At 37.4% G+C, this 253,687-nt stretch overlaps 11 protein-coding genes across 11 annotated transcripts; 7 read left to right on the top strand and 4 right to left on the bottom strand.

The window, feature by feature from the left end:
* Positions 1 to 18,012: 18,012 nt before the first annotated feature.
* LOC140136472 (uncharacterized) lies at positions 18,013 to 140,478 on the top strand. Its single transcript, XM_072158194.1, has 45 exons — positions 18,013 to 18,137; positions 19,223 to 19,269; positions 20,563 to 20,733; positions 22,630 to 22,965; positions 23,451 to 23,744; positions 24,593 to 24,784; positions 25,155 to 25,346; positions 26,395 to 26,601; positions 27,225 to 27,419; positions 28,734 to 28,931; positions 30,681 to 30,881; positions 72,065 to 72,283; positions 72,605 to 72,808; positions 74,264 to 74,470; positions 76,663 to 76,824; positions 77,601 to 77,840; positions 79,533 to 79,652; positions 80,034 to 80,156; positions 81,822 to 82,022; positions 82,667 to 82,867; positions 84,208 to 84,321; positions 85,764 to 85,889; positions 86,347 to 86,469; positions 87,158 to 87,283; positions 88,585 to 88,863; positions 93,130 to 93,396; positions 94,574 to 94,702; positions 97,141 to 97,344; positions 99,393 to 99,590; positions 102,082 to 102,198; positions 102,507 to 102,626; positions 108,547 to 108,660; positions 110,106 to 110,228; positions 110,901 to 110,919; positions 112,009 to 112,286; positions 113,372 to 113,491; positions 114,186 to 114,305; positions 115,181 to 115,303; positions 117,329 to 117,442; positions 118,834 to 118,953; positions 119,489 to 119,602; positions 125,035 to 125,277; positions 130,468 to 130,503; positions 131,257 to 131,367; positions 135,751 to 140,478. The coding sequence occupies exons 1-45, from the start codon at positions 18,025 to 18,027 to the stop codon at positions 135,972 to 135,974; spliced, it is 7,485 nt and encodes a 2,494-aa protein (XP_072014295.1). The 5' UTR covers positions 18,013 to 18,024; the 3' UTR covers positions 135,975 to 140,478.
* Positions 45,414 to 71,672, top strand: LOC140136349 (hyalin-like). Its single transcript, XM_072158080.1, has 12 exons — positions 45,414 to 45,699; positions 54,444 to 54,689; positions 59,662 to 59,841; positions 60,781 to 61,029; positions 64,831 to 64,995; positions 65,623 to 65,787; positions 66,470 to 66,718; positions 67,862 to 68,026; positions 68,415 to 68,493; positions 68,713 to 68,759; positions 68,958 to 69,125; positions 71,653 to 71,672. The coding sequence occupies exons 1-12, from the start codon at positions 45,603 to 45,605 to the stop codon at positions 71,670 to 71,672; spliced, it is 1,830 nt and encodes a 609-aa protein (XP_072014181.1). The 5' UTR covers positions 45,414 to 45,602.
* Positions 140,479 to 154,902: 14,424 nt separating the features above from the next.
* LOC140136471 (hyalin-like) lies at positions 154,903 to 166,232 on the top strand. Its single transcript, XM_072158193.1, has 13 exons — positions 154,903 to 155,032; positions 155,155 to 155,388; positions 156,068 to 156,154; positions 156,964 to 157,221; positions 157,708 to 157,893; positions 158,136 to 158,327; positions 158,537 to 158,719; positions 159,509 to 159,778; positions 159,964 to 160,149; positions 161,050 to 161,241; positions 161,457 to 161,639; positions 165,295 to 165,564; positions 165,997 to 166,232. The coding sequence occupies exons 1-13, from the start codon at positions 154,903 to 154,905 to the stop codon at positions 166,230 to 166,232; spliced, it is 2,607 nt and encodes an 868-aa protein (XP_072014294.1).
* A 129-nt stretch (positions 166,233 to 166,361) lies between these two features.
* On the top strand, positions 166,362 to 180,085 carry LOC140136470 (uncharacterized). The gene is made up of 10 exons (XM_072158192.1): positions 166,362 to 166,593; positions 169,333 to 169,527; positions 169,820 to 170,011; positions 170,467 to 170,661; positions 171,345 to 171,512; positions 172,237 to 172,509; positions 173,185 to 173,460; positions 175,196 to 175,480; positions 176,682 to 176,726; positions 179,868 to 180,085. Exons 1-10 carry the CDS (start codon positions 166,443 to 166,445, stop codon positions 180,083 to 180,085), a joined length of 1,998 nt encoding a protein of 665 aa, XP_072014293.1. The 5' UTR covers positions 166,362 to 166,442.
* A 2,171-nt stretch (positions 180,086 to 182,256) lies between these two features.
* Positions 182,257 to 188,795, bottom strand: LOC140136484 (ileal sodium/bile acid cotransporter-like). The gene is given in 3 exon segments (XM_072158203.1): positions 182,257 to 183,572; positions 183,575 to 184,226; positions 188,597 to 188,795. Coding segments are annotated over 2 exon segments (1,113 nt in total). The 5' UTR covers positions 183,668 to 184,226; positions 188,597 to 188,795; the 3' UTR covers positions 182,257 to 182,552.
* Positions 188,796 to 200,999: 12,204 nt separating this feature from the next.
* Positions 201,000 to 205,091, top strand: LOC140135453 (cytochrome P450 2U1-like). The gene is made up of 3 exons (XM_072156947.1): positions 201,000 to 201,113; positions 203,139 to 204,104; positions 204,853 to 205,091. Exons 1-3 carry the CDS (start codon positions 201,095 to 201,097, stop codon positions 205,026 to 205,028), a joined length of 1,161 nt encoding a protein of 386 aa, XP_072013048.1. The 5' UTR covers positions 201,000 to 201,094; the 3' UTR covers positions 205,029 to 205,091.
* A 3,235-nt stretch (positions 205,092 to 208,326) lies between these two features.
* On the top strand, positions 208,327 to 213,376 carry LOC140136468 (UDP-glucuronosyltransferase 2C1-like). The gene is made up of 4 exons (XM_072158191.1): positions 208,327 to 209,205; positions 210,306 to 210,525; positions 212,659 to 212,878; positions 213,100 to 213,376. The coding sequence occupies exons 1-4, from the start codon at positions 208,327 to 208,329 to the stop codon at positions 213,374 to 213,376; spliced, it is 1,596 nt and encodes a 531-aa protein (XP_072014292.1).
* A 6,509-nt stretch (positions 213,377 to 219,885) lies between these two features.
* LOC140136467 (cytochrome P450 2U1-like) lies at positions 219,886 to 225,811 on the top strand. The gene is made up of 3 exons (XM_072158190.1): positions 219,886 to 220,237; positions 224,396 to 225,361; positions 225,632 to 225,811. The coding sequence occupies exons 1-3, from the start codon at positions 219,931 to 219,933 to the stop codon at positions 225,805 to 225,807; spliced, it is 1,449 nt and encodes a 482-aa protein (XP_072014291.1). The 5' UTR covers positions 219,886 to 219,930; the 3' UTR covers positions 225,808 to 225,811.
* A 2,990-nt stretch (positions 225,812 to 228,801) lies between these two features.
* LOC140136466 (UDP-glucuronosyltransferase 2C1-like) lies at positions 228,802 to 246,109 on the bottom strand. The gene is made up of 4 exons (XM_072158189.1): positions 245,150 to 246,109; positions 243,102 to 243,321; positions 242,323 to 242,542; positions 228,802 to 229,087 (listed from the first exon to the last, which is right to left on the bottom strand). Exons 1-4 carry the CDS (start codon positions 246,035 to 246,037, stop codon positions 228,802 to 228,804), a joined length of 1,614 nt encoding a protein of 537 aa, XP_072014290.1. The 5' UTR covers positions 246,038 to 246,109.
* Positions 233,797 to 234,844, bottom strand: LOC140135452 (UDP-glucuronosyltransferase 3A1-like). The gene has a single exon (XM_072156946.1). It carries the CDS (start codon positions 234,740 to 234,742, stop codon positions 233,816 to 233,818), a length of 927 nt encoding a protein of 308 aa, XP_072013047.1. The 5' UTR covers positions 234,743 to 234,844; the 3' UTR covers positions 233,797 to 233,815.
* A 1,265-nt stretch (positions 246,110 to 247,374) lies between the features above and the next one.
* Positions 247,375 to 251,824, bottom strand: LOC140136465 (UDP-glucuronosyltransferase 2A2-like). Its single transcript, XM_072158187.1, has 4 exons — positions 251,039 to 251,824; positions 250,398 to 250,617; positions 248,434 to 248,653; positions 247,375 to 247,756 (listed from the first exon to the last, which is right to left on the bottom strand). Exons 1-4 carry the CDS (start codon positions 251,822 to 251,824, stop codon positions 247,480 to 247,482), a joined length of 1,503 nt encoding a protein of 500 aa, XP_072014288.1. The 3' UTR covers positions 247,375 to 247,479.
* Between the last annotated feature and the right edge of the window lie 1,863 nt (positions 251,825 to 253,687).

Below are 253,687 nucleotides of genomic sequence, written 5' to 3'. Positions count from 1 at the left end.
TAGATGTGAAGCCAACCTAGGTACATTTTATTTTGGACCTATAAAATAAACCCCAATGTGTACAATTTGCATTGGATTATCATCTCATATCTGCAATTTGTTATTGCTTTTGACCATGTCATGTTCTGGTGCCCTCCAGCTTTCCCAGATAACCATCAGGTTTATTATTGTGTGACAGAAGCAGTGTATTGAACAAGACTATGCTCTATCTAAAAAATAATTGTATGATTTCTTGTGTGTGAAGTGTAAGTTAAATTTGGGATGTGTGGAATGAATTTGGGAATGTGTGGATTGAATTTGGGAATGTGTGGATTGAATTTTGGGAATGTGTGGATTGAATTTGGGAATGAGTGGATTGAATGTGTGGATTGAATTTGGGAATGTGTGGATGGAATTTAGGAATGGGTGGATTGAATTTGGGAATGAGTGGATTGAATTTGGGAATATGTGGATTGAATTTGGGAATGAGTGGATTGAATTTGGGAATGTGTGGATTGAATTTGGGAATGAGGATTGAATTTGGGAATGTGTGGATTGAATTTGGGAATGAGTGGATTGAATTTGGGAATGAGTGGATTGAATTTGGGAATGTGTGGATTGAATTTTGGGAATGTGTGGATCGAATTTGGGAATGAGTGGATTGAATTTGGGAATATATGGATTGAATTTGGGAATGTGTGGATTGAATTTTGGAATGAGTGGATTGAATTTGGGAATGAGTGGATTGAATTTGGGAATGTGTGGATTGAATTTTGGGAATGTGTGGATTGAATTTGGGAATGTGTGGATTGAATTTGGGAATGAGTGGATTGAATTTGGGAATGTGTGGATTGAATTTGGGAATGTGTGGATTGAATTTGGGAATGAGTGGATTGAATTTGGGAATGAGTGGATTGAATTTGGGAATGTATGGATTGAATTTGGGAATGCGTGGATTGAATTTGGGAATGTGTGGATTGAATTTGGGAATGTGTGGATTGAATTTGGGAGTGAGTGGATTGAATTTGGGAATGAGTGGATTGAATTTGGGAATGTGTGAATTGAATTTGGGAATGAGTGGATTGAATTTGGGAATGTATGGATTGAATTTGGGAATGTGTGGATTGAATTTGGGAATGTGTGGATTGAATTTGGGAATGTGTGGATTGAGTTTGGGAATGTGTGGATTGAATTTGGGAGTGGATTGAATTTGGGAATGTGTGGATTGAATTTGGGAATGTGTGGATTGAATTTGGGAATGAGTGGATTGCATTTGGGAATGAGTGGATTGAGTTTGGGAATGAGTGGATTGAATTTGGGAATGAATGGATTGAATTTGGGAATGTGTGGATTGAATTTGGGAAAGGGTGGGTTGAATTTGGGAATGAGTGGATTGAATTTGGGAATGTATGGATTGAATTTGGGAATGCGTGGATTGAATTTGGGAATGTATGGATTGAATTTGGGAATGTGTGGATTGAGTTTGGGAATGTGTGGATTGAATTTGGGAATGAGTGGATTGAATTTGGGAATGTGTGGATTGAATTTGGGAATGTGTGGATTGAATTTGGGAATGAGTGGATTGAATTTGGGAATGAGTGGATTGAATTTGGGAATGAGTGGATTGAATTTGGGAATGTGTGGATTGAATGTGGGAATGTGTGGGTTGAATTTGGGAATGTATGGATTGAATTTGGGAATGTATGGATTGAATTTGGGAATGTGTGGATTGAATTTGGGAATGTGTGGATTGAATTTGGGAATGTGTGTGGATTGAATTTGGGAATGTGTGGGTTGAATGTGGGAATGTGTGGGTTGAATTTGGGAATGTATGGATTGAATTTGGGAATGTATGGATTGAATTTGGGAATGTGTGGATTGAATTTGGGAATGAGTGGATTGAATTTGGGAATGAGTGGATTGAATTTGGGAATGTGTGGATTGAATGTGGGAATGTGTGGATTGAATTTGGGAATGTGTGGATTGAATTTGGGAATGAGTGGATTGAATTTGGGAATGAGTGGATTGAATTTGGGAATGTGTGGATTGAATGTGGGAATGTGTGGATTGAATTTGGGAATGTGTGGATTGAATTTGGGAATGTATGGCTTGAATTTGGGAATGTGTGGATTGAATTTGGGAATGAATGTTCACAACTAAATTTCAGATGTGGTTTTAATCCGAATCCGGATTCGGCTTTTGGTTAAATTCATTTTACGCATGCATTACTTTTGAATTTGAGAACAAGGGATCAATGCTGTACATAATAGAGGGCAGTATATCAATTTTTTAACGGAGATCAGATGATAACAGCATAATAAGAGGGCGGTATACAGGGTTAGCTAACGGTGCATCGCAGTACGGTCAACGACGATAACCGTTAAAAAGTCGATATGCTGCCCTCTATAATGTAAAGTATTGATCCCTTGTTCTCAAATTCAAAAGTAATGCATGCATAAAATGAATTTACCAAAAGCAGAATCCGGATTCGGCCATCTGCCGAATTCATAACGATATAATGTAGGTACGGGATGGGCATGTGTGTGCATTGTTAATGTTATGTCACTTGTAATGGTAAATCAACATTTTACTAGTTTTCTAAGCTTAGGATGTGATTTTTTTACCAGGATCAGGATGTTCCAGAAATGGAAGGACTTACTCAGAAGGTGAATCTGATTATGCTGATGATGGCTGTAATAGATGGTATGTAATCTCAGGATGAGTTTATCAAAAAATCAATTAATTTTTCAAAATCATATGCTTAAACTTTAATTTTAAACTTAACCCTAACCAGACTGAGTCTCACTAAAGCTTCTTTTTTTTCAACCAGACTAATAATCATAATGATTAGTAATAATTATAATGTAAATGCATTTATAACATAATGCATGTATATCTTCTTTTTTCAGTACTTGCCGTAACAGAGAATGGGTTTGTACTACAACTACATGCCGTAAGTTTATAGCTGTATAATCTGAAGCCAACAAGCTTTTAATAATTGTGATTAAATATTGTAACAAATTGTAAAGCAGGACATCTGAATTTGGGTGTAGAAGCAATATGTTTTTCTGGAAGTTTCAACGATAATTCCAGGGGCACAAATATTTTTGAATCCTATCAGACTTCATCATTTTCAAAATTGTGAGTCATAAAAAAGTGCTGTGACCCACAAGCCTCAGCACACTTTACAGGAAATTCATGAGAAATTGGGTAGCAGATGTTGACATTTAAAACAAAATTGTTATGTACAAATACTTTGAGGCTTTTGATAGCAGTATGTTGTGTATAGACTCAACCCACTCATTTGTGATGTATTAAAAATAAACCTTTGTTGTTTATTATAATACTATGCCAAGTCCCCTGTTTAGTGGAATAGTGGGTGTGGGCATGTGTGGCAGTTTTGGGATTCATTTTCTGACTTTTTGGTATAACTTTGGTCTAAATTTTTAGAAAACAGGTTTAGGGGTATTTTTTTACAAAAAATGGTGGAGATGATTCTTTCAGCAAACTTTTCCCAGAATTGGAAACAAATTTACCATAATTTTAACAGAAATAATAGAAAACTAATATTTCGATTTCGGGGTCTTTTTGTCAAATTTGGGGTCTGTTTTTAGAATCCCATCTGCACATTCCTACCCAGTCTAAAGGAAAGAACCCCTTCCCCGGGCTGACCATGTGGCAACAAATTCTTCCATCAATCACTTAACAGCAATGTTAGTGGGGTTCAATTGGGCAGTAAACATAGTGCGCAATGCGACTTGTGACCAATTGGTTTGTAGATGGTTGTGTTGCTTTCATGATGTTGGAGAAATGCTGTACCAGGTTTCTGTACTATTACTGTGTCTCATCTCAAGTGGAGAGTAACATGTTGGATTTCGTAGTGATAGATTCTAATCGCTGCAACAAATCACCCTTCTATGATATCCCACCTGGATTAGCTTAGCACATGCAATTTGAATTGCTACTGTGAAATCCTAGATGGCATTACTCTCAGCTTGAGATTTTTTTAATTTTGACCAGGACTAGTGTATGGAATATAATTAAGTTTTGCTCTTTTAATGCTAATTTTGCAGGATGTTTTGAAGGTCAAGAATTTCCAACATCAGATCCATGTACAACTTGCCAGTGTGTGAATGGACAAAGAGACTGTGCAACCATTTTCTGCTCTCCACCTGCCCCTGGTTGTGTAGCCATCCCAATGCCAGGACAATGCTGCCCTAGCATCAGTTGTGGAGGTAAGTGGTTTATGATGAATCCTAGTACAGTCTTGCCAAAGCTCACACAAAAAAATCCAAGTATTGGAACATTGCTTAAATTGCAGAAATCAAAAATTGCTGTTTATGCCAGGGGATGGATATTTTAAAATAAAAACCATACCAATGTATTCCCCTCGAAGGATTCAGAAAGTGTATAAGGTCACTGGGCAGGAAAAATGTGTTGTTGGCCCCTGAACATGTTTAAAACAAAACTACCAACAGGTTACATACGAGGTTTTGCTTTAAGCATGTTCAGGGGCCAATGACACATTGGAGATTTCTCCTGCCCAACGACGAATTATTTGATCTGACTCCAATATACAGTGCTTGAGTTCATAGGCAAGAAGAACAATTAAATAATTCTCTGATTTTAATAACAATCATTCCTTTAGTAAAGTAAATACAAATTGCCAGATTTGACCTCTTATAGATCTTTTAGACTAGAATTTTATGACCCATGCACTAAACAGAATGCTCTCATTTGGTAAAAAAATTGCAACACAAATCCTGCTTTATGTTTATTATGTTGAGTATGAATTAGTTGTATCAAGCAATAAGAGATCAATTCTTAAAGGCAAAAATGTCATTCTTTACAAAATCTAAAGTCCTCATATGCGACCAGATCCACAATTAAATATAATCTTCTTTTTGCTATTATGGGATGTGAAAGAAGAGGTAGACAATAGGCATGCTATCCTATATCATGCAATGGTGGAATAATGCACTGGTCTCCTGGGAATATCATGCTTGATTGAAAAGTTAGGGTTTAAGGCATTTACGTTATGGTTAGGATTAACTTTAGGATAGTGTTAGGTTTAGGGTTAGGGCTTAGGTTATAGATTTGGGTTAGGGCGAAGTTAGGGTTAGGGTAAGGATTAGGGTTAATAACAACTCTTATTGGGTTTTCAGACTATTGGCCCTTCACACTATCAACCTGTAACTGGACTCCCAAATCAGAGCTATAGAGGCCGTCAGCGTGACGTCATATGCCGCCATCTTGTGGGTACACGCTGCGATGGTCGTTCGATCTCCATGCGTGAACAGTAACATCACCGCGGTGATGCGTGATCACAGCTGTGTGGCAAGCTGCGCCCTGCGCGTAGTGTCCGACGCATGAACACACAGATCATTTGTACCCACAAGATGGCGAAAGGCTGACGGCCTCTGTTGGTTGGATGTCAGGATGTCAAGAAGACATTTGACTGTGTGTGGCACAATTAAGAGGCTTCTGACAATCTGACAAAACTTTCCTCATAAGACATCAAAGGAGATGTGTGTACCTGGATTACTTGCCTCCTGTCAGATAGACACCAGCATCTTGTACTTGCTGGTGTTACATCTCACCATACCTGCAACATTCAAATTCTTTCATCACAAGTGTGGTATTAAAGGGTAGCTAGCAATTTGCGGGGCAGCTAACAATGCTTTTGATGATCTCAAGGTTGTTGGTGCAAACCCTGATGGTACCTTGTGCTCTACACATAGACAAAAGCCTTTACTTTATGTAAAATTGACCCACATGTATTAATTTGCCAGCAAGAAGGGCATAAGTCATGGCATGGGAATAACAAAGTACTTAATGTATTCAAGTGTCAATTATTTGGTGTTATGGAAAGTAGCACAGACTCATACTTGGGAGTCTGGCTCAAACACAAGGAAAAAGAGGGCACTTCAGTCTCTGAGCATTACTCCAACAACAAGTTTAACCTTTATATTTTGTTTTAACTGTACTATTTGCAGTTGTATGTGCTGATGCTAATGGCCGGCCAATCAATAATGGAATGGAAATACCTAACGATAACCCATGCTTGACCTGCCATTGCCGTAATGGCGAACCTATTTGTGCATCGGAGAGCTGTATAGCACCAGAACATGAATTATGCAGACCAGTCCCAGTAGATGGAGAGTGTTGTCCCAGATACGAATGTAATGGAGGTATGGAATTGACATGGAATTTGAACTAGCAAATTTTAAAGCGGACAAACTTTGATAAATAGGCCTATGCTGCTTTGTTATAAGCATAATTATACATGCATTGTTAGTTTATAACTTTATATGAATCAAAGATATTCTTGCTCTGTGGTATAGCCAGGACTTTTTCAGACGGGGTGGGAGGGGGGTTGGGGAAGAAAAATTTTAAGGACAGACAACTTTGACTAAAATGGTCAAAAATGAGTTTAAAAGTACAAATTTATCCACAATTTGTAAAAAAATAACAAATGCATAATATCTTACAAATGTTACACCAGCCATCAGCCCAAAGAAGGAAATATGGATCAAATTGTATTCTGCTCAGTGGTGTAGCCAGGACTGAGGGATTTTTTCATGGGCTAAGGCAAATTTCAATGAATGACAAACTTTGACAGAAATTGTTAAAAATTGACTTAAAAATACAAATGATATGTCCAAAATGGGCTAAAAAGTACTGTATAAACAAATGCATACAAAGTCTTTTAAGACTTAAAAATATCAGAGCCCTCTTTTTCCTTGTGTTTGAGCCACACTCCCAATTATGTGCTTTCGGGCCTCATAACTGCGAAATTGTTGGTCTAAAGTATATTAAAAATATCAGAGCGGCCATCATCCTTTTTGTAACCCAACATTAAATTTTTCTTCAAAGCTGATCACACCGATATGCACCATGGATGTGGTGTCATCGCTGGAAAAAAAACTAAATTCCAAAAGATTAAATTGTTTATTCTTGCATCAACCTTACATAGAAAATTGATCTGTTCTTGCATCAACCTTACATAGAAAATTGATCTGTTCTTTCAGCATGTTTTGATGAGAATGGCAATCCCAGACCAGCAGGTGCAATCATCCCATCGTCAGATCCGTGTCAGATATGCTCGTGTTATAGCAATGTTCTGACCTGTGCTGTTTTTGACTGTCCGGCACCACCCAGTGGCTATGAAAGATGTCCAGCAATACATCAAGTTGATCAGTGCTGCCCTTCATATGACCATTGCATAAGTAAGACATGGAGCCATCTGTGTGTAATCTTATCCTATACATAAACTGAGCTCAAAAAGAAACTTATAATTTTTTACAACTTGTGAATCACAAGGTCATATCTTAAGATACTGTCAATCAAAATGAACCAAAATTACACACAGGATTACCTTAATACTCTACTCAAAACACATGTCAGTAACCAAGCAGTTGTCCAACTGACACAACAGCAAAATGCACTGTCATGGGACAGCTTCCTGGACATCCTTCACTTTCACAGCCCAACATTTGGCACCCAGGACAAAAAATCTGTGAGAATGCACACAACATCCTTGCACAGATGATAAAACAGGGCTGGGCTGTGAATGTGGTCCAGGAAGCTGTCCCATGTCAATGCATTTTGCTGTTGTGGCAGTTGGATAATTGCTTGGTTACTGACATGTGTTAAGAGTAGAGTGAAGTAAATCTGTGTGTAATTTTGGTTCAATTTGATGGACAGGATTTCAAGATATGACCTTGTGAAAAATTATAAGTTTCTTTTTGAGCTCAGTTTATATGGCCTATTTATATCTACCTCCAGTCAGGGCACTAGCTTTGAATTCAGCGTGTTCTGCATTAGCTTAGTGTTTATACTTGGTGCTGCATAAACATACTTTTATGTGCTCGATCAAAGTAGCCATTATGTAAAAGGTACGCAAGAAACAACGCTAAGCCAAGCTGAACTTAAAAAGTTAGTGCTGCTGACTGGAGATGCACGCAAACATAACTTAACCTGCATTTCCCCCTCTTATTTATTTTTCCCTTCCCTTCTTTTTTGGATTTGGTGGGGCGGTCTTAGCACCTGTTCGCTCCAGCCATTCACTGGACTTTTAAAAAAAATTTGTTGCTTTTATGATATTGTGTAATTTTTGATGTAGCTGTGCCATGAATTGTGCATTTTGAAGTGCTAGTATTTGACAGATTCTAAGCAACAGAGATGCCAGTTTTCAGGTTTTAACCTGAATTCAGGTTTTTTGTGAGTTCAAATTCCTGTGTTTTTATTTATTTTCAGCCTGTTTTGGGGCTTTTTGGCTTGTATTCACGCGCTTTTCAGGTTTTTTAAGTGAAACTGACTGGCATATCTGAAGCAATAATAACTAATTTTGTGTTTTCCTATGCTCCAGTTTCCCTTGCTCATGATGTGTTTGCAAAAAAGTGCTGGTTGGCTTTAATTTTATATTTGTCTTTTCCAATGAAAAATAAATATGTTGTGCTGTTTTATGGAGAACAAAGATGGCTACCTGACATGGGGTGGGGGGATTCTAAGCAAACTATGAGGAAACATGTCTTCTGATATACATTGTGTTAACATTTCATATGATAGTTCCATACAACTTTCCTGCTACGATACGTATTTTGTTGATTTTCAGGATGTAGAGACCCTAGAAATGAAGGTCAACCCATCCCAACCTCGGATCCATGTCAGGAGTGTTCTTGTTTCAATGGAGAAGCAGTATGTGCTGTTTATGACTGCCAGCCACCACCAAGAGGCTATGAAAGTTGTCCACCAATATATGAAGATAATCAGTGCTGCCCCTCATATGACCATTGTACAGGTAAGATGAAAGTTGTCCCCCATTATATCAAGATAATCAGTGCTGCCCCTCATATGACCACTGTACAGGTAAGACTGCACTGGGTTTCAGAGGCGAACGGCAGTCCCTTGCTCAGATTGACATGAGGGCCCTGTTAATGAGCGACCTACAAGGAGCTGTGTGTTCCCTTCAAGAGTACCTAACTGCGCCGGCCAACGTTTTGACACGCAATCGGCCAATCAGATTATCGGTCTGTTGTTATGATTGTCAGATGAATCAGCCAATCAGAAGCCTACTTCTGTGTTTATGCTCTGCACGCTCTCAAAATGTAAACAAAAGCCATTCTTCTTTGACAAAAACTGTAATTGGTGCCATCTATGTCTGGTCTATGCCGCTATTAGTATTTTAGCTAGAAATTGAGATTTACCTGTGAGTCTGATGGAGTAAAATTACCCATCCAAAATTGACCCTATCAACATTTACCCTGGACATTTACACAGCTTCTGCAGCTTTCTAATAATAATGTAATTTATCTTATTACTTCTCTTTTTGGTTTAGGTGTGATGACATGTGCTAATGCACCTTGTCTAAATGGGGGTACGTGTCAAGATACATCAGAGGGCGCTTTCTGCACATGTCCACCAGGGTTCTCTGGAGAGAGATGCGATGAAAGACGTAAGTATACTCTATATCAATTTGGCAAGCCTAAAGTTATGACATGACGGGCTTTACTGTTTGAGGCGAGTAAAATTACCCATCAAAAATTGGCCCTACTACCAACATTTACACGGCTTCAGCAGCTTACTAATTAGTAATGTCTTAAATAGATTTTACTTGCACAAGTTTAATTTTTGAACCAGTCAGGAGTATATAGAATATCACAAATCAAATTTATACGCTCTATTGTATTATTTCAGGGTCTGAATGTATGGATGCCAATGGGAATCCTATCAATAATGGTCAAATTCCACCCTCAGATCCATGTACAACTTGTCAATGTGAGAATGGAGAAATGAGCTGTTCCATCCTGGCATGTGCACCACCTCCCCCAGGTTGTGTTGGTGTCAATATACCTGGACAATGTTGTCCTAGGATTATCTGTACAGGTATGTATGCCACTCTTTCCCAGATGTTACAGATCAACTGATAGGACTGGTGTGCGAATCCTTCATACATAAATACAATGTCAATGTGAATATGAGTAGTCAATATTGCCTGGTGCACTGCACCCTTGAGGATAGTACTCAGTGCATGGTATACATGTATTGTGGAGTGGATCCAGGTACCAGCCTCACAACAAATGTGCAAAATTATGCACCAAAACCAGCCTATTTCTGGAATATTTAGCCTCTGGATTTTATAATCCTGGATCTGCCTTGATTTGCACAGAGTTCATCATTGATGTAAGGTCAACAAATGCGAAATGCTTCTGTATAACTAAATCAAAACAATACAGGTATTTACTATTGTGTTGAGAAAGTAGAAAAACCCTGTTGAAAATATGCTGTGCAGTGTATACTATTATACAGATAAAATTGCATGCCTGTGTGTTTCAAAGGTGCTGGTTCATCACTGATGGTCCCAATATTGATCAAGGTTTTTCCCATCATGCATTTGCTACATAGCCTGCATCTTGCACAAGTTAATGTGACAAACTTTTATTCACAGAACTCACAGAGAACACTTCTATGCTGAAAGTGACATAATCACATTAGTGCCAGCAATTTAGCTGTCTCTGGTTATCAATTATCTTCTTTACAGAGTGCACTCAATCATGTGGTAAAGGCATAATGTGAATGGCTAGTAAATCATATGTATGCTATTATTGTAATTGTTGTATTTGGTATGATATGTTGCAATACATTGCTTTTTTATTTAGTACAATTAATGCTCTTTTGTTTCAGGTCAGTGTCACATACCTCACACCATGCTTTGCATTGTTTATCAGCACTCATATTTGGCTTATTTATTTTTGGTTTTTTATGCTTGTTATTTATTTTTAAGAGTACCATACTTGATATAGTTAATGCCACATACAGGCTTTAAAGCATGGGTTGGCCAGCATTTTGGACCAGAGGACCATATCGTAAAGTTCCGACAGTTTGAAGAACTGCATAGAGTTTTATTACTAACTTTTGTTTTATATAATTTGTAATGTTATTTTATTGTAAGAAAGCATTAAGGGTGTTATAGCTAGCGCCTGAGGATCATTATATCGTGAAGTTCCGACAATTTGAAGGGCTGCACAAAGTCTTATTACTAACTTTTGTTTTATTTAATTTGTAATGTTATTTTTTGTAAGAAAGCATTCAACATTGTCAAGGACAACACAGCTCTGAAGTAAGTCATTTTAAGGTGTGTTTTTCTTACATTTTTTTACTGTGTTATGAAATCAAACTGATCATTATTACTTCAATATTTTATATAAGAAATAGGAACTATAAAATCAATGTTGCCACAACTTAATGCTTAGTTTGGTTTTTGCGATTTAATTATGTGACCCAATTTTGTGTGCAAAATGGTATATGAATGTGAGTTAAGACAAGTTATCTGGGGTGCTAAGTACTCAGTGGTGGTACCAGGGGATGAGGCATTTTCCCACCACAATCTTAGGCTTTTCCCCCACTTCTTGACTGTCCCATTCAAAATATGAAATCTGGACAATTTTAGGCCCAAAATGTTCAATCATCAGGCAAATATTTATATTTCCCCTCCTACAGTTTTCTACACCCCACCTCAAAAATATTCCCAGTTCTGCCACTAATTAGGCTGACTATGGTAATTTATTATTGAAATTTAATAATTAAGTTTACTTTTTTCTTTCTTGTTGATTTATCTATATTTTGATATTGCTAAGCATACATGTACCTTTTTTTGTTTTTGTTTTTTTTACATGTTTTTTGCTGATTCATTTATATTTTGATATTACTGAGCATATCTGGTGTTTTTTTATATTACTGAGCATATTTGTTTTTTGTTTTTTGTTTTTTTTCTGTTTTTTTACACATTTTTTGCCTAAAAATTTGCTTATGAGATGTGCTCCATAAATTTTTTGAAACAAATATGTGATAAGAGCACAATATGTATGCTGTTCTGGAGAGTGGATGACCTACCTGCATGGATGGTGTACTGTGACTGAGTAAGTATCTTGGTATTTTTAGTGTTGTACAGTATACAAATATTAACTGTCTATGAGTGTGATGGACGAAATATAATCACGAGGAGAAAGATGGATTGTTCCATTCCACGAGCCGGAACAGCGAGTGGAATGGAACAATACATCTTTCACCAGTGATTATATTTCGACCATTACTAATTTAAGACAGTTAATATTTGTTTTATATCACTCATGCATAAATTCTATAACTACAATACTATTTAAGGTAGGAAATACATTTTTTCATCAACATAACACCATGTTTTGCCGTGATATACTTCACATTTAACTATTTAAAATCGGCGAGTCCAAGAGTCAGCGCACGGCTTGGCGCAGGCGCACTACGGCAGAGCACTATGATAGTAAAGACTATCACACGGAGAGGGTGATAGTAAAAATGGCAAATGGTAATCAACCAATGAACTGTCTAGAATTTATGTATGAGTGATATAATATTCACTGTCGTAGTGCACATTAGTAACCATTGATTACTGCTCCAAGCCTGGGCTCATACATCTGTTCCAAATTTTGATATGCCATAGGCTTTTTGTTGTGCTCATTTCGATCAGTGGTTCGTAACAAAGAAAGCGTGATCCAGTTGACCTAGCAACGGTCATATTATAATGTGCACTACGACAGCGAATTGTTACATTTGCATAGATATGCTTTGGCACAAATTCTATAACTCCAATGAGCTATTCCAGTTGAAATCTATATCCTATTGGATATATTTTAAATGGAGTCGCCCATTTAGGTAGCCCCAGTTGAAATTCACACTCCCTGTGTGGCAGATTAAGGTCATTTTTTCCATTTGTGGTGTATTGATTTCAAATGGAATAACCCAATCTGCTATAATTAAGGACAGAATTGAAAAAAATCAAACTCAAGCATGTTTGTTTTTTACATATGTCGTGATGATGAGTTGCTGAACGCTGTGGTAAAACCGGGCGCCTTATGGTTAATTTTGCACCTTCAAATATACATAGTAGGAAGATTTCTTACCTGAAGGCATCATATCAACAATGCCTAGAAAAGTTGCCTTTTGCCTTGTAAAAGTGCATAATTGTTCACCATTTTCTGCGATTCCTTTTCTCTGATTAGCACCACATGAATCAACCTTACTTTTATGTGCTATTAATCAATCAAGGGTTGTAGGGAGTTTGATTGACAGTGCTGTCAGATGTAAATTTGTCTTTTTAATTCTGTCTTTAATTATACTTATTGGCCTATCAGTGATTGGGACAGCGGAACCAGAACACCTCACATTGCATATTTTGGAAGCAATCATACAGTAGATGTGATGATGAAGCAAACACATTTGTGATGTGATCAAGCAAAATCAGTCGAAAGTCGGAAATATTGATTTTGAGCTATAGCCAAACAAAGGAAGTATTTCCTTTTCTTTCCTGTTGTTTTGGAAAGTCTTCAACTGCACACATCTTTTGAACTGGTTGTCTACTTTCAATGGAGTTTTCTGCAAATGAAGCTTTGCAAATGCTGTTTACAATCCCATTAGAAACTGAATATTGAATATGTCCGACTTCAGACTGATTTTGCTTGATCACACCACATATGTGAAAACAATCTGCTCTGACATTCGAACAATTTAAAGCCATAATATATAATTGCAGTCAAATTTATTTATTTTTATTCTTTGCCAAAAATGATGTAATAATATTCGTAACAACTGTCAAGAAGATTTTCTGTTCATAATCAGGGCCGGATTTACCATAGGGCCAGATGGGCCCGGCCCCCAAAATTGCCCTGTGCAGTGTACATCTTCCCGTTTAGCTGAAAAACACCATGTTTTGGGCCAAAATAGCGCACAAAAATTGTAAAATTTTGCGCGCTTTGATTGCAATGGCCTGTTATATAGAAACATCAGCTTCAATTCGGGCTAAAATAGTCTAAAATTGCATTTTTTTGCGCGCAAATGTCCTAGCAAACTCTAAACACTTGGCCACTTGAGTGCACATGCCTTCCTCACGGTGTGTTTGGGGCCTCCAAATTTTACCAAAAAGGTAAATCTGGCCCTGGTCATAATAATGAGGCATAATAAAAGAAAGTCTACTTACTATCTTGACCACTTTGGTGTTTTATGGGGGATTTTTGTCTGTATTGAAACATTAATTCAAAATTAGCTTTGTTGTCTTAAATTTGTATGATTCCATTTTGGTGCAGATTGGGATGTGTAATCATTATTAATATGCAAAAAAAATATTTTAAAAGACCATATATTATGGCTTTAAGGTACCTTTTTGTCGCATGAGTTAGGCTGTTAAATGTTTTAGTGATAAAACTAATGAAATGTCTGTGTGCTTGATTTGAAAATGCTAGTCCTGAATTGATCTGTAGTCATAAGCTTTCAATTCTCGCGATTCCAAATACAGCGCGCCACCAACGACGGCAGTGAAAATTGGCATTTCCCGTGTCTGGGGTCGACATCCTTTTTCATCAACCATAGCTGACCATGTTTGTGATTATTACTCTAAAAACACAATGTTTTGTAGTACTTTTTGAAATTTTTTGAGACTTTCTGTGTTGAAGTGAAATATTGCAGTTTGATATTCATAGATGTCCTTTTCTAAAACCCGCAAACTTGATGTTGATACTATAGGTGTTAACTTTTTGTTATCCCATTTTCTAAAACCGCCCTTTTTTGTTTTTAAACTTTACGATGCTTTTCAGCCCGACACTGCGTGAGCCTAGTCAATCTTAAGTAGCCCTAGGCCTGTCCTTTTTTAAATGGAAAACGCATAGGTTTTATTTTGGTTATTAGAATAAATTGTTTTAATTCTTTCTGAATTTATTGTTTGTTCAATACGATAATAATATAACACCAACATCCATACTATAGGTGTTATGCGTTTTTGTAATCGGCCTACATTTACTAAAAATGTGGGGTTTTTTGGAGAAGGCGCTTATAGCTGACCCGCCCTTGTGGATAGGCCTACAGCAAAGAAATTCAAGTAAATTTTAAAAAGATTCTTAATACTCATTACTTATAAACATGCATCACATTGGTTTGCCGTTTTTGTTATTATTGTAAATTGTTTGATTTGTCCTTATTTTATGTTTAGCCTAAATTTGTATTTTTAATTATATTACTATCAAACATTAAAAAAATTACGATCGCAATAAAAACACTTTGTAGGCATAGCTTACCGCATAAAAATAGCATTTATTTTTTGTTAATATTTCAATTTAAGACTTTAATGCATAAGTTCAACAATACCTCATAGAGTTCTAGCATTATAATAAAGATGAAAATTTCAAACTGCAAAAGAGTACATGAATTTTAAAAGATCATTATTTTAAGGCATATCAAGAAAATCTGCATGAAAAAACTTTAGAACTTTAGAACCAAGTATGCTAGACCTTTGGTGTTTTCAATTTAAAATGATAGCCTAATTACAGTAACACAATTTTCAAAAATGCCTCCTTTGGCCCCCATGAACCAGATCGTGTCACAATTAAGGTTTAAATTTGACAATTGTCATGCCCGATTTTAATATTAATTCATGTTTCTTTTTCATATTTTATTTTTACTTCGCTTTCTTGCATGTCATACCAGTTTTATTTCATCTTTCCCTTTAATAATTCATAACCCAAGGAAATTTACTCTTAAAGTAGGCCTAGGCCTACTCCCAAATAACACACGTTGATTGGAATGAGTTTCTTTTTAGTCATATTATCGGTCGGCACAACATTGAAAAATCAAACTTTTTCGACTAAATATTCAATTGGACAATTTTAAACACCTAGGCCTAGGCCTATACATGTTTTTTTTTAAAGAAAAAGAAAATGGGAAAGATTAAAATCTTTCCCATTTTCTTTTTCTTTCTCATGAAATTATAAGTCAACACTGTGAAAAGAACTGAACTGTAGTGTAGTCCAACCTTTACGGCATTGTGGACTTTGAAAATGAAAACGTGCCTATTCATACAGAAGGGTAGGCCTATTCGAGCTCCCGCACCAAATTTATTGAGGGGCTGAGTCCCAAGCCCCCGGTTCATAAGCCTATGTAATTTTGTTGACAGAATTGCACCACAAGAGTTTATTTTAAAAATTAACCTAGGTTTATTTGTTTAGTGCAAGTATATATTTTCTCCCGACATTATACATTGGGGCCAAAGTGTTTTATTTCTAGGGCTATATAGAAGGAAATGGCTTCTAAATTTACGACCTTTCATGATCATACAGTAGGCCTACATCATGCTACAAAAGCGTTTCAAAACGTCACACGAAAATGCTTATAATATCTATTCAAGTTTGTTAAAAAGGTTATAAAATAAATGTAAAACATCTCGATAGGCCTAGGTTAGCAAGAAAAAATAATAAAAATAAAAATAAGACAAGCGTTCAAAACATTTATGAAAACCAAACGCTTTTATCTTAATCATATGTATGGTAATAATTATGGGAAAAGTTATCCAATCAAGAAATAAAAAGGCACGCAATTTGAGTTTTAGATTAAATTACCTGTTTGAAATTGTCTTGCATCAAAAGCATTTGCTATTATCAACTCGAAAATTGACATTTTGACATCGGGTTTATAGGCCTAGATGGTCGATCAGAGACATCAACATTTTTGACATCGAGTTTTAACCGTAGATGGTTGAATAGGAATAGGCCTAGAGTACATTTGAAATTCGAAAACGTTTAAAAAAAAATGCTTTACGCTGTCCATGCTGTTAAAATATGTATTGAATATTTCGTTCTTCTAAATATTGAGAATTAGGCCTACTTTACTTAAAACGAACAAGGTTTAAAAATTGGGTTTTTTTTAAAGGATATATAAAGTAGGCCTACCCCCAATCATATTTTTCACTGTTTTCTTTTCTTGTAAACGAGAGCCTAAAGTATTTTCCCAAGCGCCTCGGATCGGGCTCGGAAAAGTTTGAGAATAAGGGTTTAATTGATGCCCATTATTTTGTGTGGGAATAGGCCTAACACTCTGAACATTCACAGAGCTAGGCCTAAACCATGACTGTCGAAATTAACTTTAAAAAGGAGGCAGAAAAAAAAACACATTAAAAAAAAATGCTTTACGCTGTCCATGCTGTTAAAATATGTATTGAATATTTCGTTATTCTAAATATTGAGAATTAGGCCTACTTTACTAAAAACAAACAAGGTTTAAAAATTGGTTTTTTAAGGATATATGCATGAGGGTCTAAGTAGGCCTATCCCCAATCATATTTTTTTAAATCAATTCTATTATAGCCCTACTTACAACAAAGCTTAAAGACCTGAAAGTGTTTTCTTTTCTTGTAAACGAGAGCCTAAAGTATTTCCCCAAGCGCCTCGGAAAGTTCGGAAAAGTTTGAAAATAAGGGTTTAATTGATGCCCATTATTTTATGTGGGAATATAAAGCCTAACACTCTGAACATTCACAGAGGTAGGCCATGACTGTCGAAATTAACTTTAAAAAGGAGGCAGAAATGAAAAAAAAAATCGTCGGAGGGTTGAATCAAGAGCTGATCATCATCAACGTAAATAAACAAAAGTGGTTGAGTAATGAGTAGGGGCCTAATCGATAGCAACACTCGTTTCTGTTTCCTTGGTCGATGGTTCATCGTCGACGCGTCATGGATGTCGACTTTTACCCATGATGCTCTGCGCGAAGTAGATCAGCCAGGCGTGATCGTAGGTGGCGCGCTGTATTTGGAATCGCGTCAATTATATAGAAAATCTTATATAAGGCGAACGTTGATGGTATCACAAAAAGTCTCCGAGACTTCCTTCCACACTTCAGTTTAGAAACAGCTGGACAGGATGTTGAATGTAAATGGAATAAATTCCACCAGAAAGTTCACCAGATCATTGATGAATTTGTACCACACAAGATAACATCTTCGCGTTATAATCTACCGTGGTTTGGGAGACCACTTAGGCGCCTCTGTCGTAAAAAGCAGAGACTGTACAACATTGCCTTAGAAATGCATAAATGTACAAAAACACCCTATAATGTAACCATTTACCATGGCTCCCCTTTTGCCTCATGTAGAAGTTAATCATTCACTTAATTTTACGTCAAAATCTTGACCTCTTGACCTCTTTTCTTCTTCAGCCGCATTATTCACATAAATATCATCAGAAGTTATGATGATAACACATATTTTGTTGTATATTCCTCCAGCGCTTGAATGCAACTATAATGGTGTAACATACACTAATGGTGAGAGCAGACCAGCTGGAGATGGTTGCAATACTTGGTAAGCTATAGGCAATGAATCAGGGCATATAAATCATGCGTAACTCGTAAACGCAAAATCTGAATCAACTTAAATGTTAGGAATAAGAAAAAGTGGGTGAATCCAACAGACAAGGACACAAAACACATCAAGGATCAATAAATGATACAAGAGAATATGAACAACAGGAAAGAAAACGAGCAAGGTACACCAACTTGACGTGGGGAAACAAGTAAAATACAGACTAGACAATATGCAGGGGGGGCAAAATCAGCAAATGTAGGCATAGAAAGTAGGTAAAGTTTGATAGCCAAAATTACCAGTTCCAAGGCTCACAAAAGTGCTAAACCTGCAAAAACAACAAGGATCAATGATGTAAATCACTGTGCACATAAGCAGACTCGGTAAACCAACAACCAATGTAGGTACAAAAACAGGCAAAGTTCGATGGCCAAAAATTACCAATTTCAGAGCCCACAGAAGTGTCAGCAAAACAGTATAAAAGTAACCTGGAGTTACTTTCTGCTCCAGTTTTATTTTGATGAAAATTCCATTAGAATTGGGACTTACAGATTTAGAGATATACAATAACATGCAAAGGAAGTTGCATTTAGTGCTATCTCAAAGTCAACAGTAGCAATAATAAATAAGAATAATAAAAACAAAATTGTAGAGTGAAGCCTCAAATTAGCAACAAAGGATTCATTTCAGTGGCGAAGCTGCCGGGGCGGCAAAATTGCCTGTTTGGGCCCCGCCCCTAAGCGCTATTTGGGCCCCCGCCCCTAGCCTAGCCCCCTAGCGCAAGGAAAAAAGAGGAAAAAGGAGAGAGAGAGGAAAAAAGGAGGAGAGAGGAGAGGAGCGGAGCAGAAAAATGGTACTTTTTTTTTTTTTTTGCTCTTCACTTTTTCAAACCACGGAAAAAAAATTGGGTCAACCTTTTTTTGAGCAAGGGGCGGCAATATTTTTGTTTGGTGGATTTGGGCTCCCGCCCCATACAGGCTTGCCCCCCCCTGGAAAAAATCCCAGCTCACGCCACTGATTCATTTAGCTTGATTACATCACATTTGTCTCTAAGATTCTAGAGTGTTCTTTTATTTTTGTTACAGCACATGCTCCAATGGAATTTTGCAATGCACCAGGATGACCTGTGGAGGTAAGCAAAGTAGAATACTTCTACTCCTGGTCAAATCAAAATCTCCCTCCACCCCCCCACCCACCACCACTTCACTCCAGGGCAACAATTGTGGATGTGGTCAAATCAAAATTCCCCCACCTCACTCCAGGGCAGCAATTGTAGGTGTGGTCAAATCAAAACCCCTCCCAACTCACTCCAGGGCAGCAATTGTGGATGTGGTCAAATCAAAACCCTTCCCAACTCACTCCAGGTCAACAATTGTGGATGTGGTCAAATCAAAACCCCTCCCAACTTACTCCAGCAATTGTGGATGTGGTCAAATCAAAACCCCTCCCACCTCACTCCTGGGCAACAATTGTGGATGTGGTCAAATCAAAACCCCTCCCACCTCACTCCTGGGCAACAATTGTGGATGTGGTCAAATCAAAACCCCTCCCAACTCACTCCAGGTCAACAATTGTGGATGTGGTCAAATCTAAACCCCTTCCAACTTACTCCAGCAATTGTGGATGTGGTCAAATCAAAATTCCCCCACCTCACCCCAGGTCAACAATTGTGGATGTGGTTCTTCTCAAAGTTGATCCTCTATGTATTTGTGCATCCCAATCACATTGCTTGTTAGATGACAATCGGGCACATGGACAGAGGTTATAGATACGGATTAAGCTAAATAGATGCATTTGTAGGATTGTAGATTAAATAATTCAAACATTTTGCTGGATAAATCCAATGAAAAAGTAACTCACTACTTTATCTTTCGCACGGCTTGATCACAAGTGACTTAGTCCACTGCTTTTCCCGCGAAACGGCTTGTTGACATTTTTCCCGGAAGTGATGTTTTTGTTTTGATCAGTGGATATAAAGTGATTGGTAAAGGCGAGTGATCAATCGCTCGCTAGCATAATACTAGGTGAGTGGTCAGATCACTTTCTAGTCGTATGTAGTGGTTGAATCACCCTCTGAAAGATCATTACCAATATGAAATACTTACAGGGTGTTGAATAACCTCTCTTTCGTTTTCAGAAATTAAGGCTAATTCATTACAATATACCGAATGAATAAATTGAAGTGCTGAAACTTGAATGCAATTTGGGTAAATTGGTGATTCGCAGGGAGCGATATTTAATGTCTATGGCGAGTGTAAAATTGCTCGCTAGAGATTGAGTTTGAGCGAGCGGTGGCGAGCGAGAGCGATCACTCGCCTCAAACGGCAAGGCCTGATATATCATGTAATTAACCAATCAGGGCTCTGTAAGAACAAAGGCATCAGTGCTCAATGGGTTAAATTCACCTTTATACTTTATATATTAGATTTATGCCCTAATGGGGCCCAGCCAGTGAGTTGCCTGGATGACCCATGTTCAGTGAGTTCTTGTGCCGCATATCCCAATGCCAGATGTCGGCCAAATTTCTGTGGCGGATGTAATGCTGAATTCTATGATCAGACCAGTGGAAGACTAATTATACAAGAGCAGTGTGAGGGTAAGTAAATAAAATTAGGCTATTCTATTTCAAATCTACACTATCCTTGTGGAAGATTTAGCTAAAATCTTCCACAGAGGGAGAATGAATTTTGAAAAAAAATAGACAATTTGGTAACTTCCATTTGAAATACTCATTCCACATCACAGGGGGGAGTATGGCTCTCAAATTGAATAACCCTGACCAATTACATATGAAAAACAAACTCCCCTATGGAAGATATTTCCAAAAATCTTCCACAGGGGTAGTGTGAATTTTAAATGGAATGAATGATTTAATGAATTTATTTCTTTTGCATCAAACAGTAAACAGAAATGAAATAGAGGAGGTGCTACTAAAAATTGCCTGATGATTGTTGAACCACCCTGTTTAAAATATAATCCAACAAAAACTTAATCAAACAATACAGAATCAATGTTTTTATGTTGTGTCTCTGAATATGTTTTTCTAGATATATTTACGAGATTATAATTATACAAAATAATAATCATACAATACATGTTAATCAAGTGTATTTAATTCACAACTGAGTATACAAGTTAGCTTTATAATTTAGTGGCCATTGTTTTGAATTAAGAGAGATATGTGACGTGTCATGTCAAAAGGAGACACTTTTGGGCAGGTTATCAAATTTGAAGTTTTTACATATCTTAAATATAGAGATATTTTGCTCCACAACACCATTTCCCCCAGTGAAATTGGACATTCCTTAGCGAAGATATTGAGTTCGTAAGTTATGGTATTATAAAATTGGAAATTGAGATATCGGCCTTTAAAAATATTATCGACAATGTTGAGAGTTGGAATGACCTTGAAAAATGTCTCAAAAATACAAGATGCCAGTTATATTCCAGTCTGAAACTATCAAACTATATTTTAAACATTAATATTATCACAAATTTGCAACAAACCCAAATTTTGAAAAAAATCGCCCCGGGCAGATTTTTGGCTATTTCTCCATTTACGATCCTGCCCAAAAGTGTCTCCTTTTGACATGACATGTCACATATTTTCAAGCATGTAAGCAGCTCTAACATGGAATGTTTGCATGCCAGAATATTAATTTAGGAATATTTAAAGTATTTGATGCAAGATTCCATGACAAATACCTGATTGTTGTGAACAAATTCAAATTAAGACAATAAATATACTGGAGCATGAATTTATTTTCAAGAATACAAGAAAGCCAATTGATTTGACCACTAAGTCTGATCCAATTTAGGTATTTTAACCCCATGAGAACTACCTGCTGATTGGCCAAAAAGAAGTTTTCATTATCTATTGGCCCAATCAGCAACATTGTTAGAATAATTTCACCACACAAACAAATTGGGCTGAATTATTTGCAAAGCTCCATTCTGATTGGTGATTAAAGTGAAGATATCATGTAATTGACCAATCAGAGGCAATGTTAGATCAGCAGGTAGTGCTCAGGGGGTTAATATTTCATCAATTGGTGTTTGCATATCTGCAAATTAAATAAAATTGTTCTATCTAAATAATTGTGAAGAACTTGACGATGTGATTGACAATCATGTTAGAAAATGGGGTATTCCATTTAAAATCCACACAACCCCTGTGGAAGATTTTAGAAATACCTTCCACAGAGGGAGTATGAATTTCAAATGGGATGAACACATTATGCAGCTTCATTTGAATTTCATACACCCTCTGAGGAAAGATTCAACCTGAATCTTCCAATGAGGGAGGGTGTGTTTCAAATGGAGCTGCCTAATGTGTTCATTCCATTTGAAATTCATACTCCCTCTGTGGAAGGTATTTCTAAAATCTTCCACAGGGGTAGTGTGGATTTTTAATGGAATAGCCCAATGTACAGGTCTATTATCACGTGCTATTGATTTGAAGCTCATGCGTATGCTTGTTGTTATATTTCAGATGGGTGTCCATCACGAAGTTGTCGTTACCAGCCTTCACTTTTCAATCTTTGTGGCACTAATGATGAGAATGATATATATAATGCAGATTTTTCAAACCTGTGCGTCCTACGCAATCGTGAATGTAGAAGCAACGTTAATGTGCCACCAAGATTTATACATCCCGGACAATGTTACAATATCAACTGTCAATATGCGCCAAGATGTGCATCAACCGAGTATAACCCTATGTGTGCAAGCAATGGTCAGACATTTAGGTCCAAATGTGAGCTGGCAAACGCCGCTTGTTTGAGTAACGGGTTGACCTTGGCATATCCTGGTGCTTGTGTACCTGTAGGTAAGTCACAAATCAAATCAAATCAAATCAAATTTATTTATTTCCATATACATATATAAAAAATTGTACATAAAAAAAAATGGCAAACAAAAAAGACAACATGGAGGAGTTGACCGGAAGGCCAATGAGGCCTGAATAAGCCAACCCCTAAACAAAATTCGTTGCAAAAATAACAAGAACAAAAACACATGAGACCTAACATGCAAGGCCAATAAGACAAGACGGACAGTGCCCAGAAAAAAATAAAAGAATGTCATTGACTTGTTAACAATTACCGACTAACTGATATATTAATTCTTTTATTGAGTTACTGATTTTTCAGACAATCAATCGGCATATCAATCAATCATTCATTTAATTGCTCACTCACTTAATCACTCACTTACATGCCCGTAGTCAGGGGGATGCAGGGGTGTGATCCATGCATCAAAAAAAAATTAGAAAATGTCTGCATTCATCATGTTGTGTCTGAACTTTTTTTTAAGGTACATGTCCAAATGCTTGCACCAGGGAATACAAGCCAGTTTGTGGTAATGATGCAGAAACATACCCAAACATATGCGAGCTACGACAACAGGCCTGTAACTATCACCCAGACTTGAGGGAGCTTTATTCAGGGGAGTGCCGTCATGATGCTTGCCCTCAGGCTTGTACACAGCAGTATATGCCTGTATGTGGTACCAATGGACAGACGTACTCATCTGTGTGTGCGCTCAGACAACAAGTGTGTACAACTGGACAACAAGTGGAATTTGCTTACAATGGGGAGTGTAGAACTGGTATGTACTTTGGTTTTGGTCCAGAAAATTACTCACATTTAGATGTTTTGTCTTCCCATGTGGAAGACTTCCTCAGTAATAAGATCTACACTGGTTTCAGAGAAGAACGGCACTCCTTTGCTCAGATTGACGTGAGCGCCCTGTTAATGAGCGACATACGCAGAGCTTTGTGTTCACTTTAGAGCGCAGAACTGCGCCGACCAACAATTTCATGCACAATAGGCCAATCAGATTATTGGTCTATTGCTATGATTGTCAGATGACTGATTCAGCCAATCAGAACCCCACTTCCATGTTTACACTCTGCACGCTCTCAAAATGTAAACAAGTGCCATTTTTCTCTGATAAAAACTTAAGCTGCTATATCACCTCTAGTAATCCTCCTATTTCTCATCTCTGAGTGAGTTGTTCTTTGCAGTAGCTGATCATATACATGATCTAGTCTGCATTTGTTTGTAATGTTGGAGTTGCTCAGTTGCATTAGCGCCAATATGGCTTAAATGGGGGGACAACCAGCCAAAATTGTTTGAAAGTGGCTGAAAAGAACAAAAAAATGGGTAATTTTGCCGAAAGATGGGGGGGTCCATGTCCCCCTGTCCTCCCCACCCCCCGATTGATGCCTATGCTCTATTTTACTAAATTCAACAACTGGCAGCCATGGGGGCATATGTACACTTTGTAGACAGATAACTTGCCCTCTGTAAGTGTAACCTGTTAAGGGCAGCATGAACAGTTTACAATTCACCTTCAACTTGCTCACTCCAACTAATATGGTTCTGAATAATAACTCCAAGAAGCTTGCCCTTGTCAACACGGCCAACACATGGTCTTTGATGCTTATTTTGCAGGACCTAGATGTATGGATGAAGCTGGCAACCCCATCATTAGTGGCCAAGAAATACCTACATCAGATCTATGTACAACTTGCCAGTGTGTGAATGGACAAAGAGACTGTGCAACCCTTTTCTGCTCTCCTCCCGCTCCTGGTTGTGTAGCCATCCCAATACCAGGACAATGTTGCCCTCTCATTAGGTGTAGAGGTAGGTGGTTTATGATAAATCTTTTCAGATTTATATATATATATATATATTTTTTTTTTTTATTGAGTTGTTGTCATCTCTCACAAATTTTGATTTTTTATTGCTAGTTGGTTCTAACTAAAGAATTAAGATTTAGCTACGTTTCATTTGGGAAAACAGGATAATATATTTTTAATAAATTAGTGATGTATTTTTCTGAAATCAAGAGTAGTCACAGATGCACTGATGATACTGCTTTCATCTTCTTTTGCCAATTTGGATAGCTTCACTCATTTGGGGGAAATTCATATTCAAATGTGAGTTTGTTTCATTAGTTTCATGTAATGCGCTAAAAATGCTAAATGCATCTGTTCATTTATTTATCTTTCAGACCATTTTTGTATTGATTTTGATGGTAACCCTACCACTGAAGGTCGACCTATTCAGTCTACAAATCCATGTGAAAGATGCCAATGTGTCAGGGGCCAGGTGCGGTGTTCTGTAGTAGATTGTGGTATACCACCACCTAACTGTATACCAATCCCAACAACTGGAATGTGTTGTCCTTCATATGACTGTGGTGGTAAGTAGCATTAAGGGGTTCAGTGTATCAGGGGCCAGGTGCGGTGTTCTGTAGTAGTTTATAATGCTACACCACCACCTAACTGTATACCAATCCCAACAACTGGAATGTGTTGTCCTTCATTTGACTGTGGTGGTAAGTGGCTGCAAGGCAGGGCTTCCCAAATTTTTTTTTCTTGTGACCCAAATTTCATAAGAAAAATATGGCGCAACCCACAGCATAATATAAATGCTGTTACTTTCCAGAACTTATCAATAGCGTACCGGGCATAATTTCCAAAGGGGGCACTATTACCAAATCATTCCATTTTCAAACTTCAGCAATGCAGTGTTGCAAAAATAATTGTCAAAAATGTTTGCCCCAATATTTTGCAATAAAATTTACAACATTTTCAAAATATTGTTATAGTGATTTTTCACATAAAACATTTTTAAAATGTTTTCATGATCTTTATAACTCAACATAAAAAGGTAAACGTAAATGTTTTGACCAAAACTAAAACTTGTTTATTTTAAAAATATTTTGTGTTTGTTGAGACTATATATTTATGGACCTCGGTTACTAGGCATATTTTGTGCTGTGTCTCATACACAGCTATACACACAAAATCTGCCATTTTGGTCCTCGCTTTGTGGATTATGCATTGATTCAGATGTCCACACTTTCATAGCAATACACAATATCTGCAGTTCCTGACAAGTGTAGGTAGGATTGTGTGGGTAGGGTGGGGTGTGTATATGGGTGTGTACTAGTAGGGTCCAGAATGGAAGTCCCATTCTCGGTTTGAGTACAAGAAGTTTTGAAGGTGTTTCTTTATAGATTTGAGGACACTATACGAGAGCTCCCCACATTTTTCGATGGGTCAGACCCCTCTCATTTTATTCAGCGTCCTCAAATCTATAAAAAAACATCTTCAAATCTTCTTGTACTCAAACCGAGAACGGGACTTCTATTCTGGACCCTACTATACGACTATGTATGCATCTGAATGGATATTTTATAATTGGTCGCTTAAAACACAGTCTCTATTTTTGTTTTGTTAATGCAGGCTTTGAAGTGTGTGTTGATGATGCTGGCATGCCTGTTAATGATGGCCATGGCATACAATCACCACCAGAATCATGTGCATCTTGCCGCTGTTCTAATGGAAATCGCATCTGTAGGTCTATCGGGTGTGCACCACCTCCGTCTGGAGATAATTGTGTAGCAGTTGCAGAGGGAAGATGTGGATGTCCTAGATATGACTGTGATGGGGGTATGTATGTGACTGTGACAGTCAGTGTCAGGAAATAAAGGACCCATTGCAGGCCTTTAGGTCTGAGAATCTATGGGGTCTCTTCAGTTTTGATGGGCACAACCTTGACTCAAATTTTCAAAGAATTTATCATATTTGATGGTAATTTATCGGCAGTGTTGGAATTAAATAACCCAACATTTTCACAAACCATAAACCCTTGGGTATGAGGGTCGACGGCTTTCTTGCCAAGGGTTTGCCTTGTATTCATATCCTCCAGATATGTACATCCCAGTCAAATTGCTTGTTAGATGACATATGCACACAGGTGCGGAGGTTATTAATATCCATACATAACCTCATGAATAATTATGTGAATCAGACCCAATCCAACTCATTTTTGGGCCAAAGCGGTTACTAATATTAAACAGTTGACCTCTTCATAACATTAATGACTTCTTGTGTGTGTGATTAGAAATACGCGCTATAAGAACTTTTGCACAACCGTATCCTAAACAAATGAACAATTTACGCACATGCGACGCCATATATAAATATCGCTTGATTAATTGCTTTGTAATTGGTCCGCTAGAAGATCGGCACAAGCTTCACCTTAACCTTTTGTTTACATGTACTCTTTACAGTTGTATGTTCTTATTCTGATGGCCATCCGTTTCGTGATGAAGAGGAAATACCTACCGATAACCCATGCTTGACATGTCGTTGCTTTCATGGCGAACGTATTTGTGAACCAATCAGCTGTAGTGCGCCACCACATGTATTATGCAGACCAATCCAGGCTGATGGGGAATGTTGTCCAAGATATGAATGTAATGCAGGTATGAAGTTCAAACTCAAATTCAATAGCAAAATGGAGGGGACCCTTAGCCTCCATCCACCTGGGATTACTGGGTGGGGGTCCCAGAGCACTGGCTAGCTACACAGGGGTCCTTAGTTCAAATCGTGGTCGAGGAAGAAAACTTATTCTTTGGGCAACTCAAGTAAATAAATTTTGATCCTACCATCAACTACTAAGAAACTCAAATTGAGAGGATGTTAGGATAACAAAATTATGTTCAAAACTGTCAAAACTATCCACCCAGGGGCATGTTTCACTTAGGCTGAGTTCACATAGAAATATACGGTATACGGTATTCGCTATACGAAATACGCTCATTCGATCAGGCTGAGTTCATATAGGAGTATACTATGTGAACTCAGCCTGGTCGAATGAGCGTATTTCATATAGTGAATAGCTTAGTATGTCAGTTTACCCATTTTCTTCGTCTTATCAAATGCTTGTAACTTTACTTCTTGAGGTCACATTGCATTCAATGAGGTGTCATAATGTTCAGAATTAGATAGTTCATCTATTAAAACAATTAATTTACCCACATATGGTTTAGGTTTTTAAAATTAGGACAGTATACGCTGCACTAAAATCGAACACGCACGATTCCCACTATACTATACTATACGTAGGTATACGGCCTTTTCGAATAGCTCTTATGTGACCGGTACTATGAAATTACCTTGCTCGATTTAAGCTATCGCGTGCACCTACAAAGCGTGCATCGTATACCCGAATAGTATACTTCTATGCGATCGTAGCCTTATGTGACCCGGTACTATGAAATTGCCTTGCTCGATTTAAGCTATACGCGTGCATACTGCAAAACGTGCACCGTATACCCGAATAGTATACTTCTATGTGAACGCAGCCTTAGGGATTCAATAAATGTTTCACCATTCATCTCTGTTTAACAACGATGCGTCTGCGCCATCTCTGTGGTTTACTTCCCATTGGATGCGAGTTGTTAAACTGTGATTAATAATGGTGAAACATGATTAAATCCCTTTCAACAATGAACACTGCTAATGATCGTCTAATTCGTATGATTATTTCATGAGGAACATCAGTCATTGCCACACTCAACCTTTCAAGAAGATCGGTGATTTCCCTGTTAATTGATATCAGCAATAAATCTACAGAATAAAACAGTAATGAGGGAGGAGTGGAGAATCTCTGCCCCGACCCCAGCAAGTTATACTGGGGATTCGGGTCAACACAAAAAGCAGGGCATTTCATTTTGTAAACTTTGCTATAGTATGAGCTTGACCATTACATTTTGTTTTGAATGTACTATTTGCAGGTATATGTACTGATGCTAATGGCCGTCCTATAAATGAGGGAGTGGAAATGCGTACCAGTGATCCATGCTTGCTCTCATGTCGTTGCTCTAATGGCAGACATATCTGTACATCGGTGGCATGTGAACCGCCACCACATGAATTATGCAGACCAGTCCCAGTAGATGGAGAATGTTGTCCCAGATACGAATGTAATGGAGGTATGGAATTGACATGGAATTTGAACTAGCAAGATATATGTGATGCGATCAAGCAAAATCAGTCGGAACTCAGAAATATTGATTTTGAAATATAGCCAAACGTAGAAAGTATTTCCATTTGTTTCCTATTGTTTTTTTAATTGCTAATATATTTGGAACTGTAGGGTTTGTAAATGCCTTTTACTATCCTATAAGAAACTGAAAATTTAATATTTCCGAGTTCCGACTGATTTTGCTTGATCACATCACATATAGAGGGACCTCTAGGCAGGAGCACTGGCTATTTGGTAATACAAATCAATAGTCCTAAGGGTCATTATTCTCTAAAGTTAGCCAACCATAAACTATAACCTAAGCCTTAATCCTAACCCTAAACCTAAACATAACCCTGAGTCTATTCCCAAACAACCCTGAGTCTAATCCTAACTCTGCCTCTAACCTTAGCCTAACCCTATCCATAGCCCTAACCCTAATGCTATCCTTAACCCCATAAGAACTACCTGCTGATTGGTCGAAAAGAGGTTTTCATTATCAATTGGACCAATCAGCAACATTGTTAGAATAATTTCACCACTCAAAATAATTTGGATGAATTATTTGCAAAACACCATTTTGATTGGTGATTAAAGTGAAAATATCATGTAATTAACCAATCAGAGGCAATGTTAGATCGGCTAGTAGTGCTCAGGGGATTACCCTAACCCTAACCTTAAACCCTAACTCTATTCATTTTTGGACAAATGACCTTCAGATAAATGGGATGTTCCTCATTTTTCTTCCTAGGTCAACTTGAAGGGAAGAATAAATTTTGATCATACCATTAACCTCGAATAGTAAGAAACTCAAATTGAGAGGATGTTTGGATTAATACCCTGCGGCCACCCAAAAATCCAAGATACCCTGGACCACTTGGATCAACAATAGATAATCCTGTGTGCACTGCTTGTGCATGATGAAGAAACAAAGTACATGCTGGCCCAATCTCCCTGTTTACATTGCCACATATGTTAATTTTATAAAGTCTGCACAAAAGTAACTCGGCTGTTATAAATCGGCTATAGATTCAGAACTAATAATTGTTTTCACAATATTTCAACATAGAGAAGGATGATTTATTTACACATTTGATACCCCATTCGTCAAATGTCGTTCAATATTAACAACACAGTAGTGCTTTTACAGAAAAATCCCGAATTTAAAAGTTGCAGTTTACAGCGATCAATGGTTATAATGCCAGCACTGTAAACACGTAAAGCCCGCCATTATCTTTGCGCTTACTTCAAATCAATACAAATAACTGCAACTTTTAAATTGGGATATTTTTCTTTCAAAACACTGCTGTATTGTCAATATTGAACAAAATTGGACAAATGGGGTCTCAAAATGCGCGTAAATAAATCATCCTTCTTTTTATGTTTAAATATTGTAAAAACAATGATTAGTTCTCAATCTATAGGCATATTTATAACAGCTGAGTTACTTTTTGTGCAGACTTTAGTATATATACATAAACGTGCATATTTAACAGAAATGTGCATTTAACCCCCCACCCCCACTTTTTTAGATTTTTGAGTGCACCGGACAAAAAAAATCGGGGTCAACAATTAACAACTTCCATCAGCAAAAAATACTTCTGTCGGTACGTTAACAAGTTTGTGCTCCCCCCCCAGTTTTGAAAACCTGGCTATACCACTGTTGGTAGAAGCTTGATATTGACCTTTTTAAACATGATTAATGTACTATTTGCAGTACTTGCATGTGTTGATGCTAATCATGGTCTTCCAATCAATGAGGGGGTGGAACTACCTACCGATAACCCATGCTGGACATGTCATTGTCGTAATGGCAACCATACTTGTGCACGGATCAGATGTACGGCGCCACCACATGAAAGATGCGTACCAGTCCAGATAGAGGGAGAATGTTGTGCCAGGTTTGAATGTGATACAGGTATGGGATTTACATTGAATTGGGCCATTCTCTTTAAAATCCACACTCCCCCTGTGGAAGATTTTTGAAATAGCTTCCACAGGGGAGTATGAATTTCAAATAGAATTAACATATTAGTAGCTCCATTTGAAACTCACTCTCCCTCAAGGTAAGATTCAGCTTGAATCTTTCTAAGAGGGTGTATGAAATTCAGTTGGAGCTGCCTAATGTGCTCATTCCATTTGAAATTCATACTCCCCATGTGGCAGATATTTCCAAAATCTTCCACAGGGGTGGTGTGGATTTTAAATGGAATAGCCCATTTGAACAGCAAAATAGCAGGACATCCACCTGGGATCCCTGGGTCCCAGACCACTGGCTAGATAGAGGTCCCAGTACAAACCCTTCGACTGCTCAGTGGCGGAAGTGGGTAAGTGCAATAGGTCCATTCAGTGTTCAATTAATTAGTTCAAAAACATATGAAAGCACATGTCAGTTATTGGAATCTCAACATATCAAAACATATTAATAGCGAATTAAATAGCATTTTAGCATAATTAAAAGGGGACATATCTGACAGCGAAACTAAAATTTTGTGGAATAGAAATACAAATCTGTTTCTAAGGGAAATGTTACAATATGGCTTTGAGTTGGTGATAATTTTCAAAAATGCTTCCTTTAGCCTGGTCAAGTTTTGTTTCACATATGAAATATTCAATGTGTCAAAGTTTTGTCTTTAACAACATTTATTCTGTATTTTGAGAATAATTTAATACTGCACCAAATTTGCCAAGTGTAAGGCATGTGACATTTTGAGTGATGCTACTTCCCTATTCACCCATTGCATGGTTCCACCATGTGCAAGGTGAGCCTCGATCTGGCCGCATGCATGAATGGGAATTGAACCAGTCATATAACATTGCGTAAAGTTATGTTTGAGGCTCTCCTTGCATCATGGCGGAACCATGCAATAGGCAAATGCCTTGAGCTTGTCATACCAACATAGGGAGAGCGGGGAGTGTTCGCCCTATTTTTTTTCTGACCAGCCTAGCGATGTCAATATTAAGGTTAGGGATGACCTGATTAGCCCATGTGAAAGCCATATGTCTTAGCTATATACGACCACAATCCCAGAACTATAGGCCGTGCAATAGCAACAGGATAGAGCAAACAAAAACGTTTTGCAAAGTGGCGAACTTGCCCCATATTGGGGCAGGTTCGCCCATATGGTGGGATAAGTTCACCCTAATCACAAAAAAAGGTTTAAACATTGCGTAACAATAACATATTCAATGCAAACATTTAGCAAGCGTATACAGGGCATTCATTCTCTTCTGGGGAATCACTAAATTTGTTGCAGGGGTCGAGTCAGGGTAAAATGTAGGGGTCCAAAGTGAGCTTAAGCGTATCATGTTTACAACTTCAGGGGATTATGGATTAGACATAAGCGGTGGTATGAGTAATACTGATACCACATTAACTTTAAAAAACATGATTTTCAGTAGTTTTACCTTGTATAATGGTATTATTATCAATATTTTGCATAATACGCTGATGGGGCAGGTCCGCCCTGCAGTTTGGGGGTAAGTCCGCCGGGGAAGATAGAGGCGAACATGCCCCATCCTCAAAAAGGGCTTAACGTGCCCCTTGTGCACATTTTTGTTTTTTCTTCAGGGTATGCAAAATATAAATCGAATAAGGAGTTTGTAACTGCATTAAATCTTTAACAAATCCCATATGTTCCAAATACAGATTTCCATTAAAACCATCTGTATTTATGTATCAATGATAATACAACATTATTAATGCAAGAAAAATTACGTTTTGGTGTAATTTTTTGTTTTGGCTGCAGTTCGATGAACACGTCCCTATATGTCGCGTAGCTAATACGAGAAGTTTATAATGACCTATGTCACCTAATTTTGCCATCACCAAATCCCCGATAGCAGAAGCGCTGAGAAACAAGGGGTGGGCGAACCTGCCCCTAGGGCGAACACTCCCCGCTCTCCCCTACCCCCTTTATTAGTGAAAGCTTAACAGAATGCTCTTCTCTTTTTTTTCTCTTTTTTTTTTGCAGATTGCATGTTGATAGATATCATGCATTATTACATTTCTCTTAACATTCTTTACAGTGATGAAGAACTTCCAAAATGACTTGATTTTACAAGTGTGTACATGTATTTCTTTTTACAGAAGCATACCACATTTTACTTTTATTTGTTTGTTCCGTGTTTACGTTGTTTAAGAATGTATAATATTAATAATAAAAGTAAAAAACAGCCATTTACATAATGCCTTTACCATTATGATGTAGTGCACATGTTGAAAATATTATTGAATTCTTCATATGTTTTAAAAGTAATTTACAGCCATTTACAGAATGTCTTTACCCCTATGATGTAGAACATGTACTGTAATATGTTAACATGTTTGGATTCTTTTTATGATTTGCTTGTTTGTATTAATAAAAATACAGCCATTTACAGAAGCCTTTACCATTATGATGTAGAGCACATGTTGAAAATATTATTGGATTCTTCATATGTTTTAAAAGTAATTTACAGCCATTTACAGAAGCCTTTACCACTATGATGTTGAGCACATGCTGTAATATGTTAACATGTTTGGATTCTTCATATGTTTTGCTTGTTTGTTTTGAAAGTAAAATACAGCCATATGTAGAATGCCTTTACCACTATGATATAGAGCACATGATGTAATTTGTTAACATATTTGGAATCTTCATATGTTTTGCTTGTTTGTTTTTCCTACCAACTTTGAAGGATATAAAATGAATTTCAACTTTTTATCAAAGACTGCAAAAGTCAGGAAATGTATGTGTAGGGTGTGTGCTGTGTTGTAATGCAACATGTTACATATAATCAAACAGCCAAGTGACCAAGATTCAGTGGCATCGGTAGACGTTGTTGAAAAAAAAATTGGGTTAACAATAGACTATTTTTCACCCAGGATGACAGGAAAAAGGGGAGAATTGTAAAGAAAATGATGAAAAATTGTCAATTACACATAAAAATTATGTGTTTTTATATTAGTACCGCCTATTATCCTTTTTTTTTTTTTTTTTTTTTTTTTTTTTTTGCTCTTCACTTTTTCAAACCATGCAAAAATATTTTGGGTCAACAAATCACAACTTCCGTCGGTAAAAAATATTTCCGTCGGTACATTTTACAAGTTGTGCCCCCTCGGTTCCAAAATCCTGGCTACGCCACTGCCAAGATTCTAATTCTTTTAGGTAGTGACCAGGAATTGGATTAGGAGCAACCAGACATCGTATAACAAATTTTATAGACCTTTTTTTTGTGACATCACTTAACCGATATTGGGGTCTCAGATGTAAACAAGCAACATGTGCGTTCCCCAAGTGCATGCAATGCGAACACCAAACACTGCACATTTTCACCTCGGTTTTGTCATCTTACACCTCAGCTTCCAAAAATGGGAACTGTATATTGCTTACCTTTGTTTTAGTGTGTTAATTGATATTACAAAATATAAAAGATTCAGAAAAATGTGATGCTATTTGAAAATCAATTTTTGTTTTTTGTTTTTATCATTTTGTTTATTTGTTATGGGTACTCTTATAGGTACTCTGTAATATCTAGAACAGGGGCACAACATACAGACCATAGGATATATCTAGCTACTTGACCTATTTTGGATAGTTTCAGAGTTATTACAAAAAGGTCAACAGTCAAACTTTTGGTGTGTCAAAAATGTGGAAATGCTCCAATTTTGGAAAGAGGTCAAAATGTTTGTTTTTATTTAAAAATTCAAGTGAAGAATTGTTTGCAGTTATATAGGTAACAAAGTAGAAGAGGACAATCTATTGATCTTGACCTATTTTGATGGTAGTTTGGTTCTTAGCCAAGATTATTCATTCATTTTTTTTTCACTCATCAAATAACAAAAATCATAATTCAAAATGTGAGAGTGAAGAAATCACAGGAAAGGCCAAGAAGAGGCCTGAATATTCGAAGGTCTGTGATCCCTTGTTTGGTTAATTCATCATTTGACATGGCAGCAGTTATGATTGAGATTGATTTTCCAAATTTCACCCTACTTTTGAAGTTGAGGGGCAATGTTGTTTGCAATGGGAGTAATGGGAGTATAAGATGTAATAGAATGCTTATTGTTTACAAAGTTGTATCACAATTTTGCACTCCACTTTGACATATGTATGCAACAGGCAACATTTGGATATGGCCCAATTTGAGGTCTACTCACAAACCAATAAACTTAAATTGACAGGCTATTGAAATAGTGCTATGCCCAAAACGTTGCCATATAAACAGGAAGCCCCTCTTGACCAGTTCTCCAAAGAAGAACTGACTTACACCTGTTACTTTGATGACAGACAGAACAGAATTTACATGTATACATTTTAACCTGGACTATAATATAGTATAAGGAACTTAGACCAAAAGTGGGGCTTCATCTTTAAGCAGCTGATTTTGTACTCTATTGATTACATTTAACCCCTTGGTCACTACCTGCTGATGTATCAACTTCTAAGAACTATTTTGATTGGTTACAAAAAGGGCTTTATCATCAACTGAACCAATCAGAGATGTTGTAAGAATGGTCAGCTGAGTTGAAAGGGATTAGGGTTAAAAGTCCTAAGAGATCTAAAAACTCTATTTTGATTGGTTACTTCGAATGAGTATATCATGCCATTAACCAATCAGAGGGGCTGTAAAAGGCATTAGTACCATGGGGTTAACTATGAATCAGGGGTACATTTCAAAAAACGCTTAACCCTTCATAACTCAATTAACAATTTGTAAGTTACAAATACCCTTTTACTCGAAGTAACTTTACAAAGGGATCTTGTAGTAAATCAAGAAAATGTAGTAAATCCCTATAATCAAGGTACCATTCATAAATAAGTTCAGTGAAATGTAACTTATGATATGTGATATGTCGTATAAAGTTACAAATGATTTTTGAGACTTACAAAGCTTCATAAAGAGTGAAATGGATCCACCCCAGGTAAGTTGTGGATTGGAAGGCAGCAGTCAACAGAGGGCAGCAGTCGGCATAGGGCAAAGTGAAGCAATTTGCTGACATAAATATGGCGGGTATTTACATTTACATTTCTAAACTGATAAGGATTAGCAGCTATGTTGTGGATTCACGGATTTCGTGGACGATTGGAAATCGCTCGACAGAATGTTGCGCCAACTCGTTTCGATATGAATGAATGGTAAGTAAAGTTTATGTAAAATTGTAAGTAAATTTTATGTAAAATTAATATAATCACATACCCTCAATAAAATACATTTAATATTATAAAGCAATTGTAATAATTCTATGCTGGTCTTACTGCCTAAATTTACCAAATTAGAAGAAAAACTAACAAATTTAGGCAGGTTTCCAGATGTTGCCCCCCCCCCAATATTAAATATGCCACCGCTTTCCCTAGCTGATCTCTAACTCCACAAAGAACATATTTTGTTTATGATTAGTTGTATATCTGCAAAGAAGCACTAATGAGAAGAAGAGGCTTTTATGACAATTTGATACTCCTGCTAGTTTATAAACGGGCCTAGGGATACTCAAGTTTGATTTGGGTAGGGGTGTGCCGCTGAGAATTTGAAAGTGGGCCCATCAATAATATTCCAATTTTTCAAGAAATATTGACCCATCGATATACCATAATCAAAGTTTTTGACCAAATTTAACACAATTGTCTCAGGTTTTACAACTTTTCCCTCAAATTTTAGCAATTGTCTTAGTTTTTACCACTTTTCCCCCAAATTTAGATATTTTCCAAAACAATTGAGACAATTTTGAAAAATTGCCCTATAGAAAAAGGGATAATTGATATACCAAAAGGCAAAAAATGCTACCCATCTTTGCAGCACGTTCCTGAATGGCCATTTGTACTGTGTAGGCCCTGATCATGAACTAAAAATCTAGGACCAACAGTTAGTTAGATAACTGCAATTTACTGTTAGGTGAGGGAAGGGATGTTGCAGGGGTACTAAATGATAAATGTGTGGAGTTGTGTTTTGGAGAGAAGGGCTTTCAGGTGGGTATATAACCAGCCTTAATGTATTGACCCTTCGCAGGGCCAAGGGCAAAAGCCAGGGCAATAAGACATGAAGAAACAATTTTCCATGGGTCAGCCTTCCCCGACACCCCCTGAGATATCAAGGGTAGGGAGGTGAGGGGGACCCAAAAAGTATTTTAAAACACCATTAAACTGAAAATGAGAACGGGGGGTATACAGGACTTTACAGGTAGACCCAGTGAGGAAAGGAGGCTCTGTCAGAACTTCTACAGGGACAACTACCCTCTGCACTGAGCCTAGTTGCAACATCACCGACTATTGATATCCATATTCTCCCTGTCAACGGCAGGAAAGTGCCAATTATAGCCTAGGAATGGTTTATATTATTTGCCAAGGGGAACGGCAGAAGTCATAATGTACGATCTTATAATATGAATTTGGTTAATTTTTTTCAAACCTGATTTGTTGGCATATTTGTAATGTTTACACATGTCACAACTTGCACCTAAATGGAATCAGCCAAATTTGTTGTGTTTGTAGGTAAACAGAGCAAAGTTCGACATAAAGTCATAATTCAAGAAATTATGACTTTTTGTCCGCCCATAGAACTGCGTGTTAAACGGCCAAAATAACAAGCAGTGTTTCTTTCACGTTACCTCGTTATTTCAGCTCAAAATGGACAGAAACCATTCCCAATCATTATTACTAGTATTATTTCAGCATTTTGAGTATATAATGACAAATTTAAAATTTGAAAAGAATTTTTTGGACCGAGAGGGAACGCTTTTTTAAATAAAAGAAGGGGGAACCGGGGAACCTTTGAAAAAGGTGGCCATGTTATGATAGATTACAATTGGGTAATGAGAAAGTTGCACAAAATACTGAATACAATACATATTGTAACTTGTGGCATTTGAATGTATATATCTTTTATTTTTCGAAGAAGTTTGAAACTAAGTGTGTGTGAGAGAGAGAGAGGAGACTAATATTGTGACGTAAGCCTCCAAACATTGATGTGAAATGAACAGATCCAGTAATTGTCTTATTCTGAACTACAACAACTTCTTTTCTTATTATGTGTAAGCCGTATTGCTTTCCGCTTCATTGTCGCTTATTAATTTGTTGTTTTTATTGTGTTGATACTCTGATAAGCAAAAACAAGGACCTGCTCAATTTGTGACTCAATGCGTGAAAACATAAACAATTCCGATCAGCTTAGTGAATTGTGAAAAGGGAACTGTATACCACAATAATAGTGACGGGAATACCATTGTCATGATTGGGAGTGAAATGAACTGATTTCTTTCTTTTTGAATTCGTCCTTGACATCAGCAGTCAAATCAGGACCCAAAATGTATTATATTAGAACTGGGAGGAAAGATATGAATGCCCCCGGATGAATGCCCATACAATGAGTCATAAAAGCGAACCTCTGTCAACTTGGATGCCTCGTTTTCAAGTTTTGTTTTCTTTATATGTATTGCAGTATTGGTGCACAGATATCATCTTCGTAATAAAAATTCCCTTTAACAGGGAATGTCGATTTCAAGATGTGGGTCATAATTCGTTATATTTTAGTTCATGTCATTAGCATGATTAGTGGAACTTCCAACATAAACTGTATCGTTATAATGTTATTATTATTAATAAAATATTGTAAAAACTTAAAATCTTATAGGCCCTACATGTAGGCTAAGGTATAGGGCCTATTCTGTTATTAAGAATTTTAATATTTTCACTGGTCGTATGTGGAAGTAATCAGTGGCGTTGCCACCGTGGGTCGGCTTGGGGGGAACTTCCCCCTAGATAGAACTATATGCCCCCAGAAAAAGTACAAAGTTGTCCTTTTCTTGCGGTAATTTTTGTGCAAAATTTGTTGATTTAGCCCCCTCTGAAATTCACTTTACCCTCCATGCCTCCCCCGAAAAAATTTCCAAGTGCTGTCACTGTCGAAAATCAGGCGAGGAACCTTTGTTTTATAGACTTGTTATCTATTGGGGCCTATAATTTTACGCTTCAAATTATAATCATTAACCCTAAATATATAAACCCAATACTTATTACACACTTATTATGATAGCTATACTTTTGACCATGTATGATGGCGGTTGAATGATTCCTTTCATCTCAATTAAAGGACAAATCAGTACTAATCATATAACGACATTACAGGGTGTAGTTATGACACCTTGGTTCCCATAGAAAAGAGCAATTCTAGTATTTGGGGTACTTTAAGTAACTAGTCAAGGTGCGGTCATTTTTGGAAACAAAAAATATCTTTACTCCAGAGAGATGACTAATTAGAAATTAAGGAAAAGAATAATAAGATCAGAATTTAACTTTCAGATTAACAAAATAAAAACTGACCTTGCTGTTTTAACCTTAAGAATAAATTGCAATGAAAGAACCCTTTTCTATAGATTCTGACAGTTCGTGATTTAAGTTAACTAATTAAGGGATCTGGAATGAGCGTTTCGACAGTATTTTTTGTGGGACATGAGAGCCCATCAGACATCTCGAATTGCAGTCGGAATACGAAGAATGTCTTTCTGATATCAAATAATTTTTTGAAATTCTCGATATAATACAAATTTTATGACAAATTATTAAAATTTGATATTTTTCACATTTTGATATATAACAGTCCTCGAAGTAAATTTTATAAATCTAATGATATATTCTTAAAGTGTATGTAGCTGGGAGGAAAAGCCGACGATCAATTGAAAATTTTGACCTTTCATATTGAAGATATGGATTTTTTCCCAAAAGACCTCATTTTTTTTGGTGTTTTGGGAAAAAAATCCATATCTTCAATACGAAAGGTCAATATTTTCAATTGATCGTCGGCTTTTCATCCCACCTACATACACTTCAAGTTTAAATCAGCAGATTTATAAAGTTAACTTCGAGCACTGTTAAATATCAAAAATATCAATTTTTAATCATTTGGCATAAAATGTGTATTACATTGCGAATTTCAAAAAATCAAAATTATTTTATATCAGAAGGACATTCTTCGTATTCAGAATGCAATTCGATATGTCTGATGTGCTCTAATGTCCCACAATAAATACTGTCCAAACGTTCATACCCCACCCTTAAGGTTATATTTTATTTAAGATTAGATTTGGGAGTCATTTTAACATGTTTTAATGCAAATAAACAGATGATGTTTCGTTGATATTTCTTTAAGAGGATGATCAACTGACATTTTGAGAATAAGCTTTTTTCGTGGATATCTACTGAAAAAATGTCATAAAAACAGGATGCTAGGATCACGAAATCCTCCTTTAAGTTGGCTGTTTGAGGTATAGGACTTTGATGATAACGTATTGTAAGTGAACTATTGCATTTGCATGACACGCACGAACACAAGCACAAAAACGTTTTTCAGATATTCGCAAACGGTTAGAAAAGGTTGACAGAAAACGTGTAAATGTCGGGTTATATAAACGGGATAAAAAAAAGGTATAAAACGTTTTCATAACATTCAAAATCATTTTTGGACACTTGCTGCCAAATATACTACCGTGATGTTATTTAAATGTTAAGTAAAATTTGTACGTCTTTTGGGAAAAAAATGTGTATCTTCAATAGGAAATGTCACATTTTCAAATGATGGTATACTTTTCCTCCCAGCTATACATACACAAGTACATATCATTAGATTTATAAAGTTTACTTCGAGGACTGCTAAATGCCAACAATATCAATTTTTAATAATTTGCCATAACATTTGTATTGTATCGCGAATTTCAAAAAATAAAAATCGTTTGATATCAGGAGGCCATTCCCGGTATTTAGAATGCAATTTCGTGTGTCTGAAAAATACTGTGCAAATGTTGATATCCGAACCCTTCAGGTATTTTGCAAAAAACCGTTTGCAAAAATATGTTGCAGTAACATTTTGACAACATTTAATACATAGTTCTTTAAGTTATAAACTTTGTGCTTTGAATTATAACATTTCCGACTGAAATAGTGCTTGGTACTCCGAATCGCAAATACTCACCGTTAATATTTGAATCCGTGGGACAGATTTAAAAGAGGTAGGCCTATTTTCGTAACATTCGTATATCTCGAGAAATTTGTAAGTATGAAAGTTGTTTTGCTGTACCAATGCTTAAATTATAATATTAGTCGGTTTAATTCGAGCCCCAAAATACCCACAAATTAAAAGTTTCCGACGTAACTAGTGCAGAGACATCTTTTGTTTGAATTGGATGGGTTCGGTATTGTATAATAGTGATCCCCGTTTCCGTTCACGACACTTTTCCTAAGAAGTGGGCAGGTAGGGCCGATATAGTAGGCCCTATATTTGAATGACCATGCAAAAGTTCAGATTATGTCCATCTCATGCGCGTGTTTTGAATCCTGGTAAAAGGAAATTCGCATTATTGTGTATACTTGCAGTTTTTGCTGCGACCTTTGGTAACAATCAGTATGTTTTGGTACATTCTAATGTAATGATATCATCCTAGGAAAATACCTTGGTATCAGTACCATTGTCATCATTATAAAGGACCCCAAAGAGCTCAAATTCAAGAACCTACTGCTTCAATCATATATGAATGAACCATTGCCAAGCAGTCCAGTCACGACAGGTCGTTTAACTTATGCTTAATTTATTTCTTTTCTTTTCTGTTTTTCTATTGTTCCACGGAAAGAAAGTTTTTTTGTGCGGGATATAGGCCCTTGTATGCCACAGTTCATTAAGCATTTGGCACATTCATTTTACCTCTAAACCATGCTAACCTTGTTCTGATTTTTGACTCGCCACAGATGACTCATATGAGATCATTTTGATATTATGGTGACAAGTCCCTGTCACTCCGTGGCACAACTTGCATAGGTCAGCAGAATTAAGGACGTCTTAAGAAATCAATTTAATAAATGTTTTCGTACCTTTAAATTTCTAAGATATCTATATTTCAGGTTCGCATGTTATTTTTTATGCAGAAAATGTCATTAAGATTACTTTCCTTCCTCCCTACTTTACCGTCTTTCCTTCATTTTTGTTGCCTTCGATTGGAAGTGGTGGTCTATGATAATGATCGATGACAATGATTATGATGACGGGGATGGCAATGGTGATGATATTGATGATGACCGTATGGAGAAGACAATGAGAACAATGAGGATGGTTGATGACGATGATGCAGACGGTGATGATGATGAAGAAGATGGCCTTGATGATGATGTTGATGAGAAGGAGGGTCAGTGATGATGCTTGTGATCATGATGATGCACAGCAGTGCATGGTGATGGAGAACATGAAGATGGTGATTATAATGACATGATGGTGATGAGGAGGGATGGATAATGACGAGGAGCAGGAAGATCCAGTGATATGATAACGACGATGATGTAGAAGACTGATGGTATGAACAATGGGGATGGTGGTGAGGATGGTTGGTGACGATGATACTTGATGATGAACATTGATGATGCTAGGGTACATGTGATGGTGGTAATGGTGACAATGACGGTAAGGAGGAGGAAGTGGATAATGATCATGGTGATTGTGATGAGGACATTGATGGTGAGCATGGTGAGGAGGACTGGATAATGATGATGAAAATGCAGTGATATGATGAAGATGATGAAAACTGAATGAATGGACAATGAGGATGTTTGATGACGATGATACTTACACTTGATGATGACCATTGATGAAGATGACGAGGAAGATGACCGATGATGGTGATCATGATGGTCAGGAGGCGATGGATAATAATAAGGAGGAAGATGATGATGATAATGATTATATGATGAAGAAGACTGATGGTATTAAAAATGAGGATGGTGCTGAGGATGGTTCATGACGATGATACTTGATGGCCACTGAAGACGACGAGGAGGAAGATGGCAGATGATGAGGGTAGCTGTGATGATGACGAGGTGATGATGAAGATGATGACAATGATGGTGATGAGGATGCAGTGATGATAATGGTGATCATGATGAGGACATTGACGGAAGAAGATGCAGTGATGATGATGACGATGATGAAGACTGACATGGTGGTGAGGATGGTTGATGCCGATGATACTTGATGACCATTGATAGGAGGAAGATGAGGACGGTAGATGTGATGATGACAATGTGATGTTGAGGAGGAGGAGGAGGAAGTGAATTTAATGATGAGGATGTAGTGATGATGATGTTGATCATCATGATGGCAATGATGGTAGGGAGGAGATGGGTAGGTAATGAAAAAGAATGAAGATACAGTGATATGATGATGACGACGATGATCATGACAGACAATATATAGAGAGAAAAAATCCAAGTATATAAAGGCATTATTGGGGGGGCATGAAGCACACTAGCACAGTGGTTCGGGGCTGCCCATTTGACCCAAATCAATAACAATATTTATCATATCGTCCTTCTCCAAGTATATTGTATCGCCATTCTCCATGCATTACTATTTGTTTGCAGACAGTTATTTTTAACTTCGCATGACACAAACCAAAAATAGAAAAAAGGTTACTTCGAACTTTGGTATTTTCGTCTCAGACTTCGAAGATACTTTCGAAGGTCGGACTTTCAAGGGAAATAAGAGTGAGAAGACTGAAATCATCATGATTTAATATTGTAGTACATTGCTTAAATATCGTAACCTAACGAAAATATAAAAAATTGAGTGAAATTACGAAATGAAGGATTAAAAAAAACTATCATTAGATATTTCTGAAATGAGAAAATAACAAAAAAAACGAAGAAAACAGCAGTATTGATCAAGTTAAGGGCTGGGGTATGAACGTTTGGACAGTATTTATTTTGGGACAGTAGAGCACATCAGACATATCGAATTGCATTCTGAATACGAAGAATGTCATTCTGACATCAAATAATTTTGATTTTTTGAAATTCGCAATTTAATACACATTTTATGGCAAATCATTAAAAATTGATATTTTTGATATTTAACAGTACTTGAAGTAAACTTTATAAATCTGATGATTTATACTTAAAGTGAATGTAGGTGGGATGAAAAGCCGACGATCAATTGAAAATTTTGACCTTTCGTATTGAAGATATGGATTTTTTTAAAAAAAAAAAAAAAAAAAATTAGGTCTTTTTGGGGAAAAATCCATATCTTCAATATGAAAGGTCAAAATTTTCAATTGACCGTCGGCTTTTCCTACCTGCTACATACACTTTAAGAATATATCATTAGATTTATATAATTTACTTCGAGGACTGTTATATATCAAAATTTTGAAAAATATCAATTTTTATAATTTGTCATAAAATTTGTATTATATTGTGATTTTCAAAAATGAAAATTATTTGATATCAGAAAGACATGCTTCGTATTCAGAATGCAATTCGATAGGTCTGAGGTGCTCTCATGTCCCACAAAAATACTGTCGAAACGCAATAAACGCTCATTTTAGATCCCTTAAGTCCCCATTTCGTATGTAGCTAATTTTTCTGTAAAATGTCGTGCATAAAACTGAATTTGATAGGCCTACATGCACTATTCTTTGCCGAATTATCCTCTGACAAGAGATGCTCGTTTCCATGGATACACATAACAGTAAGGAGGAAACAGCTACCATTATTTTGGCTCGGTATCATGTTGAAGCTGGGCGTATTCGGAAGATATTATTAATCATTTCATAGTAAAACAGCTGTTATAGCGAATCGGGCCACGCCCCTAACGTGTGACTAAATAAAAAATATAATCGACCCGCCTTATGTTTACGTTCGCTTTCAGTATCATGAATGTAATTTATTCAGCACATTTTTATTTATTTTGTGGAGGGCATTTCATTTTAGTACTTTTCAAGCAAGCAAAGTGATTCTTGGAATATTTTATATCGATATTGTCGAACGAGTGTTTTGTTTATACCTGTCGCAGAAAAGGTGCGAGAAACGGCTGAAATTGCGATGGGAAAATTTCTCTCGCGAACGTCCAAAAATGGTGTAGGACAGAAAATATATTTTCCAGACAAATCATGAAATATTACAGAATTGTGTTAAGAAAATATCTGTCATCCGTGGTATTTGTCCGTTTTATTTAAATTATAATATAGGCCTAAATAAACACATGCAAGCACATTTCCCAATAACTTTATCGATGCATGTTCGGGAACAGAACGGTAAACTGCATATCCGTTTTTACACGCTTTTCAATCGGAGCATTTCACGACCGTGACGTCAATCAGTAACTTTTTTCTAGGTCAAAATTTTACTTGACGCAAGAGAGATAAATGAAGTAAAAAAATCGGTGTTCAAATAAAACATCTATTGTCTCGATTACAACAATTATTTTACCTGCATCCAATCAGGACGACTTGTGCGTCCTTAGTCTCCTACACAGCCAGTTTGCGTCGGTCTGACACTCGTCGATCCTCCTATGTTCGTGATAGCCACATACAGTCTGGCTCGAGACTAGTGCGTCCTTTCACTTGATTCCTTTTGAGCTCTTTTGCAAAATCCACCGCACCGCATTACGACGTCGCTCCTGGATTCTGCCGACGATCGCATGCGCATGTGTACAAAAAAAAAGTGTTAAATAGTTCCTCACTGTCGTTCCGAGTTGCATTATTGGATAGAGCCGGCATATCGACGGACGAAACACCAACGCGACAAGTTTATCATATTCATTTTTTATTAGGATAAGATATATAAAAAGCAAGTTGATGATAATTTTTTATACACATTGTGAATATTTTACATAACGCTGCTTCATAATGGAAGTCGCGGAACCGACACACTTTCATCTTGCAAAGAGGTTACTTCTGCCGACGCTGTGCGTATTGATGCTATCTAATGGTGCTTTGGCTCAATGTAAGTTCAATGCCTACTGCTTATACTGCTTAGGCCTACTTTGTAATTTTAATATTTAGTGTGTTGATGGTTTTAAATAGATACATTACCTAGTTTTGCATTGTGGTGGTGTTTTGTTTTAATTTATTTTTTTTATTTTTTTTTTTTTATTTTTTATTTATTTATGTTGTGACTTTAAAGAATGATTTGTGAAAACCATCAGGCGTTGTTGATCGACGATGTGCCTTTTTTCTTTGTACTAGGCCTTGGCATATTTCTATTATATTTGATACTAGGCCTTGGTATATTTGAATATAATAAGTGTCTAGAATTTGTATAAAGTGTTACTTAGCAATGAATGATCAGTATATGCTATAACCTTGTGTTTTTGTAGTCCAGACACAAGGATAAAGGATACAATAGACTATTGTTAGTATTTCAGTGTTTTTATGAATAATTTGTTCTTATATCAATCAGTATACCAAAACGTTCTTGAGCTAAACTTCAGATGGAGCAATTTCATTCACACACCCCACAGACGCACACATACTAAAACCTAAGATAGCATAGTAATTTCACTTTTTTCTTTAATTTAAGGGTATAAGGAGCAGGGTATGTCCCTACGTTTTATTTATTTTTTATTTTTTATTATTATTTTCATTTCTTCATCCTGATGTATAGTCCGCACCTGTTTTGCTTTACATTTCAAACCAATATGTTGGGGGTGGCGTGTAGGGGGTGTGTGTGGGGGGGGTAGACCAGGGATAGGCACATGTTAGGGAGAGGGGTAGGCTATGAAGTGATATTGGTATAGGGGTATGAGGAATGTCTTATTAAATGTGCAAAAGGGAAATAAAATCAGACACAGTTCATATATTTTTTAATAATTACTCTCCTGTTTTATATTGGTTGTTAATTTTTGCTAATTTGTTCATCAACATTAAAGGGGTGTGATGGGGTGTGTGTGGGGGGGGGGGGTAAGCACATTGTTAGGGTAGATGGGTATGAGGTGGTGGTATTGGTGTAGTGGTCAGTGATGTTCAAAATTCCAAAGTGTTTACATTTATACTTCCCTGTTTTAGTTTGTCAATTTTTGCTAATTTGTTCATCAACATTAAAGGGTTGTGATCAGATTGGCAGCCTCGTGCCCAACTCTGATCTCCCACCTTTAAGTGGTTAATTTTAATTGGTTTAATTGATTTATTAATAACCAAAGGTACTAATATCAGCTATTTACCTAGGTAACGAACAAGCCAAGCTTGTAATTAATTGATAAATGAATAGTAGATTAATTTAACTAATGATTTCAGATAATAATTTAGATACTTTTAACTATTGACAAATAATATTATAATCAAAGATTGATTACTTGAGGTATCTACAGAAATATCAACATGAAATTGCTATGTTTCAGTATCCATAAAAGCAAATGAACACCCATAGAAAAATACTTGTTTCAAAATCCATTAATTTCACCGCAAACAAATTACTTCCATTAAAAAGTAGTGCAATGTCGCACATGCATGGAAACACTGTATGCCCGCCACATGTGTATGGATACGCCGCCGGTACACGCCTATGCAACAGGTATTGATTGTATATGATTCACGTCCAGAATACATTACTAGTAAATGGCAAGCCCTAATTAGTGTAAAAAAAGCTGTCAATATTAAATAGTTGAATTATTTGATTTTGAAGGTTAACACATAACTAGTAGTAGTAAAACAATGTAACTTGGTCATTTATTGGTTTATGCCTTTAAAATAACAATCTAAGCATGTTTTTTACAATCTTTGTAGTAAACTTAATACAAAATAGTTATTAAGTTAAGTTAAATAAACCAAAATAAATAAAATTAAAAAAAGTAACCAATATATAACCAAACAAAATTATGAAAAATAAGCTATTAATAAATCAATTGATCAAAATAAATAAATAAATAAAATTGGCTTTTACTCAAGATTATAACATTGCACATTGTGGCTTTAGGAAAAAAGGGACGTTTTAGTTCTTAAATAAAACCTTGTTGTTTTTTGCATTGCGTGCTACATTGTAGTTAATCACTGCGTTGTCTCTTTTAAAGACATCTCTTGTTTGCCTTGCATGCTACATTGTAGATAAAATGCATTGCAGCTGATCTACTCATTCAGGGTGGAGGGTGTGAAATATTAATGTGTGATCAATAAAAAATTCAGTTAGTCGTGTGTGCATATGTAAGACATACAGAACAGACTAAATGATATGAAAAGAAAAGGTATCATAATCGTTTTCTATTGATTTAAGATTAAGATAAATGCCTAAATAATTACTTAATGATATTTAAATGCAGATCTATATAATTATGGTGCTTCTATAAGGTATAAAATAGTGTGAATGGGGAGATGACACTGACAGGAGAGAGAATGTCAGGATGTGATTCTTGGTGGATGGGTGTGGTGTGGGGTGAGAAAGGTGTGTGTTCGTTTAGTTTTGGTACATTTATATGTCTTTTTATCTATCTATTTATTGGAACATAAATTATGCTATTTATGCCTCCATCATAGGTATAATGTTTCAAGAATTTGCGAGGTTGTGAGTGCAATTTCTCAAAACTGGCTAGGCATATATATAGTGATGTGATTTGGTGGAGGGGTGATAATTAGTAATCTTCAAATTCTACTTGGTTTTTGTCGCAAAATGCTAATTTGGTAGCTCATTTGCATAAATTTCTTTCCTTCAGTGTATCCGGGTTGCAAGTACAATTTCTCGGAACTGGCCAGGCATATAGTGATGTGACTTGGTGGAGGGGTGGCAATTGGTGGTCTTCACATTCCGCTAGGGTTTTGTTGCAAAATATGATAGTATGGTAGCTCATTTGCATAAATTTACATAATTTCCCCCCAGCTCAAAGTGAAATGGGCGCATTTGTTGGTGGAGTGTATTTGTTTGCTTGTTTCCATGTGTACGTTTGTGCAGATGAATAATCTTAGCATGTGTTAATGAATATATAATGGCATTAGCTATCTAAGTAGTGTAGTGAGGCATCAATTTTAGTATCTGGGTGTAGGCAGCATAATACTACCAGGAAAACAAAATGTTTATCACTAAGCAACTAATGCATATTGGCTTTAACCTTGAAACTGAATCAAGAACGTTATAATGTTCTTGGTTATTATATTTATTACATTTTGTAAAATTATTTATTAATAAGTGCATATTGTCTTCTTTAAATTATAACCGATTCATATTGGCTGTTGCTTTAATATACTTGGCAATTTTTAATTTTCGCGTCACATAAGGTACTTGAAAATTATACTGTCTATCTTTTAGAAATATATTTTACATATTGGGTTACAAATGAAATTTTGTGAAATACCAATAGCAGTATTAATGATAATCTTGTTTTGTGGTTCCTCTAATGAAGGCAGTTTTATGTGATGCAACCAAGTAAATCCATTTAGAGAGTTTAGGATATTTGTTTAATATATGAGTTTGAAATCTAATGCTATATGCATTAACACCCACCATTAACCCCAATGCTAATGCTATACCCCTATTCTTATCCATCACCCTAATCCTAACCTGAAATGCCCTAAGCCCTAATTTTAACCCTTTTTGACTAATGACCTTTCAGACTAATGGGCCATTAATACAGACTAAAAATTCAAAGCAAATACAGTGGAATAATATTGATAAAACTTTGTTGACTAATCAGTAATGTAATTCAAATAAAAGTGGATGAAGTATAGATGGAAGAGTCTTGGGCCAGACTGTATGTGGCTATCACAAACATACATGTTTGTTAGGAACGACAAGTGTTAGGACCGACATAAACTGGCTGTGTAGGAGACTAAGATGATGATGTATTAGAGAGACTTGGAGGGATGAGAGGGAGGTTGAGAAAAGGAAACAAAAGAAAGAATGAGAATGGAAAGGAATAGAATGAAGTGAGAGATGGAGATGGCCAGAAAGCAGCGAACAAATGAGAACATGGGAAATAAGAGGAAAGTAAAGAGGAAGGGAAGAGAAAAATGAGAAATTTAAATGACAGAAGTCAGATAGGAAAAAAAGAAGGAAAGAACTGATGAAAGACATGTATATGAAAGAAAAATGGATGAAAATGTGGTTTCTAAAAATGGGTGGATAAAGATAAAGAAGTGAAAATATTTTTACTGTGGATTTATGATATTCGGCAATCTTACTTCAAAGTAAGTTTTAGGAGAGTGAAGTAAGTCAAAATTAAAAGGAAAAATGTCAAGTTGTTAACCTAACACAAATTCAACTTGATATGACCTCTGTAAAAGAATCAGCAAGGCAAATACTATAAATGGTGGGAAATTATCTAAATGGTATACTAATGGAAAAAGTTGTAAAACTTCTTAATAAGCCAAGTATTAAGTTTCTTACAATAGAGATTTGGCATCTTATTCCTTCAGTGAATGAAAAAACATGCTAATTTGACTATGTACTTTTGTTGACCCTACAACTGAAGTGAAGTTGATAATTAAGAAAAAGTGCAATTTTTTCCACAACAACAAGGTTAAGTAACTATTGTGTACCATCTTTTAAAACCATTGTTAAAATTTCTGCAGATGACAATAGGTGGTTTTGTCAATAAAGAATGATATTATATACATCTGTATTTGTCAGTAATGACAAACTTTGATATTCAGCAAAAGGATCTTTTGAAAGTTAATTTTTTTGAAGAAGAAATATCACTGCTAGTGGTTAATCTCTTATTCGTTATTATCATGGGTCATTCAATTAAGGCCATTGTTGCATACCACCGCAAGGTTGTTTGAGTAAGATTTTTTACACTGTTTATAGTAGGGCAAAGTCTTTCTTTATTCTTTGGTCCATTCAGGGAGTACTCTTACTTTTTTCATGGTGCGATAGGCTTCAATGGTTGGAAAAGTACTCCAGTGTGAGTCATAGTTTTGAACTACATGCATTAATGAGTGTAAGGTTTGTTGACTCACTTCAGGGTCATCTTCATGGCTTTGGGGCGTATCTGGTCCTTAGTTTTTATGTGGCAATACTTTCTTCTACCATGAGCAGAATAATAGTTTTCCTGTCTGGTATATATGATGTGCCATATAAGTTTGCATAACTTTGATTCCATTTCAAGTCAAGAGCCTCTCTTTTGAATATCATACAAATAGAGGGAGCAAGAGAGAGAGAGAGAGAGAGAGAATGGCAAATAATGCACAGAAACAGAAAAAGGAAGAGGAAAATAAGAATAAAGTTAATTTTCCAAATTTCCTAAAAAGTTTGTATATCAAAAACAAAAATGCATCCTCAGCATGATGCACTTGTATTCCCACTCTACCAAAGACTTTAATATACCACTATGATTCCATTGCTATCTTGAGTAGATAGCACATCTTAAAATTTACAATTCCGATATCTTCACAAGTTTTATTTCAAATTCATTCATTTGCTTTGGAATTTAGCACAAAAATGTTATATTTTTAGTAAACTTATTCAAACATAGTTTGTTTGCAGACGAAATGTGCGCAGACATGTGAAGTGGCATGTTGCCTTGAAAACTTATTTTCCCTTTTGAATTAAAAAGCAAAAGACTATTTTATAGTTATCTAAAGTGCACCGGGTGCATAGGAAGGTGAAAGAATATGACTCAATATAAATATTCTTGTTTGGTTGCTTTTATTTTTTATTGTTCTCTGTGTTTCTTTATTTTGGGTTTCTTACCGACAAATAACTAACTTTTGGACTTATGAAAATTTCTTTCCTTTTGAAAAAAAGGTAAAAGTTGTCTAAAGGTCACAGGATTTATAGAAAGGTGAATGAAACTAATACAATATGAATATTTCTTGTTTTGTGGTTGTTTTGATTTATATTGTTTGCCGTATTTTCCCATTTATTTTGGTTTTCTTACAAATAAATTGACTTTTGGATAATGAGTAAAAAAGGAAATATTTCCCAAAACACACAATGATGAAACCACATCTCTGCATGCAGAAAATTAATTCAATATGAATAGCAGTATTCTTGATTTGATTTATATTGTTCTCTGTATTTCCCAAGTTATTTTAGATTTCTTGGGCAATCTTAATTAAATCCTGTGTCTCAAAGCTTGTGAAAAATTGAAATCCTAATGCGGAATGCGGGGTTTTTTTATTGTATTTTTGTTTTATGTATGTATTTTTATGTGTCAGTACAGGATTTCCGACAAGAATTTTGTGCAAATCCAATGTTGCAAATGTTGGAACAGCAGACAAAAAAGTCACTGCTGCAAACTATTATTCTTCTCTTTTATTGTTATCATGTCCAAAATTTGCAAAAATTCTGAAAATTATGATCGAATACAAATTTTGAGTTTTATTTTCGCCATTTTGTTAAAAAAAATAAAAAGACAAACCAAAAATGAATTTTATGATTTTTAAAGAGGACTACGTGCATGATTTTATTAACGCGCGTGGCAGCTTTGAGACACAGGATTTAATTAAGATGGCCTTACAAATAAATAACTTTTGGATAGTATATAAAAAGTAAAAAGTTAGTATTTCCCAAAGCACACCAAGATGTAACCACATCCCTGCATGAAGAGGTGAATGAAATAGATACAAAATGGATATTGTCTGTGGTTGTTTTGTTCATTGTTTCTTTATTTTGGTTTTCTTGCATATTAGTCAGACTAATGGATCAAAAGTAAATCAGAGGGTATTCCCAAAGAATACTATGTTGTAACCGAAATATGCATGGGAGTAAGATGATAAAGCTTTTTTGCTGTTAATTACTGACAAAATCTATAGGCTTATTGTTGTGGGTGTTTTTGTTTACTTTATTCTCAGTTTCGTACATTTATTTTGGTTTTTCTTACAAATAAATGACATGGAATGTTGGGCTATATTATAACAATAAGTTTTAACAATTGTCATGTATATACAATATGATGTAACCACAGTTATATATTTAGAAATATTTTCAAAATTTATTTGTGTTCTTTTGGTGGTTGGATTGAGGTTGTTTCTGGTTGGGATTATTGTAAGTTCAAGTAATTAACATGTTTAATGCTCTTCAGTTTGTAGTTTTCTTTTTGATACACTGTAACAAGAATGTTAAAAAGAATGACATGACAAATGTGGATAACCCCAAGTTATGTGTGTGAACCCAGAAAGTTGTTAGCATGAAAGGAGAAAGTCTTTAACACAAAATCCAAGTTTCTGTGGTCATGGTTGATTCTGTTCATTCTTTTCATCATGGTTTTGTCTGGGTTTGGTTTATCATCACAGTTTATTGTGTCTTTTTTGTTTCTAGTTAACAAAATTATAGTTAATTAAAGAAATGAAGCTCAGACAAACTGGCATTATAATAAAGGAGAGAAAAAATCAGAACCGTTCGGATTCGAACCAGCGCGCACCCACGATTACATGTTGTTGAGTTAATTAAAATTACTTGGTGATGTAAATGAAGAGCTCCCCATCCCAGGGGGGGTTACTCAATGCAAGTGAGCATACATGTATGTGCCATTGATTCAGCCAGTTTACCCCTTTTTTTTTTAAATGTTCCCAATTTTTTCCAAAAAATAGCCCAATTTTTTTAATCTGCTTAAAATGTTAGAAAAAGTTGGAAAAACTTTTGCAATTTGCATTAAATGTAACTGAAAATTGTGACTTTTGGTAGAGCAATGGGTCCAAATTTATTGGGGAATTAGTATATGAATGTTAACTTTCAAATCGTCAGCAGCACATCCTTTCCCCAAACTAAATGTAAGTACCCCAGGATCACATTCCACATGTAACTGTAGACCTACAGCACATCATTTTATAAATTCATTGAAGGTACCTTAATATTAGGCCTACCTGAATTTTAGGCCTTGTCAGTCATGGAAATTATATAGTCTATCTGCCTTCTAATTTTGCATAATCAATTAGTATTTATGCAAATTAGATCATTAATTATGTAATTATGCAAATTAGATCATTAATTATGTTTATGCAAATTAAAAGGTGGCTAGATAATATAATACATTAGAACATATTAGAAACACTTTTTAGTCATTTAGCTCATTACCTACTACATAGATTATTAATAAAAACAATAAGATACAAAGAAAATATATAAAATGATGTATTATGAACACCAATATGCTTCAAATAAAAGGCATACTGATCGGTGTACTTTGCCCTGCTCATTTAATCTGTTTAAAACATGCCCAGAACATTTCCTAATTTCCAGAAATATCCTCATATTCCACCTTAAAGGAGGATTTTGTGATCCTAGCATCCTATTTTTATGACATTTATCAGTAGATATCCACAAAAAAAGCTTATTCCCAAAATTTCAGTTGATTCCGATTTTGTGTTTGCAAGTTATGCATGATTATGTGTATTATTCTGCTCTATATAATAGGCCACTGTTGTAATTTCGTTCTGGTATACTAGAACGAAATTCAATTTTGACGATATCTTTGCCAAACGAATTAATCAGCAAGAGTTTTTTGGTACACAAACATATAGCCAGAGGTTTCCAGTGGTATAAAAATCTCAACTTTTTAAAAGAAAAGTGTGGGGGGGGGGGAATGAGGCTGTGGATCACGAAATGCCCCTTTAAGCTAATGTAAGGTCTTATGCTATCTTATATTTTGCACTGTTTACCCTAAAAAATGGATTGTTAATCTCCATTTGCACTCAATTTTGCAATTGTGTACGTGTCCTCAGGATCGTTTCCGCCGCATGCTCTGGCCATCCGAGGTGTATCAGAAGCAAAAACAAAAGATGGTAAGCCATTATTAAATTTGCTCGTATTTCTTTTCCCCCCAGCAGCCCAACCGTCAGTTTGCGATCAATTTGAGGACATCAGAAGACCAGCGCCACCAGGAGAGAGAGGTACCAGAGTGACATGGACGGCCCCTGATGACACCGTCACAGATCAAGAATATAGTGTGTACCGTTCAAGTAACCCTGGTGATATGTTCATGGTTGGAGAGCCTACAACTGTTTCCTATGCATTTATATATCCTGACGGACGCACTGTAATATGCTCATTTACTGTCACTGTGGAAGAAGGTAAGTGTACAATTTTGGTTTGTTTGTGTAGTTTTCTATTTGTTTGTAACCCATGGTTTATGCTCATGCTTGGTGTAACCCCACCTCACCCCTCAACATCCCCCCCACACACACCCCCACACACAACACACCAAATAAAAACAAAATCATGGAAAATTCTGCTTTCTCCTCAAGGGCAAAATTGCAATTTTTAGGACATTTTCTGATTCCCCCACCCCTGAAAAATATGGCCCTGCCAATGAAACAATAACAACAACAGAACAGCATTTTAGACATGGTGGTTCAGTAGTTACGGCCTTGGACTCATAATCTGAGAACTTGCTCGATGTGCGTGGGTTTGAGTCCCCGTCCCACCACCGTGTTGCGCCCTTGGGCAAGGCACTTTGCTTCACTTTGCCTCACCCCACCCAGGGGCAATGGGGGAGCTGTTAGGGGTAGTCACAGTCGTTGCATTGATGAACCCTGCACCATTTGTAGGCAGCAAACGTGGTTCCGACATATTCTAATAATGGCAGAATAAATGAAAAGTGCTTTGAGGCTGTTTACAGCATAAAGCGCTATATAAATATCTGCATTTATTTTCGTATTTTATTTTAGGATTAAAATTTGTGAAAAACATATTTAGGCTTACAATGACTGAATGTCTCTGTAACTTTATTATATGAAAAGTACGAAACAAAACATAGATACCATATATCATATATTTTGTAAATATTTACCAAAATAAATGGAAATTAAATTTTGCAAATTCCTGTTTTACTATACAGAAGAAAATAATGGATTATAGTGACATTCAGCTGTCATACGGAAAAAAATCACGGAATCGGAGGTACAACACGGAAAATGACATTTTTGTATGATGTGACAAAAATTGTTAAAAGATAAGAGAAATAAATGTTAAAAACAATCATGAGTTGTGTATGTCAATTTTTATGATAAAAATACTGTATAATAATACCGAAATAAGGTATATTACCAAGGCATGAACCCCCTATATCCCTCCAAACATCGTAATAGTCGGCCTATTATCGTGAGAATATTACAATCAGAGCATATTGATCGCGATATTGAACACTTTATTGTGACATTAATATCATTGTTTATACATTTTAAGCTATATTCATGACACAGATTTACAAATTTTACAACACGGAAAATGGATTTTAGAAAACAGTAAACTTTGGACTCTTAGTACATTAATATCTTTTGTTGCTCCTAAATTACAAGTTGAATGAAGAAATTGCCATATAGCAATTTTAGTGTTAAATTTGAAGCAATTAACCCTGCCATATTTTACACTTTCTTGTATGGAATTGTCTTGATGTAATCAACTGCTAAGAATTAAAAGGTTTAATCAATTGTTCATTTTCAACCAATTGTTCCAATATTGATACAAAAACCACAACAACCCTGCTGTGTTAAACGGGTTCAAATCGATATTCATGATCATTGTAGCAGATAATACCTAATTGTTGCAACTTCCAGGGGTGGTTAGTCATGAGAATAAAAATTATATATTTTTCTTTTCTTTTTTTTCTTTTTCTTAAAGAATACATAGTTAATCAATCATACTCAAAGCATGACGCTTTGTATTTTTTGAAACTTCCAGGGGTGGAAAGGAAGTGGATAAAAAAGTTTTAAATAAAAAAATATATAGTTGATTAATCATAGCGCAAACCTTTTTAAATTGCGATTGAAAAAAAAATTGAAAAACAAATGGTGGTTTAGGAGTATTGATAGGGCAATGAGTACACAAGTTTAGCTATAAAGTGTAGGCTGAAAAAAGCTAATGTCTCAAAGCCCCTGTGCATGTTCATTTTTCTTAGCGCATCCATTTCTAAAACGGCATATTGATTTATTATTTCCTTTATTTTTTGCTCTAATATCATGAAACTCTACTCGATTGAAAATTTACTTGATTGGATACCTGCATTGTTAAGGTATAAAACAATTCATATTTGTACTTAATTGTGTAAATCAACCACAATGTTTTGCTGTGTACCTTTGAACATTCGTAAATGACATCTTAATTCAAGATTAAGTTTTAAAAATCTTTTTAAAAAAATGCATTCCGCATTCATTTTTGAAACGGCCAAGGGCTTTGAGACATAGTATTATTTTGTCAGCCTTCTAATTATGCTGATCTGTATGTAGAGGAAAAAATGAATTGAGGAACAAGGAAAAAGAAAAGGACAGCTACTCATAACAAATCAAGTGATCAGTTAGAGGTTAATAACTGTGCATCGGTTATTTGTGAAAAATGCCCCGAGGTCCAAAGCACAATGTTTAGATTTTTCATAATGCCCGACATATTACCAATGCAAAGTTCTTAACCTCATTGCCGTCACTTTCATCTTTTCACTTTACAAAATAACACACAATTTTCCTCAAAAATAAACAATTTTTACATTTTGCCTTTCCAAAAATCGATTAGGCTAAAACAGGACAACCAATAAGAGAAGTGCGAATCACAATCTGTGCAAATATGGTAGCGCGCAATCCAAATACGGTGGCCAGCGCTCTCTCAATTTGTTTGACTCACAACACTGCGCACATTTTGGCAAATAAATCAAAATGATCAGATCACATGTATCACATATATTAATGAGGTTATGAATGATTGGTAAAGCAGATAAAAGGTTTATACATATTAGAGCAAAGGTAATTAATTGCATATTTTGGTTGCATAACGTAAACAAAGAAACTTTTTAACACCAGAAAGTAAAGAATCACAATTACCATAAAAAATGTGAACTTAATACCACTTGGCACGTTTGATTGCCTTGTTCAGGATAAATCTTTTTATACTTTTTGAGTAATAGGTTTTTTAATTGAAAATAGAATATAACATTTAGCCTTCGTTTGACCTTGTTATTAAGTGTGACTATTGTATTCGTGCACTATATTTAACAATAACTTGTTTATCCAGGACCGGCCTTACTCCTTAAAAAGAAATGGACTTTATTTTTTATTTTTGAGAAAAAGATCATTTGAGAAGAAATATATTCCTTTTAAAGGCCCATTCAGTGATTTGCTGCTCCGGAGGATCTTAAAAATCATAAAAATTCAGATTTTGGCCCGGATTTTGGCACCTTTATTACTGCCATAAATGTACTAACATAGCCTAAGTGGAAAACTATGTATTAAAGACAAAATGAAACATTTTACATGAATTTTTAATTTCTATACTTAAATATGTATTTGAATGGGGCTTCTAGCTAGTTTTGCCAATAGTGCTGTTTTACTTGCTTTTGGCCAAATTTTTCATAGCCAAATGACCATTTTAATGACTTTTAAGTCATTAAAACCCTTCACTCTTAGTTAAAACCCTTCACTCTTAGGCAATTTATAAACAATTTTAATTTTTTTACACATTCACTGGGATGACTGAATGTGCCTTTAATATATGCCTACTATTTTAATTTAAATATACCTCTAGTGTTAATTTGTAATTTAGTTTTGTGGTTTTGATACTATAAGGGAAAAATTGAAAAAAAGAAAGAGAACTTACAAAACAATTTCACAATTTTGAAAAACTCTCTCTTACTATTTTTTCAATCGGTCTCAGTTTTATTTAAAGAGGTGAAAAGTTTAATTTAATTTTTATTACTCATTGTAATCAGTACTCTTAAGAAGTCAACCCTTTTAGTAATGACTCTTAATTGTTAAGGAATCTGGAATGAGCGTTTGGACAGTATTTTTTGTGGGACATGAGAGCACATCAGACATATCAAATTGCATTCTGAATACGAAGAATGTCCTTCTGATATCAAATAATTTTGATTTTTTGAAATTCGCAATGTAATACACATTTTATGGCAAATATTAAAATTTGATATTTTTCACATTTTTGATATATAACAGTCCTCAAAGTAAATTTTATAAATCTAATGACATATTCTTAAAGTGTATGTAGCTGGAAGGAAAAGCCGACGATCAATTGAAAATTTTGACCTTTCATATTGAAGATATGGATTTTTTTCCCAAAAAGATCTTATTTTTTTTGGTGTTTTGGGAAAAAAAATCCATATCTTCAATACAGAAGGTCAAAATTTTCAATTGATCTTCGGCTTTGCATCCCACCTACATACACCTTAAGTATAAATCATCAGATTTATAAAGTTTACTTTGAGTACTGTTAAATATCAAAAATATCAATTTTGAATCATTTGCCATAAAATGTATTACATTGCTAATTTCAAAAATCTAAATTATTTGATATCAGAAGGACATTCTTCAGTATTCAGAATGCGATTCGATATGTCTGATGTGCTCTAATGTCCCACAATAAATACTGCCCAAACGTTCATACCCCTTCCCTTAAGTGAATGAAAATATTACAGAATGATAAGTCAAAAGGAAATCTGACTTGGTAAATATAACAAATTGAAATGGCAAAAAACAGAAATTTACTGAATGAAAAAAACCCAGAAATTTACTGAAAAAAATAATATAGTAAGATTACCATTTACACATTAAAAATGGAGATCTGAATTGGTAAATATTACAATTTAAAGCAGAGAGAAAAGACAATTGGGCTGAATGGGATATGAACCAGCAACCTCTCAGTCTGAAAAACAACATTGCAGTAGTAGCCACATCCAACCAAGAACCAAGAAGGTCAAGCTCTGGTCCTAAGCCTAAACTTAACTCTAAATCTCTTGGGGTGGCAACACACTCAATACTGTAAAACCACTTCATTTTGCTATGGATATTTAATTTCACTAATTTCCCTAGAAGCCTTAATTGACTAAATCAAATACCAACAAATTGGACAGTTTTACATTGAATTGTATACATGAATTGCTGGATTGGCGAAATTTATATTCAAATGAAAATTGTGGTCATTTGCAATTAGCAAAATTAAGTACTAGCAAAATTAAATAGTTTTACAGTATTTTAAGAAGTATAAGTGTCAAGATCGAGCAGAATGGAAAATTTTAATTAAAAAATATTTTTTACATTTTCACAGGAGCCCCAACCACTTGCCCAGATGGATCACAGCCAATGCAATGTGCCCCAAACCCATGCACTTCTGCTGTCTGTAGAGGCAACCCAAATGCTCAGTGTAGAGTTAACTATTGCACAGGGTGTACAGCAGAATTTTTTGATACCACAGGAACTCCAGTTCAATGTATAGAAGGTCCACAAGGTAAGTGATGTTTGTGTATTAATAATTTTGATGTATGCTGAGCATGCTTCTTGTATGGGAGCTGTCCAATTATGAGCCTGGGTGGTAACATTTTCAAATGGCATGCCAAAAATTTGCATATTCAAGCGATTCCATACTGTTTTCCTAAGCCTTTTTAGAGTGTTTTATTTAAAAGGTGCCCTATAATCGCTTCCCCCCTCTCAGCTTGCCAAAAATTGCTTCCCCTTTCAGCTGTCCCAAAATTTCTCTCCCCGCCAATTTTACCCTCCCACCATGGCTCATAATTATTACACAGCCCTTTAAAGGTTTGTGATATGATTGACCGTCTCATCTCATCCCCACTTTACCCCAACAAAAAACATGTTTTGGTATCAGGTGAAAGCTCATTTTTAGGCCTGAAAGATGGTTTGTTTAGGCGATATGAACAAAAACATGGTAGTTTGATGGTTTCAAAATAGAATAGGCTAAAAATTCCTTTTGACTTCACATGCAAAGGTGAGCATCCTCTAAACCATGCTTCCTCAAATAGATTTGTTGAAGCGCCACATGAAATAAAAGAAAACTGCAAAGCGCCACTCAATGGCTGCGAAGTCGCCGGGGGAGTCAAAGGGGGTGTCCCCCCTCTGAAGCTATCGATTTTTTTGAAATTTGAGGTGCAAATGACGCCATTTGGTGCAACATTTTGTACTATTTTAGCCTGTCTTTACAAGGATAACATGGGAATCGCATTATTAAATGTTGAAATATAGAATATTGGAGATATTCCTGCAAAGTTTGATCAAAGGGTTTTATTTTTTTATATTTTTTTTATTTTTTCAAAACATTATTCAAAAGTGATTCAATTTTCAATGGGATATTTTTTACAGAAATGAGCAAATGAGAGGTAAGCCTATTAAAAAGTCAATATCTCATATCTTGCATACTTCTATATTTTTGTAGTTGATCGTACTCCTCCTGTATGTCAATGTGGTGATGATTTTACCAGGACAATTCCAGTTGGTGATGGTGGTGCTGATATCAGATTTACTGAATGCACAGCAACAGATAACTCTGGAACAGTACGCCTAGAAGACCAATCACATTCCAATGGTCAACGTTTTCTGGTTGGAACAACCGAAGTCACATATGAATTCTCCGATCCCTCCAACAACAGAGTCAGCTGTTCTTTCAGAATAACTGTTATAGAAGGTTTGTAGTAAATAGCATATTTGAAATACAGTTTGATTTTTATTTAAACTTCACTAGTCCGGTCCGGTCACTAGTTTCTTGCAGATTAATTTATTTAGGCAAAATATCGCCGAATTTGAATCAGTGGCCTATGGAGCAGTGCAATATACATAACCATACAACAGAAACTAATTGAAATTTTGGGAATAATCGTTGATATCTTCTGAAAAATGTCACAAAAATAGGATGCTAGGATCACAAAATACTTCTTTAAAATGCTGATGCATTATTGAGCATCAACATGATCAAAGAGCAAAGAAAGAGGTTTGGTGATAAAATATTTGAATGCGGGGCAATTTGCATTGAAAAACATGTTTGTTCCCAGTAGCTGCTCCAAAAACCAAAATGCAAGAATATTTTAATAGGTTTTATTTTGTGTCCAGATTTCTAGTAAAACACACTTGAAATACCATTTTATTTTTTGCTGTTGTTTCTATCCTACTTGTATACAAACTGTGTCATAAAATAGTTTTCCAAGGCATTTTATGCATGTAAATATGGGTGTCTTTTTCTGAATTTCTCAACAACAAAAAACAGGAAATGCATTAAAACTGTTGTTTGTCTTGAAAGTTTTTGTTTATGTTTACCTTGTAATTTTACTGTAAATTGCATGTGTAGATTCAAAATCATAACTTTTGTCATCTTTCGCTTAAAAATCAGGTCCGCAGATGCTTGTGAATTCAAGGTAGAAGTTTTAGTGTAAGAGATTCCAGACCTTTCGGAGATGAGTGCAATACATGGTAAGAATACAAAGCTTGTCTTCACAAGGGAATTACAATTTAGTTTTAGGACCAAATATGACCTATAATAAGGTTTTTTGCATTTTTTAATGTTTTACTAAAGCTAAAGATGACTATAACAACAAGATTGAAAATCAGATGAGCACATTCAATCTCTGGTATTGCTACTCTCAGTAAATCAGTGACATCAGTGCACATGTCATTGGGTACATTGCAAGAGTTCATTCAAAGCACTAACGTACATACGCACCATTTAAAGTCACCGCATAGATATATGCGCGCGCATCAGCTACCTTAACACTTGATGTCTCAGACTTGGCAAGAGTGAAACTTGCATCCATTTGTGACACACAGAACAAGAAAGGTTAGACAAAGTGATCCCTGATGAGATAATGTTGAATTATTGTTCAGAATCAATACTTGTTGACAAAATCATTGTAAAAAGGTAATAATTGGTGGCAAATGGGGACTTTTATGTTCATATCAATTTCTTCAGCTTTTCTGCCCTTGCATGGCCCAGACTGTCTATACTGCCAGCTACTTATTGGGCTATTCCAGAAATTTTCCACACACCCCACAAAGATGACAAAGTTAAATTTAAAACAAAATGTGGGATTTCCCATGAATGATTTCGCAAAATTATATGCGATTTCCCGAGCCACCCATAACATAACAATGGGATTTCCCAGCCAAATATTTAGAGTGTACATTTGGGAATTGGGATTTACATGCATTTACACTAAAAAGTTGTTGAAATTCCCAATTTCTTACATTCCGATGTGCATCTGGACAGGAAATGGGATGTTCTTTTGACATTTCCTGATGGGAATTCCCAAGCAATATTGAGGGGAAAAGCTGTGGGAAATCCCAATGTCATTTTGGGGGGGGGGTGGAAAACTTTTGGAATAGCCTATTTACTGCTAGTCAGTAGTTGGTATCTCAATCTTATGAATGTACTAATATTTAAAAACCTAAATCTTGATTTTTTGGTACAATTTCTGTCCTTTGTTGTTGTTTTTTCAGTTACTGCAATCCTGATGGTTCATGGACATGTACACTAAATACATGTGGTAAGGTTTTTATTGGTGTACAAATAAAACAAGATTCTTTTCTCTTATTTGTTTATTATTCTATGCTTTAAACTCTAGGGTTACAAATTTGAGCCCCGGCAATGTGTTGAGCCCGTTAGCAGCATAGTGAAGCTTCTTACTAAATGTACAGGCATGAGAATTTTCAGGTTTAAGTCTGAATTCAGGCTTTTTTTTGGTCCAAATTTCTGCACTTTCTTTTAATTTCAGCCCATTTTTGGCCTTATTAGCCTAATTTCACACGCTTTTTCAGGCTTTTTCAAACTTTTTAGGTTTTTTCATGGATGATCATTCTCATGCCTGAAGACATCATGGTTATTTTTAAGATTTTTAGTTAATTGCACCACTATTTTGAAAGTACCATGTGTCATAAACAATGTTGATAAATGTTGTAAACAAATTTCATGCCGACAATGGCAACATTTTCTGATGTTGACACCATGTCGACATATATTGGCATGTTAATGACAGCACTAGAAACATGGTATTGAGAGAAAAACTTCCCACACAGATAATTAACACTCTTCACGCGGGTGTCAACTGCAGACAACATGTTGCAAATTTTTTTTTTTAATTTAAAAATTTCAGAAATGTAAATTTTCATGACCATATTTGGAATCAGCATGAAAAATGCATTAAAATGAGTACAAACAAGCCTAGTATTGGTTCAGTAGTTCTTAAGATAGTTCTTGATATTTTGAGAAAATATTTCAAAACTTCAACTTTTTCTGTTGAAGCGCATGGCTAGCACGCAGAGCATTAATTCTTCTCATAAATAAATGTGTATCCTTTTATTTCTCTACAGAACCCTGTGAAGATGGTGTACAACCAACAGCTACTTGTGCTGCCAATCCATGTGATGTCAATCGCTGTCAAGCCTACCCAAATGCTGCTTGTGTACCAAATTATTGTGGTGGCTGTAATGCTTTGTTTTATGATAGAACATCGCGGAATCGTGTAGATTGCACTGAACCAGGTAGGTATCATCACATATGAGAAAATATTCCCCAACAGGCAAAATCCATGTGCTTTGTATGCTGTTAATTTTTGCATATTCATGAGGGCTGATCATTCGATTGTGTGTATCAATAGTATGAAATTTTAAAATTGGTCATAACTTCGTTTTGCCATGGTAGGGCAGAATTTGTTACTTTGTTTGACTTTTAGGGATATATGCTGGTTAAAGAAAGATAAAATAAATAATTAAAATCTGAATATTTGGTATGAAGCAAGTTGTTCTCAAGTCATAATGCACATGTCAGTATACATCAGAAGCCATATGTTGTGATTTTGTCAGGTAGCAGGGGATGGAGAGGCTCAAAAGATAAAAGGTCAAATTTTCCTGTGTGCATCATTTTGGCCTAGTATGCTCTGTGGCAAATACATATAATGGGGATTTTTTGGTGGGGGGGTTGAAAAAATAAATAAATGTAGATATTTATAAAGCGCTTTATGCCGTAAACAGCCTCAAAGAGCTTTACATTTATTACGACGTCATTAGAACATGTCGGAACCACATTTGCAGCCTACAAATGGTGCAAGGTTCATCTGTACAACGACTGTGACTACCCCTAACAGCTTCCCATTGCACCTGGGTGGGGTGAGGCAAGCAAGACAAAGCGCTTTGCCCAAGGGCGCAACACGTTTATGGAACAGGGAATCGAACCCACGCACATTGAGCAAGCTCTCAGATTATGAGTCCAAGGCCGTAACCACTGAGCCACCATGCCCTCATGTCTTAAAGTCTTCCCACTGAATTGCTTCTGAAGGACTTCACTGGGGCAGTTTGTAATCTTTGACTGTCAATGTGAATGTGGCAAAAAAAGAAGATGCACAGGGCAATTCTGAGCCTGGTAAGCCACTCCCCTTATGCAATACATTATCCTTTTACAATTGAGTAAACCATGATTCTTACATTGCATGCTCTGTTACAGCCACATGTCCTGATGGATCTGATCCAATTGCATGTCTGACCAACCCATGTGATACAGCTACATGTTCAGCCTATCCTAATGCAGCATGTAGACCCAATTATTGTGGAGGATGTAATGCAGAGTTTTATGATGATAGAAGAAATCAAGTGGATTGTGACCAAACAGGTAAATTCATAGCATTATTCGATAAAACTTTATACATGATGCTTTTTGTGTACCAAATCATTGTGGTGGTTGTAGTTTATCGAATTTCATAGAAATATTTTAAGTTCAGATTTTTAATTCTCACTGCACGGAATTTGAATCTCACTGCACAAACGTGCCAGGAGGCACGTTAAAATAGGAAGGGCTACCCTGGTTAAAGATAAATAAGTAAAATCTGAATATTTGGTATGAAAATACCAATTGAAGCAAGTTGTTCTCAAGTCATAATGCACTTGAGGTCCAAAAAATATGTTGTGATTTTGTCAGGTAGCGGGGGGAATGGAGAGGCTCAAAGATAAAAGATCAAATTTTCCTGTGTGCATCATTTCGGCTTAGTATGCTCTGTGGCAAATACATATAATGGGGATTTTTTGGTGGGGGAAGGGGTTTAAGTCTTCCCACTGAATTGCTTCTGAAGGACTTTACTGGGGCAGTTTATAAGCTTCGACTCATCTTCAATTTGAATGTGACCAAAAAAGAAGATGCAGGGCAATTTTGACCAGCCTGGTAAGCCACTCCCCTTATGCAATACATTATCCTTTTACAATTGAGTAAACCATAATTCTTACATTGCATGCTCTGTTACAGCCACATGTCCTGATGGGTCTGATCCAATTGCATGTCTGACCAACCCATGTGATACAGCTACATGTTCAGCCTATCCTAATGCAGCATGTAGACCCAATTACTGTGGAGGGTGTAATGCAGAGTTTTATGATGAAAGAAGAAATCAAGTGGATTGTGACCAAACAGGTAAATTCATAGCATTATTCATTAAACTTTATACATGATGCTTTTTGTGTATCAAATTATTGTGGTGGTTATAGTGTTTTCTTGTATATACTTCATGGAACAGTTGGCCCTCATAAACAGATGATGATGAACTTGTCTATTGGTGATTGGTCTGTATACTTCTCATCTGTGGATATCAATTTGTTACTTTGTTTGACTTCTGAACCATGGGGGCCATATTTACAGGGCCGGATTTACCATTTTTGGGGCCCTGGGCCAGGCCAAAATCTGGAGGCTCCCAAACTCATAAAGGCATGTGCACTAAAGTTTTTGTTTATGTGTAGGGGGTCTACAATACAATTGATAATGTTGGGAGTTAATCCAAAACACCCTAAACTTCATGAAAAATCAATCAAGTTTCTTCTCTAGAATTTGAAATTCAAGTTTAAATATAATATATATCTCATGCCAAATCTCTGGCGATATAATGAAGATAGAACATCACTTTAAAGTAGTTTGCTAAATGGGTAAAAACTTCCTGTTGATTCACATGCAAAAGTGAACATCTTCTAAACATTATTCAAAAGTGATTCAGTTTTCTATGGGGTATTTTTTACAGAAATGAGCAAATGAGAGGTAAGCCTGTTAAATGTCAAAACTTTGTTTTTCTCATATCTTGCATGCTTTTCTTTTTTTTGTATAGTTGATCGTATTCCACCTGTATGTGAATGTGGTGATGATGTTACCAGCCTAATTCCACTTGGCGTTGGTGGCGCTAATATCAGATTTACTGAATGCACAGCAACGGATAACTCTGGAACAGTGCGCCTAGAAGACAGTTCACATACACCTGGTCAACGTTTTCTGGTTGGAACAACCGAAGTCACATATGAATTCTCCGATCCCTCCAACAACAGAGTCAGCTGTTCTTTCAGAATAACTGTTATAGAAGGTTTGTAGCAAATAGCATATTTGAAATACAGTTTGATTTTGATTTAAACTTCACCAGTCCGGTCCGACTGCCTGACCAGGAAACACTGCCCTGTTTCCTGATCCTACAAGAGGGCACACCATGGGGCTATTCCATTTAAAATCCACACTACCCCTGTAGAAGATTATCTTAAGTCTTCCACAGAGGGAGTATGAGTTTTGAATAAAATGGAAAATTGAGTAACTAAACTTCCATTTGAAATACTCACTCCAGTTGTGGAAGATATAGGTAAAGCCATAACACCTTGGGAGTATGGGTTTCAAAATGATTAACCCTGACCAATTACATTTAATTCCCTCTGTGGAAGATATTTCCAAAATCTTCCACAGGGGTAGTGTGGATTTTAGAATAGCCCATTAGTATACCTATCCATGTTTAACTAAAATTTACACAACCTTGAGCAAAAATGTTTTGATGCAGATTAGTTCAACAAGTACCAGATCTCTTGATGTGTAAGCTATTTCTGGAGCCTACAACAATAAGCCCAATCGGCATTGGAAGTTTGCAATGCATTGTTGGACAGTTTTTGCAGTTTTAGGACACTTTGTCCTTTGACCTTTCAGAAAATTAAGAAATATTGGGTTTTTGTATGTACAAAATATAATCTAAAATGTTTTACAATATTTAAAACAAATATAAAAAATATTAGTGTTTTATAAATTAATTATTTGGTATTTTTAATGATCAAAATTGTGACAATAATAAGAAAATTAATAATAATTACGTAAATTTTCCCGATATGTCAGAGGTCAAAGTGTCCCAAAACTGCTCTCAAAAACCGGAAGTTAGAATGGCGATTGGGCTTATTGACCCACCTCTCATGTGTTCTCTTATACCATACAATCAAGCTGTGAATTCCAAGCACCTGCATGACCATGTCAGCCACAGAGCATAATTTCTACCAGTATCAACCTGGATTCACAGAGCATCAAGCCTAACATTAATTGCTCTCTCAGTCTCAGTACTAATCTGATAGCAAAGCCTAAATAGGTTTCTGCTGTTATTGAAATTAGAAGAGATTTTACAATCCTATTCATGTTTTCCAAGCAAAAATATTGAGAAAATGCTGTGAATCACATTGTATTTGTTAATCTTCTGTTACAGCCACATGTCCTGATGGGTCTGATCCAATTGCGTGTCTGACCAACCCATGTGATACAGCTATATGTTCAGCCTATCCTAATGCAGCATGTAGACCCAACTACTGTGGAGGATGCAATGCAGAGTTTTATGATGAAAGAAGAAATCGAATGGACTGTGACCGACCAGGTAAATTCATGGCATGGTTTGATAAAACTGCATCACTTATTTTGTATTATTCATTCAGGAAATTCCATCAATGCAATTGTACTGGAAGGCCTGATATATAGGCTACATGATAATAAGAATACAGAAATAGATATTCTGTGTGATGGGCAGTCTGTCATGAAATGCAAAGTTTTGCTTGTTACTTGTGCACTTTTTAGCAATTGCAGGCAACAATTTGAGAATGTGAGAATGAATGTTGGCATGCTGGTCACTTTGAAAGCGAAAAAAAGAAAAGAACAAAAAATCTTTTACCAACCGACACATTTATTAGAAATGGTCTTTGGACAATTTGGAATTTTTTTAGTTTGACGAGTGCATCTGATTATTCCTTTATATCTTTTATCTTTAGCTCCTGGTGGTTGTGAATACAATGGCAGAACTTATGCTTTAAGGGATTCCAGGCGTACTGAAGATGGCTGTAATACATGGTGAGATACATGATTTACAAGCAACATCACCCTACCTAATGATATGTCATTAAATTAATCAACCAGTCAAAGGCAGTCAGTCAAGCAATATATCAATCAATCAATCAATTAATTAGACAATTAAACTATGATTATCACTGAAGTCACAGGTTATTTACCCGTTATCAAAACTATATTTTTAATTTAATGATAAATATCTTACATTTCTTTTATCAATAGTTACTGCATGGCAGATGGATCTTGGTCTTGTACAGAAATAGCTTGCGGTAAGTTTTTACAAGAATTTTACAAACTGTTTATAAGTATTAGAGCATGACAGAATAGCTGTCAAGGGAAATTTGTCAGGGGAATATCTGGGAATTTGTATTTTTTTGCGACATGCGAAGAACCCTCATGCTTCTGTCTCTGTATGTTATATCTTACAATTTCTTAAGAATTTTTTAATCAATTTTTTTTCCTGACAGAAAGCTGCCCAGATGGATCACAGCCATTTGAATGTGCAGAGAACCCATGTGATGTCTACAGATGTGAGGCTGTGCCTAATGCAGAATGCAGACCTGATAGATGTGGCGGATGTTTTGCTAAGTTTTTTGATAGAAACACAAGGACTGAAGTTAACTGCTCAGAGACAGGTAAAGTGAAATTGTAAACCAATCAAGTAAGATTGGGCTATTCAAATTGAATTTCACACTCCCCCTGTGGTAGATTTTGGAAATATCTTCTGCAGGGGGAGTATGAATTTCAAATGGAATGAACACATTAAGCAGATCCATTTGAATTCCATACACCCTCTGAGAAAGATTCAACCTGAATCTTGCACAAGGAGAGTCTGTGAGTTTCAAATAGATAATGTGCAAATTACATTTGAAATTCATATTCCCTCTGTGGAAGGTATTTTCAAAATGTTCCACAGGGGTAGTGTGGATTTCAAATGGAATAGCCTATTGCACATAGTATAATGCCCAGATACAATGACACCCAAAATGTGTAGTAGGGAAGAAAGATATTTTTTTAACTCCATGAGAACTACCTGCTGATTGGCCAAAGAGAAGTTTTCTTTATCAATTGGCCCAATCAGCAACATTGCTAGAATAATTTCACCGTGCAAAAAAAGTGGGATGAATTATTTGCAAAGCTCCATTCTGATTGGTGATTAAAGTGAAAATACCATATAATTGACCAATCAAAGGCAATGTTAGATCGGCAGGTAGTGCTCAGGGGGTTAATATCAGTGAATAATCGCTTCATGCAAACCTTTGGTCTCAGATTAAATAATAACCTTGGCTGAGGTCACAAATTATTTTATTAAGAATATCTGGAGCAAGGATGAATTTTTTTCATTGCCTAGACAATTTTAATCATACAATTGATCTTAAAAACTAGGTAACCTTCAATTAGCCTTGGATAAATTATTAGAGGAATTGCAACTATAACCTGATGTCAGATCAACCTACAATCATGGAGAAATTGTGTTGGGACACATTGTCAATTTTATTCTTTGTTTCCATCCCCAGTCACATAAATTTTGATGGACGTTTTTTCAAATAATGTTCTATGTGTAGCGTCCACCCTCCTGTAAGCTATCCCTTCCCCCACCAATCAATGTTCAGAGCCAGATGATAGACCCCGATCAACATTGTTACGGGGAAAGGGGGATTGATTTTAGTGCATGGTCCTAAATTGTCCCAAGATTATATTCCATGATTGTTGCCCAAGGTGACTTAGAAGAAGCCTAAACTGGTTTGGTAAAGCAAACTTTGAATTGTCAACTGTCAGTATCATGCAATGGGAAACCAAAGAGATTAGACTGAAAGAGGTGTGACTCAACATATTGGATTGATATGCATGGGACCAGAATAATGTATTTCGAGCATTGATTGGCAAAAGTCTGAAATCAAGCAGTAATCTTAAGCAATGGTTTGTGCATATTGATGATATACAAGATGCATTTCAAAATAATCTGGAGTACACAGTTTGCCCACAATAAGTGACATACAAACATGATAGAGTCATCTCATTAAGGCTAATCTTTAGGGAAACACATAAATGTGTTCATCCATATCCAAAAGATGCACTTGTTGGCTGCTTTTTACATACAGCTATAATGTATGATTTCCGACAAAGTTAAATTTTGTTATTCTTTACCCAAATGCTGAAATAATATTAGTAATAATTAACTGCCGGGATGGATTTCTGGTCATTTTAAGCTTAAATAACCCCACTGGCTATATTGGCTGTTTAACATGGAGTTCTATTGCAGACTAAAATATATGCGGCCCACACACGGTCATCCTTTTGATATGGATGAACACAATTAAGCTGTTAAATTTGCTATTATCAATGTTTTGATTGAATTTGACAAATAAAAATCTCAGTTTCATAATTATAATTATGTATGTGTCTTGATTTTTTTGTCATAGTAGAATCCTTGCTTACTGTATATCTGCTCATCTCATATTGGGCTGTTCTGGTTAAAATTCATACACCCCTATGGAAGTCATACCCTTAATCTCCCACACAGGGGGTGTGAATTTCAAATGGAGTCACTGTTCAGGTAACCCCATTTAAAATTCACAGTCCCTGTGTGGAAGATGAAGGTCATGTCTTTCATAGAGGGTTTTGGATCTCAACTGGAATTGCTTAATAGAAGTGAGGGAAAAGAAAGAGATAAGGATAAAATACATGCTGAAAGAATGAAGTAGAGTATCAATTTGTGATTCTGTAAATAGCTGAATTTAATATTTCATCTTGTCTTGTCATATGTGATGTAACTTGATTTGCTTAATTGCCATTAAAATACTTAATGCTCTTCATGCTATCCATATTATAAAAAGTCCCAAGTTTTGAGATATTTTCTCAAAATATCAAGAACTATTTTAAGAACCACTGAACCAATACTAGGCTTGTTTGTACTCATTTTAATGCATTTTTCATGATGATTCCAAATATGGTCATGACAATTTACAATTCTGAAATTTTTTGAATTTTTGATTATTTTTTAACTTGTCGTCTGCAGTCAACACCAGCGCGGAGAGAGTTAACATTACAGTATGTTGCAAGCTCAAGAACCATTGTGTTGGACACAGCTGGTTCCTGTAGCTTTAATTTCTATATTGGATAACTTTGAAGATTTCATTAACTTTTATTTGTTTTTCACAGGATTCTTCACTTATCTGTAAGCAATTGCCAATGCTTGTCATTAACACTAAATCATTATACTATTATACTTCATGTATAGTATGTATGTATAATAATAATACTTTACTATACTTCATGCATTTGTTTTGCTGGTCATTTAGGAGATAAAGTGATAAACCAACTAGCAAAGCAACCTTGTCTTTATATTTTACTTTTGTTATAAACTCATTAATTTGCAACTTTGTTTTTCTTTCTTTTCTTTATGTGTTATCTTCCAGTGTATAATATCCAATTGGGTGGGGGTAGTTACATATTTGCAGATCAGTAAAATTACAGATTTAACACATGAAATGAACAGTTATGACACATAAAATGTCACCCTACTAAAAAATAAAGTTCATTTACATATAAAAACACTTGTGTTCGCTTTCAGGACTCTCTCAATGTCAGACTGAGCTTCAGGCAGTTCAAGCTCAGATAGCTCTGGGATTACAAGACGCTTTCGTCCCACGATGCAATGCAAATGGTGACTATGAGCCCAAACAATGCTATGGGTTTTTAGGCCAATGCTGGTGTGTTAATGAAGATGGTGAAGAACTACCAGGAACTAGGAGGGGGATTGGACAAGGAGACGTTGTATGCAGTGGTACGGGTAAGTACTATGGTATGAGAAGTAATTCATTGGTAGAGCACCAGCGCAGTCACCTTCGGAGCCTTATTTCACCCTTATACAGATGAGCACTCCATTATAATGCCTCTTTGAAGGTGTCTTGGGAAGTATTTCTTGAACTGCATATCTCCTTGTCTTGGGTAGGCATCAATCAATTCTCTGAGGTCTCTGGACTCTGGTGGGTACATAACTGTGTGTACAAAGATTGTGGGTGCAAATTGGCAAGATTACAGATTTGACACATAAAATGTCACTTCAGAAATGTACAGTTACCTATAAAAAATAATTGTGTTCCCTTTCCAGGACTCTCCGATTGTCAGAATGAGGCTCAGGTAGCTCAAGGAAGACTTGATGCTTTCATCCCACGATGCAAAGCGAATGGTGACTATGAGCCCAGGCAATGCTATGGATTCATAGGCCAATGCTGGTGTGTCAATGAAGATGGTGAAGAACTACCAGGAACTAGGAAGGGGTTTGGACAAGGAGACGTTGTATGCAGTGATACGGGTAAGTACCATAGGGGTGCACCTGCTGGTGTGTAGGTGTGTAAACATGTTTTTCCAGCAATTGAGGACATTTAGTATTAAAGCACACATGCAGAGATGCCAATCTTCCGATTTAAATCGGAATTCCGATTTTTTTGTATTTTTCCAAAAAAAATCAGATTTTCTAAAAAAAAAAAAATTTTTAATTTTCAAAAAATATTTTTTGGCCAAAAAGCAAGTTATAGGCCCTAAATTACTTGTTATTCAAGGTTGGAAACCATAGAAATACTGCTATTTCAAAAAAAAAAAGCCAATTTTATTGTACAAAGTTGGATAAAGTTGTACATTTTGATTACTTTTGCTTCTATTGAACAGTCAGGAACACATTGAATTAATATACATTGCTAGCTGTTCAGTAGAAGTAAAAGTTATTAAAATGTACAACTTCATCCAACTTTGTAAAATAAAATTGGCAATTTTTTTTTGTTTGAAGTAGCAGTATTTCTATGGTTTCCAACATTAAATAACAAGTAATTTAGGGCATATAACTTGCTTTTTTGGCCAAAAATATTTTTTGAAAATTTAACAAAAAAATAGGGGGGGGGGGTCAAAAATTTGATGAATCATCGTTTTTATATTACGCATTATATATATCCATTTTAGCCATGTAGGCCATGTTATTAGGCCAAAAAATACTTTGGAAAATGTCTCTCATGTACAAAAGTATAGGAAACTGAACATTTAAAACCACTTTTTTGGGATGAAGGAAGCATTTTTTTTTTTTTTTCTAAAACTGGTTTTTATGTTAAAAATGGCCTTTTGGGGTGCTAATTCTGCTAAAATTGCCTGGGCTTAGGTACCTAATTTGCATATTTTATGGTATAATTTTGAGAAAACAAGCCTTGAAGAATATTACATGTATAATAGATAGTCTTCAATACTGCTATCTAGGCTTGTTTTCTCAAAATAACCTTATTTTTTAATCCATTTAAATGTAATTTTAACCTCGGAAATGGTGTCTCCTTCAGTGTAAAATGTGTAGAAACCCTCTGGCTTTGGGGGGCTTCGCCCCCTCAACCCCCACCAGGGCTTCGCCCCTGGACCCCACCAGGGGCCCTTAAGCGGGCCCCTGGACCCCGGCCGTGGGGGCGAGACTTTGTCGCCGCTCCCTACGTTCGCAAATTTCAGATTTTTTTTTCATAACCCATTGGCATCTCTGCACATGGAATCACGGATGCTCCACGGTTCAACTTATGCAAGAGACTAGAAATACTGTTTGACGATAAGTCCCGTTTTGGTTAGTACTCTATGTAGGTGCAACCATGGTTGCCCTGTTAATGCATGTAATGACAAAAATTAAGCACACAAAATGGGGGTGGGGTGATAAGATGTTTTGTAAATTGGTAAGATCACAGTTTTATAATGTCACTTCAGAAATGTACAGTTAACTATGAAAATAAATGTGTTCCCTTTCCAGGACTCACTGAATGTCAGATCCGTGCAACTCAGGCACCTGTAGGATTACCTGGTGCATACATCCCACAGTGTACAGAGAACGGTGACTTTGAGCCTCGACAATGTCATGGAAGCACTGGTCATTGCTGGTGTGTCAATGAAGATGGTGAAGAACTGGTTGGAACTAGGAGGCCGCCTGGTCAAGGAGAGGTTGTATGTGATAGCATGGGTAAGTAAAATATTTGATAGTACCTCTGGGTGTGTGTATATGTTTGCTGTCAATAAGTATAAACGAATCCGACGAGCCACATTCCTACACCTCACTGGCGGCCATAGCTGGGGGCCATCCATCCATTTTACGCGACGCAAATATCGCAGTGTTTACCGCAATCCAAACGAACTAAGCTAGTTTGGCACGGATGGCCCCAGCAATGGCCGACTTAATCCTGACCATCACTTGGCTTGTCGGATTCGTCTTTAAAAACACACAGTTGAACTGTGAATGGTGTTCAGTTCCAAATTTGTGAAATAGACTAGAAACACCTTTTGGCGGTAAACCCATATTGGTTAGTACTAGGTATTTGTCCTGTACTATTGCATGTAATAATTTTGCATGTTCAAAAATTAAACCAAAAAGGTCTACTGTATGGCAATTGAAAGTCCAGCACACAGTCTGCACTTGGATAATCGTGTCCATTGTCCTGATTTGATAGCAAACGTGTACGTAGGTATGTGGGTGATATTTTATGCACCATCATGCATGGACACAAGACACATCAATACATACATACACAATTCTTTTATAAAGCGCCGTTTCATCTAGATCACAGCGCATAAACAAATTCAAAGCATAAACACAATATAACAAACAAAGTGAGCAATAAAAACAGTCAACTTTTTGGGAAAAGATATGACTTCAGTAATTTCTTGAAGACTGGCAATGAGTTTGCAGTACGGATGGTGATGGGTAAATTGTTCCACAGTCCAGGAGCAGCCAGAGAAAAAGCTTTATTTGCGGCAGAGTGGAGAGACTTGGCATTTAATTTAAGTACAGTAAGCCGAGTTGTATCTGAAGCAGAGCGAAGTTCAAGCTTTGAACTTCCATGGTTCCCATAAAGTTGTTTTTGGTTTGTTTTTTAATCATTTTGTTACTCTTATATTTGGCTTTTCCAGTTGAAAACCATACACCCCTTATGGCAGACTTGATCTTAATCTCCCAGATTTCAAATGGTGTCACCCAGTCAGGTAACCCCAGGTAATTCACACTCCCTGTATGGAAGACTAATATCATGTCTTCCATAGAGTAGGGGTGTATGGATACCAATTGGATTAGCCACTTTGATTTATTTTTGTGTCTACATGTATGTTTAAAAATCTCACACCTAAAGTGGTGTCAGCCATTTGAGTAGCAGCTAAGAATAGTGGTATGGTAAGAATAGTGGTAGGGCTGACAAGATTAAGCATAAATATTTAGAAGCTGTGTTTTAATTGGCCACTCAGATGAATAAATCATATAATTGTCCAATCAGAAATGCTGTAAGAATGGCAATAGTTCTCATAGGATCACTACCAGTCACTGCCAGTTCATCTTGGACTGCACCCTTTTATATGGGATCTTATGTATGATTTGTTTCTTGTATTTTCCTATGCCTGCCCATTGGTTGAAGCAATAAGTAGTCTTCTTAATTTCATACACATTTTAGCACTTTTAAATCTCGATGCCAAAAAACGATATCCTGTTTTGTTGCCAAATGACACAGCTAAATCCTGGTCCTTTTTTTGGCAATTTGAGGGGAAATGCAGGGATGTGAGAAATCCTCTTTTCAGCTGATTACCTTTTTTGTGTGTGTGTGTGTAAAATTTTCATGGTTTCTTTTATTTTCAACCCATATTTGGTGTTTTTATCCCGGTTTTCCTCTAATTTTCCTCTTTTTGGATTTGTTACCTCTCACATCCCTGGATGACCAAAAATATTACGACTGCAGTCACAAAATTCAAAGATGTGGCACAAGTCTAAGCTTTCAAAATCTTTAGTAGAGGCTAAGAGAATATGCTAACAAGCAAATGTGACACGATCTGTTCCAAGGGGGTCAAAAACTGAAATAAAGCTAAAAATATGAAGTAAAAAACAATAAAATACGTAAGAAAATAGACAACAAAAAACTTCATAACTTTAGAACCAAGTATGCTAGACTTTTGGTGTTTTCAGTTAATGATAGCTTATTGTATGTATAATGTAATAATTACAGTAACACAATTTTCAAAAATGCCTCCTTTGGCCCCCATGGACCAGATCGTATCACATATTACAAAAGGTTGGAAAACATGAATACATTTCTTAGTGTGGAGACTTGTACCCTGTCCTTTAGAATGACAGCCTAATGCTCCAATCTTCCTTTTACTGCTTTTCATTTTCTACAGTTCGGCCCTGTCCAGATGGTAGCCCACCTGTTCCATGTGCTGCTGATCCATGCAGAGTCAACACATGCCCAGCCAATCCTAATGCCCGTTGTGTAGCCAATTACTGTGGCGGCTGTAATGCTGAGTTCTATGATGATGCACGAAACAGAGTCAACTGTGCAGGTATGGTATTATATGCATGATAAAATAGTGCTTTTTTTCTGCTCTATGATAATAAGCATTTAGTCAGCTTTGACATGATACAAATGCCATTAAACTGAGACTAGAGAAAGCAGAGCTACAGTCAGACGATGGTGGCCAACATCCATTTAATGTGGCAACAGCCAATAGCGTAAACAAAACAGACAATATGACGGCAACACTGTGTGGACGTTGGATGCCCGGGATGGACGCAATTATTTTTCCCCAAGCCAAGGTGCTTTTTTAGCTCTATTTGCGTTACAGAAAAAAATGCACAAAATATATTTCCCAGTGCAATGTATACATTATCACATGAAAATAAATAATTTTGGATTCAAAATGAATGTGAAGAATAAAAAATTCTTCTCTGCCGGTAGTGGGGATCGAACCCAGAACACTCGTGTGACAGGTACCAATACCAACCACTACACCCCGTAGGCATTGTTTCGCAATGGGAAAATTTTAGTATATATCATTACATATCGTGAGATCATACAAAAAATTAAAAAACAGTACTTACACTGTGGTTCATTGTCGAACCTCAACGGATTTAGACTGGTAAAATATTTCTTGATAATATACATACACTTTTGGAATAAGTTTATGTGTTAAACCAATGGCGACGTCAAAATTCAGTCAATCTTGGTCTCCCCCTCCCGGCTACAATCAAAACATTAGGTAATAAACAATGAAGGACAGGGATTTATGTAACAGTGCAGAATTATTGTTTTCATTTTGCCTTATGCTTTTTTCTCAAGGTGGTGGACCAATATCAGGCTGTCCAGAAAACATGACCGTACCCATACCACAAACTAGTTTCTTCCATGAAGCCACCTGGGATGAGCCAACAGCAGCAGCCCCATTCAGAATGCAGTTCAAGAGTCACCCACAGTCACGTCAGTATGTTAGTCCTGGAGGATCATTTAGGGTCCGCTATGTTTTTGACGATGGAGCAGGCAATACAGCAGAGTGTAACTTCACAGTCATAGGTGTTCCAGGTAAATTGACTTTCAAGCCTTAACCCTAACCCAACAAGGTCTCACTAAAGCTCACTATTAAAACCACTCTGCATGCATACATTCCACATGACTTGATGACGCAATCAGCCCAAGTCATATATACCCAGGTAATTGCTGCCCGGGGCAGCCAAACCTCGGCAGCTACATGTCGGTGATCATGGGTGTGGCATGTGAGAGGTCCCGGGTTCGAATCCCAGGTGTACCAAGTGACTTCTTTCTTCACCTTCTCTCCTTTTTTGTTTCTTCTTTCCCTTCCGATAGCAAAAAAGACAAGTGTAGGGTTAATGACTGGGTAAATGGCTGCATCTTGTATTCACTTCACTAGTAGGTTACTTCTTTTTGTCAAAAATTTTGTCAACTTTTTTCAATGACCCTTTTTCAATGATGTAACTTGTAAAAACAATAAGAGGAAGATACTTTCTTTTGTTTTAGCAAAATACATTAACCCCATGAGAAGTACCTGCCGATTGGCCAAAAAAGAAGTTTTCATTTTCAATTGGACCAATCAGCAACATCGTTAGAATAATTTCACCACACAAAAAAATTGGGATGAATTATTTGCAAAGCTCCATTCTGATTGGTGATTAAAATGAAGATATCATGTAATTGACCAATCAGAGGCAATGTTAGATCAGCAGGTAGTGCTCAGGGGGTTAATTAGGGGGTTAATTAGGGGTTCATTCATATATTTTCATGACTAAACAATGTTTAGTCATGAAAATATATCAATGAACCCCGTTCATACATACGCAACACTCTGCTTGCAGTTATTTTCCTCCACAACTAGAAATACCATCATTTTAGACTACAAACTACCAGTTTCTTGTCATTTTTTTAAAGTTTTTCCATCGCTAATTGTGAGAAAACGTTTACTTGCTCAGTCCATCGTGTTTGGACGCGCGCGAACATCGCGTACATCACTCGCGCTTATGCGTAAATAGCTCATGAGCATAGGCACGTAATATCCTACTCATGGCGGCCCATCAGTTCTGTCGCGGCTTGTTTATGACGGATAGCAGGGCATAAACGTTGTTTATGCCCGCCTATCGACCAATCACGCATGCTGTTATATAGCGAGTATGTATGAACATTGGTTTAAACTAGTTGTATGGTACAACCTTTTTGCATGTTAGTCAAATAGATATAATAACCTAAACCATGGTAAATGGAAGTCAATTGGGCTATTCCAGTTGAAATCCACACTCCCCCTGTGGAAGATGTAGCTAAAGTCTTCCACAGGGGGAGTATGAGTTTTGAATACAATAGACAATTAGGTAGCTTCCATTTGAAATACTACACCAGTTGTGGAAGATATAGGTAAAGCCATAATACAGGGGGAGTATGGGTTTCAAATGATTAACCCTGACCAATTACATTTGAAAAACATACTCCCTCTGTGGAAGATATTTCCAAAATTGGAAATGAAATAGCCCATTGTTTGATCTCTGCTGTAATTTTTATTCCCCTTGCTGGCATGGCTTTTATTTCCCTTTTGCGCCATTAGCTCTGTTCTTGTGCCTAAAGATTTATCACCATGGTTCATTTTTGTCACAGTGGAAAATGCTGATACATTGTCAAAATGGCAAAACTTGTCAAATGATATACTTTTTTTGTGTCCTCCCAGTTTGAATGTTATGTAATTTAATTGTCATTTCTGTTTTATATGTTCAGCTTCAGGGGCATGTGAGAACAACGTATGTCAAAATGGAGGTACATGCCGCGATACAGGTGTAGGTGGTCTAGGCTATAGGTGTGTGTGTGCACGAGGCTACACAGGCACAGATTGTGAAAGTAAGTATTGTCTTTATTCAACCTTTATTATGTTAACCCCTGTTAAATACCTGCCGATTGGCCAAAAAGAAGTTTTCATTATTAATTGGACCAATCGGTAACAGTGTTCGAATAATTTCACCACGCAAAAAAATTGGGGTGAATTATTTGCAAAGCTCCATTCTGATTGGCGATTAAAGTGAAGGTATCACGTAATTGACCAATCATAGGCAATGTTAGATCGGCAGGTAGGTGCTCAGGGGGTTAAGAGAGTGTGGTATGCCCATGGGGTGCTCATGTTTGGTTTGGCTGGGGACATATGCCTCCTAGAATCAATACGCTCATATTTATACCAATGTTTCAAGAAATGTTCAAATCCATTATTCCATATTCTTGTTTCAGCGCCAAGTAGTGGTGTTTGTTCAAGCAGACCTTGCCAAAATGGAGGACAGTGTTATGAAACTGGAGTTGGAAGCTATGCATGTAGATGTCCCGCAGCTTTCTCTGGAGCCAATTGTGAAATAGGTGAGTCCCTGGAGTAAAGAGGGGACATATGGTAGGAAGTCTTGTATAGATGCATTGAATATTGGACAAGTTTTCTTTATGGAGGACAATGTTATAAAGCTGAAGATGTAATCAATGTACGAGGGTCATTCAAAAAGTTCTACCTCCATCATCACATTTCTGTTATCTTAAATGCCAGGATTTTGAAATTATCCATGATCATACCTCTTAAATGTAGGCTACAAAATAAAAGAGTTATTTGACGAAAATGTTATTTTTGGTTGTTTAGATATGTTGGTTAAAACGAATACAGATTTGGTACATCAGAAGCGGTTAAAAATTTGAATAGCGGATTTGATAAATACCAGCAAGCAGTCATACTAGCACACAATCATGCGATGTCCACATACGACGGTCAGCGTGCTTTTAGCTACATCAACATACTGTTAGCTACGTCACAAGATGCGGTCATTATACTTTTTCAATAACCTGCATTTGCATCCACGTATTTAAAATTCTTAGTCAGTGGGAGTGGTCTAGTTCGTAGACACATTTCTGATTGGACAATCGCATGATTTCGGGTGCCGTCTATCAGGCCGTAGACGCGACCCCACGCCATCAGCGCGTCTTGATAATGCGTAACACCTGTGTAGAGGTGCGGCGTATGTATCGCGCTGGATGCGTCGACTAGTGCGGAATACGCGAACGCGCTAGCAATACGCGCAACAGAATACGTGAAGTTGTAAACAAGTTTCATTCATTTTATAATGAGGGGAGTTTTATGACGGTAACTTAGTTTTTGCTTTAAAAATTTGTTTACAGTTATTAAAATAATATTTAACTGACTAAGAATGAGAATAAACGATAGGAATTTTTATTTTGCCTATCCTCTACCTATGATAGACGACAGGCAGGTCCAATATTTTTATCGTAGTGGATACCGGCGCCTATCATTTATTCTCTAAGTTATTATCTGTGATTGGATTAAGCACATTGCGTATTATATAATCATGAGGTTACGAATGAGCTACAAAATCTGTGGGAAAAGAAAGAACTTAATTTGTTGTTTATTAGTTTACCATCTAATATTTCACAGTGGACCTCCGCTTAAATATTAGTAATCTCCGCGCACGCTATGTTGTGCGTTGAACAATTCAGCGTGTGCGCTGGCAGACGTATTTGGATTGCGCGCTACCACATTGTTGCCTGTCAACATTGGTTTATGGGGGTGGGGAGGAATATGGCTTCATGTCATCATTGTGTGTGCAACACCTAGCTCCCCAATTTGTGTTGTTGTTAAGGCAATAGAAACAAATTAGTTCGATCTTTCGATCGACCATCGATGCTTGGTCGATCCTTATTATTTATGAAATCAATTAATTTACTATTGTTAATTGTAATAAAATAGTAATTTGTGCCTGTAGTGATATTGTCCAATACAAATTTATCGTTAATTCTGATTAATTAGTTGATAGTTCATTAATAACATGCATCGAAGCAGCATCGACGATCGATCCAAAGATCGAACTAATTTGTTTCTGGCGCCTAAGTGCCAGGAGAATGTTGTCCTTGGATAAACTAAGGTGTCTCAACTGGATATCCATCGCCCCTCCAAGGGTCATAGCTAAAGTGAAGCTCCTCTTTAATTAAGCTTGACTAAATTGGATATGTTATCTTATTTTTCAGGATCGCCATGTAGGGATGCCAACAGGAATCCCATCAATGATGGTCTAGAGATTCAAACCTCGATATCTGGTCCATGTGTAACTTGTCGGTGTATGAATGGAGAGGAGAGCTGTCTTGCCCAGGCATGTCCACCAACTCCCCCAGGTTGTGTTGCTGTCAATATACCAGGACAATGTTGTCCTAGGTTCAACTGTACAGGAGGTAGGTCACATAGCGTTGGCAGAGTGCAACACTATCGTAAGTGCAGTAGAATATAATAGCTGCCTTTTGTAAAACACCTATTGCTTGCAGCACAATCCCCTCATCATGCTCATTGTAAAGTGTTGATGTTCTGTATACCCCATGATGGCTAAGCTAACCCCAAGATATTACCTTTACGTGTAGTTGGGTGTATTTCTAGTGTTATTGGTTAAAAGTAATTACATTTATTGAAATGTTGCAAATGGCAGCTATTGCATTCTACTGCACTTACGATATTGTTGCACTCTACCAGTTAATGATGCACCTCCAGCTTTCCTCAAAAACCAGCAGGCTTGGTAGTGTGTTGCCATTACATGCACAGAACCTACAATCTTGGAATAAAGTCTTGGGACACTTGAGTAACATGCATTAAAATCAACCCGACCCCTTTGTACAATGTTGATGGGAGTCATATTGTCAGCCAATGTCAACATTGGTTTATGGGGGTGGGGAGGAATATGGCTTCATGTCATCATTGTGTGTGCAATACCTAGCTCCCCAATAAGGTGTCTCAACTGGATACCCATCACCCCTCCAAGGGTAGCTAAAGTGGAGCTCCTATTTAATTAAGCTTGACTAAATTGGATATGTTATCTTAATTTCAGGACCGTCATGTAGGGATGCCAGTGGGAATCCCATCAATAATGGTCGAGAGACTCAAACTTCAATATCTGATCCATGTACAACTTGTCGGTGTATGAATGGAGAGGAGAGCTGTCTTGCCCAGGCATGTCCACCAACTCCCCCAGGTTGTGTTGCTGTCAATATACCAGGACAATGTTGTGATAGGTTTGACTGTACAGGAGGTAGGTCACATAGGTCTCTGCTTGGTGTCATTTATCGCCCCAGTAGCATAGCCAAAGGCTTGACTTATTTTTTTAGGACCTCAATGTGTGGATGCCAATGGGAATCCCATCAATAATAATGGTCAAATTCCAACCTCAGATCCATGTACAACTTGTAGGTGAGTGAATGATTTGGCAAACATATATGTGACACGATCAAGGGAAATGAGTCGGATGTCGCTAATATTGATTTTGAGATATCAGATTGATAAATTGATGCAACTTTGCAAAGAAAAGCTGTACTAACATGGGGTTTTCAGTTTCTGCAAGCTCTAAATGTCCTCTTTAGAAACAAATGTAAAACTCATTTTCGACCAGGGTCGACATGTGACTCATTCCCCTTGATCATATCACATATACAGAAGGGGCTGTGGTATCAACAAGAATTAGCAAAATTTTTCAGCATAGAAATTAAAGAGGTCCATGTCTGTTTGACTTTACCCTCTGGATCTTTTAGCAGGTTCTGTTCATTCCCGTCCTTTCTTTAAAAAAAATAAATCTTCAGTGTACAGCTAGAAGAAAGAAAATGAACAGAAACCAAAAAATTTAAGACAGAAAGAAAGCGGAAAGAAAAGAGAAAAAAAAGAAACACAAAAATAACAAACCAATTGAAAGACAGATAGATAGAAAGAATGACAAACAGATAAAAGAAGAAATGCTATTAACAGGTATGAGATTGTTCAGCTGAATTCAGCTTTTTTTACTATTCAAATTTACACATTTTTTTTAATTTTCAGCCCAATTTTGGGTCTTTTTTGCCAATTTCAAGCTGTTTTTCAGTTTTTTTGTTCTACTTCAGCTTTTTTCAAGCAAAGCCACTCTCATGACTGATTAAACGGGGACATTCTCCCAATTTATTTTCACTAAAAATATTTATGATGCCATTTTAAGATGCTAAAATATATTGAAACCATGCAACCCAAGATTCTCAAAATCCAGTCTAGTTATATTTACTATTCTTCTCTACATCCTCCTTCTCATGGTCATCACCAATAACAGATGCAATAAAAAGCTTAAATGATTTTGATTTAAACTTTAGATCCAAACACAAGGAAATAATTCCTACCTCGGAATTTCCAGATGGTACTCCATCTTTCATCAGCGAGTGAGTGACTGTATCTGGTCGAGATTTTCTTGACCTCACTCACTCGCTGATGAAAGATGGAGTACCATCTGAAAATTCCGAGGTAGGAATTATTTCCTTGTGTTGGATCAAAAGTTGAAATCAAAATCATGATTTATACCAACACAGATGAACTTTCATGAACGAAAAAAGCTTATTACTTCTCTTTCCTGTTCAGGTGTGATGACATGCGCTAATGCGCCTTGTCTAAATGGGGGTACATGTCAGGATACATCAGAGGGCGCTTTCTGCACATGTCCAGCAGGGTTCTCTGGAGATAGATGCGAAAGACGTAAGTGTACTCTATATCAACTTGGTAAGCCTTAAGTTATGACATGACAGGCCTTACCGTTTAAGGTGAGGCTCGGCCGAACTCAGTTTCTAGTGAGCGATTTTCCTCTTGCCATATCGCTTTCTGTGAATTACCTAAAATTGAATCCAATATACATGTATTCGATATATTGTAATAAATTAGCCTTAATCCATGAAAACAAAAGAGAGGGTGTCAACAGTGCGTAAGTGTTTCATATTGATACAAATGATATTTTAAACCTAGAGAGTGATTCCACCACTAGAGTTAATTCGACAATACGCCTAGCAATGTGCTAGCGAGTGATTTACCATTCGCCTTTAAAATCTAGATGGCAAGGCCTGCATGATATAACTAGATTAGAATTTGAGCCTTAAGGGATCTGGAATGAGCGTTTTGAGCGTTTCGACAGTATTTTTTGTGGAAATGAGAAATCATCAGGCATATCGAATTGCATTCTGAATACGAAGAATGTCTTTCCGATATCAAATAATTTTCATTTTTGAAATTCACGATATAATACAAATTTTATGACAAAATATTAAAACTTGATATTTTTCAAATTTTTCATATATAACAGTCCTCAAAGTAATTTTATAAATCTAATGATATATTCTTAAAGTGTATGTAGCTGGGAGGAAAAGCCGACGATCAATTGAAAATTTTGACATTTCATATTGAAGATATGGATTTTTTTCCGAAAAAGACCTAATTTTTTTGGGTGTTTTTGGAAAAAATCCATATCTTCAATACTTAACGGTCAAAATTTTCAATTGATCGTCGGCTTTTCATCCCACCTACATACACTTTAAGTATAAATCATCAGATTTGTAAAGTTTACTTCGAGTACTGTTAAATTTTAAAAATATCAATTTTTAATCATTTGCCAAAAAATGTGCATTGCGTAATTTCAAAAATCTAAATTATTTGATATCAGAAGGACATTCTTCATTATTCAGAATGCAATTTGATATGTCTGATGTGCTCTAATGTCCCACAATAAATACTGTCCAAACGTTCATACCCCATCCCTTAAGAGACATGCTTATTACAAGATCACCTTGCACTGTGCACATATTGTTTAGATGTGTCTTAATTATTTAAATCAAGTGCTAAAAAGTGCAAATTGGCTCATTATCATAATAACAAATATGCAAATTAGACCCCTTAAAAAGTAGCCTGAGTTTTTAACCATGGCCTATCTTTCCAAGAATACCTGAAGTCAATTTACTTATTCATGCAGGGGAAATACAGCATCAAACATTAACAACCTATTACTACATTTGTAACTGAAGTAAAAAGCAGTTCTTTGATTTACCTCTAACTTGTTACTGATATAATTTCATATTTTATGGCAACAATTAAAAAAAATAATTTTAGATTTGACCAAACTCATACATGTCTTATGATTTTTCACACTATAGCACCAATCAGTCTTGATCCTTGCAATACTAACCCTTGTGAGAATGGAGGAGAATGCATTACACTTCCTAACGATGGTTACTTTTGTAGATGTCCTTCTGCATACACTGGACAAAATTGTCAAATTGGTGAGTATATGTGACCATCCAGCACAACTGAGCCCTGAAGTCGCCAATCATCATTTTTGAGATATTCAACTAAAATATTCTGCTTGAAATTAGCTTTAAAATGATGTATATCATGTCTATAGTACTTGACATTTAAGTAGTGAAAAATCAATAAAACAGTCAATACATCCTTTGTTTCCTATTGTTTATTGTTAAGTTCAATGGAGCATATCTCAATAGTGGCACTGGCAACATCCGGGCTCAGTTGTGGAGGATGGTCACATATGTGGGTTGGTGCATAGTGAGTGTGTTGGGTATGGGGAAAGGAACCTGGACAAATTCCTTTCACTGTCAGAAGAGGCTTGTGGGTGTGAATGCAATGGAGCAAATAAATGCAGCCAATGTCCTCAATCGTAGCACTATTGTGTAAAGTATTATCTATATTTTGAAAAAATATTTCAATGATTTTTCCCACCAGCACCAAGTCGCGATCCTTGCAATACTAACCCTTGTGAGAATGGAGGAGAATGCATTACACTTCCTAACGATGGTTACTTCTGTAGATGTCGTTCTGGATACACTGGACAATATTGTGAAAATGGTGAGTCTGTAATGTTGTTGGTGCATATTGTAGTGTGTTGGGTAAGAGGAATGAAAGGAAGTAAGGGGGAACCTTGCCCTGGCCAGACATGAATATTGCTGACTTTTCAACTTTTTACTAACTGAATTAAAACACGGTTCTTTGATTACCTTTTACTTATTACTAATATAATTTCATATTTTTTGGCAACAAAAAAAAATTCAAATTTGACCAAACTCATACATATCGTTATGAATTCGGCAGATGGCCGAATCCGGATTCGGCTTTTGGTAAATTAATTTTACGCATTCATTACTTTTGAATTTGAGAATAAGGGATCAATGCTACATGGTTAGCTAATGGGGACTCACAGTACGGTCAAAGACGATAACCGTTAAAAAATTGATATGCTGCCCTCTATAGGTAAGGCATTGATCCCTTCAGTGTTGCCAGTCTTCAGGAAATTTCCTGATTTCAGGAAATTTTACTTGGATGATCCTGTACAAATGTATAGGTAAAGTACATTTTTCAGGAAATATCTTGTCATATCAGGATTTTTTTACAACACTGACTGGCATCTCTGTCCCTTGTTCTCTAATTCAAAAGTAATGCATGCCAAAAATGAATTTACCAAAAGGCAAATCCGGATAATGATATCTTAAAGTATTATCTATATTTTAAAAAATATTTCAATGATTTTTCCCACTAGTGCCAACCAGGCCTGGTCCATGCAGTACTAACTCTTGTCAGAATGGAGGAGAATGCATTACACTTCCTAATGTTGGTGACTTATGTAGATGTCCATCTGAATACACTGGACAATATTGTGAAATCGGTGAGTCTATAATGTGATTGGTGCATATTGTAGTGTGTTGGGTAAGAGGAATGAAAGGAAGTAAGGGGGAACCTTGCCCTGGCCAGACATGAATGTTACCGACTTTTCTGATGTTGGTTTTACGATTATATCATGGTTCTTAAAAGTAGTAATATACAGATCATGGAAAACCACTAGCTGGCTATGTTAACACATCTATGATACTAACGAAGCTGCAAGTCTAAATTATGATAATTTTTACAATCCTTCAAATTAGCAAATTCCTAAATGGGCCTTTAAAAGTGTAGGTAAGGATTACTGGGTGTAGGGGATGGGAGGGAAATACACATAATCAGTACTGGATTCTCAAAATAATGCTAAAATAAAAATATCTTACCCATGTTATGCTAACCCCTGAGCATTACCTGTTGATGTAACATTGCCTCTGATTGGTCAATTACATGATATCTTCACTTTAATCACCAATCAGAATGGAGCTTTGCAAATTTTTTTTGTGGTGAAATTATTCTAACAATGTTGCTGATTGGTCCAATTGATAATGAAAACTTCTTTTTGACCAATCGGCAGGTAGTTCTCATGGGGTTAAAAAAAAAAGAAGATACAGTTGGGTTGAGGACGAATATTTTTTCTGAGAAAAGTTTGTATAAAGAGGTGTGGTTCTGCATTCTTTTTTACACCCTATCCCCAGTTTTGATTCTAAATGCTTATATAGTATTTGAATTTGATGGCCTTTAATCAGGGCCAGATTTACCTTTTGGGGGGCCCTGGGCATGGCCAAAATTGGGAAGCCCCAAAAACGCACCATGTGGAAGGCATGGAAGTGGCTAAGGTTTGGTGGTGGCAGAAGCAGTAAAACCTAGAAGGGGACAGGCATATTTTGTTTTGATTTTAATTGGACTGTTTCGCGCGAAGCATGCAAGAAATTCAATTTCAGACTGTTTTAACCCAAATGAAGGTAAATTTTGCTAATTGAAGGGCCAGTGCACGGGAAGCACACAAAATGTTACGATGTTACCATATTTTGACCCAAAACATCTGGCCCAATGGTAAATCTGGCCCTGCCTTTAATACTAGTATGAAAATATATAATGTTAAATACCAGATTTGATCAACATGAGCTTTCTTTCACATCCATGCTGTTCTTTGCAGACAAAATCACTGCCTCTTCACCTTCTATTAGGCCTTATATAGGAGGGCAGTAGTTTGTTAGTGACAGAGGTACTGATGGGTAGATATGTTATGAACTTGATTATATCATGCTCTATCATTAAATCTTCCAACATATTCTGAATTGTTTTCAGAGGTTGGCATTCCAGATGATGGCGATGACATCACACCACCAGATATCGACAATTGCCCACCGAACATCCAGCATTCTGTACCTCAAGGTTTCTCCTATGAAGAAATTGAGTGGGATGAACCATCGGCAACTGACGCATCAGGACCTGTCACTGTACAGTTCATGCCAGTAGCGCCTAGAACATATGTGCAATCAGGAGGTCCTCCCAGGATGATCCGATATGTGTTTGAAGATAGAATGGGAAATGAGGCCGTCTGTGCATTCTTTGTATCTGCTGTCCGTAAGTTCAATTCGATTTCTATAAAACATGAGGATTTATGTTGCCCTTTACAGAAAGATACCAACCACTAATGGCGCAAGACACGCCTTTATAAACCAGCAGATTATGCTCGCACAGATGGTTTTAAATTCACTGTTTTCAACAGATTTCCTGCTTTTTTTGATCAACTTCCTCAAGATCTCCGTAATCAACTTCTTTTCAGTTTAAATGGGTTTTTAACAAATTCCAAAGAGCACTTCAAAAATCTCAGCTGGAATTGATTTTTATAGAGTGTTTCTTATGTAATATGTTTAGTTTATTCATTTACCCCACTCTAGTTCATGGGGAGAAATCCTGTCTTCTTCGGGGTGATCTCTGTTTTGATGTGTTGTTTTTGCAGAGTTTTTAGGTTTAGCCACTTTGAAAGTGACTTTTGTTACTCTTGGCTATCCTTGCCAGAGGCTCTGTGTCTTGTTCTCCTGTTTTTGCACACCGAGGGAGTCTTGGATTCCTCATCATGGACTGGAGTCTTGCCTTTTAATAACTATATGAAAATAACTCATGTTAATTGCTGGTCAATTGAAAATGTTATATACTTTTAATATTTAGAGAATAAATGATAGGATTTTGTCTTTTGCCTATCAATATCGTGTCATAATGGATGGGCTGGCCAATATTTTGAGTAGTGGATGCGGCGCGGCGGTATCTACTACGATAAAAATATTGGCCAGCCCATCCATTATGACACGATATTGATAGGCAAAAAGACAAAATCCTATCATTTATTCTCATTCTTATTCAGTTTTAATGTAATTTTTGCGAGAAAAACTGCCTTTTTCAGAAAAAAATAAAGTTACTTTTGTGAGGACATCCCCGTTGTTTAAATGAACGAAACCATCACGAACATCTAAGCCGCCGAATCGCGTTCTTAGTTCTCGCATGTGTATTACGCGAACGCATAATCGCGCGATCATTGAGGAGCAACAAGCGTGCCGCCGTTGCGCGGCGGCGGGCGCCCTGACTAATATCACTATCAACTATTGTGAGATATTATACACCTGAAAACCAATCAAATTATGTGAATTCTTTACAAGACGCACCCATTGAATAAGAATTAGAGAATAAATGATAGGATTTTGTCTTTTGCCTATCCAATATCGTGTCATAATGGATGGGCTCATTCTTATTCAGTTTTAATGTAATTTTTGCGAGAAAAACTGCCTTTTTTCAGAAAAAAATAAAGTTACGTTCGTGAGGACATCCCCGTTGTTTTAAATGAACGAAACCATCACGAACATCTAAGCCGCCGAATCGCGTTCTTAGTTCTCATACGTGTATTACGCTTGAACGCATTATCGCGATCATTGAGGAGCAACAAGCGTGCCGCCGTTGCGGGCGGCGCAGCGCCCTGACAAATATCACTATCAACTATTGTGAGATATTATACACCGAAAACCAATCAAAATACGTGAATTCTTTACAAGACGCGCCCATTGAATAAGAATGTGCAATCATTGTATGTGTTTTACTGTATGTTTAATGTTTTTTATCTGGCAAATAAAATGAAATGAAATGAAATGAAATGAAATGCAGAATCCTAATCAAGCTATATAAAGAATAATCATCACAGCCAGGATCAGCTCCCAGAGTTGTGTAAGAATAGATTTTTTGATTTGATATGTGCGGGGTTTGACAACCCTGGATAACCCCAGAAAGCCTCTATCGAAGCTTATTTCCATTGGGACCATTTGAACACTGGGACGGATTGGGAACAGACGGGTTAACACCCTACTGTTTTCGAAACTGGCTGCGAGATACATGTACAGGTATAGCTCTCTGCACACAGGACCGACGGCTTAACGTCCCCTCCGAAGGACGGAGTAATTTCATGATTCATTTACCCAATTCAAAATGAATCACGGGGAGAGCTGAAGTCTGAATTTAATCTACAGAAGTTGCCAATTAATTTCAGACCTTTTTTCCAAGTCAATATCCCAGTAAATCGCCACCACTGGAAATTGACTGTGACAAATTAGCCATAACTTACTTGTCCAGGGGAATTATAAGCTAGCTCAATTTTTTTTACAAGAAAAAAATGTTGACACTGCGATAGCTTGAACTTATACAAATGACATTGTTATGTGCCTGCACCACAATTAGATTAAATATAGTACTAAACAAGAGATATATATTAAAGATTGGCATCATTTTTGCATATAATGAAAGAAAAAGATAAAAAGAATTTATCCCGTCTGATGTCACTGTCAATTACGATCCTTGATTGGTTTACACAGGTTAATCAGCGGCAGAAAGGAAGACCGATCTATCTGGTGCTGATCGGAGAAAAGGAATAGCAGCAAATGGCGAAAAATTACGATTACTTTTACAAGGCAAAAAGCAGCTTTTCTAGGCATTGTGGACATGGTGCCTTCGGTTAAGAAAGTTTCCTACTATAAATACCTAACTTTTGAGATGGTTTGCATGTCGAAAGGTGCAAAATTAACAATAAGGTGCCCGGTTATAAATCCGCATTCAGCAAGTCATCATCGACACTTGTAAACAAACCGTGCTAGAATTTGATTGACAGATGATGTCAGATGCGATAAATTCTTTTTATCTTTAGTCTTTAATTATAGTAGCATTGTCAGAAGTGATGTATTACTTGAAGGGGCATTTTGTAATCCGCCTCATACCCCAGTTTTTTCAAAAAAAAGTTGAGACTTTTATACCAACCTGGCTATGTAATGTTTTTGTACAAATATTTCTTGCAGATTCATTAGCATAGCAAAAATATCATCAAATTTGTATTTGTGTTCTGTTAACAGAATGAAATTACAGCACAAAATGCAAATTCTGAATCAACTAAAATTTTGGAAATAAACTTTTTTCATGGATATATCTAAACAAACATACCGTAAAAAGAGAATGTTTGAATCACAAAATAAATTGTCTTTGAGACATTTGTAAATGCATTATTAGTTCAAAATCATAATGCTTCTATTTAAGATGAAAAGGTTAACATGATACCTGACGATTGCACCAGTAGCGTAGCCAGCGGGGGGGCAGGTGGGGCAGAGTGCCCCCCCTGACAAAAAATGAAAGAAAAAAGTGCCCCTCTGACAAAAAATGAAAGAGAAAATCAGGAGGGCAAAGGAAAAGAAAAAGGCAAGGAGCCCTTTTCTAGCAAAAATTCGGGCCAAAATAGTGTAAAATACAAAAATTTTCCAGCGCTTACGCAGCACATTACATTGTAACAATAAAGCCCTTTTAGCCGGATAATGGGCGCAAATAGTGTAAAATACCATTTTTTTTTTCATGGTATGCGCCAGCACACCATCCCAATAAGGCTCTTTCGGGAAGCTCAAGACATACAGTCTCTACATGTATGTATTGTATGATACAACTGCAATTTTTTTCGTCTGTGCCCCCAAAATTTTATTTTGCCCCCCCCTGACCAAGAAAGCTGGCTACGCCCCTGCCTGCCTGCCTGCCTGCCTAGTGCCCGGGGATAGCCGGGCAGTTTATAACAATAGGGCATTGACACAAATCTTGTCCCTGTAGGGCCGGCCATGTGTCATATCTTGAAAATCAATGTACTATGAAAGCCGGTTAGATTTCATGCTGGAATTTGAATGTATGTGATACGGTACTAGAATAGTGATGTGATTAATTATGATTGTAGGGGGGGATGTACATAGGCCTGTATGTTAAGTAGTTAAGCTTATAGATTTCATGCACGTGAAAATGAAGGCTGTTGATAATGCACTTGTCGATTGAAACCCTGACCCACTCCAGCCCCTGCCTGCAGTAGCGTAGCCAGCGGGGGGGCAGGTGGGGCAGAGTGCCCCCCCTGTCAAAAAAATGAAAGAAAAAGTGCCCCTCTGACAAAAAAATGAAAGAGAAAATCAGGAGGGCAAAGGAAAAGAAAAAGGGCAAGGAGCCCCTTTTCTAGCAAAATTCAGGGCCAAAATAGTGTAAAATACAAAAATTGTCCGCGCTACGCGCGCACATTGTAACAATAAAGCCCTTTTTAGCCGGATAATGGGCGCAAATAGTGTAAAATACCATTTTTTTTCAAGCGATGCCGCCAAGCACACCATCCCAATAAGGCTCTTTTCGGGAAGCTCGAAGACATACAGTCTCTATGTATTGTATGATACAACTGCAATTTTTTTCGTCTGTGCCCCCAAAATTTTATTTTGTCCCCCCTGACCAAGAAAGCTGGCTACGCCCCTGGATTGCACTCTTTTTTAAAATCTTTATTTCATATTTTGTTTTTCTCATCAGCGGTAGGAACTGAAAACACCGTACCACCAGTGATAGCAAATTGTCCTGCTGATATCCCAATGACAGCAGAAGCCGGGGAACCTTACGTCATCGTCAACTGGGAAGAGCCTACTGCTACAGATGGCGACACAGAGGAACCACTTGTTAGAAGATCACACAAACCTGGTTCTAGGTTCCCAATTAACCGCCCTATTACACCAGTTACTTACGACTTTTCTGATGCTGCTAACAATAAAGCTGTTTGCACATTCACTGTGACCATTATAGGTAAGGATATATGTAACACGATCTGGTCCATGGGGGAAGGAGACATTTTTGAAAATTGAGCTACTGTAATTTAACATTATACATACAATAGGCTATCATTTACTGAAACCACCAAGTGTCTAGCATACTTGGTTCTTTTTTTATGTCTATTTTCTTATGTATTTTATTGTTTTTTCCTCCATATTTTTACCTTTATCTCAGTTTCAAATTTGCCGCCTTTGGCCCCCATGGACCAGATCATGTCACATATAATAAAAGACTAATAATCAAATAAGCAATAGTGTTTTATATTTATTCAATTAATCATCCATAGTGATCAAAGCTAATAATATTTGTAATTCAAACATTTAAAGTCCCATTCAGTGATCCAGCGAAAGTGTAAAAAAATTTAAATTGTTTATAAATTGTTTAAAAGTGAAGGATAAGTCATTCAAATTGTCATTTGATATTTTTGAAATGAAAAATTTGAAGAAAAAAACCCGATGAAAACAGCAGTGTTGATGAAATTTAAGTACATGTATCTATATATATTGTCAGTATATAAATTACAGATTCATGTAAAATGCCTGATTTTGTCTTAAATACACGGCTTTCTGCTGAACCACTGCAGGCTTTGTTAGCACATCTATGACAATGACTAAAGTACCAAAATCTGAATTTTGATCATTTTTACGATCGTCCGGACACACCGTTGTTTAATGGCATGTAGAACTGTATTCATTTTTAAGCAAAGTTGAACACTGATGGTGCTATTTATCTTAAATCTTGTTTGCATCTTTACAAGGGGTAGACACTTGGCTTTAAAACATCATACAACTGAGTAACTGCTGTTTATCATGAAATAAAAGGAATAATTACTCATATTATTGGGCTAAATTAAATTTAAAATATATGTAAATAGCGCCCTCAATTTGCATACAATTGTACATAGAATAAAAATTACCACAAAAAGGCAGAAAATTGTGGAAATTTGATCAAAGAAATGAAAATCCATTTTTAAGTTTAAAATAGCTAACAATTCTATGTGTATATTAGTGTGATAGCTGTTGGAATTGTAAGGGTCTAGAATTGAATGTAATTCTGTAATGTTTTGTTAGAAACATTAATAAATAATCACATCAAACAACCGTGGCCATAAGTAAAGGTTTACATTGACTGCTGAATGTTTGTGTTTCAGGCTCTAGTGTACCTAGTGATCCTTGCTCAAGTTCTCCATGTGAAAATGGAGCAGAATGCTTTTCCAGGGGCAATGCTGGATACTACTGTTTATGTACTGATGATTATACAGGGGTCAACTGTGAACGAGGTGAGCGTTTTACACATTCTGTGTAGTTTTTATCCATACTTGTTAGGTTAACCCTAACAGGACGGTATACTACAAAATACTACTTGATATATGCGCCGTTCGTGCATGCATCCCACGTGGTGTGATGATGCAATCGCCCTAAGTGATATATAGGCACGGTTTCGCTGGCCAGCGAAGCCCAAGACCCGTGGCAAAGTGTCGCCGACCCAGTGCCTGGCATGCGAGGGGTCTCGGGTTCGAATCCCACACAGAGCAAACAACTTCTTTCCTTCTTTTCTCTCTTTATTCCTTCCTTCTTTCCCTTCCCATCACCAAAAAGCCCCTAGGCGGTTAGGGTTAGGTTACCACTATCGAAACTCAATATAGGCTTCCTTAACCCTAACAGGACGTACAAAATACTACTTGATATATGCGCTGTTCGTGCATGCATCCCACGTGGTGTGATGACGCAATCGCCCTAAGTGATATATAGGCAGAGCAAACAACTTCTTTCCTTCTTTTCTCTCTTTATTCCTTCCTTCTTTCCCTTCCCGTCGCCAAAAAGCCTCTAGGCGGTTAGGGTTAATCAAGAAGTCTAGCCTCAAACCAGGCCACTGATAACTATAGTGAAAATTATATGAGGATGGTCAATATCACAATGTACATGTTAACACAAATTAATTTGACTGATAGTTAATACATAAATTTTAGACTGTTCATTGGTTAAAGCTATAATGTGTGATTTGCTCGATAGCAACGCCCCTCAATTTTTGTTGAATCTCTACTTTTTGCATGATTGTAATGCCCAATGGTGTACTAAAATACCATGTGAATTAATTACAGTAAAATTTAAGTTTTTACCATAAAACCGAAGATCTCCACTTTTATTCTGAGTTCACCAATCGAGTGATGGCTAAACACATCGCGTGTATGTGTATTATTGAATCAGTGACATGTAAACTGTGTGCATATCGTTATTCGTCTTTCGTCTTGACGTATAAACTGTGTGCATATCGCTATTACGTCTTGTTTGGTCGTCCTAAGTGTATAAAGCTACACCAATATTCATGATAATAATGCGATCGGCGAGCTAATACACCCATTGTAGTCGCTGGAATGAAATAGCAATTTTGTTTGTTTCATGTCATTTGTTTGGCTCAAAATTAAAAGGGGGACAATGTGATCAGTGAAAACTAACATTTAAATAGGAATCTATTCTTTATGCAAATCACACATTATGGCTTTGATTGCAAGTAGAATTTTTTTGCCATCAACCACAAAACAGGCCCGTATGCAGGATTTTATTTGGGGGGTGCTGATTTTGAAAAAGTGGACCTTTTTCCAAGGGGGCGATTTTGTGAAAAGTGGACAAAAATTTGGACCTTTTTTGTCCAAAAGATTGTAAAAACCTGATTTTTCAGGGACTTTTTTGTATACTTTTCCAAATTTAGGGGGTGCAGCATACCCCCGCACCCTCCTGCGTATGGGCCTGGCACAAAACGTAACAATCCTCCACACCTTGGTCACACAGTGCAGTGAGCGTGTCATCTATCTGTACAGATGAGACTGTTATCTCCTTAGTGCAATTTGCTTCTATATTACCTCATGGGTTCACCGATTAACCGCCTGAGCACTACCTGCTGATGTAACATTGCCTCTGATTGGTCAATTACATGATATCTTCACTTTAATCACCAATCAGAATGGAGCTTTGCAAATAATTCACCCCAATTTTTTTGTGTGGTGAAATTATTCTAACAATGTTGCTGATTGGTCCAATTGATAATAAAAACTTCTTTTTGGCCAATCGGCAAGTAGTTTTCATGGGGTTAAGTTACAGGGTAATTTTGATAAAAAGGTACATCAAAACTTGTTATTGTTATATAAGATATGAAATATAATATAATTTTCTTGAAATATTATAAAATATTTTGTATCAGTGATATAAAACAAATATATACCATCTAAAATTTGTGTAATGTCAAAATGTAATCGCCCAATGAAAGATGTGTTGTACCATTCCACTCACTGTTCAAGCTTGTGGAATGGAACAATGGGCTATCCCATTTAAAATACACACTACCCCTGTGGAAATATCTTCCACAGAGGGAGTATGTTTTTCAAATGTAATTGGTCAGGATTAATCATTTTGAAACCCATACTCCCCCTGTATTATGGCTTTACATATATCTTCCACAACTGGAGTGAGTATTTCAAATGGAAGTTATCCAATTGTCTATTTTATTCAAACTCCTACTCCCTCTGTGGAAGACTTTAGATAAATGTTCCACAGGGGGAGTGTAGATTTTGAATAGAATAGCCTAATCCATCTTCATCTTGTTAATTTGTTTTCGTAAACTAGCAAATTTAGCAAAAGACACAATTTGATAGTGACAATGTTGCGCTAAAGCAATATTTAATAGCGACTTTTGAGTTTAATTTCTTGCTTCTTTTTTCAGAATCAGATGGCAGCAATACATGTGCTGTTACACGCTGTCCAGAGAGAACCATATGTCAAGATACAGCCACTGGAGCTGTCTGTGTACCTAGCCCTGATCTATGTTTAAGTGCCCCCTGTCTAAATGGAGCAACATGTGTTCCTAGAGGTAATACATATTACTGCCAATGTGCTGCAGGATATACTGGGACTCTTTGTGATAGACGTAAGTAGAGTCATCATGACAATGATTGATAATTATGTTAAAATACAACCTACCCACCTCCACCCTACCCCCATTGGACCATATTTGGCAACAAAACATAATTGACAGATATGGACAATACACGGTTCATAAATTGCATGTAACCATCTGGTATTACTCCTGATTCCAGAAAAAAAATTGGATTTAAGAAAAAATCATCTTGTTTTGCCAAACGAAACATAGCTAAATCCTAATCCTTTAGTTAGTTCTAACTGGCAATAAAATTCAAATGTTAATATATTTGCAATTTGAGGAGAATTGGGCCAGAACATGCAATTTTATCTGTTTTCTTACAATTGTAGTCACAAAATTTGAAGACTTTGCACAAGTCTTAGCATTCAAATCTATATTAGTATAGGCTATGAGTTAGCTCATAATTCTAATATTCTATGTTATTTTTGATCATTGGTTATGAAACAGATTAGAAAATGTTTTTTCCAAAAATTAGAATGCATAACTTGAAATAAGTCTTTGTACAAGTCTTCGGGCTTGATTGTCACAGCATATGAAAAACACTCTAAACACATGTGTAAATAAGCCCTTATTTCCAAAAATTGACCCAATGTTCAAATTTGACTTTCAATGCCAGTTAGAGCTAACTAAAGGATTAGGATTTCGCTATGCTTCATTTGGCAAAACAGGACAATATTTTTTTAATTATCCAAAAGAAATTAGTGCTGTATTTTTCTGCAATAGGAAATAGGTCTCATTGCTGTTTGAGTGTCTTAACTCCCTGAGCACTACCTGCTGATCTAACATTGCCTCTGATTGGTCAATTATGTGATATCTTCACTTTAATCACCAATCACAATGGAGCTTTGCAAATAATTCACCCAAATTTGTTGGTGTGGTGAAATTATTGTAACAATGTTGCTGATTGGTCCAATTGATAATGAAAACTTCTTTTTGACCAATAGGCAGATAGTTCTCTTGGGGTTAAACTACTGGTCATGAGTGAGGGAAATGAGTTGCACTAAATCACTAACATGGACCAGTAAGTTCTTCAGCCAAGTTTTGAAACCTTGATTTAAGTTCATTTTAAATCTCCTCTTCAGCAATAAGATCCTTGTTACTCACTGTTCAATTATTTAAAGCTTGTTAGGCCAAGAAAAAAAATTGCTTGCCCTTCAGTGGTATTTTTAGGGTTGGTTGGTCGGTCGGAAAAATAATTGTTTTTCATTTTTAAATGACTCATTACTGTATAGGCCTCTAGGGAATGAACAATGGTCATGTGGAAAGATACATCACTGCAGACCTTCAGTACGCAAGATACACCATAGAACTTGATTCAATTAGAACAACTGCATACTTTAAGGCATAAGATGCCAAGTTTATTGGAAACATTGATGCATGAATGGATAGTTATAAATGTTATGAGTTTACAGTAATGATTTTCTTCTTAAGAAAAATGTTGTTGGCCAAATTTAGCTTTGAAATGAAATTTAGACACAGAAAAAGTAATAAAAAACCATTAAAATTATTAACTATTAAAAACTAAACAAATTTCACATGGGCTGACCCTGATTGTGGCCAATTTTGGGTCGGTCAGTGGAGGGCAAGCAAACAATCTTTTTTTGGCCTTATGCATAAAATATTATTCATATTTATGACTTTTTTTTTCATAGTTTACACTTCATCAAAACTCAAGTAGAATGTTATAATTGGAAATTTAAACTTATGATCTCAACACAAAATTAAGACGTACCTCAAATTTTCGGTCACAACTTTGACCTTCATCTGGAGACTGGCAACCCAAGTTTGAGATCAGTGACCTTTTGGACACTTGACCCCAAAACCTGGTCGTACACTCTTGGTAACTTGTATCGGGGTTTGGGGTCAAGTGTCCAGATGAAGGTCAAAGTTGGGACCGAAAATTTGAGGTACGTCTTAATTTTGTGTTGAGATCATAAGTTTAAATTTCCAATTATGAAGTTTACCAACACAGATGAACTTTCATGCAAGTAGAATGTTATTTAGACTTATCAAAAGTTATTTCTTTACATTTTCAGCATTAGGTGGATGTGCTGTCGTACGCTGTCCAGACAGAACCATGTGTCAAGAAACAGCCACTGGAGCTATCTGTGTACCTAGCCCTGATCTATGTTTAAGTGCCCCTTGTCTAAATGGAGCAACCTGTTATCCTAATGGTACTACATACTACTGCCAGTGTGCTGCAGGTTTTACTGGACGTAGATGTACCCAACAAGGTAAGTATTGTGGAAATACCAAAAGCTGCCTTATGTGGGTTTTTTTTGTATTAATTTTGTTAGTTATATAATAAGATACCTTTGCCATCACTTATCATAGGGAGCACGTGTGGCTGAGTGGATAAGGCGCCCGACTCATAATCCATAGGTTACGAGTTCGAGCCCCGCTTGTGCCAACGTGTTGTGTCCTTGGGCAAGGCACTTTATCCTCATTGCCTACTGGGGGATGGGGTTGGGTTGGATTGGATGTTTGTATAGTTGTTTGTTTCAATGTTGCAATATTGGCACTGACTAAGCTGCTGCCTGCAAATTGCATTGTGTCTGTTTAGTTGTGTTTAATGTATAATTCTAGCAATTTGACCTGCGGGTCACCATTAGAGTTTGAAATAAAACCTTCCTTTAAACCTTCCTTTATCATAGAGAAGCACTAATCACTGTGCTAATTGTATATCAAAAGCTTACATGCATTCAAAAAGGAAAAATGCACACCAAATGCACACCAAAATCAGTAAAACAATATTATTGATAAAACATAACACAAGGTGGCATTGACATTTTGTACTTGAGCTCAAATGTCAATATGTTTTTCTTACTCAATGCAGTCTGTCTATTTCAGTGCACATAATGGTATGAATTGAGGGAGGCACTCAATGCAAAATTGATATATAGGGTCCCCCTAATACTTTTTAAACTAAATCGAAAAATATTTCACAAAATGTGAAAAATTAGGTATAGCTTTATTTTTTTACACGTGTGGACCAAGTTATAGCATCACACGTCATTGCGTTCAGTCACAATGGTTAATTGTGTAAAAAAATCCTAATCCTTTAGTTTGTTCTAATTGGCAATGAAAGTCAAATTTTATTGTTTGGTCAAAGTGAGTTTCCTCTTTTCCTCTATGATATTGGATGCAAACATTGTTGAGATTTTTGTTGTGTCATTTCAGGACAATTGTTTATGATATCTTGCCGTAATGAAACAACAATGTATGCATGCACCAACAATTGGATATTCCAGTTGAAATCCATACACCCCCCATGGAAGACATGACCTTAACCTCCCACACAGGGAGTGTAGATTTCAAATGAAGTCATCCATACAGGTAACCAAAATTTACATTCCTTGGTCATGTCTTCCATAGGGTGTGTATGGATTTCAACTGGAATAGCGCATTAAAGGCTTGTGTCACACATCCAATCAGAGTCAAGTCTATTAAAATATTTAAAACATATTGAAAATGGTATTTAGAGAATAAAGGTATTGTTTTAGCTGCTGGAGTGCATCTATCGTTCAGAATTTTTTCTGGAGGGCATTGAGGGGGCAAAGTGAATTTAAGGGGGGCCAAAATCAACAAATTTTGCGCAAAATTACCGCAAAAAGGTGAAATTACTTAGGATTTTTTATGCTGCCCGAAGAATTTAGGTAAAAAGCATGATTTTCTCCAAACTGAGCATTTTTACATAAATTTGACATCGCAGTTGGATTTGTCAAAGTACTTCCATTTCAATATGTATACATTTATATACTTTATATCAACAAGTTAGTAGTAGTGAGGTCCAAAAGTTTCCATAATTACAGGGTTCATACCAGCCTTAAAAGCTTAAGTAACTCCATGCTTGTCAAAGCGACCCTTAATAGGCTACATAACTTCTTCTCAGAGTGACTTTCCACCACAGGGGGAAACCAATGGCCACTTTCATTATGGACGTGTAACAGCAATCTTTATCAAGTGTCCGACGTTAATCACAAAAAACATTGACATTAAAAACAACTGGTGACACCTTGCCCACACAGGCCTCCCTAAAAATGGTATTTAGAGAATAAAGGTATTGTTTTAGCCGCTGGAGTGCATCTATCGTTCAGAATTTTTTCTGGGGGGCATTGAGGGGGCAAAGTGAATTTAAGGGGGGCCAAAATCAACAAATTTTGCGCAAAATTACCGCAAAAAGGTGAAATTTTTGTAATTTTGGGTTTTTACTGGGGGAAACAGAGGGGGCAAGAGTTCTGACAGGGGATATTTGCCCCTCATGCCCCGTGGGGTCGCCACTGCTATCGTTCATATAACACGGGCGGCATCATTATTTTAAGTAAAACAACAAGGTGAAGCTGAGTTGTTTTACGCCAAAAATCATGATGTCACCCGTGTTATATAAGACAATGGATGCATCACAGCTATTAAAAACAATACCTTTATTCTCATTCTTAAACACTTCATTAATACCTTTATTTATAATATTAAGTATACCAAATTCTTATGAAATTAAATCCTACATTTTACAAGGAACTTACCTATAGGGCTTAGAATCAATGAGTCCTGTTGTTGCTATGCACCTCCGATTGGTTCAAGTAGCGCATACGAGTATCACGTCAACACTTATGCGGTAAAGTGTGTAATATCGTAAGAACCAATAAGATTGCAGGAACTTTCTTAAGTGTTTAAGAATAATACATATATTTGTACATGTCTTTTTGTATTTCGGTGCAACTTCAGATCGTCCTAACATATGTGCAAGTAACCCATGTCGAAACGGAGCAACATGCTTTTCTTCAGGTGCAACATACAGATGTGAATGCCCAATTGGCTACACTGGATACAACTGTGATCAAAGTGAGTTTCCTCTTTTCATCTCTGATATTGGATGCAAATGTTGTTGAGATTTTTGTTGTGTCTTTTCAGATCTGATATTTATCATTTGTGTATGATATCTTGCCTGTAATGACCTTAACCTCCCACACAGGGAGTGTAGATTTCAAATGGGGTCACCCATAAAGGTAATCCCATTTGAAATCTACACCCCCTGTGTGGAAAATTAAGGTCATGTCTTCCATAGGGGGTATATGGATTTCAACTGGAATAGCCCAACACACAATATCCCACCATTCCTTACTCACATCCATTCCTTTGTATTTTTTCAGGTATTGGTTTTGATTTCTGCAGCAGTGGCCCATGTCAGAATGGCGCCCCCTGTCGCTCAACTGCCATTGGTTATATCTGCAGTTGCCCAAGAGGTTTTACTGGTGTCAACTGTGAGACAGGTAAGTTGGTAAACCCTCTGCTTAAGAAAACTTTGGGGCCTCATTACTGCAATTGTTGGTATAAAGTATATCAAAGTATACATTTCTAGAATGAAAAAAATTACTGAAGGATTTTTTATGCTGCCCGAAGAATTTAGGTAAAAAGCATGCTTTTTATGATTTTATCCAAACTGAGCATTTTTACATAAATTTGACATCGCAGTTGGATTTGTCAAAGTACTTCCATTTCAATATGTATACATTTATATACTTTATACCAACAAATTAGTGAGGTCCAAAAGTTTCCGTAATTACAGGGTTCATACCAGCCTTAAAAGCTTATGTAACTCCTTGCTTGTCAGAGTGACCCTTAGAAGGTTACATAGCTTCTTCTCGGAATGACTTTCCACCACATGGGGAAACCAATGGCCACTTTTATTATGGACGTGTAACAGCAATCTTTATCAAGTGTTCGACGTTAAACACAAAAAACATTGACATTAAAAACAACTGGTGACACCTTGCCCACACAGGCCTCCCTAAAAACAACTGGTGACACCTTGCCCACACAGGCCTCCCTAAAAACAACTGGTGACACCTTGCCCACACAGGCCTCCCTAAAAACAACTGGTGACACCTTGCCCACACAGGCCTCCCTAAAAACAACTGGTGACACCTTGCCCACCCAGGCCTCCCTAAAAACAACTGGTGACACCTTGCCCACACAGGCCTCCCTAAAACAACTGGTGACACCTTGCACACACAGGCCTCCCTAAAAACAACTGGTGACACCTTGCCCACACAGGCCTCCCTAAAAACAACTGGTGACACCTTGCCCACACAGGCCTCCCTAAAACAACTGGTGACACCTTGCACACACAGGCCTCCCTAAAAACAACTGGTGACACCTTGCCCACACAGGCCTCCCTAAAAACAACTGGTGACACCTTGCCCACACAGGCCTCCCTAAAAACAACTGGTGACACCTTGCACACACAGGCCTCCCTAAAAACAACTGGTGACACCTTGCACACACAGGCCTCCCTAAAAACAACTGGTGACACCTTGCACACACAGGCCTCCCTAAAAACAACTGGTGACACCTTGCACACACAGGCCTTCCTAAAACAACTGGTGACACCTTGCCCACACAGGCCTCCCTAAAAACAACTGGTGACACCTTGCACACACAGGCCTCCCTAAAAACAACTGGTGACACCTTGCCCACCCAGGCCTCCCTAAAAACAACTGGTGACACCTTGCACACACAGGCCTCCCTAAAAACAACTGGTGACACCTTGCCCACACAGGCCTCCCTAAAACAACTGGTGACACCTTGCCCACACAGGCCTCCCTAAAAACAACTGGTGACACCTTGCACACACAGGCCTCCCTAAAAACAACTGGTGACACCTTGCCCACACAGGCCTCCCTAAAAACAACTGGTGACACCTTGCACACACAGGCCTCCCTAAAAACAACTGGTGACACCTTGCCCACACAGGCCTCCCTAAAAACAACTGGTGACACCTTGCACACACAGGCCTCCCTAAAAACAACTGGTGACACCTTGCACACACAGGCCTCCCTAAAAACAACTGGTGACACCTTGCACACACAGGCCTCCCTAAAAACAACTGGTGACACCTTGCACACACAGGCCTCCCTAAAAACAACTGGTGACACCTTGCCCACACAGGCCTCACTAAAAACAACTGGTGACACCTTGCACACACAGGCCTCCCTAAAAACAACTGGTGACACCTTGCACACACAGGCCTCCCTAAAAACAACTGGTGACACCTTGCACACACAGGCCTCCCTAAAACAACTGGTGACACCTTGCACACACAGGCCTCCCTAAAACAACTGGTGACACCTTGCACACACAGGCCTCCCTAAAACAACTGGTGACACCTTGCACACACAGGCCTCCCTAAAACAACTGGTGACACCTTGCACACACAGGCCTCCCTAAAACAACTGGTGACACCTTGCACACACAGGCCTCCCTAAAAACAACTGGTGACACCTTGCCCACACAGGCCTCCCTAAAAACAACTGGTGACACCTTGCACACACCGGCCTCACTAAAAACAACTGGTGACACCTTGCCCACACAGGCCTCCCTAAAAACAACTGGTGACACCTTGCACACACAGGCCTCACTAAAAACAACTGGTGACACCTTGCCCACACAGACCTCCCTAAAAACAACTGGTGACACCTTGCCCACACAGGCCTCCCTAAAAACAACTGGTGACACCTTGCACACACAGGCCTCCCTAAAAACAACTGGTGACACCTTGCCCACACAGGCCTCCCTAAAAACAACTGGTGACACCTTGCCCACACAGGCCTCCCTAAAAACAACTGGTGACACCTTGCACACACAGGCCTCCCTAAAAACAACTGGTGACACCTTGCCCACACCGGCCTCCCTAAAAACAACTGGTGACACCTTGCCCACACAGGCCTCACTAAAAACAACTGGTGACACCTTGCCCACACAGGCCTCCCTAAAACAACTGGTGACACCTTGCCCACACAGGCCTCCCTAACAACAACTGGTGACACCTTGCCCACACAGGCCTCACTAAAAACAACTGGTGACACCTTGCCCACACAGGCCTCACTAAAAACAACTGGTGACACCTTGCCCACACAGGCCTCCCTAAAAACAACTGGTGACACCTTGCACACACAGGCCTCCCTAAAAACAACTGGTGACACCTTGCCCACACAGGCCTCCCTAAAAACAACTGGTGACACCTTGCACACACAGGCCTCCCTAAAAACAACTGGTGACACCTTGCACACACAGGCCTCCCTAAAAACAACTGGTGACACCTTGCCCACACAGGCCTCCCTAAAAACAACTGGTGACACCTTGCACACACAGGCCTCCCTAAAAACAACTGGTGACACCTTGCACACACAGGCCTCCCTAAAAACAACTGGTGACACCTTGCACACACAGGCCTCACTAAAAACAACTGGTGACACCTTGCACACACAGGCCTCCCTAAAAACAACTGGTGACACCTTGCACACACAGGCCTCACTAAAAACAACTGGTGACACCTTGCCCACACAGGCCTCACTAAAAACAACTGGTGACACCTTGCACACACAGGCCTCCCTAAAAACAACTGGTGACACCTTGCACACACAGGCCTCCCTAAAAACAACTGGTGACACCTTGCACACACAGGCCTCCCTAAAACAACTGGTGACACCTTGCACACACAGGCCTCCCTAAAAACAACTGGTGACACCTTGCACACACAGGCCTCCCTAAAAACAACTGGTGACACCTTGCACACACAGGCCTCCCTAAAAACAACTGGTGACACCTTGCACACACAGGCCTCCCTAAAAACAACTGGTGACACCTTGCACACACAGGCCTCCCTAAAACAACTGGTGACACCTTGCCCACACAGGCCTCCCTAAAAACAACTGGTGACACCTTGCACACACCGGCCTCACTAAAAACAACTGGTGACACCTTGCCCACACAGGCCTCCCTAAAAACAACTGGTGACACCTTGCACACACAGGCCTCACTAAAAACAACTGGTGACACCTTGCCCACACAGACCTCCCTAAAAACAACTGGTGACACCTTGCCCACACAGGCCTCCCTAAAAACAACTGGTGACACCTTGCACACACAGGCCTCCCTAAAACAACTGGTGACACCTTGCCCACACAGGCCTCCCTAAAAACAACTGGTGACACCTTGCCCACACAGGCCTCCCTAAAAACAACTGGTGACACCTTGCACACACAGGCCTCCCTAAAAACAACTGGTGACACCTTGCCCACACCGGCCTCACTAAAAACAACTGGTGACACCTTGCACACACAGGCCTCACTAAAAACAACTGGTGACACCTTGCCCACACAGGCCTCCCTAAAACAACTGGTGACACCTTGCCCACACAGGCCTCCCTAAAAACAACTGGTGACACCTTGCCCACACAGGCCTCACTAAAAACAACTGGTGACACCTTGCCCACACAGGCCTCACTAAAAACAACTGGTGACACCTTGCCCACACAGGCCTCACTAAAAACAACTGGTGACACCTTGCCCACACAGGCCTCCCTAAAAACAACTGGTGACACCTTGCACACACAGGCCTCCCTAAAACAACTGGTGACACCTTGCCCACACAGGCCTCCCTAAAAACAACTGGTGACACCTTGCACACACAGGCCTCCCTAAAAACAACTGGTGACACCTTGCACACACAGGCCCCCCAAAAAACAACTGGTGACACCTTGCCCACACAGGCCTCCCTACAAACAACTGGAGACACCTTGCACACACAGGCCTCCCTAAAAACAACTGGTGACACCTTGCACACACAGGCCTCCCTAAAACAACTGGTGACACCTTGCACACACAGGCCTCACTAAAAACAACTGGTGACACCTTGCACACACAGGCCTCCCTAAAAACAACTGGTGACACCTTGCACACACAGGCCTCACTAAAAACAACTGGTGACACCTTGCCCACACAGGCCTCACTAAAAACAACTGGTGACACCTTGCACACACAGGCCTCCCTAAAAACAACTGGTGACACCTTGCCCACACAGGCCTCCCTAAAAACAACTGGTGACACCTTGCCCACACAGGCCTCCCTAACAACAACTGGTGACACCTTGCCCACACAGGCCTCACTAAAAACAACTGGTGACACCTTGCACACACAAGCCTCCCTAAAAACAACTGGTGACACCTTGCCCACACAGGCCTGACACCCCACACAGGCCTCACTAAAAACAACTGGTGACACCTTGCCCACACAGGCCTCCCTAAAAACAACTGGTGACACCTTGCACACACAGGCCTCACTAAAAACAACTGGTGACACCTTGCCCACACAGGCCTCCCTAAAAACAACTGGTGACACCTTGCACACACAGGCCTCCCTAAAAACAACTGGTGACACCTTGCACACACCGGCCTCACTAAAAACAACTGGTGACACCTTGCACACACAGGCCTCACTAAAAACAACTGGTGACACCTTGCACACACAGGCCTCACTAAAAACAACTGGTGACACCTTGCCCACACAGGCCTCCCTAAAAACAACTGGTGACACCTTGCACACACAGGCCTCACTAAAAACAACTGGTGACACCTTGCCCACACAGGCCTCCCTAAAAACAACTGGTGACACCTTGCACACACAGGCCTCCCTAAAACAACTGGTGACACCTTGCCCACACAGGCCTCCCTAAAAACAACTGGTGACACCTTGCACACACAGGCCTCCCTAAAAACAACTGGTGACACCTTGCCCACACAGGCCTCACTAAAAACAACTGGTGACACCTTGCACACACAGGCCTCCCTAAAAACAACTGGTGACACCTTGCCCACCCAGGCCTCACTAAAAACAACTGGTGACACCTTGCACACACAGGCCTCCCTAAAAACAACTGGTGACACCTTGCACACACAGGCCTCCCTAAAAACAGGTCTCCCAGACACCTGTTACAAGCCTGTAAAGCTTGAATTAATCTAATTTGAAGCTATTTAAGATAAATACATTAATTTATCTTAAAAAATAAGAATGAAACAGTGAAAAAATAACTTGAAACCTGATTATACAATTTTATAAAAGGGGTGTTTTCACTTTTTGACTCTTTAGGAAAAACTGTACATGTGGTATCAGACCATTTTTACAGGGGGTTATTCTGAAATGTTCAAATTGTTATATATTCTATCACCCCTAGTTTGAAATCTAAAACTCTCATTGCAAGTAGCAGCTAGAAAACTGAAGATGCTAAAAATGGAACAGTCAATTGTGGAATCTCGACAATAGAGGGTGACAAACGTAGGTAGCCAGAGGGCGCTCTGCACTGCTGAACAATAAAGCAAGTTAGCAATACTAACTTTCCCATTCTTTGTTTCAGTTGTTGATTTCTGCCAAAGTACCCCTTGTCAGAATGGCGCCACCTGTCGTTATACTACCACTGGTTACATCTGCACTTGCCCAGGAGGTTTTACTGGTGCCAACTGTGAGAGAGGTAAGCTTTAGGGTAGGGGCTTCAACATAAAAAGTTCCAAGTTTTGAGATATTTTCTCAAAATATCAAGAGCTAACTCAAGACTCAAGAACCACTGCCCCAATACTAGGCTTCTTGTACTTTGTTTAATGCATTTTTCATGTTTATTCCAAATATGGTCATGAAAATGTACAATTTTGAAATTTGTTAACTTTTAAAGAAAATTTCAACTTGTCGTCTGCAGTCGACACGGGTGAGGAGAAGGTCAAATGGATACATAACTCCATGTCACAGAACTCCTTGTGATCTATAACTCCATGTCACATAACTCCGTGTGATCTATAACTCCATGTCACAGAACTCCTTGTGATCTATAACTCCATGTCACATAACTCCTTGTGATCTATAACTCCATGTCACAGAACTCCTTGTGATCTATAACTCCATGACACAGAACTCCTTGTGATCTATAACTCCATGTCACATAACTCCTTGTGATCTATAACTCCATGTCACAGAACTCCTTGTGATCTATAACTCCATGTCACAGAACTCCTTGTGATCTATAACTCCATGTCACAGAACTCTTTGTAATCTATCACTCCTCAGCCACAAGGGATGTCAGTGACCATATTCATTATCAAAACTTTGTGATCCTATCATCCTTTTTTATGGATGTTTCAAAAGATATCCACAAATGGATCTTATTCTCAAAATGTCAGTTGATTCCGATTTTGTGTTTACGAGTTATGCATGAATATGTGTATTACATTGTCCTATAAACCACTGTCTTGTAATTTTGTTCTGTTAGCAGAATATATATACAAATATTTTGCCAAGCAAAGCAATCACCAAGAAATATTTTGCACACAAACATTACATCGCCAAAAGAAAAGGGTGGAGAAATGAAATAGAGGTAAAGGGCATGCATTGCTCTGGAACCTTGCCTAGTAACTATACATCATGATACTGCTGGGGTTCAAACATTTGTAATATGGGTAAATGGTTTCAAACAATTGACCACAAAGAAATCCACTAGATGAGTCCAGCCTTAGTGTTTGTCAGCCAGCCTGTGGTAATATAAACATGCACATAAGCAAGGGGTGGCCAAAAATAAGGGGGAGGCGTAAGAAGAAAGGGTGGCAAAAAGAGGAAAACCAAAAAGAATTTGTAAAAAAAAAAAGGTGGACAAATTTGAAAAATGTTTGAAAAAAATTTGTTGTATACATTATGAGTTGCTTTTAGGCGCTAGCGCTTATAATCCTTTTTTTTTTTTTTGCGCTCTTCACTTTTTCAAACGACCAGAAAAAAAATTGGGTCAACCTTTTCGGGCTTTTGCGGAAGGGGCGGCAAAATTTAATTATCTTCAGCCCCCCGGGCTATGGGTGGCCATGGTATGCCACAGATAAAAAATATAAAGAGAGCGTCTTGCACACTTTTGATAGATTTGTCATCTTTACATTACAGAGACTGTATCTGCCAATGGATGTGATAATACCCCATGTCAGAATGGCGCAACATGCTCAACTAGAGGTCGTGGCTACTACTGTGCATGTACTTCTGGTTTCTATGGCTTTGAATGTGAACAAAGTAAGTGTTTGGAATTTTTCCTGGAGGGGGAGGTTGTTTTTTCTTGAGGGAGGTTGTTTTTTTCTTGTGGGGAGGTTGTTTTTTCTTGAGGGGGAGGTTGTTTTTTCTGGGGGGAGGTTGTTTTTTCTTGAGGGGGAGGTTGTTTTTTCTGGCGGGGGAGGTTGTTTTTTCTGGTGGGGAGGTTGTTTTTTCTGGCGGGGAGGTTGTTTTTTCTGGCGGGAGGTTGGTTTTTCTGGAGGGGAGGTTGTTTTTTCTTGAGGGGGAGGTTGTTTTTTCTTGAGGGGGATGTTGTTTATTCTGGAGGGGGAGGTTGTTTTTTCTTGAGGGGAGGTTGTTTTTTCTGGTGGGGAAGTTTTTTTTACTTTTAAGTGGGAGGTTGGTTTTTTTTGAGGGGGAGGTTGTTTTTTTCTGGCGGGGAGGTTGTTTTTTTCTGGCGGGGAGGTTGTTTTTTTCTGGAGGGGAGGTTGTTTTTCTGGAGGGGGAGGTTGTTTTGTTTCTTTTGTGTGTGGCAAGTCTATGTTGATATTTCTGCATCAGTTATATTGCATTTCGTTGCTGATGTATAGTGCATGTACTGTGTAAATTATGAAAGGGGAGCTTTATTTGATTGGCTAATTGAATTATGAAAAGAGAGCTGTTATTGGCTAATTGAATCTCATCATGAAATATCAGGACTCCTGGTTCTGTTCATGTAATAAACAACATATCTGGCCAAAACACTTTGAGGTTAAAGTCATAATGTACGATCTTATAATATGAATTTGGTTAATTTTTTCAAACCTGATTTTTTGGCATATTTGTAATGTTTACACATGTCACAACTTGCACCTAAATGGAATCAGCCAAATTTGTTGTGTTTGTAGGTAAACAGAGCAAAGTTCGACATAAAGTCATAATTCAAGAAATTATGACTTTATGTCCGCCCATAGAACTGCGTGTTACACGGCCAAAATAACAAGCAGTGTTTCTTTCACGTTACCTCGTTATTTCAGCTCAAAATGGACAGAAACCATTCCCGATCATTATTACTAGTATTATTTCAGCATTTTGAGTATATAATGACAAATTTAAAATTTGAAGGAAATCGTACATTAAGCCTTTAACAAATCGTCGGCAGAGTGCAACACTATCGTAAGTGCAGTAGAATGTAATAGCTGCCTTATGTAAAACAGCTATTGTTTGCAGCACAAATAAATAAATAAATAAAAATAAATGTAGATATTTATATAGCGCTTTATGCCGTAAACAGCCTCAAAGCGCTTCACATTTATTCCGCCGTCATTAGAATATGTCGGAACCATGTTTGCAGCCTACAAGTGGCGCAGGGTCCATCAGTACAACGACTGTGACTTCCCCTAACAGCTTCCCATTGCACCTGGGTGGGTGAGGCAAGCGAGGCAAAGTGCCTTGCCCAAGGGCGCAACACGGTGGTGGGACGGGGTATCGAAACCACGCGCGCACGTCGCGCACAACCACCCTCATCATAAATTGTTGATCTGCATTACTTTCCTGATGGCCTTTAACCAACCTAAGGTATCACCTTTACATGTAGTTTGGGTTCTTCATTTGTTACTGATCAAAAATGAGTACATTTATTGAAATATTGCAAACGGCAGCTATTGCATTCTACTGCACCTTTGATAGTCTTGCACTCTGCCGACAAAATATAATGGTTCATATAGAAAGTAATACTATCAGCTTATGGTTTTGCCATTTATCCATTACAGATATGTTAAATTCTTTCAAAATTTATCTTATCAATTTTGTCAACTTATTACAGGTCTCCCTTTCAACGGAATAGACGTAACGCCCCAAGAGTTCATTCCTGCCCAGACGACATCCGTAAACCTGCGCCACCAGGTTTCAATTTCATACTCGTGGATTGGGAAGAACCAGATGCAACAGATGATAGACCAAACCAAGTGACAATGAGATACAAGTCCCTGAATACACCATCTCTCTTCATTCAAGTTGGAACTGACCCAGTCACTATACAATATATATTCATGGATAACGCTAGAAATGAAGTCACTTGTTCTTTTAATGTTAGCGCAGTAGGTAAGAGCCATTGACATTGACCAAGGTATCGGGCACAGCAGCAGATAGGTGTATCCCATCATGCTCTGCAGTACCACAGTAGAACTGCACTTGCCATAGAAAGTGTACACAAAATCCCTCACTTCAACTTTCAATTACTCGCTTATATCAGGGGAGTTAAAACTTTTGTTTGAAAAAATATGATCTCCAAAGTATTGTGAAACTATCCATAGCTCTCAATATCTAAGCCGCTCTTACTTATGTTTTGTATGTATTTGCTATGGAGCAAGCAGATGCATGATGAGATACTCCCTTCAGCTGCTGTGGGTATCGGGCATGGAATAAGAATTCCCAAATTTCTCGACCCAAGGGCTAAAAGTAAAATTATACAATTGATTTGTTGGGAGTAGCCTTCTTTTCCTTGTTCTTTTTCCTCAATCCTGTTTCTTTCTTTTCTCTTCATATAGGCCAGCTTGCTTATATAAGCTTTTAAGGCTTGGCTTACACAATTTGCTTGAGCCTGGTCCCATCAGGACATAAATGTGTGTCCACCCGGACAAACAAACAAGGTTGTCCCCAAAAAACCGAATCAATCCTGCAAGACGCTAACGCACAGCACTTAGTATGTGAAATTGCATGCGAGTGCAATTATATTTATGCACTCCACATATTTTTCTGATGGCTTTTCTGATTGGCTATATGTGGTTCTATGAGTGTTTGAGCCCCTTAGGTTGGGACACAATTGTAAGAAAACAACACATTGCACTATTTCAATCCCATGAGAACTACCTGCCGATTGTCCAAAAAGAATTTTCATTATCAATTGGACCAATCAGCAACATTGCTAGAATAACTTCACCACGCAAAAAAAAATTGGGATGAATTATTTGCAAAGCTCCATTCTGATTGGTGAATAAAGTAAAGATATCATGTAATTGACCAATCAGAGGCAATGTTAGTTTGGCAGGTAGTGCTCATGGGGTTAACGGCACCAGGCACATTTGTAAAAATTGTATAAGAAAACAGCATATTGTCAACATTGGTCAATTAAGGGTCATCAAGAATAATTATGCTTTTCTCTTTTATATATTTATTTCATGTTGTAGTCTCAGATGGTCCTGATGGCTGCGCAAATACCCCATGTCGAAACGGAGGAATGTGCTCTTCTGTAGGCATGCAATATACCTGTACATGTGTCAGTGGGTACACGGGAAGGAACTGCGAAAGTGAGTTTTTCTTCACATTTCTGATATCACACAAGTTGTTGAAATGTCTGTTTATACTCTTAGTTGATTAAGAGCCAGTACATTTTTAAAACTCTCTCAATTGCTGAAAACCCTATTTTGTATACAAAATATATTGCAATCTGAGAATGGATTATTTTGTTAATAACATTTGTCACTCAGTGCCCCCCTGACAAAAATATGAAAGAAAAAAGTGCCCCTTTGACAAAAAATAAAAGAGAAAATCAGGAGGGCAAAGGAAAAGAAAAGGGGCAAGGAGCCCCTTTCTACCAAAATTCAGCCCGATCATGGGGCCAAAATAGTGTAAAATATGAATATTGTAAAGGTAAAGCCCTTTCCATTCTGATAATGGGCAAAAATAGTGTAAAATACCACATTTTTGCATGCTTCTCACACACATCGTTGCAATAAAGCCTTTTTTGGAGGCTTGAAGACATACAGTCTGTATTGTATGATGCAACTGTAATCTTTTTTCGTCTGTGCCCCGAAATTTTATTTTGCCCTCCCCTGACCAAAAAGCTGTCCACAATAAACAATCGAGCATGCCCTCAATTCTATTAATGAACCCCAATTTTGTTTTTTCCTGAAAAAGTTGTTTCAGCAATATGCATACATTTCCTTATAAAATTTGAATAATTTGAGTAACTAAATGCAATATGATTGTCTTTGTTTTCAGACAATGCTTTTGATTTCTGCCAAAGTCGTCCTTGTCAAAATGGCGCCACCTGCGTGTCAACTAACTCAGGTTATCGCTGTGACTGTCCAAGTGGTTATACTGGAACCAACTGTGAGCAAGGTAAGCTTTGGGGAAAGGGGAGACATGCCGGGGTTAGACGTGTCAAATGTTTTGCAATGTCCTCTTTGTTCTTGTGGGTGAGGCTTTGTATAAACCCTTGCCAATATGGGCAGACTAGTGTTGACTTATCAAAGGGATTCTGAGATGGGAATACAGAGAAAAGCATCAACTGAAAACAGGTGGGTTTAAAATTAACCCCCTGAGCACTACCTGCTGATCTAACATTGCCTCTGATTGGTCAGTTCAATGATATCTTCACTTAAATCACCAATCAGAATGGAGCTTTGCAAATAATTCACCCCATTTTTTTTTGCGTGTTGAAATTATTCTAACAATGTTTCTGATTGGTCCAATTGATAATGACAACTTCTTTTTGGCCAATTGGCAGGTAGTTCTCCTGGGGTTATAGCTGCTTTATGAGAATAGTCATGAATTATGAGGTAATGCACCATGGGTTACAGACAAGTGAAGCAATGTGTTATTCCAGTTGAAGACATGATCTTAATGCTTTGCATGCTAGTCATAGGCTTCAACATAAGAAGTCCCAAGTTTTATATTTTCTCAAAATATCACGACCTATCTCAAAAACCACTGAACCAATACTAGGCTTGTTTGTACTCATTTTAATGCATTTTTCACGCTGATTCCAAATATGGTCATGAAAATTTACGTTTCTGAAATTTTTGAATTTTTAAAAATAAATTGAAACTTGTCGTCTGCAGTCGACACCTGTGTGAAGAGAGTTAATCTCATGACAATACAAGATGTAAGCAACCTGAAAATATCAGATTTCTCATCAAAACAGGTGATAACAGCCTACTTGAGCTCATCCATGTCAAATTGACATTTTTTTCACAATCTGTTTCATGTAACAGGCAGCAGTGGGCAGGAATGTAACCCCAACCCATGTCAGAATGGAGCAGCATGTAGTTTTACTAACAGAGGATATGTGTGTACTTGTCCAGCTGGTTTCAATGGACAATTCTGTCAATTTGGTGGTGAGTATACACCGATAACACAGTCATCTCAAAAGAAGGTTCAACCTGCATAGCGTGTGTGTGTGTGTACACCTGTCAAGCGCATGCTTTAATTAATGTGTACGCTTTCCAAAAGCCTTTTGACATGTTGCTAGAAAAGCACAAGAAACAAGAATACACATTTTGTGCATGCCTTTGGAGGGAGAACCTCGTTTTGGCAGCAAGATGGCAGATCCATGCAAAGGGCAAATGCAGGGTGTGGAGAGGACAGGGGTGGAAATGAGAAATAAGATGTTGAGGAAAGGATTGTTGTATGTGGTTCATTACTGTGAATGAAAGTATTATAGTATAGGGTAGAATGAATAATAGGCAATCTTTTTTGAGAACCATTTGATGCTATGTTTAGACATGTTCTGATTAACATGCTAGACAGGACCAGTTGGACTTGGGAGATTTGCATGAAAACCAGTGGATTTTTACTCATCTTATGTCAGATAATAAGATGGTTACCAAGGATACCAAATGTCTGTGAATTAGGAAGCAGTGACACAAAGTAGTTACGCATTGTTGGGCTTTGATCATGCAGAACAAATGATTAGGTTTTTGCATTTTGGTATATACAAATCAGTTAATTAATTTGCTTGAATGTTTCTTTTTCAAGATTAAGGCAATTGTGCTTATATATTACCAACTATATTGATCAAAATGCATTGGGAATCTTCTTATACTGATATTATTTTCTCATTTTTATTTAAATAAATAAATAATATGCTGCAAATCAGATATTTGTGCTCTCTTGATTTCATCACAATGTGGAAAGGAACAGAGAATCAGTACTTGGCATGAAGCCAGGCCCGAGACAATCTGGAGCTGGTTTGAGGACAGTCATGGACAGTACACATATACCATATATGACAGTACACATACCTTATATGGATGTGATTCTCAATAAGGTCTGGGTGCTTAATCTCGCCGATAAAGTCTGCGGCGTGCCCGCAACCCAAGACGCAGACCCAAGCCGATGCGCCTATGCTGAGAAATAAAATACTGTTGCGATATGCACTAACAAAATGTGTGTCTGCTCGATGAAAAGCCATGTTCAGTCACCCGTTCATCGGCTTGATCGGCCCAACTCCTACATTTCTCGCAACCGGCTTATAACACTTGACAACAATACCCTTACAAATTAGTGTCCTTGAGTGCGTTGATTCTTTGCGGATTATATCGACTGATCCGCAAATTGCTCACGGTGAGTAAACTCAAGCACGTACTACAATAACCATTAATATAAAGGTTTTGAGTAATGAATGGCAAACCGCAGAGCAAGAAGATGGCAAGATGTTGCGAACTCGATGCCCATAACTGCTCGCGAATTCGCAACCAGGTATATGGCTACACTATATTAATTCATCGGCGTGCTGCGGCTTGAAACTGCAAGACGCAGTAGAGCCATCGAAATGCTGCGAGACGACGCAGAGGTAATCGGCGAGATTAAGCACCGGGTCCTAAATCAATAAATTATTGTGCAAACCCGGGCTGGTCTCCTGCACAACCAGTTGTGCTGGTCCTGACATACAAAACTCTGTTCTGTGATTGGTTCTGCATGTCCTTCACATCATGGATAATTTATTAATTATTAATTTTATTAAGAATAACAATTTTGCTGTCCTCAACTTCAGTGTACATGCATGCATGGTACGTATAGGCCGTTTGTATAGAGTGTCTTATCTCATAGTATGAGATTTTTGATGAAGCTCTGTTTAATGTCATTAAATGTCATGGTATTTTTACAGAATTTCTTTTTTAAAAGATTCCAATTCCTATTTTCTTTGGTGCAATTTGTTAGACTTAGAACCTAGGTATGCATGTATAAAGGAAAAAATGTCAACGATCATTATTCGGAACAGAACTGAAGTAAGTTCTTGAATGTTTTACTCAAAATCCATGAGTCAGTAACAGACTTTTTTTTATTTATCTTTCATTAAAATTGTTATCTTGGTCAGCAGAAACTCAACACCTTTTTCCTATATTGATTTCTTGTTACAGCTGGTGCATGTGCAAATAACCCATGTCTGAATGGAGCAACCTGTTCTACTACTGCAGGCACACAATATATCTGTTCATGTGCCGTTGGCTACTCTGGAAGGAACTGTGAAATAAGTGAGTTTCCTTCTCATATTAATTTGTTACATCACAAGTTATCAAGATGGTGTGAGAGGTTGCGGGTTCGAACCTGGCGGTGCCTAGTATGCTCTCGTGGAAAAGTTGAGTTAGCTTGAAATTCCCCTGGACAAGGAACTTACTGCTAATTTGTCTCGTTGTAACCCGTACGAAACTCGGGGAGCCGATCCTGGTTGCGAAGGCTATTTGTAGAATGTCTAGGGTGTCTGTCTTGAAGCAGCAAAGTCCCTGAATTGTTGTTTAATGGTTTATGGAATGATGTGGGGCCGTAGTGGTCAGCGACAACCTGTAAAGTGTGCTGAGACTTGTGGATCAATGTCTAGGCATTGTGCCTGTGTGTAGCGCACTATAAATCACAGCATTGGGGTTTTTGTACCTAAATATCAGTGTTTGATGAAAAAAATTGGGGAATGAGGCTGTCAATGGGTCACACTCCTTTGATCAAGTTCTAAACACCTCAAAAGAAATAAGTCCCCCTCTGAACATGTCGTCATAACATCGTAAGGTTTTGTTTTGTACCAACAAAACTAAATTTGAAATAATTATATGACTGTTTACTAAGTGCTGTGTGAAAATGAGAGATTTCCATGACTTCAGGGCTGAATGAGCCTAAATTGAAGACAAAAAGTGCCCTTTCCAAAAGTCACAAAGTAGGCCTATGCTTGTTAACTGCAAGGCGTATTGTGACAAGGAATGGAACTGACCATCTTACAACTCACTGTGCCGACTGGAACTCTGCACCAAGGGATTTGCATGGCTGAATGATCAAGAATCGATACACATTACAGTAAATGTTCACTTGGTGAGGATTTTAAACTGCACTCAAACACATGGGGTTTTCCATTAGTAACAAGCCATGAATCAACTTTTGTGACAAGCATAGGCCTACTTTGTGACTTTTGAAAAGGGCAGTTTTTGCCTTCAATTTAGGCTCATTCAGCCCTGAAGTCATGGAAATCTCTCATTTTCAAACAGCACTTAGTAAACAGTCATATAATTATTTCAAATTTAGTTTTGTTGGTACAAAATGAAACCTTACGATGTTATGACGACATGTTCCGAGGGGGACTTATTTCTTTTGAGGTGTTTATGATAAAAACTTTAAAACAAAATATTCCTGTTAGCATCATTTACATGAAAGAAAAAAAGTTCTGAATTCACAGATAAAACATAAATATGGTAAAATTTGTACAAAAAATGTTTGTGCCATATATGAAATAAACTTTGGTGTATTTGAATGTTTATTTGTTGTTGTTGTTTTTTTCTATAAATATGTACTTTAGCAATATGCATACATTTCCTTACAAAATTTGTTTGTACACTTGAATAATTTGAATAACTAATTACAAAATAATTGTGCATGTTTTCAGACAATGCTTTTGATTTCTGCCAAAATCGTCCTTGTCAGAACGGCGCCACCTGCGTGTCAACTGCCTCAGGTTATCGCTGTGACTGTCCAAGTGGTTTTACTGGTACCAACTGTGAGCAAGGTAAGCTTTGGGGAAGGGAGGAGACAGGAGGGCTAGACTTGTAAAATGCAAGGTCCTCTTTCTTTTTTGGTATGTGTGTGAGGTTTTGTATACTGCTAAACCCTTGCCAGTATGGACAGACCAGTGTTGACTTGGCAAATATGTGACATGATCAAGGGGAATGAGTCACATGTCGGCCCTGGTCGAAAATGAGTTTTACACATGTTTTTAAGAGGACATTTAGAGCTTCCAGAAACTGAAAACCTCATGTTGATACAACTTTTTTGTGTGAAATTACATCAATTTATCAATCGCTGAAAACAATATAAAACAAAAGAAATTTCACACTTTCTTTGCCAATATCTCAAAATCAATATTACCGACATCCGACTCATTTCCCTTGATCGTGTCACATATGGCAAAGGCATTTTGAGATGGGAATACATTTATTTATATTTCAATAAAATCATACACAAATCTTAATCTTTGTCATCAAAAAACTCAGTATCAGCACTGTCTCTCAATACCTTTTTTATATATTGATTTCTTGTTACAGCTGATGCATGTGCAAATGACCCATGTCTGAATGGAGCAACCTGTTCTACTACTGCAGGTGCACAATATATCTGTTCATGTGCCGTTGGCTACTCTGGAAGGAACTGTGAAATAAGTGAGTTTTCTTTTCACATTTGTTACATAACAAGTTATCAAGATTTGTGTTACTATCAGTGAGGTAAGATCAGAGAGTACCAACTTTACCATGTTTGTGTGTTGGTCATTGAGGTAGGATCAGAGAATACCAACTTTACCATGTTTGTGTGTTGGTCAGTGAGTAGGATCAAAGAGTACCAACTTTACCATGTTTGTGTGTTGGTCAGTGAGGTAGGATCAGAGAATACCAACTTTACCATGTTTGTGTGTTGGTCATTGAGGTAGGATCAGAGAGTACCAACTTTACCATGTTTGTGTGTTGGTCATTGAGGTAGGATCAGAGAGTACCACCTTTGCCATGTTTGTGTGTTGGTCAGTGAGGTAGGATCAGAGAATACCAACTTTACCATGTTTGTGTGTTGGTCATTGAGGTAGGATCAGAGAGTACCAACTTTACCATGTTTGTGTGTTGGTCAGTGAGGTAGGATCAGAGAGTACCAACTTTACCATGTTTGTGTGTTGGTCATTGAGGTAGGATCAGAGAGTACCAACTTTACCATGTTTGTGTGTTGGTCATTGAGGTAGGATCAAAGAGTACCAACTTTACCATGTTTGTGTGTTGGTCAGTGAGGTAGGATCAGAGAGTACCAACTTTACCATGTTTGTGTGTTGGTCATTGAGGTAGGATCAATGAGTACCAACTTTACCATGTTTGTGTGTTGGTCATTGAGGTAGGATCAGAGAGTACCAACTTTACCATGTTTGTGTGTTGGTCAGTGAGGTAGGATCAGAGAATACCAACTTAACCATGTTTGTGTATTTGTCAGTGAGGTAGGATCAGAGAATACCAACTTTACCATGTTTGTGTGTTGGTCATTGGGGTAGGATCAGAAAGTACCAACTTTACCATGTTTGTGTGTTGGTCATTGAGGTAGGATCAGAGAATACCAACTTTACCATGTTTGTGTGTTGGTCATTGAGGTAGGATCAAAGAGTACCAACTTTACCATGTTTGTGTGTTGGTCAGTGAGGTAGGATCAGAGAGTACCAACTTTACCATGTTTGTGTGTTGGTCATTGAGGCAGGATCAAAGAGTACCAACTTTACCATGTTTGTGTGTTGGTCAGTGAGGTAGGATCAGAGAGTACCAACTTTACCATGTTTGTGTGTTGGTCATTGAGGTAGGATCAAAGAGTACCAACTTTACCATGTTTGTGTGTTGGTCATTGAGGTAGGATCAAAGAGTACCAACTTTACCATGTTTGTGTGTTGGTCAGTGAGGTAGGATCAGAGAGTACCAACTTTACCATGTTTGTGTGTTGGTCATTGAGGTAGGATCAATGAGTACCAACTTTACCATGTTTGTGTGTTGGTCATTGAGGTAGGATCAGAGAGTACCAACTTTACCATGTTTGTGTGTTGGTCAGTGAGGTAGGATCAGAGAATACCAACTTAACCATGTTTGTGTATTTGTCAGTGAGGTAGGATCAGAGAATACCAACTTTACCATGTTTGTGTGTTGGTCATTGGGGTAGGATCAGAAAGTACCAACTTTACCATGTTTGTGTGTTGGTCATTGAGGTAGGATCAGAGAATACCAACTTTACCATGTTTGTGTGTTGGTCATTGAGGTAGGATCAGAGAGTACCAACTTTACCATGTTTATGTGTTGGTCATTGAGGTAGGATCAGAGAGTACCAACTTTACCATGTTTGTGTGTTGGTCAGTGAGGTAGGATCAGAGAGTACCAACTTTACCATGTTTATGTGTTGGTCATTGAGGTAGGATCAGAGAGTACCAACTTTACCATGTTTGTGTGTTGGTCAGTGAGGTAGGATCAGAGAATACCAACTTAACCATGTTTGTGTATTTGTCAGTGAGGTAGGATCAGAGAATACCAACTTTACCATGTTTGTGTGTTGGTCATTGGGGTAGGATCAGAAAGTACCAACTTTACCATGTTTGTGTGTTGGTCATTGAGGTAGGATCAGAGAATACCAACTTTACCATGTTTGTGTGTTGGTCATTGAGGTAGAATCAAAGAGTACCAACTTTACCATGTTTGTGTGTTGGTCAGTGAGGTAGGATCAGAGAGTACCAACTTTACCATGTTTGTGTGTTGGTCATTGAGGTAGGATCAAATAGTACCAACTTTACCATGTTTATGTGTTGGTCATTGAGGTAGGATCAGAGAGTACCAACTTTACCATGTTTGTGTGTTGGTCAGTGAGGTAGGATCAGAGAGTACCAACTTTACCATGTTTATGTGTTGGTCATTGAGGTAGGATCAGAGAGTACCAACTTTACCATGTTTATGTGTTGGTCATTGAGGTAGGATCAGAGAGTACCAACTTTACCATGTTTGTGTGTTGGTCATTGAGGTAGGATCATAGAGTACCAACTTTACCATGTTTATATGTTGGTCATTGAGGTAGGATCAGAGATTACCAACTTTACCATGTTTATGTGTTGGTCATTGAGGTAGGATCAGAGAGTACCAACTTTACCAAGTTTGTGTGTTGGTCATTGAGGTAGGATCATAGAGTACCAACTTTACCATGTTTATGTGTTGGTCATTGAGGTAGGATCAGAGAGTACCAACTTTACCATGTTTGTGTGTTGGTCATTGAGGTAGGATCAAAGAGTACCAACTTTACCATGTTTGTGTGTTGGTCAGTGAGGTAGGATCATAGAGTACCAACTTTACCATGTTTGTGTGTTGGTCATAGAGGTAGGATCAAAGAGTACCAACTTTACCATGTTTGTGTGTTGGTCAGTGAGGTAGGATCATAGAGTACCAACTTTACCATGTTTGTGTGTTGGTCATTGAGGTAGGATCAAAGAGTATCAACTTTACCATGTTTGTGTGTTGGTCAGTGAGGTAGGATCAGAGAGTACCAACTTTGCCATGTTTGTGTGTTGGTCATTGAGGTAGGATCATAGAGTACCAACTTTACCATGTTTGTGTGTTGGTCATTGAGGTAGGATCAGAGAGTATCAACTTTACCATGTTTGTGTGTTGGTCATAGAGGTAGGAACAGAGAGTACCAACTTTACCATGTTTGTGTGTTGGTCATTGAGGTAGGATCAGAAAATGCCAACTTTACCATGTTTGTGTGTTGGTCAGTGAGGTAGGATCATAGAATACCAACTTTACCATGTTTTTGTGTTGGTCATAGAGGTAGGATCAGAGAGTATCAACTTTACCATGTTTGTTTGTTGGTCAGTGAGATAGGATCAGAGAGTATCAACTTGACCATGTTTGTGTGTTGCTCATTGAGGTAGGATCAAAGAGTACCAACTTTACCATGTTTGTGTGTTGGTCAGTGAGGTAGGATCATAGAGTACCAACTTTACCATGTTTGTGTGTTGGTCATTGAGGTAGGATCAGAGAGTACCAACTTTACCATGTTTATGTGTTGGTCAGTGAGGTAGGATCAGGGAGTACCAACTTTACCATGTTTGTGTGTTGGTCATTAAGGTAGGATCAGAGAGTACCAACTTTACCATGTTTGTGTGTTGGTCATTGAGGTAGGATCAGATAGTACCAACTTTACCATGTTTGTGTGTTGGTCATTGAGGTAGGATCAAGGAGTACCAACTTTACCATGTCTGTGTGTTGGTCATTGAGGTAGGATCAAGGAGTACCAACTTTACCATGTTTGTGTGTTGGTCAATGAGGTAGGATCAGAGACTACCAACTTTACCATGTTTGTGTGTTGGTCATTGAGGTAGGATCAGAGAGTACCAACTTTACCATGTTTGTGTGTTGGTCAATGAGGTAGGATCAGAGAGTACCAACTTTACCATGTTTGTGTGTTGGTCAGTAAGGTAGGATCAGAGGGTACCAACTTTGCCATGTTTGTGTGTTGGTCATTGAAGTAGAATCAAGGAGTACCAACTTTACCATGTTTGTGTGTTGGTCAGTGAGGTAGGATCAGAGAAAACCAACTTTACCATGTTTGTGTGTTGGTCAGTAAGGTAGGATCAGAGAGTACCAACTTTGCCATGTTTGTGTGTTGGTCATTGAGGTAGGATCAAAGAGTACCAACTTTACCACGTTTGTGTGTTGGTCATTAAGGTAGGATCAGAGAGTACCAACTTTACCATGTTTGTGTGTTGGTCATTGAGGTAGGATCAGAGAATACCAACTTTACCACGTTTGTGTGTTGGTCATTAAGGTAGGATCAGAGAGTACCAACTTTACCATGTTTGTGTGTTGGTCATTGAGGTAGGATCAGAGAGTACCAACTTTACCATGTTTGTGTGTTGGTCATTAAGGTAGGATCAAAGAGTACCAACTTTACCATGTTTGTGTGTTGGTCAGTGAGATAGGATCAGGGAGTACCAACTTTACCATGTTTGTGTGTTGGTCATTGAGGTAAGATCAGAGAGTACCAACTTTACCATGTTTGTGTTGGTCAGTGAGGTAGAATCAAAGAATACCAACTTTACCATGTTTGTGTGTTGGTCATTGAGGTAGGATCAGAGAGTACCAACTTTACCATGTTTGTGTGTTGGTCATTGAGGTAGGATCAAAGAGTACCAACTTTACCACGTTTGTGTGTTGGTCAGTGAGGTAGGATCAGAGAGTACCAACTTTGCCATGTTTGTGTGTTGGTCATTGAGGTAGGATCAGAGAGTACCAACTTTACCATGTTTGTGTGTTGGTCATTGAGGTAGGATCAGAGAGTACCAACTTTGAAATGGGATAGTGCAAGCTGTTGAATTTGGTTGGTTTTGTAATTTGTTCACAAATAGAGTAGTGTGGAATAGTCCATTGGCTATTAATGTTTTGTGTATCTTGATTAAATGAAATGAATTAAAAAATCTCAGTGGTAGTGAAACAATAATGGTATCATTATACAACAACTGTATGTTTTGGTGTTTGTGTAAGTCAAATTTCAGGGTGTTTTTTTTTTAATTTATGATAAATAACATTTAATCAGCTTTGATGTAAATGCCATTAACTCTAACACCTCAGGGGCTTTTTGTCGAGAGGAAGGAAGAAAGAAAGAAGAAGAAAACTTTTTCTCTTGTGTAGTATTTTTGAACCATGATCACTTGCCATGGGGATCTACCTTGGCTGGCCAAGCTTTCCATGCCTATAATGTCATTTGCATGATGACACAATTGCATCATTTGGGATACCTATGCTTGCTGATGCTTTGTGAATTGAGGTTTTTGATGTTTGATTCAGTTAGGGTTAAATTGTGAATGTGACAGTCATATATTTAATGAACTGATCCATCTGTATATTTATTTATTTATCGCTCCTTTACACTTAAAGTTGAGCACTCTCTGAAGAAACTTTAGTTCATTACTTTGTATATTTATAGATATATATATATATTTATAGTCAAAACATTAGGTAATGAACAATAAAGAACATAAGGATAATAATGGTTATTTTATCTGATCATAATTTTGTTTCTAATCCAATGTTTCCAGGACAAGGTGGACCAGTGATATCTGGTTGTGAAAACAAGCAAGTACCCATACCACCACAAGGTTTTTTCCATTTAATCACTTGGGATGAGCCAACAGCTGCAGGCGAGGACGTTTTTATGCAGTTTAGTAGTCAAATACAGCCTCGGTATATTACTCCTGATGAATCCATAACTGCCCGATATGTTTTTGAAGATAGACATGGCATGACAGCAGAGTGTACCTTTACAGTCTCAGGTGTTCGAGGTAATTAAACCCAAAAAGGTGTATCTTATATTCACTTCACTAGTATGTTACCTTCTTTTAGTCAACTTTTTTCAAAGACCCTCGCATGGTAAATTGAATATAACTTGTAATGACAATAAGAGGAATGTATACTTTCCTTTGCCAAAGTATATGCCGTACAGTTTGTTAAAAAGGTGCAGCGATTTATAGTGCGCTACGCACAGGCACAACGCTTTTGATCCACAAGCCTCGGCACACTTCACAGGTTGTCGCTGACAACTATGGCCCCATAACCAATCCATGGCAAAGGACAGTAACTTTGTTTTAATCTCTTTGTATGGTACAACCTTTTTCAATGTGAGTCAAATGAATATGGCTAGAGACATGCCTCCATGAATCAATGCACTCATATTTATACCAATTTTTTGAGAAAATTTAGTATGAATATTTGTGGTAGCATAGCTGTTTGCTTAATACTGCTGTTCCGCATGTGTTTAATTAGAGCAACATTATCATTATCTGCATAGATTAAAATAAAATAAGATGATTTTTCACTATATTTCATCTCGGGTGCTTGCACACTCTTCGGACCACATGAATATGCTCCTATTATGCTGCAGTGCCTACAATGTGATAGAATCTATCATGATATTGCTCTGATGAAATGCACTAATAATCAACACTTTCATAACATTTCACATCTAACTAACAATTTATAGTGATAGTTTACTAACATAACTAACATTGCTCTCTGTAGTCAATAACATACCACCTGTAGTAACCCAATGTCCACAAGATATCACAGTAACCATCGGTGCTACAGCAACATCTGGAGAAGCAACATGGCGTCCGCCCATAGCAACCGATAAAAGCGGTGGTGGTGTGACCTTAACATCCAATCATGCACCTAATAGTGTGTTTGGTCTTGGTAACACGATGGTCATCTATACAGCTGTAGATGTAGCTGGTATGGTTGATATATCGTGTCGCTTTACTGTCACTGTCAGTAGAACAAGTGAGTAAATCACTGCCAATATTTAAATATTCAAAATTTACTTTGAGAAAGATGACTATCTTTGTGCAGAGTGCTCGATACATTAAAGCAGAGCTAATACTACGAGTAGAACTTGTGGAACGAAAGTTGTAACTCTGATTTTCACGCTAATGCAATCATCACACAACTGAGGGCTATACACTACTTACCGTAGGCCTTATCCTATTAATGCGGACGTGATAGAGAAATATTCCGCAATACCCATCTCATGTCGCCCTCTACAACAGACCAAATTTCTCTATCGCATCCATGTTAATAGGATAAGGCCTACGGTAAGTAGCGTATAGCCCTCAGATGTCTGATGATCGCATTAGCGTGAAACTCAGAGTTACAACTTTCGTTCCACAAGTTCCTACTCATATTCAAAATTTACTTTACATTTTTTTTAAATAGTTGATTTGAAGTATTACAATTATAACAACAAAAATTTAATATTTAGTAAAAAGGTTGTTTTTAGCTATCTAATTTAGGATATGTAGGATTTGAGCATGCGTAGAGATATATTGGAGCAACTTAAAAGTGATTTTCAAATTCCAAACATTATTTCACGTTTGCGGCATCTTGTAAAATGCATTAAGCTGATATTCAGAAATGCAGGATCACAAATATGATTTTAATGGATTTTTACACCAAAATAAAGAGCCTCTGAGGCAGTGTTTTTTTCTAGACACATAGAATTTGTGCAACTTTTGTCAAGTTATGTCATGATGAGCAGCAAATAGTTCTAGTTATAAATTTCCATCAATTCAAGTCTGAAGTTGTTAACATAATTACCTACTAATAATTATTTATGTAGTTTCATTTTTTAACATAACAGCCTTCAATATAGCTTGCCTTCATATCGTTATGAATACGGCAGACGGCGAATCCAGATTAAATCTTTTGGTAAATTTATTTTACTGAATGCATTACATTTGAATTAGAGAACAAGGGATCAATGCTGTACATGATAGAGGGCAGCATATCATTTTTTTAATGGAGACCAGATGATAACAGCATAATAAGTAATCAAAAGAGGGCGGCATACAAGGTTAGTTGACGGTGCATCACAGTACGGTCACCGACGGCAACCGTTAAAAAATCAATATGCTGCCCTCTATAGATATAGCATTGATCCCTTGTTCTCGAATTCAAATGTAATGCATGTGTAAAATGAATTTACCAAAAGCCGAATCCGGATTCGGCCGTCTGCCGTATTCATAACGAATTATAATATAGCATGATTCAAGCCAATTTCTTAAAGCCATAATGTACAATCTAATCTTATAATATGAAATTTTTTTCAGACCTGAGTTTTTGGCATATTTGTAATGTTTACACATGTCCCAACTTACACCTAAATGGAATCAGCCAAATTTGTTGTGTTTGTGAGATCAACAGAGCAATTTTGACATATTCGTATTCGGACATTAAGTCCCCCATAGAACTCCATGTTAAATAGCCAGTGAGGTTTCTTTCACTTTACTTTGTTATTTTGGCTTAAAATGGTCAGAATCCTCTCCTGACCGATTACTAATATTATTTCAGCATTTTGAGTAACGAATAACAAATTAAAATTTGATGGAAATTGTACGATATGGCATTAAATAATTGAAGAGCTCTGATGCAAAAGCCCTTACATCCACTTTTGGCCAAAATTGAGTTATTGACATGACATTATAGTGTGGGTAAAAATACACATTTTGGTGGTTGTTTGACCTTCATACCACTTTCCCTTCCGGAGATATTGTATATTCCCGTTTGGGAAATCTTAGGGAATTTCCGGAAATATGAACTTAAAATGAATATAGAATTGTTTTGTTTGAATTTTTGATGTATAATAGTAGCCTGGAATGTTCTTTACCTATTAAAACCAAAAGGAACTGTTTTTGGGTCACTATGCTTGGAAAAAAAATCATTTTAATTAACAAAAGGTATAGCTTCGGAAATACTCAAAATATGCCATTTTCCCGAATTTAATTAAAAATTCATGATTAAAAAGTAAATGAGATATTTCAATTTTTATTTTTTATTTTGAAAGCATTAGTCAAGTTACATAAAGTAGTGCAAACAAATGGGCTCAAATTTGATTGCAAGGGTGGTTTCTAGAAGAGGGGTAAATTTATTTTGTTGCAAAACCCCTTACATCCGCAAAACCCCTTACATCCACAAAAGGCACGATATAAAAGAAATAATAAAATTAATATGAAGGCTTGAAAATTGTACCAAACCTATTCTTTTAGTTTCTATTTATCAACACTTTATCCAAACCAAAATTGAATCAAATAGAACAAGTAATACTTGCACAATTAAAAAATGCTGTTTTTCTCAAAAAGTCACTAAAAGTGGATGTAAGGGTTAAAGACCACCAATAGGCCTGGGCGATACATTGAAATCTGACGAGGAACTATTTGTTTTCATGGCATTCGAAAAGACTGCATTAAAATCGCTGAAATTGATCAAGTTATATAGCCAAAAAAGTACTTTTTAGAGTTTGATGCTTCAAAATGGTACATTTTCTCTCATTATATGACATTTTTGATGCAATAGTACCAAAATTCATACATGCACGGCTTCGGTTTTTAGTAAATAGTCGCCCTATCATATTGTAACTTTCAGCTTCGAGGGCGCACTGTCATTTTAAGGTGTTTACGGTTCAGTGCGTTAAAACAAGAAAAGTCTCAGGTCAACCTATGTTGAATTTTTGATCATTTGGCATCTAAATCATATAGTTTCACCTGATATTGGTGACATTGAACTGTGAGAGTTCTGAATATGAGAAAATTCCACCCGAAATTAGGCATTTTCCCATTGAAACACGTGTAATACATAATTAGTGGTATTTAACCTATAAGGGGTTTTGCAACAAAGCTCTTCAATTATACTAACACAAAAAAATCCGTAAATACTAACAGCATAGTAATATGCTATGTACCTATCTTGCACCCACATTAGCTGGTAATGGAGGAGTCAATCCCAACCCTTGTAATTCCAACCCATGCACTGCTAATCAGAATTGCTACTACATTCCAACTGAATACTTATGTAGACCATGTAAGTATTAATGCTAATAACATGCACCCTTATCTATCACTATTTCTATCTATCTTTGTAATCCTAATGTAATAGTATAATGCTCTGCATGCTAGCCATAGGCTTTAACATAAAAAGGATAGATATTTTCTCAAAATTTTAAGAGATATCTCAAGAACCACTGAACCAATCCTAGGCTTGTTAGTGCACAATTTAATATATTTTTCATGATGATTTCAAATATGATCATCAGGGCCGGATTTACCATAGGGCCAGATGGGCCCGGGCCCAGGGTCCCAAAATTGCCCTGTGCAGTGTGCATTTTCCATTGTAGCCAAAAACACTATGTGTTGGGCCAAAATAGGGTACAAAAATTGCAATATAGCAAAATTCAGCTTGAATTTGGGCTAAGATAGTCTAAATTTGACATTTTTTCACACGCTTCACGCGCAAATGTTCTAGTAAAATCTAAAAACTTGGACACTTGAGGGCACATCCCTTCCTCACGGTGCGTTGGGGGCCTCCAAATTTTAACCTGGCCCAGGGTCCCCCCAAAAGGTAAATCCAGCCCTGATGATCATGAAAATGTACAATTCTGACATTTTTGAATTAAAAAAAATTCAAACTTGACATCTGTAGTCGACACCCACGTAGAGAGATTTAAATGATCCAATCAGGCCAAAGGTGACAATTGTGAAATTGAGATATTGGAAAATATAGGGACAAAATAAGTCCATAAGAAAATTCTCATAACCTAATAATTTGATGTTGCATGGATTGTGGCAAAGTCTATGCTGCATGGATTGTGGCAAAGTCTATGCTGCATGGATTGTGGCAAAGTCTATGCTGCATGGATTGTGGCAAAGTCTATGCTGCATGGATTGTGGCAAAGTCTATGCTGCATGGATTGTGGCAAAGTCTATAGGCACGATTGCAATTTACAGTTGGCATTGAAATCATTTATTGTGTACAATATTTCTGAACTAAATTAATAATAGTTTAATTTTCAGCACTTACAGCATTTTTTATGGCGGAAAGTTTACATTGCATTGCATTGTATTGTATTGTTTAAGTTTTGAATGCTATATTTTGCTGTTTCTTGCTTGTGATATGTACTAAATTGATTTCTTTTTCTAATTTTTTAGCTGCAGCTTCAGGCCGCAAGAGACGAGACACAGAAGGTATGTATCAATTTCAACACAGATGGATCAAATTTAATTAGTCCCACCCCAAGAATTGATAAAGGTGGCTATAGAAATGCTAGGCATCCTTTTATGTGTGTCCCTCAACCTTGTTAACATAATATCTTTCCTCCTAAGTTAGTATGGGTGTCCATCTTCCTTCCTTCCTTCCTTCAATTAAATTCTGTGATGAAACTGGACCTAATTGAAGGATTCACGACCACATAGGAACTTTTTGGGGGTCGAAGCGAATTTTCACCTAAGGCAAGCCCAAGGCTTGAACCCTCGCCTCTTGGCAGCATAGATATATTTAAAAGCATTTCTCCAAGAACCTATACCCACATAGTGTAACATAAGGTAGGATATATGTCCAAGTATATATCATACACACCTTACAATCCTGTTCTGTTGGTGTGTTGAACACACACAAGTCATTCCAAGGATATTTTGATTACAAATCGCCTTTCAGTGGACACACATTTCAGGTTTCATGATATGGGCATGAGCGCCAATCCGGCTTGAAATGTGTGGGGGGGGGAGGTACCCAGCCAAAATTGTTTAAAAGTGGCTGAAAAGAACAAAAAATGGGTCATTTTATGGAAAAGTGGGTGGCACCACCACCCCCCGGATTGACGCCCATGGATATGGGTGTGTCCATATTTTGGTTGGTTGATGTTAGTTTGGATTGGTAGGTAGGTAGGTGTGTCACTGTATGGTGGACAATTGCTAATGATTGTTGTATTTTATTCCCAGGTCCTTGCGTAACTGCTGAATGTGGTCCACACAGTACATGTTTGGGATTGAGTGAGGAAACTTATATATGCATTTGCGATGAAGGCCATGAAGCCCCACATTGCTTCTCAGGTAAACACTAAATAATTATGGCAAATTAGCCCCACATTGCTTCTCAGGTAAACGCTAAATAATTATGGCAAATTAGCCCCACATTGCTTCTCAGGTAAACGCTAAATAATTATGGCAAATTAGCCCCACATTGCTTCTCAGGTAAACACTAGATAATTATGGCAAATTAGCCCCACATTGCTTCTCAGGTAAACACTAAATAATTATGGCAAATAAGCCCCACATTGCTTCTCAGGTAAACGCTAAATAATTATGGCAAATTAGCCCCACATTGCTTCTCAGGTAAACACTAAATAATTATGGCAAATTAGCCCCACATTGCTTCTCAGGTAAACGCTAAATAATTATGGCAAATTAGCCCCACATTGGTTCTCAGGTAAACACTAGATAATTATGGCAAATTAGCCCCCATTGCTTCTCAGGTAAACGCTAAATAATTATGGCAAATTAGCCCCACATTGGTTCTCAGGTAAACACTAAATAATTATGGCAAATTAGCCCCACATTGCTTCTCAGGTAAACACTAGATAATTATGGCAAATTAGCCCCACATTGCTTCTCAGGTAAACACTAAATAATTATGGCAAATAAGCCCCACATTGCTTCTCAGGTACACGCTAAATAATTATGGCAAATTAGCCCCACATTGCTTCTCAGGTAAACGCTAAATAATTATGGCAAATTAGCCCCACATTGCTTCTCAGGTAAACGCTAAATAATTATGGCAAATTAGCCCCACATTGGTTCTCAGGTAAACACTAGATAATTATGGCAAATTAGCCCCCATTGCTTCTCAGGTAAACGCTAAATAATTATGGCAAATTAGCCCCACATTGGTTCTCAGGTAAACACTAAATAATTATGGCAAATTAGCCCCACATTGCTTCTCAGGTAAACGCTAGATAATTATGGCAAATAAGTGACACAGCGGTACATACATACATACATATTTTATTTATTTCCATCACATGCAAGCAAATTTAACAAAATGGCAAAATAGAATTTAAAAAAAGATGGCGGAGATGTAACAAAAGGCAAAAGCCTGAATTGAGCATTACACCACCGTAAAAGAAATATTATAGGTTAATTAATATAATACTAGCCTATTATAGGCTAATTAATATAATACTAGAATTACAGAAATTAAGAATTACACTCAAATACAGATACATACATTTACACACACACACACAAACAGATGTCTCAAGCAACAAAAGCAAGGTAATGTAGGAAAATAACTCGCAAAAATAAATCATTTGATCAATAAGTCAGAATTACGGATGTGATAAGAAAAATAGTTTCAACAAATCCTAAACCAATTATATACATGTACCAAATACTGATACATAATTTACAACAAAGATATATTATATGCTTAGATTTTTCTCCATGAGAAAAGACGACAAACGCTTTTTAAAAGAATTTTAAGCCGCTTTAATATCATGGGTGAACGAGTTCCAAAGTTTTGGTCCCAAAGTTAATACAGATTTAATTTTGTGTATTTCGAGTCTGTAATCAGTCTTGTTTCTCGTATCATATTTGTGAATACTTTCCAATTCTGTAAATAAATTATCAAATGATTGAGGAAGTAAACCAGTTTTATACTTATACATAAATATACCCAGTTCTTTGTTGTACAATTGAAAATATTTAAGGTATTGTAGTTTTCAAACAAAGGCTTTGTATGGCATAGATAAGAGCTATTAGAGATGATTCTTAAAGCCCTTTTTGAAGTTTAAAAATTTTCACAAGGTACTCTTTGCTGGCATTACCCCATAACAATATTCCATAGGTCATATAAGGCAAAATTAGGGAGCAGTACAATTGATACAATGATTGTTTTGGCAAGAAGTGCTTAACTTTATTTAAGACACCTATATTTCTCGAACACACCTTATAAATTTCATTTATCTGTGATTTTCACGTCAAATTCTCATCAATTGTTATATCTAAGAATTTTGCAGTAGAAACACAAGTTAATTTACAACCATCTAAGTGAATATCAGCATTTATTTGAGCGTGTTTTGTTCGATATGCTGTTCCTATAAGCATAAGGTTTGTTTTTGATGCATTGAGTGATAAATTATTGCATTTGAACCAATTGCATACTTCTTTTAACTCACAGTTCATTGTATCATAAAGCACATTTACATCACAATCAGTATGAAATACAGTTGTGTCGTCAGCAAATAAAATAAATGATAATAATTTGGATGTAAAACAAATATCATTCATATAAATTATGAAAAGTAATGGCCCCAGTATTGAACCCTGGGGCACACCACAAATTACATTTTCATTAGATGACACAATATTATTATACGATACATATTGTTTCCTATTAGAGGGAATCTACCTTGCAATCGTAGGGTTGCGAGTTCGAGGAACAAAGCCATATCTCCATTAGCTCCCCTAGGTAATCATGTGTACTATGAAATACAATTATGAATAACATTACCCACAGCTGCTAATGGGCTATTCCATTTAAAATCCACACTACCACTTTGGAAGATTTTGGAAATAACTACCACAGGTGGAATATGAATTTCAAATGGAATTAGCATATTAATCAACTCTATCTGAAACTCACCCTCCCTTTGTGGAAGATACATGTTGAATCGTTCTCAGAGGGTGTATGAAATTCAAGTGGAGTTGCCTAATGTGTTCATTCCATTTGAAATTCATACTCCCCCTGTGGAAGATATTTCCAAAATCTTCCACAGGGGTAGTGTGGATTTTAAATGGAATAGCCCAGTAGAGATGAGACTTTGTTGCACAGAGCTTTCTATGTATGCCCTTGCAGGTAATTTGCATCTTCCTCTGCTAACTGTGTATGTTATTAATGTGTTATTGATAACTGAAAAAATAGGTTTAAAAATGTCAGACTCACACAACCTATAGCCCAACATGTGCCTGTGTCTTTACATGTTCCAGTGACAGAATCATACCTGAATGTTACAAAATTATGTGTCAAATAACCAGTGCATATCAAAAGGTTAACCCCATGAGAACTACCTGCCGATTGGCCAAAAAGAAGTTATCATTATCTATTGGACCAATCAGCAAAATTGTTAGAATAATTTCACCACCTAAAAATTGGGGTTTATTATTTGTAAAGCTCCATTCTGATTGGTGATTAAAGTGAAGATATCATGTAATTGACCAATCAGAGGCAATGTTAGACCTAGACACAAATGGGCAGAATCATTCCTGCTGACACTGGTGTTGAGTCCGACAAGTCCCTCGCTATGATTTGGATCCCTTGCCTTGACTCAAGTCAGTATTCAACTCAGTAATTTTCAGTGGTGACTCGAGTTAAGTCAAATCAATATTGGTTCCTAACTCCAGTAAAATCAAATCATTTGGGGTTCCCAACATGAGTTAAATCACAAATAAATGCAACTTGAGTCGACTCAAGTCAGAGTCAGTGACTTGACTTACTACAACACAGCAGTATACAGTGCAGGCCTTGTGAGTTTTGCATAATTATTTACTCAATTCACTCAATTATGTTGCACAGTTAATGTACAAACAAGATAGGAAAATGTGTCACAAAAAGGGGACCATTTTGTACATGAGAACTACCTGCCGATTGTTTCATTTATTGAACCAATCAGTGATCTTGTAAGAATAATGCCATTATTTAAAATGTATTTTTGTTGTAAAAAAGGCAGTAGTGCTCAGGGGGTTAAGTTGATTTAGAGAATAAAGGTATTGTTTTGTAGCTGCTGTCATACATCTATTGTCTCATATAACATGGGTGACATGTGACACCATTAGTTGTTTTACGCCAAAAGTAATGATATTGCCTGTGTTATATGAGACAATACCTTTACTCTCATTCTTAAACACTTCAATTCAAATAAAAGATATTAATCATAAGTATACCAAACTTTAATCAAATTAAATCCAACATTTTACAAGGAATTACCTAGGACTATTACTTACATGCTAGGACTTAGAATCAATCAGTCCCATTGTTGCTATGCACCTCCGATTGATCCAAATAGCATGTATGAGTACCTCGTCGACACGTACATGCTAAAGTGTGTCATATCATGTCATATCACATGGATAAGAACCAATAAGATTGCAGGAACTTTCTAAGTGTTTAAGAATGTGTCATATAGCACTGCTAATTAGAACCAGTAAGATTGCAGGAACTTTCTCAAGTGTTTAAGAATGCTAATTATTCTTTCTCTCAAGTTTGGCTTAGAAGAGAAATACAACACTACCTGAGGAAGTATCCCTAGTCTATGTTTGATACACATATGGGCCAAAATGGCAGTCGGGAGTCTAGACCTATTTCAATTGTTAGTTTTTGTTTTGTTATCAAGATAATTGCTCTATTTTAAATTCCAACAATTTTCCTGTTTGTTTCAGCTGCTGACAAGTTTGATGTTTATGAAGATGAAAAAGAGACGACCATGGCTATCGTAGAAGGATTATCCATCGGTACGATCTCCACCCTCCTGGTTCTTATCGTCGTCATTGCTGCTTTGTCTGCTATCATCTGTATTGCATCCCGTCGTATAAAAGCAAAAAACATCGATAAGGCGGCCTTTGCTTACAAAGAATTCAATGAGGTTAAAGTTCCTCATGTTTAAAATATATCTTTGCAAAAATATGATGTGAATAGATTTCTTATTAAAAAATTGTTTTAACCTATAATGACATCCATGTATAGCAATAAAAGATGTAAATTGATTACAATAACATTTGTACAGGGAAAAGGTATGAAAAGGGCATTTATATTAAAAAAGTCATAATGTAATTGCAATTTCAAGGGAAGCTTTTACATTTATATATCTATATATTGTTATAATCATGTATTGTAATAGAACTAGAACTTCATAGTCAAATATGAAATAGATTTATCTGCATTATAACTGTTAAAATTTGTGATTTCACAATGCTTGTCAATTTTAAGATGCCCACAAGTAAATAGTACCTTGATATAATATACTTTACATAATAATGAGGATGTTTTTTAAGCATCCAAATTATATAATCTTAATTGTTTACTTGCAATACATTGTTAATATTGTCTAAATAATATAGAATTAATTAGAATTTAAATAGTAATAATTTGTATAATGTCTATAATTAGAATATTAATAGCAATGTTGGTCCTTGTCTTATTCAAGTATAATTTCAACTGTTATTTTTTCGCTGGGCAGACAAACCTATGTAAATTTTCAATGATTTTCATTTGACAAAACAGAAAACAGTGCAAATTGTCAAATTTGAAGGTATCATAACTTAACTGATAAAAAACAACATCTTTGAACAGTTAGGCAGTTTTTTCCTACTCAGCGACAATTTTAAAACTTACATTTTGATTATTATTAAAGATAGTTAATAATAAATAATAACAAAAACAGGGCTTTCAATTAATTTAAAAGAGATGCAATTACAATGACTATAAGAGGATTATACAAGCTGAATCTATACCAGGGAAAAGGAATGATTAAGTCTACCAGGGGACAAAAAGCAGCCAGTATATCAGTGGAATGTTTGTAAAAGGTTCCATTCCATGTATTTTTGTTAATCTTAATTCTACTGCTTATAGTATTCACCCATTGCACGGTTCCGCCATATGCAAGGAGAGCCTCGATCTGGCAGCACGCATGAATGGGAATTGAACCAGTCATATAACATTGCATAAAGTTACGTAATACTTCCTTTCATGTCTATTGCCAGTTCGAGGCTCTCCTCGCATATGGCGGAACTGTGCAATAGGCGAATAATCCTGCTTATAGTACTCTCAACGAGTCCGCATTATCAGTGCGCATTTTGTTTGGTGCCGTTTCAAATCGCGAAAGCTATTTCAAAGAAGTGACTTACATACGCAAAGATATGTGAGCGAAACAGTTGCCTCAATGTCTTGATGCGACTGGTTAAGAGCAAAAATACTATAGGGTAGAATGAACTTATCAAACTTGCTTTATTTGTCATCCCTGGTACACTGATCATACCTCATTCTTCATTTCATACATCTTCTTGATACTTAGTATATATTTATTTGTTTATTTTCTGTATGTTATTGATTTATGTGTTTATTCATTTAATAATTATTTTATTTGTTTGTTTTTGAATACTTTATTTATACTTTTTCTGTTTTTAAATATTTTCAATTCACCAACAGCGCCTTGCAAATTGTAATCAATTGTTAATTTTTGTACTGATTTTATATAATTTTATAAAACATTATGTATCATATTATTATAGCAAAGCTAGCTTATAAACTTTTATATAGCAATAATCTATTTGTAGATCAAACAGTCACTGCCATTATTTGCCTCAAGTAAGGGATTAATTACCAATGCCTATCAGTACTGGATCTACAAACCTGGCAGAAATTTGTTGCCAAACCAGCACATGCTGGTGTTAAAAGCACGCAATCGGAGCTAAATATGTGACAGTTCCGCATTATCTTTGTATAATAGTTGCAAATGCACATTCAGCTTACACTCTCATCTTCCCCATCTCCCATTTTACAATGTTGGGAGACTGTAATGTAGATATGATGATGATTTTGTCCAAATCAACATTGTAATTGGGGAGCGGGGAAGGATGTTGGCCAATTAACGCTCTGGCATGGCAACATTTTTGGCCAGGATTGTAGGCAAAATGTAAAATTTTCGTAGAAAGTAGCAAACCCATGAAAGATTGGTCAGCTTAATGGTTTCTCCATAAAATCATGTGGGATCCGGCATCTTGAAAATTAGGTAGAGATGAGGATATAGTAATAATTGCAATTGTATGTTAAATAGCAGCCTCATAAGCTGTTAATGATATATTCATCAAAAACAAAACATAGATTTGTTGCTCTGTAATGCTCAAGATAAGAATGTAAAACAAAAAATTTATGTGACCTTTTCCCTCAAAGCCAGGAACATGTCAACAAGCCTCTTTTGGAGGTAAAGGCCTTTAAAAGATATCATCATGAACATGGCAGAGTGCCAAATATGCAAAAATGTGGTTCTGAGTAAGCAGTGTTTGAAAATCTTGGTACCATTCCATTGGTCATTCTAAAAATTCAGAACATTCGTGAGCACTCATTTGAAATGTATATTATAGAAGTGAATGTGCACAAATTATTGGCAGTACTTGTTTGTTCTGAAATAATCAATATATCCCTCAAAATGGGTATTTACAGCTATTCGGCTTTATGCTTAATCCAAAAATTTCAAACAATCCAAATTTTCACATGTTCCTGGTTTGTGTGAAGGGGTCACAAATATCTAACAATCCATTGTATACTCTATAACTTGCTCAAATTAACAGGTTCACGGGTGAATTAATTATGTATAAATAATGCTTTTACTTGTTATATAGGCTTGTACGTATATCAATAGAAATCCAAAAGTTTCAAACTGCCAAAAGAAGTAAATCTCATTTCAAGAAATGTCACTTTCAGTTGACTTGGAATTTTCAGCAATGTGCTGTAAATTGTCAAAATTGCCTCTTTTGTGCCGATTGGATCACATGTTTCACATTAATGGGATATTCTTGTTGAAATCCATACACCCTCTATTGAAGGCATGACCTTAATCTCCCACACAGGGGGTATGGATTTCAAATGGAGTCACCCATTCAGGGAACCCCATTTGAAATTCACACTCCCTATGTGGATGATTAAGATCATGCCTTCCATGGGAGGTGTATGGATTTCAACTGGAATGGCCCGTTAATATTGTAACAATTTGAAGCTTTTGGTTTTAGCTTCCCAGCTTAGTGTGTAAGATTTAGATATGAAATGGTGTGTTAAACAGGGTTCCCATGATGTCGGAAAAAGTCATTTAAAAGTCATGGAATTATTGATATATGGTAAGGAAAGTTTGTGAGACAGTGCCAAGAGAAAGTCCCAGGGGGTTCTCAGTGGAAATGAGGGTGCATGGATATGTGGCTGATTTGGCATGCATTTTCAGTCATTTTGGTTATATTACTGGCCCTCAATTTCATGAAATTTGACAACTTATTTCATGAAAAGTAAGGGTGCTTTTTCAAAATTTGCAAATATTTTTCAAAAATTGGTATAATTTAGGATCTGTTTTTTGTCAAATTTGGTTTTACGTTCAAATTGGGTTGTTTTTGGAGTCCCAGCTGCACTTCCCCGTCCAAATCAAAAGTGAGAATGCAAAGATGAGGGAAATAAACAAAACAAACAGTGTAAGTGAAGGGTTGGTTGAAGGCTGCTGGTTTTGTTGTCGCTTCAGGATCTATTGGGGTCTTCACAAGAGTACGCCATCTACTTCTGTGTGATGAAATGTTCTTCACATCATTTGTCCAAGATGTTGATGGACGTCCCCTTCCACGATGGCCTTCCACGGCTCCCTGAAGAATCTGCTTCTCAACTCCACCATCCATTCTTACAGTGTGGCCATCGTTTCCTACAATTTTGATTAGATCATTAAAAAAATCATGGAATGTTAACATTTGTGGGAACCCTGTCCTAACCATACATGAGTGAATAGAATACTCCATATATGCTGGTCATTGTGGATAATGGCCCTCTCCGTATGCTGGTCATGTATACTGTCATGTATACAGGGGTGTGTTTATAATTATCTATTGCTATCATTTTGTATCTGTTTAGTCTTTAAAGCCATATTGTAACATTTCCATACAAAATAAATTTGGATTTCCTTTCCATAAAATGTTAGCTTTTACTGTCAGATATGTCCCTTTTAATTTTGAGCTGAACAACTGAGGTAAAGCAAAGAAAATCGGAATTTGCCACTAAGCCTGATGTTGCCAATGCATGTCACTTTGGCGATAATACTACGGTACAATCCTTTAATGTGTGTTTTGACCATCCCGCACGCCATGTACATACTGTGTTATGAACATCGCAAATGTTTTCGACTAATATTTCCATCGCTATAATTAAACGACGGTTCCTGAAAAAACTACAGCACCTAAAGTCATGATTTTTGCAGGGTATGTTAGTTTAATTAAGTAATATAATCATGTAAAAAACATAACTTTGAAAAATATTGAGGGCATCCTCCTCAACAAATGTTACAATATGGCTTTAAGATTAGTGTGTGTATAATTTTGGTTTTGTAACGCTGAATAAAGAAAAAGCTTTCTTTAATAAAAACATGTACTGTTGCATAAATGTGACTTTATTTTGTAACAATATAACTTTGGCAAGACCCTAAAAAGTATATCTTTTAACCTCAATCATGCTCCTGCTCCTGGAGCATAATTAGATAACAACATTCACAATCATGCTCCCAGACCATAAGTGGATAGTTTAACTGAGCACAACATTTTGCTTCTGCACCATTACTAAATATTAAAACTGTCAATCATGCCAAATCCCGTGCAATTTTTGTGATTAAGGTCCAGAATCGATTTTGCACCATCAGCGGTAAGGGCCGGGGTTCATTCTTAAGCTTCAACATAATGGTATCTTTCATTGGGCAGAAAATAAACTGAAAAGAAGTGCAATCCCTTTATTATTTTAAATGTTGATTTTCTCAAAACTATACAAAATGGATTTAATTCTTTTTGGAAACAAACTTCATTTATTACGCACTTAATACTATCTTCAGTAGATAGCAAAAAAATATGAAACATCAACGTATACCAAGAGATTTTTCTAACACGCGTTCAGAAAAATAGTCAAGAGATGATGACGCAGCTTGTCATTATATGTCTACATGCTGAGCTTTTAAAAAAAAACTAAATTAGAGATTTAGGTCCGGGATGTGGTGACGCTATAATATAGAGATAACATTTCTGAACGGAATTTATGTAGTAGAAAGAGAGAGATATCTGCAACGTGATGACACTTAGGTCTATTGCAAAAACAAGTTTATCTCGCGAAGAGATTAATTATTACATTACAACTTGACACTCGTTGCAATTTTTATGCATATTTCTCCTGAAAAAAGAGAAATTGTGTGGGTAAAGTTCGGGCTTGTACGTGTTCTTCCCCCGTGTGAAGCAAAAATTAATTTTCAAGGCAGCGGCTGATGATGTAAGTAAATGAAGCGGACACTGTATCATGCTCTCATTTACTTCTGTGATCACTTTGACAAGTTTGACATTAGCAACAATGAGTTGTACTATTATTTACCATAACAATGCTGCATAACAATATGCAGTCTATTGTTATCATTTGGGAAACAAAGCGTCACATGGTATTGTTACTATGTGTTTGCTTTGTAATATTTCATCCAACTGAAACTATAATAACTATAGCATTGCAATATCGCACGAGGAAATCAGATACATGAGTTTGTGGACTAAAACACGGGTTATATGCCAGTCTCAGATTGATCACGCTCAAATTCTAAGCTCAAATTATTTTTTTTATTTTTTAGCCCAAATATTTCTCATGATATTGATAATATTCCGAAAGACTTTTCTAGCACATGTTCTGCTAAATGTAAGAATTATATATTTTCTGTAATCATTAAGGTCTAAATGCCAGATTCGAAAACATTAAACTTATCTCGTTCAGAAGACCAAATAACAACATACATTTAATTTAAAAGGGCATTTCGTGATCCACAGCCTCATCCCCCCACTTTTCTCAAAAAAAGTTGAGATTTTTATCAGGTGGTGGCCGCATTGCATTCTCTAAATTCAGTAAATTTTCATCGTCAACCGTGTAATTGAATGGGATTATTTTGAAATTTTAAAACGCTTGAATTATCACAAACAAATAGGCCTATGTTGATAAATAATATAAATACAAGCTAAAACCGTTGGGGTTCGATAATGAACCCCACAAAACTAACCGAGTATATTGGGAAATGCCATACGGCCGAGCGGTTTCACAAGTTGCCGGCTCGATCATGTCATCCGCCGCCTGATTTTTATATCACTGGAAACCTCTGGCTACATAATGTTTATGTACAAAATATTTCTTGCAGATTAATTCGTTTAGCAAAGATATCGTGAAATTTGAGCAGTGTAATACACATAATCATGCATAACTCGCAAATGCAAAATCGGAATCAACTGAAATTTTGGGAATAAGATTTTTTCGTGGATATCTACTGAAAAATGACATAAAAAGAGGATGCTAGGATCACGAAATACTCCTTTATGCTATCTGTAGTAGATAGCTTCCGTTACGGTTTGTATATGGCGTGATTTTGACAAATTCTATAGTACCCCACTAAAGATTACTATTTCGTTTTTGTCGCAATCTAATCTTTTAATTTCTGAAATAAACTTTGGGGGTAATATGAAACATTTGTGTGTGAAGTGGAACAATGCATGTCCTCTTCACATGAAAGATGGTACTTTTTTCTTTGAATGTAGGCCTGCATTCAAAGAAAAAGTACAATTTTCATGTGAAGAGGACATGCATTGAACGATCTTTTCAGTCTTCATTTTCACCATTTAAAAAAATAATGGCACATATACAACTCAAATAATTACTCTGCCTTCTAAACCAAATCAATTGTGACGCGATTGTGTATTTTTATTCATAATTATGTTTTTATACACCCGATGCTTCGGTTTTTGCACAAAAATATATTTCATTGAAAACCCTGCCACTCGGCTATTTCTAAAAGGTAACCAGGCTCTGTGCTTTAAATTAGCGTTATTTTATTTGCTTCTATAAATATTTTACAAACTTGTCATTATAGCGTTTACTGGTGTGTGACCTGACCAAAGATTACTGTCAATAGTAGCGCGCTTTTCAAACTTTGTAATCTAACAGGTGCTAGATGTAAACAGACAAAGAATCGTGTGTTTCTGTACAAGGACGAATCCCGCAATCAGTTATTATTTCGATTCAATGATCACACATAATCATTGATCTGGTCTTCATAAATGCACAATACCTGTGTTCTTGCCTACGACTTGTAAATTGACTTGTATTATCTTTGAGAAGGGTAGTGCCGGTAGTGCTGGTGGCCGGCTGTCAACAACGTGGAGGGAACACGGGGAAAAACAGTTTTGATTTCTTCATTTGAGGATTAATGATATAAATTTAGGAGAAAAATACAAAGACTCATAATGGGAGCGAATTTCCGGGAGTTTTCCAAGCTGAGGAGGATGCTTCTTATACCGATGCTGTGCCTGTTGATGATATCAGACGACGCCTTCGCTCATGGTGAGAGTAGTGGAATAGTCGGGTTCAGAAGGCCTATATGTAGTAACTACAAATTTTGAACGTTTGAGGACTTGTTCTCAAGTTGTAGAAGGTGCTATAGGGTGTCTTCATTATAAATTTCGCAAAATATTGATATTGACAATAATTAACAACCTGTTTGACCTCTCCATATATTCATACATTGCTCACCTGTGTTTTCATAATTTATCATATTTTGTGGTGAAAAATGATTACAAATGTGTAATTTGCAATCAGTTTTGGAGCAACGATTTCTTTCGTACCGACGGCTAAGTGTGTATGTGAATGTACATTAAACACATATAACCACATACACAGCACCTGTTGGAACTCCCGGTAGGAGCCGGGAGTTTCAATTATTGGAACTGGGTCGGGTTTAACAAGAAGATTGAATGATTATGAAATGGGACTACCAAAAAGTTACTCAAGAACCCTAGCTCCGAATTTGCATACGATAGTTACGCATTTGATGTGAAGCTATCGGTGAGCAAATTCGTGGCTAGACTTCTCGGGTAACCAAAAAGGCCAACAAATTCATAATTTGTCACTGCGTTTTTTTCGTGCGTTGTAAAACCGCATAGAGTTGAAACCAAAAAGTGTACATTGGCTTAATTATTTTTGCACACAGAAACAATGGTGAAAACAGAACTTGAAAATCATTTTCTCTTGAATTGTACCCCTCCAGATTACAAATTTAGGTTGAGACAAGTTTTTGAGAAATTCAGAAAAAATTGCAGGAAGAGATTTTATTGCGCACGAAACAGAAGCATATTTTGCCATCGCTATTGAAAATCTCAGCCAAGTAAAATTATCGATCTCAATGGTCCGGGCCACTCAGCGCGAGATCCACGCTATACATTTTGTACACAAAACATGTTCAATTCGGCACAGAAACCGTGGCGAATACAAGGGTCAAAAATACCTTTTTTATTTAATTATAAACCTCCAAATTTCAGATTTAGGTTGAAATATGTTTTCAAGAAATTCACAAAAAATTGCAGGACGACACGTATTTGTGAATGTAAGCGACGCACTTTTTACCATCGCTATTGAAAATCTAATATTTAATCTTAATAGGCCGCACAACGAGCGCCTATGCAGGCTAATAGTACATTTTGTACACAAGCTGTTCAATTCGGCACAGAACCCGTGGCGAAAACAAAGGTCAAAAATACCTTTTTATCTCATTACAAACCTCTAAACTTCAGATTTAGGTTAAGATATGTTTTCAAGAAATTCACAAAAAATTGCAGGACGACACGTATTTGTGAGTGTAAGAGCACGTTTTATAATCGCTATGGAATATCTGGACCCAGTAAAAATTCAAACTCACGAAGGGGAGTTGTGATACACTTGCTAACTCGGTCTGGTTACGTTCACACACAAAAACGTGTAAAAATATTGAAAACGTGTGGCATTGTTGTCATTATGATATTGTGTGAGTTATTACAAAGATTTCTTTGAACTATTTTTCCAAAATACACATATTTTCTTGAAAGTGATAGACACAAGCAGTAATTTTATCTCCCGTTTTATTCACGTTGTGTGAAACCCCAATCAATTGGACAACGCTAATAGACTTTCCATGCAGATAGCCGTAACCTTTGTGGAAACGAATATAGGAACTTAACAAAAGAAAGTAATGGGAGCGTCATTTGTTGAAAAGAGGGGATGTATTATGTTCCAAAGGATTCTGGGAAGGGTAAAATAGTTTATCTGGGTTTTGAGTAGAGTTGAAAAATGGGGCCAATAACAAGATTTATTACTGCTTCTTGATGAACATGGTGAATAGTGAATAGTTATACAGGATTGTGACTGACAGGAGTTTTGTGACAGCGAGCGGAGCAAGTTTTTGAACTACCCTGTCAAATTTGAATCTGATTTTCTTTAAAATTCGATCACCGTTTATGGTAAATTCTTACAGGATATTTCAATATTTTCCCGAGACATTTGAATTTGAAAGTGTCCAACTTCCTGTTATTACAATCATTGATTTTCCAAGTTTCACAGTCGTATAATAAACTGATAACTTTTCACATGGTTATATCTTGAAAATCTGTCCCATCAAAATGAACCAAAATTCACAGGATTACTTCAATACTCTACTCTAATGACATGGCAATATCCAAATGGTTACGTTACTGACACAAATGAAAAATGCATTGGCATGGGACGTCTTGCTGTATCACATGTCACAGCCTGGAAAATTTGGCAACATAGAGTTTAAGGCACGTGAAGAAGTCGCAACAAATTGAAATGAAGATAATTAAACTTTCCCAACACGCCCTGAATAAGGTGTGTGTGGTGGTGTGTCCACCATGTTCGCGTTCGCCTATTATGTCGGGTGTGTTTATATTATGTTCGTTGGGTACGAGAATTATTTTTGTGACGCAATCCTGAGACAGGAAAGTCTACATTGCTGTTACAATTGCTTTACACACATTAAATGGGATGTGACATGTCATCCAGGAAGCTGATCCACGTCAGTGCATTTTGCTGTTGTGTCAGTTGGGCAATTGCATGGTTACTGACATGTGTTTTAGAGTATTAGAGTAATCCTGTGTGTAATCTTGGTTCATTTTGATGGACAGGATTGTAAGATATGACCTTGTGAAAGTTACTTTCTGAGCCCAGTTTAATACCACAGTGGTTAAATACTGACATTACCAGAGTTTAGAATAATTTCAGTTTGGTGTATATTAAAGTAAGCTTGGCTTGCTTGCATTCCAAATTTTGTTTGCGCTCCATGAATGATCACATTGCCTTGCCAATTCTGTACTTCATGCCTTCTCCTCCTTGGTTGCTGACATTGGCACCTAGGTATACTTTTCTACCTCGTTTAGCTGATAGTCTGCTAAGAGTGGGATTTGCGGTTTATTCTATAAGCACTTAAGTTTTCTTGGTATTTATTTTTAAACCTGTTCTTGCTGCAAATTCACTTAGCTTTGTTGCCTTATCCTGTATGCCTTGGTATATGATATAATAAAGGCTATTATCGTCCCCAAAGTCAAAATCCTCAAATTTTGTCAAATTTCCATCGGATTCCTGTGTTATTTCATTCTGTTGCATGTTTCATTATCCAGTCCAGTCCACCACAATCAAGAAAATAAAGCCAGATATTATGTCTCCTTGCTTCACACCAATTTTCACCTTCAATCACTCCGACTCCTCCCCTTATCTGATACTGCGCACTATATTTATACAAGATCTGGCCATTCTAAATTTTGTTATATATACAAGATCTGGACATTCTTGTTATATTTGATGGAATTCCTTAGCCAGCCATAATTCTCCACAGGCTTTCTCGGTGTACGGAGTCAAACGCTTTTTCAAAGTCCACAAACATAAGGCTGACTGCCACACTAAGACTTGGTTATCACTGATATCCTCAATTACCGGTACTTGGTCACTATTGTCATTTAATTCCACTGATACTGGGTTGATTGGTAATGGTCTATTTAGAACTTCTTCAAAATGGGCAAAGCATAACAATATTAAAATTTGACCAAAATCGTATATTAAGGCTTTAACAAGGATCAATGTCGCATTGCTGTCCACAGACCAGCTTGACGGAGCAGGCGCCTGTACCGGAGATCATTTCACATGTGGAAACGGCAATTGTATACCTAATACTCACCTCTGCGACTACGTCAATGACTGTGGAGATAATAGTGATGAATACAAAGGATGTGTGTGTGATCCAAACACCGATTACCAATGCGTCACTGGTGGCTGCGTTAATTCTACATGGAGATGTGACGGTGAGCCTGATTGCTTTGATGGCAGTGATGAGAACGGTTGCTCACAGTGTTCACCAGATGCGTATCCATGCAGCAATGGCAATTGTATTCCTGGAGGCTGGCAGTGTGATTATTTGAACGACTGTCTCGATAACAGTGATGAGGTGGAATGCGAGTGCGATTTCAGGTAAATTTGACCTAATTATACGTTGTTCTTAGGCACAACATCTTTTTTGTTCCTATAGCGGTATCGGTGCTCGAAGAGGTACCGATGTCACTTTTTATCGTTCCCTGAACATTTGTACAGTGCATTCGTTTTTTATTTGAATGAAAACCAATAACACTATGCAAATGTTCATTATTATGCTTGATACAGTGTATTACATCTCCAGGGAGCAATGTTAAGAGTTATCGGTACCTTACCGGGCACCGATAGTTCTATATGACCTAATTGGATTTGGTGCCTTAAGAAGCATTATCTACTGATAGGGTGTAGCGGAAGTACACACAATTTGTATTATGCCCTTTGACATTTGTCACGATCCATAAGTCCTTTGAGTAGCGCAAGTGGTCACGGACACACAATTTGTATTATGCCCTTTGACATTTGTCACGATCCATAAGTCCTTTGAGTAGCGCGAGTGGTCACGGACACACAATTTGTATTATGCCCTTTGACATTTGTCACGATCCATAAGTCCTTTGAGTAGCGCAAGTGGTCACGGACACACAATTTGTATTATGCCCTTTGACATTTGTCACGATCCACAAGTCCTTTGAGTAGCGCAAGTGGTCACGGACACACAATTTGTATTATGCCCTTTGACATTTGTCACGATCCATAAGTCCTTTGAGTAGCGCGAGTGGTCACTGACACACAATTTGTATTATGCCCTTTGACATTTGTCACGATCCATAAGTCCTTTGAGTAGCGCAAGTGGTCACGGACACACAATTTGTATTATGCCCTTTGACATTTGTCACGATCCATAAGTCCTTTGAGTAGCGCAAGTGGTCACGGACACACAATTTGTATTATGCCCTTTGACATTTGTCACGATCCATAAGTCCTTTGAGTAGCGCAAGTGGTCACGGACACACAATTTGTATTATGCCCTTTGACATTTGTCACGATCCATAAGTCCTTGGAGTAGCGCAAGTGGTCACGGACACACAATTTGTATTATGCCCTTTGACATTTGTCACGATCCATAAGTCCTTTGAGTAGCGCAAGTGGTCACGGACACACAATTTGTATTATGCCCTTTGACATTTGTCACGATCCATAAGTCCTTTGAGTAGCGCAAGTGGTCACGGACACACAATTTGTATTATGCCCTTTGACATTTGTCACGATCCATAAGTCCTTTGAGTAGCGCAAGTGGTCACGGACACACAATTTGTATTATGCCCTTTGACATTTGTCACGATCCACAAGTCCTTTGATTAGCGCAAGTGGTCACGGACACACAATTTGTATTATGCCCTTTGACATTTGTCACGATCCATAAGTCCGTTGATTAGCGCAAGTGGTCACGGACACACAATTTGTATTATGCCCTTTGACATTTGTCACGATCCATAAGTCCTTTGAGTAGCGCAAGTGGTCACGGACACACAATTTGTATTATGCCCTTTGACATTTGTCACGATCCACAAGTCCGTTGATTAGCGCAAGTGGTCACGGACACACAATTTGTATTATGCCCTTTGACATTTGTCACGATCCATAGGTCCGTTGATTAGCGCAAGTGGTCACGGACACACAATTTGTATTATGCCCTTTGACATTTGTCACGATCCATAAGTCCGTTGATTAGCGCAAGTGGTCACGGACACACAATTTGTATTATGCCCTTTGACATTTGTCACGATCCATAAGTCCTTTGAGTAGCGCGAGTGGTCACTGACACACAATTTGTATTATGCCCTTTGACATTTGTCACGATCCATAAGTCCTTTGAGTAGCGCAAGTGGTCACGGACACACAATTTGTATTATGCCCTTTGACATTTGTCACGATCCATAAGTCCTTTGAGTAGCGCAAGTGGTCACTGACACACAATTTGTATTATGCCCTTTGACATTTGTCACGATCCATAAGTCCTTTGAGTAGCGCAAGTGGTCACGGACACACAATTTGTATTATGCCCTTTGACATTTGTCACGATCCATAAGTCCTTTGAGTAGCGCAAGTGGTCACGGACACACAATTTGTATTATGCCCTTTGACATTTGTCACGATCCATAAGTCCTTTGAGTAGCGCGAGTGGTCACTGACACACAATTTGTATTATGCCCTTTGACATTTGTCACGATCCATAAGTCCGTTGATTAGCGCAAGTGGTCACGGACACACAATTTGTATTATGCCCTTTGACATTTGTCACGATCCATAAGTCCTTTGAGTAGCGCAAGTGGTCACTGACACACAATTTGTATTATGCCCTTTGACATTTGTCACGATCCATAAGTCCTTTGAGTAGCGCAAGTGGTCACGGACACACAATTTGTATTATGCCCTTTGACATTTGTCACGATCCATAAGTCCTTTGAGTAGCGCAAGTGGTCACTGACACACAATTTGTATTATGCCCTTTGACATTTGTCACGATCCATAAGTCCTTTGAGTAGCGCAAGTGGTCACGGACACACAATTTGTATTATGCCCTTTGACATTTGTCACGATCCATAAGTCCTTTGAGTAGCGCAAGTGGTCACGGACACACAATTTGTATTATGCCCTTTGACATTTGTCACGATCCACAAGTCCGTTGATTAGCGCAAGTGGTCACGGACACACAATTTGTATTATGCCCTTTGACATTTGTCACGATCCATAAGTCCTTTGAGTAGCGCAAGTGGTCACGGACACACAATTTGTATTATGCCCTTTGACATTTGTCACGATCCATAAGTCCTTTGAGTAGCGCAAGTGGTCACGGACACACAATTTGTATTATGCCCTTTGACATTTGTCACGATCCATAAGTCCTTTGAGTAGCGCAAGTGGTCACGGACACACAATTTGTATTATGCCCTTTGACATTTGTCACGATCCATAAGTCCGTTGAGTAGCGCAAGTGGTCACGGACACACAATTTGTATTATGCCCTTTGACATTTGTCACGATCCATAAGTCCTTTGAGTAGCGCAAGTGGTCACGGACACACAATTTGTATTATGCCCTTTGACATTTGTCACGATCCATAAGTCCTTTGAGTAGCGCAAGTGGTCACGGACACACAATTTGTATTATGCCCTTTGACATTTGTCACGATCCATAAGTCCTTTGAGTAGCGCAAGTGGTCACGGACACACAATTTGTATTATGCCCTTTGACATTTGTCACGATCCATAAGTCCTTTGAGTAGCGCAAGTGGTCACGGACACACAATTTGTATTATGCCCTTTGACATTTGTCACGATCCATAAGTCCTTTGAGTAGCGCAAGTGGTCACGGACACACAATTTGTATTATGCCCTTTGACATTTGTCACGATCCATAAGTCCTTTGAGTAGCGCAAGTGGTCACGGACACACAATTTGTATTATGCCCTTTGACATTTGTCACGATCCATAAGTCCTTTGAGTAGCGCGAGTGGTCACTGACACAAAATTTGTATTATGCACTTTGACATTTGTGACCGTCCACCACAAACCAGCCGTAAAGTCGGCCCAGTCAATTTTGTTTTATTTCGTGTTTAGAAAATATATTATAAGCTTTAAAATGGTATATCGTTTGATTTCAAACGATATCCAGAAGCGGGGTTATGGTTTGTTGAACTTTGCTCCTTCAACAAAATGGTACCTTATTTCGGTTCTACATGTCTCTTTTTTCACATTGCTGGTAATAAATATCAAACAGTCATAATTGGCGGTCATTTCAAATCATCCCCAAGTCGGGTTCAGAAATGTCCTCTAATTGTTAATTGTTGGTTATATATACCTAGACAAAATACAATGCTTAATAACCCACCACAGGATTTAGCCAAAGCAAACAAAGACTATGCTATTTAAGAATTCTATAGACATAGGTAGAAGCTTATTATCCTCTTCAACAATAGGATTATTGATTGGTTTAAAAGGTGTTTGATTAGCGGTATCAAAATGAGATACATGTAGCACCAATTTTGAGGTACCTATGAACACGACCTTCATGCACATTTTATGCTGTAACTCAGAATACAATTTGTCGACTTCACGGCTGGTTCGTAGTGGACGGTCACGTTTGTCACGATCCACAAGTCCTTTAGCAGAAATCGCCATGGTAGGTTGAATCCACAGCCACGCATGGCCATTTAAGACGCATAATGAGCCGAGGGACATCCGACTAAGCCTACTGACAATAGTCTGGTAATTGACCTCTCTGTGTGTGAGTGAGCATGTATACGCCATGATGAGGTCAATGGTCATCTGCGTTTAGACTGCCTCCACCACGAGTGAGTGGAGCTAGCCTATGCTGCGCTATAGGTTCGGCACATATAAAATCAGAATTTTTGTAAGTTTTTGAGTTCAAGACGCAAGCTTCTTTCTCAAGACACAAGCTAACGACTACCATATCCGTTCAACACATATATTCAAGTGCAAGGAACAAAATTTGGCTTCTTTAGACTAAATAAATTACGGGAGATATTCATCATTTTCTACCCCGGTATCCAAAGATTTATCGTCTGAATATCAAATCGTGCATAGCACATTCACGTGTATCGATCCCGGGTATTCATTTCAGTGTCTCTGCTGTATAATGTAAAATTATTATTAACCGGGCGATGTCGGTGTGTGACTATGCTTCCGTGGTCATCAAAAGATTCAGTCTTCAAATGATAGTCATCAATAACCAACAGATATAAATCCCCTATATAGCAAAATAAAAATGAAAGAAAATAGTGCCCCTCTGACAAAAATAAGAGAAAATCAGGAGAGTAAAGGAAATGAGAGTGGGCAAGGAGGCCTTTCTACCGAAATTCAGCCCGATCATGGGCCAAAATAGTGTAAAATGCAAGTAGCGCGCACATTGGAATGATAAAGTTCTTTCCATCCTGATAATGGGCGAAAAAAATTTTCGGCCGCTTGGTATATCAACGTCCCAATAAAGCTTTTTTGGGAAGCTCGAAGACATAAGTCTATGTATTGTATAAATTTTATTTTTGCCCCCCCCACCACCAAAAAAGCTGGCTACGCCTCTAATAAAATGTTATAGTATTGAAAATAATGATAGTTTTACTTTTTATGCTTGACGTCTTCTAATCAATTCAATTCACTGTTTTGTCAAGGATTGAGTTCCGATGTTTTGGCGGTGGTTGCATTAATTCTACTTGGTTGTGTGATGGTGAACAAGATTGTCTGGATGGCAGCGACGAGTTGGAGACAGTCTGTGCGACTCAACCACCAGCAGGTATGGAATTGATAAATCTAGAATTGTCCTGGAAACTAGGCGGATAACAGGTAGAATGATCTATCAACTATACTGCTTCGATCATCATAATAGGCCTATCATAGTCCTAAGAGTATTACCTTAAATAGGTCCAGACTTGGAATTAATTCGAAAGAACCTGCAATGTCCACGAAAGGTCCAGAAAAAGTGTTAATCACGTACTAATGAGTCCCACAAATCCTCTTTGTAGATTTCAAGACACAAGCAATAAAAATATAATTAATTACATTAAATATCATCATAATCATCATCCTTTGCTGGGGAGCAGACGACCGCAAGATTTGTCCATGTAAATCGATCATTTGGCAAGTACGGCTGTCTGTTCTGCTTGAATCACGTGTCCATCATAGCTCGACCTTTCATGACCTCTAACATGTCTTAAAATAAACTTTGTACCTTGTATGCTGCTACTTAAAAGGGCATTTCGTGATCCACAGCCTCATCCCCCCACTTTACTCAAAAAAAGTTCAGATTTTTATATCACTGGAAACCTCTGGCTACATAATGTTTAGCAAAGATATCGTGAAATTTGAATTACCTTCGAACGCAAAATCGGAATCAACTGAAATTTTGGGAATAGTTTTTTTCGTGGATATCTAATGAAAAATGACATAAATAGAGGATGCTAGGATCACGAAATACTCCTTTAATGTGTGGAGACCCTCATGCTTTTATCAAAAAGTGCACAATGCTCTAGGTTAGCAGCTGCACTACAATGGATGAGAAACTATATAATTATTCAAAGTGTATACGATTGGCTACTCATGGGCTACATTGGGCTATTCCAGTTGAAATCGATACACCCCCTATGGAAAACATAACCTTAATCTCCCTCCTCGTGTACCGGGGTGTAGATTTCAAATGTAGTCCCGGTTTCAAATTGTGTCGCTCATTCAAGTAACGCATTTGAAATTCACACTCTCTGTGGTAGATTAAGGTAATGACCTCCATGATGTATGGATTTCAACTCGAATAGCCCGTTTGAATGCTCATCATCTAGGATTGCTTAGTAATCTGCAAGAACATATCAAGTTAAGGAGGTACTACACCCCTTTCCAATTTTGTGCCTATTTTTGCCTTTTTCTCACAAATTATAGAGAATTGGGGACAAGTAAGATATGTATATTATAGGGGCAAGGACTACAACTACTGCACTGGAAATTTTATTTCAGCACAGACAACAGTTGTGGAGTTAGGCCTATAGTCAAAAATGAGGGAAAACCAATATTTGATAAATCAATAACTACTTGCTTTGAGTTGCTGAATTTTCAGTACAGTAGTTGTAGTCCTTGCCCCTATAATATAAATATCTTACTTGCCACCAATGTGCTATAAATTTTGAGAAAAATACAAAAATATGCACAAAATTGGCCAGGGGTGTAGTACCCCCTTAAGTATCTGAAATGGAATTACCAGTTATTCATGTCTCATTCTATATATATTCCAGTGAACTCGTGTGATCAATTCCAAGACCTCACAAGGATAGTACCCGTCGGTTCTCCAGGGACGGCAAATGTTCAATTTCCATCTTACGCAGCTGAGACCTCCGAATACTCATTGTTCCGTAATAAACAACCCGGTGATTTATTCCCACTTGGTGATTCGTGGGTATCGTATGTTTTCGTATTCCGGGACCTTAGTAGAGGACACTTGGTATGCACATTTGTAGTTTCTGTCAAAGAAAGAGGAGGTGAGTTTACATTACGTGGGCAGTGTCTTTTAAATCTAAAGCAGGAAGACCTGTGAAAAAAACCCATCACTGGTCATATAATTATATTCGTCATCCTAATCCTAATCCTGTTTTAAGTAGTCAATAGCATAATAGCAACCTGTTATGCCATTGACTGATTAAAACAGGTGAAATAATATGACGAATAAATATGAATAATTTATGACCAGTGATTTTATATTTTCACGGGTCTTTCTGCTTAGATTTTTAAGGTACTATCCACGTAATGATATTTACATCTATGCGGCGCACGCTCACTCCCCTAAAATGTCGACCCAAAAAAGAGGGAAAGGCCTTAAAATGAGGAAATGGAAAAGGGGGACTCAAAATAGGGACCGATATCAAAGAGTTTTGGTTAAGAATTTGCCTAAAGGGATATATTTTTCAAAACCTGGACCCATTTCTAAGGAAAAAACCTACTCCGAGAAACCTACCTAATTAGAGAGGCCATTCCCGTAAGTCCTATGCCTCAATTTTAGAAGTTCCAGGCCCAAGTTGGAGCGATAAACGTGACAAAGACATGCAGAAAACACGGATTTTCATCTTCCAAGTCTTCCAGAGACACATTGGTGCTGACCTTGGCTGTCTTGGCTTCATCAGATCTAGACAACTGAAGCCTAGCTTCGTCAGATCTCGACTACTAGAGCTTAGTTTCATCAGATCCAGACTAATGAAGCTTAGTTTCATCAAATCTAGACTACTGAAGCTTAGCTTCATCAGATCTAGACAACTGAAGCTTCATCAGATCCAGTCTACTGTAATCATTTTTCAGCCCCATCATGCGATCAATACCAAGACATCATAGAAACGGTGCCTGTTGGTTTCTCGGAAGCTCAAGTTTTATGGTTGGATATTGAATACGACGAGCGCCACTATGCGGTATTTCACGACAGACAACCAGGTGATTTCTTCCCACTCGGTACTACTCTGGTGTCGTACGCTTTTATCGACAGGGATGCTGACCAGGAGCCTCTTATATGCGCATTCACTGTCATTGTTAGAGAAAGTAAGTTAAAACTTTTTTATTTGCAAATGCTTTTAAGTAGTAGGTAAAAAGGTAAGGTAAAGGTCCATGTCTGTATTTTATAGGCCAGGGTGTCCTTTTCTTTTGAAGCGCCTTGGAGCCGCGAATAATGTTGTGACCCCATTCCTCAAGGCACAACGAGTCCTATGCTGGTACCCATTTATACACCTGGATGGAGAGAGACAATTGAGTATAGATGAATTAACCTGAATGTTTATCAACAAAGGCAAGGGACTGGTATACCGATATGCTTGAGTGAACCCCATGCAACCACTACACTGTTCAATAGCCTTATTGCGATGTGGCGGTAGTTTTAAAACTGAACAAAATATGATATGCGCGCATATACTGTCAGGCAAAAAACAATGGAAATTGTGATTATGCGTGCGCATACTGTCAGGCATGACGTCAGAAGTCAACTCATCTATTGCCTAAAGGCACTACACGGTAACACCACCAAAAGGGTGCGAACCCGCAACCTTCAGATTCAGTATGTTTCGGAGCCCGTACCACGGTACCCGCTAGTAGTTCAAGAACAGTGTCAACTCAATGCTATGGTAATGAATCCGGTTACTTCACTACTTATAGTGAATAGTAGCGCCGATCCTGTATATTTCATATTGTTGTAGCAGGTGCAAAATATTTCGTTACTTATCTGCAGGTGTTTGTCCGGGTGCCGTGCAGGAATTCAACTGCATCCTCAACCCATGTGACACTGCATCTTGTCCAGCCTATCCAAACGCCGTGTGTAAGCCCAACAACTGCGGAGGATGCTTGGCGGAATTTTATCACCCGGGCTATAAGAGAGTGGACTGCACTACTGATATAGGTGAATTAGAAGTTATTTTTTTTAATAAGAGTGAGTTCAGTGTAGAAAGTGGGATCCTGAAGACCACTCTTGCAGATTTTTTAGGAAACTTTCTCCAAAAACGTTTCATTCATTCATTGAATCCTTGATCAAAATCACATCAAAATACCGGATATTAGCAAAAAGCATTTGATATACATGTACGTCGGATGATAATTAAGCTATGATTATGTGCGTGCAGTGTTTATAAAATAATAGGTAAGAGCTTTTGGATTTACTTCACACACGCACTTTTGCTTTCTATGAAATGGGCTATATTAAAAAAGAGCATTTTGCAGGTCCACAATGTTTCTCTCGCTCTGTGCCATTTGCTTAATGCGTTGGTGTCATTTTATAGTTCCTTTCATAGACATTTCTTGACACAAGGATGTTATGAAATATGTGTCTATCTATAGTCTAACCACTATCTGTAATTTTTGTTTTTGAATTGGACCGAATATTTATTCAGTTGGACCGAATATTTATACCAGCACCAATGTCAAAAGGTGCATCAACGAAAAATCATTAAAACGCTCAATTTGGTTAAAAATTGGAATATATATACTAAAGATGGGTTACAACGTGAAACTCATCGATTATCATATTTCAGGTGCCTACTCCAACAAATGTTGGAAAACATCTGCAAAATCTATATTTTGCTAAGTTAGTTATCTAGAATTTCTTTTTCTTTTACTCATTTGGTGGGGAAGACCGTGAGCCACTAGTTATATCAGGCTGTCCAGACAACATAGATGTTCTTATCCCAGAAGGTATCATCTTTCAAGAAGCCAGTTGGACTGAGCCTACAGCAAAGGCTAATTCAGGAGAGGAAGTTGAGGCGCAGGAGAAAAGTCATCAGCGGCCTAGTCAGTACATTGGTGTCGGTGGCTCTTTCAGAGTCCGTTACGTGTTTAGAGATCAAGCTGGAAACACAGCAGAGTGTGCATTTTCGGTTACGGGAGTTGCAGGTAAAACGAATTAGAAAGTTGCATGTATTTTTTTTAATCACAAAATCCATTGCCTATTACATTATAGTATACACACGGAACGCCATGTATTTACTTTACCCATAAGAAATACACGGAAGTCCACTTTATCTACCGACTGAAAATTAGACGACAGCAGCAAATTGTAATACTTCATAAGTATATTAATTAAAGATCAGCCAGATGATGCACTGATCTGCCAGTGCATCATCTGGCTGAAAAGAGCAGACCTTGGCTCTTGAAACGTCCCATACGGTAAGTGTTTCAATTGGACTTGCATAGAAGAAATCTTTAATGGAATACTACAGTCCTGATGAACTTAATCAAGAATTCATAAGTATATATTTTGCCATTTTGTTTTCACAGTAGTATTATGTTAATACTTCATATATATTTTGCCATTTTGTTTTCACAGAAGTATTATGTTAATACTTCATAAGTATATATTTTGCCATATTGTTTTCACAGCAGTATTAGCATGTCCAGATGGATCCACTCCTTTAGATTGTTCTAACCCCCGTTCAGACGTAGATCCATGTACCACCAGCAGCTGTCCAGCATACCCAAGTGCCCGGTGCCGGCTCAATATCTGCGGAGAATGTCGGGTTGAATTTTATGACGCGGGAGGAAACCAAGTAGATTGTTCCCAAAGTGGTCAGTAAGAATACATCATATTGAATTTTGTTTCGCATCAACGATTTATTTCGTTGGGTATCAATTATCTGATTATGCACGGCATGTCATGTTCATTGTAGTGATCTCGAGTAATTTTGTTGTTTCCCCTATAACGAGCCACCGAGTTATTTAACGTGTCTCAGTTATTTGAATTCAATTGTGTTCAAAGTAAAAGCAAGATCTCAAGTTAAACCAACTTTTGTTCCTGATTAACATCACAGGATTACAGTGTTACCAATGTTACCACTCAAAGATCAACGGGATTCTAGAACCAGGTCACGACAGTGAAGACCTTTGCTTCAACAACCCATTGAATATCGTCAATTGTTTGGAAGAAGAGCCCCTCCAGGCGGGACAAATTCACAGATGTTACACTTCATCATCGGACAGAATTAACGCTGATGAAACTTATCGTAAGATTTTACCTAAAATTAAAAATTATCACGAATTTTGAGTCTCAGCAACGTTACTGGCGGTTGATATTTTACATTTTAAGCAATTTAAAACTTGTTGAAGTAAACGGTACATTTTGTGTCTTTTACGAATATATCTTTTATTTGATGCCGAGTAAACACAGACAACACATGCTTTTGTTTTGTTATCAACTGACTTTGTTTCACAGGTTCTGGAATACGTCGTGGTTGTGTAGCTGTAGACGAGTCAAGTTATGGAAGATTACCATCTACGACAAACATTGATATCATTCAAGCAGTTTTTGGCTTTAATCTTGGACCTGGAGATTCACAAACAGGGAGAGCCGATTTTTGCGACTTGGAGAGATGTAACAACAGACGGCCACAGTATGGTGAGTCAAGTATCCTTATGAGCTTTGAAGGACAAAGATTGCAGTCTTCATAGAGGAGAGCGTGTACTAATGGTTAGGTTACTTGCCATTGGTGCATGAGGTCCCAGGTTCAATTCCCACCGGATAAGATTTGATGGGATATTAACTATTGGGAATATCTGAAATTATTGACAATCTCTGTAGATTAATTTTAGACTTCCGATCTTCCCATGGTTCACTTAGAATTGGGTAAAGGAATCGGGAAAGCACTCTTTACTTGGAAGGACGTTAAGCCGCCTGTCCCGTGTACAGAGAGCCATACCTGTACATATATCTCTGAGCCAGTTTAAAAAAAATGTAGGGTGCTAACCTCTGACGACTGTTCCCAACCCGTCCCGGTGTTCAAATGTACCCCAGTGGAAATAAGCTTCAACAGAGGTTTTCTTGTGTTGTCCAGGGTTGTCAAAATCCGAACAAATCAAAAATATCATTCAACAACAAAAAAGACTAGCCGAGCACCAAACAGACCAAATGTCGATGCGAAAACCTCGGGATACTTTCATCTAAATGTAATTCATTGACAGGATATACAATGTACATCCAGGAAGCATTATGTCAATCAGTGACGGATGTAAGAAAAAGACTATGCAGCAGAAGCCCCTTTCTAGAATAAATCTGACATGTGATAAAAAAAATGGGTCTCAAAACTCAGAATATTATTATAACACCATCTCCAACCAGGAATTAATCTTGTTGCATAATGATCCAGTGCTTATGTGTCTTTACTTCATTCTTTCCTTTTACCTCAAGCTGGTGGTGCAGACGGGAAGACACCGGTGATATCAGGCTGTCCAGACTACATAGAGGTTCTTATTCCAGAAGGTATCATCTTTCAAGAAGCCAGTTGGACTGAACCCACAGCAAGGGGTAGTTCAGGAGAGGAAGTTGAGGCGCAGGAGAAAAGTCATCAGCAGCCTAGTCAGTACATTGGTGTTGGTGGCTCTTTCAGAGTCCGCTATGTGTTTAGAGATCAAGCTGGAAACACAGCGGAGTGTGCATTTTCGGTTACGGGAGTTGCAGGTAAAACAATTGGACAAAATCCATTTTATATTACATTGTAGTATGCACTCGGAACGCCGCAGGTTTACTTTACCCATAACAAATACAGGAGAGTCCCCTTTATCTTAATTTTGATGTGCTATGCCGACTGAAAATGAGATGACAACTGCGAATACCTCATATATTTTGCCATTTTGTTTTCACAGAAATATTATCATGTCCAGATGGATCCACTCCTTTAGATTGTTCTAACCCCCGTTCAGACGTAGATCCATGTACCACCAGCAGCTGTCCAGCATACCCAAATGCTCAGTGCCGGCTCAATATCTGCGGAGAATGTCGGGTTGAATTTTACGACGCTGGAGGAAACCAAGTAGATTGTTCCCAAAGAGGTCAGTAAGAATACATTATATTTAATATGTGACCGTTCACGGCGAATGAGCCGTAAATTCCTCCCCCGGTCAATTTTGTTTTATTTCGTGTTTAAAAAATAAACATCGTAAACTTAAAAATGGTATATCATTTGACTTCAAACGATATCCAGAAAAGCGGGGTTATGGTTTGTTAAACTTTGCTCCTTCAACAAAATTATAGCTTTTTACGTTTTTACGTGTGTCTCTGTTTCCTCATTGCTGGCAATAAATATCAAAGTCATAATTGGCGGTCATTTCAAATCATCCCCAAGTTAACGAGGTTTAAGAAAGTTCTCTCATTGTTAATTGTTGGTTATCCATACCTGTACAAAATACAATGCCTGGTAACCCACCACTTGAACAGGATTTAGCAAAGGCAAACAAAGACCAGAGCTTTTAAAAGTTCCATAGCCATCTAAGGTAGAAGCTTATTATCCACTTCAACAATAGGATTATTGATTAGTATTTGACTATAAAAATGAGACAGATGTCGGGCCAGCTTAAGTTACCGATGAATACGACCTTCGTACACATTTTACACCGTAACTCGGAATACAATTTAGGGAATTTACGGCTCATTTGTGCTGCCGGGTCACATATTTGTTTCGCATCAACGATTTATTTTGTTGGGTATGAATTATCTGATTATGCACGGCATGTCATGTTCATCTCTAGTAATTTTGTTGTTTCCCCTATAACGGGGCACCACCACGTGCTGTTGACATAGAAGGTGAGTAATAACGTGTGCCAGTTATTTGAATTAAATTGTCGTGTTCAAAGTAAAAGGACAGAATAAATATAATCTGAGGAATAGCCATGAAATGCCATCAAAGCCAGATCTCAAGTTATACCAACTTTTGTTCCCGATTTACATCACAGGATTACAGTGTTACCAATGTTACCACTCTAAGACCAATGGAATTCTAGAACCAGGTCACGACAGTGAAGACCTTTGCTCCAACAACCCATTGAATATCGTCAATTGTTTGGAAGAAGAGCCCCTCCAGCCGGGACAAATTCACAGATGCTACACTTCATCATGGGACAGAATTAATGCTGATGAAACTTACCGTAAGATTTTACCTAAAATTATAAAATGTCACGAATTTTGGGTCGTAGCAACATCACTGGCGGTTGTTGATATTTTACATTTTTAAGCAATTTAAAACTTGTTGAAGTAAACGGTACATTTTGTGTCTTTTACGAATATATCTTTTATTTGATGCCGAATGAAATTACAGACAACACATGTTTTTGTTTTGTTATCAACTGACTTTGTTTCACAGGTTCTGGAATACGTCGTGGTTGTGTAGCTGTAGAGGAGTCAATTTATGGAAGATTACCATCTACGACAAACATTGATATCATTCAAGCAGTTTTTGGCTTTAATCTTGGACCTGGAGATTCACAAACAGGGAGAGCCGATTTCTGCGATTTGGAGAGATGTAACAACAAACGGCCACAGTATGGTGAGTCAAGTATGCTTACAAGCTTTGAAGGACAAAGATTCCAATCTCCATAAGGGGGAGCGTGTCATAATGGTTCGGGTACTTGCTTTTGGTGCATAAGGTCCCGGGTTCAATTCCCTGCGGTGAAGATTTGCTGGGGTATTGACGTTGGGAAAAATATCTGAAATTTATTATTGACGACATCTGTAGATTATTTGAACACTTCAGATCTCCCCATGGTTCATTTAGAATTGGGCAAATGAATTAGGAAAGTACTCCTTTCTTGGAAGGGACGTTAAGCCGCCGGTCCCGTGTACAGAGAGCCATACCAGTACATGTATCTCGCAGCCAGTTTCGAAAAGAGATGGGTGCTAACCTCTGACTGTTCCCAACCCGTCCCGGTGTTCAAATGAACCCCAATGAAAATCAGCTTCAATAGAGTTAGGCTTTCTTAGGTTACCCAGGGTTGTTAAAAATAGAACAAATCAAAAACAAAAAAGACCAGCCGAGCACCAAGCATGCCAAAGGTCGCTGGAAAAACTCGGGACACTTCCATCTAAATGTAATTCGTTATCAGGATACACATGCACAAGCAGTAAGAATTATGTCAATCAGTGTCGGATTTAAGAAAAAACTATGCAACAGAAGCCCCTTTCTAGAATAAATCTGACATAGATTTTATTTATCACATATGCATATGTGATAAATAAAATAGGTTTCAAAACTCGGAATTAATTATTATCAGCTACAACGTCATCTCTAACCGGGAATTATTAAATCTTGTTATATAATGATCCAGTGCTTATGTGTATTTTACTTCATTCTTTCCTTTTACCTCAAGTTGATGGTGCAGATGGGAAGACACCGGTGATATCAGACTGTCCAGACTACATAGAGGTTCTTATCCCAGAAGGTATCCTCTTTCAAGAAGCCAGTTGGACTGAGCCCACAGCATGGGATAATTCAGGAGAGGAAGTTAAGGCGCAAGAGAAAAGTCATCAGCAGCCTAGTCAGTACATTGGTGTCGGTGGCTCTTTCAGAGTCCGCTATGTGTTTAGAGATCAAGCTGGAAACACAGCGGAGTGTGCATTTTCGGTTACGGGAGTTGCAGGTAAACGGACAGATAGATACATTTACATTATATTTCTAAAATTGACCCATTTTATTGTATCGTTATGGCCTATGTTTTTTGTTTACCGCTATTTCGTTGTCTTGCGTGCAGCAACATGTCCTGGACATTTTTTTATACAATCTTTGCTGTTTTGCCTTCTTGTACATGTTGTATGTATTTTGCTTGCTGTGTTAATAAAGATTGATTGAACAACTCTTAAGGCCAGTATATAATCCCACGCCTTACACGAGTTTTACGGTTGCGACAGACGCGAAGTGTGGTAAATTTGCTTCGGCGTCTTCCGCTTTCTTGCAGTGTTTCCCGCTTTGTTGCAGTGTTTTCCGCTCGAGATGGAAATCAAAGCTCTATCAATGCTATTTTATATCATTTCAGCGGAAAATCGCAGCATAGTACATGGCGTTGTGTAGTCATATTTGGTTAGCACTTTGTCTTTCTACATTAGTGGAACCATTGTTTTTGGTATTCTTACACCTCAGATGATAGCTATGTTGCTGTGAATTTTGAGCAATTCCAACCAATCTATTGGTTACTTTTGTCCCTGCTGTGGATTTGAAATATGATTACAAATCGTTCCAAAACTAGCTTAATATTATTTTTCAGAAAATACTGTGCACTAAAAGTTTTCTGTTTGCATTAAACTACAGCTGTTACCGGTGAATGTAGAGATGCGAATGGCAACCCTATAAACGAAGGCGTATCTGTGCCATCTTCTGATCCGTGTGAAGTGAATTGCGTGTGCCTTAGTGGTGAGCGTATCTGTGCTGTTTTTACTGTCCACCACCTCCCGGTGGTGCTGAAAATTGCGAGCCAGAATATATTAATGGAGAATGTTGCCCATCTTATGAACATTGTGGAGGTATGTAAAGACACAAGTAATCGCACCCAATGTACGTTATAAGATTTGGAATTTACAAATTAATTTTATAGTACCGTAAACGTTCGCCTAATGGCGCTATGGACTGATTTTCTCGCGTTTTAGTGGCGTTTCACGTTCACCACTGCACTGGTTTCATCAGACTGACAACTCACCACATCAGACTGTTTCCTTTTATAGGCAACAGGAAGAACCTTAAAGGGCGTGATATGTTGATCAAAGTTGTTGAGTGCGTAAGCCCCGCGTCCTTATTCAGAGTGCCATGGCCTTTTCTGCCTTTTTCTCCAAATGGCTTCTTTCAGCCTCACACTCAAAAGTAACTTGCCTCAAATTACTCAGTTGGTAGGCCCCCTCGTCTCCGTTCATTAGGTTCTCTTTCATACTTGGCTGTGATTTTCTGTTTATCCAGATTGAGTCTCTTATTCATCTGGTGTTTCTGGTGTCGTCCATGGCAAGGAATTTTGGATTGTCCCAGTTTATATGATTTTCTTTGCTAGCGTGTTCGGCAATTGATGATTTCATTTCAATCGACTGAGAGTCCTTACGTGGCGCTCTGGTGAAGTTTTGAGCCATTAGTTTTACCAATTCAACTCTGTGCTCATTTTTTCGAGTACCGAACCGGCGGCCCGTTTCACCTAAGCCTACAGAAGTTTTTTGGCAATTGTGGCAAGGAATTTTATATATGACGCCAGTTTTCCGTACCAACCTTGTCCTTAGGATGGACATACATACATACATACATAAACAACATTTAATAGGGCGCCTTTCCAACTTGATCAAAGCGCCGTAAAAACAAAGCAATAACAAAAACAGAGTCAATACGATGGATAAAAATGAGACTTCAAAACTTTCTTGAAACTAGGCAGTGTGCATGCCTCCCTGATGGTTCTTGGGAGGCTGTTCCAGAGTGTGGGTGCCGAAACATAAAACGATTTATCACCAATGCGATTTTTCCCGACATGAGCAGTGAGAAGAGTAGTATCAGAAGATGAACGTGTCATGGGTCCTGTAGCAGGTTTGACTTTATGAGTGAGAAAGTTTGTGAGATAAACTGGTGCATTACCCTGAAGACATTTAAAAACATACATGCATATCTTGAATTTGAATTTGATGCGCTTTGGTGGACCAAAAGCCGTCTTAAACAAGTGTGAGGTTTCACTGACGACGAGATGTTGTAGGTACGTAAGATTCGTTGAACACGCTCAGTGATCCCCTCAATATAGGGGAGCGTAACATTGGCCCTAGTTTTGTTCTCAGAAGTCTTTTTCTTGAGTTGCTGTTTTTCCTTTTTAACCTTATCAATCGACCAGTTGTGACCAATTGATTCAGAGGGCGTCATCATCTTCCGATGACGTCATACCATCCACCAAAGGATCGATTGCCATACACCATTGATAAAGGCAACAGATTGGATTGCCGGAACTGTTTTTTATTGGAATTTTGCTAAGAAAAACTTTGAAAAAAAAAAAAAGGGAAATTCTTGTTAGCAAAAATGTATGACAGCTTTCTTAAAAATTGGGTCGCATTTGGTTTGAAAAACATTATGTGAGAAAATATGAAGTTTCGGCAAATCGGGATTTAATTCTTTATGTATAATTATCAGCTACATCAAATATCTACCATCGCCACTTTATCACTCCTTTTACTTCATTCTTTCCTTTTACCTCAAGTTGGTGGTGCAGACGGGGAGACACCGGTGATATCAGACTGTCCAGACAACATAGAGGTTCTTATCCCAGAAGGTATCCTCTTTCGAGAAGCCAGTTGGACTGAGCCCACAGCAAGAGATAATTCAGGAGAGGAAGTTGAGGCGCAGGAGAAAAGTCATCAGCGGCCTAGTCAGTACATTGGTGTTGGTGGCTCTTTCAGAGTCCGCTATGTGTTTAGAGATCAAGCTGGAAACACAGCGGAGTGTGCATTTTCGGTTACGGGCGTTGCAGGTAAACGGACAGATAGATACATTTACATTATATTTCTAAAATTGACCATTTTTTTTATAATACGTAGGCCTTTATAGTTATGCATCCGGTACGCCTTTTTTCTTTCTCAAGAAAATTTCTTATTTTCAGATATATAAATTAGTTTTATGCTCGGAGACAATTGTAATCACAAAATCGCTTGGTGATATTATTTCGTGGTCAATATATCTTATTGTACTTACTTGTAAACTGAATTATAGTAGATGAGTGTGATCGTGGATGAAGTTGTGTTTATCTTAAAATGAAACCACTTGATTCACAGCTGATATTGCAGGACTACAGTGTTACCAATGTTACAACTCTGAGATTGATGGAATGTTGGAGCCAGGCCATGACATTAAAGCCCTGTGTTCTTATAACCCATTAAATGTCGTTAAACCACTTGATTCACAGCTGACATTGCAGGACTACAGTGTTACCAATGTTACAACTCTGAGATTGATGGAATGCTGGAGCCAGGTCATGACGTTAAAGCCCTGTGTTCTTATAACCCATTAAATGTCGTTAAACCACTTGATTCACAGCTGACATTGCAGGACTACAGTGTTACCAATGTTACAACTCTGAGATTGATGGAATGCTGGAGCCAGGTCATGACGTTAAACCCCTGTGTTCTTACAACCCATTAAATGTCGTTAAACCACTTGATTCACAGCTGACATTGCAGGACTACAGTGTTACCAATGTTACAACTCTGAGATTGATGGAATGCTGGAGCCAGGTCATGACGTTAAACCCCTGTGTTCTTACAACCCATTAAATGTCGTTAAACCACTTGATTCACAGCTGACATTGCAGGACTACAGTGTTACCAATGTTACAACTCTGAGATTGATGGAATGCTGGAGCCAGGTCATGACGTTAAACCCCTGTGTTCTTACAACCCATTAAATGTCGTCAGTTGTCAGGAGGAAGAGCCACTAGAACCGGGACAGATTCACAGATGCTACACATCATCATGGGAAAGATTCAACGCTGATGGAGCTTATCGTAAGTTAATACGTCATGACAGACATTTTCATGTGTAGTATCACAAGTAATGACTGTATACTTAAAGCCATGTTATAACATTTCTATAAAAAAAAATGGATTATTATTAATTTCCTTTCCATCAAATGTTAGCTTTTACTGTCAGATATGTCCCCTTTTAATTTTAAGCTTAACAACTGAGGTAAAGCAAAGAAAATTGGAATATACTACCAGCGCCGATATCGTCAATACGTGTCACTCCATTCGGTTGTGCTATGACACGATCCTTTGTGTGTATCGGGGTGTACATGTACGTACTGTGTTATGAACACGAGTACGCGTTAGACTAATATTTCCATCGTAATAATAAAACGACGGTTCCTGCGTTTTATTCAAAATCTCGGATTGTGACTAAACTACAGCACCCAGAGTCTTGATTTTTGCAGGGTGTGTTAGTTTAATAAAGTACATTATAGTTAAAAATATTGAAGGCGTCTTATGGCTTTAATTGTACATTTCTCGATTTTTAAGACCAACCCGAAGATTAGAATAGTTAGCTCTTGCGTATTGGTCGAACCGTGGTATCCTAAGACTAGTAATGTCCTTGGCAAAAATTGTTGTGGTTATTAAGAAGCGGACTTGACGAACAATTCAGTATCACACTTACACTTTTGTAGGTCTTGTGGTTCTTGAATTTTGATTTTAATAGCGTCGAAACGAAACACATTCATAAAACTATATTCTGAGAATTGCAATACATTAAGCAATTTGTGAAATTGCTTGTTTTGCATTCCCGGACCCATTTAAATCTTTCATTATTCCGCTAATCTAGACAATGGTTTGATTGTTTGGAGTTGAACGACCAAGTTTAAGCATTTGTTTCCTTTATGAACATATAGTTTCATGTCAACCGATTAACAGAATATCTATTATAAATTAGGCAGTTTGGCGAATTGGTAACGCTAAATTGTTCGGGAGAAGGTTTTTTGTGATGCGAAGAATAGGGTTGTCCGCAACCCAATAAAACGTCGAATTTTGTTTTTGTTTACGTTAAGGGGGTCAAATTAAGGTTAGCCATTATTTTAAACTGTTGTGATTTGGTAGTTCAGTATCTTGTGAGTGTTAGTGAGCTTTGGCCAAAATTGCATTGATCATTTTATAGCGAGTGTGTAGAAAAATGCAAATATCACAGATTCTTTTGTAGGTCATGTGGTTCTTGCGTTGTGTTGTAAAGAGAGTAAGTTGAAACAACAACTTTTGTAAAACGTACATAACTCATTAACAACAATAAATCAAGCAAGTTTTTAATGTATATGATTAATTTGTAGAATGAACTTTTGCAAAACATCAGTGTTATTTTTCAATAATATATTGATTTAGATAATGAAAATCGATTTTTGTTTTGGCTGCTTCGACCAACAATACCTAAGTTTATTAGTTTTAATAGTGCTGAAAGCATCCTGCGGACTAATTGACCAGTTTTTACCTCCAATAATTTTGCCATATTTATTCATTCGAAGATTTTTTTGTCTGATAATCCGGTCACTGAATCAACTAATTCACACACACACACCCCCACCCCCCACCCCGACACCCCCCCCCCACACACACACACACACCCACAGGTTTATTTGTCAACCTCACAACCAATCAATAATGTCAACAGATCCAAACAAGGCAAACATTGAACATCTCATATATATCGTTATGAATTCGGCAGACGGCCGAATCCGGATTCGGCTTTTGGTAAATTCATTTTTGGCATGCATTACTTTTGAATTAGAGAACAAGGGATCAATGCCTTGCCTATAGAGGGCAGCATATCGATTTTTTAACGGTTATCGTCTTTGACCGTACTGTGAGTCACCGTTAGCTAACCCTGCATGCCGCCCTCTTTTGAATATTTACTATGCTGTTATCATCTGATCTCCGTCAAAAAAATTGATATGCTGCCCTCTATTATGTATAGCTTTGATTCCTTATTCTCAAATTCAAAAGTAATGAATGCGTAAAATTAATTTACCAAAAGCCGAATCCGGATTCGGCCGTCTGCCGAATTCATAACGAATTATAATAACCTATAGACAGATTAAAATCATCCAATGGCCGCAAGGATTTCACATAAAACTTAACAATAAATCTAAACTCTATGCATTGATCTTGATCGGAACCGCCTGAAACGAGGTCTTTATCATGGATCATCTGCCCCGCCATTACCAGATGAACCACGGGGAGACAGGGCCGGATTTACCATAGGGCCAGATGGGCCCGGGCCCAGGGCCCTCAAATTTTTGGGGCCCCCAAAATTGCCCTGTGCAGCGTGCATCTTCCATCGTAGCCGAAAAACATCATGTTTTGGGCTAAAATAGCCTACAAAAATTGCAAAATTTTGCAAGCTTCGCGCGCACAAGCCTTTTATATAGCACAATTTAGCTTCAATTTGGGCTAAGATAGCCTAAAAATTAAAAATTTTAACGCGCTTCGCGCGAAAGAGTCCTGGTAAAATCTAAAAAACTTGCCCACTTGAGTGCACATGCCTTCCTCACGGTGCGTTTAGGGGCCTCCAAATTTTGACCTGGCCCAGGGCCCCAAAAAAGGTAAATCCGGCCCTGCGGGGAGAGCGGAGATTTTTGTTTTGGTCCTGCGGAGAATTGAACCCGGGACCTCTCGCACCAAAGGCAAAGACCTTAACCAGTGTACCACGCTGCTCCCCTAAATCTCCTAGTATTTACAAAATATCACCGTAACGTACTTTCACAGTTACTGGAGTCCGTCGTGGTTGCATAGCTGTAGACGAAGTCAATTACGGAAGTGTTCCTACAACCACCGACACACCTATCATTCAGGATATTTTTGGCTTTATCCTTGGACCTGGTGATAGGCAGATGGGGAGGGCAGATTTCTGCGACTCCATCAGCTGTAATAAAGAGCCTGCACGTCCTGTCCAGGAAGACGGTGAGTTTATACAATATATCAAAGTTATTCAATTGTGTTTAATATAAAATCAACAGATGTCGACCCACATCGAGAACCACACATTCACATACTGGATAGAAGAAGTTCAAAATTGCCATCGAAGTGGGTTATGTAACTCCTTGATAATTGGATTACTGGATCAATCACGCACCTATTGGACTGATGGTACATGGGGTAGGCTTTGTGTTGCGATAATTTTTGTCGTGGTTCAGCACTCGTTATGTAAGGCAGGTCTCTCATTAAAAGTGTGTTTCTTTTATTTACAACACAGGTTTGCAGTGTTATCAATGTTACAATTCTGAGCTCAATGGAATTCTACAAGCAGGCTATGACACTAGAGATCTTTGCTCCAATGTGCCATCAAACATCGTAAATTGTTTAGACGAAGAACCTCTCCAAGTTGGACAAGTTCACAGATGCTACACGTCATTGTGGGAGAGACAAAACGCTGATGGAACTTACCGTAAGTAATTACTTTAGAGATATATACTTCAGGCCATGGTAACTTCATCTTACTATATAATATTTCCCTAAAATGCAAACTAATTAATCAGGGGCGTAGCCAGCTTTCTTGGTCAGAGGTGGCAAAATAAATGTGTTGGGGCACAGACGAAAAAAATTGGAGTTGCATCATACAATACATATACCATTTTTAGACCGTACATGTCTTTGAGCTTCCAAATAAGGCTTTATTGTGACGATGTGCGCTAAATTGTGTATTTTACACTATTTTCGTCCATGATTGGGATTTAAAAAAAAGTTTCATAGTGACAATGTGCGCGCGCAGCTCGGGAAAAAATTGTATTTTACACTATTTTGGCCCATGATCGGGATTAATTTTTGTGGAAAAGGGGCTCCCGCTGGCTACGCTACTGTAATTAACTCTAAATAATATTATCGTTCTCAACTACCTTTCAGTTACTGAAATCCGTCGTGGTTGCGTAGCTGTAGACGAAGTTAATTACGCAAGTCTCCCAACGACGACAGATACCACTATCATTCAGGAAATATTTGGTTTCACCCTTGAAGCCGGTGATAGCCAAATCGGGAGAGCAGATTTCTGTGACTTGAGCACCTGTAATAACGAGCCTCCACGCACGGTCGAGGATACGGGTGAGTTTAGCACATTCATGACATTCAGCAGTTCTATGGAAAGTGAAACGGATCTAATGATCTTTCTAATTATATATAATGCAATCTCATCAAGAAGATGATATGATGATCGTTGTGGAAGGGATAAATGAAGCTAGTTCCGTGATTACAGTGTTATCTGTTATTTATGGAATTCCGCAACGGCGTTATTTTAATACTCGCTCCAAATGATCATCGTTCAGTGGCGTGCGCAGGGGCCATTGCCCCCCCCCCCACTTTTGTTGGTCATTCAGGGTAAAACGTTAAAAACGTAAAAATTTGCTCCTAATCAGACCCCATTCGGGGGAACTGAACAACCTGCCCCCCCCCGGCAGGGGGAACCACGGTTGCCCTGTTCTAATGCACGTAATTATAAGTTGTTGGAATACATGGATATATTTCGCAGTGTGAGGACTTGAACCCTGATCCTTCTGAATGACCCATCTGCTGCTTTTCATTTTCTACAGTTCAGCCGTACCCTTTTTGTTGTTGTGCTGCTGATCCGTCCAGAGTCGGCACATGCCTAACCAATCTTAATCATGTTTTAAATGCCCGTTGCATGTCCGCTACTGTGGAGATCTATATTATGGCGATGCACGAAACAGAGTAGACTGTACAGGTATTACATGGAATAATCCATTATACACCATTGTCTCTCTGTGCAGGAAAATGCCCAGATGGGTCGGATGAGGTCGCTTGTCCAAGGATCTATTCCTGTGCCCTTGAGGATTGTCCAGCCTTTCCAGATGCCATTTGTAGACAAAATTTTTGCGGAGAATGCTCTGTAGAGTTTTTTGATGCTCAAGGGAACCGAGTAGATTGCACACAAACAGGTGACCGAAATAAATATTATTTGCTGAGAATCTCGTGACTTTTCATATCTAACATAATATGAATTTCAAAATTGTTTAAAATATAGGTGGAAAGTGGTGCCTATCGTAACTATCGTATCTCGACAGTGTTTTATTTATTCAACATTATATTGTATCTATCATAAAACCGTAACAATGCTATCAACAATATTCGTTTTTGCTAAAAGATTTCTTTCACAGTTCATCTTTATAATATTTGTTTTATACACATATTAAATCGCGGGATTTTTTTCTCGTGTATGAAATAAATAGGTATTACTATTTATTAATAAATGGGTATTACTTGTCATGTTGATGCGTCTAATGCACCCCCTGCGGGGGCTCGTGCATTAGACGCATCAACATCTCAGTACGCGTGCGTTATTTTGTAAAATTTCATTCCGCAACTAGCGCAACCAAGTACCTGCTAATGCTATGTGCTAGCAAAGAAAATAAGTATTCGTGTTTAATATAAGCATGCATTTCTGTCAATTACCAGTGGCCGCTGAAGTGGCCGCTCCTACCCTGGGGGGGGGCAACAGAAAATATAAATTTTGCTGCCCCTTGCAGCAACAGCCCGAAAAGGGTGACCCTTGATTTTTTCCGGCCAGGGGGATAGAATAGTGCTCGAAAATGTAGCAATTTCTTAGACCTGTAATTGGCAGATATATTTAAGGTTTTCATTGAATTGCTCCCAATTATATAGGTGAAGCTGGCGTTGACACAACCCCACCAGTGATCAGTGGATGTCCATCCAATATACAACGTTCAGTTCCAGTCAACTACTTTTTTGAGCAAATTGATTGGGAAGAGCCAGAAGCAACGGATAGTGAGTCCGGTCCAGCAACATTGAAGGACAAGTCCCATCCTAGTCCGAGGCTGTTTGTTAAAGTCGGAGATGCACCAAGAAGCATTCGTTATGTGTTTGAAGATCAAGTTGGAAATGAAGCCGTGTGTGAATTTACTGTGTCTGCTGTTGGTGAGGTTTTACATTGTTATGTTTTGTATTGACATCAAACTGGTTTGGTGAAGAAGTATTTAAGGATAAAATATAACCCGAGGTACGTCAGTCACCCAGGGCCGTCGCTAGACCCATTTTCTCAGACGGGGTGGGGGAATGATGTTTGCTGGTTTTAATGTGTCTAGTTCGAATCGTTGCGCGCAATTGCAAACGGGTAAGGCCCAAGGGCATGCCTTGTGCCTTTCACGGTGGGGTCCGTGGGCATATCTTGGCCACCGAGGCAGGGATGGACAAAAGTTCCTTATCCCGCTGAAGGACAACATGACAATTGTGTCCTAAAACCGGGCCACATGTATGTGCAAATGTACTTTCAATACAACTTTGGGTCAATTTTGTCCCAGGATTTTGAGCCAGGGGAGCAAACTCATATTCATGATTTACCTAACTTACATAACTTAAATATGTTAGAATTATAATTATGATTATCGAGATGAAAAACAAAATGAATTTCCAAGAGAGACAAAATTGAAGACGTCTAATATCCTCAGCGAATGACTTTACCGGGATAAATAATTTATTGTTCATCCGTGTTCCGGTCTTTGGGGAAGTGCATTTCATAAAGATGTCCGCATACTATGTTATTTCAATATTATCTGACCGAAATCTCTGGTTCTCTGGCGTTTTATCCTCTAGTTGAAGGAACGGGTACCGTGAAAGACAACACACCACCAGAAATATCAGATTGTCCATCGGATATTGAGGAAACTGCGCAACTAGGACTCACTTACGCCGACGTAACCTGGATAGTACCTGCTGCTACTGATGACTCCGGCGATGAGCCAAGAGTGAGGACATCGCATACACCTGGTTCGAGGTTTACGGTCAATCAACCTACGATTGTTACATACTCGTTCAATGATGAGGCTGGAAATAAAGCAACTTGTGCATTCACTGTATTAGTAGTAACAAGTAAGATCTGGTTATTTATTATGCATACTATGCTTGCGTTGTGGGAGCACGGGCGGAACGGGCTCCGACTCATAATCGGAAGGTTGCGGGTTCGATCACCGGCGACGCCATCGTGTTGTGCCGTGCCCTTGAATAAGGCACTTTATCTCGATTACTCCTCTCCGCCCAGGTGTATAAATGGGTACTGGTATAAAATGCTGGGAAGGTAACGGACTCGCTTCAGAATTTGTTTAATAAATTTCATACATCGAACCAGTCTCTTTCCGTTTCAAAGGACTTACTACGACGTAACGAATGAGAAGCTTTGCATGAGTTCATTGTTGCCATGCTACCACACTGACTGGATGTTATTACGTTTAGGTTTATTCAGACGAATAGGACCGTTTTTCTTAGTCACAGACCATCTACTCACTTTATGTCGCTTAACACATTATAATCCTTCGGTCCTTATCATGCTGCTTCCCCTTCAATTGAATACCTGAGTGGAAGAAGGGCCCAACTCCATTAAAACTGTTTTTGAGATATTAAGAAAAAACTTAATAATTGGAAAAGGTTTATAGACAGAATGTTTTCATCTTCAGGGGACCTTTAATACATGAACATACAGTATTACATACAATCTAAATTATATATGATATTTCCATGGCAACGGTACAGGTTTTAATACGAGCTGGAGTTGGGCCCTTCTTCCACTAATATACTGCAAGTGCCAGTTCCGTAAGCAGATGTTTTATAAATAGCTACAGAAATTGGGTAATCATCATTAATTGCGCAAGTAGAAGCACGTAATATATTAGCAAGAAAGTTTATTGTAGTGAAAAGCAGATTTCATGGATGAACAAAATTCCGCTTTAACCCAATATTTGTGGAAGAAGGGCCCAACTCCATGGAGTTGGGCCTTTCTTCCATGAAAACCATGACTACGTGTATGTGGAAGACTATTTAGAGAGTGCATTTCGACTCATCTTTCACACACAAGGAAGAACAGTCTGCTGGCAATAAAATGCTGGGTCTAACTCATTTTTGTAAAAATTGGAGTTGGGCCCTTCTTCCACTCAGGTATTCAATTCCTAACGCAGGATGCGAACTTTTACTCACATGCCGGAGTGCCCATCTCTCTTTCGGACCGATTGGGTCAGACTCCTCCATTATGTCGCTACACCGCCCCTCACAGTGAGTGTTGCCGTCCCGACATTGAATAAAGCCGATACCCATTTGTATATACATCCTGGTTGGGAGCTCTGGGTTGGGAGAGACAATAGTGATGAACAGAGTAGCCTTAGTGCACAACACGTTGACGCAGAGAGGATTTCCTCAAAAAGCTACCTCGGGATTATGAATTGTTAGTCTTTGTCGTAATTGTGGAGAAAGTGTTATGGTGTGAACACAGATTGTCCGTCAAACAAGGGTTCGTTTATAATCATTATCATGATAGTGTGGTGCTAAGCGATTTTTGCGTATATTATATTATTTGATACAACAGTATAATGCCTATACAACGTTTCAATTGAAAAAGAGCAAGGTACATTTACTGTTTTGCCCCCCCCCCCCTTGCATACTGTCTAGTCTGTATTTGATTTGTTTCCCCACGTCAAGTTGGTGTGCCTTGCTCTTTTTCTTTCCAGTTGCTCATATTATTTATTGATCCTCGATGTGTTTTGTGTCCTCGTCCGTTGGATTCACCATTACCCACTTTTTTTTTTTTTTTTGCAAAATGTACATTTATACACGACAGACGCCGTCGATACTAACACAGATCCAGATACAACACCTCCGCTGATTGAAAATTGCTCCGAGGACGTTATTCTGACTGTACCAGTAAACCAAAAATTTGCACTGGTCGAATGGACAGAACCAACTGCGACAGACGACGGATCAGGGTCCGTGACTTTGAAGTACCAGACATTCAAATCGCCGTTTTTCTTCGTGCAAGTCGGATCCACGCCAACAACAGTGGAGTATATATTCAGGGACGAGGCTGGTAACGAAGCCACCTGTTCATTCACTGTATCTGCAACAGGTAAATTGGACTACCGTAAAAACTCGATTGTTAGCATATGTGCTTACTATCGAGCGCTTTTAAAACAGGCAAACATGAAGAACCCTATCCACAAAAGTATAAAGAGTTTTGAGCAAATCATCGATACACATAGTTATATACGAACAAATAAAACCTGCAAATGTGTGCCTCAACCCCATTAGCTCAGTTGGTAGAGCGCCGGACTTTGGTACAATTTCATGTTTTCAAAAGCGCTCGATAGTAAGCACATATGCTAACTATCGAGTTTTTACGGTATATCAGTTGAATACATATACCCCTATGGAAGACATGACCTTAATCTTCCACACAGGGATTGTATTTCAAAGAGTTACCTATGCATATACACCCACAATGTATAAGGTCATGTCTTCCATAGTTATATAGGCATAGATCCGGGGGTGGGGGGGGGGGGAACAAATCCCCAAATATTTTGATAGGGGGATGGTCCATACAATCATACCCAATGTTGAGGCCTTTAAATTAACCTCATATTTGGCCATTTTAGCCTAAAAGTGCCATTCCACTTTTGCACCATATTTCTCCAATTTAGTTTCAATATAGCAAACTTTTTGCGCGCTTCCCAGGCATTTCAACACTAATGTAGCAAAAGAACACCCAACATCGTGCAGTATTCGTTGATTTATTGGTGTTACATTTCTGTTACATAATATCGATACTAAACGATCGTTTTAAATTTTTGGATTTTTCTTTTTTTCTTCTAAAATGATAAACTGCAATCATTATGAAAGTTCCCAATACATTTGGACGTGAAAATCATTGGAAATTTGCAATGAAACAACATCATAAACTTCACTTCACTCGAAATCACTTTTTGTATTAGGATGACGAGTGCGGCCTCAGAGCTAGTCTCCTACGCAGCCAGTTTGGTTACGCTCCCTCCACAGGGAGGGAGCGTAACCAAACTGACTTCGTAGGTGACTAAGATTTGCGATCGTTCCGACATTATCATAATCTGAAAATTATGATATGTTGGACCAACAGAAAATCATCCCGTTTTACTACAAATAGGGCAAATTTGACCGTTTGCTCATAGACGTAAGTTGGAACATGTGTAAGTATTACAAATATGCCAAAAAATCGAATTTGAAAAAAATAAAGGTATATTTTGAAAAAAAAATCGTACATAAGGCTTTAATAGATATTATCTATTTTTCCTCAGCTGCTACCGCATCTGGATCAAACAGGCGCAAGAGACGACAAGCAGGTATGTTTAATTAGGCTAACAACAGACTTCTAGTCGTATAGGATATATCACAATCAGAGGCGTAACAAGCAGGTGGACAGGTCAAATCAAAAATGAAATATATAGATGATGTTAAACGGGCCCCTCCCTGCTCCTTGCCCGAGGCTCTTGCTACGCACCTTATCACAATAATGGGAACACTCCGTTTGTTCGAAAGGTCATAGCCCGGGAAGGGTTAAAGTTATGGTTCAGGGCATGTTAGATTAGGGTTGATTAGCATTAGGGTTAGTGTCGTAGATAGTTGGGGTGAGAGTTAGGATTAGAGTCGGGGTTATGTTTATGAATAGGTTTATGTTTAGGGTTGGGATAAGGGCTTAGGTTGTAGGTTATGGTTAGAGTGATGTTTTTGGTGAGGGGATGGGTATAAAGAATTAGGGTTTATTATTGGGGTTTTGGACTAGTGACTCGACGGACTATTATTCTGAAACCAAAACATGTTTCAAAGAGGAATTGTATCTTATACATTTCACACATTCCTACACCTCAATGGCAGACATTGACTGGTACATCCCACTTGAATTGAAATGTGAAATAATGCAGGCGTGGCGGGTATATTAAACTATATACATATCACTTGTGTTACACGTAGACAAAAAAAGTTTACAACGCAATACAATATGCGCTAAGCATGCTAAGCCAAAAAAGAAACTTAAAATTTTTCACAATGTCATATCTTAAAATCCTGTAAAATTAACCAAAATTACACACAGGATTGACTCAATACCCTACTCTAAACACATGTCAGTAACCAAACATAGAATAGCTTCCTGGATCACATTCACAGCTCAATAATTGGCACCCAGCACAGGATATCTGTGAGAATCGTTGAACAGATTTACAAAACAGTGCTGCTTTCTGCTTTTCACACACTTTCTTTAAGAAACGGGTCTTTTTCCACACTATTCCATTTATTTGGAAATTGTCATCTGTGCAAAGACCTAGTTCACATTATCACAGATTTCATGTGCTGGGTGCCAATTATTGGACTGTGAATGTGGGCCAGGAAGCTGTTCCATGTCAATGCATTTTGCTGTTGTGTCAGTTGGACAACTGCTTGGTTACTGACATGTTTAGAGTAGAGTATTGAAGTAATCCTGTGTGTAATATTGGTTCATTTTGATGTACATAGGATTTTAAGATATGACCTTGTGAAAAAGTATAAGTTTCTTTTTTGGCTTAGAGTAGATACATTTAATCCACTCCATTGGGCAGTCACAATACCAGTTTGGTGCGGATGGACCCCAGTATTAATGGCCGACTGAATTCTAACAATCGCTTGGCTCGTTGGGTTTGTCTATCGTGTTCCCAAGGAAAGTTTTTTTTGTATGAAATGCAGGTAAAACTAAAAGTATTACTGGGATGACTAAACAGCATGGTAACATACATGTTTGTATGTTTTTTAAATCGAAATAGATTGGCATATAGCCTAAATATTGCAACAATGTAACAATTGCAACAAAGTTGTCGACTTAAAAAAAAAAAATTTATAATTTCTTGCGGTTATATAAAACAATTTTCGAATTGTGAATTGATGGAGTCTTTTTATTTTTTGATGGTTTTTGTTTTGTGTTTAAAATTTACCATGAAGTGCGCGCACCTTTAATTTGAGATTTGTAATATGTGATGCAGTAGCTGCCATCAGAATGCAATTTATCGACCGTGCATGTAATCGTGGCAATAATACAACACGCATCCAGGTAATGATATTGTGCAGTAAATGACTACAAATTATGGTACTGTTATATTTATATTTCCATTGTTGTGGGTATGATTTGAATGAAAAAAGGAAATTAAAAAGTAGTGCCTTGTTTGGACGGTTCTTGCCTTATGTTAAAAACGCCTCAAATAGAAAATGACGTTAAGTATGCCTTTGAGGGAAAGATGTATATTTTTCTGCGCCAGTAGTATTGCATTTTTGTCATGTTTATGCAATCTGATTTTTTTGATAAGGTTGAGACTTGATATATTCATGCTTAACAACGATATTATTGGACTCACTGATATTGTGATGCGGTATTTTTCGATTTATACATGTGGTACTAACATTAACAAAAAATTGTTGAAAGGGTTGGTAACTACATAATACTGCAATGTTGACTGACTTGACTCGTGGCAGTTAATTCTATGATAATCAAAATCAAATTCAAGCTATATTCCTGTATCTGATCACGTTATTTTTAACATTTGATCTTGACCTACGTTTAAGTTAATAATATAAATAATATGCTGTATACTATCAAGATTCTACGTATTTTAATGTAATTCGCTACTTGCACGGTTCCGCCATTATGCACTATGTGCGGGGAGAGCCTCGAACTGGCAGCATACATGAATGGGAATTGAACTAGTCATAACGTTCTGTGTAAGGTTACATAATTCTTCCTTTCATGTATGCTGCCAGTTCGAGGCTCTCCCCGCACATAGTGCATAATGGCGGAACCGTGCAAGTAGCGAATACATGTATGCATACCGGTTTTCCCCCTTTTAAATTTATTTGATACTGTGTCAACGATATTTCAGAGGAGAATGTCTTAATTTGAATAAACTAGGGCGCGCCTATTGAAGTAGTTTTGCTTTTTATAAAAACGGAACAGGGCAAGAAATTTTAATGCTGCATTTTGTTAAGGCAAAAAAAACACCATTTGTTTCCTGTAGCAGCTCCAAAAAGTCAAAATGCGAAATGCGGTTTTTTGTTTTGTTTTTTGTTGTTTTTTTTAATCCATGTCTTGAAATGGAAAAAAATACCCTTTTCGCTGCAAATTGGAATGGGAATTTATAGTGGGTTTCTCCGACACAACAAAAAAAAAATCATATTTCTTCATATTCAAGAATATTTATGACCCCCTTTCAACCTGCAGTAGTTTTTCACTATGCTCGTTTGTTGTGTAATGTGGAAATTTTCTTCAGTAGTGTGTTTTATATTATTTTTTGTGATTCCGGGTTTTTTTCTTTGTTAGTGAAAAAAAATATCAAATACGCACAATAAGCCGTCAAAAAACGAAATGCGCGCGAGCTACAGGAAACAAACTTGTTTTTGTTTTTTTTGTTTTTGGTTTTTTTTGCCTTGAATATCCTTATTAAAATTTTCTCTATTTTTGACAGTTGCTGCGTTGCTGGAAGTGGAAACAGAACTGAGCATCAATTCATCTGACGAATACGAATTGCCTGACGTTCGAGTCACGGAATTATCCGTCGCTACACTCTTTGCCATCGCCATGATGGCATTAGTGATGACAGCTTTGGCCGTCTTTATATGCTTTGTTTTCTACCGTTTCAAGAACAACCGAAATAAATTAGTAGATTTAAAGACTCTAACGTAAAGCAAGGGCTTTTTGCATTTAATAGAAATATAAGAATCGTAAAAATGGGAAGAAATATGGTCAGGACATCAACGTACTGCGCGTGAGGTTTGAAAAAAAAGACAAAGCCTTCATTTATATCAAACAGTTTATTTTGCAACTTTGTATATGATATCAGTTAATTCTAGTATTATAAACATATCAGACCAATGAAGTTCAAAGTATTATATGAAAAAATATACATAGGGTCAATTATGTAATCTATAATTACTTTTAATTAAAATACAAATTACAAATATAAATATATATTTTTATTTGGAGATTATAGGTATTAAAATACCTATAATCTCCAAATACTTATTCTGATAACAAATTTACGGCCGGAAGTTACGCACGATCGTAAGTGTATGTACAGGATTTTCTGGGAGGAGACCGGGGTGTGTGTGTGTGGGGGGGTGACAAGGCAACAAGTGGAGAGAGGCAAGATTTTATTCTTAAATCCAAAACCTTTACCTATTGTACGAAAGATACCAGTCTAAATAAGTTACAACCTTTACCATGTTTACTTTGAATTTTGACAATGGACCACTTCGTTCCTGAAATATTTAAAATTTACGCAAATACTTAATTTTCAATGCGTTCCACAGATTCAAATATCAATCAATGACGACAATAGACCCCTCATGCGCAGTGATTGGTACTCCAGTGATTGATATTTGAATCCGCGAAATGGCTTAAAATTGACAATTTTAAGCGGTTAATTGTCAAAAATAAAAAGGGTATGTGATAAGTGTTTTATTCCTCAACCTCATAAACCATTTAGTTCTGTTTGACTCGGGCATTAAGAACCCACAAAAATGCAAGTTTCCAATGATGCAGTTCAAGGAGGGACACCATGTACATTGTCATTGTTTTGCCAAATATATAGCATTGTCTAAATGTATTCATACTTTACATATTTATTCATATTTGATTATATGGTTGTATATTCAGCACTGAATAAAATAAAAAAAGCTATAACTCGAATGAAATATCGCCATGGTTATTCTGTAGATACTGTCTTTGGTTGTATAAACGTGAATATCGTAATAAGCCTTTTTGAAATATGGCGGGCACAAAAGGAGAGGGCGTACTTTGACCTGAGTAATCTTTTGCATGCTTCTTAGCCGACAAAAGATTAATCACTTCAAAGTACGCCCTCTCCTTTTGTGCCCGCCATATTTCAAAAATGCTTATTTGCCACATGCTGACGAATGAAAATAACACAATTATAAATCGAGCTTTCTATATATTGACTATAGAGGGCGGGCGACGATACCGAATTATTTACAGTGCAAAGCCGTTTTTGCCTTGGTCGCGTAAATGAGGCACTTCATGGGTCAGATAGACCTTTCAAGTCTGGTGTTTCCCGAAGACGGCTGGCGTTTGTTATGGATGACCCTGTTTCTAATTCTGGGTCATTAAACGCAAACGCAACTATTTAACCTGAATACAAATCTGCATGAAAGACATATCAAGCGTGGGTATGTCTTGTGTAAGAGATTGATTTTTACGTTGTGTGAATGTAGTGGGATCTCAAACAGAATGTGCCAAATTAACCAATATTCTGTGAAGCAAGTTGCAATCCCAAATCTTCACCAAGATGACAACGCTCGCCCCCACAGTGTCAGGGTAATCAACGACTACCAACAGAATATGGGAGTAGATTGGATGGACTGCCATCAGCCCAGACCTCAAACCCGATTGAACACTTGTGTTGTGTGTGCCAGAGCAACCAATGCAACCACATTGAATGACCTGTGACGAATTCTGGTTGAGAAAATATGGAATGCCATCCGACAGCAATATGTAACCAGGCTGGTTAGGAGGTGCCAGGCTCTAGAGGCTGCGTATGGTTTATCACATGCTGTTGAGGTTAGTGAATAGTGTTGTTTGAGCACAGAATAATGGTAAATTGCCACATTATGTTTCAGGCATCACTACATTCATAAGACATACATGTACTTAGCTGTGAAAATGATGATTGTTACAAATGTGGTGTCATTGTACTTGTAAAGATGGTAATTATAATAATCTCGGATATAGATGCTTGAAAAAATATTTGGGGGGAGTTTATACAATAATGATCTCCCAATTATCTTCAGCAAAATATGATCTGAAGTTATTACAATATCACTTCGAAGAACGATTTAATAACCTGGGGTCAATTTCACTAAACTTTTCGAAGCTTCGTTCTCAAAATCATCCGTAATTTGCAATGAGTAGTAAGTTCAATTTCACGAAACTTACTTACGAACGGTAGCCTACCCTTCGTGAGTAATAGGGAGTTACTACAGGGACCCTTCGTAAAGTTACGTCTGGTATTCATGGTAATAGGTATTCGTAACTTTACGAACGGTTACTTGAGTTACGAAGGGGTTAAAAGTTTAGTGAAATGGACCCCGGACCACAAAGTGTTCAAGTGACGACTTCCAACTCAATTTTCGAATCAAAAATACGTATTTTCCAAAGTTTCAAAGTTACTGTTATTATTTGATCCATTCAGTCCAGCTTTTGCTCTTGTGGAAACTTCATTCTGATTATTACTGGTGGATACATTAGATTGGGCTTCATCATTTGTAAACCCGCCATTTTCGTGAACCATAGGTTTAATCTTATTATCCACCTGCGTCGAATTCCTTGCTGGTAGCACAGCATCATCTCCGTTTTCTCTCCCTCCAGTCGCCTCATTTGCAGTGTTATTGACCGTTAATTCGCAAGCTTCTTCGTCCACTTCCGGGGCATGAATCTTTCCTGGACATCTCTTAAATATAACGTATATTAAGGTGACGAGCGCTCCGTAGCCCATGGTGAACATTGCTACCATTAATGGTACCCTTGCTATAAGATCCGCTTCAGGCTGTGGGAAGGAAAATTGCGCTACCAAGGCTCCAATGAGCGAATTCTGCGCTCCCGTTTCAAGAGCTACTGTCACGGCAGAGGTGTTGTAAAGACAGGAGGCTTTGGCCAACAGTAATCCTAAAATGCTTCCAACTATTGGAAGAAGGAGAGCTACAAAGACGACATTTAAAGGTACATAAAATGCATATAGGTTGGCAGGTAATCCAAAACCTAACCCGATTAAGATCATTATTATCGCGATAAGGCGCAGGAATTTTCCGAGTTTTTCAGCAAGTCTTGGTGTTTTGTAATAGAGAATCATCCCGACAAGAATGGGTATAATCAGCATGAGTATTTGAAGGATTGTCCAGGTGTATGGGACGGCAAGATTGTTGTCTTTGGTCGTATAAGGAGTCCCATAGATGAACAAGTTAGCCGGCATCGTACCAAGAGCAAGTATAGTAGAACACGTCGTCATGGTGATACTTAGAATCAAGTCACAATCTAAGAGGAGACTGTAGATGTTGCTAACCCAACCACCTGGGCAGCAACCAATGATGATCAGTCCTAAAGCAGCTGCATTGTCAAGAGACATCAGTTTGGCCAAACTGAAGGCTAAGGCAGGCAGAGCATAACGATAAACTGACAAAGTAAGCCAATGATGACGCCATAGGGTTTCTTAAGTTTTTCCCAGATGGCTCTCCAGTCCATTGTGGCTCCCATTGACACGTAGGAGAAGACCAACCACAGGATGAGGATGTAGTTGAAAACATCTACAAGACGGTTTTCTTTGCGCTTCACCTTGACGACGTGAGGAAGAAAATGTCCTCCTCTATATACGGAGTGTCCGTACCTGATGCGCTAAATAACAGATTACGTATTCCAATGAATTTACCTGTCACTGGTATCACAATAGTAAAATTTGTACCAAGATCCTGGGTGTTATTCCCTCCAGACAGCGTCTGGTCGTAATTGGTGACATCCAAGAGGAAAGTAGCATTTTCATGAACAGTAAATATACTCGTATCAGCACTGAATACACCAAGTACTAGACTCTTTGTTAGACCGGTGATGTTTAATGTCAGCGAGGTGTCTGCACCCTCTGTTACATACAACGGTCCTGTAGGATCACGAGATATTGTCAGCGTTGCGTTAACTTGTGATCTGTATACAGATATCACACACAGTATCAAAGCTACGGAGATCTTGATAGTAGCCATTGCGGTCATGTCGGGGATGGAACCGTCGCATTAAAACTCTGCGTATACTCACAATTCCTCGTCTGCAAGATAAAATAATGACAGAAATGCAATCCTGTTAAATCAAGCTCAGTTTGTTTTGTAAAACATCATAATGATGAAGAGCAGGAAAGGTATTTTACCAGTAAGGCTACTTACCCCTAACGGAATTACAGCAATATGTTATAGTTGATATGTATACCACCATGGAAATGTTTGGTTAAATTGCAAATGGACTTTTTTTCAAAAAAACTATTGGAGCACCACATATGAAAGAACGAAGCTTGTATTCCAACCCTAGGACTCGAATGTATTAATAACAGACAAGTTCATTTATTGGTCAATGTGAAGGTTGATAGTGATCATTACCGGATCCGATAGGCCAAGGTCATTGTTGTTTCACCGTATCGTTTCCTTTTGTGACCCAATCTTGTCACAACAATCATTATGAAGTCATAATATTCACACAGAAACATACGTCTTATTTTTCTTTCAATACAGTATTATAGTTATGCGCTTAACTGCTTAAGGGGTCACCAAATACAGAACTTTCTACGATGTGTTGGAATTATGATACGTTTTACTGGGACTACTTTTACAATGCCACGTGATTTCGGAACGTCCAGGTATTTGACATGCAAGAACTACAGGTGCAATAGACCTTCATTGTGTCAAACAGGAGTGTTTGGTTCAAGAACCTTGGAAGTGGATTAATGCTCTGCTGCTATAGCCATGCGCTTCAACGGAAAAAGTTTAAGTTTTGAAATATTTTCTCGAAATATCATGAGCTATCTTAAGAACTACTGAACCATTACTAGGCTTGTTTGTACTCATTTTAATGCATTTTTCATGCTTATTCCAAATATGGTCATGAGAATTTACATTTCTGAAATTTTTGAATTTTTGAAAACATTTTGAAACTGTCGTCTGTAGTCGACACCCGCGTGAAGAGAATTAAAGGAAGTGTGTTTACGTGCTACTTGTCACATAGTTGTGAACATTTGCAAACCCTCAGCAATAATTATTATCAAGTTTGCATTTCTAGTACTTCACTGAGCTACAAATTACCACTTGAACCATTGTTTGTGAAGTATTGTTCTGCAACTTAAAACGGACATTCAGTCTTAGCTGCTATAACCATTCATTTTCATGAGTTTAGTCAAATTTTCATGTTTTTGTAGAAAAGTAAAATTACCACATGCCCAATTTCTCATTAAAATGGAAAATACTTGGTGTTATATAATCCAGTTGATCGCCAGATTACACAACTTATGCTGTATTCATTTTGCACCCGGAAATCGGAGTTCTCAGCGAATTAAAAATATTTTCACATGCGCATTTTTGTACTTGGATCACTATGCAATATACCTGTGTCTTATGCCCTAATACTCTCATGCCTATACGTATGGTATCCCACTCTCTGAATATTCCTACAATTAAGATCGGAACCAATTATCTAAATAAGGTTTAAATATTCAATCTGATATATCAAAATTCATTAATTCGATTTAAATGTTTCAATACAATTTTGGATTTGTCCGTGAATATCTTATTCATGTTACATATGGATTTTTAATCTCGAAGAATTTGACTGGTCAGGCCGAATTTGAATATGTTTCCTTTAGCAAGATGTGATCTTACTCGAGTTCCAGTCAAATTGGGCTATTCCATTTAAAATCCACACTACCCCTGTGGAAGATTTATCTTAATTCTTCCACAGAGGGAGTATGAGTTTTTAATAAAATTGGGCAACTTCCACTTGAAATACTCACTCCAGTTGTGGAAGATATAGGTAAAGCCATAATACAGGGGGAGTGTGGGTTTCAAAATGATTAACCCTGACCAATTACATTTGAAAAACATACTCCCTCTGTGGAAGATATTACCAAAATCTTCCACAGGGGTAGTGTGGATTTTAAATGGAATAGCCCATTTGACTAGCAAACGTGTCAAATTTGACTCCATTTCGCCATTTCGGTAATGAGTTTTCAGAACACACCATGAATTCATTGGAAAGGATGAAGCATCTCCCAGTGCACCGTGGTTAATTAATACCATTTAATAATAGACTAATTATGTAAATTAACATCTGTGTATGCGTTGCATATGTCCTAATTCAGGCAAATAAATTGACGAGTTCCGGCTCAAATATTCGGTGAGATGATTACTTATGCAAATTGAAATCATTTTTCAGTCTCGGTAGATTTGCCCCAAGGCAATATTTCATCATACATTAAGGGGTGGGGTATGAACGTTTGGACAGTATTTATTGTGGGACATTGGAGCACATCAGACATATCTAATCGAATTGCATTCTGAATACGAAGAATGTCCTTCTGATATCAAATAATTTTGATTTATTGAAATTCGCAATGTAATACACATTTTATGGCAAATGATTAAAAATTGATATTTAACAGTACTCGAAGTAAACTTTATAAATCTGATGATTTATACTTAAAGGCCGCTACAAATATCTGGAAAACACATTAAGTTGGGAGCTGTACAAAGTTGGTGGTATAGAGGTGAACATTGACTTGATTATATTTTAAGCCTACTTAATTGGGGTATCCTTGAAAGTTTGCCTGGTCAACTGGATCCCCTTTAAAAAGTGTATGTAGGTGGGATGAAAAGCCGACGATCAATTGAAAATTTTGACCTTTCGTATTGAAGATATGGATTTTTCCCCAAAACACCAAAAAAATTGGGTTTTTGGGGGAAAATCCATATCTTCAATATGAAAGGTCACACTTTTCAATTGATCGTCGGCTTTTCCTCCCAGCTACATACACTTTAAGAATATATCATTAGATTTATAAAATTAACTTCCAGGACTATTATATCAAAAATGTGAAAAATATCAAATTTTAATAATTTGTCATAAACTTGTATTATATCGTTAATTAAAAAAAATTAAAATTATTTGATATCAGAAAGACATTATTCGTATTCAGAATGCAATTCGATATGTCTGATGTGCTCTCATGTCCCACAAAAAATACTGTCGAAACGCTCAAAACGCTCATTCCAGATCCCTTAAGCAATCATGTAATCAACTTATTATCATAATTATATTAGATACAGGCTCATATAGAAAGGCAATATAGAAGATGTTCTGATGACCTGATATGATAAGCGAATACAATATACATTGTTCACTTGCTTTATATGCCCATCTATTTTCATCACAACCTGCATACAATCTCCCTTTTTCATGCTTATTTTATTTAATTGTTATCAAAGACATATGGCCGCCTTAACCCAGCACATCGCGGCAAAAAAGCTACACAATAAATTTTGTTACAAATTTCTGAATGTTTCTAGTAATCAGTAAAAGCATTTTAGTAATGTATAATATTTGGAAATATTCTTCGGAATTGCATTGACATTGACTCTAATCTGCTTACATCTAAAGAACCCTTGTCGAATCGGTACTTTCCTGTATCAAAGGGTTCGTTATGCCGAATATTATGAAATAAGTTTCGCAAATGTCGAAAAAAAGGTTCGCTATGTCGAATATAAAATAACGTTCGCAATGTTATAACTCCGCTTTGTCGAATATGAAATAAGGTTCGCTATATGAAATAAGGTTACTTAGGGATAAGGGCCATGAAATGTTTTAGGTTAGGATTAGTTAGGACAAAGCGAAACTTATTTCACATAGCGAACCTTATTCGGGACCTTATTATTTCATAGCGGACCTTCAACATAGCGAACCTTCCCCATTCCGGGCGGATCAACACATTTTCAAAGAAATTTCATTTAAAACTTTATTTTCTAATCTCTGTAAAGATCTGAAATGTGATTTTTGACACGTCCGGGTCTTCTGGGAAAGGTTCACAAATTAGTATAGGTTTCTAATTTGATATGTATGAAATAACTAATTATTTCCCATAATAATTGGGCATGAAATTAGTAAAACAAGGAGATCATTAACAGTTTGCAATCTAAGGGGATAATGACCTGGATCATAATTATATAAAATGAGACGCAGTGCAACCTGCTTGTAGTGCAGAGCGATATACTAAGTATTCAAATATTTTATCATCTATGGTAATTAATCCTGTTACATCATCACTTCCACCGCGAATTGCGGTATCAGCGGCTTTAACCATTGTTAACGTGCAGAATGCACGTCATTCAAGCTTATACACAATTATTATAGGTACATATAATGGGAAATAAATGAGAAAGACGGTTTTTACGCAATTGTTTAGATTCAGTCTTAAAAAGAAACACATATTTAGATTTTAACGCTCACTTTCATTAATTCACGTAGACCTATTATAGTCCGCCACATTATTCTGATATTTTTAACTCGTGTAAGATAACGTTAACCTAAGGTAGTATACCAGTACATCTTTACAGTACATAAAAATCCAAATCGACACTATTTGAAAAAATACATGCTTACCAAAGATGTGCCTAGGCATGATATCTGTGAAAATGCGATACATGTTTAGCAGCCGTCACTTCTATCCTTTTTGAAAAACTGGTAAAAGACCCGTTGTACTTATGTAGATTATTCCAAGACTATTAACCATTATTCCAAGATTATTCCAAGACTAAATGAAGTTGGTCTGCAGAACAAAATCTTCAATCAACTAGCTGTTCTCACGACTGCGAGTAAAATATATTATTGTAACTGTGTGTCAATCAACGGTCATTGTCTGTGAACGTGACGATTGCCATGGCAACCCAGTGATTGTCAGTTTTTGCTTTGTAATGATTGTTTCTTCCGGCGCCATTTATAGAAAGAACTATATGTAAAGCAATTTAAAGCAAATTATCATACTACATTGGACAAAAGAATTCCAAGCATAATATCGTGTAATCTTAATCAAACATGTAGCTACGGGGTTTAAGTAAAAAAAACCCTTTAAAAAGGGATGTACCGGGACAGGAATGATTTCATGTGAAGATTAAATAATCCTTCTGAAAGATGCTTGTAATGTGTAATATTTGACAGGCGAGACATGGTTTTAAAATGACAATTGTGATTCAAGGATGTACATCTAATTGATTGGCCTTGGTTGGATGCTTGCAATTAAACATATGGGGTAATCTCTGATAATTATGTGATATTGTTGGCTGGCAAAATAGGGAGATTTTGGATGGTGGGAAGTACTGGTTGATTGGTGGTAGGGCCTATTGGTGAAAAGGATTAGTTGACGCTAATTCCCATGTCCTCCTACTCAAATATTATTATCACCAGGTTTGGATGGCATGAGTAGGAAGCAGACACTGTTAGGGTACAAACACCCCTACACATATACCCCACATACATGGATTGCTAAATGGTCTTGTGGCCTAAAAAAACAACCGACGTTCGCACCTTAGGGCCTATATTATAGATTAATTCATTCATAGCTCTTTTTGTTTTTGAGAATTTAAGCATACAAAGTAACAAGCAAAATTTCGAGAAATATTATTTTTCGAAAACTTAACCCAAAAATAGCACCTTTAAAGCCACACTGTGAATGTAAAAAGTGGTATGGTATTCTAAAAGATAGCCAATATTCTAAGTAACAAAATTCAATCATTACTTAGGACCTATGCCCTAAGCTTCATTCTAGTTGTGACATATTTGTCATCATAAAAATAGACCCAAATATTTGAAGGTGATGTGTGCATCAATAGCTTTTGGTCATCATCGTGTTACCAGGAAATGTACATATTTCCAATATTCAGTGATCTTGCTTATTTATTAATAGGCCTACAGGTCTTCGATGTGAGGGATTCAACTTTTACCATGTTTACTGCATGTTGCATGGTCAAACATGTTACATGTAGTTGAAAATTATCCAACACATAGGCCTATTAAGATAACAGACCACCACAGACAGACCACTAGGAACATGAATAGAGTAAGATGTGTAAATTATATAAATAATTATGTCATCATAACTCAGCAGGTAGCTCTCACCAGAGATATTGGATCACATATCATACAACACACTGAGATACTGAACTCACACAAAGCATGTATGGTACCCGGTGTGTCTGCCCACATGATCCCATAGCCTGCCAAGATAAGTGTTCTAGTGAATAGAACCAGCAAAACTTCCTAGTCTAGATTCAGAAAAATTATTTTCCTAAAACATATACCTATTTTACCTTACCATGCAAAATCAACACAATATTTCTGATATCCGTTCAACCACAAGTTATATGTTTACACATTACAAGCATAAAACATCATAAAAACAACTTGATTCAGGTACGTGCTTTCTTCATGAATTTCTGTTTCATACATAGCCTAGAAACAGCAATTTTTTATATCCAACTAATAAGTACCGCGGCCAGCTTTGCTGGCCCCGGTACAAAAAGGCATAAGATTGAAACGATAGGATTTTCAGATTATATACCTAAAACTATTAACCCTTTTTTCGCAGGTTATCAGAGTGCACTAGAAATGTAACGTGCCCAGGGGTAACGTGACAGTTGAAATGTACACTCTAAATAAAAAATGGTAAAAATTACTCGGTATTGAGTAAAAAGGGAACAGAGCAAAAACATTAGTCAAACGGACCTCAATTGATTAATTTTTTACTCAACAGTATAAAAAAAAAGTGATTATAGTGCGCTACGCACAGGCACAAAGCCTAGACGTTGATCCACAAGCCTCAGCACACTTTACAGGTTGTCGCGGCCCCACATCATTCCACAAACCATTTAACAACAAATCAGGGACTTTGCTGCTTCAAGAGCGCACACCCTAGACATTCCACAAATAACCATCGCAACCAGGATCAGCTCCCGAGTTTCGTACGTGTTACAACGAGATAATTAGCAGTAAGTTCCTTGTCCAGGGGAAATTCAAGCTAACTCAATTTTCCACGAGAGCATACTATAGGCACCGTTAGGGTTCGAACCCGCAACCTCTCACACCCGAACGCCTTAACTATTGAGCTAACTTGACTGCTATAATTCAATCAAAACTGAGTTCAATTAACTCATATTGTTGCTCTGTTCCCTTTGTGCTCAAAAGTTGAGTAATGAATATTTGCAATGTATGCATTGAGAAAGTTTTACAGTATTTACAGCTATAAAACTTCCACTTTAGCACATTTTGTAATGTTTGTCTATGATTTACTATTTTGGTATATGAGTATGAGTGTATAGGTCTACAGCGATTCCAGGTATACTATTATCAGGAACACAAAATTATCCCAATGGTATGGTATGATAACAAAAACTAAATCTCTGAAAACAATATATTTTGCATGTCGCAACCGAAATATGATATACTCGGGTTGTTTTTTTTGAGGGGGTGTAATGCAATCGTGCAAAGAGTAGAAATTTAAGAAAAAGCAAATCACACATTATGGCTTTATGGACATACCCCAAAGTGAAGTCCAGGGAAATCTGCACCGACGTACACGCCCAATGTTTTAGCAAGGCTAGAAACATCAACGATAATCTATTGCAGAATTAAACAAAAATATTCAGGATTGAAAATAATCATGAAAATAGCAATATATGTTATTCAGACATCGCGACCTATAGCTAATTGTGTTTTAGCTAGCATTATATATTGCAAGGCAAACGCAGTTGAATATCGAATATTTACGCGCTGCATGCACGATGCATGCAAGAAAGCGTCTATTGTTAGAGTTCAGTCAAAACAAATGAAACAATGACTCTTAAGAAAAATAACAATTCAACAATCACAATACAAACTGTTGGTTGTTGTCTTACTTTCAGCATGATCAAGCAATGTCATTAAGATATTACATCATCAAAGGTCATGTACGTACTTGTGTAAGAGAATGATTATGCGATCTTTTGAAATAAACTTTGTGATATATTTTTCCAACTGAGTAGCCAAATAATTATTTATTACAAACTCAATAGATTGGACCCTAATTTGTTGAGTTTGTAGGGAAAATCGCAGAGATCTTTAATGGTTAAATGGTACGGTTGGGTCTCTGTTTCATTACTAGTCGGTAACGATAAGATTTCGGTTCTATAGAACTTTTCTGATGAGCGTTTTGATCATGTGTGAGCCCCTCTAGCTAGCTAGCAATATGGCTTGGCGGACAAAATTTTTGAATTCAGCATACCCGAATTAACCAAAACAATTTGGTTGCCAACTTTTACGCGCACTTGCCGCTTGATGCATAAGCACATATTTCCAAAATAAAACCAGTCTATTAGTTACAATACTCGGACTCTGGTAATGTAACTAAGAAAAAGGGTCCTACTCGTTGGACTATTTATCTGATTTTATTCCAGTGACGCCGAATGTTCATTGTCCTGGATAGGATCATCTGTGATAGGATTAAGGCCCGGGATTAAGGCCAACGTTCACTGGGGGAGGGGCATAAAAACTAGCGCTACCACGGATTACGGCGATGTATGTTATATTGATTTTTCAAGGTAAAAGGACATTACAATGCATCTTAAGGGGGTACTACACCCCTCGATAAATGTGTGTCTATTTTTGCATTTTTCACAAAAACTAATAATACACTGGTAACAAAAGTTATGTATATTATAGGGGCAAAGAATCCAATTACTACACTGGAATTTCAGTGACCCAAGACAAGTGGTTTGTTATTTATGATCAGAAATAAGGTACCGCTAGGATGTACCTCGTTTCCTATCATATATACTGAACTGCTTGTCTTGAGTCACTGAAATTTCAGTGTAGTAATTGGATTCCTTGCCCCAATAATATACATAACTTTTGTTACCAGTGTGTAATTATTTTTTAAGAAAAATGCAAAAATAGTCACAAATTTACCACATGGGTGTAGTACCCCCTTAAGGTTGTTATTTATTTTAAACTGTTGTGATTTGGTAGTTCACAGCATCTTACGAATGGTAGTGAGCTTTAACAAAAACTGTATTGCTCAATTCATAGCGAATGTGTAGAAAAATTAAAATATCACATATATACTTTTATAGGTACTGCGGTTCTTGAGTTACGTTGTAAAGAGGGCTGAAATAACAACACTTTTGTAAAACGTATATAACTCATTAACAACAATAAAGTAAGCAAGTTTGCAAAGTATATGATTTGCAGAATAAACTTTTGCAAAACATCAAGGTGTCATTTTTCAATAATATATGGATCTAGATGAAGAACATTGATTTTTTTAGTCGCTTCGACCAACAATACCTCGTCTACCCTTAAAGGTCCAGAGGTGTCACTGGAGCTGGATTAGATAACAAAATATCCGGTCCAGTGAAATTAATGAGATGTCACTGCAGTCTAAACGCAGGACAACCGATTGTTATTGTTCTGCAAGGCTCACTCAGTCATTTAATAAGGCAATACAAACGATCGAATTTGGTATTCAAATGAACAAAATTTTGAGTTACACCTTTTCAGTGTAAAATTTTTTTCTCGGCCAAATGAAAAGCAATAATTTTCATTTTTTCAGTAAATGTCAGGAAAAACTGTAATGCTTGATACTGTATTTTTTTTTAAAATCTTAGTGTTAAACTTAGTCGTGAAATTCATTCATTTAGTGTAAGATTTTCGATTTTGATAGGCTTCAACTCTGCCCGCGAGCCTTTTTTGGATCAACCTTTTAGCTTTTCAAAGTAATATAGTTCGCTAAAGAAGGATTTTCCCAACTTTCTAACGCACATCACCGTGAGCGATATATCATAGTTTTGTCAGAATTTCCGTTTTGATTCCATAATTTTTGACTACCAGCTGAGAAAATTTCAAATCCACGCGTGAAATACTAGCATTGTGGATCGATATCTCTGGGTGCCCGGCCTGGATACAGTTTGCCAGAACTTCAATATAGCAAAGAAATTACCTAGTGTTTCGGTATAGTGCCTTTTGTTTGTGTTTGTTTGAAATTGCTTAAACCCACCGAAAGTCATAATGAAGCAGCCAAAACAATACAAGGTTAAACACGGAAGTTTATAACAACCTATTATAATGACCTAAAGGAAAAATCATTTATGGTAACAATGAGCCTTGCATTGTAAGTCATGGTTAAAATGTGTTGAGTACCCACCCCACCCCCATAGGCCTACATAATATTACATACCGGTACCTTATAATATTTATATAGCACGGCTATAGCTATACATTTAGAAAGTAGGTCCTATAGCGCTAAATTATGACAAATAGGCCTACACAAACCCGAACGCAAGTCTGAAGGGTGTAATGAAAATGCCAACCCGCGATGGGGGGGGGTCATTCAAAATTCACCTGGAGATAGGAGGGACAGAAAATTAAAATCCCCTCTAATAACACGCGAATTTTTCTAGGTTTGGACAGTGGATTTTCCCATGGACCTCATCCTAGGTAAATAAACAAACAAACAAACAAACAGACAAAATGGTTTTCATAATCATGGAATCCATAGCCCTATAAATTGAAATTGCAGGCTATCACGGGAGCAAATTTCCAAAATCCACCTCATTTACCAGAATTGGGGATTTGGGCTACCAAATCGCTGGTCAGGCAATCCTGGTTTTCAATGGAAAAGGGACCTGGGTTGACAACAATTGAAATATCGATTATTTCTGCTGGTTGCTCTCGAGGTAAAGTACTAAGTTTGACATTTTCGTAGCATGAAGGGAAAAGGGTAAAATAAAACGGAAATTCTGACAAAACTATAATATATAGACCCACACGATGTGCTTTACAGAGGTGGGAAATATCTTCTTTAGCAAACTATATTAGTTTGAGACGCTAAAAATGAATTCTGTAAAAAGCTCACGGGCGAACTAAAGGCCTATAAAAATCAAAATATCACACTAAAAGACACAATTTGATGCTTAATTTTAACACCAGGATTTTAAAAAAATGTTCATCCAAGCACTATGTTTTTATTTGACATTACTGAAGAAAAAAAAAATTTTGCTTTATATTTGACCGAGAAAATAAATTTCATAGCAAAAAGGTGTATCTCGGAATTGTATTGATTTTAACATGTATCGATCGACTTTTAGCGCGACTAAGCAGAACAAAAGATCGGTTGTCCTGCGTTTAGACTGACTGGAGCCGGAATAGATAGTACGTAAAACCATGGAGGTATATAAATAAATGGAGAATGATCGCCAGAATTCTAATCTCCTAAGTGGAGATTATCCCGTTACCTCTATTCAATGAGTCACCAAACTTGAATTGACCAGCCACTTCAGCCAAGCTATTGATATCCACGATGGTTATGAGCCTCTACCATGGTTCATTGATTATCACTCCCAAAATTTCCTCATAGGAATTGACCCTACAATGACCCGTACCGGAAGCCTTGTAAAAGAGACTGTATAATGACGTCAGCTTGTCAATCAGCTAGTTCAAAGTCACCAGTTTTGATAGCTTATAGTTTCAATGTATGATCGTGCGAAAACCCGAAGAAATTCGGATGTTCTGTTCTCAAGTTATGAAACTGTTTTCTACACTAGTTGTGCCGTAACTTGACAAATATACTTAGTTTTCATGTTCATATATCAAGCTTTTAAGGGGGTCTGAGGGAGTTCAAATATAGTGCAAATGAAAGCAAAACGTTTTTACCTTCCGATTGTGAAACAATTATGTTGGGCCAATTTGGGCCATTTGAGTTACGAGCGAGAAAAATTTACCGGAAGTACTTCGGAATTCAAGCAAAAGTGATGATCAGACAATCTTTTCTAGAGAGAAATTGATATATGGAATGTATAGGCCCTATATACTTTGTTTAAACAGTTTCTCATAGTTTAGTGTATGATAATCGTGATTTTGGTTGAAGCTTCGGGTCAAATTGATTGAGTGCCATGACGGATATGTCATGTTATTTTTTTAAACTTTTAATTCTGTATTGTCATGAAATCGTATAGGCCGCCTAAATCATCATCATTAAACTTCTCATTGTATAATAAATAATTAGCAGTATTTAGGCCTAAATGATTATTAATATTATTAGGAGGCTATCATTTTCTTTGGAGGAGGGGTTCCAAATATACGGGGGGTCATAACTTTTGGAAAAAAAGAGTCATAGGCCTAATTCAATTTTTCATGACCAAAATGTAGGGAGTCACAAGATGACAACAGATAAGGTGTTTCTTTTTCAAAAGACTGATTTCTTGATGCAATTTAAGCACTCAATTTTTGGCGAAAATGAGATTTTGATATCAAACTTTTATGAAACATGAGCACTTAATTTCCAATAAGTATAAACTTCATTTTACCCCATTGAAATCAATGGCCAGTGAAACAGACTTCACAATGTAATCAGCTTAGCATAATCAATATAAACCTGAAATTGCCTATTCAACAATAATTGGTCATAACCAACGTAGTACAAAAGAGGCTTGGCTGGATCATCCTCCATTTATTTATATACCTCCATGGTAAAACCATGGTAAAACCAGGGTGGTGACACTAAATTCACGGTTTTTGTATTAGCCACGCAAACCTATGGCGAATTTTGTTGGCTTGCTCTCAACAAAGTGAGGCAAGGTATCGATGGGTTATGAATAATTCACATCAACTCTTACTCGGCTCATGTGATTGAGGTCACCACATAGAGTTGTCGTAAAAAAAGTTTAGCGAATCGTACCTGTTGAAGAAAGTAAAAACGCCCTCAATCGCGCTGACGACGGGCAGAAATGGGGGCAACTACTATGATCCCATCAGGCAGCAGTGATGGTATTTTTCTAAGAAAATCTTCTAATTTGATAAGGGAATGTTGTTTTTGCTGTGGTAATGTCGAAATTAGGACTTACTTTTAATAATATGAAGGGAATGCATGACCGGTTTCAGATATCAAATACACTGAGTGAGTATTTGAAGCCACAAAGCAGTGTGATATACATGACCTTGCATTATGGCGCCGCATTTGTCTGTTCGCCTGTTCGCATTCATGTCCCACATTGTCCTGTAAAAAATATCAATCTTCACTGATCAGATATTTATAATGGTATTTGGCTCCCGGCATGAATTATCGATTTTATAAGTATCACACAATAGTGACTACTGTGTTTAGAGTAAAGCAAAAATGAACCAAAAACGTTTGACTGAGGTCACACTGAGGTGACAGTAGCGTGTCTGGGGTTGAAAAGCACGTGGGCCAAACTGCAGAATTTTAAGATTGACGGCTGGATTACATTAGTATATGTGCATACTCGATTGTTTATCTTGGTTAGCTAACATTTCTTGTAAGTGCTGATAAATCGCGTTTACTGCACATTCTCTGTTAAAATTCAATTTTTTAAATAGAATTCTGTCATCCAAACGGGGTGATGCAGCAGAATTTGATATTACTAGATATAGCTAGATTTCATCCGAGCTCCGAGCTTTTAGATGCTAAAAATTCACGTACAAACTTGAAGTTTACACACAATAAATGGAACAGTTACATTTATTCAGAATATAAAGTTCATTTTTTCAAAACCAATTAGAAGCTTTTTTCACTGACCTTACAGTTCCGAGTGTCTTGGGCGACATTCTTCTTCAGAGTGATCTATGCCCACACAACTTCTCCGACGAATTTCGGCCTGTAGAGGGCGCACTACTCGCGGAGATGATTGGGTCGTTGATGTAACCCCGCAAGTCATGAACTGAGATGGGGGGGGGGGGGCATTTTCTAATTCACATCTATGACCCAATCATCTCCGCGAATAGTGCGCCCTCTACAAGCCGACATTCGTCGGAGAAGCTGTGTGAACATAGCTCACTCTGAAGAAGAATGTCGCCCAAGACACTCTAAACTGTCAGGTCAGTGAAAAAAAATATCTAATTGGTTTTGAAAAATGAACATTATATTCTGAATTTCTGCAAACCTGATGAATTTATTTACGGGAGTTACATTTATTGTATAACCATAGACGAAATGCCGACGGTCAATTGAAAATTTTGACCTTTCATATTGAAGATATGGATTTTTTTCCCAAAAAGACCTAAATTTTTTTGGTGTTTTTGGAAAAAAATCCATATCTTCAATACGAAAGGTCAAAATTTTCAATTGATCGTCGGCTTTTCATCCACCTACATACACTTTAAATATAAATAATCATATTTATAAAGTTTACTTCAAGTACTGTTAAATATCAAAAATATCAATTTTTAATGATTTGCCATAAAATGTGTATTAAATTGCGAAAGACGAAATGGTATACTATGGAAAGGCAGTCACTAACAGCTATTTAATTGCGCATTTAGCCCAATGTAGAATTCGAGTCACGGTGTGTCTGCAGACATCATTAGCGCCCTCTAGCAAGGTCACGACGTCATTTTAATAACAATACGCTATTTAGTATTTACATAAGAATATCAACACATGCTAATGACATTAATGCTTATGTCATTTCAATGATGTTATATTCATTGTGGTGACATAAACATTATTTAAATCATGTTTGTTTATATTATGTCTTAGGGGATGATCACTTCTGGCCTTCATGGCCTTTTGATCATCTCCTCCATGTCATTTTACTCGTCTTTTTTTTTTTTTTTTGTCTTTTCGTGTTTTTTATATATTCTTGCTTGTTGTTTAATGTTGTTGTTAATGTAGATGATGTGGAAAATAAAGACTTATTATTATAATTAGCTATTGCCACATCCTGATTCCTTTATCCATGGTAATACGTGACACGGGTCAGTTTTTCTTTTCAGGATCTATTAAGCAAGGGTCTGACACTTCCTCATTTGCATTGCATTGAGTTTGTTCATTTGTACTGCATGTACTGCGAGCGATTCATGGAGGCCATGGGACTCGGGTTAGCCTGCTCAGGAGCTCTCAGGCTCTTGAGTCCCACGCCTCGATCATAGACCCCGGGGTCTATGCCTCGATGTACTAGAAACGACTTCCGTATTCATTCAATGTAAGCATTAAAAGCTAAACACCTTAAATAACGAAAGTCACTACTTATGGCTCAAATAGAGCGTGGTATTCTTAGGCTAATTTAATATTGATATAAAATTATTGATTTTAAAGCAGCTATAGGAGTTGGCCTTGTTGTATTTGTTCAATTGTATGTGATAAGGCTCTTCTCCATCGGTTTCAAGGTGTAGTGCATTGAACTTCCAGGACCATGATGCAGTCATGTCTACAGTAGAATTCATCTCGACCTTTGCAGGACTTAACCCCATTAAAAGCTATTAAACCAAGATAACACTCATTGAAACAGCTCAACTGATTAAATCGGATCTTCTCTGGTTGTGCACAAGTGTCTGTTTTCATGTGCGATATCGCAATAAAGCTGGTATTCATAGCTTCAGTTGGGTAACCGATTATAAAGGAAACGAAAGGAAACAATGGTATGTGTACCTTTGTTCACGAAATGAGACAATGGCGTGCTTTTTGTAAACCAGCATTCTTGAAAATGAGCAACATAATGATTGTTGACTTAACACAGTTTGGAAATAATTTCTTCATATTTTTGGTGTTATCTGTCGTTTACATGTCCTTCCTAAAACACAAAAGTACGACCCTCTCCAAACACCTAAATTAGCTAAAAATTTAGGACATGTTACAAAACTATATTGTCTAGAATTTTAGAAGAGTACTTTTAATATTGGCCGGTTATTTTTCACACAGCGACGTTAACTAGGCAATGTACTATTACCTATAACATTAACTAAAACACCAAAGTACGAATATTTCCAAACATCTAAATTAGCTAAAATTTAGGACATGTTAAAAACTATATTTTCTAGAACTTTAGAAGAGTACTTTTAATATTGGCCGGTTATTTTTCACACAGCGACGTTAACTAGTCATATCCCCATACTTTTAACGTAGGGCTATTTGTGGAGGTCACGCGTCAATGGGAAAGAGCACTGTGTATTGTGTATAGGAAAACGGACAGTAACTGCAGTATGCTCCTCTTGCAAGTACTTAATATCAGTCCCAGAACAACGCCAAATATGGATTAAAAGACCTTTGACCTTGGATGTACAACAGCATGTTATGATCTAATGGGAAACTATGCACATCAACAAACACCATTTCTATGAAAAAGGCAACGGCCGATATAATTTGAAACCACATAAATTACTAGAGTTGGTTCTTCTCTTGGATTTGGACCAAGCTTTAGAATATCGACTGTTGCGTTTTGAAATAAAACAAACCAGAAATTTATCACCCATTGTAAAGATATGGCACATGTACCGAATACATGTACATACATTGGCTGACCTTGTGGATTTCCTGGCCCAGCCATGCTAACCACATAAGGAGATTATACGATTAACCTAGTGCAGCTATTGTCATAGCAGGGTATTATTATATGTAATACTCCTGATCCATATTTGGCACTCTCTTGGACTGAATATTATTGAACAACCTATAAATATTTAATTCAGTTAAGTAATCAGTCGATACCGCAGACATTTCTTTGATCGCAAGCCACCAAAATTCGTCACAAGTTTGCGTTGTTAAAAGAGCAACCGTGAATTAAAGAAATACATACTCTATGCACATGAATAATGCACTTATCAAAACAGTCGTGTGAAGGTATGTTTATATAGGAACACGTTATGTTTATAATAGGAACATGGCTGCCGATGCTGCATGCTATGCTGGGCTTTGGTGACATGCTAAGGCGATATTATACATGTAGTGCCTTATATACATCGAGCAAACGCCATCAGGCAAGTTACAAGTAACAGTTAATTACTTCGAACTCCAAAGATTGCTTCACCGGGGATACTTCACTAAGATGACGAATCGGGTAACGAATATGTATCAACTCTTACGGGATCTTTATACTCAGGACTCAACAACAGTTCTTCTCGCTCTAGTGGCTTTCACGTTACTGTTCGTTACCATCAGCAGTAATCGGAAACAGTCCAAGAAGTTTCCTCCAGGGCCCCATTTAAGGTGGCCCATATTAGGGGACCTACCAAGTTTAGACTTTTCCTGTGGTTGTTCTCAACGATTTTGAGTCAGTACGTCAGGCGTTTCTAAGACAAGGCGAGGAATTCGACGACAGACCCAGACTTCTTATTTTTGAAATGATGAATCCTAATAGAGGTAGGTGCTGGTTTCGTGTCTTGATTTTTATTTCTAACATTAATCATGGTAATGCCTATTTATATATACTTATGAAAACCTTTATACGAAAAATATAATGTTTATTAAAATAGTGAATATTCTCAGTCATCCAGTCGTTAGAATCACAAGGTTTTGAATTAAATCAAATACTGGAACTTACATTTTTTGCAACTTGCTACTTTGTGTCTCAAACCATCAGACTTTATCAGGCAACTGACCCGCTGGGCTGGTCATGTGACACTTTGACACTTTAATAAGAAAGGGGGACTGAGACACAACCTATCTCACGCATGGGACCGGGCCATCAAGACGATCCCTATCCGTCTCAAAGTGTCACATGACCAGCCCAGCGGGTCAGTTGCCTGATGAAGTCTGATGGTTTCAGACGCAACGTAGCAAGTTGAAAAAAATGTAAGTTCCAGTATTTGATTTAATTCAAAACCTTATGCATATGTTTATTGTTTAAAGCCAACATGTGTGATTTGCATAAAGAATAGATTCCTATGTTAGTTTTCACTAATCACATTATCCCCTTTTAGTTTCGAGCCAAACGAGGTAAAACGAAGAAAATTGCGATTTCATTCCAGCCCCTACAATGCGTGTATTAGCTCGCCGGTCGTATTATTATCATGAATATTGGCGTAGCTTCACACAGTTAGGACGAACAAACAAGACGTAAGACGAATAGCGATATGCACACAGTTTATACGTCACTGATTTAATGATTCAATATTACACATCATACAATCAATCATACAAAAAGTAGAAAATTGAGGGCGTCGCTGTGGAGCAAATCAAACATTATGACTTTAATCTGCATATAGATAAATGATAAAAACCAAGCCAGATCTTCAGTTTGGCACCACCAAACTGGCTGAGAAGGAGGAGCTGGAGAACCTGGGAGTTACAGTCGACAGCAAGCTGACCTGGACAAAGCACATTTCTAACATCGCATCCAGAGCAGGACAGAAGCTGGGCGCTCTGAGGAGAGTTGCAAATAAACTTGATGGCAGAGGCAGAGCAACCGTTTACAAGGCTTAAGTACGCAGTGTGATGGAATACGCCTCACTGTCTTGGATGAGTGCCAGAGTCACCACTCTAGGATTACTAGACTCGATCCAGAGGAAGGTATAGGCGTGAGCGAAAAGGAAGCAAATACAGAGCTGAACATCACATCTTTCCATCAAAGACGTCAAGTGGCTGCAGCAATAGTCCTCTACAGAATGCACACCAGTTTGTGCCCACCAGATCTGAAGGCACTGCTATCAAAGCCATTTATATTCAGAAGAGCTACACGCTCCAGCTTGTCCATGCCTCGCCATGCTCTCACAGTACCAGATTCTAGAACCATATCTACTGGCAGGACCTTCATTCACACTGCAGTTCACGTATGGAATAGCCTATAAGATGGAGTAGTCGGGGACATATCTGACAACGGCGCACCATCGTTCAAGGGAAGAGTGCATAAGCATCTGTCTGATGCTTTATTGTACCCCTTCACTCTTGTTGTTCCTAAGCTGCTGTGAACCACTGATTGGCCAATGTGGTTGTCTTTTATAATGCCTTTATGCCTATATAAGTTCTTGACCTGTGTCACTATTGTTCACTTTTATTTAAAAAATGACAATCATCATGTACAAAATGATGTTATTTAAGAATTAAGTAAGGATCATCTTTAAGTGGCATTTTAATCATGCCCAGAAACATAATTATGATACTATAGATTTAAAACAGATTTCCAGTTACCTACAAACAAATTGAAAACTAACATATTATTAGTGGATCTATCAAAAAGTTGATTTTGATGTACGTCGTAATTCTTATCATAACTTACAGTGCTAGTCAAAATAACATGTATCATGTGTACCCAAACAGTCCAATGATCCGAGACCTATAAATACAACGTACGGAAGAGGTGTTTTGGTTGTTTTATTTTATTAAATAAATTAATACATGTTTATTCATTCAGACATTTAGTTTGATTCTTACCTTTTCTTGATCCAGGTTTGATACGCGCACATAGTCATCTGGCACAACGAGTACGACGACGATTCTCCTTATCTGCTTTACGTGATCTTGGAATGGGAAAGTCCAGACTGGAAGAACAAGTCGTTGAGGAAATCCAACGTCTATGCAATGTTATATCTAAACATGAGGGAAAAGAGTTCTCGCCATTTCGTCTTTTGGATATGGTGACTTGCAATGTCGTGTGCTGTCTTGTTTTCGGAGATGGCTTTGATTATGACGATCCAAAACTAATGCGCATTCTCAATTTTCTGAAACAAATCTTTATTCAGTCCTCATTTACAGGTCTTGCCAACTTTGTCCCCTGGATGCAATACTTGCCATTCTCAGGATTTCAAAATGTCAAGAAACTCATCATGCACATTATCACGTTTTATAAAGAAATGATTAAAATAGCTCGCGATAATTATACTCCTGGAGACCCGCGCACTTTTATCGACATGTACTTGGATAATCAGGAAAAGATCCATCAAGAAAATCCTGATATTGCTGAATGGTTTGACGAAGATGATTTGATATCGACTATTGCAGATCTTTTCGCTGCTGGAACGGAGACGTCATCCACAACACTAAAATGGGGTTTGTTTTACATGGTACTACAGCCTGACATCCAAGAAAAGATCCATGCCGAATTGGATGCGGAGGTTGGGCGCAATAGAATGCCTACTTTGAAAGACAGACCTCGATTGCCGTATACTGAAGCAACACTACTTGAAATGCAACGCATTGGAAGTATCGTTCCTCTTGGAGTGCCAAGAGCAGCTACCTTTGATACAAAGCTCTATGGATATGATATAGAACAAGGCACGATGGTTATGCCGAATCTGTGGGCTGTTCATCATGACGAGAGAATCTGGAAGGAAGCGGAGTCCTTCAAACCAGAGAGATTTCTGGATTCTGATGGAAAATTGAATCGCAGGGAAGAGTTGATACCTTTTGCAATTGGTATGTATGAAAACATTTTGTGAATACTCTCAATCATCTGGGAATCATGCAATGAGAGAATGATTTCAATCTATTCAACCAGATTAATCCACATACCTTGGAGCAACCAACGTTGCGGTCAATACCACTGACCTTCAGTTGGGTTGTGATGTTAAACACCTTGAGTCCCGATGACGTCACAGGCAGGTAGAGTTCTGATTGTTCTGTCCCAGGCGAGTGAGAGTCCTCAACCACGATTGAGGGAGGTTGTTCTGTTCGCACACTCCCCGTTCGTACCACAGTGCTTCGCGGTCGGGGACTCAGAAACAACATCTCACACGCCTGGGACAGAACCATCCGAACTCTACCTCGCCAAATGACGTCACAGAGTGACGTCATCGGGACTCAAGGTGTTTAACATTACAACCCAGCTGAAGGTCAGTGGTACTGACTCCAAGGTTTGTGGATTAATCTGGTTGAATAGATTGAAATCATTCTCTCTATGTATGAAAACATTTTATATAGAATTACATATTGAGAGTTACTATTGGTCTACACCCGTTGGAGATCAGAGGTAGGGGAACCAATCAAATCCGTCTGTAATACCTACTACAACTCCATGCACCACTCTCTGGGAGGGATCCTTTCTTTCAGGGATCATCTTAAAAGGGATAGGAAATTATTGATTCGTATAAATTCAGTATCTCTTGTGATATTTTAATTATTGATGTACTTATTAATTTTGTTATAATTCTTTGTTTGTTTTCAGGAAAACGTAAATGTTTGGGTGAGCAGTTGGCTTTGATGGAACTCTTTCTCATCTTTACCCACCTTCTTCACAAATTCTCATTTCGTCTACCAGAAGGAGCTCAACCAAGCCTGGAACCAGAAATGGGCACGACTCTTACTCCTCAAGAATATAAAGTAACGGCAGTACTACGATAAGGCTACCAGCTGCTTAGAGTCTACCAGCTATCTCCCGTACAGGCAGTATCAAAATGATTAGTACCCATTTTAAGTTCGTTCCAGTGATTATGAACAAGACTAACATATCAAAATGAAAAATAAGATCATTTTAAATTTATAGAATAATGATACAAAAGGTCATGAAGCTCATAATACTCATAAAGTGTATCTAATGTTGCATTGGAGAAAGCAGGTTTGTTGACCTCAACACTGGCACGTATCAATCATTTTGATACAGCCTGTGGATAGCATTTTCCAGATAACTTCTGTGGGAAGCATATACCAGCTACCTTCTGTATATAGCATACTAGATAGCCATTGTAGATACCAATTATCATGATTATTTTCTGCATATAGCATATAATTGAAGACCGAATTTAAAAGACTAGTTTGCGTATGACGTCCTGTCAATCAGACCAAAAATGCCATACTGCGCAGGTCAGCAACCAATCACGGCGCGCCTTTGTCATGACGTCAGACGCAAATTAGTCTTTTTAATTCGGTCTTTAATTATAATACATGTATAATGTATCCTCGGTAGATAACATAATACCAGCTATCCTCTGTAGATATCATATACCAGATATCTACTGTAGATAGCTTGTATGTGATATCTACAAACGATAGCAGAAGCATATCATATAAGAGAGTATGTGTATACCAGTATTCATTTTGTATGTTATGTCAAATATTTCCTGTGGTTGGCATAAACTTGATATTTACTGTATGCAGCATTATTTTCCAGAAATCCTCTGTATACATGGTATATAGATCAAAGACCTATCAGCTTAGGAAGTATACATCATCATCGTCCGCAGAATCAAGCCTCAAATTAAGCAGATTTGGACCAGGAGCCACACATTTGGAAAAAGCAGCTCCCGGTCCTGAGATTATCTAGTGAACCAGGAGCCATTTTTAAAGAGCTAAGAGTCATTTAAATTTCAATTGTACGCATTAAACGTATGATAATCATTTGAATATTTAAATATTAAAACTTATTGAAACTTAAAACTCGATTATCAACTTGTATTAATTAAAATATGTTTTCAATGCAGATAGACCGTGTTTGCAACCACCCAATCTGTAGTAATTCAATAATATTTAACCAGAATTCTCTCACGCAGTCAGGGTGTTCCACGGATTAGCTTTCACTACAGCTTTGCACTTTCTAGATGGTATAAAGTCACGTAAACTTCAGAGATTATAATGCAATAAATAGGGAAAATACATTTATTTTATAAGGACATGATATACACTACAAAAAGTTGATTATTCAACTCATTTAACCCAACATAGATTATTATTGAAAGATACGAGACGTCATCATACTCCAGAGTCAAGCCAGGGGGATGACACTCTTATTCACATTTTCATTTTACAACGCAAACCTATATCGAATCCCGGTGGTTTGCGAATAATGAAATGTCCGCATCCCAGATCAATTAAACCCTGGTATGAATTATTTATTAGCTTTCGCCACGATCCGTTTTGCAATAACATAAAAGCACTTCAAATAACAGCCCGTTGAGTTCAATGAACTACGCCCTGAAACCGATAGTGCCCCGTAAAGAAGCTCTAGCTCCCATTGACCTCTATACAGGTCAGTGAGCTCTCCATACACAAATGAACAAGTACAATAGGACAAGGCCAGCACCTATGACCTGCTTAGTGACATGTTATTTTGAAGTCTTCTAAAGCTTAATATCTTGAAGATTAGTATTCGTTTGTACATATGGACTGCGCATTTATGATGCAAAATATTAGTTCTTATATAAAATTACAAAATATTGGTATTATGACACACGGTATAGGTGATATAAAACGACTAATAAAATCATGTCATCATGGCGTCATGTCAAAGGTTCATTATATCCCGTATGTTTGTCTAAATTAATTAATATTTTCAGAACAATTTCTACACCCATTTAATATGTACTCAGGTGGAACCCGACTTTTTAAATTTTCATTTCTTTTTATGTAACAAATTCAGGTTTTTCCATTGCGCGCGCTGCCGGGCAATACAAATTTAATGCTAACATTGAATAAACGCGGAATTAAGAATATGCGTTTCTAGTATATACAGCGTCTGACTCTACCCGAGGACCTAGCCTGAGTCCCATGGGCTCCAAGAATGGCTCTCCATACACAAATGAACAAATACAATGAAGGGTCGCCATTGCTCTCCATACACAAATGAACAAATACAATGGAGAGTCCGACTGCCATGCAAATGAGCCAAGTGTCCTCTCAAGGTATGCTCTGTGGTCAAGCTCTGCCTGTCCGAAATATTAACGCCCCAAGCAAGGTCACAATGTTTTTTAATAACAATACGCTGTTTACATAAGAATAGGGACACATGCAAATGAGCAAGTGTCACATCCTGATTTATTGATCCATGTTAATGCTTTTAAAAGGTATTTCTATTTAGTTGACGCGCTGTTCCGCATCAAGCACTACTCGTTTTTATTGGTGAACTTTAAAAGCATTAGCAGAGGGGTGACACTTCTCCTGAAGCATGGCAGAATGACCCCTCTATTGTGTTTGTTCATTTGTGTATGGAGAGCCATTATACTAGAAATACCTTTTAAAAGCATTAAATTAATATCACCCTGGCGGCCCCGTGCACTGGAAAACCAAAATCTGTTATTTAAAAAGAAACAAAAATACAAAAAAAAACCCAGATCCGCCTGTGTACATATAAATGGGTAGCAAAATTGGTCTCGAATATTAATGAATTAAAAGAAACATACGCGATATAATGAACCATTGACCTGACGCCATGATGGCAGAATTTATTAGTCGTTTTATTTCATGTTTTTATAGTATGTCAAAATCCCACTTCTTGTTTATATTATATTGACTTATTTTTTGCATGTTCAATGTGCAGACCATAATGCACAAATGAATACTTATCTTTTCGATATTGAGCTTTTTGTACAACTCATATAACATGTCATTAAAGCAGGTCATATGTGCTGACCTTCTTCTATTGTATTTGTTCATCTGTGTATGGAGAGAAGACGCCATTGAAACTCCATCGGTATTAGGGCGTAGTTCATTGAACTCACCGGATTGTTATTCCAAATGCTTTGATAACACAGATAATACGTACTAATGGGTCGAGGCGATTGCATTGAAAAACTAATAAATTATTCATAACAGTTACGTAATCAATCATTTGCAAACAACCAAAATTCGAAAAAGAAACCACGTGAATAGAGTGCCCTCTCAAGAATATCTTCTCTCTGGCATTAGCGTGAATGCTTTATGGTTCATAATGCAGTACCTTACTGGATATGGTGCCTTTTTCTTCACAGCAACATCGTTAAGTCTTCTGATTCATTTTGACGTGGGGACAGTTAAAGCTGACAATTACTTGGCTGTTCTGATGCTTGCAAAAGGAAGTCATTTGTTGGCAACTGAAGCTGTTCTTCAAGCACTGACAGACAGAGGACACAATGTAAGCTTACTTATACCACCTGTGTTGCCAGAAAACAGCCATGAAGAGGTTACTAAGAATACCAACGTGACTGTCATCAATACATTCACATCACCGACTGTTATGAAAGAAATCGCAGAAATACCAAGGCACTTAGATACAATGGTAACATCAGGGATGAAGGGGGACAAGATGGGAGAGCTCTTCAAAAGATTCAAAATATCCACTATTTTTGACGCCGTTTGCGAGTATATCTTGTCCAATGCAACCGTTATGGATAGTTTACGTGGAAGGAAGTTTGATCTCATGTTTGCTGATATTCACATATCTGGATGTCCTATACTTATTGCACAAAGTTTACAGCTTAAGTATACCACATTGACGTCAATTTGTCAGGCTGCTCCACATCGCAGTCCGATTAATCCAAGTTATATTCCAGTAGTGACTACTGGTTACAGTCATCACATGAAGTTTGCGCAGCGCCTGAACAATGCATTATTTTCTGTATTCATGACGCTTTCTTTTGTGACTAGAAACTGTGACATATTGAAGGAAAAATACGGTATAATGCCTGAAATATCAACTTATAACTCATTAGGAAAGGCAGAGATTTGGTTTATTAAATCTCATTTTGCGTTGGATTATCCAAGACCACTGGTGTCTAATGCTGTACTAGTTGGTGGATTAACAGTGAAACCATCAAAATCTTTGAACAAGGTAAGTTTGGCAAAACTATGTACATCAAAAAGCAAATCCCCTATCTTTCCTTTATCTCAAGCTAGAAAACAACAAGAAAGCAAAACAATATTGACCACTGTATTGAAAATGATATGTTTTATAATTATTTGGTTCTCTGCTATCATCATGGATGGGCTAGCCAACTCTTTGTATGTACGTTGCTTCTTACTCGAGAACTCTAGCTTCGAATTTGCACACGATATTTTACCAGAGTACTAGTACGTTGCTATCGTTTTTCGGTCGGACAGTGTTAACATTTTTTTGCAACAGATGTTATTCTGTTAATATTGAAATTTGGATGAAAGTTATTTCGATGAGTCAACTGTATCTTTTGAGCAAAGTTTGCCTATTTCGAACTGTCTAAAAGTTTGTTGAAGTGCATTTTTAACAACATTTTTGATGCGGTCGCATACGTGATCGGCTGTGTTTACTTCTGAACTTCCATTGCTTTACACGGTGCCATGCTTCAGCAAATCCGACTACATTTGTCTCAATGCAATTGTCTCTAGACTCGAATGTGAAGCTATAGACTTCTCGAGCAAGTTGCTTCTTAGCCCAAACTACATTATATTATTGAAAAAGGAACAACTTGATGTTTTGCAGAAATTCAGTCTTCAAATCATATACTTTGAAAACTTGCTTGATTTATTGTTGTTAATGAGTTATGTACGTTTTACCAAGGTAATGTGGTTTCAGCCCTCTTTACAACATAACTCAAGAACCACAGGCCCTATAAAAGAAAAAAAGAATCCTCCTTCACGCTAGGTATGAAATGATCAGTGCAATCTTTGCCATTATTATGTCTTGATGAGTCCAAGAGTGTTAAAATATTGGATCCAAAACATAATAATGATAAAATTGGATGCTTTACGCCCAATATTTTATTAGTCTCGCTATGAGTTTCAAAATATTGGACGAGACGTAATTTAAGCTCGACCAATAAAAATTATGGGCTCAATCGATCCAATTTTATGTCAAAGCTGACTACCATTCGCAGAATGCTGTGAACGACCAAATCGCAACAGTTGAAAATAGTTACCAACCTTAAAAGAAGGGTTCAATTCCTGTCTTTATTTCAGGATCTGGAGGCATTCATGCAGGAATCAGGATCACATGGTGTGGTTGTCTTCTCTCTTGGTACCTACATGGATGTGTTGGAAACCAAGGAGGCAGAGACGATAGCTGATGCGTTTGCATCAATACCTCAGAAGGTGATTTGGAAGAAATCAGGCCAAACACCTGCTAACGTGTCCAATAACGTCCACCTCGTACAATGGATGCCGCAAAATGATATTCTAGGTAAGACGAATACCGTATAGCATTGTTTTTGATTAAAACTCTTAGCATCTTGTGCAATCGGCATTATTACATGTGACGTGTCGTTGGTAAAAATGTAGATGCAAGCATTTCTCGTGACAGATCTTATTAAGGGATCTAAAATGAGCGTTTATTGCGTTTCGACAGTATTTTTTGTGGGACATGAGAGCACCTCAGACTTATCGAATTGCATTCTGAATACGAAGCATGTCTTTCTGATATCAAATAATTTTCATTTTTGAAAATCACAATATAATACAAATTTTATGACAAATTATAAAAATTTGATATTTTTCAAATTTTGATATATAACAGTACTCGAAGTAAATTATATAAATCTAATGATATATTCTTAAAGTGTATGTAGCTGGGAGGAAAAGCCGACGGTCAATTGAAAATTTTGACCTTTCATATTGAAGAATTTTTCCCCAAAAGACCTAATTTTTTTTTGGTGTTTTTGGGAAAAAATCCATAACTTAAATAAGAAATTTGCAATTGATCGTCGGCTTTTAATCCCACCTACATACACTTTAAGTATAAATCATCAGATTTATAAAGTTTACTTCAAGTACTGTTAAATATCAAAATATCAATTTTAATGATTTGCCATAAAATGTGTATTAAATTGCGAATTTCAAAAAATCAAAATTATTTGATATCAGAATGACATTCTTCGTATTCAGAATGCAATTCGATATGTCTGATGTGCTCGAATTTCCCACAATAAATACTGTCCAAACGTTCATACCCCATCCCTTAAGGAGGCGAAGTTGTAGCAGGCTTTCTAATGTGTTTTATAGCTTATGTGCCTTCAAAGAGAGGTACATGTGAGCCAGTCAACTGGCATAGTCAATAATGTGCTATTATTCCAGCAATATAACGATTTCGAGTGCAAAAAGTGCATTTCTCTTCCCAAAAGGGGAATGTATTCTTCTGACGACTTGCTGAAGTCTGGTTAATGGAACATCATATCTGTCAATGTATAAAGTGGAACTCTGCGGGAAAAGCCTATATCCTGAAGAAAGTTATTGATTGGTGAAAGCAGCACCATTTTTGAAATTGTCATCTGTACAAGGACTTTTATATTATCTATACAAAGGACATATAAATTCAAGCCTTCAGCGGACTACGCTGAACAGTGATCTGCGCAGGACAAATTTGAATCATGATTATACATATGTCTTCAGAACAGAACTTTGTAATCAACTATAAGAAGACTGTTGGCTAAGTATATGATTTATAAAGTCAAGATAAGGCAAGTAAAAAATAAAACATGTTTCTCGTCCAGGTTTTGGAAAAATAGGAGGAAGAGTGGGTTTTATGTTTTATTTTTTATTGAAAAATGCCCTACATTGCCCTATTTAGACGCTTTTTTATCCTTTTTATCATTTTATAGCGTAAAGATTAGAGATGCCAACCGCTCTGGCCATCACAAAACACTTCACAAATGCTTCTAATACTATTGTAAAGGCTTATAAGAAGAAGTTGCAACTTCTCTAGTATCTTTACAAAAGGTATGACAGAAAGATTGCAAAATAAAAAGCAAAATGCCAAATCTTCAAAAAAGGGGAAGTGGGAGGGACGAGAAACATGGTTTTTATTTACCTAGCATAAAGTGTATCCATGTGCAAAATCATTATCAAGCATATTATACTTTCCATTAAAGACTCAGATTTTGTTAACTTAAATACAAAAAGTGGATTTTGTTTTCCACTCTGAAGCGAATTTGGGGAAAAGGTGTTTTTGGCTGAGTAATTTACGACTCGTAACAGTAAGATTATTTTAAATGTACATTATCAATTTCCAAATCACGTGATGAATATTATGTTGCAGCCAACTCACCGTAAAGATTCGCCTAATGGCGATAATGTGTTCCCTTGACATTTAGTGGACTTTTAGGCACATCCTATAAGTGCCCTCCCGGAAAATTCCCACCTGCAAATAAGGGCACGGAACCTTTATTCTTGTTGAGATTTCAGAGGAGGTAGCTCTCTATTTGCACATGATATTTACCCCAAGGCAAATGAGCCCAAGTGGCCATTAAGCGCATCTTTGCGTTATTGTAGTATTTAGCAAGTGTTTCCTTAAGATCATTAATATTTTTCATACCGTCAGGTCACAAGCAAACCAGACTGTTTATATCGCACTGTGGTTTGAATAGTGTCTTTGAAGCTCTCTACCATGTTGTACCAATTGTCTGTATCCCAATCTTTTCTGATCAACTGGATGTTGCTGCTAGGGTAGTCTCAAATGGAATTGGTCTTCAACTCAATCTTCAAACTCTAACCACTGCAGATTTACAAAACACGATCAGGACAGTTTTACGTGATAAACGGTATGTGGAAACAAATGAGACTGTAAAATGAACAAATTGATTTTTGGTTGGCCACTTCTACTGTACTTTTGCGTGTATTATAAAACAAACAACTTAATGGCCTTATCTTTGAACTTCTCTAATATTCTACATGCTCTACCGAACCTGAATTCCCATGTACTCCCTCCCAGCTCTCGACAACAGTTAGACATTATCTCCCTTGAACATTTATGTCTCTTCAGATTCCAGGAGAATATGGACCGTCTGTCATCTATCTATCGTGACGAGCCTTTGATGCCAGCAGAACGAGTCGCTTACTGGATGGAATATGTAGTACGGCACAACGGTACATCACATCTTAAATCAGCTGCCTTGGATCTCAATTTCTTTCAATATTACCTCCTAGATGTAGCGGCTTTCTTGACTATTTGCGCAATCAGTGTCATTATTTTACTTAAGTTCTTGTTTAAAAGTATATGTCGCCGATGTAAATTTGGTTTTAAAGCTAAGTCTGATTAGTAATGGCTTTATTATCAGGTGTATGAACGCACAAGGGCCGTGTGCTACAAACCAAATTATAGGCTTTAGGAACCGGGGCTGAGCCCCCACCAATAATTTGAAGGGGGCTCAAATACCCTTCAGCCCCTAGGTACAATTTGAACAATTAAAAGGTAAGGAAAGCATTTAATATAGACAAAGACAGAGAAATCATTGACACATGCAATACGCCAGTGACCACTCGCCTTCAAGTGACTCTCAAAATGGAGTAAGCTAGCACTCGCCTGACTGTCAGTGTCACAAGAGAGTCAGTTGACTCTACCCGTGGAGTCAACTGACTCTACCTGCGGAGTCGTGCACGACGTGGTAGTTATTTGGCACTTACTGTCAAAAGGAGTCAGTCCTGACTTTCACTACAGAGTTTGACTCTACCCGTGGAGCCAATTGACTCTACTTTCAGAGTCATCGATGCGGTACACGTGTATTGCCGTGGTAGCTGCCATTTTGCATTATGCTGCTGCTGCTGTTTGTTGCTGTTCAGTATGCTGGTCATTCGCACGGTGTATCGTGTGTGTTGGTGTTTGGACAGTGTGATGTGGTATTTTCATACTGTAGGCTACTTAGTCTTGAGATGGATTCCACAGCAGAATTTTAACCTGACGGTGAGGTAGAACTAATAATAGTAAACTTTACTACGTGGAGTCGAATGGTCGAAGTGACCCTCTAATGACGCCGGGGTGACTATATAAATAGAGTCTGGGTTACCTTAGAAGCAGAGTCCAGCCACTGCGTGAAAATGCCTCCATATTTGGAGTAAAGAGTCAGATGACTCCCAATATGGAGTCATTTTAGACATAGAGTCGCAGTGTGGCTGGGCTCTGTTTTTAGAGTCACCCTGACTCCACTTTGGCTAACAATGTTTGTTATGATCATGCATTTAAATGAGGCTCATGTTACTATTTTCGCCTGTTTTGGCATACGGTTGTAAATTCAAAATTCATAGTTGTAAACTATGACTTTGCTAAAAGCGCGCTAACAAATTGATATGTTGACCTATTTGTATTTTTCCTCCTATTTTTTCTTTTTATCCGCCCTCACTTTTTCTTCCCTTTTCTTTCTCCATTCCCGTCTTTTCTTTTTCGCCCTTTTTCAGGGTTTCAGGAGCTAGCGCCCTAAAAGCAGCACATTTTGATATATAGTACCATATTTTCAAAAACTTTTATGCTTTATCAAATTTTTCCGCCCTTTTTTATTTACTAATTCTTTTTGCCGCCCTTTCCTTTTTGCCGCCCCTGTTTTTGCTGCCCCCTTCTTCTTCCGCCGCCCCTTCATTTTGGCCACCCCCTGCTTTTACCCCGGGGGGCTGGCGCCCCCAAAGCCTCCCCAAAAATACGCGCATGGTTTTCTCAAAATTCTGGTCTGCAAAAAATCTTTTGACTTGCCAAAATACAAATATAACCTTCAATTTATTGTCTTAGGTGATACGAATGCAGAGAGCCGGACATTTTGCATGGTATCTAATGTTTTCGCCAGCCTATCGGGCTGGTACCTGTTTCTGGGATCGTGTTTGTATGCTCAAGAGATTCATTTTTATTGGTATTGGAATGACTTTTTGTTAAAACTTTTTGTGGTTGAATTTTTTTAAAAATATTTTAATTCGATGTGTAAGGAAAAGTAAGTATGTTTTGCCGTTTCAACGAATGAAAACGAGTGAGTATTACCAATATGAAAGTTATGTTTGAATTAATATGACTTTAAAAGTTTTAGGTATAGGCCTAAAATGTAACAATAATAGTTAATATACAGCATCATATGGTCAGCAGAAGAAAAGTATGTCATTTCAGTGTCTTTGACCCGGGGTCCTTGACCACTGAACAGCGTGATATCATGTTGATAACAGATCTAAGAATCAAAATCTTCATACAGTCTATGCTTCATCATATGGACCATATTGATGTCAAAGTAATTATCTATCCTATCCTGTGTCGTTTTATGGATAAAAATGACTCAAAATGCTATTGATGAAATAGTTGCTATCATGAACATCAGTTTTGCCTTTTCAACGGGAAAAATCCGATGCAAAATAAAGTTTTTAGGGCCTAGCTATAATATGGGCATAATTTATGCATGTAGGCCTATAGTATTGAACAATGTACCCATTTGACATGCACTTTAATATAGATAAATAAATTGTCTTACTTTATTAATTTAATAACTTCTATGTTATAAATAAAATGACACATAACGTAATTGAAGCTACTTTCTATCTTTTTTATTTGATTCATAAACTTACAGTCAAAACACACAAGAGTGAAGATTGCAGTGAGTAATCAGTCTTTTATAAATGTTCTTGCCACCATCTATCATATAGTAAACTATACATTGCGAATTAATATCAAATTATTTTAAAATAAAAAATGTACATGTAAGGTGAGTTTATATTATGTTATATGGCGAATTTTAAGGAGTATTTCGTGATCCTAGCATCCTCTTTTTATGACATTTTTCAGTAGATATCCACAAAAAAGCTTATTCTAAAAAATTTCAGTTGATTCCGATTTTGCCTTTACGAGTTATGCATGGTTATGTGTACACAATGTGTTGCAATTTTGTTCTGGTATACCAGAACGAAATTCAAATTTCACGATTACTTTGCTAAACGAATTAATCTGCAAGAAATATTTTGTACATAAACATTATGTAGCCAGAGGTTTCCAGTGATATAAAAATCTCAATTTTTTTGAGAAAGGTTAGGGGATGATGCTGTGGATCACGAAATGCCCTTTTAACTAAAACCTGCAGTCAGTGCAGTGTAGTATTTGTGACGTGGTATATCGAAAGCAGACACTTTTGGGCAGGATCGTAAATGGAGAAATAGCCAAAAATCTACCGGGGTGATTTTTTTTCACGATTTGGGTTTATGATGTTATTAATGTTTAAAATATTGTCTGATCGTTTCAGACCGGAATATAACTTCAGAAAGCTAATAAAAAGCATTGTGAATTTATAACGGTGTACAATCGTGTGATTATTTCACGTACACGCGTGAGTAAGGAATATTTGATGCAACAGCCCAAGGTCTATTTCGCTCAAGTATCGAGTCACCCTACACCTTGTTCGCAATTTGTCGTTAATTGAGTGTACAAAAATAAGAATAAATAAAACAAATAGCGCACTAAACATATTCTATTACGAGCATTTTAATACCAGAGAGCGTATAAAGAGTCCCTACATTTAAGTATATGATACCGTACAACTATACCCGTACAAAAGTATACACAAATATGAATCGTAAAGCAGATTTTGGCATGAAAATAACGTAAAAGATCCTTTAAATATTTACCGATCAGCGATCCCACCAACTCAACTTGGTTTTTTTATAGCGATTAAAGACTTTGATTAATTTTCATGATCGAAAGTTCGTAATTGATCCTTTACATCTATAAATCATCCCAAATATATCTTAATTCTTACGTAAACTTTGTGGGTATTAATATGATCCCTAAATGCTAGACACATAGGACTACACACGTTTCTTTTCAATGTCCTTAAATTTCAAGTATCCGTAGGCAATTTGCATGACTTTTATCTCTCCTAATCCCAATGCATGAAGAATAAACTCACGATAGTATCCCTAACATCCTAGACTTTATAAACTTTCAGACTAACCGTATCACCGCCAACAATAATTAAAACGACTTTCTACATAGTCACACACTGATCACTGATGTAAGAAAATAATTTCGTCGTTGGATCTCAAACGTTCACGAATTCTTGCTTCAGTTGTCCATGCTTAACAATATTAAACTATGACTTTTTAATATTTGACGTTCCCTAGTAAAACTGATACGGCCGAACGGTTCATACGCCTAAAACGTTTGACAGGTCTTGAAGACAACTACATTTATAAAGTTGAAACCCCGGGGTTGAAACGTCTTAAAAGGTTTGACACACTCTATGTCCCAAAAATTAGCGATGTCCCGGAAATAAGACATCATACGCCTGAACAGGAAATAAAGGTTGAACAGGAAACGTTTCACCCATTCAGACTAGTTGTACTACTCCCTCTGTATACATATAGGCAAAAAAAATCTCAATCTTTAAAGTATTGATATAAATACAAACGACCAGTTAATTGTGCATATATTAAATGGGTATAGAAGGTGCTAACAAATAAAAAAAATGTGACTAAGGTATGTTAAAGCAGCTACCCAGCAAACACAATAGTTTTCGACATCAAAAGGTTATAAAAGGGTGTCAGAAAACGTTTAAATGTCGGGTTATATAAAGGGTATATTAAGAGTATAAAACGTTTTTATAACCTTAAAAAACATTTTTTGATAATATACTGCTCAGCAAACAAAAATGTTTTACAGAAAACGTTTAAATGTCGGGTTATATAAAGGGTATAAAAACGTTTTAATAACATTCCAAAAACATTCTTGAAAACGTGATACAAAACATTCTAAACAGAATGTTATTTTGGGGTTGAAAAAATATTTTGCGAAAAATGTTTGCCAAAAATATTTTCAATAACGTTTTAAAACCCTTTTCATGACCTTTATATAACCCGACATTTAAATGTTATTAAAAGGTTTTGAAAAAAACATTTTAAGAACATTTCTGTGTTTGCTGGGTTCAAATATTTTAACATAATGTTATTTAAGTATTGACACAATATTTGGCAAAAATGTTTGCAAAAATAGTTTACAATAACATTTTTGAAAACATTTAAAAATATTGTTGTAGTGTGTTTTCATACAAAACGTTTTAAAACGTTATCATGACCTTTATATACCCCGACATTTGAACGTTATTAAAACGTTTTTACCTAAACCAAAAGCCAAAATATAACTTATTAAGTTATTTAAAACGTTTTTAAAACGTTTTTGTGTTTGCTGGGTATAGGAGTTGGCCTTGTTGTATTTGTTGAATTGTATGTGATAAGGCTCTTCTCCATCGGTTTCAAGGTGTAGTGCATTGAACTTCCAGGACTCCTATTGCAAGTACTTAAGGATACGAGACATGATTTACCGACAAGTGACTCATTTCGGAATGCGATCATGAATTTTGAAGAAAACAAAGTTTCCACAGGCTTCGTTGGGACTCGAACCAGCGATTCTAAACTTCCTTCGATTACGCGTCTAGCGCTTTACCACTCGGCCACCGTGGCAGTTGAGCGGATTAGTGTAATGATAAAAGATAAATCTCATAATGCCATCTTTAGCCTTTTGTTTACTAAAAAAAGACGCGTTTTGTAAAGATTGATTAGCCGTTTTGATGCATAAATAGCACGAACGTTTGGGAAAGGTTTCAAACAAATAATAAAGACACTGATGTGATGATGAAATTGCGTAAGTCGGGAATTATCTGCGTCGTAATGTTTTGTTTTGGTTTTAGGAATTTGACCTTAAAATTTACGACTTCATGACATTATCATTCGAAATCAACAAAAGATATTTCAACACTATATGGCCTCATTCTTTCTCTAGAATGTTTTGTACATATATGTGAAATAGCTTCAACAATGGTTCGCTGCATAATGGTAAAAATAGCCTTGACCTAAAAAAAGGGCGAGAGGTACCATATTTACGGATTCAGGCTAAATTTAAAATTGATATAAAACGTTTGTTTATTGATCGATTACAAAAATTAATTTTTGTCGTATAAAGAAATTGTATCTGGCGTGAATTACACTACAGTTTTTATTCCTAGGGCTCTTTGACTTCTTCAAATAATTTTTTAATGATAGAGTGAATCCCCTGGCCCTCTATAATTACGCACAAAAGATCGACCCCCCTTAATATTATTGAACAACCTATAAATATTTAATTCAGTTAAGGCTATACGAGGTATTGTTGGTCGAAGCAGCCAAAAAAAATCGATTTTCATTATCTGAATCAATATATTATTGAAAAATAACACTTTGGTGTTTTGCAAAAGTTCATTCTACAAATCATATACTTTGAAAACCTGCTTAATTTATTGTTGTTAATGAGTTATGTACGTTTTACAAAAGTGTTGTTGTTTCAGCCCTCTTTACAACATAACTCAAGAACCACAGGACCTACAAAAATAGATCTGTGATATTTGAATTCTTCTACACGCTCGCTAGGAATTGAGCAATGCAATTTTTGCTAAAGCTCACTACCATTCACAAGATGCTGTGACCTACATTTTTTGTTGCTGCTTCGACCGACAATACCTCGTATTACATTAAGTAATCAGTTGATACCGCGGACATTATCTTTGATCGCAAGCCATCGAAATTCGTCATAAGTTTGCGTTGTTAAAAAGGAAACCGTGAATTAAAGAAATATATGCTCTATGATCTATATGCACATGAATAATGCACTTATCAAAACAGTCGTGTGAAGGTCTGTTTATAATAAGAACACGTTCTGTTTATAATAGGAACACGGCTGCCGATGCTGCATGCTATGCTGGGCTTTGGTGACATGCTAAGGCGATAAACAGGACGTTATAGTGATCGAGGAAACGCCATCAGACAAGTAACAGTTAATTACTTCGAACTACAAAGATTGCTTCCCCGGGAATACTTCACTATTACAAAGATGACGAATCGGGTGACAAATATGTATCAACTCTTACGGGATCTGACTCAGGACTCAACAACAGTTCTCCTCGCTCTATTGGCTTTTACGTTACTGTTCGTTACCATCAGCAGTAATCGGAAACAGTCCAAGAGGTTTCCTCCAGGGCCCCGTTTAAGGTGGCCCATATTAGGGGACCTACCAAGTTTAGATCCAAAAGCTCCGTTTAAAACATTTAATCGATTGGCTCTTAAATATGGACCGGTTTACCAACTTCAATTTGGATCTTTTCCTGTGGTTGTTCTCAACGATTATCAGGGGCGGACTGGTGGTTTTAGGCGGCCGTGGCAAATTTATTAAGACCGGTCCTATTACTCAAATAGAGCGCAGCGAGCGAAGCGAGCGTAGCGACTAGCGCATGGGGTCCAGGGGCCCGCGTAAGGGCCCCTGGTAGGGTTCAGGGGCAAAGCCCCTGGTGGGGGTCCAGGGGGCGAAGCCCCCTGACAACTAAGGGTTTGAGCTATTCTAGGGGGTCAGGAAACCCGGATTTTACAACGATTTCTGAAGCCAAATTCCATTTGTACAGACTTGAAATATTCTTAATCCAATGTCACTCATAATCAAGATCAAACCAACAGTTATTCAATTTATAAGTAGTGTGCATGTTTTATGTTTTGACTCATTTGCACACATATAGAATTACATCTTTGCAGAACTTTGTTGTCATATCGTGAGTATATATTCAATCATTAAAAGACAAATGCTAAAAATTGTTTAGGCCTACTGGGTAAAGGTTAATAGCAACTTTTTTTAAACTATTGCGATTTGGTAGTTCAGAAGCATCTAGCGAATGGTAGTGAGCTTTGGCAAAAATTGCATTGATCATTTCATAGCGAGCGAAAACTCCACAGTAGCATAGATTTGTTTTTAACATTGGGGTTGGAAAAATATTCTTGAAATAGCACCTTTTGGCGACATAAGTTTATTGTACAAATGCTCGCGAAGCGCACAGACATTTTTGGCATATTGAAGCTAAACTGGTGATGATGCAGTGGAATAAGTTCGCGCGAAGCGCGAAAAAATTGACCCTTTTTAGGCTAAAATGGCCAAATATGAGATTGATTTGGTCAGAAACCCACATAGGCCTACAGGTGTCATTATGGGGGGCTTGTATGGAACATCCCTTTTAAAATATTGGGGGGGGGGGGGGTTATCCCCCGGGATCTACGCCTATGAGTTGAAACATCAAAAGGGAAAGAAATTGGTTTGAGTTGAGTATTGAACTGAGTAATGTGGCTGTAAGTATTATGTAATGTAATCCCTGCATTACAAGGAGCACCCCAGCCCAGAGGTTTTCGAATGATGGTCTAGCCGTGCTTGTTTTGACAGCTGATGGTGGCCCAAAGGGCCAAAGGCCGGGAGGGGGGCACTCACTAAAAATGAGTGAAGCGATGTGCGTGCAGTGCGGCCACAACCCACATTAACCCCCATTTTTCAACTCCCTCTCACTCAATGACCACTTTTTTATTTTTTATTTTACTGAATTATTGAACTCCTCACTCAATGACCCCTATTTTTTCTTTTCCTGTCACAATAAGACATCCCTTTGTAAAGAATTTTTGACAAATTTCTGGTAGTCTTTCACCGTTGTTTCTCAAAAAAAAATCCGATTTTGATGACTTTTGAAAAACAATTATCAAAAATTTGTCAACTTTTATATTTTGACCCAAGTTTTGTCCCAGTCTCACTGAAAGAACCCCCTTTTGAGGCCTCCTTACTGAATGACCCCCTTGGTTATATGGCGTCGAAGCTCTCACCAAAAGACCCCTATAGCATGTATAGTTTCAAACTGGTGTCCCATGTCCGCACTCCCCGTCACTTCGAAAGTCGTGCCTGTAGGCCTATCAGCCCCTATTTCTACAGGCCTTAGGCCCTATCACTATGCGGCAGACAAACAGCGGGCACACTGTGTATGCCCTTACTCATCCCCCTCAATGATCCCCCTCCTTTCTTCTCTTTTCCTTTCTTTCTCCTATGTCTGCCTAATACCAAATGCCCATACCGGCCCTAGCCTCATTCCGCAGCCGCAATGAAATACCAACATTCCATTGACAGCCAGCCCAATATTTTTCTGTTGGCTTAAAATTTAAAAATTTTACTGTATCGCATCTAGAGTATTGGCCTTTTGCTGTGTTTACGGTCTAAAGAATTGATTCAAAAGGCCATTTGTAGATGATGCCGCGACGGTGTCCTAGTGGCCGGCCTATAATAGCTTAGTGTTAGGGCCTATACCTTAAGCCCTAGGGCCTATGTCTTGGGCCTTACGCCTTCGGCTCTCGGACCTATGCCTCAGGCCCTAGGGCCTATATGTCTTAAGATACTCCTTCCTCATTCTCTCCCCTTTTCTTCTATTTTCCATTTCTTTCTCCTCTTTTTCCTTTTCGCTTTCTCTTTTTTCTCCCCTTCTCCTTTCTTTTCCTTTTTCTTTCTTTTTCTCTTCTTTTTGAGCAACCGGCCGGCGGCCCAGAACCAAGCGGCCCATGTGGCGATCGCCACAACGCCACAGTGGCCAGTCCGATGATTCAGTGCGTCAGGCGTTTTTAAGACAAGGCGAGGAATTTGACGACAGACCTAGACTTCTTATTTTGAAATGCTGAATCCTGATAGAGGTATGTGCTGGTGTTTTGTCTTGATTTTTATGAATTATTTTTTTATGAATACTTATGAAAACCTTTGTACGACAAATATAATGTTATTGTTTAAAGCCAAAATGTGTGATTTAAAGATTCCTATTTAAATGTTAGTTTTCATTGATCACATTGTCCCCTTTTAATTTCGAGCCAAATGAGGTAAAACGAAGAAAATTGCTATTTCATTCCATCCCATACAATGCGTGTATTAGCTCGCCGATCGTATTATTATCATGAATATTGGCGTAGCTTCACACAGCTAGGACGAACAAACAAGACGAATAGCGATATACACACAGTTTATACGTCAATGATTCTATAATATACATACACGCGATGCGTTTAGCCATCACTCGATTGGTGTACTATGAATAAAACCGGAGATCTCCGGTTTTATTATCAAAACTTAAATTTTGCTGTAATTAAAGCACTTCAGGCTTAGTCTTTCACATGGTATTTTAGTACACCATTGGGCATTACAATCATACAAAAAGTAGAAATTCAACAAAAATTAAGGGCGTCGCTGTGGAGCAAATCACACGTGTGGCTTTTAACATGCATATAGATTAATGATAAAAACCAAGCTAGATCTTCTGTTTGGCACCACCAAACTGGCTGAGAAGGAGGAGCTGAAGATCCTGGGAGTTACAGTCGACAGCAAGCTGACCTGGACAAAGCACATTTCTAACATCGCATCCAGAGCAGGACAGAAGCTGGGCGCTCTGAGGAGAGTTGCAAATAAACTTGATGGTAGAGGCAGAGCAACCGTTTACAAGGCTTAAGTTCGCAGTGTGATGGAATACGCCTCACTGTCTTGGATGAGTGCCAGAGCCACCACTCTAGGATTACTAGACTCGATCCAGAGGAAGGCCCTTCGAATCATAGGCGTGAGCGAAAAGGAAGCAAGTACAGAGCTGAACATCACATCTCTCCATCAAAGACGTCAAGTGGCCGCAGCCATAGTCCTCTACAAAATGCACACCAGTTTCTGCCCACCAGATCTGAAGGCACTGCTATCAAAGCCATTTATATTCAGAAGAGCTACACGCTCCAGCTTGTCCATGCCTCGCCATGCTCTCACAGTACCAGATTCTAGAACCATATCTACTGGCAGGACCTTCATCCACACTGTAGTTCACGTTTGGAATAGCCTACAAAATGGAGTAGTCGGGGACATATCTGACAACGGCGCACCATCGTTAAAGGGAAGAGAGCATAAGCATCTTATTGCATCTGTCTGATGCTTTACTGTACCCCTTCACTCTTGTTGTTCCTAAGCTGCTGTGAACCACTGATTGGCCAATGTGGTTGTCTTCTATAATGCCTTTGTGCCTATACAAGTTCTTGACCTGTGTCACTCCTTATGGGCTATTGTTTACTTTAGCATTTTATTAAAAAAATGACAATCATCATGTACAAATACCAAAATGATGTTATTTAAGAATTAAGTAAGGATCATCTTTAAGTGGCATTTTAATCATGCCCAGAAACATAATTATGATACTATAGATTTAAAACAGATTTCCAGTTACCTACAAACAAATTTGAAAACTAACATATTATTAGTGGATCTATCAAAAAGTTGCTTTTGATGTACGTCGTAATTCTTATCATAACTTACAGGGCTAGTCAAAATAACACGTATCATGTGTACCCAACCAGTCCAGTGATCCGAGACCTATAAATACAACGTACGGAAGAGGTGTTTTAGTTTGGTTGTTTTATTTTATTAAATAAATTAATACATGTTTATTCATTCAGACATTTAGTTTGATTCTTACCTTTTTTTGATTCAGGTTTGATACGTGCACACAGTCATCAAGCACAACGAGTACGACGACGATTCTCTTTATCTGCTTTACGTGATCTTGGCATGGGGAAGTCCAGACTGGAAGAACAAGTCGTTGAGGAAATCCAACGTCTGTGCAATGTTATATCTAAACATGAGGGAAAAGAGTTCTCGCCATTTCGTCTTCTGGATATGGTGACTTGTAATGTCGTGTGCTGTCTTGTTTTCGGACATGGCTTTGATTATGACGATCCAAAACTAATGCGTATTCTCAATTTTCTGAAACAAATCTTTATTCAGTCCTCATTTACAGGTCTTGCCAACTTTGTCCCCTGGATGCAATACTTGCCATTCTCAGGATTTCAAAATGTCAAAAAACTCGTCATGCACATTATCGCGTTTTATAAAGAAATGATTAAAATAGCTCGCGATAATTATACTCCTGGAGATCCCCGCACTTTTATCGACATGTACTTGGATAATCAGGAAAAGATCCATCAAGAAAATCCTGATATTGCTGAATGGTTTGACGAAGATGATTTGATATCGACTATTGCAGATCTTTTCGCTGCTGGAACGGAGACGTCATCCACAACACTAAAATGGGGTTTGTTTTACATGGTACTACAGCCTGACATCCAAGAAAAGATCCATTTCGAATTGGATGCGGAGGTTGGGCGCAATAGAATGCCTACTTTGAAAGACAGACCCCGACTACCGTATACTGAAGCAACACTACTTGAAATGCAGCGCATAGGAAGTATAGTTCCTCTTGGAGTGCCAAGAGCAGCTACTATTGATACAAAGCTGTATGGCTATGATATAGAACAAGGTACGATGGTTATGCCGAATCTGTGGGCCGTTCATCATGACGAGAGAATCTGGAAGGACGTGGAGTCCTTTAAACCAGAGAGATTTCTGGATTCTGATGGAAAATTGAATCGCAGGGAAGAGTTGATACCTTTTGCAATTGGTATGTATGAAAACATTTTTATATAGATTTACATGTTGAGAGTTACTATTGGACTACACCCGTTGGAGATCAGAGGTAGGGGAACCAACCAAATCCTTCTGTAATACCTACTACAACTCTATGCACCACTCTCTGGGAGGGATCCTTTCTTTCAGGGATCATCTTAAAAGGGATAGGAAATTATTGATTCGTATAAATCAAGTATCTCTTGTGATATTTTAATTATTAATGTACTTATTAATTTTGTTATAATTCTTTGTTTGTTTTCAGGAAAACGTAAATGTTTGGGTGAGCAGTTGGCTTTGATGGAACTCTTTCTCATCTTTACCCACCTTCTTCACAAATTCTCATTTTGTCTACCAGAAGGAGCTCAACCAAGCCTGGAACCAGAAATGGGCACGACTCTTACTCCTCAAGAATATAAAGTAATGGCAGTACTACGATAAGGCTACCAGCTGCTTCAGCTATCTCCTGTACAAGCAGTATCAAAATGATTATTACCCATCCAGTGATTATGAACAAGAATAACATATCAAAATGAAAAATAAGATCATTTTAAATTTATAGAATAATGTCAGGAAGCTCATAATACTCATAAAGTGTATCTAATGTTGCATTAGAGAAAGCAGGTTTGTTTACCTCAACACTGACACGTATCAATCATTTTGATACAGCCTGTGGATAGCATTTTCCAGATAACTTCTGTGGGAAGCATATACCAGCTACCTTCTGTATATAGCATACCAGATAGCCATTGTAGATACCAATTATCATGATTATTTTCTGCATATAGCATATAATTGAAGACCGAATTAAAAAGACTAGTTTGCGTATGACGTCCTGTCAATCAGACCAAAAATGCCATACTGCACAGGTCAGCAACCAATCACGGCGCGCCTTTGTCATGACGTCAGACGCAAATTAGTCTTTTTAATTCGGTCTTTAATTATAATACATGTATAATGTATCCTCGGTAGATAACATAATACCAGCTATCCTCTGTAGATATCATATACCAGATATCTACTGTAGATAGCTTGTATGTGATATCTACAGACGATAGCAGAAGCATATCATATAAGAGAGTATGTGTATACCAGTATTCATTTGTACGTTATGTCAATTATTTCCTGTGGTTGGCATACACTATTATGTACTGTATGTAGCATTATTTTCCAGCAATCCTCTGTATATAGATCAAAGAACTATCAGGAAGTAAACATCATCATCGTCCGTATATACCAGAATCAAGCCTCAAATTAAGCAGATCTGGACCAGGATCCACACATTTGGAAAAAGCAGCTCCCGGTCCTGAGATTATCTAGTGAACCAGGAGCCATTTTTAAAGAGCTAAGAGTCATTTAAATTTCAATTGTACGCATTAAATACAAAACCTGCATTAACTACCAGGCTCTATTTCAAAACAAATGTAGAGAGCCTGGTTCATATGATTTTGGTGTGGGCTAGGAGCCAAAATGTTATGACCATTGGGTAAATGGCTCCTGAGTGCCTGGTTATTTTGAAGCTTGACCAGAATTTAAATAAAAATTCCCTTTAAAAGGAAGGCCAGCCTCAATGCAGAAGAGGTCTTGTAAATAGTTTGGGTCACCGTGAAAGGCATTTTTAGGATCACGCTTACATCCATGTTACATGAAAGTTCACCAAACCATCAATGGTGAGAACATGCACACTGAAACAGCAAAAAGCATTAACTCCTATAACTCTTTTGTCTTTACTGCTGTTTACCCATGCTTATTATTAAAATCAAGAAATTCACTGCAGTTGTTAGTTAATTTGCTATGTAAACTCAACTTACATGCACATTTTATTTTAAAATGATTTTATATTATTTCGCAATGTATAGTTTACTATAAAGTAGATAGTGGCAAGCACATGATAAAGGACTGATCATTCACTACAATCTTCACTTTTAAACTGTATTTTTTGAATGTGTTGATTGTTAGTCCGAAACTCCTGCAAAGCTATGGACCATGATGGCATCTTACCTACTCCATTCTGTAATAGTCTGCATTGTGTGTTTTCTCAGTCTTCAATCATTTTGTTGAATGTAATTTTATGAATCAAATAAAAAAAAGATAGAAAGTGGCCTCACTTTAGTTATGTGTCATTTTACAGTATTTATAATTTATAAAGTAAGACAATAATTTATTTATTTTCTATAAGTGCATGTCAAAATATGGGATATATTGTTCAATATTATAGCTAGCCCCTAAAAACTTTATTTTCCATCGGATTTTTCCTGTTGAAAAGACAAAACTGATGTTAAAGATAGCAATAATATCATCAATAACATTTTGAGTCAATTTTATCCATAAAACGATACAGGATAGGATAGATAATTACTTTGACTTCAATGTGGTCCATATAATGAAGATTTTGATTCTACAACATTATTAGATCTGTTATCAACATATCAATTATGCACTCCAGGCAACCAAACATCATGCTATGCTCAGTAGTCCACTGATATGACCTCGTTCCAGTGATCATTCCCCGCTAATTACTAATTGTTGACCATGTCATTTTTTTGATATGCTGATAGCTGAACAAGTTTATGTTTATATGTGACTCCTCGCCACAACTGAGCCCGGATGTCGCCAATCATCATTTTTGAGATATTCAACCAACATATTCTGCTTGAAATTAGCTTTAAAATGATGTATATCATGTCTATAGTACTTGACATTTAAGTAGTGAAAATCAATAAAACAGTCAATAAATCCTTTCTTTCCTATTGTTTATTGTTAAGTTCGATGGAGCATATCTCAATAGTGGCACTGGCGACATCCGGGCTCAGTTGTGGCGAGGAGTCACATATGTGTAGGCCTAACCTATGATAACTTTTTCAGTCATAATTAATTCAAACATAACTTTGGCAATACTCAATCGTTTTCGTTCGTTGAAACGGCAAAACATACTTTCTTTTCCTTGCAAATCGAATTAGCAGACACCAAAAACATTTCCACCACAAGAAGTAAAAAAAATAGTTCATACCAATAGAAGAAGGCTATAATCTTAGCTAATCTTTAGTGTACACAAATCCCATCTCAGAATTAGGTACCAGCCCTATGGGCTGGCGAAAAGAAAGATGCACTATTAATAAACCCATTGAAATTGTTGCTTTTGGTGCTACAGCTTTAAGCTGAATCGGGCATACCCTGGGTAAAGATAATAAATCATAATCATAATATGCTTGAAAGTAAAATAACATTTCTAAAATGCAAACGTTCAAAATAATCCTTAAAGCATACTATCCTGACATGATGATGCAAAATGTTGTTTTTAAATAAAATGGGAAAAATATGAGTAAATACATTTCTATAATGAATCAAATTTAACAAGCTTAATGAAAAGTGACAACAAATGAGACCATTGTATAAGACTAATTTTAGTGACTCTGTGTTCTTTTAAGTTATGCACTATTCGGATTTTGATTTTAAACCAACGGTAAGCATGGTAAGTCGACGGAGAACAATTCGAAACAAGTATTTAAGTAAAATAATGAAACAAATCACAAAAAGAGTCAAGAAAGCGGCTACATCTAGGAGGTAATATTGAAAGAAATTGAGATCCAAGGCAGCTGACTTGAGATGTGATGTACCGCTGTGTCGTACTACATATTCCATCCAGTAAGCGACTCGTTCTGCTGGCATCAGAGGCTCGTCACGATAGATAGATGACAGACGGTCCATATTCTCCTGGAATCTGAAGAGAGATAAATGTTCAAGGGAGATATTAATGTCTAACTGTTGTCGAGAGCTGGAGGGAGTACGTGGAAATTCAGGTTCGGTAGAGCATGTAGAATATTGGAGAAGTTCAAAGGTCATTAAGTTGTTTGTTTTATAATACGCGCAAAGTACAGCAGAAGTGGGCAACCAAAATCTCAATTTGTTCAATTGAAATTGGCTACCTTTTGCTATATGCATGTTATGTGCTGTCGGGTCAGGTCAATGAGGCGTTTCCCCCGTTCACCAATTACTAGAGATACCTATACATCCTACATTCAAGAGCAACTTGTCTATTTGATAACACTGAAGAGAGGTCTTATCCAAATAAATACAGTTTTCATGTTTTTACAGTTTTATTTATTTCCACATACCGTTTATCATGTAAAACTGTCCTGATCGTGTTTTGTAAATCTGTGGTGGTTAGAGTTTGAATATTGAGTTGGAGACCAATTCCATTGGAGACTACCCTAGCAGCAACATCCAGTTGATCAGAAAAGATTGGGATACATACAATTGGTACAGCGTGGTAGAGAGCTTCAAAAGCACTATTCAGACCACAGTGCGATATGAACAGTCTGGTTTGCTTGTGACCTGACGGTATAAAAAGTAATGATGTTAAGAAAACACTTGCTTAATACCAAAATAACGCAAAGTTGCGCCTAATGGGCACTTGGGCTCATTTACCTTGGGGTAAATTTCATGTACAAATAGAGAGGTACCTCCTCTGAAATCCAAACAAGAATGAAGGTTCCTTATTTGCAGGTGGGAATTTTCCGGGAGGGCACTTATAGGTTGTGCCTAAAATTCCACTAAATGTCAAGGGAGCACATTATCGCCATTAGGCGAATCTTAACGGTGTATGTTTTTTATCAGCTGAGTTGGCTGCAACATAATATTCATCAGGTGATTTTGACATTGATAATGTATAATTTAAAATAATCTTACTGTTACGAGTCATAAATTACTCAAGGCCAAAAACACCTTTCCCCAAATTCACTTCAGAGTGCAAAACACACTGTTTGTATACGTTAACAAAATCTGAATCTTTAATGGAAAGTATAATATGCTTAATAATGATTTTGCACATGGATACATTGTTGATTATAAAGTTCTGTTGCACTCAATGTTCTTGAAGAGTTAGACAGATGTATAATCCTGATTCAAATTTGTCCTGCGCAGATCACTGTTCAGCGAAGTCCGCTGAAGGCTTGAATTTATATATGGTCCTGTGTCACAACATGGGGTACCTTTGTGTTACATAGTAAAAAAACGAAATGGTTCAAACATTTTACCTACACATCTCAATTGAAGTGGTTCATCCTTCTGAGCATTTTGACACCTTTTTTTATGAAAATCGGTTAAAAAAATGAGAGAATGCGGGCAAAAACAATCACAAAGTAGGGAGGATGTAACCCCACCTCTTTTTGCTACATTTACAATCATTCTGAGCAAGTATTGGTCTTTTAAATGAACTTCTGTATTTATTTACTTTGTTTAGATGTCTGGGAGTTCATTTAGACATTTTTTTACTAGATTCAAATTTTTAATGGGGGTTTAAAATCAAATTTACGATATGAATCCCTCCCTAATCCTCCTCCCCTAATCCTCAGCCACCCATGGCACATTTCATGCCAAACGTCATAAGAAAATAATTGAAAAATATTTTTAAACAGGATAAAAACATGACTGATATAGAATAAATTAGCCTCAATTTAAGACCTAATTGAATCTTCTAAGTGAAGGAATACTCAAGAGACAGTGTTTAGAAATCCAAACTGCACATCAAAATGTAACAAAGCCACCTTTTTGGGTACCCCAGTATATGGCACAGGATCATATCCTTTGTATAGAGGTTATCCATATGACGTATCATACCGTAAATATAGCGAACTTCTCAAATGCATTCAACAAAAGCATGATTGCAATCTACCGCTACAGTTCGTCTCACACACATAACAAATCAAATAGGTTAATGACCACATTTGATTGAATAGGCTGCACTGCACCATGATTACGGTAAATCCTTTGTTTAGAGCATGCAGAGCCTCTATATATAGAGAATATAAAGTCCTTGCACAGATGACAATTTCCAAAATGGTGCTGCTTTCACCAATCAATCACTTTCTCCAGGAAATAGGTTTTCCACTTTATACATTGATAGATGTGGTGTTCCATAAACCATATTTCAGCAAGTAGTCAGAAGAATACATTCCCCTTTTGGGAAGAGAAGTGCACTTTTTTGCACTCATTATTGACTATGCCAGTTGGCTAGCTTTCATGTGCCTCATCTCACAAACTATAAAACACATTAAAAAGCCTGCTACAACCAGTTTTAAATTTAATTTTGGCGCCCCTTCCTCAACAGCCCGAAAAGGTTGACCCAATTTTTTTTCGGTGGTTTGAAAAGTGAAGAGCAAAAAAAAAAAGAAAAAAGAAAAGGATTTTAGCGTTAGCGCCCAAAAAGCAATGTATAGTACCTTTTTTCTTTTTGTCGCCCCTTCTTCATTTTGCCGCCCCTTCTTCCGCCGCCCCTTCTTTTGGCCGTCCCCTGCTTTTACGCCGGGGGGCTGGCGCCCTCAAAGCCCCCCAATACGCGAATGACAACTTCACATCCTTAATAAGATCTGTCACGAGAAATGCTTGCTTCTACATTTTTACCAACGACATGCCACATATAATAATACCGATTGCACAAGATGTTAAAAGTTTTAATAAAAAACAATGAAATATTCGTCTTACCTAGAATATCATTTTGCGGCATCCATTGTACGAGATGGACGTTATCGGACACGTTAGCAGGTGTTTGGCCTGATTTCTTCCAAATCACCTTCTGAGGTATTGATGCAAACGCACCAGCTATCATCTCTGTATCCTTGGTTTCCATCACATTCATGTAGGTACCAAGAGAGAAGACAACCACACCATGTGGTCCTGATTGCTGCATGAATGCCTCCAGATCCTGAAATGGAGACAGGAATGAACACTTCTTTTAAGGTTAGTAACTATTTTAAACTGTTGCGATTTGGTCGTTTACAGTAATGTACTGTCGTTCATGCGAAACCGTATAACCCGGGCGTATAACTGAATGGAGTCGTTCCCCGTTGGAGAGCCTGGGTATATTTTGCATGTCAGACGCTCTATAGTGGTAGTTCTATGCTATTTTGGTTACAATAAAATGCTAAACTATCATGATTATAGCCCGGATTCTCAAATCCTTTTCATTTTTAGGACGTGTTTTGGTTGCTTTTTAAGTTTGACCTATTATTTGAGGCGATATTAAATTAATAAAATATCAATTATCAAATGCTGCACAAACTTTGACTTAACCAAATAGCCTATGTGTGATTCACCCATTTCCATATGTGAGGAGAGCCTCAATCTGTCAGCATGCATGAATGGGAACTGAACCAGTCATATAACATTCTATATAAAGTTACTTAATTCTCCTTTCATCATGTTCATGCCTATTGCTAGCACGGGTCCTTACATTTACGGTGCAATCGGCATACCTGAGTGTATAAACAGTAGGCGAGTGACAATTGGCATATTAGACGACCAGATTTCAACTTTCCTATTGACCCGCTGAAAATACAGTTTCCTACCATTTACTCGTATGAGGATTTTGCTAATTTTCTGTGGCCTTAAATTCTTAGTTTTTTGAATTGTTGGTGTCATGTAATATATATTGGAGTATGTTGAAAATTTCTACGTAAAAAATTCCACGCATATATTCATTTGTTTAAAATTGAGCAGGCTAAGGTCATGTGTATATCGTACGTCAGGGTAATATGTGATGCGACAAAGGAAACATAATTGATTTTGAGATATAGCCAAACAAAGGAAATTTGGGGGTGTTTTTTGTTTGTTTGTTTTTTTTGGTTTTTTTGGAAACTCCTTAATTGCTCATATCTTTGGAACTGGTTGTTCAATTTCAATGGGGTTTTCTGCAAAATACAGCTTTGTAAATGCTTTTACTGTCCTATAAGAAACTGAAAATATGATATTTCCGAGTTCCGACTGATTTTGCTTGATCGCATCACATATGTCATTTGTCTTTTCGCGTTATTGTTCCTAAACCCAGTGACCGTGAAAAAAGGACAGGACAGGGCAGGATGGTGAAGTGTTATGGCGGTCATTTTTTAAAACTTAACAAAATAGGGAAATGCAAACCATTGGTGACACCGACGGTGTTTGGCTGATAGATATAAATAGATTAATATAGAACTGAAAAATTCTTTCAAACTTTTGTCCCTATAAATGCAAAATTGCAGGCTAAGGTCATGTGTATAGTTAAGAGTGAATAAAACCGGCCCAAGTACGGAACCTTGAGAGACTCCGTACTGTAATGGAAATGGGGTCCGAAACCACAAGATTAATATTCACAGATTGAAACCTGTCAGCCACGTATGAAGTGAACCACTTAAGTATGACTCCTTGGACCCCGAAAGTGGTCGCCAGCCGCTCAATGAGAATAGAATGATCAAGCGTATGGAACAAGGCGCTGAGGTTAAGGAGGGCCACGAGCGAAACTTTTTCACGTTAGTGTTGTTATGAAGGCCGTCCAAGACACTCAGCACCGCGGTCTTCGCAAACGTAATTCTTTTGGTTTGTTCCCTAAAACATATCATCTAGTTAAGTATGTTCAATACAGTGGTCCAAATTGTTTTGCTTTGTTGTTTTCTAGCTTGAGAGGAAGGAAAGATATTCAGGGGATATGCTTTGTTTTGTTTCTTTCCCAACCTACCTTGTTCAAATGTTTTGATAGTTTCACTGTTAGTCCACCAACAAGTACAGCTTTAGGCACAAGTGGTCTCGGATAATCCAACGCAAAATGAGATATAATAAACCAAATCTCTGTCTTTCCTAAAGAGTTAAAAGTAGATATTTCCGGCATTATGCCGTATTTTTCCTTCAATATATCACAGTTTCTAGTCTCAAAAGAAAGCGTCTTGAATACAGAAAATAGTGCATTGGTCAGGCGCTGCGCAAAATTCATGTCATGACTGTAACCAGTACTCAGTACTGGAATATAACTTGGATTAATCGGACTGCGATGTGGAGCAGCATGAAAAATTGACGTCAGTATAGTATACTTAAGCTGTAAACTTTGTGCGATCAGTATAGGACATCCAGATATATGAATATCAGCAAACATGAGATCAAACTCTCTCCGACGTAAACTACCCATAACGGTTGCATTGGACAAGATAGACTCGCAAACGGCGTCATAAATGGTGGATATTTTAAATCTTTTGAAGCGCTCTCCCTTCTTGTCCCCCTTCATCCCTGATGCTACCATTGTATCTAAGTGCCTTGGTATTTCTGAGATTTCTTTCATGACAGTCGGTGATGTGAATGTATTAATGACAGTCACGTTGGTATTCTTAGTAACCTCTTCATGGCTGTGTTCTGGCAACACAGGTGGTATAAGTAAACTTACACTGTGTCCTTTGTCTGTCAGTGCTTGAAGAACAGCTTCAGTTGCCAACAAATGACTTCCTTCTGCAAGCATCAGAACAGCCAAGTAATTGTCAGCTTTAACTGTCCCCACGTTAAAATGAATCAGAAGAGTTGCTGTGAACAAAAATGCACCATATCCAGTAAGGTTCCGCATTATGAACCATAAAAGCATTCACGCTAATGCAAGTTCAGTTCACCAATAAAAACGAGTAATGCTTGGTGCGGAACAGCGCGTTAACTAGAAATACCTTTTAAAAGCATTAAATTATCACCCGGCGGCCCGTGCACTGGAAAACCAGAATTTGTTATCTGGTAGAGCATGCTTGAACGATCCAATACAAAAGTTGAAAGCACTGTAATGCTTGATCGAACCAATACAAAATTTATGTGTGATAAGTCGTGTTCACACGGTCTACTTAAATCACTTATTATCGGTAATAGGTCCCTATTACCGGTCATTAATACACACCTATGACGTCGCGCTATTGTTTTAGCGCTCCATTATTTTCCACGAATGGAGCGATGATTACAATAACACGCCATTCGTAATGCCTTTCTCTTTTTTCTGAGACCAAATACTTCTCAGGAAAGAGTAGTGGCATTTACGAATGTAGTGTTAATAACAATTGCACTTTCAAAAAGCAAGTATTTGCGAAAAGTGCAGTATTGTTATCATCACTTCATTCATGCAAAACAATGATACGAAAACAACAAGACAATGATTTTCATTAATACAATAAATTAAGGAAGCGGATAGCAACATTTGCATATTGTTACGGAAACTGAAAGCACATCAGACATATCGAATTGCATAAGGAATGTCCTTCTGATATCAAATAATTTTGATTTTGTGAAATTCGCGATACTAGTAATACACATTTTATAGCAAATTATTAGTCCTCGAAGTAAACTTTATAAATCTAATGACACGTAATTAAACTGTATGCAGCTGGGATGAAAAGCCGACCATCAATTGAAAATTTTGAACTTTCATATTGAACATAAACATTTTTCCAAAAAGACCTACATTTTGTTTTAGTGTTTTGAGCTATTATCTTCAATAATAAAGGTCAAAATTTTCATATGATGGACGTATGCTGTTCACCCAAACTTCATACTCTTTAAGTGCATATCGTTAGATTTATACAATTACTTTGAGGACTTTTAAATTTCAAAACTATAATTTTTTAATAATTTGCCATAAATGTGTATTATATCGCGAATTTAAAAAATCAAAATTTAGGACATTCCTCATATTCAAATTGCAATTCGATGTGTCTGATGTGCTCTCAGGTCCCACAAAAATACGTGAAAACGTCGCTATCCGAGCCCTTAAACATAAATTTACAATGCAATCTGTGAAAAGCAAGGCAAGATCATAACGGGCAGGTTAAATTGTTGGCTAAGTTGTAGGCCTACTTATTATGCAAGATATGTTTTTAGCCTCACTTTGGAAAATACTTATTTTAGGCTTCATTTATTAGACTCGTATACTTTTAATATTTGGACCTTTCTTTCCACGCTCAATTTAGGTAAAAAAGGGAAGTTAAACATGTTACTGCTTTTATAACATTTTTTCTTCTTTATATTTTTATACTACGTTTTCAGTGTCTTATTCCCTATTCCAGAAAAACTAATTTTTTGAATAAAAAAATATTGTCATGTTTTGCCAAATGAAACATAGCTAAATCCTAATCCTTTAGCTAGTCCTAACTGGCAATAAAAGTCAAATTTCAATATTTGGTCAATTTGAGGTAAAATGGTCCCAAAACATGCAATTTTGCATGTTTTCTTACAATTGTAGTGACAAAATTGTAAGACTTGGCACAAGTCTAAGCATTCAAAATCTTGAGTATAGGCTAAGAGTTGCTCATGATTTTAATATCACATGTCATTTTTGCTAATTGGATATTAAAAAGATTGGAAAATGTATTTTCCAAATTATTAGAATGCATGAACTTGAAATTCGTCTTTGTTCAAGTCTTTGGGCCTGACTGTCACAGAATACGAAAAAGGTCGAAAAACACCCTAAAAATGTTTTTCGCCCTTATTTCCAAAAATTGACCTAATATTATAATTTCTTAATTTGACTTTCATTGCCAGTTAGGACTACAACCTAAAGGATTAGGATTAAGCTATGTTTCATTGGGCAAAACTGGATAATATATTTTTAATCCAAAAAAATTATGTATTTTTCTGGAATAGGGAGTATACGTAGGCCCCCTATAATTTGTTATTTGGGCAACATATTGCTACATTCTGTATATGCATTTAGGCCTATGAATCTGTTTATTTTTTTAATTGTTTGCTTTGGGCATGTTTAATAATGATAAAAGCCACAGTAAGCCTATTTTCTGTATAATTTTTATTTGGCTTTCGTACAAGCTGCATTTTGTTTCATCTGACGGTATTTTGACATGCTTGAATATCGATCAGCATGATCAGTAGGCCTATCCGATAATTAATTTTATAATGTTACGGATACTCCATGGGTCTGGAAGTTGAGGTCGGAGCTTTTATTTCGCGTCGAAGGCGGCGAAGTTTTCTTCTTTTTTTTTTGGGGGGTCGTTGTTGTTGGTGGTGGTGTGGGGTTTTTTTTGCCCTCGAAGTACAGGGACATGAAGGTAAAATGGTTTTTAATACATATAGGGCCAACCCAGTTGCAGTAACTACAAATTCCGAACGTTTGAGGACTTTTAAACTCTAAACACTAACAATGTTTAATATTTAAACATGGCGTTTAAGAAATCGTTTATATCGTCAATGTTTATAACACTCTGATGTGTGTAAGTGACTTTAGAGTGCGATTATTTGAAAAGGGAATGAAAGTGTTAGGTTTTATTTTGGATTTGTAAGGGGGACTGGAAGTTGAAGTCTGGGCTTTTATTTCGCGGCGAGGGCGGCGAAGGTTTTTTTTTAACCGCCGAAGTTCAGGGACATGTAGGCCTAGGTAAAATGGGTTATAATAGGGCCAACCAAATAAAATTTTAAATCTTTATAATTCAAGAGGGTGGTTACGGATGATTTGAACTAAACACCTGGATCGTGATGGGTAATTCTATAGAAATTTTACCTAAAGCTAAGTCAATGTATTTTTCAATCGCAACTGCACAATCATTGTTATTATTACGGTATCAATCTGCCATTTGATCAATTTGTAAATGAGCAACCTATTTCTATAACACTCCATTCGTGGAAAATGATAGAGCGCTAAAACAATAGCGCGACGTCATAGATGTGTATTAAGTCGGATAATGGCCAAGGATTAGAACGTGAGTGGATAAGAAGTGGATAAGAATGGCCATTATCCTATACGTAATAAGTCATTTATTACCGGTGATAAGTCACTTATGTCCGACCGTGTGAACACGACTTCAGGTCGATAATGAACCCACCTTGAGAACACACAATCGTCGGTCATTTCTAAAATATGCATTTATACTCGATCGCTTTTGCAGAAAACGAATCGCACGATCAGTGAACAAAATGGCCGTCGTATTTACATGCTGAGCATGTTCACGATTTGTTGTTTTTCAAAAGCGACATTAAGAGACTGACATCCTCAGTTGTCAACTTTCACTAACAAGCATTACACACATAAACTTGCGCAGTTGTAAACGACAAGGATTCACTTTAGCACTGAAAAACCCATGAGTATAAACTCATGCATAGAGATACGAAGAGCAAGCGTCTAGCCTGTTTATAAATTGGTAGCAAAATTGGTCTCAAATATTAATTAATTCAGAGGTGGATCACGAAAGGCGAGCACATGACGCGGCACGACACGGCAACCGATTACCCAGATCGTTTCTACTGGGCTTGTTACCCACCATGACCCGGCACGGCACGGAATTTGGTCCTCAGTAGAAACACGCAGTTTTTTACCACTTATTTCCTCATCACTGTTGCTATCACCTCAATTTAGCACGTCGACCATCTTGCTCTGTTTACGATGGCACTCTGATATGTGTACAAAAACCACCCAAGTCCTGGACCCCAGCTAACAATTTTTCGTTGTTACAACGTTGTCTAAAAGTTATATAAAGTCGTAAAAACGTAATATATGGACGTTGTAAGCACGCAATTCTGTGAACTCGTATTCGTGTAGTAACAACGTTATTCCCGAACGTTAATGTAACATCATTACGACGTTGTTTCGACGTCAAGTTGTGAACGTCGAAACAACGTCACTATGACGTTATGTCAACGTTCAAAAGCACAACACGAATACGAGTTCACATATTAACGTAATTACGACATCCGTAGATTACGTTGTATCGGGGTCAAACCATGACATTTATACGGCGTTGTAATAACGTGCTTTATAATGTCAAAACAAAATAACAAAACGAAACAAAATTTGCGTACTAACGACGTCCGTAGATGACGTTGTATCTGAGTCAGTTCATGACTTTCAAACCATGTTTTAACCACGTGCTTTATACGTCGAGACAACGTGATTATGACATTATATTGACATCCGGCAAGTCGTTATTTCACGCCTAAAGGCGATCGTCAGACGACACGATGGAGACATTTTGGCTGGACAACAATCTCCTTGGAATGGAAGAATTTACATTCCATGGTGTCAACATCTAAATTATTTTTCAGATGCGTATTTGTGTAATGTTTTCTGAACGTATTATTCAAACGTTGTCACCAGGTCTGGTCAAACATTGCATCAACGTCGAAACAACGTCATTACAACGTCATAATGATGTTATATCAACGTCCAAAATCAACGTCGAAAATAACGTTGTCACTACACGAATACGAGTTCACAGGTTTACAACGTAAATGACAACCCAAGTCCAACGTAAGCGAACGTCGTGAATACGTAGTGTGTTAGCTGGGACAGTGAGTGGTTTTTTGGATTTCACATGCTCAATAGACGTACGTAGAGGATAGCCTCGGTTCGAGGCTTTTGGGCTCTGGGATGGTGTTTTTTTTCTATTCTTTCCTCTCTTTTTCTCTGTTCTGTACGTGTTTATATCAGATTACTACCTCTCTTCGTTTTCATGGTTCTGAGAAAATAACCAGAAAAAAATGCTGATTCCAACCAGTTTTTATGTCTTACTCACAACACTGTAAAGTTCTCAGTGTATCGTAAGCTCCTTCTGATTCCTTCTTAGGGCGGCAAAAAAACACCATCCCAGAGCCCAGAAGCCTCGAACCGGCTACGTAGAGGATGGATTTGTGTTGTTCTTTTATACATATGATAGGCCTGTGTAGAAACAATAATTTCCCATGCTTACCTCAATTTGGCCAAAGTATGAACGATATCCAAAAGCGGGGTTATGGTTTGTTGAACTCTGTTCCTTCAACAAAATTGTACCTTTTTTCGGTTTTATATTTCTGGTAATAAATATCAAACAGTCATAATTGGCGGTCATTTAAATCATCCCCAAGTCAACGAGGTTCAGGAATGTCCTCTCATTGTTAATTGTTGGTTATACATACCTAGACAGAATACAATGCTTTGTTATCCACCACTTGAACAGGATTTAGCCAAAGCAAACAAAGACAGGAACTATTTAAGGATTCTATAGAAATAGGTAGAAGCTTATTATCCTCATCAGCAATAGGATTATTGATTGGTTTAAACAGTGTTTGGTGAGATACTTGTCGCACCATACTGATGGACCTATGAATACGACCTTTTTACGACATTTTACACTGTAACTCAGAATACAATTTGCCGAGTTTACGGCTCATAGTGTCCAGTCACATATTATTTTCTGTGGTTGGCATACACTAGATATTTACTGTACGTAGCATTATTTTTCAGCAATCCTCTGTAGAAAAAGAATTATCATCTTAGAAAGCAAACATGACAAAGATGCAAGCATGATCATAAATCCATTGAAAGTGTTGCTTTTGGTGCTACAGTGCCTGGCCATTCATAATTATCCTTGAAAGTAAAAATTTCTAAAATGCAAATGTTCAAAATAATTTTTAAAGCATACTATCTAGACATGATGATGCAACATACTAAAATTGGAACAATTGGAAAATTTCTATAATGAATCAAATTTAAAGCCATAATCATGATAATGTACGATCTTATAATATGAAATTGGTTAATTTTTTTCAAACCTGATTTTTTTTTGCATATTTGTAATGTTTACACATGTACCAACTTGCACCTAAATGGAATCGGCCAAATTTGTTGTCTTTGTAGGTCAACAGAGCAAAGTTCGACATTTTATCCATAGAACTGCGTGTTAAATGGCCAAAATAACCAGTGGGGTTTCTTTTACTTTACCTTGTTATTTCAATCTAAAATGGACAGCAAGCCTTCCCGTCAGTTATTACAAATATTATTTCAACATTTTGAATAAAGAATAACAAAATCAAAATTAAGGCTTTAACATGCTTATTAATGAAAAGTGACAAAAAATGCGACGCGACCCTTGTAGCTCCTTGTATAAAACAAATTTGTGACTCTGTGTTATTTTAAGTTCTGCACTATTCGGATTTTGATTTTAAACCAACGGTAAGTCGACGGAAAATTATTTTTAATAAGTATTTAAGGAAAACAATGAAACTGATTGCACAGAGAGTTAAGAAAGCGGCTACATCTAGGAGGTAATACTGAAAGAAATTGAGATCCAAGGCAGCTGACTTGAGATGTGATGTACCGTTGTGCCGTACTACATATTCCATCCAGTAAGCGACTCGTTCTGCTGGCATCAGAGGCTCGTCACGATAGATAGATGACAGACGGTCCATAGTCTCCTGGAATCTACAAACGGAACAAACCACAAAATAATATTCAAGAGAGATAATGTCAAACTAGCAGGGTTGCCGAGAGTTGGGAGGAGTACATGAACATTCAGGGATTTCAAAGATGAGGCTGTTTATTTGTTCAAGAATGCACGCAAAGTACAGCAATTTGGTCAACCAATAAGCAATTTGTTCAATTGAAACTTTGGCTACTTTTTGCTTTATGCTTGTTGTTATGTGCTGCCAGGTCAGACCCATGAGGCATTTTCCACTCCACCCTTTCTCCGTCGCCCACAGTGTCCGTCGCCGAGCCGGTTAGAAAAGAGATACATGATCAGCTCGTAATAGGCGAGAATTAGTCAGTTTTTGTTACTGTGCGAGTCAATAAAGACCCAACTTAAAGCCATATCGTAACATTTCCATACAAAATAGATTAGTATTTCTTTGCCATAAAATAATGGCTTTTATTATCAGATATGATCACTTTTAATTTTGAACAACTGAGACCTCAGAAAATTGGAATTTACTACCAGCGCCGCTGTCGCCAATGCACATGATGCATAACACTCCGTCGCAGGATGGTGCCGTGTGCCAAAGTCCCGCACGCCATGTACGTACTGTGTTATGAACATCGCGTATGCGTTCTACTAATATTTCCATCGTAATAATTAAACTACGGTTCCTGCGTTTTATTCAAAATCTCGGATTTTGACAAAACTACAACACCTGGAATCTTGATTTTGCAGGATATGTTAGTTTATGAAAAATATTGAGGCGTTTTCATCAGCAAATGTTACAATATGGCTTTAAAACTCACGTAAATTCACAAAAGCACGCATCAGTCACGCAATACGCAAAGCGCCATTCCATATCATTCCAAGATTTTATGAGTCCCGTCTATTATGAGTGATCGGAGTATAACACATCCTTTATTCAAGAGAAACTTATCTATTTGATAACATAGAAGAGAGGTCTTTAAATAAATTCATTTGTCACATTTTTACAGTCTCATTTGTTTCCACATACCGTTTATCTTGCAAAACTGTCCTGATCGTGTCTTGTAAATCTGTGGTGGTCAGAATTTGAAGATTGAGTTGGAGACCAATTCCATTTGAGACTACCCTAGCAGCAACATCCAGTTGATCAGCAAAGATTGGGATACATACAATTGGTACAGCGTGGTAGAGAGCTTCAAAAGCACTATTCAGACCACAGTGAGATATGAACAGTCTGGTTTGCTTGTGACCTGGTGGTATCAAAAAATAATAATCGTAAAGGAGTATTTCTCTTTTTATGACATTTTTCATTAGATCCGGGCATTAGATATCCATGAAAAACTTTATTTTATTTCAATTTGCGTTTGCGATTTATGCATGATTATGTGTATTACCAGAACGTAATTAAATTTCACGATATTTTTGCTAAACGAATTAATCTGTGAAAGAAATTTGTTGTACATAAACATTAAGTAGCCAGCGGTTTCCACTTTTTTTTTTTTTTTTTGAAAAGTAGCAGGATGATGCTCTAGATGACGAAATGCTCTTTCAAAAAAGCAATTGTTTGATACCTGGGTTTTTTTTATCAGTTGAGTTGGCTATAACATAATATTCATCACGTGATATGGAACAAAATTGACAATATATATTTAAATTAATCTTACTCCTCCATATGGGCGAATTGTTGCTACTTGGATCCAGGACTATTATGTCGACTTGTTCGATTTTCCGACGGGCCACATATATATTAACACCGATTGCACAAGATGCTAAAAGTATTAATAAAAAACAATGAAATATTCGTCTTACCTAGAATATCATTTTGCGGCATCCATTGTACGAGATGGACGTTATTGGACACGTTAGCAGGTGTTTGGCCTGATTTCTTCCAAATCACCTTCTGAGGTATTGATGCAAACGCATCAGCTATCATCTCTGCCTCCTTGGTTTCCATCACATCCATGTAGGTACCAAGAGAGAAGACAACCACACCATGTGGTCCTGATTGCTGCATGAATGCCTCCAGATCCTGAAATGGAGACCAAAATTGAACACTTCTTTATCATGCTTATTCCCTTTAATTAGCAATGCATTTGCTAAGGATCTGATTTTTGCTCTGTTCTTTCTTACCTTCGAAATACGTAGCATTTTGCTAAGGGTCTGTTTTTGCTCATTTTTTCTTCTGTCAACATAAAAGCCATCGCAGCCATATGATTTCGGCCAGTTCTACCTTATTTGGTCACTTGGACCATTGGGTCAGGGCACAAATGTCCATGATCAACTTCCGGTTAAAAGTCATCCACTATCGGTCAATGGCCAAAAAACTTTTTCACTTAAACTGCTACTCCTTCCACAAATTTCGTAGCACATGTGTTGGGACCACAGTTAGTTAAAGGTCATTAGAGACCACTTCCAGTCATTTATGAAATACCTTTATTATAGCTATTACAAAGTAGAACGATGCCATTTGGTCACTAGGACGATTGGGTGCGGGGAATTTTCTATGTAAAATAAAATTAGCGGATATGGCGGACTGATTGCACTGATTTTAAGTTTCCGTAAACTGTCACAAATATTCAAATAATTATCATTTAAATTTCTTTTCCTTTGACCATATATTAATTTTACTGGAAAATTATGAATGCTTGACTTTCCATAACCATGATAACTTAAGGGATCTGGAATGAGCGTTTTGAGCGTTTTGACAGTATTTTTTATGGGACATGAGAGCACCTCAGACGTATCGAATTGCATTCCGAATACGAAACATCTCTTTCTGATATCAAATAATTTTTTGAAAATCACGACATAATACAAATTTTATGACAAATTATAAAAATTTGATATTTTTCAAATGTTTGATATATGACAGTCCTCGAAGTAAATTTCATAAATCTAATGATATATTCTTCAAGTGTGTGTAGCTGGTAGGAAAATCCATATCTTCAATACGAAAGGTCAAAATTTTCAATTTATCGTCGGCTTTTCATCCCACCTACATACACTTTAAGTATAAATCATCAGATTTATAAAGTTTACTTCGAGTACTGTTAAATATCAAAATATCAATTTTAATGATTTGCCATAAAATGTGTATTACATATTGCGAATTTCAAAAAATCAAAATTATTTGATATCAGAAGGACATTCTTCGTATTCAGAATGCAATTCGATAAGTCTGATGTGCTCTAATGTCCCACAATAAATACTGTCCAAACGTTCATATCCCTTCCCTTAACAAAAATGTTGATTTTTTTATGGGAGTTGCGATATATAATTGTCTTTCACTCGTTTAAAAATCATGGTCACCCAGGTTAGTTTTTGTTTTATTTTTAAGTGGAAAGGTTGCCAGATTGGGAATTTAACGATGTACTTCCGTGTGTGGAACATTTTCTCCACTAAAAAGTACCAAATCAGGCGAGCCGTGTTGCGGATGAACTGATGAACAGATACCCGTGAAGGAAGATTCAAGTGGTATTTTAAATACTCCAAAAGAAAAGTGAATGGGATTAACTGTGGGCAATCGGATTATATGTTCGAGCGATCTCCTGTTTTCTCATCTTCTCCGGTAGAGGTTTTATGCTATCTCCGGTGAGTGGTTACTCTTATCCGGAGTGATTAGACACAATAATCTTGCGCAAGGAAGCATACGTGTAACAATGATAGATAACCAATTAATCATCATTTATATGTCCAATGCAGTGGTCAACTTGAGACGAAATAACGAAACAACAACAAAAACAAAACAAAAGTGGTTCGCTTTTTAAAAGCTTGAACATGTTGAGAGAAAGGAAAGATAATTATTTTCATGTCATTGGGGAGTTTCTTTTGTTTGTTTCTTTGATTTCCCAACTTACCTTGTTCAAATGTTTTGATGGTTTCGCTGTTAGTCCACCAACTAGTACAGCATTAGGCACCAATGGTCTCGGATACTCCAACGCAAAATGAGAATTAATAAACCAAATCTCTGCCTTTCCTAAAGAGTTATAAGTAGATATCTCCGGCATTATACCGTATTTTTCCTTCAATATGTCATTGTTTCTAGTCGCAGAAACATAAACGAGCGTCATGAATGTAGAAAGTAATGCATTGGTCAGGCGCTGAGCAAAATTCATACGATGGCTGTAACCAGTAGTCAATACAGGAATATAACTTGGATTAATCGGACTGCGATGTGGAGCAGCATGGTAATGGGGTAAAATCATTGTCGTCAATGTGGTATACTTAAGCTGTAAACTTTGTGCGATCAGTATAGGACATCCAGATATAATATCAGCAAACATGAGATCAAACTTCCTTCGACGTAAAACATTCATAAAGGTTGCATTGGACAAGAAAGACTCACAAACGGCGTCAAAAATGGTGGATATTTTCATTTTTTTGAAAAGCTCTTCCTTTTTGTCCCCTTTCATCCCTGATGCTACCATTGTATCTATGTGCCTTGGTATTTCTGCGATTTCTTTCATGACAGTCGGTGATGTGAATGTATTAATGACAGTCACGTTGGTATTCTTAGTAACCTCTTCATGGCTGTGTTCTGGCAACACAGGTGGTATAAGTAAGCTTACATTGTGTCCTCTGTCTGTCAGTGCTTGAAGAACAGCTTCAGTTGCCAACAAATGACTTCCTTTTGCAAGCATCAGAACAGCCAAGTAATTGTCAGCTTTAACTGTCCCCACGTCAAAATGAATCAGAAGATTTGCTGTGAAGAAAAATGCACGACTATATTCAACAATGAACCGCATTGTGAACCAGGTCCCATATGCTTATACCGGAATTGATCTATGCTTATACTTGATAATGTATATAGGACACGGAACAACGAAATAAAAGAATGTTTGCATAATCTATAGGGCTCTTGCAGAGTAGGTCAATAGCAAGGATCATAGAATCAGGATGTGACAATAACTAATTTGCATATGTCAAATTCTTATGGTAATAGCGTATTGTTTAATATTAAAATGTCGTCGTGACCTTGCTAGGGGCGCTAATAATATCCACAGACATGGCTTGACTCGAATTCTATATTGGGTTAAATGCACAATATTATTAAATAGCTGTTAAAGCCACATTATAACATTTCTGTAAAAATAGATTAGTATTTATTTTCCATAAAATGTTAGCTCAGTTACTGTCAGATATGTCCCCTTTTAATTTTGAGCCGAACAAGTCAGGTAAAGCATAGAAAATTGGAATTTACTACTAGCGCAATGCATGTTTCTCCCGCGGTTGTAATATGATACGATCCTCGGGGTGTGTGTGTATGTGTCTCCCGCACGCCGTGTACGTACTGTGCATACGTGTTCAACTAATATTTCCATCGTAATAATAAAACGCCGGTTCCATCGTTTTATTCAAAATCTCGGATTTTGACAAAACTACAGCACAAAGTCTTGATTTTTGCAGAGTATCTTTATTGACTAAAGTACATTACAATCGTGTAAAATCCAGAATTTAACATTTTTTTAGGGCGTTCTCCGCTTTCCATAGTATACCCCCGTATACCATTTAGAAATGTAACTGTTTAATTTATTGTGTGTAAACTTCAAGTTTGTACGTGCATATTTAGCATCTAAATTGTCTTTCTGTTAAAAAATATTTAATATTGAATTCTAACAGATAGATGTGCAGTAAATACGATTTGTCAGCATTTAAAAGAGATGTGTGACCAAGATAAACAATCGAGGTAAAACCAGTCGCCAATCTTAAAATGCTGCAGGCTGGCCATGCTGGCCCACACGTGCTTTTCAATCTCAGACACGTTAATACTTCACCAGTAATTGACCCCGTATTTCCGCCCGTCGTGACCGCGATTGAGGGCGTTTTTACTCTCTTCAACAGGTATACGATTTGCTAAACTTACGACACCATTATGTGGTGACCTCAATCACATGGGCCGAGTAAGAGCCGTAAGTAAAACCGTGAATTTAATGTCACTTCCTTGACAGTTTTCTGCACTGTTTAAATTAAAACAGTGCAGAAAACTGTCATTAAAATGCCTGGTCACGCTCAGAGACAGGATAATTTGTCTCTGAAACATAAAATTTCATCATTATAATCATAACTTTTTGCTGTAAAAATAAAGAAATTGTTCTGAACAAACCCTCTGATGAAAAATTGATCATAATGGAGATAATTGAACATTATCAGGGTCAGTTTGTCATGAAACTGAGGATAAAGCAATCCGCTAATCAGACTTAACTTTAAAACCAAATTTACATCGGCGAAATATACTTTGAAACAAGTACTTCAGTAAAATACTGAAACTGATTGCACATAAAGTTAAGAAAGCGGCTACATCTAGGAGGTAATATTGAAAGAAATTGAGATCCATGGCAGCAGACTTGAGATGTGATGTACCGTTGTGCCGTACTACATATTCCATCCAGTAAGCGACTCGTTCTGCTGGCATCAGAGGCTCGTCACGATAGATAGATGACAGACGGCCCATATTCTCCTGGAATCTACAGACGGAAAAAAACACAAAATGCAGTTGATTAGGCTTGTTATTATTGGGGGGGGGGGTTAAAATGCGCGAAGTGCATGAGATTTGTTTTATTATTTGCATGATTATTATTTTCTACAACAAATCGGTCAACATATGATAAAACAAATTGAAATATTACTTTGCGAGCTCACTCCAGCCCAGGCCCAGGACTGAGGTATTTCGCCGTTTTCAAGGTGTCATCAAGATTATCATGATTATGGGATCAAAACCCTACCAGCTCCTACCATGTTTACTTAGTATACAGCGGTACTTCTTGCTAAGGGCATGCATTTCGTGAATCACAGCCTCGTCCCCCACTTTACAAAAAAAAATGGAGATTTTTATACCACTGGCTGCATAATGTTTATGTTCAAAAAGTTTCTTGTAGATTAATTAATTTAGCGAAGATATCATCAAATTTGAACTACGTTCTGGTACACCAGAGCGTAATTCAACACAGTGGCCCATGGAGTAATACACGCAATCATGCATAACTTGCAAACACAAAATCGGAATCAATTGAAATTTTGAGAATAAGCTTTTTCCTTGGATATCTACTGAAAATGTCATAAAAAGGGGATGCTAGGATCACGAATTGCTACATGTAATTCGTTATTCGTAATTGTTGGTCTTGTTCATTTTTTTTCATCATACCGTTTATTTTGTAAAACGGTCCTGATCGTTTCTTGTAAATCTGCAGTGGTTAGAGTTTGAAGATTGAGTTGGAGACCAATTCCATTTGAGACTACCCTAGCAGCAACATCCAGTTGATCAGCAAAGATTGGGATACATACAATTGGTACAGCGTGGTAGAGAGCTTCAAAGACACTATTCAGACCACAGTGAGATATGAACAGTCTGGTTTGCTTGTGACCTGGTGGTATCAAAAAAGATTAAAGTAAAGAAAATTTTACATTGTTTTTAGAGCTCTGAAGTGCCACATATGTGATGGCACTTGTTTTTGCTTTCATTCGAGAACACGATAAAGTTTGTACCACGTCTGCATCAAGCACCAGAAGTAAAAAAAAAACAGACGATATTAACTCGTTTTAAGGGGGTACTACACCCATTGATTTTTTTTTTTTTTTTTTTGCATTTTGTGAAGAAATTACAAAAAAAAATTGGACAAAGTGGTATGCAAAATGAAGGGGCAAATCTTCTCGTTTTATTGGTGGTATCGGTATCAATGTAGCTTACATGCTTTTTACAGATAGACGCCAAAAGGAGGTACATCACTGATGATTTAAATTCACTTCATTTTGGAAAGCTTACTATCAACGGATTTCGTTAAAATTTTGGATATGTGTTGCTAACACATTAGGGAAATAAAGTTGATATGTAAAATGGGAATAAGTGGTTCCTGATTTCTTTTATGACTTCATGAACTTGGTGCTCCACAACTATCAAAAAGGAACTGGTTAAAATGCTTCTATTTTCAATGTTGAGCTATATTTTGCATTTTTAACTTGCGACATTATTGCACTGAAACTTAATTAAGCCATAGGTAACAGGTTACAACAACCATACTACAGCAATGATGAAAAAATTGTATTTCTTGTCACCTATACAACCATATTGGGTAGTTTTCCGTAAGCTTAACTTTTGTGATTTTGGTAACTATTTTATATTTATTTGTGAAATCCGTCTCAACTAGGCATTCTAAATTGTACTCACCATTTACATCCCAAGGTATATTAGTATATCCACCATGCACTTCTCGATATATATCCAGTTAAAGACAGAATATCAAAATTATGCCTCATATGATATCACAGACTCTCACATGTGTATTCAAAATTGATGCTTAAATTTGACCTGAACCAATTGACCTATAACCTGACATACGGTGACCTAATAGCCTTTTCTTCTCCTAACAACTAATGACTATGCATCCATTGTATAAGTGTTTATTTAATTTATTCAGTGTTATATCATGGTAGGTATTTTGCATGCACCACTATAGATTTTCTATAGAGAGTATAACAAAGGATTTAATGTATTCTATTCATGTACCCTACTTGAACATTTTCAAAAGAATAAATTATGGTTTGTTATGAAACACAGATCTGAGTTACTAGGTTACAGTAAACAAAAAATATATAGGGCTAAAATGACTTACTAAAATTGTTGAAATTCACTTTATATGTAGATATATTTTATAAGTTCAGGACATGAGGTGATAAACATATATATGTACTTAAAAAATTTGCAAGAAAAAAAAGAAGATGGGTACTGATGAAAATCGGGGTATTATATCGCCTTAACGAATTATGTAAAGGATGAACTAATTCGTTTAAATGACATACTACTTCGTTTTTCGATTTTCTAATTCGTTTTAACTCGTTAATTCGTCCATTAAATGAATTAATTGTTTTTTACCGTGTCACTTCTGGGGATGCAAGTTTGATATTATTTGGTATTTAGGATAAATTACAACACAATTCATGCTTTATGGTACCTACATTCTCCAAAGATAATTAATAATATAATTTGATTATATGAATCATAGAAATACACAAAATCAAAGGTTACAAAATAAACGTGTTATTGTTACAAAATAATATTGAAAAGATTATTATGTATGCATCAAGAATCGAATGGAAATATGCTGTACCTACCTAGAATATTATTTTGCGGCATCCATTGAACAAATTTGATATTATCAGGTACGTTAGCAGGTGTTTGTCCTGCTTTCTTGCAAATCACGTTCTGAGGTAATGATGCAAACGCATCAGCTATCATCTCCGCATCCTTAGTTTCCATCACATCCATGTAGCTACCAAGAGAGAAGACAACCACACCATGTGACCCTGACTGCTGCATGAATGCCTCCAGATCCTGAAATGGAGACAGAAAACGTCTTAATATTCTCAAGGATTCTCTTTCTTTCGTTTCTTTTCTATTTCTTTCTTTCTTTCTTTCTTTCTTTCTTTCTTTCTTTCTCTCTCTCTCTTCCCTTTTTTCTTTGTGTTTGTATCTGATCCTGATTGATGCATGAATGTCTCCAGATCCTAAAATGAAGACAGAAAACGTCTTAATATTCCCAAAGATTCTCTTTCTTTCGTTTCTTTTCTCTTTCTTTCTTTCTTTCTTTCTTTCTTTCTTTCTTTCTTTCTGTCTGTCTCTTCTTCTGTCTGTCTGTCTTTCTTTCTTTCTTTCTTTCTTTCTTTCTTTCTTTCTTTCTTTCTTTCTTTCTTTCTTTCTTTCTTTCTTTCTTTCTTTCTTTCTTTCTTTCCTTCCTTTTAGCATCTTAACCTACCTTGATCAAAGGTGTTGATGGTTTCGCTGTTAGTCCACCAACTAGTACAGCATTAGGCACCAATGGTCTCGGGTAATCCAACGCAAAATGAGAATTAATAAACCAAATCTCTGACTTTCCTAAAGAGAAATAAGTCGATATGTCCGGCATTATACCGTATTTTTCCTTCAATATATCACTATTCCAATCCTGTGAAATTATAGCAAATGTCATGATAACGGAATATAAAGTATTTGTTAATCGCTGTGCAAAATTCATGCGATTGCTGTACCCAGTTGTCAATCGTGGAATATAGCTTGGGTTAACTGGACTGCGATGCGGAGCGGCATGCCAGAACGGTATAATCATAGTTGTCAACGTGGTAAACTGGAGCTTTAAACTTTGTGCGATAAGTACAGGACATACACATGATATATCAGCAAACATAAGATCAAACTTTCCTCGACGCAATTCACTCATTAAGGTTATATTGGACAGCATGGCTTCACAAATGACATCATGTTTAGCGTATAGTTTAGATATCGAATCTTGCTGCCCTTTTCTATCTTCTTTCACTGCCGATCTAATCATTGCTTTATTTATCGTTTTAAGTTCCAAAATATCTTTCATTACAGTTGGTGATGCAAAAGTATTGATGATATTCACGTTTTTGTTCTTAGTAACCTCTTCATTTAGACTGTGTTCTGGTATCACAGGTGGTATAAGTAAGCTTACATCGTGTCCTTTGTCTGTCAGTGCTTGAAGAACAGCTTCAGTTGTCAACAAATGACTTCCTTCTGTTAACATTAGGACAACTAAGTAATGATCAGCTATGATCATGCGCACACCAAGAAGAATAAGAAGACAGACAGTTGTATAAAACATGATAATTGTGAGACAAGACAATCAATATTAAACATATAAAGGTAAAACATTTGCAAACTATACAATTATCTCAGACTTAGTATGCACTATGCAGTGGTCATTTGGGGTCATGTAGCTAAAAATATAGTAAAGAATCGGATACACTGTAGTGGCACAAGTTCACGTCCCGGGGTTCACGTTCGGGTTAAACACCGTGACGTGCGTACTTTGAACTTAATATTCACACTATAAATCCCAAGTATCAATTGAAATGAAATTATTCAGATTCTTTATAAATAAAAATCCCTTTAAAAAGGGATGCGTCTGGTCCAGAGAAAAGATTGGATGCGTTGTGGTCATGGAAACAGACTTGACGAATCAGGATCCAAGTACTAGTGTGATGTGCCCTGAATAATTTAATTTGATTATTTATCTTTGTTTACAAAGTTACATGAGTGATGACATTTTGGGGGAATTCCCCTCTCAAATTGAGCAAAACAAGTTGAATCTAATTTGGAATATTTGGAAACCCCCTGAGATTGTAAAAAGTAAAGATGATGTCACGGGATTCCCCCAAAGGAAGTGATGTCAGGGGATTCCCCTCAGGAAGTGATGTAATGAGAAAGGCTATAATTAAGGCTTGGGAATTTCCACATTTGGCTATTAATATTTGGGATTTCCCTTGCTTGATATATAAGAAAATGTAAACACAATTATTGACACAGTTGATAGTGTTGATCTGGGCTAGCTAGCTAATATGCTTACAGTCCAATTCCTTCAAAGAAAGGAAATTGCAAACCAGAAATATTTTATGTGGTCAAAGTACTACTATTTGCCAGTGTTGTCGGAGAAGATCTAGAATACGTCAATGAACGTAATTCTTCCAAGAAAGGAATATATATTCTTCTGTCGACTTGCTGAAGTCTGGTGTTTTGATTCAACGCAACTGTCAAAATAAGTGGGGACAACTGCATCGCAGTCCTGCTTCCTGAAGATATTGTGTGAAAGGTGGAAATGGCACCAAGTTTGGAGAAAGCAGTGCAAGGAGTTTAATATTGGAGAACGGCGCAAGGAGTGAAGTGATTTGGAGAACTGCGCAAAGAGTTACGAATGTGTTTGGAGAACGACGCAAGGAGTTTAGTACTTGGGAGAAAGTAACACCATTTTCGTATGAGGATTTTATACGCAAGGATTTATCAATGCAAGTGTTTAAAGGACTTCGCTGAGTTTCGCAGGACAAGTGAATAAGGATATATTACATCAGTCGTCCAGAACATTGCAAGAACTTTATGATCGCCAAGAAGAAGAATGCTGGCTAAGTACAAAATAGATAAATTGTGATTATATTTGATTATTGTGTATGTGCATTTGTTGTCATATATTGTACCAATAATAACATGCTTTCAATTAAAGACTTAGATTTTGTTAGCATAATCAAACAGTGTATTTGTGTTGTGCATTCGTGTGAGTTCGGGTAAAAGGTGATTTTGGCCTTGAGTCAAGTACGACTCGTAACAAAATTGGGGGCTCGTCCGGGAAGTACACTGTAAAAAAGTTAACATTAATATACTGAGTCTTGAAAGTGAAAGTACAGTATGGAGTTCAAAGCAGAAGAGTTTCTTGAAACTATAGATTGGGAGAAGTTTGATAAGTTGAAGAAACCTGAGTTATTAGCATTTGCAAAATACTATGAATTGGATGTAAAGCAAGCCAACAGAAAACAAATAATCAAAAATGCCTTAATTGATGTTTTGGTTGATGAAGAGTATTTTGAAGAATCCATTTTGGAGAAGAGAAAAGGGGTCA

This window comes from Amphiura filiformis, chromosome 16, assembly GCF_039555335.1.
Source record: "Amphiura filiformis chromosome 16, Afil_fr2py, whole genome shotgun sequence".
NCBI lineage: Eukaryota > Metazoa > Echinodermata > Ophiuroidea > Amphilepidida > Amphiuridae > Amphiura > Amphiura filiformis.
This window is presented reverse-complemented; position numbering and strand designations above follow the sequence as displayed.

Bases quoted from the DNA above. Each gene is read 5' to 3' on its own strand.
- LOC140136472 (XM_072158194.1), top strand. From the start codon at position 18,025: ATGATGATAACACATATTTTGTTGTATATTCCTCCAGCGCTTGAATGC. The intron at 85,890-86,346 runs GTGAGTATATGT...TTTTCCCACCAG, and splicing joins TGGACAAAATTGTCAAATTG to CACCAAGTCGCGATCCTTGC. The intron at 94,703-97,140 runs GTGAGCGTTTTA...TTCTTTTTTCAG, and splicing joins AGGGGTCAACTGTGAACGAG to AATCAGATGGCAGCAATACA.
- LOC140136349 (XM_072158080.1), top strand. From the start codon at position 45,603: ATGGAAGTCGCGGAACCGACACACTTTCATCTTGCAAAGAGGTTACTT. The intron at 54,690-59,661 runs GTAAGTGTACAA...ACATTTTCACAG, and splicing joins TACTGTCACTGTGGAAGAAG to GAGCCCCAACCACTTGCCCA. The intron at 68,760-68,957 runs GTAAGTTTTTAC...TTTTCCTGACAG, and splicing joins TTGTACAGAAATAGCTTGCG to AAAGCTGCCCAGATGGATCA.
- LOC140136471 (XM_072158193.1), top strand. From the start codon at position 154,903: ATGCAGAAAACACGGATTTTCATCTTCCAAGTCTTCCAGAGACACATT. The intron at 155,033-155,154 runs GTTTCATCAGAT...ATCATTTTTCAG, and splicing joins ATCTCGACTACTAGAGCTTA to CCCCATCATGCGATCAATAC. The intron at 156,155-156,963 runs GTAAGCCCAACA...TTGGTGGGGAAG, and splicing joins AGCCTATCCAAACGCCGTGT to ACCGTGAGCCACTAGTTATA.
- LOC140136470 (XM_072158192.1), top strand. From the start codon at position 166,443: ATGCTGGAGCCAGGTCATGACGTTAAACCCCTGTGTTCTTACAACCCA. The intron at 172,510-173,184 runs GTGAGGTTTTAC...TTTATCCTCTAG, and splicing joins ATTTACTGTGTCTGCTGTTG to TTGAAGGAACGGGTACCGTG. The intron at 175,481-176,681 runs GTAAATTGGACT...ATTTTTCCTCAG, and splicing joins ATTCACTGTATCTGCAACAG to CTGCTACCGCATCTGGATCA.
- LOC140135453 (XM_072156947.1), top strand. The intron at 204,105-204,852 runs GTATGTATGAAA...GTTTGTTTTCAG, and splicing joins GTTGATACCTTTTGCAATTG to GAAAACGTAAATGTTTGGGT.
- LOC140136468 (XM_072158191.1), top strand. From the start codon at position 208,327: ATGCAGTACCTTACTGGATATGGTGCCTTTTTCTTCACAGCAACATCG. The intron at 209,206-210,305 runs GTAAGTTTGGCA...TCTTTATTTCAG, and splicing joins CATCAAAATCTTTGAACAAG to GATCTGGAGGCATTCATGCA. The intron at 210,526-212,658 runs GTAAGACGAATA...TCATACCGTCAG, and splicing joins GCCGCAAAATGATATTCTAG to GTCACAAGCAAACCAGACTG.
- LOC140136467 (XM_072158190.1), top strand. From the start codon at position 219,931: ATGACGAATCGGGTGACAAATATGTATCAACTCTTACGGGATCTGACT. The intron at 220,238-224,395 runs GTGGTTTTAGGC...TTTTTGATTCAG, and splicing joins CGATTATCAGGGGCGGACTG to GTTTGATACGTGCACACAGT. The intron at 225,362-225,631 runs GTATGTATGAAA...GTTTGTTTTCAG, and splicing joins GTTGATACCTTTTGCAATTG to GAAAACGTAAATGTTTGGGT.
- LOC140135452 (XM_072156946.1), bottom strand. From the start codon at position 234,742: ATGCTTTTATGGTTCATAATGCGGAACCTTACTGGATATGGTGCATTT.
- LOC140136466 (XM_072158189.1), bottom strand. From the start codon at position 246,037: ATGCGGTTCATTGTTGAATATAGTCGTGCATTTTTCTTCACAGCAAAT. The intron at 242,543-243,101 runs GTAAGACGAATA...TGATACCACCAG, and splicing joins GCCGCAAAATGATATTCTAG to GTCACAAGCAAACCAGACTG. The intron at 229,088-242,322 runs GTATGTGGAAAC...ATCTCTCTTCAG, and splicing joins ACAGTTTTGCAAGATAAACG to ATTCCAGGAGAATATGGACC.
- LOC140136465 (XM_072158187.1), bottom strand. From the start codon at position 251,824: ATGTTAACAGAAGGAAGTCATTTGTTGACAACTGAAGCTGTTCTTCAA. The intron at 248,654-250,397 runs GTAGGTACAGCA...TGATACCACCAG, and splicing joins GCCGCAAAATAATATTCTAG to GTCACAAGCAAACCAGACTG. The intron at 247,757-248,433 runs GTATGATGAAAA...TTCCGTCTGTAG, and splicing joins ACCGTTTTACAAAATAAACG to ATTCCAGGAGAATATGGGCC.